Source organism: Vicugna pacos, chromosome 13 (assembly GCF_048564905.1).
Source record: "Vicugna pacos chromosome 13, VicPac4, whole genome shotgun sequence".
NCBI lineage: Eukaryota > Metazoa > Chordata > Mammalia > Artiodactyla > Camelidae > Vicugna > Vicugna pacos.
In genome coordinates this window covers 35,140,027-35,375,190 of record NC_132999.1, presented here as the reverse complement: position 1 = coordinate 35,375,190, position 235,164 = coordinate 35,140,027, and the positions used below count along the sequence as shown (strand labels likewise).

At 46.6% G+C, this 235,164-nt stretch overlaps 1 protein-coding gene and 1 long non-coding RNA gene across 5 annotated transcripts; one reads left to right on the top strand and one right to left on the bottom strand.

Annotated features, from left to right (window-relative positions):
- The first annotated feature begins 30,548 nt into the window (after positions 1 to 30,548).
- Positions 30,549 to 234,511, top strand: RNF220 (ring finger protein 220). 3 transcript variants are annotated; one of them, XM_072974576.1, is made up of 14 exons: positions 30,549 to 31,188; positions 199,280 to 199,412; positions 207,179 to 207,224; positions 210,813 to 210,914; positions 215,578 to 215,620; positions 218,769 to 218,812; positions 219,254 to 219,386; positions 227,565 to 227,661; positions 227,865 to 227,951; positions 228,083 to 228,138; positions 228,272 to 228,350; positions 232,465 to 232,573; positions 232,721 to 232,795; positions 233,522 to 234,511. In XM_072974576.1, exons 1-14 carry the CDS (start codon positions 30,564 to 30,566, stop codon positions 233,591 to 233,593), a joined length of 1,701 nt encoding a protein of 566 aa, XP_072830677.1. In that variant the 5' UTR covers positions 30,549 to 30,563; the 3' UTR covers positions 233,594 to 234,511. The 3 variants fall into 3 exon arrangements, with proteins under 3 accessions (XP_072830677.1, XP_072830676.1, XP_072830675.1); XM_072974575.1 differs by having other exon boundaries at positions 218,769 to 218,890; XM_072974574.1 differs by lacking the exons at positions 30,549 to 31,188; positions 199,280 to 199,412; positions 207,179 to 207,224; positions 210,813 to 210,914 and adding an exon at positions 215,196 to 215,445 and having other exon boundaries at positions 218,769 to 218,890.
- LOC140700669 (uncharacterized) lies at positions 207,296 to 214,908 on the bottom strand. Of its 2 annotated transcripts, none has more exons than XR_012079154.1 (4): positions 214,656 to 214,908; positions 209,884 to 210,062; positions 209,335 to 209,513; positions 207,296 to 207,469 (listed from the first exon to the last, which is right to left on the bottom strand). It is a non-coding gene; the product is annotated as an uncharacterized lncRNA (long non-coding RNA). The 2 variants fall into 2 exon arrangements; XR_012079155.1 differs by having other exon boundaries at positions 209,884 to 210,033.
- Positions 234,512 to 235,164: the final 653 nt, after the last annotated feature.

The following is a 235,164-nucleotide window of genomic DNA, read 5'->3' as shown; positions in this document are numbered from 1 at the left end:
CTTCACAGAGACCATAAAAACTAATGGGCATTCATTGATCTCCACTCTTATATTTCACCATTACAGTCATTTAGTACTTTGTCCTTGCTTCTACAGCACCTAACACTTCCAACAAACATGAATTTATATTTTCCAACAAAAAGGATCTTCTTGGTTTGGCCATCCAGTCAATAACCCTGGTGAACAGAGTGTTCCTGTTGGGCCACTTCATGGACTCCTGGCCACCCCATAGATTGGCTGCCTATGGGCCAGATGTCCATCCCCAATCCAGTTAGCTGTGGTCAGCATAGTTAAGATGGCTTGATACAAAGCACGGTCATCTTTGCATAAGGAAGCACCCAGATCGCCTTCTGGTAGGGAGCTGTAGCTGTGGCTGTTATTCACTCTCAGTACAGATTGCTCACCAGTATAGCTTAGCACAATGACTGGCAAATGGGAAAGATCAATAAATCAATCAATCTTGTATAAGTCTACCCCTCCCAAGGTCTAGCACATTGCCTGGCACAAAGTAGACAATAATTATTTTGAAATGGAAGGCAAATGTAGCCAAATGGCGTTGTAGAGAAGGAAGAAATATAAAACAGTGGGTTTGCCATATGTGAATTCTTGCCATAGACTGCTTCAGGTCAAATCCCAACTCTGCTGCCCAGCAACCTTATGACCATAAGCAAGCTACATAACCTCTGACTTAGCTCTTGCCATAGATGGCTTTGATATCATAAGAGTGTTGTGTACATTAAATGAGACCAATATACATAACGTGTTTCTACAGTCCCTGGCGTGTGGTGATGCCTCAGTAGAAAGCAGTGGTGGTGCTTTCCTTTGTGAGACTCATGCTAATAACACGGAGCTCTAGGCTAAATCCTGGTCTGGGAGGCAGTAGTCATGTTCCACCTTCACCTGAGTGAGGCAGGGTCCTACCATGCAGAGAGCTTCCCAAGCACATACTGATTCTGAGACTGGCGGGGCCAGGTCAACTGGCTGGACCCAGTGTCTTCCCTCTGCCCCTACCCGCCAGGTTACAAGTTCATGGTTCATCCATGCAACTGTTGCTGACTTTAGCAAAGAAAGCCACTATGAAGAGTGTGGCCCCCAAAACCTTTTTGGGTCAGTAGTAAATATATTATTTACTGGGTACCTCAGTCTCCTGACATGAGGGGTTTCCAGCAGAGAATGGGGGAAGGTAAAGAAAGAAGAGAAAAAAGAGAGAGAGAGAGTGAGCAAGAGCAACTCTGAGTGCAGTCAAGTATTCTGTAAGCTGTAACTCAGTATCTAGCCAAGCCAATCTTAACATATCCAGCATGGAGAAGCCTTCTGGTCACCACCCCTGGGCACAAGGGGATCGATAAGAAGATCAAGATGGCGACAGCTGTCTGTGCATTTATGTGCATGTAGACACATTTGAGATTGGAGGCTCATTCAGGGCAGGGCAAAGCCTAGCCTTATACCTTCTTGAGCCCTGCTCCAGGCTGCCAGACAGCCTGGGTCTGAGTGCTTCCCTGGGACCTACTTAACCAGGAAGGGCTGCTCATGGAAAAGATTGCAAGAAGGTTTGGGGAGAGGAATGAGAATAGTTGCCTTGGCTCAGGGTACACTGAGGAAGCAGAGGAGTGACGGGCAGGGAGAAGGAACAGAGACAGGGAGGGTGGAGTCACTGCTGGAAGCGGGGTCCTCAGCAGACCACATAAGGAACAAGGAGGGCCACTCTCTCCACAGAGCACTGTCGAGGTTTGCGCTGTGGGCCAGAGGCTAAACGGCCTTTCTTTAGGATTTTCTGGGGCAATATGGCTTCACCTTTTGGTTCCCTCCAGGTGCGCCAACTGCTACAAAGCCTTCTGATCGGCCAGCCCCCCAGGGAGCCTCATATAGTGACCCCAACTCCCCCTTACTGTGCACAGCATCGGGTGGCTTTGAGGCACCCTCATCAAGGGAGAAGTTTCTGTTAGGAGACCAATTTTCTCTTTGCCTTGCTAATTCAGCTATGAGTTTCCTTGGAGGACTTGGTCGTGCCTGAGGCACCACCAGGGGGCACTAGGGCCTCTAGGCACCAGGGGCCAAGGAACAAGAAATCCCGGAACCCTGCAGGCCCCAGGTCCAGGTGCTGAGCCCCCTGCAGCAGCCCCCTCCGGCGGGGAGACTCTGTGCTGGCTTATCTAACGAGAAATGAGAGGCCTGGGCCAAAGAGCCCTATTTCTGTCCAGCCCTACACTACCTGCCATAAAATTAAATGATCACAATGAGTACATTAATTACCTGACATGAATGCTTTAACATAACAAAATTATTAGCCATTCTAGATTTAGTGTTTGTACAGCACTTTATATTTGCAAGGGCGTTGCAATAACTTACCCTGCTGAGGGTGCATTTCGGGCCCTGAACGACGTCCTAAAGGGTTTCCTCTGGCCCGCCAGCTGTCTGGCCTCTGCCACAGCTGGTCCCCTGCCCTTCCTGCCTTCACTGACTGCTTTTCTTCTTCTCCAGCTGCCACCTGGCATCTCCTCCTGGCAGCCCCCTCATCTGTTCATCAAGTCCCTTTTGCTCCAGGGAGATGGTTTCTTCACTTGGCCCAGGTTACCTACTGGGTCCTGCATCCAAATGAAAGGGTTCAAGCATGGCTGCTGTGGGCAGGGCTGGCCTCAGGGTCCCGTAGTTCCCTCTCCAGTGCTGGCTGTGGCTGCAAATATGGACATATGATGAGTCCGGCACGTAGCAGGAACCTGATGTCGCTGAACTTCTGCAGGAACCAATGGCATGTCCTGTCACGTCCTTTGCAGAGTGTTCCCTGCACCCACACACACCACAGCCAGCCTGGGGCCTTCGGGGGGCATGGCCTGAGGGGACGTACCACTGTGCAGGTCTGATTCCGCACCGGATGGGATATCACGGGAAACTTCCCTAGTAAAACTTGTCACAGTTGGCTTGGGTGTGAAAACTGCTTCCCAGGCAGACAGATCAAAAAGCCTCCTTGATGGATGGCTGTGTACCCAGCTCTCCTTGCTTGCTTTCATCTTCCTTCCAGAAGGAGGAGTAAACATTCAGCTAGTGAGCACTGCAGGTGTTCCCTTGAAGAATGGAAAGAATATCATTGAGAGTGGACGGGCCCACCAATGGAGGTATCCACGGGGACCTCCAGGGTCTCCAGGAGGAGCAGAATGAAGGGCACTGCAGCAGCGGTTCCAGATTTTCTATGTAGGAAGGTCTCTGGGGCAGCACCAGTTTGGCTAGGAGGCAGCTGGGGGGACTTCCCTTGAAGGTGCGTCTGTATAGCTTGTGTAATACAGATCAATACTATTTCCTAACATGCTTTGAGTCATACTTTATACCAGTTCTGAAAATGTTGATTTTCTATACTAATTTCTCTTAGTACACAGCATAGAGGTTAAGAAGAGAATTCTGGAGCTAGATTGCTTGGGTTCAAATTCCAGCTTCACCATTAGGCAGCTAGGTGACCTCAGGCGAGGGCTTTAGTTGCTGCATGGTTGTTTCCTCATCTGTAAAACATGGGTAACTATAGTGGCTACCTCCCAGACTTGCTGTGAGGATTAAAGGACTTACTCCGTAAGTGCTCATTAAGGGTGAGCTACTCTTACTTATTGGGAAGAGACTTGGGAGGGCCTGGGGTGCCTGTAGCACCCAAACCGGCTGTTGGGAAGCAAACTTCTAAGTCATTCAAAGCAAAGGGGAGGTGAGGAGAGGAAGTCAAGATTTAGGCTAGGAGTGGTATAAGTGGTGGGGTGCAGAGGAGACTCCCAGTAAAGTCCAGAGAATTCCACCTTCAGTGGGGCCATAGAAGGGAAGGGCTGGGCTCTAGGGAATGGCAGAGCTTCAGCCCTGGTGTGATAGGGGCTGCCTGCCACCCCATTTGACTGGATTATTGTTACGCCAATGAGTAGTGGGGAGAACGGGTATTTTCTTGCGTTTCAGAGAACATCTGGAACACTTCTGGAAGCAGGTACAGAGTGGTCAAGTGGGAGGGAGGAAGCGCGGGCCAGCTGCTAGGGGCGGGGGCAGCCGGTGGGGAGGGGGTGGGGAGGCAAGACATCTGTGCGGTGGGCCGTTGGCTCTGCACCCCTGGCCTGCCTCTGCCCCACGCTGCCCATGAACTAACTCCCAGGTCCTAGTCCTGACCCAAAGCCATAATGTGATGGAGATAAGATAAACCCGGCAGGCACAGAGACTTGACCCTCCACTAGGTCACGGAAAGCCCTGGGCCTACAGGCTTAGGGGACCTTGGGCACCTTTCCCTACACCACCCTCTTCCATGAAACAAGGAGACCTGATAAGTTTCCGCTAAAGCTTCTTCCATCAATATGCCCATTTGAGATTTTGTGTCTTCTGGTGGCCTCCACCAGGAAAACAAGGGTGCAGAGCTCAGTTCTAGGGTTTTGCTATGACTCTTCTGGGCTCTGGAACCTTAAAGTTGAGATGACCAGGCTCAGTTCCCCTCCTCTGTCCACCATGCTCCAGGCAGAGTAGGTTCACATGCCACGAGGTGAACAAAGAGACCCAGATGTACATATTTCTTCCTTGGAACCTCATTCAGGAAGACTCTGGATTAAGAATTAGAAAGCCAAACAGAAAACTTCTGACCTTCTTACTTGAAGCAGTCCGCTGGTCGCCAGATCTTCAAAGGTCAGGAAGAAAATATTTGAACTACAATTTATATGTATTTTTAATGTAAAAAAAAAAGAAATCTGGGTTTTGCTGATATTTGGCATACACATTGAGACAGGCACCCTCACTTGGTAAGTCACTTGGCCACCTGTCATGTAGGGGATATGATGTATCCTGAGGGGAGATGGAGAATTCAACAATATAGGGTTGACTATGGTGCTTATGACATGTTGCTGTTAACATGTATCCAGCTAAAGGATCTCCTGATTATATTAACCAGCTTTAGTTAAACATCTTCATAGAATGGACAGATGGTCTTAACAGATTCCTGCAAAGAAAACATGACTTTTAAATAATACCAAAAAACGTGAACCCAAGCAATCACTTCTATCCTAGTAGGAGCTCTTACTCAAATGATTAGATTAAACACAATTACAAGTTTATCAGATCTGACAAGAAGTCAGTCAGAGCTTATAAAAAATTATATAGAATATGTGAAATATGAATTTAGTAATTATAACAAATTCTGCCATATTGTACCTTGAGATATTAGAAAATGATAGTGATTTAGAAATAAATAGGCATATATTGAGGGAGTGTGTGCTTTTTCCTGATAAGTATACATTGTTAAGAAATTTGGAGATCACTATTTTAGCTTGTCTGTGGCTCAGGTTTTGCCAAAAATAATTATTGTTTTTTTAGAACAGTGATAAGATAAAACTTCATTTCTCTTAATTTGTGATACATTATTTAGTATCTGGACCAGCATTTTCTATCTATGAAATGCTATACAAGTATCTTAAAGCTCTCTGAATCTTGCTTTGCTTATCTGTAAATCATTACAGGGTTGTTGTTTTAAGAATTATATTAAAATGTTTAAATGTCTGCTCATCGTGCGCCCTTGATAAATGATTGATATTATGACAAAGAAAGATATTGTCAAGCTAAATTAAGAGGCTTAACAAATTACCAGGATAAACAACATTTTGGCGCAACATGTTTTAAAGTACCTGAAAGTTCCAGCTCACCTTGGGCTCACAGCTGAGGATATAGAGATGAATTTGGCACAGATCCTGTGGCCTGTGAATCTGGTCCAGAATTTGGAGCTGACTTGTCTAGATTAGTACAACAGATTCCTAACTAGTCTCCCTACCTTCATTGTCCCCACTGTTCCCTGGCTCCAGCTTCTGCTTTCATGTGACCAACAAACCAGTCCTCCTCATCACTTTCGTTACTCATTTCCATGCCTAAGCACCTTCAATAGCTCGCTTGTACTAGACAATTCTCTACCTATTACATACTGTCTTGTATTGTTAAGTAGTTTTTCTTCGTTAGAAGTCTCTTCCCAGATAAAATGTTGTAGTTATTACTGAGAACTTACAAATAAGGAAAATCAACTTGCCCTTTGGAGAATTTAACTTAATCAGTAGGTGATGAAAGGAACCTGAGGTCTCCCAGGCCCTTGAGAACAGTTACTTGACTACTAATCAGTAGTGTTAACACATCTAAGGAAAGAAAGCTTCAGTGTGGTCTGCAATTCAAGAAAGAAAAGAAAGCCAGAGACATAAACTTCAGCTGAATGCATCTAGCAAAGTCCATGGGAGAAAAGTACTGGACGCAGGGGAGCCTGAGCACTTGCATCATTAGTCTTCAGGCTACTACTTCCTCCATCCAGGAGATGTCCTGTTCCATTGTACCTTCTACTTCCTTAGTTAAGATACCCAGCATTTTTCTCAGCTTTGACCTCTGGTATGAAATACTCCCCTTTTTTAATTACATTTGACCCTTGAACAACATGGAGGGGTCAGGGGTACTGACCCTCCATGCAGTTGAAAATCCATGTATAACTTTTAGCTGGCTCTCCAACGACCTGGTTCCTCCGTATTTGAAGTTCCGCACTCTCAGATTCAACCAACCATGGATCGTACAGTATTTATTATTGAAAAAAATCTGCACGTAAGTGGACCTGGGCAATTCAAACCTGTGTTGTTAAACGGTCGACTGTACTAATTCTAGGAATTCTATCAGGGCACCGGTTTACGAATTCTGCCTCCCAAGTACCTCAAGATAAAGATGGGGGTCTCTGTTAGGGTCCCAAGCACTATGGTCAATGGAAAATTATATCTGCATTGTTTATGTGAGTCTGATAATCAGTTTGGTAATCTTAGTTTATGTGAAGCTGATAATAAAATAAAGATCTCAACAGATAGGAGAAATAAAAATCTGAAAAAGATGAAGCTTACAGACCAGGAGAAAATAGAGCAGAATATTTTTTAAATCTTGATGTTGAAATGTTCCTTTTAAGTAAGACATAACATCTAGAAGCTGTAAAGGGAAAAATTTAACTAAAGAAAAAACTTAAACTTCTATACAAAGAAAAACACTATAAGCTGATTTGAAAGATGTGATAGACTAGGATTACATATTTGCAACATATACAATTTTTTAAAATGGTTAATATCCACAATACATGAAGTGAACCTAACAATGAATAACGAAAAGACAACCCAATAGAAAAATGGGCAAAGGATATGAATTAGGAAAGTCACAGAAAAATATGTCCAATATTAATGTCCCACAGACATTTGAAAGTGGTTCAAGTTCACTTTTAACTAAGGAAATGAAATTCAAAAAGCAGTGATACTGTCAAAGAAATGCAAATCAAAAGTACAATGAGGTATCACCTCACACCAGTCGGAATGGCCATCATTCAAAAATCCACAAATGACAAATGCTGGAGAGGCTGTGGAGAAAAGGGAACCCTCCTACGTTGCTAGTGGGAATGTAGTTTGGTTCAGCCATTATGAAAAATAATATAGAGATTCCTTAAAAAACTAAAAATAGACTTGCCATATGATCCAGCAATCCCACTCCTAGGCATATATCCAGAGGGAACCTTAATTCAAAAAGATACATGCACCTCAATGTTCACAGCAGCACTATTTACAATAGCCAAGACATGGAAACAACCTAAATATCCATCCACAGATGACTGGATAAAGAAGCTGTGGTATAGTTATACAATTGAATACTACCCAGCCATAAAAAAAGAATAAAATAATGCCATTTGCTGCAACATGGATAGACCTGGAGATTGTCATTCTAAGTGAAGTAAGGCAGAAAGAGAAAGAAAAATACCATATAATATCACTTATATGTGGAATCTAAAGAAAAAGGCAAATGAACTTATTTACGAAACAGAAATAGACTCACAGACATAGAAAACAACCTTATGGTTACCAGGGGCAGGGAAAGGATAGGGAAGGGATAAATTGGGAGTTCGAGGTTTGCAGATACTAATTACTATATATAAACTAGATAAACAACAAGTTTATACTGCATAGCACAGGGAACTATATTCAATATCTTGTAGTAACCTATAATGAGAAAGAATATGAAAACGAATATATGTATATGTATATATATGTATGACTGACACACTATTCTGTATACCAGAAATTGACACAACATTGTAAACTGACTGTTCTTCAATTTAAAAAAATTTTTAAAATAATAACCAAAAATCAATGATACACCCCTTCCATATGACTGATACAATTTTTAAAAGATAAAGTATATCACTGCTATTAAATTGGAAACTTGATAGTGTCTTTAATCCAATTGATGAAGGTGTGGGGAAAAAGATATTCTCAAATAATGAGATGTCTGTTGGTACAGCTTCTTTCGGAGGATCACTTGGAAGCATCTATTAAAATGTGGCTCTTGCTGTAATACTTGAAAGACAACTTGGCTGAAAATGGTGTGCATTTTTTTCCCCCTCAGAACCTTGAAGTCATGGCTCTATTGTTTTTCTGAGGTTAAGTGTTGCTTTAGGTCTTTTACGACAGCATTTTCATTCATCTCTTGGTCAGTTTGACTTCATCTTAAGTTTTTGTTTTCTTTTCAGGAAGGGATCATATATTCTTTATTTCCTAAGTTCTTTCTTGTTTGAGAATGGCTTCCTTACTTAAATGACAAGTTGACCAGATATAATATTCTTGAGCTCACGCTATTTCCCTAGAAACTTTGAAGCCACTGAATCTGGTGGAGTCTGAGACAAGCCTGATGCTTCCCTCCTTTCGGTGACCTGTTTTTTCTGCCTGGATGACTGAGAAATTTCCTTCTTCCTCCTTAAAGCTGAAGGACAAAATCAAGATATAGCTTGGTTTCAGTTGTTCACTACTGGTTTTTTCTTGGAACACAGTATGTCTTTTTAATGGGTAGATTTAGTTCTCCATAGTTCATATCTGGAAAAATTTCTTCTGTTATACATTAAAATAGCTTTTCTTTTTAATTTGTTGCATTCTCTGAGGACACCAATTTTCCTTAGGCTGTATCATTTTTATGTGTCTTTCATATTTTTTTTAAAAATCTTCCCTCAAATTGGATTTTTTTTCTCTGATTCACTAATATTAAACCAAGAATTATTTTGTCCCCTGTTGTTTTACTTAATTTATAAGTTATGCAGTAGGGTTCATTGAGTTCCTAATTCATTTTCTGTGCTCTACAGTAGCTCTTTTCATTTCATTCTATGGTTTTATCATGTTGTCTTTGAGTTCTTTTACTTAATACATGTTTTAAAAAATTTCTTCTATAGCATGAACCATTCATGGAAGGTTTTCTTTTCTTCTGGTTATATTTTCCTCAACAGTGCATTCTTTATTTTTTGTGTGCCATGTTCTTTTCTTTCCTTGTTTCTTCTTCTTTTTTATTTTCCATGTTATAATTACCCATTTATCATGCTGGTGTTGTGGAGGAATTTCTTCATGATGCACATCCAATCTTATTTAGTTCCAGGAGTAGCACATACACAAACAAGGCTAGTCAGAGTTCTAAGACAATTGACAAATGGATGCCTCTTGTTTCCTTTTTGCATTATTTTTGCTCTGGTTTAAAATTACCAGGAGAGTGTTTTATAAAACACTGACGTTAATAGCCAATAGTTTACAATAACTATAAATGGAATATAACCTTAAAAAATTGTGAATCACTATGTTATATATCTGAAACTTATATAATATTGTACTTCAACTATACCTCAATAAAAAATAATAAAAAAGAGAAAAAAGAAAATACTGAGATTAGCAGTCACAACAACTAAGCATTCTTCACTCTCACTGTTTGTTCTCAGGCTACAAATATGTAGATAGACTCCCCTAGCCCACCTTCAAACTGTGGCTCTTAGGGAAAAACAAACCATAGTTCTAGGGTCACCTTCTCCCAGAGGTTTCCTCTGACTACCCGTTGTAAGGGTATCCACTCTCTAGTTACTCTAGCAAAGCACCTGGTTTTTTGTCTTCAAAGTATCTGTCACTATCTGAGGTAGATTCCAATGACCAATCAGGGAGAGGGTATCAAGGATTTTTATAAAAGGGTGGAGAAGCAGTGGACTCCGAGTACTCCCAGGGAGTTGCTTCAGCTCCTGACACTACATGGATGTGAGAGTATGAGCAGACTTAACCAAAGAGAGCTGCAGGGGAAGTGGCGCAGAGAGAGCCAGGTTTAGATGAGGCAAGAAGCAGAAAGAACATTCAGAGAAGTGATTGAGGGCATAGAGAAGCTGGAATTCCAGAAGGCTAATGGAAATTTTTGGCAGGGAGAAGAGGATTTGAGTTGGCTTAAGGAAGTAGAGAGCATTTTAGAGATGACAGGTTCATAGAGGACAAATTTAGGAGGGGAGCAGATACTTATATTTGGGGCTTTGACCTATGAAAATAAGACTGAAGCTTGGCAGGTTCAGTCACAACTGACCCATGGGAAACAGTGGACACAAGGATTTAGTAAAAGTCAACCATGGTCTGGAAGGTTTTGCAAGTGTTTGTTTTCATACAGAAGAGTGATTAGCCACAGTAGATGCAACAGAAGACGGTAGTGGCAGCAAAGAAGGCTGAAGTTCAAGGTTCTTCAAGGGGAGGGATGAAAAGTCGTCCTAAGAAGGTTAATTCTCAGGCTCAGTATCCACTGCTGCCCTGTTTTATCAGGGGTTGGAGGTCTTGGTGCTTGTAGCTTGGGGTCGGGTATGTGGAAGGATGGACTGACTAGTGGCCTAGGAATCCAGCCTAGATCTCCAGTCGCAGGTGTAGTTTAGAACTTCCACTGGAGCAGAATTTTTATTTTCATTCTCCACCTATAGAAATGATGCCTAAACTATTATTTCAAAATATTTACATTTGCTCTTGAAGGCTCAGATTTTAAATGATTTGGACCATTTCCCCCAAATTTCATTCTTATTTTAGTGAATTATATATTGATTTAATTTTTTGTATATATATTTTTATTGAAGTATAGACAGTTTACAATGTTGTGTCAATTTTTGGTGTACAGCATAATGCGTCAGTCATACATATGCACACATATATTTGTTTTCATATTCTTTTTCACCATAAGTTACTATAAGATACTGAATATAGTTCCCTGTGCTATACAATATGAACTTGTTGATTATCTATTTTATATATATATATTAGTTAATATCTGCAAATCTCAAACTCCCAATTTATCCCTTCCCACTGTTTTCCCCCTGGTAGCCATAAGTTTGTTTTCTATGTCTGTGAGTCTATTTCTGTTTCGTAAATAAGTTCATTTGCCTTTTTCTTTAGATTCCACATATAAGTGATATTTTATGGTATTTTTCTTTCTCTTTCTGCCTTACTTCACTTAGAATGACAGTCTCCGGTCTATCCATGTTGCAGCAAATGGCATTATTTTATTCTTTTTTATGGCTGAGTAGTATTCAATTGTATAACTATACCACAGCTTCTTTATCCAGTCATCTGTGGATGGATATTTAGGTTGTTTCCATGTCTTGACTATTGTAAATAGTGCTGCTGTGAACATTGAGGTGCATGTATCTTTTTGAATTAAGGTTCTTTCTGGATATATGCCCACGAGTGGGATTGCTATATCGTAATTTTTAATTTACATACATTTTTTGTTAAGTTACATTATCCAGCATAAGAGAAATCATGATTTCGTTGATATAATGATGGGGTTCAAAAATCTTAAAACTTAAAGTTGTCACATTTAAGGAGGAAAGTATAAGGCTTAGTTTTTAATATGTTCTTTTCCTGCCAGTGCCTTATAGATTCAATAGGAAATACATCAGCGAACTAGGCCAGAATCATACACAGTGGGGCTCCATGTGACTTCCTGCTCCACTGAACCTCTGAGATTCTTTTATCTCTAACACTCAGAGCTTTTTATGGATATACTCCATTATTTTCTCACTGTGGAAGCTCTTTGTTTCTACCCCCATATGATCACTTCTAAGATGCATATTTTTCCAAATTTTAAAAGCTCTGAAATTGGATGCTTCTTATAATCCAAACTGTCTTTGATTAGATGAGATATAGTCCTTTGTAGCACTCCCCCACACAACTCAACATAATTCCTGACACACTGTAAGCACTGAACAAATATTTGTTTATTGTTTGACTAATACATAATTTAAGAAGAGACCACATAATTTGAATTACTTCTTGACAGTTTTAACTTAGTCTCTGGCATTTCTTCAAACTTTTAAGGACCCTAAGTCTTTATTCAATAAAATGTTAGATTGTTAACAAAAATAGAGGAAAGGAATGAGGAGAGTGTCATTAGTTACTGCTTTCATAATGAGTTTTAAATGGATTTAATACTTAAAAGGCATTCCATAATAATACCTACCTTACTTTTGTGTTGAATTTCTCACCCAAAACCCCCTCTAATACAGGTAGGAAAAAAAAGACTAAACAAATAATAAAGAAAGTATATGATTGGGGAGGAAGGTATAGCTCAGTGGTAGAATGCATGCTTAGCATGCGCAAGAGCCTAGGTCCAATCCCCAGTGCCTCCTCTAAAAATAAACAAACAAACAAACAAACAAACAAACAAACCTAATTACCCCCACCCCTAAACAATGACAAGAAGAACAAGAAAGTATATGATTTACGAAAGTTCCACAACTAGTCAATGTCTTGGTTTCTTGGCTTAGAGTACTTGTTCTTTTCACTGGGCTGTGTTTCACTGGGTAGATGAACCAAAAGCAATGCAACTCATTTTTGCCAAGGGCTTCATATAACTGGCTGCCATGAAGTGAAATTCTAACTACATGTGTGCTGTTGCCTTCATTTCTTTCTAGTCTTCAAAAGAAAGGGCGGGAAAAGATGTAGCAGAGCTAACACATAATTGCTTATTAGGCATCATTCAATGAGGGAGGCAGTAAAAAGTGAAACTACTAGTATTGCATAGCAAAGAGCATCTTATTTAGCTCTTGGGAAAGACTGAAGGCTGTTTATTGCTAAAATGCAATTTTCACGCACTTTGAAGGAATCATCACAATAGTCAACTCATTTTCCAACTTAGAACCTCTAAGTCATTCTCACGAAATGTTTATATTCTTTTGTCTTGTGTGGCCCTTCTGCATATTCCTCCACTGTGTCACTCCACGGCTTAGCTTCCATTCGACTTTTGGAGTAGTTTTCACCTCTGCACAAACATTTTCAGGCTCTCCTTTTCTCTCTCTCTGTCTCTCTCTCTCTCTCTCTTTTTTTTTTTTTTTTGCTATTCAGTAAATATGTGGCTGATGAACAAATGAGACAATCTGTAGAATACATTAAATGCCAATAATTATCCCTTTCCTGCTTTTGCATTCATTGCAGTATCTTATCTGACATCCATTTTAGCCAAGATTAACTTCCATTTGCCCCTGAATATTTGATTTTTCTCTACCTACAAGCTTGTTTTGAAGTCAGTTGTGTCCCAGTATAGAATTGTCTATTTTCCATTTCACTGAAGTTACTTCCTGAAATTACTTCTCTCTTGGGAAAAGGAGGGTGGCTTTCAGTGAAGATCATTACTCCAGAAAATAGTGGGCACTGATTTTACAAGTTACAACAAAGGATCTTGATAGTAGTGGTTACCCTCTTTATGTGGAAAGTGTCATACTGATGCCTTATTTCTCCCTTTCTACTCAAACTGCTTGCCAGTTATCAGAGAAGGGACGTCTAGTGACTTTCAGATATTACCCTTTTGACTTCTTTTTTTAATTATTTGTTTATTTGTAGTTGGTTTTACTTTATAGCTATGGTCACTTTTTAGCTATAGTTATCTAACTTTTTGAGCATGTTACTTAATCTGAGCCTCAATTATTTTATCTATAAATATAGATGAAAATGCCTACCTATCAGGGGTTCTGTTAAGTGACATCGCTTATTTAAAAATGGCTAGCTTTTCACTTCATGGTTGGCTGGTCATATAATGTCATTCATTCTGTACATTCCTTCACTATTTGCAAGTTGAAATCACTCAAATTCCTTGCCATGTTCTTGTCCTAAATATTCTTACCCTGAACTCATTCAACTTTTCCAGATTTGTGTGGTCTTCTAGTAGGCTGGCCGTATCATTTATTTGGACACTTTTGAGAGTGTCATGGGGCAGGAACCATCAATTATACTAGGACAACAGGTGTAAACTGGGGCAATTCTAGGCAAATTAGAAGGTATCCTATTCATTAAGCCTCTCCTGGCTATAGCAGACTGCTTCCTACCCTGGGTATTATCTTCATATTGACCTCTCAAAAGACTCATTTGCCTCACTGACCTTCTTACTCAGTGTAAATTCTTCCCTCCATCACCATTGCTATCAATACCTATGTTCAGAACTGCATATGTTTATTTTCTACCACTTTCCTTTACCAACGGCTCCATTTCTGTTGAAGTCTAGACCGCACTTCAGAGTTTATCTTTGACTTTCCATATTCCTTTAGTTCTCATATCTAGCCAGTTGGCAGAGCTTGTCTTTCAATTTGAGAAACATTGTTGAGCATTTACTTTGTTCCAGATACCAAATGAAGTGCTAAGGATAAAAAGATAAGATACAATCCTGATATACAAGAAGCTCACATTTTAGAAAGGGAGCTAAATGTGTAAATAAATAAGCATGTAAATAAATCATTGCAGTATAGTGTGTTGTGTTAAGTACAAAAACAGAAGTAGTATCTTGGTAAAGCAGGTGATGTTAAGGTGGAAGTTATCAACTCTGCTTGTGGTTCAAGGAAGACTTTGTAGAAATAAAGACGAAGTTGACCAGTAGCTTAATATATGAATTAATTAATATTTTATTACCTACAATTTACTACATAGTATACTATGCACTAGGAATACATTGGTGAGCATGACAGGTATGGCCCTGTCCTCCTGGAACTTATAGGCTACTAGAGAAGGCAGACGGTGAAAAAAAAAGGTGAGGCATCATGTGAATATGTAAAGGGAGAACTAACCACCTCTGCATCCAAGTCCAGAACAGTTAAGTTAACAGTTAATTTGAAAGGTGAGTAGGAGTAGGTAGGTGAAGAACAGAGATTGATAGGAGAGGGAAAGAGAGCATGTTCTTGAGGTGGAGAGAGCATGATGTATTGAAGAACTGAGAGGAGACCAGTATGGCTGGAAAGGAGAGAGACGTGGAGAAAGGGACATAGAATGAAGCCAGAAATGTAGGCAGGGGTCAGAACATATAAGACCTTGTAGACCATACTAAGGACAGGGGATTTGATCCCCAGGTCAATGGGAAGCCATAATTTAAGCACTGAAAGTGACATAAGCAGATTGCCCTTTTAGAGGTAGGCTGTTGCACTAGCCTAGACAAGAGATGATGGTGGTAAAGATGGGAAAGGATGATTTTTGGAGGTATCTAGGAGATATAATGACATAATCAGTAATTGATTTGTTAGAAATGGTGAGGAAGAAATGGTCAAGGATGGTTCCCAAAACAGCTGGTATTGTTATTTACTGAGTTAAGGAACATCAGAGAAGGACCAGGTTTGGGAATGAAGATAATGAGGTTTAGATGTGCTGAGTTTGAGGTACCAGTGAAATATTCTGGTGGAGAGCTTACGTAGGCAGCTGGATAGATGAGTTTGGACTATAGATTTGACAGTTTTAGATATATCAATGGTAATAAAGCCATGGGAGTGAAGGCATTTTCCTTTGGAAAAAGTCAAAGCAGGAAGAGATGTGTGCATTAGAACAGAATGTGAAAAACATTTAATGGTTGCCTAAAAGAAGATCTGTCAAAGATGGTCAAGAGGGAGCAGCTAGAGAAGAAAGAAGAAAATCAGAAGCATGTGAGGGTGGGTATAGCTTAGTGGGTGAGCACATGCTTAGCATGCATGAGGTCCTAGGTTCAATCCCCACTACCTCCACAAAAAAAAAAAAAAAAAAAGGAAAGAAAGAAAGAAACATGTGATGTTCCAGAAGTCAAAGGAAGAAAGCATTTCAAAGAGGGGATGATCATGTAAAATGAGAAATACAAATTGATGATCTTACTGAGAACAGCTTTTGAGGAATGGCCTGCACAAAATCCAATGGGTTTAGGAGTCAGCGGGAGGTGAGAAAATAGAGGTGGAGTATGTTAACACTTACTGTAAATTTGGGAAGGAGAGAGGGGAGAGAGCACGTGAGAGCTAAAGAAAGATGTGGATGAAGGACTTAAGGAGGACTTTCCCTCCCCTCTCCCCTTTCCATTCCTCTGAGAGCTACTTGAGTACATTTAAATACTGAATAGAAAAGAACCATTAAAGAGGAAGATTGGAAACAGGAAAGAGACACACCAATGCTAAGGCCCCCACAGAAGGCCGGAGCTCCAAGGCACAGGGGAGGGTCCAGCCTTTACTAGGAGGAGGGGCTCTTGTTCTTCCCTCTCTGCAACAGGAGCACAAGGAGAGAGAGGTGCAGGTGCAAGTAGGTGGTGGGAAGTGAAGTTGTTTCCACTTAATGGCTTTTCATCTTTCAAAACTAGGTGTTCAATAAATATTTATTAAATCAGTGAATGAATAAATGCAAGTAACGTGAATCTGAAATCTGCATAGGTCCCTGTTTTCCACCGGAAGTATTCTATTGTCTAGCAAAGCTTGGGATGATAGCGGAGGTGAGCGGGATTCAGAGTACTTTTCAGAAAGAATCCCTTTGTGAAGTGGACTTTTAAGAAGGGAAGTTTCAAAGTCCACAATAAGGATGCTAATATCTTGCTCCAAATGGAGACCAGCAGGGAAAATGCTGCTCTGTTGGACAGAGTGAAAGCAAAAGAGCTGGCTCTCTGCTCTATGCAGGTCTGTTTTGTTTTACTTGGTTGTCAATTAAAAAAAAAAAAAAAACCCTTTTTCGATCCTTAGAAGTTTCCAGCTACAAACTTTGACTTTGAGACAAGAGCATGGAACCGTCACCTATTGAGCACTTATTTGCCAAGAACTGTGGAGAGTAACTTTCCACATTGGAGAGTAACCAATAAGTGGTAGAAACAGGGATCAAGCTCAGATCTGCCTTCAGTCATTCTTAACTGTGGTGCTGTATTTCCATCTCATATTTTAATAACTCTTACCATTGCAGAAACTCTTCATGGCACAATCATGAGTAAATTGTTGCCCGGCATGCCATGGGCGTTATTTTAGTGGTATTTTCCATTCTTCAGTATTCAAATCCTATCTCTTTTAATGCCCTACTTAAATCCTGCCTTCTTCCAAAATACTTCGGGACACCTCAAATTCTGATGGTCTCTCTAGCCTTTAAAGTTCTATAACAGTCTACCTGTGTTACTTATTTGGTAAATTCTATCTGCATTACAGTAGAGTTGAATATTATTTAACTTTTCTTTTGCTCATGACTTAACATCACAAATCCATAAATTTCTTAGAGGATAGGAAGTACATCTTATGTCTTTCTGAGGGGAGGAGGGGATATCTTTTAAAACTTCATCCTAATGCCTTGTCCACAGTATATAGCCAGTAAATATTTGTTGACAGATTGCTGGATCAATCTCATCATCGATATTGGTTGGATGTCACTGAAAGCTTTCTGCAGCTACTTCAGAAAATCTCCCGCTGGTATCAATCTGAGAAATGGAGTTCTTATTTCTGCTGTGGATTTATTTTTTTCCTTTTTGGTTACAAAACTGGGAATCTCAAAAAGACTATTGGCTTGTATGTGTGTGCAGGGGGTTTCCTTTTGAAACGGAGTGTGGGGGGAAAAAAGGCACTTTTTATTTTGTAAAGGTTTTTTGAAGCTTACATGTTCTCATAAAAAAAAAGTCCAAATTGGTCGAACTTGAAGTTCCCCTCCTCCTTTCTCCTCCTGCAGTGCCTTTTTCTAAACCTACTTCCCTTAAAATGACTTTTATTGATTTTCACTCAATGAGAGTTATTCTTCAGAATGAGGATGGAGGGGTCAGAGAGAGAAATTTACCCTGTGTTACCTGTGGAATAGGTGTACCTCTGTATCCAGTCTTGCTTTATTTGTTCTGTTTCCTGGATCCAGAAACCTGCACACTGGGGATCATTAGGTCCTCTGTGTCTTGGTCGGAGCTTGAGTACAGTATACTAATAGATCAATTTATCTGTTCATTCATTCAGCAAACATTTATTGAGCAGGAATGTCCTAGGCATTGGAGATACTAAGATGAATAAGACGTAGTTGCTGCCCTCAGTGACCTCCAGATGTACACGAAGGCACCAGCTTGGTGGGGGCTGGGGTCAGAGTAGGCTTCCTGAACGAGGTTACTGAATATCCTCCGTTTGGGAATCCTAAGAGAGTAAAGAGATCAGCCTTGTAAAATAAATATAAACATCTAATCAAGCTAGCCACTTAGAAAGATATTTACCAAGACAATCTTTTACCAGTAAGTCCTGTGTTTCTCCTGCAGTTTCCCCCCTCATTTCTTTGTTTCCAGTCTACCTTTAAAATTGCTTCCGAAGTTATTTTTCTAAACATTGATCTGATCACGACAACCCTGTCTTGAGAATGTTTAATGGGTACTCATTCGTTCATTCTGCATATTCATCCACCACCTACTGTGGTGTTTCAGGTCAGTACTAAGTGTTCAGAGTGCAATGGTGAACAAACAGTCCCTTCCTTCAAGAAGCTTGTAGTCTAGACCGAGAGACAGACAAGTTAGCAGTTTCATACCAGCTTTGACAGGGCAAGCACACGATTCTGTGGGCATATATAGAGGAGCGCCTTGTCCTGTCTTGTGATGGTGGGTAGGGCTTTCTGAATCTTGTCCTCATATTTAAATCAATGCAGTCCAACAGATACCAGTATCTATTGTGCTAAGTACTATGCAAAACAACTGCTTTTAAGCAGATCAAAGTCTAGTGGAGGAGCCTAAGAACTTAATCTAGCACAATGGGGTAAGGGTATAGATCAATGCATAGGATGCTAGGATAATAGGGGTTGAAGGGAAGAGAGAACTGGTAGGCAGCAAAGCTTCCTGGGAGAGACCATGCTTAAGCTGAGTCTTGAAGTATGAATAGCTAGACATTGAAGCATCCAGTTCCTTAACGTGACAGACAAGACCCTTCACAACTCATTGCTCTACTTTCCCACTACATCTTTACGTCTTCTATACCTTTGTTTTTCAAATTAGGAGCAAGAACCCCTGGATTAGTGTTATCCATGAGAAAGTACTAGGTAAATGTAGTTCATCTTTCTGGAGTATCAGTTTTACCAAATGGTAAATAATTTAAAATATTGCTTTATGTTAAAGCATAATATATTTGTGGACTTGAAGGCAAAATTTCCATTAATTTTTTTCAAGATAAAACAGGATACAGAAGCAACCTAAGTGTCCAACGACAGATGATTGGATAAAGAAGATGTTGTATATATACACAATGGAATAATACTCAGCCATTAAAAAGAACGAGATAATGCCATTTGCAGCAACATAGATGGACCTAGAGATTATCATACTAAGTGAAGTAAGTTAAACAGAGAAAGACAAATATCATATATCACTTAGATGTGGAATCCAAAAAATGATGCAAATGAACTTATTTACAGAACAGAAATGGACTCACAAACTTACGGTTACCAAAGGGGAAAGGCAGGGGGAGGGGTAAATTGGGAGTTTGGGATTAGCAGATACAAACTACTACATACAGAATAGATAGACAACAAGGTCCTACTGTAGATAATACAGTAATAACCTATGATGAAAAAGAATATATATGTAAAACTGAATCACTATGCTATATACCACAAACTAACACAACATTGTAAATCAACTATACTTCAATTAAAAAAAATTAAAAATTAAAAAAAAATAGGTACATAAATTCTAAGCTAATGGCAAGTCATTTCAGGCTTACCCTTAGACACCGCCATTCACTACCATTTCTTCCTTGTGGAAAAGTTTGAAATGCACTATCAAAATGCGCCAAGAACTTTCGCTTCTCTGTGCCTTAGCATATGCTATTCCCTCATCCTGTAATTTGTGAGATTATAAAAAGTTCCTGGGGTGCTGTTCCCACTTCCCCCTAGGTAAACTCTACATATCCTTCAAAGCCCAACTTAAGTGTCATCCCATAAGAGTCATTCTTAACACAGTTTAAATGTCATCCATATAACAGTTATTTTTTGAACACCTACTTCCGTCTCTACCTCCTTTCCTAATAGCGCCAGGCAAAGCTAGGGCTGCCTTCTTTTGTGTTCCCACCACCCTTTACCCAGAGTTTCAATTACAGCACTTACATTGTACAGCACTGCTCACTTATCCATCTCTGCTGCTGGACTGTAAGCTTCTCTAGGGCAGAGACTATTTTTAAATTTATCTTTGTGTCCTTAGTGATTGGCACTCTCTAGACCCACAATCAAAGTTTGTTGAATGTTGAGTTTATGAACCATCCCTTACTCTGCATCACTTCTGATATTACAGAAAGTAATATCTCCTTTCCTTCTCGTTTTCAGGGAGGGATGTGTTCCCCAAAAGTCTATTTTCCAGACAACTGAAATTTACTTCCTAAAGTATCAAAATCTGCTTTTCGTGGGAATTTATTTTTTTAAGTTTTTACACACTTCCTCTCTTAAGTAAAATATACTAAGCATACATTCCTTGATGACTTATCCCTGAAAGCACCAGGTTTATGCCGGCTTGGAATTCATGACACTCTCTGGGGTCACTGATAGGCTAGGGCTTTTTGCCTCCACATCAAATAACTCCATTCTCTTCTGGTTTTTGAGTTCTTGTGCTTGCTTCTTATATTTTGGTCACCACTCCTTGGTGTCAGTGTCTTTGCTCTGACAACACTGCCCTTTGCTCCTGTTATATGCTTTCTAATGGATATTAAAATTACAGAACTAATAGGTGGTCACTGACACACCAACAGGAGCATCCCAAGTAAAAAGTCAAAGTCCTCCCTTCATTCTTGACTCCCCACCCCGACTCTCCCTATATCCACACTCCCTCTCTCTAAGCATAACCATTGTTAGCAGTTAAATATATGTCCCTACAGGCCATTTTCTGTCAGTGTGTGTATACTTGTATTTATACAAATATCAAATTGTATTATGCACCCTGTTCTATGACTGGCTTTTCTTCCCCCTTGACAATATACAATAAGTATCCCTGCATGTCAGGACATCCAAGTCTATCTCATTCTTTTTAATGGCTGCCCCCTTTTAATTTGACCATCTTAATCAGCTGTGAATGGGAAAGCCAAATAATCAAGCTTATTAGAATTGTACCTAAGAAAGAGTAAATCGGCTCTGAGTGAAGGCTTGAGAAATTCTCCTAGGAGTAAAATGTGTTAACTTTAGTGCATGGTCTTTGTAATGTTTATTTTGGCTATTCTGGGACCCTTTTTGCTTATTTCCTGGTTCATTGTGTTTTGGATAGCTGAGGTTGCTGGACATAGGACCTGTGAATTAGTGAGGTATTACATATTCGATTTTGCATGCTAGGATTTTGCTATGGTTTTGTGGGATGTTTTGCATTTAATTTTTAAATTTAGACTATCTTTGTACACAATGATTATTTCTTCAAATTCCTAAGTACTTGCAACATAGTGCAGACCTTGCTTACAGTAGCAATTTAAATGTTTGGCTTGATGATTGACATAGGGCTTCTTATCTATATCAGATGATATATAACCTGGAAGATTGTGCACCGGATTTATGGGAACTCTATAAGCTGATCTGAGGGAGCCTTTTACTACTAATGAACATTAAAGTACTGACAGCATCTTGTCCTATAAATAATAAAATCCTATTTAGGATTTATATAGGGTCCTTTGCCTTCACCTACTACAGTCAGTGGCTAAACCCTGTTAATTCCACCTTTCAGATTTCCCCCTCTTCTCCATTCCCATAGCTCCAGTACCTTGGTTCAGACCCTATTATATCCTAATTAAATCACCTGTAACAGACTTCTTAGTTGGTGTCCTTGCCTCCAGTCTAAACTCCACCCTGCTCACCCAGTAACTAATGCTCTTTTTAAAACAGAAATCCTACCAAGTCACACCACTGAAAAAACTCTCTTGGTGTTTGTCATCATCAACAAAATAAAGTCCACTTTCCTTAAATTAGTATACATAGCCTTTTGTGATTTGTCCTACTTCTCCTGATTTTCTTTTGCTAGTTAATGCTCATACTTCAATTTCTAGGGCAATCAAGTGGCTTGTAGTTCCTTCAACACACCACACAAGAGATTCCCAATAAATTCTTGTTAAATGAATGAACGAAACACCTTATGTAGTTAGAGTGACCATACAACCTGCTTGGTTCATGATGGTCCCTGTTTGCCCCTGCCATCCCCGCATAATTATTATTAATAGCGCTCCTTTTCACTATCAAACATCTCAGACCAATAAATTACATGGTCACCCTAATTATAGCATTCATCAAATTGTTTTCTAACTCTAGTCTCACCTACTAGATCACGGGCTCCTTGGAGGCAGAAATTGTGTTTAATATCCTCAATTTATCCATTCAGCTAAGAGATTGACACTGTTTGATGCTGAAGTAAAATGCTGAATAAAACAAATGTGGTTCCTGACTTCACGAAGCTTACAGTCCAGCAGGAAGGAATAATCTAGCAGGAAGAATAGTGCCTAATGCAATTAATGCTGCTGTGTGAATGAATGATAAAATATGGATAAAGACTTAGACGACTTGAATCCTGTGAATTAGAGACAGAAATAGTCATAAGCATAGAACTCCAGGTTGATCAAAATAGAGTTGCTAACTAAAAATTTTAAATACGAAGGACACATACACACATATTCCTAAGCATACATAATGTTTAGATGCTACCTTACTGTTAAATGTAAGAAAAAAGGGACCATGAAATAATAACCAATAAAGGGACCAATAAATAATAACATGAGACTGTGAGGGCTCTATTTTCAGACAGTTTGTAGTCCCATGTGGTTCTTTGCAGAGTGGATTATCAGTATGTACTCCCCACTCACCCACTCCTGCCTTTTTTTTTTTTAGATGAGAAATCTGTGGTTTTAGAAACTGAGCCACCAAAGAAAGGAGTAATTTCTTAAACCAGGATTAGATTTTGGTTGGGTTTCACTTTCGGAGCTTGGACTACCTGCTGTCCCAGACTTGTTAACCATGTTCCCATGGGCAAATTACAAAACCCTTTCAACCTCAGTTTCCTCTTCTATATATAAAATAGTGGTAATATTATCTCCAGAATTGATCTAAGGATTAAATGAGATTATGTAAAGGCATTTAGTCCCCCAACCCAGCTCCCAGAAGACACTCAGGGAATGTTAGTTCTCCATCCCTTTCCCCTACTTAACTTTCTGTACATGACAAATTAAAGGATGATATAAAATTATCTGAAAAGAAAGAACTGTAAATATAAACACCAATAAAATTTTTATTCTCAAATCTGGGTGCTAAACTAGGCCCTCTCCATCCCCTCTACAAGTTAATTTATTTTCGTGTATAATCTCATTATTATAGGCAAAGACCCAGAGAGGCATTCCAGGAGTAAAGCGATAGGTAAGATTTTTCTGGAAAAAGGCAGAGCTGATGAGGGTGACAGGGTTTGGGAATCATTTAGCTGCAGAGAATGTCAGTCTTAAAGATTTACCCATTTCCTCTTGGTCACTTTTGGTTCAAGAGAGGAGGAAGAACACCAAACTGTGCACTGAGATCTTTCAGGGGGTAAATGCGAACAAAAGCAGGAGCTCTCTTCAATCTCCACAGTGTCTCAAGACCCCAAGACTTTCCAGCTCTTTCGTGAAGGCCAGCAGGTCTGTTCTCCAGGAGTGTCCTGGGTCTGGACTCCATTTCCCAGAGTCCCTTAGTGCCCTAATGTATTCTGTGCTCAGAGTGCCTGTATGTGTGTGAGTGTGAGAGAATGTGTGCGTGTGTGTGTGTGCGTGCGCGCGTGTGTGTGTCTCCGAGTCCCTGGGAGAGTGGAGGCTCATTCACTGATTAGAGCCAGCGCTGAGAGGCAGCACTGCTCCTTCTCTCACACCAACCGAGTCTCTTGATCTGTACATGCAATCCCAGGCAGCTCGCGAACACAAACCCGGGGCCAGCCGCCTACTGCTGCTGCTGCCGCTGCCGCCGCCGCCGCCGCCGCTGCCTCCGCCGGCTCTGCGCACCCGGGACTTTTCATGCACCACACTCACCGCCTCCTTCCCTCCGTGTCCTGAAAAGTGCGACCGTTCTCCCAAGGAATTTCCACGGCAAGTATGGAGACCAGAAAGGGGTGTGGATGCGTATGCGTACACAAGAGGGGTGGGTGCCAGGGCAGCCGGGTTGCTCAGGAACCTGGCTAACTTTCTAGGTGGGTTTCCTAGGGATTCGGGCGGCTCCCCCTCTACAGGGGCAGGGGCCGGGACCTGGGCTGGCGCGCCTCAGAGCTTCGCGACGCTGCCTCCCGGCATCGGTGCCCTGCGCGCTCCGTGCACTGCCTCACTCAAACTTTCCGTCTTGAGTTTTCCTCAATGTGTTTTATTTGGGGGGGTGCAAGGGGGAGGGACCAGACGCGGGAATTGGACAAGTAGGGAGGGTGAGGGGGCAGGGGCAGCGAGGGAAGGGAGCGGGACTTCTTTTCTCCATCTTTTTTAATATGCCACATTCCCACTTTGTTTGGGTCGATTGCGAGAATGCTCTCTAGCCGGGCTCCCCTGTGGATCCCGCGGTGATTTCCGGCGGGGCCCCGGCCGGGTGGTACTCAGCGGGGAGCCCGAGGTGGCGGGCGGGACGGGGAAGGAGCTATCCGAATGAGAAAGGACCTCGCCGCCCCCACACAACACACGGCCGGCCGGGTGGGGTACCCGAGAAGAGGCTGGAAGCCTGGGGCCCCTGGGGGGCTCGGCTTACTTTCCTGGAGGAGGCGGGGGTGAAGGGCGTGGAGGAGGTGGGGGTGGGGTGGGGGGAGTCGCCGCGGGCAGGAAGGAGGCAGGTGCTGGCCCAGAGGTGGATCGCTCTAAATGCAGCCGGTAAACTCCCCGCTCCGCTCGGCCCGCTGGCCTGGCCTCAGAGCAGCCCGACTCGTGAGGGGTCTCCCGGGATTTTCGGGGCCAGGAGTCTCCTAGCTGTTCTACCGAGCGGGGTGGGAGGACCGCCGGACAGACAGCGGCGCGTGGCTCTTTTCGTAGTTTTATTTTTATCTTAGACCTGCCTTAAACTGAGTAACAATTTCTCTTCTTCCGACTTGAGAACAAAACTTTTCAGCGAGCACGCCGGACGCTGCAGTCCTGTGGGCACCACCGCCGCGCTCGTCAGCCCGGCGGAGCGACCTTCTCCGCCCGGAGCCCGGCCCCGCCACCGCGCTCCCGAGCCTCCGGCCGCCCCCCTCCCCAACCCCGGGCTTTTCAGGGCTCGGCCTGGGCGTTTCGCCTTTGTGCTTTGTAAGGGAAAGCCTTTTCTTCCAGGGCACAACAAACTTGGGCGGAGAGCTTCCGTGTGGCCCCCCGGGCGAGGCCGCCCACTGTGGTGAGGCCATCTGAGGGGATGCCGGGTCTGTCCTCTGCAGGAACCCCTCCAAGAGCTAGAGGCACGGGTGGACCCCGGCTGGCCAGGGCGCGCGGTAGCCCCGAAGTAGCTGGGGTTCGGGCTGCCCGGAGGCAGGAGAAGAGCTCTCGCTTCCCTTTCAGAATGCGCTCCTTCGGGCCCTGGCCGCGGCTTCAGCGGAGGGTCAGGGCCCGGGCCCCGAGCCCGGCGCGCGTCGCACTGGGCGGATGCATGGGCGGAGGCGCTCCGAGCGGGGCTCAGCCCCGCCTGGCCCGGCCGGGCCGGCAGTCCGGGTCTCAGCCCGCGCGTCGCCTCCTGTCCCGGAGCAGCTCAGAGGGAAGAGTCGGGCGCTCCCTGCCCATGATGCCCACCAGCCACGTCTCGCCTCTCGCCTCCTCGCCGGACTCGGCTTGAGGGGCAAAAGGGAAAGAAAGGAAAAATAGAGAAAAAAGGGCGGGCCGGGAGGAAACGGCGGGTCAGGCTGGAGGGAGCAGAGCGGGCAGGGGTGCCGGCCCCCTCTGCCGGACTGGGGTTCTTCCCGCAAGTGGAAAATGAGCCGAGTAGGGAAAGGCGGAAGGAGCGTCGAGGAAAAGCGATGCGGCCGTCTCCGGTTCCCTTTCCTCCCGGCCCGCGGAAACCGGGCAAAAGTGGCCTGAGTTCGCCCTCCGCACTCCGGGGCGAGTGGGGAAAGGCCGAGGGCAGGGCGGCGCCGCGCCGCCGGTGACAGACGGGGCCGGGGCCGGGCGCCGAGCGAGTGGGGACACACACCTGTTCTGCGAGTTGCGTCGTGTGCGGCGGCCGGGAGGCCGCGGCGTGAGAGGCAGAGCCCTCCCTCCCGCAGCCCAGACCCGCCGTCCCGGACCCCGGAGGGCCAAGCCACCCCGCTCCGGCCCGCGTTTGCAGGAGCCCCGAAATCCAGAAGCCCGGTGGCTATCCTCCGAAGCAGTGACGCGCGGCGACGGGACCTGGGTGACCCGTGGGGCGGGGCTGTTCAGGGGCACGAAGTCCTTGGACTTTGATCGAAGGCACCCTCCGCAGAGCCCCTGCCCCGCGGGTTTTGCCCGGCGGCGGACCAGGGCCCCTCTCATTTAGCGGTTCTTCCCTGGCCGGCTCCCTGGTTCCCCAAAGTTACAAACAGATGTTTCGTGAGGAGGTTGGGACCTAAAGTATTCTTTGTGCAAAGGCAACCAAAAGCCAAAGGGAGAGGTCAGGCCAAGGAGTGGTGGGCTTGGCTCTGCGTTGGCCCTAAGTTTATGTAGGTTTTGCCTTCACCTCTTCTTTCTCCGTTTCCCTAAAAGAGTTGGGTTTCCCGGTTAAGACTTAGCGGCTGAACTGTGCACCCGCGCGCTGAGCCGCAGCCCCGCGGCCCCTCACTCTCGGACAGGCCGGGCGGGCTCAGATTCGCACTCGCTGGCCAAGCCGGGCCTGAGTCGGGATCCAAACCGGGGACGGATCCTCGGCCATGCCTGAAACGCAGGCTTTGGCCCCAGCCCTGGAACCGCGTTGGCCTAATGCTTCCTGAGCTCGTGCATATGGTGGTAAAATTTCTGCTAGAGCGGTGTTTCCGAATACCCCCTGGGCATTTGGTGTGCGGGAATTTTCTTCAAGCGAAGAAGTCTGTGAACTTAAAAAATCTTTCCTGAGTTCTACACAGCCGCCCATTACCCTGGCCCCATTTCCCATTGTTCTTTGCTTTTTAAGTTGCCTGTTAATTTTTTAAAAGTTTATTTACGCAAAGGAAAAATACGGTTTAATTTGTTCTATGATTTTAATTCTTGGCTTTTGGAAACGGTTCAGAGACCACAAAAATGTCACCTGTTGTAATAAGCAGAGAAGTGTTGTGTGTGCGTTTTAATTGCCAGCAGAGTCGCAGTTTGGTGGGCGTTCAGAGCTCGGGCTCGGGGAAAGAGGCTTTTGCAGCTTTCTTTGTGGCAGTCATTTGCAAGTGGGTTTGGCTCCCAGAGGCAGCGGGAGCAGCAGCGGCGCCGCTTCCTTCTACGCTGATTGCCGGCGCGGGTCAGGAAGCCCAGACCCTGGACAGGGATGGTCCCAGGCTGGGGTGGGAGACTGCCGGCTCGCTGAGACTTTCTCCCTGGCTTTCGGTTTTTCAGTGCAAAGTGGCTAGTTCGCGCCGGAGAGCGCGGAGCGCTGCGCATCAGCCCAGCTTCAGACATCTTCACGTTCCAAACGCCAGCTTCTTCGTTTCATTTGTCTTGGTTCTGGCATGTTTAACCACGCAATTAGTAATCTCACTAATTATTCAGTTATCTGGAGTTTTCTAATCACTTTAAACCAGGGTCGGTTATGTGATTTAACAAACTCACACCCATACATCCCTGAACCAAACCCATCACGTCAAGGATTTGAAATTTTTAAAACTCAGTATTTGTTGGTCCCTCCGTCCAACCTCACTGCCTGCCAGACAATTTATTTAGCTTCGTGGATTGATCCCTCCTCCTTGTTTAGTTAATTCAACAAAGACTTTTTGCAATCTGTTTGGAGTTTGTCTGATGCCGTGGAAAAGTAGCTGATGATTTATTTGGTTGCTTTTCGATTTCTGTCTTCAGCCCTTCTTTCTCCTCCTTTCAGCGGGGATGTCAGCTGTTATTACTTCCTATTGATCCCTTTGCAAAGTGAGAAGTGAACTAAAATTAATGTCAATTCCACTGCTCGGATCAATAGCTGGAGTTATTTTAATCTGGATTTGCACGAAGTGCTAAATTAAAAAAAATCAGCATAGAGGCAGAAAAGTAACAGTTACTTACTTTCCTTTTGCCCGGTTCTTTACAGTCACCCAAATGCTCCATCAAACTGATTATCTTACAATCCATATTTTTTTAATTAAGAGGGTCAGTTAGTTTTCTTATTTTGGGTTCTGTGTTTAAACCCATGACATTTTGACATTGAGAGTGTATTAACTATAGATTTTCATAATGACTGTGGTCTGCTGAAGCCTCATCTATACAAGTTGTTAATGTGAGGAGGGGGTAAGAAAGAAAAGGGAAGAGAAAAACAGCACTCCCCCTTCCCCCACAGAGACCAACGCCCACACAGTGGAGTAAAAGAGATGTGGCCTGGGAAAATATTGTTGATTTATTTTCAGTATAATGAAGTTTCAAATGAATAACCAGGTTGGAGTGATTCACCGTGTTCTGTTGGAGTGTCCGGTGCTGTCGCCAGATTACTAATTTATGAAACTCATTTAACATAATGAGGTGATCCAGGAAGTAAAAATAAAAAGCGAATCCTCTGGGTGATGGTTATTTCGGGGTGAAAACATTTCACCCCTGCCTCTAGTGTATTATGTTTGCCCTTTTTCCAGCTTGCCTCATGTAGTACTGCTTGTTCAACGGACAAGTAGTTCCTTATTTCTGTTGTGAGGAGCTGCTTAGAACCCTTGGAACTGCCTTGGACCCACTTTCAAAGCATCCATGTTGTATGACCATTAATTTGACTTGAAAACAGCCAAGAACAGGATTCCCAGACTTGTCAGGCTAACTGGCTGTCCTTGGCAGATCATTCCCTGCACTGCTATAACTTGACAGGAAAGTTATTTAAAATTTGGAAGAGAGAAAAATCCGTTAATGTGAGATACATAATCTGGTAATTTAGCAATGATGTCTATAAGGAAAGGTGCCAAATGAGGAAGCAGTCTGATGGTGTGCACTCATCTTCCCAATTAATAACAGTCATTGACGTGTCTGCTACAGGATGGGAGAAGGAAATACTCTCTATGCACTGCATTAAGCCGGGAGGATCCATCCACTGCTTAACTGAGGCTTCTCTATTTGAGGGAATATGAAAGATACTCCTTTATCTTGGTGGGTTTTTTTTTAAGGGTTGGGGTAAGTCTTATTTGAGACATGACTCACAATTTAGAGGTTATAATTTGCAGCAGATGGTGCTTTTTGGTTACACTTTGAGTTTCATTAAGTTTTTCTTTAGTGGATTTTTTTGAAGCTAATAAGTCCTCATATTCATTTTCTGTTATCCTGACTTTTATATACAGCCCTCTCACATCTCCCACTCAAAATAAATTTTGAAACAGAATCAGTGGCTGTGGAAATGTACAGCCTAAATTTAAAAGGGAAATTGAAAGAAGTCTTTCTGAACTCCAGCATGTTCCAGGGGCCTTGAGCGGACATCAACTCTGACACGGCCAATAAGCAGAGGAAAATAAGTCAGAAATTTTGTTAACATTTTGCTCTAAATGTTAATGGCAAATTCAAGGCAGTTTACAAATCTACTTAAGAGTGAGTGCATTAGTAACTAAAATTACCAATCCGTTCTTTGCTGCCCCTGGAAGGCAGACGCTTCTAGAGAACATATGCCAAAGGCACTCATTATGTTTTTAAATATTGTCAGAGACGCCAGGCACTTTATTGATGAAGGTTTTGTTCCTCCTCAGAAAAGAGAAAGCCTATGTGATTAGAGGGGTGTGGATAAAAAATAATGCTGCTGTTGTTTCTTCACATAGTACTTCTTTCTGGAAACAGTCTCTGATGATACATGGGGATGTGTGTTTATATATGTGCCAATGAGTGTGATTTATTCACATGTACAATTTGTACCAACTAACACGCAGAGATGTTCGTCGTCTAGATGTGCTTGATTTAGGGGTTTTTCCATATCAGAGAATTGTTAGGGAAGATAAAGAGAGGATGTAGAAGGGGGGGTTGTATGGGCAGAACCTGGTCTCTGAACATCAGGCCTGCAATGAGTAGTATATGCAGGTGGAGGCCCTTTAAAATATAGACCCCCACCTAATCTACTGGGTGACTTGGCCTTCCAAAGCTCATTTGCTCAGGGAATATTGTATTTGGAGGTTTTATGATTTTTTTTCCTTTGCTGGGCTCAGGCGCATTTCACCCGGAACGTGTAGGGACCAAAGTCAGCTACGCGTACATCACAGTAAGTTGTCTATTGATTTTCCTGAATGAAAATGGTCTGATGCTGCTGCCCACTGGCTCCTAAAGCCTGTGGTGTCTCTTGCCCGAGCATCTGTAAGCCAGAAGGATGGTGTTTCGATCACTTGGGGTTTCCCTTTTTTTTTTCCTCCCCCTGACCTTCCTCCCCCTCGTTTTTTTCTCTTTGCTGTTTCCACAGGTCTTAGAAGGGGATGATTCCCCAGTAATATTCCCTGCCCTGATCCCAGGTGCCACTCCCTCCCAGGGAAGACTGCTTCTTGTGTGACGCCGGCCACAGAAAGAGACTCCGATGGACTTACACCGGGCAGCCTTCAAGATGGAGAACTCTTCCTACCTCCCCAACCCGCTGGCATCCCCAGCACTGATGGTCCTGGCGTCCACGGCTGAGGCCAGCCGTGATGCTTCCATCCCTTGTCAGCAGCCACGACCCTTTGGTGTGCCTGTCTCAGTAGACAAGGACGTGCATATTCCATTCACCAATGGTTCCTACACCTTTGCCTCTATGTACCACCGGCAAGGTGGGGTGCCGGGCACTTTTGCCAATCGTGATTTTCCCCCTTCTTTACTACATCTCCACCCGCAGTTTGCCCCCCCAAATCTAGATTGCACCCCAATCAGTATGCTGAACCATAGTGGAGTGGGGGCCTTCCGTCCCTTTGCCTCCACTGAGGACCGGGAGAGTTATCAGTCAGCCTTCACACCGGCCAAGCGACTTAAAAACTGCCATGACACAGAGTCTCCCCACTTGCGCTTCTCAGATGCAGATGGCAAGGAATATGACTTTGGGACACAGCTGCCATCTAGCTCCCCCGGTTCACTTAAGGTTGACGACACTGGGAAGAAGATTTTTGCTGTCTCTGGCCTCATTTCGGATCGAGAAGCCTCATCGAGCCCAGAGGATCGGAATGACAGATGTAAGTACTTTGGTGCCGCCCTCCCTGAACCCCAGTGAGCCCTGCCTTACCGTAGGATTCAACAGGTCGGTGGCACGGGAAGGGCCAACCCCTTCCCATTCGATAGCTATGGAGTGCTGACATTTACTTGTCTCTTATCAATGAGCATTGATAGTTCTTGTAGGAAATGTTTTTCTGAAGGTGGCCACAGGCATGTTGGCCTGTACTGTGCTTCTCTCCAGGCTGTGATGGGCTCACTCTCTGGGGACTCTGGAGTGGAGAGGGTGCTATATACGTACTGGAGTGAATGTCATCTCATTAGAAAACGTAGGTTCCTAGGGGATTTGGAGGACCTGAAGAAACTCGTCCAGCCGTCCTGTCCTTGCTGTCCTCACTGTTTCTCTGATCTCAGTATTATTTTTTAGCTTTTCCATTGTATCACAGCCAGCAGACCCCACGTGATTTTATTTTCACAACTCTCAGGCCTTGTCCAAATCAGGCTGTTTTTCAGAGACGGACAAAGGTGTCGTCAATCACCATAAAGCATTTCAAACAGCTGTGTTTTCCTGGCGATTGCAAGGCTAGACAGCCGACTTCTCTTGGGATTTAACAGGTTTGCTGGCTGCTTATCCTGGGGCTCACTTTTAGGACCAGACATGGTTGACCTGTGCAACTCTCCAGATTCGATGCCACAACTATTAGTAATTTCTGCTTCTGGAACAGCTTTCTCGTGTTATCCAAGTGCCTTGTTGGGCTTTAGTTACTCTCACTAATAGTTGGAGCTAAACCTTTATTTGAAACTTGTAGACTAGTAGCATTGAACTCCGCCATCTCGTTCTCTAATATAATCAGAAAATAATTGTGTTTTGAAGCTTTTGGACTATGGGTAGACCCCACAGAGCAGTTTTCTTCAAGCCTGGTGAGAATTTATGAACTGAGGGTGTTTTTCTACCCAAGCCTTTGTTCTAAGATTTGCTTCATTTTATTTTCTTAAGAAAACTACATCTGAGGTTTGCTTTCCCCTCTTCTTTATTTTTTGTGCTCCCGTCTTCTCTACAACCACCACCACGAATGCCATTTTTTTCTCTTCTCTTTATGATGCCGAGGAGAGTAATAGAGACGTTGCAGCTCTCTCCCCTGTCGGCACTGCTTCCTCAGGCTGTCTCCTTGAATTAGGCACTGTGTTAACTTTCCTGCGCTAAAAGGCATCTGCCTAAACCCAGCGTACCTTTTCAATAAAAGTCATCATAAAATCAACCTGCCTTGTAAATCCACCCCTCTTTGGTTTTGAAATATGTTGCCAGTGTGTCTTTTATGTCAGCGTCTGTAAGCCCAAGACCTCCCCATTTAAGGGAAAAGGCTGCTATCTGACAGCACAACTGCCCGTGTTCTCTCTCTATCATTTGCTTTAGCGCCTCTTCTACACTTTCCCTTTCTGTACAGCTGATGTGCATGTGTGTGTGCGTGTGCGCACATGTATGTGATGATCCTGCTTTGGGGATATACTTGCTGAACATGGATTGGCATTGCGTCAGTCTGTTTCATTTTAGTTGAGCTGAGTTGAGTTTTCGTTTGTCAATGTGCAAGTGATCAGGGCTAGCTTTAATCTGACCTTCGACCAAAACTGCCCTGGCTTTGGGGGTGACAGGTTCTGCTTTTTTTTTCCCCCTCCAAATACAAGTTGAAAATGAAATCCTCGCAAAACTAACATGCCACAAAGTAACACCTGGAGATCAAGATCCCTTTCTTCTCTCCTAACAAATCCAGCTTGTCTCCATTTTGCCATTTTTTTAGCCCAAAACTGTATCAGACCCCCAGAGCAGGAGGAAGCTTGTTCGTTAAGTCAGAACTCGTAGATGTGGCTATCCATTCCCCTCCGAGTGTCAAAGCCATAACTCTTCCCTTTGCCTGGTTTGCATTGTGTGAGGTGCCGGCCCCCATGGAGATGGATCCCTCACACAGGAGTACGCCTGGGTGGAGAAAAATTAAATGAGTCTGTCTCCCAAAGTGAAATGGAATTCTGACCTTGAAATTAATGAGATTCTGATCAGAAGCGTGGGGAAACTTCTTTATTTCAGATTGTAGTGTTGTATACATTGGAGCCCTTTCCCCTTTTATTTGTTTAAAATATCCCTCTCTAGTGAGTATTTTGTGTTCTCTTTTTTTCTCTTATACACACATTAGACCTAGAGGCGTGTCTCTCAGTGTAGGATGTTAGTCCGCTCACATGATTTTGTAGAGTTGCATTCGTGACTGATCTTTAATAACAAGTAAAGGTGCAAAGTGAATAGAAGACCGTTTCCCTGTGATAACTCTGGATTTGTGCTCCTTTCTCTTTTCCTTTTCCTGGGTGGTATAGCAGCCTTCACAGGGTTATACTGGGTAGCATTTGTGCTTTTGATTTTGAGTTTTGGGAAAGCCGGAGAAACATTTTTCTGTAGGGAAGGGTTGAAGAGGCACTGTGACAAAGTCTGCTGCAGCTTTCTTGGCTCCTGTCATATGTCGACGTGTGTCGGAATATTTATGGTCTGTTTTATGTAAATACATATTTAAGGGCTGTTAGAAGGCCTGATTATTCCCACTAGATGCCTTTCAGTTCCTCCCTACAGAACCGTTTTGAAATAAGTAATATTTCTCAGATAATCGAGTGACAGGATACAAGACTGCTTCCAAAGGGAGAGCTTGAGGGGTAGATAGGGCCGTGACGGGGGTGAGGAGGCGAGAAGAGAGAAGATAGAAAGTGTTCAAAAGAGCAAAGTAATAGGTTACAGTGGCTTTTGCCCAGATTGCCAAAATGAACCATGTATATTTTACGGGGTTTTTTGGGGGGAGGGATAAGTAATTAAGTTTATCTGTTTATTATTTTTGGTGGAGGTACCGAGGATTGAACCCAAGACCTTGTGCGTGCTAGGCCTGCACTCTACCACTGAGCTATACCCTTCCCCCTTTGTTTTAGGTTTTTTTCATTCTTAAAATTTAGAGTAAATTTTTGGAATGGTTGACTGACTTCCACTCTCTTCATATACATAAAATATTTTTTTCATAAAATATGAAAAAAATTTTAACTAAATACAACAGTTAAACTCCTAAATAAGCATGGAACTTTAGGGTTTTGTTGGGGGAGGGGGTTAGTATGGGTACTTAGAGTAGAAGTTTTACGACTGAATTTTAGGTCAATGAAAAATCAGTTTTACAGTGGAAACACTGACGGTTTTTACTGTCACAGCCACCCCTGCTCACACACTGCGTCCATATGCAGATATATCCACATCTGAGAGCATTTGAAAGAGGGGCCTGCAGACATGGTGTAATGCACACATGTTCTTTCCTTAAATCTGGGTGCTGATAGGCAGGATTTCTTTTGTGATTAAATATGCATTTTTTGTAGAAGGAAATGTAGCTACTTGGGTAAAGTATCGTCTCTCCCAGTAGATGATTCCAGTTTGCTTGCCTGTTCATCTACCTGCCATCACAGGTGATTCCTGAGGTAGGTGTTGGGCTCTATGGAAAAAAGAAGCCTTTATTCAACAGGACTAACTTATGTGCCCTGGAAGAGGGGAGAAGTGTTTTGTGAGAAGCCATTCGTGGAGGATGCATAATTCCCCAGGAAGGGGACTGAGGTAACTCCTGTTTATTGTCATTCCCTGAACCTGTCTCCAAGGCTCCTTGTCCAGGGAAATGATGTGAAAATTTATGGACCAATTACGAATAGTCCACGTGTGTCTTACATATGAAGTGTCTACAGATATGTTTCCCAGGGCTTTTAAAATAAACATTTCCTCATTAAGGAAACTTTACAACAAAAGGGAAGAAAAGTATTGTCTGCTGCCTTGTACTAGAATCTATACAATTATTACCCCCTTAGCACTCTGGCTCCTATCATGTGCATTTCCTGATTGTTCTCTGTAGACCATTCCTGTGTCCAGTTCCTGTCTGGGTGACACAGTCTTTGGCCAGCCTGGCAGTCTATCCACTCAGCCCAAATCAGAGTTGGCTAGAACGCGTGCCCACCCTGAGGGCTGAGAGGGACCAGGACTGCCCTTGGGGTTGATGGCAGGCCTTGCCCTATGGCTCATCTTGGTGATGGGCACTGGGCACTGGGCACTGACCCTAAGGGGCCCTCTTTCCTTGGCCTTTCCCTGTGGTCAAACAGATTCTCAGGTAGGCAGGAAATTAGGTGGCTCACAGCAGTTGTCTGATGTTCTGCTTTGCTCTCATCTTTGGTATATTGGAAAGTCATTCAAATCTGAAAAGCCCTGGGTAGGGGATGGTATTTTGTACTCTGAAATGTGTCTTTGCAAAGGCACGTATCATTGAAGACCCTTTGTCCTAAGAATCAAATCAACTGAGCCCACATAGGCCCAGGGCAACTTGGAATGAGGAGGGCCAGCTACATCATGCGGCTGGTGTGTTAAGGGGGCTACTTCCCAAGGGCTCTGGGACTGGGGTGGGTAGGGACCCTAATCTGGGCTTTTAGGAGAATTGCTCTTGCTGGGTAGAATGTTTGGAGCAGTTCTCAGGTCACCAGGCTCTACTTCTGGATTGTAGCTGATGCAGATGACCACTCTGAAGGGGTGAGCACATCACCAGAGGATATGGGTCAGATGGTACCCTCTGTACTAACTGCCCAGAGGTAGCCTGACTGTAGGCTTAGCTGCTCCCGGGGGTTCTCCTGGAGTCCCTTTTCCCTCCCTCTCCTGGGTGGGTGGGGGTGGAGGGGGCAAGAACTCCTGTGGTGTGTGTGGTGGTTTCTGGTTGTTCACTCCCAACACAGTCATGGAGACTCCTTTTCATGCTGCTGGGTTTAATTGTCTTGTTGGGATAAAGAAATGTTTGCACAGCTAAAGTGGGGCCGGGCTGGACGGGAGCAGTCCCTGATGGCTGCAGAGCCATCTGGCCTGGCTTGGCTTGGCTCGGCGCTCCGCTCGCCCGCCCGCCCGGCGGCTGGGCTCGCTCCCGCTCCCGCTCTCTTCCCCTGCCCTCGCTCCACGCCGCGCCGCTCTGGTCGGCGGCTGCCTCCTCGCACGGCCGGAATGCCTAATCACCATGGTGAGAAAACGGACACCGCAGCCGTCCTCCCTCCTCGCCTCGCGCCCTCCCTCCCATCAATTGTCATGCAGAAGTGATCCGGGCTGCCGTTTCCTCGCGGCCGCCAGCCAGCCCCTCGCCGCTCCAGGCAGAAGGGTGGCTAGTAATTGATCGTTTGGGGGAGGGGGCGAGGGGAGGTGCGAGGCCGGCCCTGGGGGAGGACGAACCACATAGTGGGCCCCGTTGGCTCATTTGAAAAGGACCCACTGGTCTCCGCCACGGAGATGGCGTTCAAGTGGTTTCAGAAATGTTGGTGACCTCGCCGTCGCTCGGCCGGACTTGCAGGCTGCGGGAGAACTCCGGGCGCTGCCGCCGGGCCGGGCGAGCCCCGGACCGCCGTCGCCGCCACTGCCCGTGGCCGGACTCGGGGGCCGATAGGGCCCCCACTCCCGCCCCGCCCTCCACGCCCAGCGCCCCCAGGTTGCACTGAGAACCGAGCCCTGGGCCAGTTTCCTGTACGCCGTCCGAGCCGCAGAGAGTGGGGTTCCGGGGAGGGGGTGGGAGGAGGTGTGACCGGGGAGGGGGCGCGCCCATGCGGAGGTCGGGGTGACGCGGGTCCCGGCAGGAGGTGCAGCTGGGCGGGTGGCAGAGTGAGGAAGAGAGGGGACACTGCGGGGGAGGGGAGTGGGGGCAACGCTGTGGGAGGCGGGAGCGCGGAGGGCGCCCGGGCGCGTAGAGCAGGGAGGATGGACGTGTGCACATCTGGATCTAGCGTTGCCCTCGGCACCCGAGGACTTTGCGATTTCTCCCGCAGGTTTGAAACGTTTTCCCCCTATTGTTTTTCAAGTCTGTAAAACGTTCTGGGGACTTGTTTCCCAAGTCCAGGGGTTCGTGAATCGTCAGGATGGCTGGTATTCGGGCGAGGCGAGTTGCGGTCGCCTCTGACCGTCTGAGGCTCGCAGCCAGCACAGCGGGGCTCGTTTTAATGTCCGGGCAATTTCTGGAACTCTTCCCACGGGAAGTTTTCCGGGGCTGCCTTCCGGTCAGCGGCCCCAGGTTGATTATTTGGTGGCCGTTTTTTGTTTGAAAACAAAACACACACATTGTATCCAAATAACAAAAGTTGTTCTCCCTCCCCACCCCCTTTCCTCATTAGGCAGGGAAGAGGAAACTGTAAAATAGAATTATATTTTTATGTTGGTTTTTCTTATTTTTAACCCATATTAACCACACCCATCTGGTTAATAAATATTGGCACACGTTGAAACGTAATCTTTATAAATACTCGCGGTTTGGGGTGACAATACATTTAATACTTACATTTTTATGATGGTTTTTCATATTTTTAACTCTTTAACCACATCCATCTGGTCAATAAATATCAGAGCACATGCTGGAATGTCCTCTTTATAAATACTTGAGATTTGGAGTGATGATACATTTTATTGCAAAACCCACACGATTTTCACACCAAAATAACAATAATTTTTGGATTTAAATATTCTCTTCAGACAGTTCCACAGCATTTCCCAGTGTCATTTTATCCCTCTTAATGAGAGGTGAGCTGCAAACCTAAGAATAACATTACTATATAGTAGCTTAAATGCCTTAAATTTTTTGAAAAATGCCATTTAAGTTGTGGCGTTTGTGGTTGAAAAGAGTGTTTTTATGCTTTGGAACTTCAGAGTGTGTGCTTCAGGGTGAAAGTTTCTAAATATCTGTTTATTTGGGGCAAGGAGGAGAATTTTCTGCAAAAGAACTTTAACCCACTTAGTTTCTCTGTTACGCTTTTTGCAGGAAAAGATCCTGAGTTGGAACTATGGGTTTAGGCCTGGAGAAATGGGAGGCAGTGGTATGAATCAGTAAACCTGGTAGATGCTAAGTAAACAGGAGCAATTCATTCTCTTCCAGCCCTACCCAACGGATCAGACTTTTCTATTATCTCAATCACATTTTAACGTTTAGTTAATTCTTTTTCGCATCAGTGCCAGTCAAAGGGTTCAGTAAGTGTTAGTTGCATATTGAATATATTGATGGTGGTGAGTATAGTCTAATTTTTACTTTAAGTTTTCATCAATTTGCCACTCTTAAGCATTGCATCGGGTAGTATCATAAGACTGTCCTATCTCAAAGGTGTAGATGTTTGAAGGAAGAATATTTATATGCCTTGAGGTTTGATAAGGACAAAGGGAGTTTTTCAAATTATGTGCAGTTACCTCTCTCAAATGTAGATTTATTTTGTTGATTATTTTGCTTAAAACATCTTTCATAACTTAAAATATAATTTAAAATTTGCTCATCTTTCCTAACTTTCTAGAAACCTAAGGTTGGAGTCTGTCCCCTTCCCAAATGTTTTCCCACGGCATTACATCCCTATCATGGCTCTCCACAAATACGGATCTGCTCTTGGTGTATGTTTTAGGAAAAAAAGTTCCTACCTAGATTCTGAATAGAGCTGGAAACAGACAATGATGTGAGGATTTGTAGACACATACAACCATCTGGCAATTCAGACGTCTGACCATCAGTTTTCTCTGTGGAGTGTGTTCTGATTGAAGATGACCTAGAGGAAATGAAAGTTGTGTGTTTGGGGGGAGATAATGGTGCTGCATCCAGTACATTCTGTTCAGCAGACATGGAGCTTTAGGGAAGTCTAGGGTATCTTTTGGTACAGTCTCATGAGATTTCTCTTTTTTGGGGGGGGTGGTAATTAAGTTTATTTACTAATTTGTTTTTAGAGGAGGTGCTGGGAATTGAACCCAGGACCTTGTGCGTGCTAAGCACGCCCTCTACCACTTCCCCTGGTACAGTCTCATGAGAAATCAAGCCCGGTAAGCCTGAGTGTGACTCACCAGGCAAGAGTTGTCTTTTTCCACTGAAATTCATTTGCAGGCTGAGACTTATGGCTTTGCATCCATCTTAGAGCAGCTGACAGTCAGAAGCTGTAGGGAGGGGGCAAGGGCCAGCGCTGAAGAGACCTTTGCTTTATTTTCAGGTATATGATTCCCATTTAGGTGCTAGCTAATCCTAATTGCTCTCACTTGACCCTGCTTTTCAGGGTTTGATTTAAACTGAGTCAGAGTGGCCTAGCATAATAAATACCTGTTACAGGAATAAATGCTATATTTGCCCCTTGGAACCTCAACTTGAAGGTGTTTCAGATCAAAGGTAGGGGAGGCAATATAACGTAGTAGTTACGAGTTCAGCCTCTGGAGTAAAATCGTGACCCTTTAGCTTACTTGCTCTGTGCCCTTGGGCAAATTACTTAGCCTCTGGGTCTCAGTATTCTCACCTGTTAAGTGGGAATTATACAACCTGAAAGGATTATTGCAAAGGACTGGATGAGGGTAAGTACACAGATAATGCTTAGAACAGTTCCTCACGCATACTAGGTGTTTAATACATGGTGATTATTATTATTTCAAGGACAATCTGGTGATATAATCTTCATTGTTAGAAGCACGGATGTAACCAAACACAGGGTCATTAATGACTAGTGTGTCTGTAGGATCCTTTCACACACTTATGCCTTACGGTGATGCGGAAAAAGGGAGGGAGAAAGGCTCAGAGCCCTTTTCTGTGATAGCAGCTGCTTCACCTCCCTTCATTATTATCCATCCACCAGGATTAGCCCTGGTGGCCCTCTGACCTCTTTCTCCCTTCATTTTATTGAGAACCAAGGTAATATTATAGTTAAAGAAACTGAGTCCCTGAGTCAAGAAGGGACTTGACTTGGGTTAGGTATCTAGGCCGTGGACCAGGTTAGAGAATCCAAATCCCATCATGTTTTCTTATTCTGGAATTTTGTATTACCAAATATTATTGGAAATAAATTGGCCATTAGAATTTGTGTATGATAGAAGTTTGGGCCATATATAATCAGATTTGCTGTGATGGTACTTGACTAGTATTAGAATTCGAAGTCCCAGAGTTTCTAGTATGTCCTCAGATTTTAAGTTATACAGACACTTTTCCCCTCTTGCCTATGGGAGAAAAATCTGTGAACCTTTCCCCATCTGTGTGTGTCACAGTCCCACAGCATGATGGATTGTCTCTGCTTGGGGGAGGCTTAGGACGGGGCTTGAAGGGGCCTTGTAGGTCAGGAGAGAAATACAGCAGCAGGACTGAGCTGGGCGGGGGGCTGCTGGGGAGGGATTAGCAGGGGAAGGGGAGGGCAGGGCTGGGCGGGGACAGGCCTCTTCCATAGTGTCTGTGTGCATTCTCCTAGGAGTGAAAGAGGGCTGTCCATTACCGTGAGCACACAAATAAACTCAGTGTTTTTCTCTTTGTAGAAAGAAAGCCCCAGGGGGCTTGGAAACACCAGAGAAAGACTGCAAGTCTGTGGGAGAGGTGGGGAGTTGAGTATGGGAGTGCAAAAGACTGACCCTCTGCCTGAGGACCTTGAATCTGAGTCTGTTATTTAAATATAGTAGCTCATATTTGAAAAGTCTTCTGTTCACCTATCTATATAGGTGGCAGAAATTGCCATTGGAGGTCAGTTGTCTGATACCTCCATCCCCATCAGTTCCTTCATGGCTCCATTTAAGAGAAGGGGTTCAGGTCACTTTAGGGGGCAAAATGTAGATCACAGAGCACTCACTCGCCTCTCTCTCTATCCCCAGTCCTTTCCACACACACAGACGCGAAGGTGTATGGAAGGTGGGAAGGGAAATGCTGAACATTCTTCATTTTCGGTTTTGGAAGAAGAGGGGAAAGTCTGGAATTTAGGCCCAAATGGCAAAGTTGTAGTTAGGAAGGAACTCTAGGAAAGGAAGGAGTTAGGTCTGAGAGGTAGATAGGGAGGTGAAGGTAGGAGCACACGCGAGGGTCAGTAATCAGCAGGACTGCAGTTAGGGCCTAGGCTTCGGCTTCCTTCCTGAGCAGTAAAATTAAAAAAAAAAAAAATCCTTAGAACAACAAAAGTCTGGACGCATGGGCTTCCTTCCTGACAGGCCAACCTGGTGGGGCTTCATTCAGCCTGAGCAGCAGTCAAGGCTGATTTACGGTATGAGATCCCAGACAGACGTGTGTGCTTAACCCTTTCCTGACCGCAGAGATGCCTCCTGGCAAATGCTGCCTTCCTCTTCCGACTTCCCATCATGTGTGGGTAGCTTTTTACTGTCATTGTTTCTTTATTTAAAGGGAGTACCTGCTGCTGAAGGACCTAATACCTTCTTCATGAAAAAGCTGGGTCTCTGAGACATTGAATGACTGGGAAGAAATTGTACCATCGAGTCTGTGATAGAGCTGCCATTGTGGCTTCTGGCCGATATAACTCTTAGGCTCTTGGCAACATTACATTGACTTTGGAGTGTGTGTCCATCTTTGATCGTGGGACAAGCCTCTTGGAGTCTGTGTTGGGGTGATCCTGTGAGCCTCTGTGCCACGTCTATAAAATACTGGTACTGCAGGAGGAAGGGTGCTACTTCTCAGGTGTTTTTAGTGGCACTGTGGGTAAAACTGGCAGAATACAGGAGGCATGGTTCCGTTTCCATCCTGATAGGGAGTATGATGTACTTGTCAATTCATTTAATCATTCAACTAGTATTTCCTGAGTGCCTGCATCCTTCCAGACACTGTGCTGGGTGCTGGGGGGTACCATGATGAGCAAGATAGATTAGAGCCCCTGCCTCAGTGGAGCTGAAAGCTTAACATGCAATTGCAGGATGTTGTGAAAATACTCTAATAGGGGAAACATAAAATGCATGGGCGCCTAATCTTGTCTATGAGTCGGGGATAGCTTTCTGGAGGGAGTGACCTTTAAGCTGATATCTGAAAAATCCAGGAGTTTCATATTCCAACAGGCTGGGTGTGGTGGTTTGCTTTTCTGGACAGAGTATAGCAACTGAGTGTGGAAGAAAGAACTCCAGAGTTGCCAAGGATTGCTCACGATAGTGAATAAGAATAGAAATTCTTTCCTCTTTCTGGAGGGTCCAAGACTTGACTTTGGGTCTCTGTTATACTTCATCCTATAGCCAGACATTCTTGAGAATGTCCTTTTGGTGCTTAATGTGGTTCTGAGGCCCAACATCACCTAGGGTCTTGCTTTTTAAAGTCACTCTCTGAAGATCTGTCACTATAAAATACTTTAGGGTGATGTATGCTATCTTAAGACCCATAAGCACCCAGAACCACGCTTGGGACCGAGCAGACACTCAGGAGATACTTGCTGAATAGAGGAGGACCATGACCCTGCTGATGGGCCCTGGGCTTTATACTAAATTCATGCTCAGCTCTATACTTTGCTCTGTATGGAGACCTGATGGCTCTGAGGACCTAGGGTACTCCTGGCCATTAAATGAAGCCACATAGCACCCGGGATCCTTGGCAGGATTTCTTGGCAAAGTTTCTTATGGGAGGTGCTTTGTTCAGACTTGACTTTCATGAGGGAGGTTAGGCATATAGTGCCAAGACTATTGAAGAAGGGAAAAAAGAAGGCAGAGCCAACCGTTGTCCCAGCCTGGCACACGCAGGCATACTAAAAACAGTTCCTTCCAGCCGGGGCCTCGGGGACTGCCATCCCTGTTGTGGTTTTCCTTCCCCCAACCCCTTATCGCCATCATCGCTGTACGTTCACAGCATTTCCTGAGCTCCTGGGGGTAGACTGCTGTGCTCAGAGATGTTTGCAGGGGAGTCAAAGAAGTAGGAGATGACACTTCCTCTTCTTGAGGGCCTTATAGTTAAGGTGAGTAGTTAGGATGACATACGAAAAAGAAATGCTTGTGTAAAATAACAGACAAGAAGGGCTCTGGGATTTCAGGAGAGGGAGTAATCCCCATGGCTGGGTTTCTCAAAATGCGATCTGAGAACCACTTGTGTCCTGATCACTTATGGGAGGGTGTGGGGTGAGGGTTGGGGAGAATGTTATTTATAATGCAGATTCCCAGGGCCCACACCAGACCTCCTAATCAGAAACACAAGGCATGTGGTCTAGAAATCTGTATATTTAGCAAGCAGGTGATTCTCATATGCTCCTTAAAGTTTATGAAGCCTTCACCTATAGTGAGAGTCTCAGAGGGAAGCTTTCTCAGGGGAGTATGGCTTTGGAGGAAGGGGAGTGAGGACTAGGTGAGTGGAGAGGAGGGACTCCACTGAGGAGCCGGGAATGATAAAGGTGAAGACCCAGGTCTGTCTTGGCGGCACCTCCTCCTCCAGTCTCCTGCCGTGGGTGGGATCTGTCCAGCTGCCTCTAGTTCCCCTCTTTGCCTTTGCTTCTCCGCAGGTTTCCCTTTTCCTCCCTTATTGCCCATCAGCTGACTGTGTGTGTGCATACTGCCCCTTTCTCGGTGCAGAGTTGTAATTATGAGGCAGCCCCAAGGAGGGTTCACGGTGCTTAGCCAGATGTGAGGGAGGCGGGTGCACGCTTTGGTGCTCCTTGGGCTCCAGCCAGCTCATCCTCTCACTGCTGTTGTACTGCCGAGAAGGGCCTGGACAGGATCTTTTGCCAGCCTCCTCTCTCCTCTTCCCAGCCCGGAAGCTTACTTCTTATGCTGAAATGCTTGTTAGTAAAGAAATAAGGCTTAGAGAAATCTCACCATGGCAGAACTGGTCACCAGCACCTGCAGGCTGACTCTCTGCTTCAAGCTTTAACCCTTCTAGGGGCAGCTGCCAGTGGGCAGGTGGTTAAATGAGCCGTTAATAGGGGCCTGGTTCAAGGTTCAGGTGGCTGCAGACACCTGTACACTCAAGGTTGCTCTCATCCACCCTGCTAATGGACTTGGGGGCAGTGTACTTCCCCTTTCTTAAATACTCATCACAGTGTATTGTAATTATTTGCTTAACTGTCCCACCTCTATGGGCCCATGTTTGTCTCCTCCCGGGTGACTCTATCCAGTATTCCTCCTCATGTAGCACCTGGCTCAATAAATATTTGTTGTGAGAGTAGGTGAACCCAGGATCCCTGTTGCCCAGGCCGAGTTCTACTGAGTGTTGCCTGCTGGCTCTGCCCATGTTGACATAGTCTGAAGGACCACACAGGATCCACCAAGGGCAGGGCACCTGATGGCACATTTACAAGTGGGAAGTGATAACAAGGAATAGAGAGGTTGAGAACAGTTCAATGACAGGGCAGGAGCATGGAGCCAGAAGCTCTGGCTCGTCATTTCCTAGCTGGGCCACTTCGGGTAAGCTGCTTTGTTTTTCTGGGCCCCAGCTCCTCATATATCAAACAGGAGGTGGCGAGTAATCCTTGTTCTACCTTAGAGGGTTCTTGAATCAGAAGAGATATTTTGGTAATTGAAAAGTAACCATGTAAATGACATACAGCACACCACAGATAGCATACACATGATAGATAGATATATATATAAAATACAGCTGTCCCAGGAATATCTGTCTAAGAGCAGAATGGTCTGAGGAGACTAAAGTAGCTTATGAAATACCTGAGTGTTCTACCTAGAGGGAGCCCTCTTACATGCTGTTTCATCCTTGAAGTTGGTTCCAGAGGAGAGACTGCATTCTTGGACGCTGACTGCAGCTATTTATTTTCCTAGGCAGTCTGGGACACAAGTTTTGTAGACTTTTGGTGAACGGAGATCTCAGGCCACTTGCTATACAGATCTGTGACATCTCAGTTGAAATTTTGTCTTCCCATTGAAAGGAATGTTCCCTCTGCCTTTCTTCTCAGCAAAGTTCAGAGCGCCTTTATTTTTCGGTTTCCAGGGCCAGTGACTCTGTTCCTACTTGGCGGAGGGAAACGTTTGGGCTCAGAGGCAGAATGCCTCGGCCTAAGGAATGATAGGCAGAATCAAGTTGAAGAGGGCTTTCTGCCCCGGAGACCTTTCCTCTGCTGGGAGAATAGCCACACTCTACAGGCCAGTCTGACAAGATGAAGAGGCCCGTGTCAGATTTGGAAGCAGTTAGAAGGGCTCACCCTTAGGCAAGATCTTTAGAAGTCAGAGTTGGGCTAGGAGGGTTGGAAAAAGCAAGCACTTGAAGAAGGCTTTCCTTGTGCAGCAAACTTCATTGTGTGATTATTTAATAGACCATTAACAAGCAGGTTCATTAACAAGATCTTAATTAACAAGTTCCAGGGTTATTCCTCCAACTTCCCAAGGGAACTGTTCTCCTCCTATTTAGTCCCTGAGACTTCCTATCCTCCTTAAACTAACTGTACCAGATGCGTTTAAATCCAGACTTTTTATTGCGAGTAGAGTGACTGTGGACAAAGACAGGCACAGAGCCTGCTCCTAATGAGAAGAGTCACACCTTTGGAGTGCTTTCTGTGTGTCAGGCCCTTTCCTGAGTGCTTTATGGGCAATCATTTATCCAATCCTCATAAAATCCCTAGGAGATAGGTATTGTTATTATTTCCATTTTACAGACGAGGAAACTGAGGCCCATTGTCACAATAGCAAGGAAGAGCAGAGATGAGACTCAGCTCGGGAGGCAGTCTGGCTCTGGGGCCAGTGGGAAGGAGGAAAACCCCAGGAGAGGGAGGCCTGTGGGTCAAATTCATGAGGGAATAAGAATAATCCTTGTATCTGCTCGCCAGCGTCAGACACAGTTCTTAGTGCTTCATGTATGTACGTCAGGCTGTGTCCTTACTCGAAGTCTTCTGTCGTGGGCAGCCCTTGGACACAGTCTGTTTTGGCCCCCTCACCAGGCTTTGTCACTCTGTCTGCACCATGAGTTCCATGAGGTGGGGACTGTGTCTTACTCAGGTCTGTTCTCAGCACCTAGTATGTTGCCTGGAACTTAACTAGTTATGATCTGAAAACAAAACAACAGAAAAACCCTGTTTGTCAGACACGTCCCTTGATGGCAGGGGAAGGGTGGTTTAGCATCTGCTCAGTCCTCATGCTTCTTGTGGCGCAGCGCCTGCCTTTGGGACACTCTGCACTTTACGGATATCACAGTTCCTGGAGAGCCAACTCTGAGGACAGGGCAGCTGCCCCTCTTCCTCTATGCCTCGGTTTCCTCAGGTTAAAGTGGAACTAGCACTAACGCCAGTCTCCTAGGGTTGTTAAAAGGATTAAATGAGTTCATGTAAAATATAAATAAAGCCCTAAGAACAGGGCCTGGCGCAAAGTAAGCCTTTAATACACCTTCGCTAGAATCACTATTACAGGGCCTCGGGCACAGATTTGAACCGGACTCTTTTCCCTACCCCAGGCCTCTCCTCTCGATTACGTAACAGAGACAGTGACTCTGGACAGCCCTGATCCCTTAAGGGTTTGTACAGTCTGTGACAGGTCTTTCTGTAGCCCAAAGAATTCCCAGTTGATACTAAGGAGCTGGTACCTGTAGCGTTGTCCTTCCTTCTTGGCTCCAGTTAAATGGGGCTGTGGGGCTGGGACAGAGATGACTGGACCTCATTGGTAATTCCCCTGTTTACCTCCCCTCAAAGGCATAGGGTGGAAATAACTAGAATTCCTACCCAGGAAAGGATAGTGAGCCACCAGGACTTTATTTGGGGATAAAGGGCTTGGTTAGTCTTGTTCTTGGCCTCTGCCTTGCCTGCCGCTCAGATGGCAAGCCTGTGGGCTCTCTGCCAGCCTCACTGGGGAGAGGATAAGGGAGCGGCAGAATGCCTAGAATCATTGGGAAATTTGAGCTAGGAAGGAACTATTACAAGTTGCTTTATTTTTCTTATTTCCTAATTACTTACATGAAGCTTAAAACTGTGCTTTCCCCTTTATCCTAAGGGAAAAAAAAATTCCCTTTTACTAGCCAGAGTCTCATCCCATTTGTACATTCTACAAATACCCTTCTCCTCAATCTCAACTTGAAGACTTAAAATAGCACCCATTCTCACGGCTGGCTACTTTTGCTCCCACTCCAGTATCCACCCCCTGCCCCATCGTCTGTCGTTAATGATCGATCGATGCTCATAAACCCCCAAACTGGCCTCCCTCTTCCCAACTTAGCATCCTTGTGTTCTTTCTAAGTAGCTTGGCCACAATATCACTTTCTTTAGCAGCATTCTAACTTCTAAGAAGCTTAATAGGCAAGGAGATTGTGGGGTCTTTGACTTTTTCTGAGCCTCAGCCCTAAGTGGTTTATTCTATTAAGCTGATTCTTGATGGTGCATAGAGCTTTGCCGGATAAGAAGTTGGGGGCTGTGTGGGGTGGGGGTTGCAGTTAGAGGAATAGGATACTTTCCCTCCTCCACTTATGCCCCACCCTCCAACCCATTCTTGTCCTATGATTCTGTTTTTAGAGCTTAGGAATGAGGGGAGTGGTGATGGAGCTAAAGTCAAGAACTTTCCTTAGAGGATTTAAGAAGTTGGCTTTTTTTTTTTCCTGAGCTGTGCTTTGCCCCCCTCCCCACTACCCTTCCTGCCTGTTTGTCCCTGCTCTTAATCAGCACGTTGGGATTTTTCTTTTCTTTCCCTCCACCTTAACTTTTGCCTGCACTCCAGTTCTAGCTACACACACCCAGAAGAGTAATGAATAAAAATTATGAACTATTGATTCAAAGGGAGAAAGATCCAGGTGTGGAATGTAGAAAAAATAACAGATTCGGTTCTAGCAAGGAAACAATGCCGAATTCTTCTCGATGTTTTTTCCTCAGAGTTACGCCAAGATGAATTTATTCATTTTGATATTTTGACCCAGATGAAAGATTTCCGGGTTTCCCTATTAACATTCTCTCTTGGTTCAGAAGGGCCAGCAGGTTGGGGGAGCAGAAGGATATCAGTTTTTTATTGAATCATGTTCAGCTGCAGAGAAACTATAAGGAATTTGTGAGCAGGAAAAATGGGGTTGTCGGAGAAGGGGCAGGGGGAATCAGGTGTGTGAGTGTAGGAAAAAAGTATAGGACAGTCTCCACAGAGAAGGCAGGAAGAAAACCAAGAGTGACCAGAAAGCTAAAAAGAAAGAAAGAAAACTTGAAGATGGAGGTGGGAAGACGATGGCAATTTGAAAGTGTTTCAAGGAATTACACATAACTTGTTTGATAACATAGCTATTGGTGATGAAAGCATGGGGAGACCGGATCCTGTGCACATAACTGGTGGGACTGTAAAGTGGTACGGTCTCTTTAGAGAGCAGTTTGGCGGTATTTGTCTACGAAAATTTTAAATGCAAATATCCTTTGATGAGATTCAACAATAAGATATTATCCTATGTCTATTTGGTCGAGTACATAAAAATATATGTACTTTGTAGTATTGTTTGTAACTTGAAAAAACAGAAGTGACCTAAGGGCACATTGATAGGGAATTAGGGAAATAAATTATGGTACCTCTGTATAACAGAATAGTGTGTAGTGGCTTTAAAAAATGAGTTAGGGTCATGTGTGCATATATGTAAAGCGAAGTACAGAGAAGTTTATGACCCCTTTGTACAGAAAAGAAGATACCTACATGTATATCTTTGTATATGCATACAGAACTTTTAAAAGGGCACAAAAGAGATTGTTAACAGTAGTTTCCTTTGGGGAGTATAACTGGGCTGGAAAGTAGGAGTAACACTTTTTATTTTATGGTCTTCTGTAGTATTTGAATAGTTAACATGTGCATGTACTATTTTTATAATTTAAAAATCTAGTTTATGATCTAAAACTTAATTTGAAAGTGCTAGAGCAAAAAAATGGAGGCTAGGTGAAAACTAAAGAAATCAGAATAACGTATGGACGTTAGTTAATAATAGTGTATCAGTATTGGCTCATTAATGACAAATTACCATACTGAAAGAAGATGTTAGGAACCGGGGACACTGAGTGTGAGGAATATGGGAACTTTCTGTACTATCTTTGCAATATTTCTGTAAATCTAAAAACTATTCTAAAAAGTTTATTTTTAAAAAAATTTGGAAGACTATATTATGGGAAAAGCCTGTAACCTAGTGTCTAAAGATTCAATCTTGGAGAGATGACGTGATAAAATTGAATGATTCCTCTGATTCTAGAACTAATTATTAATTGGGTTCCATTTCTTTCAAATGACCAGGTTTGATGAGATGTATAGTCACAATTGCTGGGCAAGTGTCTGATTTGTTGTCGTTTGTAAAATTAATTTTCTTTTCTGAATTAGTTTGTAAAAAGTTTAATTAATGGTTGTTTCAGTTTCAACATCCAAAAAATACAGACTGGTTCTGGAGCTATATAATGAAGAGGGTTCAGAAATGAAGAGACTTAAAAGTGGTCTAATGCTTGCTGCTTTCAAGGGAGCAGGGTGGGGTGGACAGAGAGCAGATGTGAGAGGTACATGGAATCCCACTTAGCTAGCTCTGTTTATGGCCATTTCTATGAGATTTGCCCCTCATGTCGGCAGTGTGGCCAAGTAGGAGCAGGCCAGAAGACCCCATCCCTAGCCATCCTCTAAGTGGGTCTCTTTCCTCCTCACACACCATGAGGGTTAGTGGTGGCCATTGGTAGTTCTTTGCAGGATTAGAGTCTAGAAAACACAGACCTGCCATTGGCTCAACATGATATGTGCACCTCTGTCTTTCTGCCACTGATGGTAAGAAATGGTGAAGACCAAGTATAAGACATTTTCCCTCTGAATTAGTTTACATGACAGCCAGAGGAAGGAGGACTTGGTTTTACCTTTCTGTGTAGTGGAGGGAGATTTCTAGGCCCTGGCACCCGGTTCAGAGGAGGGATCCTCTGTAGTGCTGGATACAACTGATGACGTCATCCTTCTAGGAATTGCCTTCCCTTGGTTTCTGGGACATGATACTCCCACGGTTCTCCTGCTTCTTGGACCCTGTTATTATTCCCGTAATGCCTGGTGTTTCCCCAGGCCACAGCGCTTTTTTTTTTTTTCTAATCATGATAGAGAGTGAAATGTACATTGGCGAGGGGAGCAGGGTACTATGTTAGTCTGCAGAAGAATTTTAGGACAACAATTAACTAAAAGTTTGCTTTTTAATACCATCACATGCTGCGGTTTTAAACAGTGTCGATTATAAAATATTTCTCCTTGAAAATATCTTCTGTTGGTCTGAAATCTGAAAAATTGCTGTAGTTCTTGAGTTTTAGTATGTAAGTTTGTATGTAAGTTTCAAATTTGCACATTTTTTATTATTTATTCTTTAATAAACATTGTATTCTATAAGGAAGAAATGGGAGAACTTCCAGTTACACTGTGGGCCCTGACATCTGTAGACTTGCTTCGAGAGTAAGTGCCTAACAGCTCAGAAGCATCTGAGCTCACTTAAGGCACAGTTTCCATCCCCAGGTCCTGTGATACTGCACATTCCTGCATGTGAACAGTAGATTCAAAATAAACAATAGGCCACATTAATTGTAAAGATGAAGAAAGACAAATTGAGTTATTCCACTTCTGCCGTCCTTTGTGACCACTTGGTATTCTTATGTTTAAATTTTGAAACAGTGAAACGAGCTGCAAACTGCGGGGTGTGACATTTTTCTTTGGTATGTGTAAATTTTAGTTCATCTAGTAAATAGTTTAGTAAGCTACATTATCTTTAGAAATAAAACATTCTGTTTAAATTATTCATCACTGATGTTAAAACTAAAGAATTAATCAAGAAAATTGTTGCTATGGCTGATTATGACATGATTTTCTTTGTCATCAAGAAAATGATCCACTGTATCAAATATGCCCAGTACACCCCTGAAGGTGATGTTTGAATTGAAATATGAATGATGAGCAGGTGATAATGACATAACAGTTTGGAAGAAGAGTGTGTTGGCACATTTAAAGAGCAGAGAGAAGGTCTGAGCACTGGGATGGAGTGAACTTGGAGGAATGCAGCAGTGGATAAAATGGGGAAAGATCAGAATTCCACTGATCTTTTAGATCACAGTGAGTTTGGATTTTATTCTAGAAGTGACAGATTGTTTAAACAGGGAGAAGTACCATATTGTGATTTATCATTCAAAAAGATTACTCAGGCTGCTATGTGAATAACAAACCGTAAGTGTCAGGAAAAGAGGACCATTGTAAAAAGGCCATTGCCGTAGTTCGACTCAGAGAGGGGGGAGGAATCATGTCTTACACTTCTTGAAGTATCCACAGTGCCTTTCCCATAGCAGTTACTTAATAAATACTAAATAAACTAATTTATAAAGCACTATGTGTCTTCTAAAAAACAAAACCAAAACTGCAGCAGAATAGATGCTGAGTGACATGGTGTTAAGCCAAGGACACTGGCTTTGATGCTCAACAGATTGGGTTTTAGTCACAGCTCTCGCACTTAGTAGCTGGGCTGCTTTGTGGCAGGTAATTTAAACTTTTTGAGTCTCAGTTTTCTCGTCTGCAAAATAGTAATGAACTGACTTACCTTTTTGTTTTATTGAACAAATTAAATGAGATACTCTATTTATAGCATGGTGCCTGATCTACAGTAGCCATCAATAAATGGTGACTGTTACGATTAGCACGACATGAGACAGTGGTCACTGAAACTTTGGTGTGGTTCTAGCCATGGGGACAAGGCATCTGAGGTTCCTTAGGGTATGACACTTTGGATCTTTTCACGATTGTCTCCTTAATCTAAACTAGTGCTGGCTGTTGAGTAACTGGATTTTCAAAGCTAAAAAGGGAAAAATAGAAGACGAGAGGTCTGGAAAGAGAATGTTAAGGTTAGATTATTCTCTCAGCTCAGTTCTTCGCCTTGATTTGAGGAGAAGTCAAATCTCCTGTCCCTTCATTTCTAAGTTGAACAGTAACATCCTAAGGTATGACTTCACACACAAAGTAGCTACTCCCGAAAGCAAGTTTCCAGTTGTCTCTGCAAAAGCTCCCTTGGGCACAGGGGACTCTAGTTTCGTATCTAGTTAAATGCCTCGATTAAAGATGCAATCATAGCTATTTGGCTCTGTAAATCATTTGACCCTCACCTACAGCGTTCCAGGCCTCTGGGGCCCCAGCAATGACTATTCAGAATCTTTAAGGACAGAGGAGCTGGGTACAGCTTTTATCCTCAGTGGAGAGAGAGCCACTTCTTTGGGAATGGTATATTTTTCGTTTTCTTGCCAAGATGTGTGTGTGCGTGCCTGTGCGTGCATGTGTGTGTGTCTGTAAGAGAATGAAAGGTGGGGGGAAGGCCCAACAGTGTACAGAAACTGTTAGCACAAAGGCCAGGGGAGGGACTTGCTGGGGAAGACAAGGAAGTAATTTTGCCCAGTTTAAATCCCACTTGAACTGTGTGGTTTCTGAGTCCTGAACCTTTTGAGGTTCAAGTTGAGTGCACCCTTGACAAAACGTGATTTTCTGGTTCACATCAAAAAGGCTTTAAAAGACTTCCAAGTCTTTTCCTTGGGACATCAAACAGCCCTCCACAAAGCAGGGTGCTGATGAGATGTGAGCAAATGAACAGATTAAATTCTCCTGTGAGGATTAGATTCTCCTGAAGAAGCATGTGAAGTTGGAAACACGGGAGATGGGCATCCGCCAAACATACTCCCACGCAGGGACCTGGCGCCCTCACGCGTGTTTACCCTCAGTCCCTGCGCGGGCTGAGAGGCTGACCTTATTTGTTATAAGGTTCACATCAGAGTACCCAGGGAATTAGGAGCTGAAAACAAACTCTTCTGTATTCTCTGTCTTGCCTAAGGCAACACTTATGTCCCCCAATAAAAGGTGTAAATTAACTTAGAAAAGATAGGTCATTCCTTTGAAAAATTGTCAGTTGTCTAGGTGGCTTAGAGCAGAATTTGGCTTATTGAACCAGCCTCAATCTTTAGAGGAATAAGGACTTCAATGTCTGCTGCTTTATGGTAAATGGACTAGCCGACTTTGGGATTGGTGTAGCAAACCAGCCAACACAGTGGACTCTGCTTCCAGGCCAGCAGCTGGTGCTCAGGTCGCCTGCATAGACACAGCTGTGGATGGGTCAGTGGCATGAACACAGAGTCTAAGCTGAGCAGCTGAAATATTAATGATTAGCTTTAAGGTGGAGCAACTCTGACTGAGGCCACTCTCCTGAAAAAAAACCGTAATTAGTAATTAAGTATATTTAAAAAACAATGCCAACCAGCAGCTTCTGAATAACTAATTGTCACTGCTGATGGAACTTGTTTTCTTTCCCTGTATTTTTTCTTATCAATTTTCCCCCCTGCATAACTTACAACCCTGTAAATGCTCAGTAGCTTTTAATATGATTCTGTCAATACGTTTACCATGGTGACTTGGGCTGTATTTGGCGAGCATTTGAAGAAATCAGTCACTGGTTGGAGGAAGGAAAGACAAGCTGTCGATACTCAGGAAGAAATGCTAATAACCCTGGTGACAGATCGTCCTCTGGATTCTCCAAGGGTTAAGAAAAAGCACCTCTTAGACATGGGAGCGCAGGGCTGAGTGGTGGTGGCTTGTTAGGAAGCACAGACATTAGCTGTCACGGACCTGCAATGTCCTTTTCATTGTCTTACTTTGCACCTCTCAAAGCCGTGGATGAGTTTTGGAGATAAATGGGCCTGGATTGGGGTCCTGATTCCCCTGCTTTTTAACTGTGTGACCTTGAGCAACCTCCAAACCTTCATTTTCTCATCTGTGAGTTATTCATTGTAATACTGAGCCTCAGAAAGGGGTAGGAAAGGCCTTGCACGAAGATGTTATTCACTGCATCTCAGAATCTTCTGGGAAAATATACAAATGATAGAAGAAAATTAATCTATGGCCCCAGCATTGTAATGGTGAATAGGAAGTATAACATATTTAGGAATCTTGTATTATCTTCAGTTTTTGTGAATTTTGCATTCTGGGTTTAATTTATCAAAATAATGTTTAAAAATGCTTTGTTAATATGTTAATAAAATTGGTGCTCTGAAATGCTGCATTAATTCAACACCTATTTGTTGAATGCCTACTGTGTGCCAGACAGTTCTAGACACAAGGGACACATTAGTGAATAAAAGGTATGATCTGGACTCCCAGTGAGTTTACCACTGCATCAATCAGGAAACCTAGTACTGGATATTTCTTAGGTCCTCTGTGACCCATTTGAGGGGACCAAATCCTATACAAGAGAATCCTAGGGAGGACTGGCTCTTTGCCAGGATTTTAAGCAAGAAAAGATATTAATATTTACACAGAGAGAACTATTAACAGTTTGGCATACAGCCTTCCAGATTCTTTTTATGAATAGAGAGAGAAGTTGACAAAAAAAATTTTTATACAAGTAAGACTATACTAACATGCTAACTTGTGACTTTTTCACTTTCTCATTTATTGTAGATAGTGCTCCGTGTCAGTAAATGTAGGTCTATATCACCACTTTTAACAGCCACTTAGTATTCCATTGCAGGGATGTATCGTATTTTATTTAACCAACCTCTGGTTGTCTAATTAGGTTGTTTCCAGCTTTTCAGTATCATAAACAATACTTACAGAGAACATCTTTATAAATTCACCTTTGTCAAGTGTTTGATTATTTTCTTAGGATATATTTCTGAAAGTAGAATTGCTGGATAAAAAGTACATGTATTTAAATTTTTATGCTTGTTGCCAAATTACCTATTTCTTTATGCTCTTATCAACACATTATGATAAAGCTTTTTGATCTTTGCCAATTTAATAGACAAAAATGGTATTATGTTTGTTTAATCTGCATTTATTTAGTTACTAGTGAAGTTAAACATTTTTTAGTGTCTTTGAGATTAATTTATCTTGTTTTTTGGAATTGCCTGTTCAGTTCTTTAATCCTTGTGGTGTCCATCTGTCTCTTATTGATTTTAAGCACTCTTTTTATAAGAAGGATATTAATCATTTTATCTATAATTTATGTTGTATATTTCCCCCCAGTTTATCATTTGTCTTGATATTCTAGGATGGTGGGGTTTGTTGTTGCTGTTGTTGATTTTGCAGGTAGAAGTTTTTAATTTTAATGAGGCATTTTATCATTCCTTTCCTTTTTAGTTACTGACTTGGCTTATCCTTAGAAAAGTAGAAGGCCACCTCGAATCAATCCCTAAAGCTATTCAAATGTGCAGTAGTTATCTGAAAGATAACAGTCTCCAACTTGAAAAAGTCTAAATCCTAAGGTCCTGGGGATGTCCACTCAAAGGGAAGGTAAGATGTATCCAGACCTGTAGGGCCCTAAGATCAGTGATAAAGTTGACACCCTAATGGAAAATACAGACAAACAGTAATTTTTAAAAATGTGATGATTGGTAATTGTCAGAGAAGTGGTAGAGGGTGCTATGGAAGATAACAAAGGGGAAACTTAACTGAGTCCAATTTCCCAGGATATGCATCCTAGAAGAACAGTTGTTCAAGTTGAGACTTTAAGACTGAATAAAAGTTAGGTAGGTGAAGAGTGGGAAATACATCCCATGCAGGGAAATAGCAAATGCAAAGGCTTAACAGTCTAGAACTGTACATAATGGTAGGCACTAGCCATGTGGGGCTATTTAAATTAAACTTAAGGACAATTAAAAATGTATCTCCGTGGTCCCACTAGCTACAACTCAAGTGCTGACTATCCTCATGTGACTAGTGGCTGTTAGAGTGGACAGCTATAGTGTGGAACTTTTTCATCACTGCAGAAAGTTCTTTGGGACAATTTCTGTGGAGAGAGAGCTTGATGTATTCAGGAAAATGAAAAGAGTTCAGTCTGGCAGGTACATATGGTACAAGGGAGAGGAGGGGGAAAAGATGAAGGGGACATAGCAAAGAATGGAGGGACATAGTCAAAGTGACCCTGGGATTGGGACTGAGGTGCCTAGCCTGTAATAGAGGAAGTGGAAGGGAAGCAGGGGAATAAATTTAAGATTTATTATACAACAGCCCTTCAGGTAGATATCACCTCCATCTTACAGACTCAGAGGGTTTAAGACATCTGACCAACACACAGCTAGTTTAGTGGCAGAGCTGAGATTCAAAGCCAGACCTGTCTGATGCTGAAAACATGTGCTTTTTCCCTGTACCACTGCAATAGATGACAGAAATCTTTCCCGAATGATCTCTTCAATTATAATAGAAGGAATTCTGACTTAGAACAGACTCCTTCTCAACTTGGTCCATCTGTTGAGGGAGTGGTAATCATGGGTGTGCTTGGGACCTAGCCTGGCAGCACAAGAGAGAGCTTGGGGGCCAAGCTTTTTTTGGAGCCTTTTTCCTTCTGTTCCCTGAATCTCAAAGGGAAACTCCTTCAGTTGCCTTAGAGACCTTGACATGAGCCAGACTCAAGGGGAAGCTCGCCCCAGGGGCTGACCCTTAGAATCAGGACTGCATTGTCAAGGAGAACTCTGTCTTGCTTGAAGCACCCTGTCTGAAACCTGTCAGGGGCACTCCTGTGCGTCGGAATGTGTGACTTGATGTATCCCCTGATCTAGAACCTATTGTGCTAGCCACTTGCCAGATACTCTTTGGAAAGAGTGCTGGCCCTCAGTTAAAGGGGAAGTCCTTGCCCTAGTACTATCCTGTCTCACCCAGCAGCTAAGAGCAGTGTTAGGCTGTGCCTGCCCCTGCCCTAAGCAGCCATAGGGACTGAGGCTTTTAATTTGCTGTCACAACTCCAGGCATTTTCTGAGCCTATGAAAGTCATGCATGGCAGGATATTAAAGAGAATTACCATCACGGATGTGAATTCCTGATTAGTCTGTTTCCCTAAATACAGTATCTAGTATTTTCTAGGGTGACTGTGCTACCTTCACATTCTCTGAGCTGGTATGAATGAAAAAGGGAAAGGTAAAGTACATGATAATCCAGAACAGGGATAATGAAGGATGCAAATCTGAGGAAGAAGTACAAGAGATACAGTCAAGGCGATAGATAAAAGGATTAGCCTTGGAGATGAGCAGTAATTCTAAGAGGAGTGAAGGAAGAGAAAAGTTTTAATTGATGGGGAGGAGGATGCTAGTGGCCTCTACCTTTCAAGTAGGAAGTAAGAGGCTTTGTGGAGAATTGTGGAGGAATGGATGGAGTAGCAGCCGGAAACTTAGTATGTGGAGGGGGTTTGTGATCTCTGTTGAATATAGTGCAGAGAATACTCAAGACATGATTATAAGAAGAACGAGCAGCATTTCTTCATTCATTCATTCATCCCACAAACTTATTGAGTTTCTACTATATGTGATGAATCATTAGGTTATTAGAACCAATGTAAACAAGACCCAGTTTCCTCCTTTAAGCAGCTTACAGCTGTGGAGAACACAAATATAGACACAGCCGAAAACATCACATTGAGCTAAGTATTTTAAGACAGATAAGTACATGGTATAGTTCACAGGACTAGCACCCAACCTAGGCTTAGGTCAAGGAATCCTTTTTTTTTTTTTTCCAGTTTTATAATTTATTTGACAATTAGCTGTAAGTTCTCATCCCTATTGACTGAAGATTTTTGAAAATGGTGACAGGTACATTGGTATCCAATGTACAGAGCTTGTTTGGTGAACCTTCATCCTCAGTACGTTTGGACAGCCACACCTGGACGGACTCAGTATGGGACATTCCTTGTTCCTTTGGCCAGATAGCTTTGTTGAGCCTGGTGTCAATGCACCCACCTGGAGTTCCCATTTTTCTCATGACAAATTTCCAAATCTCTGAGTGCCCGAGGGGCACACATCTTGATACCTACTCTGTGGATGTGCACGTAAATGTGGATGTTGTATTCTCCCATCTCTACCTTGTTGATGCCAGAACAGTCCTTCTTGCCACCTTTCTTTTCCAGCTTGGAAAGCAGGGAATCCTTTGTGTTTCAATTCATATATATCTCCTACGTGAAGCCTCTTCTGATTTCTTTTTCATTTTCAACCAAAATAGCTTTTCATTTATAAACACATCTAGCAGCACATAGCTGTTAATGTGCTTTCTGTTTTTTTCCTAAGTACTTTAACTTTTTTTGTCATGAAGTATAGCATACCTAAAGAAAGGTGCACAAACCATATGTGTACAGTTAAACAAATAATTATATGGTGAACACATGAAACCACACCCAGCTCAAGAAGCCAAACATTTCCAGCATCTTAGAAGTCTTTTGTACACTTCTCCTTGATCACAACCCATCCCTCCCTTGCTTGGATAATCACTCCCTTGACCTTGATGATGATGATTTTCCTGCTTTTCTGTACAACGTTCCTACCTATGTCTGTGTCCCTAAACAACATACTTTAATTTAGCATTTGTGGATATTTATATGGGTAAAATAATGTTTTGTACTCTTTGGGTCTTGTTTCTTCTATTCATCACTAAGTGCTTAGGATTCGTCCATATGGTTGTATGCAACTAGAGTTGACTCATTTTTATTGCTGTGTTATATTCCATGGTATGAATATATCCTAATGCGTATATCCATTCTGATCGTGATACACATTTAGGTTATTTCCAATTTTGGGTTCTTATGAAAAATACTATCATAAATATTTTTTATATGTATCCTGATGTACAGGACACAAGTTTCTTTAGGGCAGAGATCCAGTAGAATTGCTGGGTCCTGGGGTAAGTGCTTCTTCAACTTTAGTAACATCAAACTGTTTTCCAAAGAGGTTCTGCCAGTTTTTCTATTACCAGCAAGTGCATAGGAATTTTTGTTGTTCCATGTTCTCACAAAGGTGAGAAAGGTCTTGGTATCATAAGACCTTTCAATTTTTGCCAGCCTTGTGGATATATAATGATTTCTCAGTGTGGTTCTTACTGACATTTCCCTGGTTGCTGATAAGGTCGAGCACCTTTTCATATGTTTATTGGCCACTGAATTTTCTTTTTTGTGAACTACCTTTTCAAAGTTTTGCTCATTTTTCTATCAGGTTGTCTCTTCCCTGATTTCTTCACATAGACTTTGTGTCCTTCTAGTGAACCTGTTCTCCATATGAATATCTCCTGTATATTCTTACTGACCTCCTTATCTCCAAACTCCATCTTCTTCATGGCTACCAGAGTTCTAAGACAAACCCTGTTCTTACTAACTTTATTATTTTTTTTAATAAGAAAAAAGGTTTTTTTTCTTTTTTGTGGGGGGGTAATTAGATTTACTAATTTATTTATTTATTTTTAATGGAGGTACTAGGGATTGAACCGAGGACCTGGTACATGTTAAGCAAGCAGTCTACCACTGAGCTAGGAATACCCTCTCCCCTAAGACAAGCCTTATTCTTGTAATTCCTATGCCTGGAACCCTTTGGTGACTCCCTGTGGCCTCGCAGACAACGCAGCCTGGAAGGCCCTCCTCCATTACCTGCCCTCTGCCTAACAAGCCTCAGCTTTTACTGGATCTTCTCAACCTCTCCTCCCTCTTTTTCTTTCTTTCTTTCTTTTTTTCTCTTCTTTTTTTTTTTTTTTTTTTTACTGTAACCTTCATCTCCTCCAAACTGCTTGCAGTTCCTTGAACAGATATAGCTGTTTAACACAGGTCTTTGCCGGAGTTATCCTTTTTCATCCCTTTGCCCTTAATTTGGAGAATACTCATCTTTTAAAAACTCAATTCAAAGGTCACTTCCTCTGTGAAACCTCTCCAACTCTCCTCCTCATCCCTTATTAACCTCTCCATCTCTTGTCCTTTTACTAAACACACTATTGTTATTTCTCACAGGGCATCTGTTTAGTCTATTGTATGTATTGGACCATGTGCCTCCCCTCCCATCAGACTGTACCTAAGCCTTCTGAAGGCACAGGAAACCCTTTGAAGTTAGGAAATTTCTTCTTCCTCTTCATTTCCAGGGCTTTTGCAGTGTCTAGCACAGAGCAGATGGTGGTGAATAGTAAAATTGTTATTAATGTTATAACTATTATAATCAGTACATGTCTATCTGTTTTTGTTATTAGACTGTGAGTTTCTTGAGGGGCCTGGCACTGAAGTGGCATGCAATGACTTTTGTCTAACGAATGAGTAACTTATAAAAACTTCTTAAAATAACCATTGCTTTAAGGCAACATTTGGGGTAGGAATATAAAGTCATGAGTATTAAGTTTGCAGAGAAATGAAACTGATATACATCCATCTCATGAGGATGAAATTTTAGGCTGAAACTAATTCAAAGCAACATCTTATAAGAAGAAATGTAAAATGTTATGTTGGGTTAAAATTTTAAGCTGTGAAGAGTAGGAGAAGCCTAACTTGTTGATTCGTATGGAAAAGGAGTTCAAATCTGTTCTATGATACTGTCCTTCATCTGAAAAATTAAGTTGCTGCAGTGGGTTATAATTTGTATGAGTGTGACCAGAAAGATGCAAATATAAGGACCATGGTGTCAGGAGATTATCCTTTGGTCAGTACCTATGTTTGCTGTCTGAAGATCGTGTCGCTGTTACAGTGAAACCTTGTAGATGGCCCAGCTAAGACTTTCTTTGCTCAAAAATAGTGCCTTTTCCTTGGAGTAACCATTCTTTACTAATTTTTTTTAAATAGAGGTACTGAGAATTGAACCCAGGACCTCATGCATGCTAAGCATGTGCTCTGCCACTGAGCTATACCCTCCCCGCTGGAGTAACCATTCTTAAACTGTTTTTGAGTTGGGGCAGCGAGTGAAGTTCACATGCATGGCACTCTGTCATAGACAAACCTACAGTGATGGACAGTTCCTGGTCCTTTACCTCTGCTTCCACCTCTTTCCCTCCCCCTCAAGAAAGCATATCATAATGGAAATGAGCAGCAGTGACATTGTTTATGATAGTGATAACCTTGATCTGTTCCAAGTTATATTTTCTAAAAATTCAAATCATTTCTCCAATGTCAATACTTTAATTGTTAGCAGTAAGAAATTACTATATTCCTCATAATTGACATCTTGGTTGAGAACCAAGATATGTGCAGGGGTGTATTTTATATATAGAAAGAAGAGAGGTTTTTAAGTCGCACTGATTATCATTCATATTGCAGTTCAGTCACTGCCATGTGATCCTCACCTGGTTGCTTAATGTCTCTGGCTTTCATCTGAAAAATGGGCTCTTTATAAGTTGCTGTCAGGACTATGAGTAATTATATAAAGCACTCAGCATAGTGCCTACCTCCTAAATATCTTTCAAATCTCTGTAGATATCTCTCCTAGTTCCCCACCTCTCCGTGGCTGCATCCCTGTTTTAAGCCACTAGTATCTGTGCTCTGGGCTACTGCAGCATCCTCCTTACTGGTCTTTTGCCCCTGGTGTTGCTTGCCCTGTTTCGTTCAGAGCAAAGGATGTTCTGCAAGGTTGACTTAAACCCTTAACTCTGAATATATGTGGCTATCATTTACTGAGCACCTTTCACATGACAGGGGCTGGTCCAGCATTCATGCATTATCTCGTTTAACCCTCACCAGAAGCCGGTGAAGTAGGTGTCATCATTCACTCTTTAAGAACTGAAGCTTGGAGAAATTGAGTGACTTGCCCACGGCCCCTCTGTGAGCAAGTAAGGTGTGTGTCCAGGTTTATCTGTTTTCAAAGTCTGTGCTCTGCTCCTGTTTCATGCTGCCTTTGCATCAGGTTCAGAGCCTGGTGCTGTTAAACATCCTAATCCCATTACTAACTCATTTCTAACTGTGTGGGTTTATCCTGCAGTCTCCTAGTACTCTGGCTTTGCATGTCACCTAGCTACAGGGAGATGATGGTGGAGGTGAGTATCTGGTCATATATTAATAAACTGACACTCTAGTTTTATACTTCAGTTTTTTATGACTTATTGAACATGCATAAGCCTTCCTGGATTCTCTCAACTCTGACAGGATTGAGTTTCTGGACCAGCAAGGCTGAGGGCCTGATTCTAGACTTTGATAAATTTGCCAGAGGAAATACCACTTGGTATGGGACTTCTGGCAGCCAGCCTGCTGCTCCAAGTTACAACTTTCTGATGCCTACAATTAACCTTGATGACATTGATGAAAAATCTTGTATTTGGTTTGAAACTTGACTGCTTTTATAGACTTTTTGCTGATAACAGAGATGAAGACTGTCTACACTTGGCTTCCTGAGACTTAGGCTAGTCTTTGTGAATGACTGCTCATGTCTAAATGTTTTCTCAGGCGTTCAATCAACAGACATATCTTGAGGCCTAGAATAAGGGGGAATACAGAGAAACTGAGTATTTTAAGATACTTATAGTGTAATTGGAAGCATTAGACATGAAAATGGAAGTGACCAACAATTAAAAATACAAGATCCCACTACTTCCCCGTGATAAGCATTCTGTGAATCAAATGGGTTTGAAGTGAGTGTTTGATGTAATGTGTGCCTGGAGCTTGTGTGGGAGCTCTATAAATATTTGTTGAATGATTGTTCAATGTTGGCCTTCCAGATGCTCCTCTTTTATGGACAACTTCCAATCCATATCTCTAGCCCTGACCTCTCTAGGAAGTGGCAGACTTGTGATATCCAACTACCCACTGGACAAGCTCTACCTCAGTGAATATCCCATCAGCATCTCAATCACAGTATATCAAAATTGATTTTATTAACTTTCCTTCTTTGGAGAGGCAGTGTAACCTCAGGATTAAAAGCATGGAGTCTGAGATATTGGCTTGAATCGCAGCTTCCATACTTAATGGCTAAGTGACCTTGGGAAAGTCTCAACTCTCCTTTCCTTGTGTGAGGGAAATACAAGGATTTTCTTAGGATTCAGTGAGATAACGGATACAAAGCATTTAATCCAGGACCTGCCCACAGTAATCATTAAATGTTAGCTATTGTCATAATTTCCCCCAAATTTAAAATTTTCCTTTTTTGGTAATGCTACTATCCACTCCAGCCCTCTCCTTCACCCCATCTCATCTAGTTAGTTACCAAAACTGTATGTTCTATCTTTTTATTATCTTTATTATTTTTACTACCTTTATTATCTTTATGATTTATTCAACATATACTCACTTAGCATCTGCTGAATGCTAAACACATTACTAGGCACTGAAGACACAGAGATGAATACTTATAATCTCTGCCTTTGTGGAGGCAGATACATACATAGTTGCAGCCTTTACATGATCCACACAAAGGAAATACACAGTGTGTTAAAAAGAGCCTGGAAGAGATATCTCTTCCACTCTTCAAAATCAACGCTTTTGCTTATGCCTGCGTCACCTCTTACTGTAGATATTGCAGGAGATTTTTTTTCTTCTTCTGTTTATTGATTTTGAAAACTTACGGGTAAAACAAGTACATGCTCATTGTAAAAAAATAATAAGTTATAGAATTTACGAAGTAAGTCTCTTTTATTCCACTTCATTAATCTTATTCCCCTCCGCAAAGGTAAATACTGTCTGCAGTTTAGTATGTACCTTCCAGACTTTTTCCTATTTATACATGTGTACATATACATATTTATATATATTATGTATATATTTATGGTAAATAAAAATATAGTTTTTTATACAAGTGGGATCATACCATAAACATATACTTCTTGCTTTCTTTCATTTAGCAATATATCTTAAAAATTTTCCCATGTCAATACATAATAGAATTACTTTGCTCTTTTAATTCTATTCCATATTTTGTAACTACCATGATTTATTTAGCTATTTCCCTGTTGGAAGCCTTTTAGTTGCTTCCGGTTTTCCACTATTACAAGCACTGCTACAGCGAACTTTTTGTGCGTATGTTTATGGACCTATGCAGTTATTTCTGCAAGGAAGTTTCTAGCAGTAGAAGTGCTGGGTTAAAAGATGTGAGAATTTACATTTTTATGAGAGTGTGCTCAGTGACCCTCCAAAAACACTGCATCTGTTACACTCCCATCCAACAGTGAATGAGAATTCTCATTTCCCCACGTCTCACCAACACTGGATATTATCAGTCCCTCAATTTTTGCAAATCTAATGAGTGAAACAAAGCTATATTAATATTTTATAGATTTGTATTTCTGTGGTTACTAGCAAATTTGAGTATGCTTTAATGTATTTATTGATCATTTGTATTTCTTCTGTGAATTGCTTTTCTATATTATTTGCAATTTCTCCATTACTGTCTTTTTCTTATTGATTTGAAGGCTTGCATCATTAATTATGATATAAATTCTTCCTCTGTTATGTATGTGACATATATATTTAACTATTACTTGTCTTTATTTAAACTATCTAACATAATTCAAAAGATTTCCTTATGTAGTAAAAATCTGTCAGTCTTTTCTGTTATGCTTCTGGGATCTGTGTTTTGCTCCCTGACAATTTTATATATATAATGTTTTTGCTTTCAACACTTTTGTAGTTCTGTTGTCCAAATTAGATCCTTAATATAATTAAAATTAATTTTTATCAATACTGTGAATTAGAATTATAACTTTAGTTTTTTTCTTAAAAATTTCCAATTATTTTGACACAATCAATTAGTTAGTCTACCTTTTTCCAACTGATTTGAAATGTCAGGTCTGCTTCTGGATTTAATCCCACTTCCTGGATTTTTGGGGTCCATTTTTGTACCAACACCACACCGTTTCAATTGTTGTAGCATTATAGAATGTTTTCATATCTTATGGGACCCAGAATTGCATATTCTATCATTTTATTATCTTTCTTTTTCTTGTCACATTGTTTTTCTTTCTCATAATTTTCTTGACTGCTTTTGTACATTTCCTCTCCCAGGTGAACTTTACAATAAATTTGCCCCGTTCCATAAAATATCCTATGAGTATTTTGATTGGAATTTTATTAAATTTATAGTTTAATTTGAGCCTCATCCAAGAACATGATGTATTCATTTATTTTGTCTTCTCCTGATGTCTTTCAGTAAAGTTGATAATTTCTTCATATAAATCTTGAACATATTTGTGAGTTTAGTTACATACATTTTACAACTTGCTTGATATTATAAATAAGATATTTTCTGTTACATCATCCTATTTGGTTATAGTTGGTTTATAGAAAGAGGAGTGATTGCTGTTGTTGATCTTTCATCAAACTTTTACTAAAATTTAGTACTAGTTTTGAATTTTTACAGTTAATTCCTAGACTTTCTAAAAATTAAATCACATGTAAATTGTGACAGTTTTATGTCTGCCTTTGTAATACTCCCATTTCTTTTTCTTATCTTATTGCACCAGCTAGGCCCTCCAGTGCTGTTTAGTAGTTGCAGTGATAGCAATGAAACAGACATCTTTGTCTTGTTCTTGACTTTAATGGGAATAGTGAATGCCATTCATCAAATTAAAGTTTTCTTCTTTTACTGACTTGCTAAGAGTTTTTATGTTTTGTTTTTTATTTGTTTGCTTCCTCACTTCTTAAAATCAGGAATGGACATAGAATATTTCACTTTTTAAAGTATCATTTTGTGTGGTGATCATAAAGTTGTTTTCCTTTAACCTAGTAATGTAATGGATTGTATTAATCCCTTACATTTCTGGATACATCTTACCTAGTCATGAAAATTATTCTTTTAAGAATAATTAAGCTTAAGCTATTTGCATTGATGTTCTTAAGTAAGCTCACAGTTTTCTTCTTTGTATGTTTTTTATGTTGGAGTAATTAATATTAGTTTAGTACAGTGGCTCTCAAACTATTTTGTCGCAGGATCCATTTGTACTCTTAAAAATTATTGAGATCCTGAAAGAACTTTTGTTTATGTAAATTTCCTGTCAATATTGGAGTTTAAATTCAGAAAATTTTAAAACACAAGAATGTACACGCATACTTTAATTAATTGCCAGAGCAATGACATCATCACATGACAGTCCTATAATCTCTGGAAAACTCCACTGTTTACGTGTATGAAAGAAAGAGAGTGAAGAAACCAAAACATTTTAGTATGTTATCAAAATAGTTTTGACCTTACAGACTCTCAGAAAGGGCTACAAGGATCTTCAGGAATCCCTAGAGCACACTTTGAGAACTGCTGATCTAGCAGAATGAATTGTAAATTTTCCATATTTTTTCTGAATTATTTATGTCTTGAAGGTAGAACACATCTGTAAATTATTTTGAACTGATGGTGTTTGGGATGAGATTATCTTTGCCTACAATTTCAGTTTCCTCCATGGTTATTGGCCTACTCAGTTTTCATATCTCTTCTTGAGTCAATTTGTACATTTATATTTACCTAGAAAGTCATGCAATTTCAGGTAGATTTTTGTTTTTTAAGTATAGCATTATGCTCAAAATGCAATTTTTAGATTTTCTTTATGTCAAAAATTAAGTCCCCTCTTTTATATTCATCATTGCTTGCCTGTATGTTTTCTTTTTTATTCTTATTTGGGTTTGATAAAGGTTTATCTGTTTTATTGCTATGTGTTCGTGTATTTTAAAGAACCAGTTTTTTGTACTGTTAATCAAGTTTATTGTTTTTGTTTGTTTCTCACCTATCTTTATTAATTCTTTTATTTTGGTGAGTTTATTTTTTAATTTATTTATTTATTGAGGTACAGTTTACATACAGTAAAATCCACCCTTTATAGTGTATAGTTCAATGAGTTCTGACAAATGCATACAACCATGAAACCACCAGCACAGTCAGGATGCAGAAGAATTCTACCATCCTCAGAAACTCCCTCATTCCCCTTTGTAGTCAACCTTTCCTTTGATCCCCACTTTCTGGCATCTATTCCCTGTTTTAGTAGTTTATTCCTTTTTATTTCTGAGTAGTGTTCCATTATATGGATGCACTGCAGTTACCCATTCACGAGATAAAGAATGTTTGGGTTGTTTCCAGTTTGGAGGAATTGTAAATAAAGCCACTGTGAACATTTTCAAATAGGTTTTTGTGTGAATGTAAGTTGTCATTTCTCTTGAGTTAATACCTAGGAGTAGGATTTCTAGGTTGTATGGTAAGTATGTGTTTGACTTTATAAGAAATTGCCAAATCATTTTCCTATCATTCTCTGTTTACTGGATTTTTATTTGTTTTATTCTTTCCTTTACTTTTATCAAACCTCTTTTTAGAATGTGAGGTTGCTCTCCTTGCACTGATTCACCTTAGCAAGGGCATGCCTCATACATAAAATGCCAGGGAAGACACCTCAGGGACAAGACTTGGGAAGAGGTTGAGCAAGATGGCATCAAATTTTCTGAATTGAGACAACCACAGGGGTCATAGGAGGGAGGGAAGGAAAATGGGACAGACAGAAAAAGAGAGTAGAAGATGAGGAAGAAGAGAAATGAAAACAAAATGATGTGTAAAAGGAGAGTGAGGAATGCTGCCCTGTAAGATCTTAAAGTAACATCATGATGTCATGGCAGCCCACAGAGAGCGCTGGCCTTGAGGGCAGTAGGGTAGGGGAGCTAGGTCAGGAACCAACTTACATAGAGCCTAAAAGCCTGTGGTTCCAAGGTTCAACTTGAGTAGAGAGGTAAGCATCTGTGGGGTTTGGAAAAAGGGAATGATCTGATCCCAGTGATTGTTGTGATGGGCTCGGGTGTGGGGAAAAGGGAAGAGGCTGGAGATGGACCAGCAACGAGGCTGCTGTAAGCGTCTTGGGGGTTACTGTGCTATCAAAGGAGAGAGAAACTTGTGGGATGGAAAATGTGGTAGGCATTCAATAATACTTTAATTAATTAATTAATTAAAGAGCTTGATATTTTAAGTTGGTTACAAGAAATAGAGGCTTGTTAAAACTGCAAATGAATGAATGGGAGATGGTGAAAACATTGAAAACAATATGGAAAGATAAGTAAGTTGAAAGGGAAAAAGAATCCTGAAAACGAATTTAATAGTCTGGGGTAGTGAAGGAGTTGGCAACAGAGACAGAGAATAAGAAAGCTATGCATGTAACACAAACTTTTTGGAATAAACATGGAAACCTAGTGGAGATCAAGGATGGCTCTGAGTTCTTAGCTCCAGCACCTGCCGTCTGTCCCTGGTTGACCGGAGCTCATCTAGGGACACAGCCAGGTGATGAGACGGAGGGTTACTGAGGAGGTTTAAGTTTTGTGGAGGTGGAGAGATGTAGATTAAATGACTATGAAAAACCTTTCTAGCCTTGGGATCTTGTGATTCTAGTGGAAATATGGCTCAAGAATCATATTCCCAGAATACGAAAAAGCATTCTCTTAATTTGGAGAAAGGCCCTAAGATCTTCAGTGGGAAAGAACAAGTAAATGCTGCTGGGTAATCCAAGCAAAGACAATTCTCATTAATCTCTGGAGGTATTTAATTTAGCAGAGAATCAGGCTCTTTCCACTGCAGAATTTGTGGAATTTTGTGTCCAACTCTCCTATAATGAGGTATGGTTACTACATGTGTAGGAGAAGGGAAAAATCAGGTGGCAGGACTTGTGTCTTCTCCCTTCAGGTTATTTGATTCTTAGTCACAGCTGCAACGGTGCATTAAGGAGGACTTCAGTTCCCTCTTTACAAGAAAGGCCATTTACTTCTCAGAGTGCTCCAAATCCCATGGAATTGAGATCCTACATAAGAAAATAGTGTAATGTGGAAAATGACATAATAAAGTTGCATTATTTTGGTAACATTTGTAGGTACTTTATCAAATGCCAGATGCTATTTTAGGCAAACGAAATACACCAAGGCCCTACCCTCAAGAAGCTTCTAAATTTTGGTGGGAGCACATGGGAGAAAGCATTAATTCCACCTGAGACCGAAGAAAGCTTAGGAGGAGAGTGACACTTGCCACACTCCAAAATCTGCTCTCTACACGCAGCCGGGAAGATTTTTTTTAAATCGCAAACCTGAAAATGTTATTCCCTTGCTACATTTCACCAATGGCTTCTTTTTACTTTTCTGATAAAGATCCAGGTTGTATTAGCATGGCCAGTGGGGCCCTGAGGGATCTGCCTCATCCCCCTGCAGTCTCCCCGATGCTCTGCAGTCCTGCCACCCCAGCTTTCTTTCAGTTCCTCAAACGTGTCTCCTCTCTTTCTGCCTCTGGGTCTTGGCACCTGCTGTTCCCTTGATCTGGAACACATGTCCTCCCACCCCACCTTCTTGCCCCTACCCACCCCTGCCTTCAGCTCACTTTGCCCAGTTAGTCCCACTAGCCCTCAGATCTGCTCCAAAGCTAATTCCTCAGGGTTTTCCCGACCTTTTGCCTTTTCCTGCATTTCTCATAACAGCCTTTTCCCCTCCTCCTTTCCCTGCTCCCTCTTTTCCTTCCCTCCTTCCCTCAAACGTTAAATAGGTGAACACAAAAAGAAACAGAAATTGGTAAATTGCATTACATGCTTGGAAGGAAAAGAACAGCTTACAACATTTCAATAAAGACATATAATTATATGATATATATATTAGTTCATCATTCATGCAAATAGATGTCCAGAATTATTGTTGAATAAATGAATGAAGAGTAATTAGGAGTAAGATTTCTCTAATCGGAGGAGGTAGTAAAGAGAATGTCAGGCAAAGAGATGCAGAAGCATGGATGGGCATGGAGTAATTGGCAAGTCACTAGAAACATGAGTAAGTAGACGGGCTGAAAGTAAGATTGTAAAGGTAAGCGGGATCCTATTCGTAACCTTGGCTTTTTTCCCAGTTGGGAGTGGGGGAAGAGGGTGGAAATCAAAGGTGTTTAAGCAAGAGAGTGATATATCCAGACCTGTGTTTTAGGGAGATAACTGATTCTTCATCTGTTGCTCTTCCATCCCCGACATTTTAAATTGTAAAACAGAGAAATCCTACTCACTCAGCATGGCTACCAGGGTGATTCATCAAAATCAGTTAAAGTGGGAAATCATACAAAGTACTATGTGTATGTTTTCATCATTTCACTCTAATTTAGAACATATAAAGGCACAGCCACTTGCTGATCTTCAGGTAGAGGGCCAAGGCCTTTCCCTGCATGTGGCGTCCTGGTTCTTGAATGACTGCACTTGTGTTGAATTTCAGTGGATTTCAGCCTCAGCTTCTTTAAAGTAGAACAAAAAACTTAAATTTTTTTTAATGAAATAACCTCAGTGCAGACTCCATGATTATGATTTGTATTTTTTAGGTTTTTACATGATAGCGTAAATGGTTCGGGGCACAGTCTCCCAGGCCAGACGGCCTGGGTTCAAATCCTGGCTGCACCACTTCCTAATTGGGCAAGTTGCTTAGCTTCTTTGTGCCTCTGTTTCCTGAAGACTCGCTTCAGAGTTATTGTGAGGATCAAATCGATATTTTATATAAAGGCTTAATGTGGTTCCTGACACGTAGTAAACATTCAGTAGATGTGAACTGTTTTCCAGTTGTCCCACCCACACCCAATTCAAGAGCATTTTAAAGAGACTTCCAGGGGGGAAATCTACTTCAGGATGACACCTGCACCCCAATGTTCATAGCAGCACTATTTACAATAGCCAAAACATGGAAACAGCCTAAATGTCCATCAACAGGTGACTGGATAAAGAAGATGTGGTATATTTATACAATGGAATACTACTCAGCCATAAAAACCGACAACATAATGCCATTTGCAGCAACATGGATGCTCCTGGAGAATGTCATTCTAAGTGAAGTAAGCCAGAAAGAGAAAGAAAAATACCATACGAGATCGCTCATAATGTAGAATCTAAAAAACAAAAACAAAAACAAACAAACAAAACAAAGCATAAATACAGGACAGAAATAGACTCACAGACAGAGAATACAGACTTGTGGTTACCAGGGGGGTGGAGGGTGGGAAGGGGTAGACTGGGATTTCAAAATTGTAGAATAGATAAACAAGATTACACTGTATAACACAGGGAAATATACACAAAATGTTATGATAACTCACAGAAAAAAAATGTGACAATGAGTGTGTATATGTCCATGAATGACTGAAAAATTGTGCTGAACACTGGAATTTGACACAACATTGTAAAATGATTATAAATCAATAAAAAATGTTTAAAAAAAAAAAAAGAGACTTCCAGGGGAAAGGGTATAGCTCAGTGGTAGAGCTCATGCATAAAGTCCTGAGTTCAATCCCCAGTACCTTCATTTAAAAAAAATTAAATAAGTGAATAAATAAACCTAATTACCTCCCCCCCAATTTTTTTTTAAATTAAAAACAAAAAAGGAGACTTTCTTTTATTATGACTTTGCAAAGCATTTAGTTTAGTGTCCTTAGAAACAACAATTCTCTCTCTTTTTGCACCACCTGCTTACATAATATTTAAATTATGTAAATACAGTGACTACTCTAGCCTTGGCATAAACAAACTTTGGAATATTCATAGTGATCTCAACTCAACTCGTGGAAGCAAATGGGGATGTGCCAGAGGGTAGCCTCCCAGTCAGGAACATTCAGGGTGCTGTGGCCATTGCCCAGTGGGAATGGAAAGTCTGAGTGAACCAAGCAGGTCAATAAAGAAGAGAGCAGTTAAGACAGTATCTACTCTTGGGTGACAGCCTCCGTCCTTCTAGCATCTTCTCTCTTTGCTTCCATTATAGCTAGGTTTTAACCTCATCAACTCCCTAGGCCCAGGTTGGACCTGTAATCTTTCTAAGCATCAATAAAGAGACTGCATAAGGAAGTCCAATAAATTTCTGACCTCTCCCATGGTGATTATTTCAGTGCTTTTTAAAAAATTTAAAATTCTCCCTGCAATTGTTGCAGGGGTTCCCTTTGCTTTGCTGGGGCCCTGAGACTATGTTTATCTATTGGGGATTCAGCAGTGCCTTTGACTCTTGCATGTTTTCCCAACCTCTCAGCCTCTTCCTAGAATTATTTCCCTCCCTATCAAGCCTAGATCCGATGATCCATCACTTTTAACTGCTCGCTTGCCAAAGTCTTCTACCCCATTTCCTTCCATACTTACGCAGAAACCATCCAATAGCACCCCAAACATTGGCTATATTGAATTTGAGGTGACTTTTCAGCTTCCAGATAGAAATGTCCAATAGACAGCTGAACATAAAGGTCTGGAACCCAGGAGAGAGAGTAAAAGTAGATAGAGGTTTTTCAGTCTTCAACAAGTAAGTGGAATTTGACCTCATGCAAGTAGGTCATATCACCAAAAAAGGGCATGTTGAGTAGGAAGAGCAATGACTGGGCTGAGAGCTCTGAGGAATATTGTTGTATAAGGGGCACGTGGAGCCGGGGCTGCCAATGAAAGAGTGAATCTCCATAGGCAGGGAAGCCTGAATCCAAGGCAAGAAAGCTTCAATAAGGGACAGTTACCAGTATCAAACATAGCAGAGAGGTGCAGTAAGATTAGACAGTGCCTACTAGGTACTCAGTGCATACTTGTTAACTGACTAATTAATTAGGACTGAAAAAATTAGGATGTCATGGTGATCTTGGTGCTTGATTTAGGTTTCCCTAGAAGCAGACCCCAAGACAAGGATTAGTTTATTTGAAAGATGAGAGAACACTGGGAAGTGGGAGAGAGTGAAATGGGGCCCGGGAGCAGCCCATAAAGGATGAGTTATCAAACCAGCAACCACTGTGGGCAATTAGAGCTAATCCTACTGGGAAAGCTCTGGAAGTCAGTGCAGAACACTCAGCTCATAGTTACCCCTCTCAAGAGATGAGGGAGCTCAGGTATTTCTATACTGCCCCCTGCAGGTCATTGCTTGAGGGCTGCTCTTCCGGGGCGTTAACTCACTTGACATTTCCAGCCTGATGTTTGGGCAGCAAAGCAGACCCTGGTTGCATGAGAAAGCAAGTGAATGCAGGTACTGGCAGCTGGAAGTTGGGTGTGCCCCTAAGTAGTAAGGGCAGGGGGATGGACAGGGCAGCAACAGCACCTTGGAATCTGCAGTTTCAGTGGCAGAAGCTAGACTTCTGGGGATTGGTAGTACATCGGAGGTGAGACGTGGAGGTGGTGAATGTGGATAACTATTTCCAGATGCTTGGTTGAAAAGAGAAGATAAAGGCTATGTCAGCAGGCTGACTCTGCAGAGGGCAGGAAAGAAGAGCAGGATATTATGGGAGAGCAGGACCTCCTGCGATGGTCATTGAGGAAATTCACAACATTTCCCCATTTTCAGTTAGGGTGAGAAGTAGCGAGCTGCTCTAATTACTTCCTACTTCTTTAGTCTCCTTAGATCTGCATCCGGGGGTTTTTTCCCACTGGGTTTTGGGACCGGGGTTCCCCCACTGAAGGAGCCCTGCTGAGCTAGTCTTTTCCAGCATCAAGGTCCCAGTGGTTCTAAGATTAAGGAGCTAGAGAAACAGACTGACTTTAGGTGCCAAGCAGATTGGGTCAGGAGTGGAGCCCAGCGGCCAGACTGAGCTCACAGTGAACCACAGGGTCCCAGGAGAGCTGCTCCTGACGGCTTTTCTGCTAAGTAGCTCCTTGCTTGCCTGACCTTCTCTCATATCAGCAAGTCACAACAGTTGGTTTGGCTGGGGCATAACAGGCAAAACCATGAAAGAAACATTGCTGTGAACATTCATCTAACGTAAGGGCTTTATTTGATTGATGTCTCAGTCAGCTAAAGTATAAGCTCGTGAGGGCAGGGACTATATTCATTTTAGCACTGTCCTATCCCTTTGCCTGGCACAGAGTCAGTATTCAATAAATATTTGCTTCATGGAGCAGAAAAGAAAAACAAGTAATGCTGTCTATGGATGGTACCTACACCAAGAAAAAGCAGAGATTTTTATCCCTCTAGAAGTGGACTTTTTATGAAGCTAATGAGATTTAAATTTAAGGGCCCCTTATTTGGATGGGCTCCTAGGAGAAGCTTTAGCAAAATTTTTACGTGGTCAGATTTTTTTTTAACTTGCAAAAATAAAATACTTCAATCAAAGGTGAATACAACCACTGTTCCCACTCTGACTTGGTACTTCCCCTCCTGTGGAGTGGCTTTGAAGTTGCTGTGGGTATTTGGGGGACCTGGTTAAAGGGAAATTGAGTTGGAAATACAGTTTGTTTATTTGGGTTTAACGGGATCGATTTATGTGGTTCGCACTCCTCTGTGCAGAGTTAACTGACTACTGGCTGTCCTGGTGCAGTAATGGCTCTTAGGAGTCCGCTGCTGTCCACTGTGCTAACTCACTGGGTGTCAGGACACAACGGTGCATGGCCGGAGCTTGTAGGGGACATGAATGTGCCCTCTGGCGCCCTGCGATGGAGGAGAAACAAGGCTTAAAATGTATGGATCCAGAAACTAGTCATCACATAATGCAAAATTATAAGTGAAAATGTTTGTTCTTATTGATGCTGGTCAAAACAGAACCTCTCACCTATCAGGAATATGTTTCTCAATGCACTATATACAGTGGTAAATCTATTGTGTATTTTTTTTCTTTTTTGATGGGAATCAGATGAGATAGAGTTTATTAAAATTCCCGTTTTTAGGGCATAAAGCTATAGCAATGCTACTAATAATGATGCGTTCTTATGTGAAAGTATGTATTTTACACACCTTCAAAATATTGATACCGCCAAAGACAGTAGAAAACTCCTAATATGCCACTATAACTAAGGCATCAATAAATTGGTAATAGAGTGTCAATAAGGTCCAAAAGTATTCAGGAAAACTTGAAATGCCCTGAAATCTTACAACTCCTATATGAAAGAAACTTGATAGATGTTTTCCTCAGATTTCATAATAATGCTTTTAAAATTACGTAACAATAATGAATAGGGAGTTTTGAAACTGAAAGAAACTTCTCTAAATTATCGATAATAAAGTTTGATCAACAATGATAGATGAAAGACTGAATTATATTTCTCTTTTCTTTATAGAAAATTACACTTAAAAATTGTTCATATGAAGAATTAATCAAGAGTCTGCAGTCCAGAACGTGTAGGAAATAAGCACTTAGGGGTATACCAGACAATTATTTTTTAAATTATGTTATTAAAAAATCTTTGTGATGCTTATGATTTTCCTCAACTTGAAAAATTTTGTAATTTGTTGTGCTGTCATTTGTCATTCTGAGTAAGTCCTCACTTTGGAACCTAAATTTATATTTGTAAATTTTTAAAGAGGGTTCTCAACACTGTGCATGCTAAACTTCAGATGCCACAAAACATAGATCTGCTCCTGTATTCTCTCTCTCTCCCTGGCTTTAGGTGGTTTTAGATGTGAAGCAATAGCGTCTTCAGAGTCCCAGCTGTAGACAAGTGGTACATGACTAGTTCCCGTGTAGAAATCTTAGGCTGCACCTGATCTACCTCCTTTTTCAGTTTGTAGAATAAGTTAAGTTTCTAGAATTAACCAGGAGCTGAGGACCACTCCCTTCTGATTCACTCGTGGAGCCTGAGATTTAGTCTTATCCAGCCTCCTAATTCTAGAGTCTCTCTGAGTCCAGACCCCAGGGACAGACTCCTTCCTCTGCCGTGTGGCTGGCTCTAGACTGGAGGCAGAGTTGGAGGGAAGAAGGGGAAGAGGTCACATGCATGCAGAACTCTAATCTGATGACTTTTGGGGGAGTATATTAGTCCAGTTGGTATATCTTGCTAGGAAATTTGGCAGAAATGAGAAAGAAGGCACATGATGACCACTTGAAGGAAGTGGGGGTATTTAGCCTGGAGAAGCAATACCTCTGTTGAAGACCTGTATCAGCAGCTCTTGCCACAACACTGCATAACATGCCTACTCAAAACTCAGTGCCATAAGGTGGTGGCTGTTTATTTCCTGAATGCACAGGTATGTGGATCACTAAGGTTCAGCTCACCTAGGCTGGGCTCAGCCAGGCTCGGGTCCAAGCTTTGGGTTAGGTCCAGGTCTGCTCCTTGTGTCTTTTACCCTCCTTGAACCAGCAGCCACCAGAGGCATGTTCTTCTCATAGTGAGAGGCAGGAGCCCGAGAGACCAATGCCAACCTGGCAAGCACATTTCTAGCGTCTGCTTGCCTTATGTCTGCCAGCATTCCATTGGATGGAGCACATTAATGGTCAAGCCCAAATTCAAGGGTAGGAAAATCATTCCACCTGGCTTTGAGGACAAAGGAAGTCATATGGGCAAAGCAACATCAGTGGGGCAGGGAAGATGGAGGCGGAGGAATGAAGAGGGTGAATATTTGGTGAACAATCATATAATATGCCACAGAACAGTCATATCAAAGAGCAGTTTTCCTCACCTCTCAGTCCTCAACCCACCAGAGCCTATCCTCATTCCCTGCTTTTACCAAATCTCTAAGTCTTAGTGGGGAGGGTATAGCTCGGTGGTAGAGTGCATGCTTAGCAAGAATAAGGTCCTGGGTTCAATCCCCAGCACCTCCATTTAAAAAAAATTATAAGTAAATAAACAAGTAAACCTAATTACCCTCCCCCCAAAAAGAAATAAAAATTTTAAAAATCACTATCTTACTTATTTTGCCTCGTTATGTCTAGAATCTGATTCTCCTTCATTCTCACTGAATTGCTTCCCTGAACTGCTGCTACAACTCGCTAACTGCTCTCCTTGTCTCTGGTCTTCTCCTTTCCCAATTCATTATCCGCAGAGCTGCCAGCTATTATCAGTATCTCATCAGCATCAGCATCATCATTATTGTTATCTATTTTGCATTACACTTCCTGGTTTATATGCCCGGCTCCTTCACTATACTGAGAGCTTCTGGGTGGCAAGAACTGGGTTTTATTTATCTTTGAATCTCCAGCATTCTGCACTGGCCCTGATGTATAGTAAAACTTCAATAAGTGAATATGGAAAGAAGGAAGCAAAGAAGGAAGGTAGGATTCCAATTTAAGTCTGTATGCCCTTAAAGCCTAAAGTCTGTCTACTCTACCATAATTTAGCATTAGTCACAGATGCGTTGCTGATAAAACCAAGAATAAATCTCAAACCCTCTCTCTGCTACAGCAGTGGAAAAGCAGGCTACTAGATCTAGAGTAACTAAAGATTGTTTCTCCCCATAATCACAATAATCCCCTCCTGATCCTAATTCTTTAAAATGGAAAGGTCTAAAAGCCACAAAAAAAATGTTAGATGACCATAAGCACTTTAAGTATATGAAAAGATGCTTAACTTCACCCCGAAAGAAATGCATATGCCATCTTTTACCTATCAGGCTGGCAGAGATCAGAAAAGCTTATAACACTGGACTGGTGAAGGGTGTGGCAAGAGACATTCACATATGTTGCTAATGGGAGTATAAATTGGTTCAGCCTCTACAGAGGGCAGTTTGGCAATATCTCTCAGCTCTTTATGTACTGATAGGGAAGAGCCTCCAGCCTATCCTACATTGTAAGTGAAAAGGCAAGATGCAGAACACAGAGCACAGAGTTAGCATTTGTGTGCCTGGAGGGAAGAAAACCAGATATACGTATATGCTGTTATTGTTCAGGCAAGCTCTGGAAAGATATATAAGAAACAGTTAATAATACTCCCTTTTGGGGAGAGGAATTGAGCTAGAGAGCAAAGGTGAGCAGAAGATTTCTTTTCCATTGTGTATTTGTTTGTATCTTTTAAGTCTTGTTCTTTATAGAATGGAATTGTTTAAGTGACAGGAACACTATCAGAAGATCGACAAACTAGAAAACGTATTTGCAACACAATATGGAAAAGGGCTAATTTCCTTACTCTACAAAGAGTTTATAAATCAGTTAAATTAAGACAGAGGGAGAAGAAGGTAAGGGATATAAGAACTAGTTTTAGAAAGAGATACAAATGGCCAATAGTTATATGAAAAAGACGTTTAGCTCATACATTATTAAAGAAAAATTTTTTTAATTGAAAGGAATCCTTCAGAGGAGAACTGAGCTCTATTCTCAGATGTGTTTAAGGAGAGACTAAGTGACCAATTATTAAGGTTATTTGTTGAGGGGTTTCTGTCAAGCATGTGACAATGGAAAGATGTCTAGCATCCAAAGGAACTAATTCTTAGGGTCTTTAATTCCTTATGGTACCCAATGGGAGGATATTAACAAGGCCAGCAAGCAATCCTGGTGAAAGAAGGGAAATGAAAATAATGAGAGTTCACCCACAAAAATCTCAGAAATGGAAGGTATCTTGAAGCACATATTTCAAACCTCCCACCTAATACGTTGTCTCTTGGGACACAGTCCCAGTTTTGCCACTTAATAACATTGAGCAAGTTTATTACCATATCATTCATTCATTCAGTAAATATTTACTGAATTCCTTCAATGTGTCAGGCACAGCCCCTGTCCCCATGGAGACAAACCTTAATTAAATATTTATTCAAACAAATGTAAAATTGCAACTGTGACAAGCTGTGAAAGGCTAAGGATGCGATATGACCTACACAGGGATTTTAGGAAAGTTGAGCTGATTAGGATGAATAGGAGTTTACCTGGGCACCAAGAAGAAGGAGAACATACTGGGCAGAGCCGACAGCATGTGCAAAGGCCCCATCAGGAGGGCTCACGACAAGGCCTAGGATGGAAAAGACTGGAAATGGTGATAAGCATGTGGTATGAGGCAAGGCTGAGGAGTTAGGAGTCTGACCTTAAGGAATACGTCATGGAGAGCTTCTGAAGGTTTGAGGATAGTGAGAAAGGGAACCAGTGCCTTGATCAGATCCACATTTTGAAACTATTAATCCGGCTAGTGCAGAATGGATTGGAGGGAAGCAAGAGCAGATGGACACAAGTGAATCAACAGACCAGAGAGGATGGTTGCTTAGATTATAGAGTGCTGGAGGTGAAACAATGTGAACAAAGGTGAAGGAAGTTTAGGAAGAACAACTGACAAAACTTGGTGATGGATTAGATCTGAAGAGTGACAGAGAGGAAAGAGGATGTCAGTAATATTTCCTAATTGGATAGATGATGGTACCATTCACTCAAACAGAAAACAATGGAAGACAAGTAAATTTAGCAGGAAAGCTCATAGTTCAGTTTAGAACATGCCAAACATGAGATGCTTTTGAGAAGACATACTGGTCAGCAGCATTTATTTCTGGAGTGTCTACTGTGCAGCTGGCAGTGGAATATACAGGTTTATGACTAAAAAAAAAAAAAGGATGAACACAGTTCCCCTTTCCTTGAGGCCCTTGCTGTCCCACTCTTATATTGTCTATTCCTTCTTACTTCTGTCAGTTGTCTGACTCTCTCCACTCTTCCTCATGTGTTGGATGGAATGATCCAATACCTTACATTTATAGTGTCTTGGCCTATTAATTTCTAAAGACCTTTATCACCACTTGACTTCACTACCTAGTCCCATGGCCACACCATGAACCTGAACACTTAGACTCATTGACCTTAAATTTCTTTTCATTTCTGAACCTTTCTATCCTTTGAGCTTTCCCATTTTTCCTCCATTTCCATGTCCTCCTCCATTTACTATCCTATTTCTTTCCGTCCCATTATTTCTAAGTCTCCCAGAAGGACTTCCCTGTTACGGCCTGACACATAGCAGACATATAATAAGTATTTGTTGAGAGAATGAATGTCTCTACTCCCTTATCTCCCGTTCATCCTCCAACACATCATGGTCCAGTGTTGACCTCCATCACTCCACCTTTAGGCCAGTAAGGCTTCCTAATTACCAAACCCGATAAACACTGTTCAGTTTTGTTTACCAGAACTCTCTTCAGTGCCGCTGACAGTGCTGCCTTCCTTTTAAAACTCTGTTTCCTTGAATTCTGCATTTTCTGCCTTTCTGACTACTTTCTCTTCATCTCTTTTGCAGTCTTAACACTCAAGGACTGTCTTCCACCTTCTTTGTTTCTCCTCTCCACATTTTCCCCAATCTCATCCACTCTCTATGTTGTTAATCCTGAAATACCTATATCCAGTTTAGAACTCAAAGAATGTGTCTCCGGCTGCCTACTGGATATTCCCACCAGGTACCTTGTAGTATTTATTGAATGAATGAATGAAAATTCTATAAGCACCTCACAGTTATCATGGCCAAAAAAGATCTCTTTTCCTTCCAACCAATTCCTCCTCTTTTTACATTCCCTATTCTGATTAACGGTAGTGTCGCCATCTAGTCATCCACACTCCTCACATTAAACATCGAGATCTGATTATTTTTACCCCTAAGTATGTTTGAATTTGTCTCCTCCTCTCTATCCCTGCTCTTACCATCCTAGTTCAGGCTTTCATCAGATCCCTGCTGCTTTTTCCTTTCTCACTCTTATCATAGCTCACCTAGATTATTCCAATTGGTTTATAAGTTATTCTCTCTGGTCTTTGTCTTGCTCCTCTCCAGTATCTTTTTAAATTGAGGTTAAAAAAATCACATAACATAAAATTAACCATTTTAATCATTTTGAAGTGTACAACTCAGTGGTTTTTATTATATTCACAATGTTGCATAGCCATCACCACAGTCTAATTCCAGAACATTTCCATCACCCCAAAAGAAACCTTATATTTCCTAACTCTCCCTTTCCTCCATCTCTTGACAACCACAAATCTACTTTCTGTCTTTATGGATTTGTCTATTCTGGACATTGCACATAAATGGAATCATATAACATATGATGGCCTTTTGTGTCTGGCTTCTTTCACTTAGCATAATGTTTCTGAGCTTCATCTACATTGTGACATATATCAGTACCTCATTCCTTTTTATGGCTGAATAATATTCCATCATATAGATATGTCACATTTTGTTTATCCATTCATCACTTGATGGACATTTGGGTTGTTTTCACTTTTTAGCTACTATGAATAATGCTGCTATGAATATTTGTGAACAGGTTTTGTGTGTGTGTGTGTGGATATATGTTTTCAGTTCTCTCATGCATATAGTTAGGAGTAGAAATGCTGGATCATATGGGAACTGTGTGTTTAATATTTTGTGGAACTACCAAACAATTTTCCAGAGTGGCTGCAACATTTCAAGCCACCATTCCAAGCCATCATTCCTATCAGCAGTGTATGAGGATTCCTATTTCTCCACATCTTGGACAATACTTGTGCTATTTTTTCTTTTTTGTTTGTTTGTCTGTTTTAATAGCCATCCTAGTGGGTGTGGAGTGGTTTTGGTTTGCATCATTTTGATTCAATCTCATTGTGTTTTTGATTTGCTTTTCTCTAATGACAGTTGATGTTGGGCATCTTTTCATTTTTCGGCTGTTTGTGTATCTTCTTTGGGAGCAGAATCTTTTTTAAAAGCAATCTCATTATGGTCCTTCAAAAATTTTAATCACCCCTTACTGCCAAAATAATAAAATAAAAATGTCTTGCATAGTCCACAAGGCCCTTTCTGTTCAACATCTTCTGTCACTCTCCTTCTCACACTTTATGTTTTAGCCATTTCGAACCAAGAGGTAGGGGGGATTTAACTTTTGTCTCCTTTTTTATCCACCCAGTCTCCAACAGTAGAGGATGCATAACCAAAGTTAAGGAAAAGAGTCATCTGACCAGTGGAATGATGAGGTGGGATTAGGACACCTGAACATCCCTGCTGGTTTTTCCTTTCTCACTCTTCTCCTTCTTGCCTTGCTTCCTGGCAGCACTCATTCTGCCCCAGCCAGGCCGCACAAGTCCTAGATAGGACTATATTCATGTCTCTAGACCTTTTTGGAAGGTTCTAGCTTTTAGGTCTTCCTGGGCTGTGAGGTGTGTGTTTCCTCCTCCCCCTTCACTTTGCTGGTTCTGTACAACCCAGGAGGGAGGCAGGTGGGCAGAGGAGGAGCAGGCAGTTTGTTCTGCAGTCCCCTTCCCTCTCTTGCCTTGACTGCAAAGGGCTAGAAAGTCAGCTTCTATTGTGATTAAGTTATAATTTAAGGCAGTGAACATGTGCTCTGCTGGCGGCTATAAAGATTCAAATCATAAAGTTTTACAGTGGAACGGTTTCTGTAAAAGCATCGTTAGGAAGTGGGAACCATGCCTTTAATTCTTATGACATATGGGACTGCCTGGTTTGTTTTGGTTTCAGTGGAGTTTAGTAGGGTGATGGTCTGACTAATTAAAGTCAGACCCTCTTCCTTGCCACAATGCTGTGCCCTATCCAAGGACAGTATAGGAAGGTGGAAATTTTCTCCCCAACTTCTGTTCCTATCTCAGCTTATCAGGGACACTGAACTCTTAGAAATAAAGAGTAACCCTTCAATAACTGAATATTTTAAAATCTCCAACCTATCAGGCTTTGTTCCTTGGGGAGTCCGTGTCTTCCTCTGTCCTTTCCTGGTCGAGGGGCAAGTCTAGACAATGAAGCAAACCTAAGATGATGTCCTTCGGGAGGTCGGCTGAGGAGACAGGTGGGCCCAGTAACTTTGGTTAATGGTAGAAACAAAGGGAATAATAATATAGTAGCTCTTTTAATCAACTTCCACTTACCTCACTTGCCAGGTTAACCAACACTCTAAGCTCTATCAAGCATACTAACTAATGCCTGTAGTGTACTCTCGCCTGATGGTTACTCTCAATTTTGCTATTACACAGTATGATCACTCACTGCTACTCCCACCAGCTAACTTGTATGCTTCTCAGAACTCAGCTGTACTTCTTCCTAAACATATTTATGCCAGTGGTAGTAGTTACTATAGCTGCCTCAGTTCATTAAGTGTTTTGTAAACTCATCAATGTAAAATTGAAAAGAAAGGGTTTTTTTGTTGTTGTTTTATGAAAGCCAGGTTGAAAGTTAAGGTGAGCTTTTACAGTAATTGCTGTTGAAAGAGGCGTGGGTAAGACTGACTGAAGAAAAAACATCACCACCATCTAGGAATATGCACTCTAATTTCTTTAAGTTCTTGTTCCACTATAAACAACTAAAACCAAGAATTGTAGACAATGTATTAGGGGTGTGATTTATGCAGGAAAGATCTGGAAAGCCAGTCAGCAGCACATGTCTTGACCTTACAACAAAAAATTGGAGATTGAATCTACATTTATATATTTTAAGTTAAAATAAAATGTTCCAGGTAAGTATATATCTTTTTTTAAATGATATTCTGCTTACAGGACTTTCTGGATAATCAGCCGGTCATTGGACCAGAGGGTTTCTCTGTAAAAAGATTTATCATTTGTTGGTGCCATTACTGAGTGTGTTAAATGGTTACAGAGGAAGGCATTGCTGTCCCCATTTTACAAGTGAGGAGACTGAGGCATAGCGTGGTTAAACTTATCCTAGCTCACACAGAGACAGTGACCATCCCAGGTCTGTTAGCTATGGAACCAAGAGGAAGAAGATGCAAAGGCTAAGGTGGAGTACGTGAGCAACTGAGACAGCAGAAGAGGCATTTGTGTTTGAGCTAAAAAGGAGTAAGTAGAACCTGATGAATTGCTGGTAATATAAATTGATATCATCACTTTGGAAAAACAGCATTATCTGCATTTATTCAGTCAGTAACTATTGAGACACCCACTCTGTGCCAAACACTCTTCCAAATTCTGGGGATTTGACTGTGAAAAAACAGACAGAAATCCTAATCTCATGCATTGTAGTTGACATTCTTGTAGAGCTGAGCATGTTTATAGCCTATGACTTTGCAGTTCCATCCCTGGGCATATTCCCTTGAGAAACTCTTGCTCATATACTCCAAGAGCTGTGTATACGAGATTGTTCACAGCAGAATTGTTCATAAGAGCAACAAAACAAAGCCTGTAAATAACCCAAATGTCCATTAACAGGAGACTGGATGAACAGATTGTGGTATATTCATATAATTGAATACTATAAAGTGGTGAAAATGAAAGCACTATAACCACATGAATCAACACAGAGAACTCTTAGAAATTTAATGTGGAGTAAGAAAAGCCAGGTGCAGAAGAATACACATGGTGTGACACACCCATAAAGTTCCAAAGCAAGCCATATATTGCTTAAGGACATACATCTTTGGTAAACTATAGAGGAAAGTGAGGATCTGAAGAGGAAAAAAGTCTGGGATGGTGGTTACATGGGTGGGATGGGGGAGATAGGAAGGTGGAACCCAGAAAGAGTGTGTAACTGTTAGTGGTCATGTTCTATGTCCTAAGCTGGATAGTGGTTTACACATGTTCATTTCTAATTATGTTTTGTATCATATATAATATAATATATATGATATATGCATATCATATAACTCATATGTAATGTTTAATAAAATTTTAGTGCCTTGAAGAAGGAAAAGAAAGTAGAAAAGTATAGAGATTGAGGTCAAAGATCTTGACTTGGAGGAGCTTGGGATTAGAAAGCCAGAAAGTCAGACCTCCAGAAACAATTCACCTAAGTTGATAGCTTGTACCAGGATCCAGGCCCTGGTTCTTCTTCCCACTTCTCCCTTGAAAGAGGACTTCCATGCTTACCAGGGGCTCCAGTGTGGGGTCTATGGCTTCAGAAACATTGCAGAGACTGACATTGGGACCTTGCGGCAGGGGCAGCAAATGCTCTAGGGAGGGAGCTGGAGGTAGCTTGGGGAAGGTACATATTGGAGTCACTGGTGGGTGGGCTTGGAGCCATTGGGCCAACCATAACCTTGGGCTTCAGGTTTCTGCCATAGCTTTGAACCAAGCTCTGTGTGCCTGTGTGTATTTTTGTGGGTAAGTTTATGTTTTTGGAGCAGATATAATACACTAACCAAAATTTGTGAAAAAATTTGCTCTGACTTTGGCAGAAACAACAGATGGTTTCACCTGCATCTTTAACCCCAAGTCAATATTTGTCCAGAAGCAATCAGACATAGTGATGGGCAAGGAGGCCATCAGTTACATATTTTGGTGAGATTGGTTGGTTCGGTTACCAAGAAGGCAACCTAATTCCTTGGGAAGCACAGCTCTTTAGGAAGGGACCAAAACAGTTGTTATTGAAAATAAGAAGAATGGAAATAAACTGAATGGAAAGAATGGAAATACATTTTCTAAAGCTCCTTTCTGAGTGGTCCAAAGAATATACCAAGCGTCTCCCAACATATCTAGGTTCATTCCCTCACCTCAAGAATTCCTATATTTAACAGTTATTTGCTGATAACCTACTAGGCACCAGTCTTAATCCTAGACTTTGAGAATACATTAGTGAATAAATAAAGCCTTCCTTTATAAGGCTTACAGTCCAGTGAGGGAAAACAAATAAGAAAACATAAATATTTATTGTTATGAATGAGGATGAGCACTATGAAATAAAATGGCACAATAATATAGAATAATTGGATGGTCTACTAAGGGTAGTCTCTAAAGAAATGCGTTTAAATAAAGATCTGAAGTTAAGAGCTGCAGTGAGCAAGGGCATAGTAAGAAAGAAGGAACAGGTTATTTTAACAGTCCTTAGGCAGGGAAGTGCTTGTTGGATTTGAAGGATGAGAGAGAAACAGTGGCACCAGTGGTCTGAAGAATAAGAAGGAACCAGTTAGCTACTGCTGTATAACAGCCACAACAGTCGCAGTTACATATAGCAGTAGCACTTATTTCTCCTGTATCTGTAGGTCAGCTGATCTAGATTCAGTCCGGCCAGGCATGTCTGCTCCTTGCAGGAAACTGAGCTCTAGTTTGATCCATGAAAGTTCGTTCTGCAGCTTGGGCTGAAGAGATGGCAGCTACCTGGGGAGAATTCTTCTCAGGAGGGTCAACCACACAAGCACATTTCAAGCCCATGTTTGGGTCATTTCTGACTCCATATACCACCTGCCAAAATAATCACATACTTGAGCTAGAAATCAAGATGCAGGAAAGTAAACACCTCCATGGAGGTAGCAGGGGAGTAATAGTTTGGGACAGTAATTGAATCTATCACAGCCCACCTCTTATTCATGAATATTCACGTTCCTCTCACCTATAAAATATACTCACTCACAATCCTACAACTTCCCCAAATTTTGTCTAAATCATTGTTCCTGGCTTAAAGAATCATATAATTTCTGGGCAGGTCTAATTATGGTTTCTCCTGATTCAAAGACTTAAGAGCTAAACAACAACAACAAAAACAAAACAATCAACCATAACCACCACCACCCTCCTCCATTCCACAGGGGTGTAGGTACAAGATAATAGCAGTAGATTATTTCATTCAGAAAGGGGAGAACTAGAGGTACGTAAAAATCCTCAGTCCATAGCAGTTCTGAAATTCTGCTGGGCAAATTCTGACAGGTCCCTCCACCCTGGGAGTTAAGAATGTTCCCTGATTGGGCCCTGGCTCTGCTTCCTGGCAGTGGATCGCCAATCCTCTGTTCTCCATGGCTCTTTGTTTTGTCCTCTGAAAATTCTTCCTTTTCCATCATCCTTGAATACTTCCAAAGAGGGCATTGGATAATATGCCTTTTTTGTGGCTAAGCAGCTTTTTCAGTCTACTGCCTGCCTGTAGAAATTTGGGGACTCAGAAATCTTTTCACATCTTGAATAGTCTCTGTCTTTTAGTTGGAACTGGCAGTATATTTATCAATACAACTCTCTCACAAACTGTGTGGGTTTTCTATGTATTTGATATTAGTCAGTTCTAAGTGCCACAAGCCACACCCACAATTTTCATAAGACATGATCTATCCAGACATAATTACTGGTACTCCAGGCATGTTGGGCTGCTGGAGAACCATGCTCATAAGCTTTCTAGAAGTCTCTTTGCCAGCTAAAAGAGCCTACTAAATGCTGGCTTTATTTCCTTTAGAGCTTAACGAAGAACCTTGATTTTTACTTCACCTTGAAACTGTATCTTCTGACAGCACCATGGATTTGATCTTTAGCCCCAGGATGGATCTTAATTTGAAAATCTTTTAGAGAGGCTGGAGATAAGAAAGTTTTCTTTTTCAACCCTGTAAGTTCTAGGTTCTCTATATTCCTGCTGAACTCTGCTTGCAAACTAGCCAGTTCTTTTTCTGAGTTTCTCTCTTTCTTGTTAGTGCCACATCAAATATCGCTAAAAGCAACCAGCTCATGCTTTCAGGATTTTGCCATAAAATCTCCTCCTCCAACTCCACCTGTTCATTAGTTACATTTTCTGCCTTCCAGATTATTATGGTTTAGCCAAGTGCTCACCACTACAAGTAGCTGTTATTCCTGACTTCTATATCAGCTTCCTTGCCGTTCACTGTCTAGCTCCAAAGCCAGTGTCACATATTTCACTACTTAAAGTGATTGGAAATGATGGAATCACTAAGGAAGGCAAATAAGGTAAAAAGGAGAAAATAAAAAGGCACAGATCCAGCCCCTGGAGAACTCTAACATTTAAATATTTAGTAGAATTAAAAAGGAATTGTGTCTAAGAAGGAGTGGACAGAGAGATGGTAAAACCAAGGAGGAGAAGAGGGAGTATTTTTTAAAAAAAGCAAATGGTGCACTTTGTAAAATGCTACCAAGAGATCAGGGAAAGAGACACATCTTCAGGATTTGGCAGTGTGGAAGGTGACTGGTTACATTGAGGACCATCTTAGTGAGTGGACGTGAGCGTGCAAATTCAAACTGACATGAACTGAAGAGTTAATGGGAGGTAAGAAAAGGTATATAGCAGATGGAGCCAATATTTTGGACTTGTTTGGCTATATAGAAGAGCATGAAAATATGATGGCAGGTGGAGAGGATGTGGATTTAAGTGAGGGATTTTTTTTTTGATAGAAGATACCAGTGCATGTGTGTATGCTGATTGAAATGATCCAGATGAAGAAAAAGACTGATTGTGCAAGAAAGAGAGATGATGATTAATGAAGCAGTTTTTAAAAGGCAAGGAGGGATGGGGTCCAGAGGACACATGGAGGACTAGACTTTAATAGGAAGAGGCTCATCATTTCAGTCGTAACATGAGGGAACAGGGAGAAGATGGGTGTTAATTCAGGGACAGGAAACTGAACAACCATAGCTCATGTTTCCCAGGTGCCACTGTTTGTCAGGCATTGTACCAAGTGTTTGCATGCAATACTTCAGTCCTGTGAACTTTTATTCATCCCCCCTTTACAGATAAGAAAACAGAGACTTAAAGAGGCTTAGTAATTTTTCTGACCTATCAATTTGCAAGTAGCCAAGCTGGGATTTGAACCCAATCAGTCCAGCTCTGAACCCATGCTCTTAACTTCTGTTCCAAGCCAACTCAATTCATTTTTCCATAGAGGAATAGTTTTTTTAAAGTGAGATTAAGCCAAGAATGCCCTGCAAAGACCAGAACTCATCTAGTCTATATGTCTGTAGGTTCCCTTCTCAAGTGGGCAGGAGGACTGGGGAGGAGGTGCTGCAGTGACGACATTTGAAGGAAGAAGAGAGATCAGACATACTAAAACCAGTCTGTTCCCCTTTTATACTGCCTATTTTTCAAAGCCTGTTTGCGTTCCTTCTCTCAGTGAGTAATGAATAGCTTAAATGGGGCTAGAAGTCTGCCTAGAAAGAAAAAAGGAGCTATTTTCTGGTAGTCATGAGATAGTTAAGTTCCGGGGGACCCAAAATGGGATTCTTCCCATGTCACATTGCAGCCCATGGCACAAATTATGGCTCTTCCAAGCCTAGTGTTACCATGTATCCTTCCAAGGCATGGTTCCCATCTCCTTGCTGGCCAGTTAGCACTGCTCTACCTTGCTCAATGCCAGAAGCCCCACTTTCAAATCTCTGCTCTTGATCAGAAAGAAAGCTAAGGAATTCATCTACAAAACAGAAACAAACTTGCAGACATAGTAAACAATCTTGGTTACTTGGTTTACCAAAAATGGTTACTGGGTGTGGAAAGGGGATAGGAAGGGATAAATTTGGGAGTTTGAGATTTGCAAATACTAACTACTATATATAAAAACAGATTAAAAAAACAGATTTCTTCTGTATAGCACAGGGAACTATATTCAATATCTTGTAATAACCTTATGAAAAAGAATATGAAAACAAATATATGTGTGTATATGTATGACTAGGACGTTATGCTGTACGTCAGAAATTGACACGTTGTAACTGACTATTAAAAAAAAGAGAGAAAGAAAGAAAGTGAAAAGGAAGTATGTGGAGGAGCAACTCCAGTTTCACAGCACTACTTTAGAATAAGGATAGGGGTGTGCCGTGCTCATATCAGAAAATATACTCGTCATATTAACAGGTGCAATGCTTGGTGCTCATTCATTTAGCAGATCCTGAGCCAGGACTGAGTTCTGGGTCCTGAGCTGGCTAAAGGGGTACAGAGATGAATGAGGCTTTTCTCCCGACCTTGAAGAATTCCCAAGCTAGTGCAAGCAGATTACCATGAAAGGAGTTTGATGAAGATGTATCCAAGGAGCTGTGAGAACAAGCAGTGCCAGGGTAGACAAGGAACCAGATCAAAGAGGGCCAGGGTGTAAGCAGGGGTGCAGCTCAGTCAGATTTAAGATTATGATGTGTAGTTTGCTTTCACATTCATGTTTATTATTCTATTTGAGTTAGATTTTCATATACTCCCCCCACCCCCGTATTACCTTTTCTCCATTGAGCCTTCCAAAGCTTATCAGAACAACACTTGTCAGGTGTGTAGGGGAACCAAGGAACTGTCACAGCTGTGAGCAGCCTTTTCCAGGTCGAGAGTCTAGGCCCACAGCTGACCTCAGCTGTCCTAAGCCCCTTATCCGATCTAAGCTCTGAAATGTCTCCAAAATCTGCTTTTCCAGCCTTGGACTCCAAGCTCTCCTTCACTCCCTGCTCTTCACAAGCTGTAGAGCCTCAGGAAGGGTTTATTAATCAGAGTTTATTAATCAGGGTAAGGTAATTACTCCATCAAACCAACCCTGTTTAGAAGGCAGCTTCACAGTGGTGATTTTGGAATTTAGGTTTGTCAGCCCCTAGAGTTCAGAATCCTCTGCAGGATGTTCCAGCTGGCATATGAGAAAAGAAAGAGGGTGGAGGATCAAGTCGGAGGTTTTCATTGGCCCAGGGGAAGTGGTACACGTCACCCCCACCTACCGATGACCAGAGTTCAGTCATACGTAGTGGCAGGGGAAGCTGGGAAAGACAGTGCAGCTGTGTGCCCAGGAAGACAAGGAACTAGGCTTCTGTGGGCACCCAGTCCTGCACAGTGGGGAGAACTGACAAAGAAAGTAGACTACTTAGCTCTGGTGACAATGACAGGATGACAGCAACGGGATCCACCAATGTCCGGAGACTGAGCATATTCAAATTCATCTTTTGGGTTAGGATGGCTGGGAGAGGCACTATCCACTGGTTAATGAAAGTAGCCCATGTGCGGGGGTGAGTGGGAACTGCTCTCACTGGGATGGAAGCTGGGTCTGTGGACTAGGGCACCATTCTCTGCAGGGCTCCCTGAGAAATGCTGTCACTATGTCCATCTGATGGTCTCTCTTCAGCCTTTTCAACCAGGCTAAGCACGAATGTGCTGAGGCCCCCCCTTGAATGTAATGAATTAACCTCTCCCCTGTGCATCTTGAATGTACCATCTAGAGGTACTAGTGGTACCATCCTTGGGAGAACTAAGGAAACAGTTACTCAAGTCAGTGTTCCCGTCTCTCTGGTTTAGTTGAGGAACCTTGGTTGGGAAACACTGCCTGAGGAGATGAAAGTAGCATTTTTATATTTGAAGCAAATGCTCTGGACTCTACCCCCCTACTCCCGCCCCCAATCTCCTGCCCCCTGAAAGGAAGCAAACTGATGTCAGAAGAAATTCCTTGCTAATCACAAAAACAAATGGGAGGTCTCCGGGGATTGTTCACATGGAGAGACAGTGGTCGTTTAAGAATGAGAAAACGGTGACTCCTGCTCAGAGTTCTGGTTAAGTACCAGGTAGAATTTTTCCAACATCATTTGGAATCAAGAGAGACAGTGAAAACACTTTACTAAAATCTTTGAGTGGGAAAAATGTAAAGAAAACCAAATCCAGCAACGGCTGCTTTTCCCCAGGAAAGGCATTAGTCAGGCAGCCGCCAGAGCCGGCCGCCTCTCAAGAGCCTGTTTGTCAGTGTCACTGCGGTGACTTTCCATGCTCTGGGTTTTAATTCTAGCCTCTAATCTCAGTTGCTTCTGTGATAAATTAATTGTAATGATAGAGGCCCCAGTTACGAGGTCTGCACCGTTTGCTTGTAATGTGAGCGACAGGTTTAAGGCCTGCTTTATTTAAGATGCTGGGGTAATTACATGGGAGTTAGCATATGCAGGCAGAGATATGATTCATTCTTCCAGCCACAAGCATGACACAGCTGTTTGCGGGATAAAATAGGGGAACCGTGTTGTTACAAAATGTTCCCCTTATTATACCTCATTAAAAACAAGGCTGTGATAAGTCAGGACTGGCAATGAAGAAAATCTATTGCCCCTCTGTAAAACCTGATAGGAGAGGGGCTCAGAGCTGTGCTGTGTCGTTTATATTTTATTTATTTATATATTTTTTATTTTTTTGTCCTTTCTCTGACTCTTTTCTCCCTGTTATTCAGGAACTCACTGAATACTTGGGGAAGGAACAGTCTCTCAGACCCTCTTCCTTTCTCTTTATGAAATAGGGTCTGCCCTTTGCCTGTCTTAGATAAAGCGGAGAACTTTCAGAAAGAGAAAGCATTCACTCAGAACAAAAGAGGTGGGGGCGGGTCTTTTTGGCGACCTGTCCCAATTTTGTCCTCATCACCTTCAACAGGAGCATAGGGCTGGGAGAGCTCCCAGAGCCAAGAGAGCTCAGAGCCTCCAGCGGGGAGCAGAGCTTCAAAGCCAGAGAAAATCACGGGCAAGAGATAGAGGCTCATTCCTTTTAAGAGACAGACATGTGCTGTCTTCCCCCATCATCTTGCTTTTTAAAAATAACTTTTAAAATTGGGATGAATTTTGGCCTCGTTTTCCTCCTTTTCCCTCTGTCCAAGGGGACTAGTGAGAGTTTAAACCAACCTGCAGATTAACATTGAACTGCAGACCTAGAGCCAAATAAATTAGGCTGTTCTTTATTAAAATGGAGAGTTAGGAAAGATAGGAGCCACAGGGTAGAGGATATTCTTCAGGCTACTCAGGGCAGTTCCAGAAGAGCTGTTCTCTGAGACATACGTGTGTCTGTTTAACAGTAAAGCACTTGCGAGGCCAGATATCTTAGTGGTTAAGAGCATGGGCTGGGAAGCTAGATTGTGGGTTCAAATCTTCGTTCCACTACCTCCTAGCTGTGTAGCCCTAGGAAAGTGGAGTTAGTATCTCCATACGTGAATCTCTCCAATCTCAAAAATGAAATTGGCAATAATATTAGCTACCTCTTCAGTTGTTGTAAGGAATAAATAAGATAGTAGATGTAAAGAACTTAAAACAGTGCCTGGAAAACAGAAAGTGCTCAGTAAGTGCTAATTATTATCACAAGTAGCATAGTTAACAGCAGCAAACTGCTATGAGCCAGGCTGTGTATTAGATTTGAAAGGACAATTTTTTTTTTAAATGCAGTTGCTGCAACAGAAGTAAACACCTTAACCTGATTTGTGACCCTTCTTCAGAATTTGGCCTTGGGGACAAAGTCTCAAAATTTCAGTTAGAGATACAGGGAGGGAAGTCCATGGGCATTCTTAGCTGTTTGAGTTATAAATCAAAGACCTGCTCACCTTGATAATAAGGGTGTTTTAGAGTTGTGGCCTTTAAACTTTTTACACCATGATTTACAATAAGAAATACATTTTGCAGTGTGACTCAGTACACACCCACCAACCAAAGCAAAAGTTTCACAAAGATAATACTTATTCGTACTTTATGCAATGCACTCTGCCATTTTCTGTCTTACTCTATTCCACTGTATTTCATTAAAATGTGCTGATCATCATTCTTAAGTTGATATTATTCTCCACTAATGGTTCTCACTTTGCCAGGGACAGGTACTTGGTTGGTTCTCAATAAGTGAAGTATTCTGGAGGAGAGGGTAGAATATGGAAAGAACAGAGACAAGTGTAGGTGGCATGTTCAGGGTACAGCAAGTTTTAACTTACTGCTAGGATGATCAAAGTTGAAGCTGAAGCAGGAGGGCCAGATAATACAAAATCTTATATATAATACAAGTAAGTAGGATCAGAAGAGCATTAGGCCCTAAGAGAAGAGATAATGCAGATTTAGAGGTAACTATAAAACACCATAAGAACAATTTTGAGAAGTTGTTGTGGGGGTTCAGAGGATGATGAGATGGCTTTCAGCTGAGAGTAACTGGTATTCCTCAGGATTCTGTTCTACACATTGTTCACATATTCATTTATTCAGTGAATATTTATTGAGTTCCTACTGTGTGGTAGGCACTCTCCCTTGGCTCTCCTCCATCTCCCTGGTTTCAACCACATGAGGATGACTTGGATTTTCAGCTCCTTATTAGGTATTTTCCAGCATGAAAACGCAAAAGTCTCTTTTCTCAAAACCCCAGTTAAAGTCCCAATGTATCCTTTTGGCTTTGACTTGTGCTCGTTCCTGAACCAATGACTGTGGCCAGCACAACATAATGCCGTAATTGTCTTAGGTCTGGTTCACATCCATTACCCTGGAGTGAGAGGTAAAATCTGCTTTGTCAGATTCTCAGAGACTGAGGATGGGGGAAAGGGTGGTCTTAAATACTCTGCTTTATTTCACAACTCTGTAAGTCTGCACCCGTAGTATTTCCACTGCCTGGGAAGTGGTCTTTCCTCATTTTGCCTAATTAATGGGTTACTTTTTGTCCTTATAAACCCTGCTCAGTAATTATCACATTGTGAAATGTACTCTGCTAGACAGAGCTAATGACTTTATTTTCTATATTCTTTTGTACTTTAAATATAAGTCTGCCATTGGATTTATCAACTTATGTTATAATTGTCTGTTTCAGGGTCATCTCTCCCACTGTACTGTGAATTACTTCAGTGCAGGAACTGTCTTAAACACTTTTGTATTCCCAACCCTCAGCTTGAACATAGTAGGTACTCAACAAATGTTTATTAAACTAAACTGTTTTTCATAAGTCAGGTAGTAAAATGTACTATCAACTAGAAAGGGAAATACCATATATATATTTTAGGGACAGTTAAAGACAAATAATGAAGGATTAAAGAAGAAATCAAAAGGGAAATTGAAAGTTGAGATGAGTGAAAATGATAACACAATGTATTAAAACTTATGGAATGCAGCTAAAGCAGTGCTCAGAGGAAAATGTATAGCTATAACCACATTCTTTAAAAAAGAAGAAATATCTCAATTCAATAACCCCAACTTTCAACTTAAAAGATTAGAAAAAGAAGAGCAAACTAAACCTGAAGTAAGCAAGGAAATAATATAATAAAGACTAGAGAGTTAAATAAGTGAAATACAGACTAGGTAAACAAGAGAAAATCAACAAAACCAAAAGTTGGCTCTTTGGAAAGACCAACAAATGGATAAATGTTTAGCTAGACTGAGTTAAGAGAGCAAGGGAGAGATGAATCAAATTACCAAAATTAGGAATGAAAAAGCAGACATTACTACTGGCCTTTCAGAAATAAAAAGTATAATAAGGAATACTATTAACAACTGTATGCCAAAAAAGTTAGATAACTTAAATAAAATTGACAAATTTCTATTAAAAAATGCAAACTACCAACACTGACTCAAAAAGAAAGAAAATCTAAATAGACCTATAACAAGTAAATAAATTGAATTAGTCATTTTAAAACTTAACACAAAGAAAAGCCCAAGCCAAATGGCTTCACTGGTGAATTCAACCAAACTTTTAAAGAACAATTAATACTAATCCTTCACAAACTCTTCCAAAGCACAGAAGAGGAGAGAACTTTTCCAAATAACTCTCTGAGGCCTGGATTACTCTGATACTAAAACCAGGCAAATAAATAAAAATAAAATAAATCTCATATGAATATATATGCAAAAATCCTCAATAAAATTATAACAAACCAAATTCAGCAACATTTAAAAAGGATTATGCACCATGATGAAATGAGATAAATCACAGGAATGCAAAGCTGGTTTAACATATGAAATAAATCAATGCAGTACACCATACTCATAGACTAGAGGGCAAACATCACATGATCATCTCAATAGATAACAAAAAATGAAAAATTCAGCAGCCTTTCATGATAAAAGCATTCAATAAACTAGGAATAGAAGGGAACTTCCTCAATGGTGAAAGACTGGATGATTCCTCCCCAACATCAAGAACAAAACAAAATGTACAGTCTCATCACTTCTGTTAGTATTGTACTAGACAGTCTATCCAGAGCAATTAGGCAAGAAAATGAAATAAAAGGCATCCAGATTAGAAGGAAAGGTATATATTCAATAATAACAAGAATAACCCATTATTAAAATGGGCAGAGAATTTGAATAGATATTTCTCTAAATAAGATATTTGAAACTCAATGAACACATGAAAAGGTGCTCAATATCATTAGTTATCAGGGAAATGCAACACAAAACCGCAATGCAATTCTACTTCATACCCACTAGGATGGGTATAATCAAAAAGATAATAACGAGTGTTGGTGAGGAGATGGAGAAATTGGAACACTTAGAAACTCCTGTTGGGAATGTAAAGTGGTGCCACTTTGAAAAACAGTATGACAGTTCTCCCAAAAGTTACTGAGTTATCAGTTGACCCAGCAATTCCACTCCTTGATATTTAACCAAGAGAACTGAAAACATATATCCACTCAATAACTTGTATGCTGATGTTCATAGAAGTGTTATTCATAATAGCCAAAACATAGAAACAATCTAAATATCCATCAACTGAGAAATGTATAGGCAAAATGTGATTTATCCATATAGTGGAATGAAGTACCATTTAAAGAAGAATGAACACCAATCCTTCTCAAACTGTTTCCAAAAATTGAAGAGGAGGGAAGACTCCCAAACTCATTTTTACAAAGCCACTCCTATCCTGATACCAAAGTCAGATAAGTGAAGTACAGGAAAAGAAAGCTATAGGCCAGTATCCCTGATGAACATAGATGTAAAAATTCTCAACAAAATATTGAACTGAATTCAATAGCACTTTAAAAGGATCATACACCTTCATCAAGAGGGATTTATCCTTGGGGTGCAAGGATGGTTCAACACGTGCAAATCAATAAATATGATACACTATATTGGTAGAATAAAGATCATATAATCATCTCAATAGATGTAGAAAAAGCATTTGACAAAATACAACATCCTTTCATGACAAAAACTCTCAAAAACTTGCTTATAGAAGGAACATACATCAACCTAATAAAAGCCATATATGAAAAAAAAAAAAAAGCCATATATGACAAGCCCAGAATGAACATTATACTCAACAGTGAAAGGTTGAAAGCTTTTCCTCTAAGATCAGGAACAACATAAGGGTGCCCACTCTTAACGATTCCAATTCAACATAGTTTTGTAGTTAAAAAACAAACAAACAAACAAAAACATAGTACTGGAAGTCCTAGCCATAGCAATCAGGCAAGATAAAGAAAAAAGTCATCTAAATTAGAAATGAAGAAGTAAAATTGTCTTTGTTTGCAGATGATATGATCTTATATATAGAAAATCCTAAAGACTTGACAGAAAAAAACTGTTAGAACTAATTAACACATTCAGTAAAGTTGCAGGATACAAAATCAACATACAGAAATCAGTTGTATTTTTATACACTAACAATGAAATATCTGAAAAAGAAATAAAGAAAACAATCTCATTCACGGTAGCATCAATAACAGTAAAACACATCAGAATAACTTGAACCAAAGAGGTGAAAGATCTAAAAACTATAAGACTCTGATGAAAGAAACTGAATAAGACACAAATAAATGGAAAGATATCCCATGTTCATGGATCAGAAGAATTAATATTGTCAAAATGTTCATACTATCCAAAGCCATCTATAGATTCAGTACAATCACTACCAATATTCAAATGGCATTTTTCACAAAAATAGAACAAACAATCCTAAAATTTGCATGGAACTGCAAGAGACCCTGAATATTCAAAGCAATCTTGAGAAAAAAGAAAAAAGCTGGAGGCACCACACTTTCTGTTTTCAAGCTATTCTATAAAGCCATAGTAATCAAAACAGCATAGTATTAGCATAAAAATAAATGCATAAAGCCATGAAACAGAACTGAGAGCCCAGAAATAAACCCTTACGTACACAGCTAACTAATAATTGCAAGAGATCCCAGAAAACTCATTGGAAAGAGGATAGTCTCTTCAATAAGTTGTGCTGGAAAAACTGGATAATCACATGTAGAAGAATGAAACTGGACCTCTATCTTACACCACTCACAAAAATTAACTCTAAATTGATTTAAGATTTAAATGTAAGATCTGAAACCATAAATCTCCCAGAAGAAAGCAAGGAGGAAAAAGCTCCTTGACATTGGTCTCAAGAATGATTTTTTTGGATATGATACCAACAGCACAAGCAACAAAAGCAAAAATAAATAAGTGTACTACATCAAACTAAAAAGTTTCTATGCAGCAAAGGAAACAATCAACTAAATGAAGAGGCAACCTATGAAATGGGAGAAAATATTTGCAAATCATTTGCTGAATAAGGGATTAATATCCAAAATGTATAAGGAACTCACACAACTCAATAGAAAAAAATCTGATTAAAAATTGAACAGAGGATCTGAATAGACATTATTCCAAAAAAGACATCTAAATGGCCAATAAGTACATGAAAAAGTGCTTGTTACCACTAACCATCAAGCAAATGCAAATCAAAACCACAATGAGATACCACCTAACACCTTTTATAATGGCCATCATGAAAAACACAAGCAATAACAAGGATGTAGAGAAAAGGAAACCCTTGTGCACTATTGGTAGGAATGTAAATTGGTGCAGCTAGTATGGAAAACATTATGGAGATGCCTCAAAAAACTAAAAATAGAAACACCATATGATCCACTAATCCCACTTATGGGTATATATGCAAAGAAATGAAATCAGGATGTTGAAGAGATATCTGCCCTACCATGTTCATCGCAGCATTGTTCACAATAACCAAGACATGGAAACAACCTAGGTGTCTACCAACAGATGAATGGATAAAGAAAATGTGATGTAAACATGTACAAAGGAATATTATTCAGTCATTTTTTAAAAAGAACAAAGTCCTGCCATTTGTGACAACATGGATGGACCTTAAGAGCATTATGCTAACTGAATTAAGTCAGACAGAGAAAGACAAATGCTGTGTGATATCACTGTGTGATACGTGGAATCTAAACAAGCCACACTCATAGAAATAGAGTAGAATGGTGGTTGCCAGAAGCTGGTGGGTGGGGGAAATGAAGAGATGTTGGTCAAAAGGTACAAACATTCAGTTATAAGGTGAATAAGTTCTGGGGTCTAATGTACAGTATGTTCATTATAGTTAACAATACTGTATTACATATTTGAAAGCTGCTAAGGGAATAAATCTTAAATGTTGTCACCACAAAAAAGAAATGGTAATTATGTGAGGTGATGGAGATGCAAACTAACCCTACTGTGGTAATCATTTTGCAATATATGTGTATCAAAGCAACACGTTGTACATCTTAAATTTGCATAATGTTATGTGTCATTTATATCTCAATAAAGCTGGAAGAAAACAGGAATGATGTACTGATACACGCTCTAACATGGATGAACCTTAAATACATCATGCCAAGTAAAGAAAACCAGACACAAAAGGCCATCTATTTTTAATTCCATCTATGTGAAATGTCCGGAACAGGCAGATCTATAGAGACAGAAAGTATATTAGCAGTTACCTAGGGCTGGGGGTTAGGAGGATTGGGGGTAACAGCTTAAAGGTATAGAGTTGGAGGAGATGATGAAAATGTTCTAAAATTCACTGTGGTGATGACTGCACAACTCTCTGAATATACTCAAAGCACTGAATTTTATATTTTAAATGAGTCTATTGTATGGTATATAAATTATATCTCAATAAAGATGTCTTAAAAAGAAATCATGAAGACTTGAACTGGAACAGCAATAGGCTAGAAAAGGGGTTAAACTAAATAAAGAGAGATTGTAGAACTAGAGAATCTATTGGACTTATTCATGATAAATTCATGATAAAATGTCTAAGTTAGGTGACTGGGCGTAATGGGTAACACCATTAACAGAAACAGGAAGCAAAAAAAAAAAAAGAAAAAGAGTAAGTTTGGATGGCAAGATATTTTCAGGCTTCCACAGTGCTTGGCACAGAGCAGATGATAATTAAATATCTACTTAATTAATTCAGAATTGCTCGGCACAAAGGATACAACAAGATGATGTCAGAGATTGCCTTCAATGAATGTATAGTCCAATGGGAATAGAGACAACTTTAAAAGTAGTTACAAACATTGTAAAATGATTATAAATCAATAAAAAATGTTAAAAAAAATAAAAGTAGTTACAATATAATGTGATGAATATTTTGAAGTTGCTTTGGAAGCATGTAATTAGGGGACTCTAACCTATTCTGGAGGGCAAGAGAGACCTCAGTGATGAGATCACTAGGCAAGGGGGGACTCGAGTAGGGGGACATTTTGGTAGAAAGAAGACAATGAATGAGCTTTCTAAGAGAATAAACTTTGTACATATTGGCCCAGAGGTGAGAGGGGAAGAGGAAGTAAATCAGGATGGCTAGCGTTCCAGGATGATGAGGTCCATTTTGTTCACTGCTGTATCCCAGCATTTAAAGTAGCACCTGGCATGTAATAAGCACTCAGTACATGTTTACTGAATGACTGAATAAATGGGACAGTGGCAAGAGATGATGCTGGAGAGGTATGTGAGGACCGGTCATGTGGGGCTTTTATAAGCCTTGTTAAGGAGCTTGGATTGAATCCTAAAGACAGTGGGAAGCTCTTGAAGAGTTGTAGGTGGGGCAGAACTATGACAGATTTGTGTTTTTGAAGGAGCAGGATGGCTGTAGAGTGGAGAATTAAAAGTAGCTCTGGGATAGATTGGGTGACAGGGTGCACAAAGGGACCAACCACTGGGATGGAAAGACAGATTACTGTAAAGGGGGAGAGGGAATGAGGGTCACTTTTTGACGTGTTGAATATTACACGCCTGTGGGAAATCCTGGTGAAGGTGGGGATCCAGGCAGTGTTGACCAGCTGGAACTCAGAAGAGGGGTCTGGGCTGGTGATAGAGTCACTAACATTTATATAGTAACTAAAGCTGCGGAAGTCAATAAGCTGTCCCTAGAAGAGGGATGTATAGGCATGAGACTGAATGAGTGAGCGAATGAATGAATGAATTGCAAAACCTGTTCCGAATAGCTTTGGCTAAAAACCTGCAGGTTGAGGAATGCTGTGGGAAAAGGAGAAGGCTTAAATCATGAACCAGTGCTCCCTCCCAACCCCATGCTGCAGGGCTGGGTGAAAGGGAAGAAAGCTATGTGCCCTGGAGGAGGCAAAGGAGACCTGCCACCTCACCCTTGCCCTTTGCCACCTCTCTGGTAACATGGCTTTCCAGTTTCAGTGTGGGGCTGGCTGTGTAATCGATTTGTGTGATGTGGGCCAATGGTCCAGAATCCAGTTCCTATTCTAGCTCATCCCTTCCCCCCAACAATGAAACAGCCTCCCCTGTTCACCCAGCAAGTTGCTAAAATTAAAACTTAATCAAGCATGTTCTCTTGGGGATGCTGAATAATCTTGCAGCCTGCCCTAGAGAAGAGGGAAGTGCAGGGGCAGACAGTTGTAGCATGAGAGCTGCAAAAGGTGCCTCTGCTTCCTTGTGGTCCCTCCACTTCCTTGTGGTCCCTCTCCAAATCCCTGATGGACAGAAAGACTGCCTGCCTCCTCCCCACCTGCCTATTGCTTCAAAGGTGAAGAGTCCTGGCCAGCCAGGTCTCCTCCATGACACCGGCCTGAGGATGGGGACAGGACCTCAGGAACAATTGCTCTTCTGGCCAGTTCTGCCCTTTCCCTGAATGCAGAGAAGAGTTATGCTTGTGTCACCTTTCAAATAAATTTTGGGTCTTAGAGCCCAGAATCCCTGGAGCATCTCTGGAGGTTCCTTTAAAACAATGCTGTTATGACAGACATATTTCATTTATCTGTCTCATCCTTTCCAATTGTGCCCACCTTATCCACAATCCAAATACGTTCTTACTTGGTTCTGATCATGTATGTAGATGATAATTTCTCCCCACCACCATCAGTATTCCACCCTATGCTTCTTAGAGACCAAGCACTTTTTACATAAAAGCACCTGCCCTTTACACCCTTGGCCCCTCATCCACCCATGTGGGATAATCTGGAATCTTGAGTGAACACCAGGTCTCATCAGAGTCTGACGGCAGTTTCTCTCATTCACTTGTGTGTGATAGACCCTTACTGCCTCATCACCACCATGTGATAATTCTTCTCTTTGGTTTTAGTGTTGTTTTATTAAGTGAGATCATCTCCAGTCAGCTCTTCCTGCATAAAGGCTAAACCTTGTGAATTTATGATCATCCTTACTCCCTTTGCCCAGCACATGATAAGCTCCCCATTCCCCCAAGTCCAACTCATTCCTGGGTTCATTTACTATCTGCATTTATTGCTCCCAAGACTACCTTTTTCATGCCCTCCTTTTTTCTGCTAGAAGTTGCCTCCTAAATTCTTAGGATACACCTTTCTCCCAAGCTAATGATGTTCTTCCTCTCATCTGAACTGCCGAGGCATCTGAACTGGACCTGGAGGCCAAGATGCCTGACATGTGAAAAGCCACTTGTGCTTCTACAAAAACAGAAACCAGCTGGGGAAAAGCCTGGCCTGGCCAAGGAGAGCACTGGCTGGAAGCAGTGGACTAGCAGTGGCCAGCCCTAACTTGGCTCTGACAGTGGTTACTTCCCTAGATCCGGGCATGCCAAAGGAAGCCAGCATTTACTATGGAGTGTATTTGGTGGGCGATACACATCCCTATTTTTTTTGTTTGTTTCGTTTATAGATCTGTCTGTCCTCCCAAACCACATTTTTTCTGGATTCCCAGAAGAGAAAGACATTGGCAGGTGTGAAGTGGAAACCCCAGAGGTCTACATGCCCCTGATAATACCATCACATCTTTAGTGGCAGCAACCAGCCTCACCACCAAATTTTGACCCAGAGTCTACCAGGACCAACGTCATCATTGTTTATTTTCCTCACCACAGAAGCTTCTCGACTCCCAGGAAGCCTTCATCACCTGGACTGTCATTTCTTAGGGCTCTGTATAATCCCATAATCTAATGGCTCTCAACTTTGCCTGCATATTGGACTCACCTGACAGACTTTTAAAATACCAATATCCTTAAGGTCCTCCTCTTGCCAGATTATGATTTCATTGATTCTGGAGTTCAGCCTCAACACTGGGGTTTTTGAAGGACTCCTGCTGATTCTAAGTTTGGGCAGCCATGATGAGAACCACTGCCCAAATTTGACCCTATTCTCAGCCCTCCTCAACTCCACAATCCATCAAAATTGCCTACACCACTAATTTTCAAATGTTAAAATCATCATATCATCCAGGAGGGCTTGTTAAAACACAGCTTGCTGGGCCCGAGTTCTAATTTTGTAGGTCTGGAGTACAGCCCAAAGATTTGCATTTCTAACAAGTTCCCAGGTGTTCCCCGTGCCACTGCCCAAGGACCCTACTTTGGGAATCATTTCCAATATCCTGCTCTCTTGCTTCCTTGACCCTCTCTCCCACAGTGATCCTGTCCTCTGCCCTCCCTCAGTCATGGACTCCGATTTTCGTCCCCTAAACCTTGTCCTTACCAATAGCTGTACCCCTTCCTAACGTCCACTTTATGCCTCCTGTCCTCTGGCCACAAATTCCCTCCTTGCAGTGCCCCAGTTCCAACCCTCGTGGGACTGCACTCCACTGATCCTACCAGCTTCTCCCTGCCCCTCACCCCAGTGTGCCCTAACTTCTCCCCTAACCCAGCTTAGATTCCATGGCCCCCTTTTACGTTTGCTCCCTTGTGTACACCCTCAATTCCCTTACCTTCTTTCTCTCCTTACCCTCTGCTAGCAAAACTCCTACTCTCGTTAAGTCCACCTCTTGCCGTCTCTCAGCTCAATTCTTGCTTCTCTTAATTGAGAAAATGGAGCCATCAGAAGAAAACTTCTGCCTGCTCCCACCCTCTCACGTCCCAGCCCATTTCTGTACCTTTGCTCAGCTTTCTCTCCTGTTGCTGTGGGTGACTTGTCATGCTTCTCCTCTAGAAGGAAAACCACTTGTGCTCTGGATCCCAGTCCCTCTCACTTCCTTAAGGACACTGTCCAAGCGACTGTCTCCCCCCGCTAATGTCTCATCATCATATTTTCTGTCTCTACTGGATTGTTCCTATCAACATACAAATAGACGATAATATTTACCATCTTTTTTTTTAAAAAAAAAAAAAGCCTTCCGTTGGTCCTATTTCCCCCCACAGCTACTTCTCCACTTCTCTGTCCCGCCTTGGGTCTATACTTTTATTTCATTCTCACTTGAACCCTCTTTAATTGGATTTTTACCCCATCCTTCCTCTGAAACAGCTCTTATCAAAGTCACCAGTGACTTCCCCTATTGCCAGAGCCAACAGCCAATCCTCAGTCCACGTCTTGCTCGACCAGTTCTCTTCTTGTAGAGCTTCACTCTGCTTCCCAGACACTGCTGTCTCTTGGTTCTCCTGTGTCACTGCTTGCTCCTATTTTGCTGGTTCTGACCTCTAAACTTTGTTGGACCCTTGGATTTGCTCCACAAATTTCTTCTTTTCTATCTACACTCCTATCCTACAAAATCTCATCTAGTCTCATGACTTTAATACCAGCTGACTGCTGGTGAGCCCCAGCTTTATGTCTCTAGCCTGGCTTTTTCCCCTGAACTTCAGACTCATGTACCCAGTTGCTTATTGGACATCTGTGGTTGGATGTCTAATAGGCAGCTCAAATTTATAAGCCCAGCACTGAACTCCTGATTCTTCTAACTGCACAGGCCCTTTATTTCGGCCCCATCAGTTAATGGCGACTTCAGTCTTCCATTTGAACCAGGCCCCAAACCTTGAAGCCATCTTTGATTCCTTTCTCTCACACCTTCCATACAACCTATCAGCAAATCCTGTCGGCTCTACCATCAGGATAGATCTCCAATCTGACTACTTCTCTCCATCCCTACCACAGCACCCTGGTCCAAGCCACCATCATCTCTCATTCAGATAATTGCAACAGTCGCCCAAGGTCTCCTACTTCCACCCTTGCCCCAGGACCCTTTAAAACATGAATCAAATTCTCTGGCCCCTCTGATTTCCCACTCATTCAGAATAAAACCCAAACCCCTTATCAAGGCTTCAGAGACCCTACATTATCTGGCCTCCCTGCTCCTCTCTCCTGCTGTCGGGTCTGCCCTTTGATCTCTGTGCTTCAGCCTTTCTGTTCCTTCACCAACAATTTAGGGCCTTTGCTCCTGCTGTTCCCTCAGGCTGGATTCTCCTTTCCCAGGCCCCCCTTCCCTGCAGGCCTCTGTCTCAGTTCTAACGGTGTCCAGAGGCCTTCACAACATGCCCACCAACCCTCCCCCATAACCTAACCCCCACCTGGCACCCTCTGCCCCTTTTCTTGCTCTTTTTCTCTATATTTTATATCTGCTGTGTTCTGTATTGATTCATTTTGCTGATTGTCTCACCCACTGGAACGTCAGCTCTGTGAGGAGGGACTTTATTTTGTTCACAGCCATTTCCCCAATGAGCATATGGTAGATGCTCAATAAATACTTGTTGAATTAATTAATTAATTGAAAACTGTTTAGGTCTTTCCTCCCCAGTGGCTGCTGCCCTATTGGGGCAGTGTCCCCAGGCTGCCTTTCTCTATTCTGTAATAGCCTCCTGGCCACCACCTGGGCCCCCTTCCCTCCCCAGAGCCTGCCAGACCATTCTATTGGCTCCTGCTGCAGAGGGAGGGAGTCAGTCGCTAAAGAGGGGGGAGTGAGGAGCTCCATCTGGCGTCCAGGAAAATCAGGGAGTGAGCCTGGGTCTGCTGTTCTGGGTCCACCCAGGAGTCTGAGAGGTGAGGCTGGGGAGGCGTAGGGCCGGGCGCCTTCCGGCCTAAACCTACTCTTGGCTCTTTTCTTCTCCTGTCAGAGGGTGGGCCTCGAGCCCCCATAGAGGCCCCAACTACTCTTGGTTTGACCAACTAAACCGTGCCCAGCTTTAGGCCTCCAAGCTGCAGAAGGCAGTGGGGGTTGGGGTGGGGTTGGCGGGAGACAATGGAGAGCCCAGAGCCAGCCCTCCTTCTCCACCAGCCTGAAGTGATACAATGATACAAAGGGAGAGTCTTGTGCTTGGGGGAAGCAGGGTGGGAGGGCCCTTTGTCCCGCTATTTTATACATGGCTGGGGGGGTGAGGGGTTGGAAGGTTGGGGGGCTGGTAAGCGGCTGTCAATGTGGGGAGGAGCAGAGAGTGGTGCAGAGGCCCTGGAAAGTTTTTGAATTTCAATCAGATTGGCTTTGAAAGAGTTTGGCTTTTGTTGAAAGAGAGAGAAAGGTTAATGCTAAAGTTGAGGGGGAGGGGGTGGGTTTTGAAGATGGAGTCCCATTTGCAGGCCACTCAGCTGTGGGACACCCAGGCTGGCAGGGAGGCCAGGATGGGAGCACAGAGGAGGAACAGGGTCCTGTCTCCCTTCACTGGACCAGATCCAGGAGTGTGGGTCAGAGAAGCCTCAGGGTTACTGCTAAGGAGCATGAGCAGAAGAAGCACCATGGGGCAGAGCAGGGCAACTTCTTTCTTCCTCTGACGACTCTTACAGAGCCTTTGATTTTTTAAGCCAACAAAGAATGAAGTTCCCTCCCTCCCTCCCCTCCTCCCCAACCCACCCAATCACAGCAGCACCGCATTTGTCCAGAATGACTTTGTGGCAGAGGTTCTCGGGAGAGGGGAGGAGAGGGTAGCTTAGGACCTCCTAGTGACCAGGAATCAGCTATTTTCCCTGCTCTTGGCCTCTACTGGCCCTCCTCTGCCCCTCCTCTGCCCTTAACTCCTCCAAAAATAAAACATCAAAATGTGGAGCTGTTGCAGTCTTTGGAACAGGAGGAAAAGAAGGGATGAAGGAGCTGTAGCCATGAAACAGGCCGAAGATCTGTAATTCCAAGTCAGGGTGCGGGGACCTGGCATTGCCCAGCTCAGTACCACTGACGTCACAAATATGCAGAGTCCTCCTCCCTGAATTTCACACACACACACACACACACACACACACACACATTTTATAAGGCTCCTGGCTAAGGCTGAAGCATGATCCTGTGTTTTGGGAATCCTTCTGAAGGTCAGTTCTCCAAATGGAACCACTGTGTGTTCTTGGCTGTATGGATTACAGACCTGACAATGACACACCTAGACCAACCTCTGAACTCCAGCCTGGAAATACTTGAGAAGAAACGGTCTGAGGAAGAGAGAAAGAAAACTGGAGAATGGGATCATTCTTCCTTTTACATTTAATAAACATCTCCACATGGTGTTAGGCCTCGTCTTCATGGAGCAAGTATTCATTCATTAAATATTTGTTAAGCATTCCTTGAGTTAGACATCTCACTAGGCCCTCGGAGACATAGAGGGAAGAACTGTCCCTGCCCTCGAAGGGCTCACCGTCTAGAACAGAAAAAGAAACAGTACACAAATAGTTATAATCCAATAATTATAATCCAGTGATACCATAATAATATCCTTATGTCACATAATTGTAACATAAACATGTCTAACGTCATTTGATGAGAGAATTCTACAAAAAATGTGTGAACCATTTTTTAAAATTACATTCACATTTCCGTCTTGAATTTTGGTGCATTTGGACTGTTGACAAAGGAAAAGCATTGCAGATGTGAAAACTTGCCCTACCAAGCAAGAAAAGGCTTAGACTCCAAATCCAGGCTAAGGGAAAAGAGGAGTGTGTCTATTTGTGTGTGCACACAAATTAACGTGCTGAAACAAGTCCAGAGCCATGCTGCCCTTCATCCAATGCCGCACCGAATGTGTTTTTCTGATTTTGTTCTTCACCTGGTTTACAGCCAAAAAATAATCCTAGACCCTGCACCCCTAACCCCCGCCACCACCTCCTTCCACCAGGAGGAGGTATTCAGTTCACCTTTCATGGCCAGATCTGAGGTGAAGCAGGGGCACTGGGAAGTCAACCAGAGGAAGATTCCCAGGCCAGTGTCCTCCGAGCCTGAGCCCTGGACCAGTAGCATCGTCATCACCTGGGAATTTAGAAATGCAAATCCTCAAGCCCCACCCTAGACCCCCTGAACGAGAAACTCCGGATGTGAGGCCTGGTGATTTGTAGTTTAACAAGCTCTCCAGCTGTACCTCACGCTCCCTAAAGAGTTATGGATGCTGGCCTACACTGCTCCTCTTGATTGGATAGTCCCGATGCTCCTCAAAAATAACTTGCTCTGGGTGGACGTCTAGCCCTGCACCTGTCTTTTGGTTAGTTCTTGGGCTCCTCTGCCCAAGGGTATGGACTTGAATGGCTGACACACTGTAGCTTTAAAGACCAGTTTATCTTGGATACCTGATCCCCACTGGCCTCCTGTGCTCACATTCAGAGAATAGGGCCTGGCAGCAGTGCAAAGTGACAGGCCAGTATGACTGTCTCTCTGAGATTCCTCTCAGGAACCCAGGCTTCTAGTAACACTAACCCAGCTTGATTCTCTGAGGTCTCGGGATGGGCATGGATTATGAAGGGTTGGGTAATGTTGGGAAGGGAGAAGAGAGAGAAACAAAGCTTCCACCTCCATATTTGATTTTTCAGATAGAATCTCAGACCTCAGGGACAAGGCTCAGGAGAGCCCAGCATCTGTGTCTTCTTGGTATCGGTAACTTTCTTGGCAGAGATTGGCAGTTTCTTTCTGGAAAAGTCCCTTGGCATGTGACTGTTTCTGCCTTAGGAGGTTGGCATCTGTTCCTTTTCCCCAGTTTGTCTCTCCAGCCTCTCTAGTCCCCTCCCACTTGTCCCTTTCACCTTGAGCTAGAAACTTTGTTGTCCTCTAGACCATTTCAGATTGCTGTAATCAAATGACTAGTTTTGATCTGTAAACGTGAGGCTAAGAATTCCTTTCAGAGGGAAAGAAAAGTCAGCGCTCAATAGACATTAAGTGCCAAGCCCTGTGCTCTCAGCTTTACCTAATTCATCTTATTTATCCTCATAGCCACCCCCTAAACTGTATATTATTTCCCCTTTTATCAATAAGGAAACTGGAGGTTGGAGAGTTTGTCACCGGTATGGGGTTGTCTATCTTAGAAATAGCTGCAGGATTTAAACCCACATCTGTTCATTCTTCTTCACCACACCTTCTCAGGAGAGTTCCTCCAGGTCCTGGCTCCCTCCCAGGCAGCACCAAGGAAATGGGACTCTGGCCAAGTCCATGCGCCGTGTTGGTCCTGGCTGGATTCCCTCCTGGTTAGTCTCAGGGTCAGACCCCACCTAATTTCTGCCCTTGCCTTCTCCTGGCCAGCTGGACCCTTCGCCCTCTCGGCCCCGCATGGGCACCTGGGGGAGAGGGCGGGGTGAAGCCTGGACAGGGTGCTGTGAGCGTCCCTTCCATCCAGTGTTAACCCCTGCGGCTGGCCCACAGCGGGAAGCCCTCTCGCCTAGCTCTGCCCAGACTGCTCGCCTGCCTGAGTTTGCATTATTTATTTAATGTCTTGTACCGTAAATAATGGTAACTTTATGGTTATTAGGAACGGGTTAAGGTACATGCGGGTAGCACCAGGCTGCCTTCAAAAGGAACAGTCCTGGCATAAAATGTTGCGATAATTGCTTTACTGCTGAGTGTTGGTCTTTATTTTGTGTCTGATTTGTCCCTTAAGCCAGCGTAACATTCTCCCCACGGCAGGAGAATGCAGAGAGCAAATTGAAGGGCTGAGCATGAACAATGCGACATGGCGCACTGCTGGGTTTTTCTTTTTTCCTCTTTCTTCGTTTCTCCCTTGACCTCCCTCCAATCCTCTCCGCTCCCCTCCCCCCATGCCCTGCCCAGTCTCCGCCCCACTCTGGTTGGTAGAATCATTCTCCCCATCCTTGACACCTCAGGAGGGTATCTCATCTTACCCCCTTATTTTGAAAATTAGGTGAAAAGAGCACTCCTATTTCATACCTCTTCTCTGGGCAACAAACACAGCAAAACAAAAGAATCCACAGAAACAAGGAGCATTTCTTTGCCTGACCCAGTACCAAGCAATGCCTGGGCATCTCAGCTCAGAAGTGATGTCCTTCACTCACACAGAAGGCTGATCCTGGCACCAGTCAGGTCACTGATGTTCTAATGTTCTCCCCTTCGGGTCCACCTCACCAACTTGCCAGCCCCGCCCAGCCCTGCAGTGAGTGCTGTGGCGGTGAGGGGAGTGGGGGCGTTGACTGTGCAGGAGGCCTGGGTCAGCCTGCCACTTCCTGGTGGTGGGACGGGGAAATAGACTCCAGCGGCCATGAGACTCTGCCTCTTGGTGCCATCACACCCAGGCAGGAAGACCACTGGCCCCACCTGCCATGTGTCCTACCCATGGCCCCCTGCTGTGCGGAGGAAGGCTGGCATCAGCGGCCATGGAATGGAGCACAGGGCAGGGTGCCGTGGGATCGGTAGCCTCAGCCTTTGGCTTTCCCAGAGGGGGGCACTCCTGGCCGTCATCTGTTTGCCCCAAAGATCATCTCTCAGCCTCTGGCAATGCCCAGTAGGCCAGGATGGTCCAAGAAAAGTAAACCTCTGCTCCCTCTCCCAAAAAGCAGGCCTGGAATCACCAGAAAGAATACCCTTTCTTACTCGGGGCCTCAGGGAGTTTGACAGAGGGAAGAACACTGAAGTAGGAGTCAGGAGACCTGTGCTCTTAGTTTTCCCACCAATGTGCTGAGCATAGTAAATTCGTGGAAAGGGGAGTTCCTGGGAATCCTCCCATCTCAGTTTCATCTGTAAAGTGAAGGCAAAAATACCCACCTTATGGAATGATTATGAAGGTCAAAAGGTGATAATGGATTAATACAAACCCCAGAACCAAATGTGCTGTGTTTATCAGGAAGCCTCCGATGTCCCTTCATGCCCTCTAGCCAAGGGCAAGCATCTACTTCTAGATAAGGAAGAGAAGGGAGGAGCTGGGGTAGTACAAAGAAGGGGAGAGAAGGATGGCCCGCACCAGTCTCCTCAGAGAAGAAAATTGCTCCTTCTCCACCGGGATGGGCATCAGGGCTGTGCCCCGACTTGGAGGCACACTTTCGCCTAGCAGCCGCAGTCTCCTCTCCTCCAGCCCCAATCCCTTGTCCTTTGGCTCTCTTGCCTTCCTCCCCTTCTTCCCCTTCTAGGGTTTCCCCAGCGGAGGGGATGGGATGGTGGACTCCAAGCACGTTGACCGCCACTGGCTTTAAGCTGTAGGAGGCTGAGGGGATTTGTACTTCTCTCCACTTACCCCACCTCTCCAGAGTCTAGTAACTCATCAATAGCGGAAATTTGAACAAAGTGGAGAACCTGGGATGAAAGGAGCGAGGCTGCAGTGATTGGGGTGGGGGGAAAGGGGCAGGGGGATGGCTTTAATTAGGGCTTCTTGGCCTCTTTAGTCCTGGGGCTGGTTGGGGTAATCCAGTTAGAGTCCTAGCCTTTCATCTCAGCTGGCTGGCCTCTCTGGGGCCCTGTCAGAGCCTTTAGGGGGCAACAAGTAGCGGGCAGGCCCAGAGTGGGGTGGGGGTTGGTACCACGCTCACTTCCAGCTGGACGCAGAGGGGGGCGCGGAATGAAGCCCAGCCAGCACAGCAGTTGGTGGTGGGCAGTGAAGTGGCCGGTGTGGGCGGCTTGGGCACTGGGCGGCTGTCTCCTGACACCAGAAACTCTCTTTATGAAAGGATCAAGTCGGGAGCATTGTTCTCCGGGCCAGGGAACCGAGGGCTCAGAATGCTCTTTTGTGTGGAGGTGCCCCCCCACGCACACTCCCCCTTCTTTTTCCTCCCTTTGAGCCACTGGCTGTGCCTCGCCCCCGTGCTGGGGCAGTGAAGGGGGGGTGGCAATGGAGTGGTGGAGATGGGCTCGGGACAGACAGTCCTGGGGGAGCCATCTGTGCTGGGGTGGGATCCACTGGAGCTGAAAAATTAAACAGCATTTTCAATTAACTTTTCCTCTCTTGTTTGGGGGTGGGCGTGAGGGGGGTGGCAGAGCAGGCTGGTTGAATTTAACCTTTGAAAAGCTACGGTGGAGCCTGGAGCTCAAGGAGGAGGGAATGACCTTTCTTCCTGAGGCAGGGGTGGGTGGGGGTAGGGAGCCTTGAGCCAGGCAGGGGACCTGTCCCGTGGTGAATATTCCCGGAAGCTGCCAGTGTCCTCACCCGAGGTCCCACCCTTGTAGGGAGGGTTTGTGTTTGCACCCCCAGGGGGCACACACTAAGGAGAGATGGGGCAGCAGCACAGGGCCAGCAGGTGGAGAGAAGACTCACTGCTGACCAGTCAGTACATTTTTTACTCCTTAATTACCCCCTTAATGGTTATCCCTGTTTCTCTACACATCTTCCCTTCTTTTCCTCAAGGAGGACGCCCCACAGCGCGGAAGGACACTTGCAGAAGGGACTTGGCTTCAGGGGGTGTGTGACCTAGACGTGCTCAAAGCCTCTCCAGCCCTGTGCGGTTGGCAGTGTGGAGTGTAACCAGAACATAACATGGCCGGGAAGCAGAACCCAAGGGTCCAGGCTGTGTCCTTCTCGCATCTCCAGGGCTACATCCTACAGCCTTCTCCATTTTCCCTGGGATCTGGCGGCAGATCTTCCTGGGCTCCACAGGTCTGTTCCTCACTCCGAGGCTTCACCTCTGCCAGGGTCCTCCGTGGAGAAGACTTCTGTCACCATCATGAGTATGAATCCCTGAAGACCACTCTATAGTATTCAAACCATTCATGTGAGTCTTCTCTTAGTCTGTAGGGATGGATGGATAGAGTTAATCCGTTTTTTATGATGAGGAAACTGAGACTCAAGAGATGTAAATTTTGAAAAATGGGGTATCCCTTGAATGGCATGTTAGCATCACCTGGGGACCTCTTTTAAATTGTTTATCTCCACCCAAAGTTTCCAAAACTCTCCCCTCCTCCTACCCCTACCTTGACTCCAGAGCAGAATTGTTTAATGAAATTGTATCTTGTGCATTTTCTTTTATCCAAATACAGGGTCCCATTTACAGGTGGGAAAATGAGGAAGGCCACTGGTGTTAACTAAGGCAAAAGAGGGAATGAATCCAATGGTTTCACTTGCTTTGCACCAGCCCTGGTTTTCATCAATGCAACAGGGGAGGATGATGTTGGAAAATAAAATTGGAAATGAGTTGTCCCTCAGCTCTTCTAGGGTCCAGCAGAGCATCATCCTCCTTCCCAGGCCTGTTCCTTATCTTGTATTTCATGCTCAGTTAAGGACCGCAGCTCCAGACACTCTTCTTTCCTGCCTATGTTCACTCAAACTACTTTTCCTTTGGTTCATCAAATATATGAGCTTTCCCTTCCAGCATCTTCACGGATACTTCATCCAACTGTTACCCACCTTTCCTGCCTCTGTGAATTTTACTGCTCAAAGGAGACTTTCTTGTCCTCTGAAAGCAAATTTTGTCCTCTGAGTATACTTTCTCGTAGCACTCTGTACTTCCTTGATATGACAGACCATGGTTGGTAGTTATACATGGAGTAGGGGAATATTCAGTCTCTCTCCTCCACTGGGCCTTAGCACTGTGAAGGCAGGTATCCCACCACTTTGTCCACTACTTTATCCCCAGTCCTTGTGGTAGGCACTCAGGGACTTAATACACAGATGGATGGATGGATGCATGCATGCATGTGTGCATGGATGGATGAATGAAGAAAGGTAGCAGCTCAGAGAAAATGAGCAAAATGAAAACCAAGTTTTCCCAGAAGTACAGGAGAGGACTAATTATTTATTTGACATCTAGAAAATTCCTTTTGAACCCCATAATGGAAGTCAGTAGGCATGAGGTGTAGAGAACATTTATAGGGCAGCAGGTGGGAGAGAACCAGGATGACGGTTGAGGCCTTTTAGGTGAGGCAGGGAGAGCAGGCTGCCTGTAGTCTTTCCACTATATTTTAAGGATGCCAGTCCAGTTTTGGAGCCCTGAAGAGGAGAAGAACACTGAGAACTGCAGCCAGTTGTGACAATGAATAAGGGAAAGGGCTTTGCCTGCTAGAATAACTTTGGGTGAGGCCTCCCTAGTTTTCTGCAAAATAAAGACATTGTGTTCGGGAGGCAGCAAAGGATGGATCCTGGGACCTGTGGGCAAGAGGGTGAACCAGAGAAAATGGAGAGAAACTTGAACTAGTGAAGGGTTAAAGGGAATAAACATGTTTAGCAGCATATTGAGGATGAGGGGAAGGAAAAGGTGGGGGACAGACCAGCGAGCATAGAGACCGCTAATAAATGAAGAGAAGTGGGAGATCCATCTTACCTCCTACAGGGCAGAGATACTCAGCTCATTTTTTAGATCTGTCTTTAAGAAGAAAAATGACAAAAAGGAATTTGGATAATTAAGAAGTAAATGCAGACTGTGCAAAAATCGTTACTGATAGAAAGCAGGTAGGAGAATCCTCAGAAAATGTGAAGGTTTCACAAATCAGCAAGCCAGGATGACATCCATCACGGGGTATTAAGGCTAGTGTTCTGGGGACGTGCTGAGCGGGGAGCTGATGGAACCACTTATAATTATGTCTGCAAAATCATAGAAAGTAAAAGGGACCATCAGGAGCCTGGGGAAGTGAAACGGATGTGACTCCTGCCTTCTAAAACATGGTGCAACCGTCCTAAAAATGTTCACCCAGTCGGCTTGGAGACAGGTACAATGAAAGGGGGGTGGGAGGATAGCTGTCATCTTTGGGAGGAAACTAGAATCGAGCTCACTGTGTGTGTGTGTGTGTGTGTGTGTGTGTGTGTGTGCGCGCGCACGCCTAACCACACCAAACAGAATAACACTAAGTAATCAAACTGGAAACAGAAAAGCAGACGTGTGGTAATGGGGGCGCCACAAGTGGCTGTTGTTAAAACAGGTTCAGGTTCTCGTCAGCGGTGTAGGTGTGTCCGGGAAAACTGCGCAGAGAGCAAAAATCAATAGCAGGGAATCCATTCCGGGAGAGGGACACCCTCCCTGTGAACAGAGGATTCCGAGCCTCTGTATTTAACAAGGTCTCATTTTGGACTAGGAGAAAAACTGCATGTGACTGAAGGAAGCTCATAGGTAGGTGTGGCTGAGGAACAACATAGGAACCTGGAGAAGTCATCAGTGTGAGCACCTAATTCTGTGGTATGGTGGGGATGGGTCAAGACAAATGAATACGTCTGGGGAGGCTCCACCCTGACCTCGCTCTTGCACAAGGCCAGAGGAAGGCCCTGGACGCAGCCTTGCTTTGGGGCTGGATGCATCCATTTGGACATGGGGCTCTTGGGCCTAGAAGGGAGTGACTCCAACAGCCCTAAGTGGTTTCCAGAAGCTGCGAAGGCCCCCGAGGGGGCAAGCAGAGAGGGAGTGGCTTCTCATGGTAATGATCCTGACTGACTCCACAGCCCCAGCGCCTGCACGCTTTTACAAGGTTAAAGCAACAGCTTGAACCTGTATGGGGCGAGCATTTGTTTCCTTTCCAGATTGCCAGCTAATGAGGAAAGATTAAAGGAGCTAAATCTGTTTAGCTTGGCTGAGTGACGACCGAGGCGGCAGGAGTGGAGAGGCATGCTGGGCTGGCCCGGCCGAGCCCAGGGGTGTGATAACTGTCTGCAGATTGCAGAAAGGTGTAACCCCGGTGCAGGAAGAGCTCCGTCCCAGGTGGTGCAGAGGGCCTCGGCCTCCATCAGTTGGAGGAAACCAAGGGAGGGTTTCCCAGTGGTGAGCTCGGCTGCCCACCAGTGGTGTAGTAGGTTGGCCCGAGGAGCCGCGTGCAAGGGTCGGAACATCCTGACTGAGCTGAGGGAGGGACAGGGGTAACCTACCTGCCTCTCAGGCACTGCCCCAGTGACCAGCTTCCACTCTGCCCTCTGCTGAAACCGTCTTCAGCATCCCTGTGGGCCTCTTCCGGCCCTCTGTGGTCCCCACAACAGCCAGTGCCTTAGGGAGATTGAAGTCCAAAGAGGTTTCTCTACTTTTTGGCCTGTGGTGGATGTTCTTAGTAGCTGGCTTGGCCATGCATAAGCTCTTTGAGGATGTCTTCAGAGAGAGTCTTCCAAGGCTGTGAGATCAGGACCTGTAAGAAGAGCTCTTCTAGGAGCAGAAAGAACTTCTCTCCCAAGGAAGGTCAAGTGGCGAGGCCCAGGGTCGGCACCCCGAGGGTCCCCAAGCCTGGACCCCTGGGAGAGCTGGGCTGCCTCTTGCCCTGCTCGCTGTTGGCACTCTCACAGTTAAACACTTAAACAATCTTTCTTTCTCGTCTTTTCTCTCTCCCCCTCTCTTTCTATCTCTCTCTTCTTTTCAGAGTTGACAGGGGCCAAATAAAGGCCCTTTTAAAAAAACACACACAAAACAATTTTGTTCCTTCTGAAAGTGATGGAGCGAAAGTGAGTGCAGATTATAGGCCTGTGAGGCGAGGGCCTTCCTGACGGGGGGAGAAGTAGTGACATGATGGGAACCTAATGGCAGTAATTGGCTGTGGCTTTGACAGGGCCCATATCACAGCTCAGGAAAAGAGAGATGTTTAAAGTAAAAATTTACACAAAATTATATGTTTTCGGGGTGAAAAAGACTGTTTGGATTTCATTTTTTTCTTCCTCTTCTTCATCCCCCCAGAGCATGTTGCATGGGTCTTCCTCTGCTGGGTATGTGGATGTGTGCGTGTACACGTGTGTGGGCACAAATGGCCCTGCATTTGTCCCTCAGGTATACGTGCATTTATCCCTACATCGTCGATGCCTTCTGTTTCTCTCTCCTACTCAAATGGAGGCATTGCTTGGCTTTCAAAGTCTCTTTCAGAAGTACAGAGAGCCTAAGAACATAGAAAACAAACTGCGGTTACCAGAGGGAAAGGGGAGGGGGAGGGATAGATTAGAAGTTTGGGATTAACAGATACACATTACTATATACGCAATAGATAAACAACAAGGACCTACTGGTGTAGCATAGGGAACTATATTCAGTTTCTTGTAATGAGCTGTCATGGGAAATAATCTGAATATGTATGTATGTATGTGTGTATGTATGTATAACTGAATCATTTTGCTGTACAACTGAAACTAACATTGTAAATCGATACTTCAATAAAAAATAAGAATTTAAAAAAAGAGGTAGAAAGAGCCTAAGAGAAGGAAGAAAAAGGAGCCAGTCGAGTCATATGTGAGGCCACGCTTCATAATTTCACCTTGGCTGTGCTTGTTCAATCTTACTGTAGTCGGCTAGCATCTCGTGTTTATTGTTGTAGCACTTAGTCCTAAATAAGACCAAGTAATAAATTGGGTAATTATATTTGTTTAGTGTCTGATCCCCAGTCCAGAATGTGAGTGCAGGCTCTATTTAATCTCATTCAGGGCCATATTCCCAGCACGCAGCGCAGGGCCGCGCACAGAGCTGGCTTTCAGTGTGGGTGGCCCCGAGTAACCAAATCCTGTTGAGACAGTAGCTGTGTTGGAAGACCATACCTTCCTGAGTATAAAATGCTGATAAATCAGACCTTTGTCCTGAGAACTAGAATATTCAGGTAATTGATTCTTCATTGCTTATTAGAAATGTGGCCCGGTGGGAAGACAGAGGCAGCAGTGCAAATGAGAATATTACATGTTCACCCCTTGTCGAGAATGGGTAAAACTTTCTTCACTGTGAACAATACTAGAATCTCTACCGTCAAACTCCGATCGGCTCTTTAAAGCTAACGACCATTGCCAGTGTAGCCTGGTCCACTCAGGGCCTGCAGGTTGTACTGCAGCTCCCTGTTTTGCTTGGATTTGGGCATAGTGTGTGGACTAAGATGAGAACTAGTTAGCTACAGTCTACCTTTTAGCATTCTAAAAAGGGTAGCCCATTTGACTAATGTAATAATAAGACAAGAGAATGAAACTAAATTGAGTGTTTTATTCACATGAGCTCAAGGTGAAGTACTAGAATCACAGATTCTCAGGTTGGGGAGTGGCCTTAGAGGTTCTGAAGTACATCCTTTACTGGCTGCACGCACAACCTCTACAGTAACCTCTCAAGCTCCAGTTGCAAAGATTGGTGTGTTCAGCAAGGGTCTAGAGCTCAGAGTCAAGAAATGAAAGGGCTCAGAACTGGACTGGGCAAGAGCCAGCCCTTGAGAATCATTTGTGAGGAACAAACAGACTTAGAAAGGGGAAACCTAGCAGGGATGGTGCCAGGGAGTGGCTGTGGAGGTGGGACTCAATTCTGAAAGGAGAGTCCAGGAGGTTGGTACAGAATGCAGGTATACAGGTATCAGCAATGGGACCAGGCCACTTTCTATGACCTTCCCATTTTACCTCAATATTTGAAGAAAATTTCAACCCAGGCAACCCAGGAGATTCCAAGACTGTCAGGGGAATCCACCCAGAATACTGGGTGCTGGGGGTGGGAGAAGGGCAGCAGTGTCTAGAATCAGATGGAAATGATGCTTCTAGAGCTGTGGATGTGGATCACTGAGATGATGTCATGTCAGTACAATTCAGTGGACGGTTCTTGAATGATACACGCTGTGGTCCATGTGCTCAGTATTAAGTGAGTTAATAGCAGGTGACGTTTTAAATGATGTGCTGTAGGAGGAGAGAGGATGAAGTGATCATTGATGGTCAGAATATAGGTTCTTAAAGGAGAACGGAGGCATTCCAGGTTTTGGAACCAGTTATCTGTACTGACATTTATGGAATGCTTGCTCTATTCCAGGCATCGTATTTGGTGAAAGCCCTTCACGCCTACTATCTAATTTGAGTCAGTTCTCTTGTATTTTCCCTTTGTGTGCTGGATTGAGATTGTAAATAAAGAAAAAAAATGGCTGGCATTCCATCCAGGAAAATCATAAAATGTGAGAAGGTTCTCTTGCAACCTCAGAGTTCTTCAAGCTCTGTAGACACTCCAGAAGTCTAGGGGAACTTAGTCTGTGGCTTACAGAATTTTCCTCCTCTGACATTTGGCACAGAGATGGTAACATGGTCCTCCTATATTTCTGTGTCGGAATTGTAAAATTGTAAACTACATGCATTTTCCTAAAATACAGTCCTTACACTGGGATCTGCAATAACAGCTTGGATGCAGGTGCCTCTGGGTACCACTTGGCTTGCCAGTCAATGCAGTGTGTTGATCTGAAGATGAGATGCTAAAGCCTTCCAGTCTACCCTCCCCGGACATGATCTTAGCTGTTCCACCATACCCTCCTAAAAAGACAGTCAACAAGCTGTGGGCGGAGTTTGCTCTTTCACTCATCTAAACTTTTTGCTTGAAATTATGGAATCTCAGCGCCTTGGTGATCAGGCAACATTTTTTTTTTCAATAGACTGCCCAGTCTAAATTAAATGCCGGTGCTACAAAGGTTTAAAAATAGTTTCTGCTTTAAAGAATTCATAGTTCACTATGAGAAGACAGCCCAGCCAAAGAAATGATTTGAATATACTATGGTAAGTGCTAAGATAGATATCAGAGCAGGATGCAGCACCACCTAGAAGAAGCAAGCACCTCAATCAGCTGGAGACGTCAGGGAGGGCTTTGCAGAGGTGGCAAAGCTTGAAATGATTCTTTCAGAAGGAACAGAAGTTTGCTAAGCAGCAAAAGAGCAAGGGACAGGCTATTCCGAGCAAAAGGCATAGCATGATTGTTGAAGGCATGAATTTTAAGTCAACTAATCTTGGCCCTAGGTGTCTTAATATGCTGAGCAGTTTTCTAAATTCACTCTCCTCATTTTTGTGACAGTTGTGTGCAATGCGTAGGGAGAGTGAGAAAGGGAAAGAGCTAGAAGGGCCACTAAGAGAAAAGAAGGTGGGAATAAGATAGAGAGAAGGAAGAAGAAAAGGGAAAGGAGACCAGTATTTACTGAGTGGCTGTTCTGTGCCAGGTGGTTTTACGTGATCCCATTCCATGTCATGGGTGCCATTTTCTAACTTAAGAAAATGTGGTTCCAAGAGATGAATGGATTCCTTCACCCTCGCTTCACTTTTCAGTTCTCTCCTGCCCTCCCTTCCCATGGTAACTCTACCTCTCTTTGAAGCTCTCTACCGCACTTACCACCTCCTCCTGGATCTCTGACAGACACTCCGTCCAAAATGCTGTGCTGATTTCCCCCACAACCTGCTGCTTCTCCACTCACCCCCTGCCACCTCCCCATCCGCTTTCTCAAGCTGGAAGCCCCAAATCTCTCTTGGACCTTCCCGTCTTCCTCAACCCCACATGGGATGTTTCACTCAGCCCCGACCACTCTCCCTCTAAAATGTATCTCAGCTGCATTCACTTCTGCCCAGCTTCCCTGGCACCACCCTCAAGCAGGCCATCACCACTCTCAGATCATCTGTCACTCTTGAATAGTCTTCTTATTTGTTTTCTCTTTTCCATTCCTGCCACTTCCCAATCCAGCTCCTCTACCTGGCAACCCAGGAATCTTTTTAAGATGCATGGCACTTACAGTCAAGCCCATAATCCTTACCCCAGCCAGAGTTGCTCCCTGTCCATCTTGACTCTTCCCTCACCTCGGGGTCTTTGCATCTCATCCAGCCCACCTTACCCAACCCATTTACAAGGCTGGGTCCTTCTCATCCTTCAGATCTTCCCTTAAATGCTGTTTTCTCAAAGAACTCTTCCCAATCTAAAAAAGATTTTCCCCCTATTTTTCTATCTCTTATCTTCTGACAGATTGTATATATATTGTGATACATTTACTTGTGTTTGTTTAATGCCTGTCTCCTCCTCTAAGCATCAGCTCTAAGAGGATAGCTCTGTCGCTTTAAGGTGGTCCTAACATCTTACAGGGGACCAAGCATAGAGTGGGCATTCAATTTGTTATATGTTTAAAGATTATATATTTTTGTTAAAAGGGAGTATTAAAATGAAACTGGTTCAGGATAAAGAAGAGCTCGGATGTAAACCCATCTCTTCCTGACACCAAAGCCCACGCACTTTCTTGTCTACTGTATCGCCTTCCCAGCAGGTGAGATCCAGCCTGGGCAGTGGGGCAGAGTGCAGTCTTGCTGGAGTTTGTTTCAGAGATGAGATGGAGAGGAGCCTTCAGAAACTTCAGCCTGACTGGACAGCCAGCTCTGTGAAGCGAGGGTCCGTGTCCTTACTGTTTAGTAAATTGCCTGGCAGAGCGTAGGTGTTCAGGAAATGATGAGTGAACCAACAAATGAGCCATAAGAAGCTCTCAGGTTTATAATATGAGCAAGCAGACAGGAACAATAAGAACTTTATTTATTCAGCCATTTATTCTCTTAATCACTCAATCAACAAATGTCTATTAAAAGCTTAGTGTATATCAAGCACTGTGTTAGGTACTGAAGATATGACAATAAATCAGGCAAAGTCAAGGGAGGGAAATGGATGAGAAAACAGGTATTAAAACGCAGAGTGGTTAGTGCCATTGTAAAAGTAAGCACAGAGTGCTGTGGCAGAAAGACCTCCTGGAGAGAGTGACACCTCGATCGCATCCTGAGGATGGAGGAGCTAGCTTGACTAAAAGCCAGAGAGAGTTTTCCAAGCAGTGGAAGAAGCATGTGCAAAAGCCCGGTGGTAAAAAAAAGAAAAGAAAAGTGTTCAGAGAACTGCAAATGGCTCTGTAAGTGGGAATCATGGTATTGGAAGCAGGGTGCTCTGTGGAAAGTAAGACACCCACTGTGGACCTCCCCGACCTTCCTCCTTTTGCTTTCCTTTTAGAGAGAATGGTGAGAGCTGAAAGTAACACACAGATGTGAGTCAATGTGGCTCCCAGTCACGTGTGTGAAGGAAAAGTGAGGAGAGAGACAGTGGGGTTGGAATCATAACCTTGGACCAAATTAAGTAGAGTCTTATTTACCATAATAAAGAGGGTGATTTCTAGGGGCAATTGACAATCGTTGAAAGTTTTTAGTTGGAAAAGGTGATAGTGGTGGTGACATGATTGGAAACACATATTAGAAGATAACTCATGGCTAGTGTGAAATATTAATGGAGACATGACTTAGAACCTACCATATTTTCTATCAAGAAGACATTCTTAAGATTAAAAGAATAGAATGGTAAGAAAATACTTAATTCCAAGACTGTGTGTATGTGTGGGGGTGGGGTAGGGGGTGTGTAAGAAGCTATTTATGTGAATCTCAATTCTGACCATCGTGAATCGACCAAACAGTAAATATGCCATTTGCTTCATAGGGTCTGTGTTTGCGTCTGTGCCCAGACACATTTTGCATCCTCTTCTTGAAAGATCTTCCCTGACTCTTCTCCATCTTAAACTAAAACATAAATTCTCAGTTCAAATCTTCCTTGCCCCTCTTCCCCCAGACAAATTTAACAGTTCTGTTCTCATTTCTCTCCTAAACTAGACTGCACGCTCCTCAAAGGCTGACTGTGCTAATTTCTCTGTATCCTCAACGTTAGGTATGGTTCACAGTAAACAGTAGGTACTCAATAAATGTTAGATGGATTGGAGTGTATTGGGATACAGACAGTCGCCAACTTACAGTGATAAGACATGAGTTTTTTTTACTTTGTGATGGTGGAAAAGCAATACGCATTCAGCAGAAACTGTACTTTGAATTTTGAATTATGATCTTTTCCCAGGCTAGCAATATGTGGTACAGTACTCTTCCCAGTGCTGGCCAGTGGCTGCGAGGTACAGCTCCCAGTGGACACGTGATCACAGGGTAAACAACCGATAAACTTACGACAATTCTGTACCCAGACATCCATTCTGTTTTTCACTTTCAGTACAGTATTCAATAAATTACATGAGATATTCAATACTTCATTGTAAAACAGGCTTTGTGTGAGGTGATTTTGCCCAACTGTAGGCTAATGTGAGTGTTCTGAGCATGTTTAGGGTAGGCGAGGCTAAGCAATGATGTTCAGTAGGATAGGTGTATTAAATGCATTTTCAACTTAAAGACATTTTCAACCTAGGGTGGGTTTATCGAGATGTAACCACATGGTAAGTTGAGGAAGATTGGTCCTAATAAACTGGGATGATCTCATAATGTGAAATGTAGTCAATGTAAATTCCTGCACTTGGATCCAAAGCTTCTGTACTAGTCCAGGAAGGGAAAGCAGGATGATTCATTCAGCGAACATCTGTTGACTATCAAGGACATGCCAAGTGCTGTGCTTGACCCTGAACATACAGCAGGCAGCCAGGGAGACGTGTTTTGCCTGCATGAGGTTTACAGTCTACTGGGATGACAGATTTTAGACAAATAACTACATGTGAGTGAAATGCCCTAGAGAAAACCATAGAGTATGATGAAGACCCAACCTGGTCTGGAGGGTCAAGGAAGACTCTGTGAGGAAGTGAGATGTAAGCTGACCTGAAAGACTGCTGGAGCTTTCTAGGCAAAGGCAGGGGCTGGTGGGGCCCCAGGGAGGGGTTGGGTGGGAGACACAGTTCTCAGCAGGTCTCAGCTCTCTGATTACTTCCTTAGGTAAGCCTTCCCTGACTGTCCTGATAGGGTCACATCTCCTGCAGAACTTCTCTGTTGCAGGTTCACATTTATTCCTGTCATTTCTTGATTAGTGCCCATCACCCCACTAGACTCTGCACAGTGTCTTTTTTTTGCTCACCAGTGGATTCCCAGTACAGTAGGCTCTCAATTGATGTTTACGTGAATGAAGGAAATAATAAATGAATGAATGAGTGAGTGGATGAATGAGGAGGTGGCCATTCCAGGCAGAGGGAACAAGTACTAAAGACCAGTGTGTCTGGGAACACAGTGAGAAGGAGAATGAGTGTCTGAGAATGGCTAAGTGTCAGCCACACGTGTCACAATGGAGTAAGGTGGCTGCACATGTGGGCTACATTAAGAAAACTCTTCTGTCTACTCTGCCTACTCTTTACTCGAGACTATACCTAGGGTATAGCTTTATTTCCGAGGCCACACTTTAGGAAGGACTTTCCAGGTGAGAAGCTCCACCCTATGATGGAAAAGATCATGGGATCTCTGACTCAGACCTGAGTTTGAATTCCAGCCCCCGCCACTGGCAAGCCGAATTGGGCAAATCACTTAACTTCTCAGAACTGTTTTCCCATCTATAAAATAGAAATAATAATATCCACGCTCTGAAAGCTAAGTAGAATAACGTGGAAAATGTCTAACATGGTGCCTGGCACACAATAGGCCCCCAGTAAATGTGAGGCCCCCACGTCATTAGAAGAAAAAGAACTCTGGGCTACCGGAGTTAAGGAAGCTTTCTTGAAAGGGGCACAATCTGAACTGGTGATTTAAGGACTGGGGATTCTATTTTATTGAAAGAAAGAGAGAGGCTCTAGCTGTGGGGTTGGGGAGGGTAATAGAGCATAGACAGCACTGTGCCAGGCTCTGTGCATGGACAGAGAACCAAACAGAGCCTAGTCCCAGCTCTAGGCCAAGGGTTTCCCTCCTGGGCAGGGACCTTCCATCCCCGATCCCACCTTTCCTACAGGAAGACAATGCCCTGGAACCATCTCTGACTAGCATATCTGTTTTGGAAAGGAGGGAACCTACAGGAGGGAACCAGGCTTTGCTCACAAACTTAGGCAGCCTCTGAGAGCCTGCACTCTTTGAATCTGTATAGTACACACACTCCACTGATGGAGCAAGTAGCTGGTGAGTGTGTGTGGTTGTGCATGCCTGCCATGTGCACACGCTAAAGCATGCAGCAAAGCCAAAACAAAGCATGCTACCCGCACTGGCCTTGAAGCTTGGCAGTAACAAGCAGAGGGCAGTTTGGGGTATGGAAGGACTAGTAAGGGAGCAGGGAGGCGAGAGATGGGAAAGAACACATGTTCAAAAATAAACACTGCCTCCTGCTAAATGGTCTAGAAAGCATCTGTAAGAGGGGCTCTGGGCTGTGGGGTTTCCGAGGATGGTTAGTGCGGGAATGTTTTGTCTGTGGGTTGGGGAAGGGGGCTTCCACATCCTGCCCCACCGCCACATCTGGGGAAGTCATCTGTGCTGGGCTGATGGCTCCCTGAGCACTCCTGTTTTAATGGCTCGTGGTGCCGCAAGAAGTGGCCCTGTAATGGCCATTCCAGGCCGCCCTGGGAAGGGTCTGGGGCTGGCCCCAGGCAGCCTGCTGGCGCTTCTCCCATCCCAGGCCGTCCACCACCTTCCAGCCCCTCTTTGCCCAGGTGAGCTGGCCTGCATCCTGGTTGGGAGCCTCAGACTGCCTGTGGGGCAGCCATGGGACTACAGGACTTGGCATTCAGAGCAGGGAAAGGACTTGGTCCTACTCTTCCGACCGCCACCCTCTTGATAAGGCTCTGGCTCTTACGTCTATCTGGTTCTCTCTCTTCTTTTGACGCGGCTCTAGCTCATCTCTTTGCAGAAGAGGGAGGTTCAGGGTTATAGGGCCACGTCAGAGACCAAGCGAAAGGGCAGGCACGGCACATTTTGACAGAACTGCTTCTCCCCATGAAGCAGGGTATTAGGGAAAGAGACATGTGAAAAAGATGCACTCAAAGCAAAGAGATGTGCTGGGGGCTCCTGCCTCCGCTGTCCCCTCAAGTCTAAGGGAACCCACTAGGAATTTCTGCCCTCACGTTCCAGCGCTGCCCGTCCTAGAGACCGTCCCTCAGCCTGAAACAGGTGACAGGAGACAGGTGCAGATAAACCTGCTCACCAGTGAGTTCTGGAATGGCATATTTTAGTGGCATGGTCCCCTTGCCTTGTTGGAGGGGCCCAAGAGAAGGAGCATTGTGTGTAGATACCTGCAGGTTACGAGGACTGAGTAATGGACCGTGGCTTCGGCAAGGGTAAGACGCCCCCCCCCCATTTTGGTGCCCTCGCAGCAGCCTTAAGTGGGGGCCCACAAGTGCACGGGCAGAAGCTGGAGGGGCAGAGGAGAGGGGAGGGCTTGCTCCTCCCGGCAAGGGCTCGTAAAGCTGCAGGTGTGAGATGTTGTTATTTAGTCTAGAGCCTGGTATGTGACAGCCCGGGCCCTCTCTCCTGACTGCCGCCGCCACCGCCTCTGCTGGCCAGATAATTAGTCCATTACGACTCTCCCACCTCGGGTGGGTGGGGGCAGGGTGAGAGCCCACCCTCAGACTCCTTGTAATTCAACTTCCTGTGTTTTATGGAAGCAGGCTGTTGGGGGCAGAGAGCGAAAGGCCCTCCCTAGGCTTGGCCAACCCCTTGCTCAGTTCCCAGCCCCCACCTCCCTCCTTTCACCCCAGCCCCGCTGCTGCGGTGACCAAATGTAATTTCCCAGCTCCGTATTCAAACTAATTTGGAAAAGTTTTTTACATCTCTCACCTGCCTAAAAAAATGTATATGAGACGGGTCTATCTCTTCCCGAGCCTGGCTCTGCCCGTCTCTCTTCCCCGGCGTCTCTCCTCTGTCTCTCTCTATTTTTATTACACGCTTATCGCCTTTTTCCCTCCTGCTTTTGAAATTGATTTCCTTTCCTTTCTCCCCCTATTCAGGACCTAAACGCTGAATGTTCGATATTTCATTTGAGACCGCTAATCGCATTACTGCCCTTGACGTTTTACAGATATCATATTATGGGCGCAAATTTGGCAAATTATTAGCGCTGTAATGTATAGCTTGTCAGAGGTATTTAAGACGCTAAGAGCCCAAGGCTTATCGGGGTTAGCAGAGAGCTCTCGTTGAGCTTTTGAAATGCAGAGAGCCAGTTATAAAACACACTGTGACTCTCTCTTCAGCTGGTGAAAAAAAGGAAAAGAGAAAAAGAGAAAGAAAAAGGGGGAAAAAATGTCACCCGTCTATCAGAGGCTTCCAGGGCTGATAACAAGCAAAATTCTTCTCTGTGGGTTTCACTGGAAATGTGAGAAGCTTTTAAAACATTTCTCAAGCTGTCTGGAAAAGAAAAAAAAAAATCTTTATTGAAAGGATGTAGCAATCTTTTTTACTGTGGCCTATTTATCTCTGGGGAAAAAGCTGTAACAAGAAGATCCCCTACCGACCATCAGCCGTGTCGGGGCCTGCCAGGCTTTGGTGGCAGGACTTTGGTGTGGGGGGCTTGCTGAGAGAGAGTGGGGCCACCTTTGGCAAAAAGGGGAAAGGCTGCTGGCTGTGGCGCATTCCTGTGGAAGAGGCAGCCACAGCACAACACCCAGCGCAGGGCTCGGGGCTCATCTGACACAACTCATCAAATCCTTTTTGAATGAACGGATGACTGAACCAACCAACAAACCAAATCAACGGGGCCTTGAAGCTCTGCCCCGCTTTGGCTGCCCTCATAAGTGTGCCCTGGACCTGTGACCCCCCTAGGACTGTAAGCAGGGACACCTGTGTGTCCACACGAGCGTCCTTCCACCCTCCCATGATCATCCCTGCTCTCTGAGCCGACAAGATCCTCTCCACCTTCTTGTCACTGTCAACTGCTGATGACATCTCCCCCGTGCGTGTGAACTTCAGCACTGGGCACCATATCTTCCTGTTCATCCCTGTTCCTGCCTTCATCCTAGAAATTTCCACACCCATGTGGACCCTCCAAATTCTAGGATTCTCAGCTCGTCTCCTTCACTCCTAACAGAAGTCCAGAGGAACATGGCCCCACCCTCCATCTGACCATCTTCCCAAATGGCTTCACCTGAAAAATCACAAACTCAGAAATTCCACCTTCTGACCAGAACCCTCTCTCCTTACATCTGTTCCACTTCCTCACTCCCACAGAATCTGCTTTTTGACCTTATTTAGACCTTCAATCCCTGGACCATTCCTAATTTAACAAGCCCATCATTCCTCTCCTAGCTTCTCTTCCTTTCTTACCCAACCTTGACCCTTTGATCAATCTCTTTAAAGAATTTCTTCATTCAATTTCCTTACCCCTTTCACTTTCTGCCCCACCTCTCTGCCTATCTCAGATCCGAATCCATACCCACACTTGCTTTCACCTCTGCTTCTGGCCTGCGATGCTTGACTGGGAAAATCACATGACCATTCTGCCCGGTATTGGGTGGACCTTTAGCCAGGCCCTGAGTGTGACTCACCAGTCCTTTGGCCTGTCCCACAATCAGTTCTCTTTTCCATTTCCCACAACAGGTGTTTAAAGCCTTTCCATCTCTCAAAAAAAGGTCCTTCCTTGCTTCTATTTACCTCATTCTCCACAGATGTCTTTACTCCCTGCTTTAAAGAGAGAATAGAGGCCCACAGGCTCCACTCTCTCCCCTCCAGCCCTACCCTTGGCCTTGATGGGCACCTTCACTGCTTCACATCCTCACTCAGTGCCAGCCCTCCCACCACCAGTGCCCACCACTCCTGAGACTTGCGCCATCTCTTCCCTTGTATTGTAAATGTTCCTCTTTCTACCAGCACCTTTCCCTCCACCTCCAAGCACCCTAAAACTTCCCCTTTAAACCTTCCAAGCATCTTCCTACCCCACGTTCCTCTCTCTTTACTGATAGACCTGTTCAAAAGCAGTCTTACTCTGATCACCTCTACTTCCCCATTTCCAGTTCACCCAGCCCATTGGAGACTGCGATCTGTCTCTACTGATCTGATGAAAACCTCTTCCTCCTTCAGGTTATTTTTCCTTGGCTTCTCATTTCTTTGGCTCTTATCCACTCCTTCTCATTCTCATCCCCAAGCTTCTCCTCCTTTGATTTGTTACTGCCCAGAGTACCACGCTTCACTTCATCTCTTCTTACCTTACACATCTTCCCCGAGTGAGTTTCTCTAAGCCTGTGGTGTCACTTGCCATCTAAACACTGATGACTCCTGTGTCTACAGCATCAGCCTCAACCTCTCTCCTAAGCATCATGCCCATATTCCAACTGCCAACTCACTATCTCCCCTGGAACCCAGAGCACCTCGGACTCAATAGAGTCAAAACTGACATCATCATATTTTTTTCAAGCCTGCAACGTAAAGGATCCTTAAGCACCATCCAACTAAACACACAAACAGAAATCTGGTTCAATGTAGATTCTCACCTCTTTCCCTCCTTCTATCCTCTGTTACCTAAAAAGAAAAGAAATCCATATGAATTTAAAAGTTAAATGCAAAGGATAAAGCCATAACTAGATCTGTGTCAGATATGCATATGTATCTGGTTAGGGAGAGACCTTCTTAGCATAAACACAATGGAAAAAGTCACCAAAAACTTTAAACTGCTATACAACAACAGAAGCTTCATTATAACAAAAATAAAAGGCAAATGCTAAAATGCCACAAGAGAAACAGATTTACAGTAAACATAGCAGAACACTTGATATCCTTAATATGTAAAAAGCTCTTACAAATCAATAAAAAGCACTAAGAACTCAGTGTAAAATGAACTAAGGCATGAACAAGCAGTTCACAAATGAAATATGAAAATCTTCAAAATGATAAAATTAATATAAATTAAATAAGTAGACACCATTTTTCCTATATAAATTGGCAACTTTTAAAATTATAAAGTTTAGTGCTTCTTTAGTAAGGTTGACATTAGACAGGTATTGTTCTATACTATTAGTAAGAGTATGTGTTTGTATAATCTTTTTGGAAGCAATTTTGTAATGTGTAGCAAAAGCCTTAAAATATTCATGTCCTTTATTTTAGTAATTCCCTTTTTGGGATCTATTCTAAGAAAATGATTGGGAATGTGATCAAAGATTTATGCATAAGAATAATCATTTCGGTATTATTTATAGCAAGGAAAATCTGAAAACAACCTAAATGTTCCACAACAAGGAAATGGTTACATAATTATAGAATAATCATGTGACAGGATATTGTGCAGCCACTAAAAAATCATAGTTTTGAAGAACACTTCAGAGATTCCAAAACAATGTTAAGTAAAAACCATGCAGAGACAAATATGGAAGGAATTACACCAACATATTCTAGTGGATGGTGGATTATAGGTCACTTAGTTTCCTTCTTTAGAGTTCTCTTGGTCTTCAAAATATATACAATGAGTATATATTACCTTTACAATCAGAAAAATATTATTTTTTAAAAATTCTCATCATATGGTCACCAATCATCCCTCAATGCTCATGCTTCTCCTTTCTATGCCTCCTTCCATTTCAGTCCTTTGTTATGATCCCTTTGTTTTAAAAGCACAGGTATCACTCTTCTTCGATCCCACCCTGCCTCCTGGAACCATCAAGGGACATCTAAGTTCCTCAGTAAGTTGCACGAAGTGCGTCACTGTCTAACCCCACCCTATTTCCTCAGTCCCATTTCCCATACACCTTAAATGCTTGATTGCATGGCTTTACACATCTTGTCCCTTTTGTCTGCTGGACTCTTACTTCCTTTTTCCATCTACGAGGGATTTTTGTACAAAACCCAGCTCTGGACCATCTCTGTTCCGAGCACCTAGTTATCCTCTCTGATGTGTGCCCAAAGCATTTTGCCAGGGCTCTGTCATGGGAGTTAACCCCATTAGACTGTAAGAGTTCAAGAAGCCAAAGCCTTTTCCTTACTTCTGCTTATTTTCTCAGGACCTAATACAAGGCCTGACATGTAGTAGTTGCTCAATGAATATCAGATTCATTAAATTGAGATTAAATTGAGAATTCCTGGCTCTTCCTTGCCCCTCTAGCCATGAAATTTCAGGGTCAGAAGAGCTGTGGTCCCAACCTCCCTGTCTGAATTCCTTCTATTAGGACTGATTATCATCATCCAATCTCTGCTTGAATACCTGTTATGAGGGGGAGCTCACTACTTTTCAAAGCAGTCCTTATTTGAATATCTCTGATTGTTAGAAAATGTTTTTCTTAAAATAAGCCCACATCTCATAATCAGCCTAATTTAGCTTTAACTTTCACCCACTTTTCTTGGTTTTCTTCCAGGGGGGGCATCAGGAATTAGGTCCCCCTGCCTTTAAGAGCCTCCTTTTTACAGACTGATGACTCCCTTTTGCTTCCGTGGTGCTGAGTCTCCCGCCCTCCTTCACAGTCCTGTTGACTCCGCTCTGAAGTCAGTACAGATTCTCTCTCTCTGTGTTACTATTATGCTGCTCCTGACTCATAACAGGGCTTTACACGTGTGAAGGCGCTATGGCTCACAGTAGGCCTTCACATATATTGTTATTTGGGGCTCTCAAAAGATGGTGCCCAGACCTGCACTGCCCCAGGAGACTGAACCAGGGCAGAGCAGGAGGAGCCTGTTGCTGCTTTGTGAACTCAGTTGAATATCACATTAGCTGTTGACTCATACTGAGTTTGTTATCAACTAAAACCCCAAATTCTTTTCACTGCTGAGTCATGTCTCTCTCATCCTGTCAGGCTTTTAGATCCAAATTCAGATCAGTACATTTACTGTTATTATCATTATCTTCTATTTACTGCATCCTTCCCGTATACCAGGGGTACACACTTCAGATATACACATACACTGGTAGCTTTTACCAAATAGTGTATTAAATTATGGGTGGGCATTATCATTTCCATTTTATAGGTAGGAAAACTGGACTAACAAACATAAGCAATTTTCCCAAGGTTGAGTAGCTTGTAAGAGGCAGAATTTTGTTGACTTCAAAGCCCGTATTCTTCTTCTTCTTTTTTAAAATTATAACAGTGTGCTTTTCAGTGGGGACTAAGGAGTGGAATAGTGTGACTTGAGTGCTTGTGTGATTGACACAGTGTTAGAAGCCCTACATCAATTATCTCAGTTAATCCCGGCAACAATTCCATGAAGGGCATCCGTAGCCTACCTGATGTCTACCTAAGTCTCCTAGAAGTGGGAACAGCCCAAGGCAGAGGGAGTGACTGGGGCTTTCTGCTGAACAGCCTCTGAAGACCCACCACCCACGGCATGGGAGGAGGAGGGGAGCTCCAGTGTCCTGGGGGAATGGGAGGGGCCGCCCTGGGGAATAGGAGCTGTCCCTGCACCTGTAAGAACTAGATGCAAAGAAGGAGAAAGAGTACAACAGTAGAGCAGAGGGCTTTCAATATCACAGAAACGGGGGTTAGCCCCTTTTCTCTGGTTTTGGAGGGGACTGCCTGACTTTGAGTGCCTAATGGATACTGAATTCCAAGTTGGTCCTCTCAAACTGTACAATAAATAAAAACATGTATTAAGTGCTTGGTCTGGGCCAGGTTCTATATCAGGTGCTGGGACCACAAGAGTAAGACATCAGTATGACACCTGCCCTGAAGTGGTTCAAAAGCTACTGACTGACACTGAGCACAGGTAAAAGTACAGACACATAAAGAGTCACTTAGATCAGACTAGGGTGGAGTGTCAAGAAGGCTTCCGCAGGACATAATGCCAGACCCAAGTTATAAGAAGTTGGGGGTAGAAAAAAGTGGATGGACATCCCAGGCAGAGGGATCAGAATGAACAAAAACAGAGGAGGTACAAGAAAGCATCCTTCGTTAGAGACAGCTGGACCTAGCTCAACATTGCAGGGGCATTCAGGTGAGGGATGGAGCGCAGAAGATGAGGCTGCAGAGGGAGGTGGTTACCAGTTCACAGAAGATCTTGTAACCTCTGCTGAAGAGTTTGAACTTGATTCTTTGGTCACTTCACATAGCAGTTGCACCAAAATCCCAAACACTGTTTATTTGCTGTTGGACTCTGCCAGAGCATTGGTACTTAGTCTGGCTTAGCGACATGAATCACCCTTTGGCCCATCGTTCTTCCCTTAGATTTGGGGATTATCAAGTATCAGAATGAGGTAGTTATTCCTTTATCATCACCGCCATCATCATCATCATGATTTCATCAGAATAACCAAATAATAGCACTTGGAGCTGCTTGTGGGAGGGAGTTGTGATCCTCCATTTCACCAGCCTAGAGTCGGTGCTACATCAAAGCATGTTTCTGACATTAGACAATGGTCAAGTGGTCCTTCTCTGGCCATTTGTGATCTGATTCAGACAGACATTTACAGGGTCTAGAGAATTAAGAAAACAAAGACTCTATGTAGAACAGAATGTTATGATATATTCTTAAGCTCTTTAAGTGGAGATGTTATTCAAAGGGAGAACTGAGCTGCCCAGATCACATATGACAAGGGGAGAGTTATGGCGTCTCCTCTGTTAGGAGGTGTAAAGCTTTCTGGCTTCACGGGGGTGGGGGTGGTAGAATAGAAGGAACAGCTTCATACATTTCCCTCCTTCCATGTGGGGAGGGGCTTCTGATATACTCTCCCTTCAGGAGGCCTCTGCTTCTGAGGGATTTGTAGAATTCCTACTGGTATCGCCTTGCCTTGTCTACCATTAGGGTTCTTTGGAAAGAGCTCAGAATCCAGGACAGATGTGTTCAAAGTCTGAATTTAATTTGTGAATTAGCAGATCCACTGTGGGTCACTGAAGGAAGTATCGCTGTCTGGGGTACATCCCCAGCCTCTGAAGTTAATATCCATTTTCTGATATGCATGTGAGTCCTGGGATTCATCAAGACACAAGACTGCACAGAGCAAGGCGGAATCGACTCACTGTCCTTCTGCCACAGCTCACAGGGAACTACCTAAGTGATGTCCCCTTACAGGTCTGGGACAACGTATGGGGTCTAGCAAAGGCTTCTGGTCAGAGTTCCTTTTTAAAAATGGCTTCTTCGACCCCGTGGACCACTCCTGACAGTGAGGCTGTAGGGAGCTGGCCACGTGCTGTGGGGTAGGCAGTTCCAGAGACTTTGCTGGGAAAAAATGGTCAGAATTCTGCAAATCCCCCCTCAGCCTGGGGAGGCATGAGAAGGTCTGAAGAAGTGTGACAGGGCCCCGAAGCCTCTTCCTAAAATCTAATGTAGATAACCCGAGAAGAGAGCCTCCTCTGTTTCCCGATCCCAGCACTCTGAGGGGCCTTTCCTGTGTTTGGTGCTGGTGATGAGTGACCTGAAGAGGTGGGGCTGGGGCCCGAAAGATTGGCTGGAGAAGCTGGGCTTCCCTCAGTTACTCTAAGCTTCTCCCAGAGCACCGCGTGGGGGCTGGGCTGTGGGAGTACCTTGAGGGCACAGAGGCTGAAAGGAACTCTGCCAGAACCACTGATCTCCAGAGCATCTTCCCGGAACGAAGCTAGCTGCCTTCCCTGGAACTCACTGAGTAAGCATTTTGGGGCAAGGCAGGGGGGCCAAGGGTTGCTCTGAACTGGATCCCTTTGGAAGGTTGGAGAGCAAGTGGTACAGATTTACCAGATCTCGTTAAACAGCCGTGGGATTGATACAGGCTTCTGTATTTGGAGGTTCTGGGTTGTCCAAAGCGCTGTGGGCCCTGCGTCTCCGGACCAGGCACTGTAGGCCTGTAGCCTTCCTCAGCTCTCTCCTCCTCGCTTTCCTCCTGAGCTGCTGAGATGGGGAAGAATGAGGTCTCGTTGCTTCACTCTCATGAAATGGCGCATCAGTAAGTGCTACTTAAGAAAACACATGGTCTGCCCCTCGAAAAGGCCCCCCTCTGCTGCTGCCGCCACCAACACCTTTCTTTATTCCGCCCAAACCTCACCAAGGGGAATTCGAAACAACTGTGGTGATAAATCCGCCTGCAGATAATTGGCAAGAAAACAACACTTGTGCAGTATATAACGTTTTATGGTTGTTTCATGTACTTTATTATAATACTAATGAGCAGTTATATATCAGGAGCTAACTGCACGCAGGATTAGCTTGTTAGCATGATATGAAATGGCAGAGCAAACAGTCCAGGCCCCTCGCTCCCTGCATGCCTCCCCCACCCTCCCTCCCTACCCCTCGGTCCCATTTGCACTCAGTAATTAGTATGCAAATTAGGCCCCGGGACCACACAAGTTCTAGTATATTACAAGGGCTTTATTATGCTCTTGTGAGTACATGATGGAAACGGCCCATGACAGTGTTTATCTCACTCCCTCTGTCTAGCCTTCTCCTTTATCTCTCTCTTTCTACCCCTCTGCGTGCATGCGCGCGCGCGCACACACACACACATCTTCCTTTGCATGGTCTACAGCCAGCCTCTCCCTGAATCAGACCTCCAAACTTGATAGAGGTGTAACTAGGCCTGTCTACCTCTCTTTGAACATACCCAGGAATGGGAAGTCTGCTCCTTCTGGGAGCATGGTTCCATTCCAGTTACCATAATTGAAAGAAAATACTACCTTTTTCTGTGGTTAAGTGTGTGTATGTGTGTGTCATAGACCCCTTTAAGAGTTTGCTGAAAGTCCTGAACCCCATGCATATTCACATATACAGAGCATTTACATTCAGCTCTGGGAATCCTAAAACCCATGCAAAGAGAAGGATCTAGACCTTTTACTTCATACTGAGCCAAAATGTGCCTTTATTTTAATCTTACCTTGTGGTTAAAGTTCTGCCCTTTGAATCTCTTCAGAGGAAATCCTTTTTTACTCTATGATGAACTGGCAAATACTTAAGAATTCCTATCACATTTCTCAGTGATTCTCTCCCCAGCTTCCCCAACCAATGATCACAAGTCATGATTCCAAGATATCTTTCCATCCTGAGCAAATCTGCCCTAGTCACCAATGTCCCCCAAACAGTATGAAGCCCAAATCAGAGCAGAATGCTCCCCCTGCACTTGTGGTGTGGCCAGTCCTCCTTTGTTCGGTCCACTGTGTCTCTGCGAACATGGCCGAGGTCTTCAGAAGTCTTTTGGCAAAGGCACCTTCACCCCGAACTCCCAGGTCTTCTTCCTACGAATTCTTCTCAAGGTATAACTCCTCCCACCGACACCCTCAGAATTTATTTTTTGGCCTGCAAGTAGAACGCTTACCTTTTTCTGTTCAATTTCACTTGCCTTCCAACTTGTGGAAGTGATTTTTGAATCCTGATTCTGTGTTCTATCCTGATGGCGTGTCCCTTGCTTGTCTCACTGTAAATCTGTTAGCAGTATTGTTTATGGCTTCAAGTTGCTGATCAAAGTGCTGAGTGGGGTAGAGGACAAAAATCCTGTCATCTGTCACTGAAGACCTCAGAACAGTGCTCCAGCCAGTGGTGCATCTACCTAAGTTCCTCTTCTCTAAGTCTCGTCTGTCACCTTGAAACCCCAGTCCTTCCTGAAAACACCTCCCCTTGATCCTGTGTTTTCCTGAAGCTACCCCTAGTTTTTTCACGTTCCTCGTAGCTGCATTTCTTGAACGGCTAGTCTACGCTGTCTCACTTCCCATTCAGAAGTGAACTGGCTGGGCTGGCCTCTGCCCTCACCACTACAATTAAACCGTTCCCACAAATTCAGTAACAACCTCTGAATTGCCAAATCCCGTAGACACTTTTCTGTCTTTGTCTTATTTAGTTTCACTTTCACATTTGGCACCAAAAAATCATTGCCTTCTTCTTCAAAAGCTCTATTCCTCTGACTTGCCATCAATCCATGATGTGACCCTTGGAGAGCTTCCCTAACTCCGAGCTTTTCCTTCTCGGTCTCCTTCTGTGGCTCCTGTTCTTCCATCTGCCCCCAAACCCCACAGCTTTCTACCTCTAGTTCTGTTTCTCCTCTTCTTTCTAGGTGTGTGTTTGCTTGTAGGCTTATTCAAAATAAGCACCGCTAAGCAATTCTGTGCCATGCACCATATTTGTTGTAACATACAAGGATCCACGTGGCATGGATCCTCACTTCAGAGCGCTCAGACTGAGTCCTAATACAATGTGATGAGTGCTTGAAGGGAGGAGAGGGATGAGAAGGGTATTATAGGAGCCCAGAGGAATGAGTGAGCCAAACTGGAGAAGGTAGAAATGATTTCACAGAAAAGGTAACACTAAAATCAGTCTTAAAGGATGAGTAGGGCTTCACTAAGCTCTCCTAATAATCCCTCATTTCTGAACCTATTCTTTTATCATTTCTCATCTGTATCAAGATAACACTCTTCCAAAATTTTCCTATTCCCATCTTGCTTCTTGCTCCCTCTAACCTGCACCCCTCCCCAGCCTGCTCTCCACACTCATCCTGCAGAAGAGTCTAAAAGGCAAATCTGATTCTTTGTAAAATCCTTTATTGACTTCCTTTACTATAGGCTGAACTCCAAACTCTTCTGCATGGTGTACACCGTCTTTCTAATGAATATGGCCTCTGTTTAACTGGTCAGCTTTTTCTTTTCTTTTCTTTTCTTTTCTTTCTTTTTTTTTTTTTTTGGTGGGGGAGGTTTTTTTTGCTTGGCAGGTGGTCTTGCCCACGATGACAGGGTCCATCACAGGTGGCCATGAGGAATCCAGCCTATAAAAGACATCCTCCCACATTGGCTTCAGTTGAACCTTGCAGAATGTTTGCCCTTCTCACCCAAGTTCAAAGTCTACACCCACTGGCCTCCTAAGGATGCCTCCGAGCCGCCTTCCTCTCCCACTGCCCACATCTCCTTCCCAGGCTACAGCAGAGCCCTACAGTCTAGGCAGGCAGAAGAGAGAGCAGGGCAGTTGCTGCTCAAAGAAGAAAGATCAGAAAGGAAGAATCTGTAAAGCATGAGCACAGAATAATGGGCTTCATGAATACTTAGCATAAGGAAGAGAAGAAAAAAAATCTGTGTAGCAGGCAGTTTTTGTAAAGCGTTGAACTGTACCACACATCACCCCCTGACAGGCCCTGATGTTAGCTCCTGGAATGGACCACAAGAGACTCATTAGAAAAAACAAATATTATCGCACGCTGAAATGATTTATGGAGAAAAATGAAAAATTTGGTGTTGTTGCGTTCCCTCTCACTCACTCCCCCTCGCCTCTGCCTTCTTATGGGGAAGTTATTTATGGCTCCAGACCCTTAACAAGAGAACAGCAAAGCTCTGAGCTGATCACTCCTGCAAACTGCCTACATTTGATTTTTATTAGTGACTTAAAGCTTCCTTTTTTTTCTTTATTGTCCTGGGCGAACCAAAATGCATTTTAATGTCTGCTATTCGGGCCAGATAAGAAATGTGTGTATGCCTCCCACACACACCAGCCACCACAGCATCTCTGTCCAGAACTGAGGGTGATGCAGAAGTGAGGTGGGAGAAGGACCAGACTCTTTGAGTGGACGAGCCAGGTGCCTTGAATAGGGGCGCTAACACATCCCCCTTTTGTGGTGGCTTCTGGGTGCAACAAATCAGGTTTCCTTGTTGAAGCCAAGACTGAGCCAAGTAAGTTTCAGGCAAGGAAAGGAGACAGGCATTAATATTTATTGTGGTGTTTGCTATATGCCAGGCATAATTCTAGGTATTTTCCCTTAGATTATTTCACTTCATCCACCTAACAACTGGGAGCTAGGGGGCCTTATGAGCTTCCTTTTATGGAAGAGGAAACTGAACTTCAGAGCAGTCAAGTAGCTTACCTAAAGTCACACAGCTAGCAATTGACTGAGCTGGAATTCAAATCCAGGTCCATCTCACAGTCGTCTGGATTTTCTCCCCTGTACACATGGTCCCCTAGATTGAATCATGCCATCTCTAGAGTCATAACTTCTGAGCACTAATTGGAAGGCTGCTCAGAGACCCGTTTCATAGCCCCATCTCCTGCCCACCACAGAAGCTTCCCCTTTTCTGTGCTGGACAGGTCACCACCAAGCCCCTGCTGGAAGCTGCTGTTTTCCAGAGCAACCTAGGGCGCTGAGGGACAGCTCCAGAGGGTCCTACATGCCACTTCTCACACTGCACAGTGATCAGAGCATCTCCAGTCTGGTCAGGTGCCTTCCTACTCCAGTCACCTCGTTCTGGAACATTGCGACTATTAGCATCCCTCTTACCATGTGTCTCCTGGATGTGGGTAATTGTACGGAATGAAGTCTTGAGAAATTCTTCCTGAGGACAATTTTAGCTTTGACATCGTTGGGTGGAGCATGGTCCTTGCTTCCCTCACTGTGGCATTCAGGACTTGTGCTCCAGAAGAGTGTGGGCTTGACCTAACTAATCTAACTGACCTAATTAACCTGCCTAACCCTGTTTCTGCCTAGTCTCTGTGGTCTTTGATCGCTGTCTCTGCACTCTGGTCCCCTAGGCCCTAGAGTCTCTCTAGCTACTTTTTATGCAAATGATGGCAGCGCCAGGCCAAGAACAGGGTGGGAACCAGTGTAGACCCCCGTGGACTCTTGAGGCAACTTCGCAGTAACAGTCATTTTTCCTTTTCCTAGTTATTTCGATTCTGATTCAGCAAACAGTGAGCTCCTACTGCGGAGCAGACAGTTAACAAAGATGCACAAGAAATCTCAGTGAGCGGGAGCTGACCAGGTCTTTCATCTGTTTCTGGGTGTTCCTCATCCAAGGTCCCGGCCTCACCGAGGACCTAGGTAGTGGTGGGCTTCAACCTGAGCCTCAGTGACTACCTTTGGAGAATGCCCTGCTGGTGCCTCTGTACTTTAGGCTGTCCCGTGGGACGGGGAGGCTGCTGGGAGTGGAGGATGGTCACCAAGGAGTAGGGAACCACTGCAGGCACAACGTGGGTACAAATCCCAGCTAATCCTCATCTGTGCTCTCCCACCCATAGCGTGTCCCCAGGAGAAGCTAGGGTCCCAGGAAGACAGGATTGTGTTATAGACAACATGGGGCGGGGAGCCCCAGATGAAAGGCCACGGGGGCTGCACTTCAGTGCAATCCGTAACTCACTCTGACATCTGAACAGAAGGAAAGGCTGCTGACTAAAGAGTAGCCCACCCCCCCACCCCCTCACCCCACCACCTCTCATTAATCCCAGGAGAATGGGGAGCCCGGCTAGGGCCATTGCTAACAGTTCCACCTGAGCAAATCAGGCAAATCAGACTGGGCCAAAGGAGCCCGAGAGAGGAACAAGGGAGTGCTGGAGAAAGTAGGGGCACCGGAGTCTGGAGGGTCTGAGCCTCCAGGGCCTGCCCCAGCCCCTCCCGGGCCTGCTGGGGGCCCGTAGCCCTGGGCCTCATTCCTGCAGGGCCCTGTCTCTCAGCAGTGTTGCTAGGTGCGGTGAGTTCGGGTGCCTGCCACCCGCCGGCCCGGGCTCCGCCTGGAGACCACTGGGGAGGCTGGGAAGAAGGAGAGGCATTATTTGGTTGATCCCTCCCTCCCTCCCCCAGCCTCAGCACAGTGAGCTTTCCGGAGGGATGGTTATGAGCCAGCCCATCCCCAGGCCTTCCTCTTTGTGCAGAGACCTCCCCATCAGACCCCCCACCTTCGCTCGCTACCCCCCTCCCCCTTCCCCCTGGTTCAGCAGAGCCAGAGTTAAGCCCGGGGTTAATGCCCAGTGACACCTGCAGGTTGGCTAGTGTTGTTGACATGGGGGTGGGGGGAGGGGAGGGGTGAGGGGGGAGATCGTTGGTGGCTTTATTATGGAGAACTCAGCAGGCCTGGGGCCTTCTATTGTCCAAGTGGCAAATAAATAAATAGGAGAAAGTAAGTCTTCCCCATGGCTTACCGACGGGAGGTTAACAGCTGGACATGACATGACAAATTGGGCATTTTTCTTTGGGGACTGATCCTTACAGCAGCTAGCAGGGAGAATGAGAGAGAGAGGGAGGGGGAGTTGAGAGAGAGAGAGGAGAGAGAGAGAGAGAGAGCAAGCAGGAGCACAGACCATCTAGTCACCGAAGTCAATGTGGAAGCTGCGTGTGCGTGTATGTGGGTACATGACTGGGATGTGCAGGGGGCATGCCATCATGTGTTGGATATTTGGGGGGGAAATAAGCATTTTGTGTGACTGTCTCAGGAGTAAATCCCAGAGCCCTGGAAGCTGGGCATCTGGCTGTGGGGAGAAATCTTACTCCTGGGATCTGTGTCCTTGGACCCCCTCCCTGCTCAGGCCAAATGGAAAACCAAAAGGTCAACATTGGCTCTGCTTCTGAAGGGTCTCCTCTCTCCAGGTGGGTGGGATTACGGGGCAGTTGGAAGCGATGGAGCAAGCATCGAGTCTCGAGCCTGAGACCCCCAAGCAGGTTCTTGCAAGTACGGCCAGTGGGCTGGAACTGGTCCCAGCTGGGCAGCAGAGAGTCCCACTTGTATCTGTAGCAGGGGTCAGGGAGCAGCAGCTCTCCCCTGGCCCCATCCCACCTTCTTCCTCTTCCCCAGGGAGTGCCTAGAAGCAGGAGATCTGGGGGCCCAGAAGAGATAACTTCTCCCAAATGATCTCAGTTGCCCACTGTACACTGAAGGGGGTGGGGATGAAGGAGGGAGTGGGAGCAGATGAAGAATGCTTGGTCCCTGCCAGGCCCCCAGAACCATTCAAGCCTAGGTCTCCTCGCCATCCCCTTTTTCTGAAGCAGCAGAATGTTGTGGTTCATATCTCAGACCTGGGATCCCATCCTGTTCCTCTTCTTCTTGGCTCTGTGACCTTGGCATGTTATTTAACCTCTGTAAGCCTCAGCTTCCTTATGGATAAAATGGGGATAATCCTAGTACTTTCCACATAGGCTGATGTGAGGTTTAAATAAATTGATGCATGAAGTGCTGAGCGCAGAGTCTGGCGCGTGATAAATCCTTCAGTGCTACTTAGGATTGCTCTGGGGCTGGCCAGCTTTTTCTCCCTTTTGCCCTGTGTTTTAAGTCGATGGTGGTGGGGGTGGTAGGGAGGTGGTGGTGGTAGTTCTCTCTGGAGCTGTCCTCTGAAAAGGGAAGGAAGTGCATATCCAGTTCACATTCACAAAAGTCGTATTTCCACTATCTCCAAAAGCTGGGTGCAGACCATAAAAGCTTGCCTACAAGAATCACCCTCCCCAAACTTGTGTTTTTGGCAGTGGGTGGCGAGGAGAATCCTTGCTGGCAGTGATCCTGCTGCCCCCTACCCACTCCGTGGCGGGGATGACTGGTTATCATTCCAAGGACATTTAGAGGAAAGAAAGGATTCCTGACTTTCAGGAGGGTTTGTGGCTTGTTTTTCTGGAAGGCAGACTCTGTTCTCCCTCTGGGACCAGAGAAAAACCACAGGAAAATGGTGAGCAAAGCTGAAGTAATTAATTCATTCCAGAAGTACTTATCGAACACTTACCACATGTCAAGCACAGCTCTAGACACTGGGAATAGAGCCATAAACAAAACAGGTGAAAACCCCTGCCCACCTGAAGCTTACACTCCAGGGCTCTAAGAAAGGCACTGCCTTCTCACGCCACCCCAGGGTTGCCTTCACTGCTCACCTGTGCCTTTCAGTGTGGCTGTGGTCCATTGAGATCTTTGATGCTGTTTCTGTTGGAATCCATTTAAGCCTGCTCAGGGATCGCAAAGGGAGGCTGGGAGATGTGCAGGACACGAGCGAAGAGCCGATGGAACATCTGGTAACTTCAGTTGGAGGGAGGCAATTTCTGGTGATTAACGAAGCTTTATTGAAGGGAGGTTTGAGAGGAGGAGGAGACACGTGGAGAAGGAAGCTAGCATGTGTTGCATGCTTATTTCATACCGGAACACCAGGGGCTTGACGTTCATTGTCCGATGTCATCCTCACAGGCACTCTTCAAGGCAGTTAACAGTATTCCCCCTGACAGAGAAGGACACTGAGATTCAGAGGAGAAAGTGACTTATCCAAGATGCACAGCAATGACAAGAGCTGGATTTTAATCCTCCTCCCCATAATGCCCCACATTGGTTTACTGGAGAAAGCCTGCCAGAGAGTTCCAAGGCAGCAGCCGTAGAGGAGGCAGAGGCTGGGAGAGCAGGCCAGTGTGGAGGAGTTAGAAGGGCAAAGGAGAGGAGAGACCTAGGGAGGCCTAGAGAGTGGAGAATACCTTGGAGCCTCCCTCAAAGAGCACCCTGCAGACTCCTCACAAGAAAACTTCTCAAGGTTGTCGTCCCTGTCCTTGCCCCTGCCTCCTTCAGCACTAAGTGAAGGGCAATCTGAATCTGAGAGATAGAGACCGGCCAGTTCTCTGAAGATCACGGCCAGCCCAGAGGACCAAAGGGGTGGAAGGTTTATAGAAGGAAGGTTTGCAGCCATAGGGACTTCACACACACCTGGACAGCTCGTATGCATCTCAGCTGCGTGGCTCACGCGGGTGGTGGGAGGGATTGGGGCACTCACTCTCAGCCTTGGTGGTTGTGACCATTCAGCTTCATCACAGCCAGTACCAAAGAATGAGTCCCTTGTCCTCGTCCCCAAGCCCAGAGCCTTGGCTCAGTGGCCCCAGGCCCAGCCCGAGAGCTCCCATGGCCAAGACTTCTACCTGGAGAATCAGTCCGCTGTGAGCACACAGGAGCTTTCATCTTCCAGGAAGTCCCTTCCCCCAGCCCCCTGCTACTCACTCCCCTATATAATATTCCACGTTAGAGCTCATAAATGCTGCTGCGGGTCCCCAGCCTGATTGAATTTGGAAGCCATTGTTTACAGACGTCTGGCTGTACAGGGGGATTTATTGAATTTTCCATGAAATGTTGCTCCCCTAATGCTGTAAAAGGCAAGCAGCCCACATCAGAGGAGCCCTGCGTTACAGGATCGTGTTACCCCGAGATGGAGTGCTCGCTGCAGAATCATTGACGCACCCAGCTCTGGCTACGAGTGGGCAGGAGAGGCCTTAGGGATCACTCCTGACCGTTCCCTGGCACCCCAAAGCTGAATCTTCTCAGGCAGCCTCAGCCCCGTCTTTCCCTGCAGCCCTCTTCCAGTCAATCGCAAAACTCCAGAGCCTCCATCTCAAACTTCTCTCTCAAATCCACCCTCCTCTCCATCCCACCTGCTACCACCTCATTCACACTCCCTCATGGCGATGCTCACCTCCCCAGTCTCCCCCTGCAGTCCTTTCTTTCCTGTGCTAATCCCAGTATGGTACCACCTAACACAGATGACACATAATAGGTGTTCTATCCATGTTTGTTTGGAAAGGAAGAGAAGGAGTCAGGGCAGAAAGAAGGGAGGAAAGAATCAAGGTGTTCGTGAGTGTCACAGGCTGAAGGGGACCCTTCCTCCAGGGTCACTGGCATCCTGGCCCTGAGGATTTAAGTACATAAGAGGCCCCGGGGCAGGGAAGGGGCAGGGCAGGGGCAGGGCAGGGCCAACAGCCCGGTGAGATGGATAACGTGTTCTTGTGCGTAGCATGAAATGCACCTGGACCAAGTTTTCCTCATTTAAAAAAATCACAGAAACCCTCATCACTTCTTCCACTTCTGTCCCCTCCACTGCCTCATGGCTCAAAGGGTTATTTATCCTTAACCACCTCACTTCCCACAACTGGCTCATTGCTGCCATCATCCCTACCTTTTATTGAATCCATTCTCTTAAAGTCTGTTCATTTGAATCCCCAATTCTGTCTTAGTTCTCACCCTTCCCAGCATCTCTTCAGCTAACCTGCTGGCCACCTTTTGGGAACCCTCCTCTCTCTGGTACCACCCTCTGGTTCTCCTTGGAGACCGCTCCTTCTCTGGCTCTCTGCCCTCCTCCCACCCGAAATAAAAGTAGGTGTTTTCCAGTGTTCTGTCTTTGACCCTCTTCTCTCCCTGCACGCTTTAATCTGATGATCTCATCCGTCCCTGCGGCTGCAGCTTTCATCTTTATTTAGAGGACTTCTGAATATGAAGCTCCAAATCTGACCTCTTGCTGCTCTGATCCCATTTTTCCAACTGCCTGGTGAATATCTTCTGTGCTCCATCCCACAGACATTGCAAAATTGAATCCATCATCTAGCCCCACCCCATCATAATTCACCTTCAGTGGTCCTCATTTCTGTTGATGACATGATCATCCTTTCAATTACCCAGTCGTGCAATCTTGAAGTGATCTTTGCTGTAGATGCTCTTCATTCATAAACCCACTACACACTGGGTATCTCCACCTGGACCAAACCTGTCTTATAACAGCCATTATTACACCTTCACACACACACACACACACTCACACACGCAAACTTGTTCTCTCTCCTTTATTTCTCAGCATGAGCAGCACCTCTCTCCTTCCAGACACCTAAATCGGAAACCTAGGCATCCTTGTGCTCTTCTGTCTTGGCCTCACATCCCTCATGTCCCATCAGTCATTAAATCCTATAGATTCCTTACCATCCCTTTTATATGTCCCCTCATCCCCTACCCCTGCTACTGACTTAGCTCAGGTCCCAGTATGTCTCACTTACATTACCTAAAAATCCTCCCATTTGCTGTTCACCGTTCAATCTTTCTGTCCCCCATCCTCCCACCTTGCTGTTAGCATGGTCTTGCTAAAATGCCACTCTAATACCTGCCTAAAACCCTTCAGGGGCTCCTCATTGCTCCCAGGATAATATCCCAACTCTCTAATGCCTCACACTGTTCCCTTTACCTGGCCTGCTCTCCTCCACCCAAGCCCCTCACCCTGACGTCTTCATTCAGCCTCTATTCAGTATGCTCCCAATCATTCTTTAAAACCCAGCTCAGAGGTCATCTCCTCTGTGGAGTCTTCGTCAACCTCTCCAGACATGAATGATCCCTTCTTTCCACTAAGGACTTTGTTCACGTCCTCACGTTCTGTCAGAACAGATGTGGTGTAACTTGTAATGCTCAGTGTACATGCCCTCCTTCCCAACTAGGCGGCACCTGATTTGTCCCCCAGCCCCAGCACCTGCACATCTTACATCTAGGGGCTCTCTGTGGACAGCTGCTAAACACAAGTCTGATTTAAGTAAAGGAGGCACAGCATACCCAAGGAAGCTTCATCTGCGGTGGGATTTTTCTCTCTCCCCCTTTTCTGTGGTTCTCAAAAGGGGCAATTCCAAGAGATCATCCCTTTCTTGCCTCACATTGTTCCTAGACTGATGCCGCTGTGTCGGATGGTGGGAGGTGTTCACCAGCCACGAGTTTCTCAAGTCTTAGAACTCCCTCTCTCTCCCCGAGCCATGACCAGCCCGATCTGCCATCCTTTCCAATCCTGCCTCCCCAGCCTAGCAACCCCTTCCCTTCTTCTCTTGGCCTCATAGCTGGGGGACTCCTGGCCTTTCCTACTCTTCCCCTCCAGTGTGACTGAAGGGCCTTCGAGGGGAAACAGTGATCCTCCAGAGAAAGCATGTGTTCACCACGTTAGGAAAACATGCCAAGCTGCAGGGGCCAGCCTGACAGAGGGGGTCCCCAGGCAGGGACAGGGAGAGTCCCTGCACCAGACAGTCCCACCCTCACCCTGAGCTGGGGTAGGCAGTGGCTCTGGAGAGAAATAGCAGGATGGTGTTTTCTCAGATTTAATTGGTTTATTTATCTTGTGCCTGGGCTCCATCTGTCCAACCTCCACGAGGAGAGGCAGCAACAGCGCCAAGCTAGCACAGGAGCCCTGTCCGCAGCCTGCAGCTCTGCAGGGACCTGGAGTCAGCTGAGAAGTTTGGAGTTTGTCCCCTGCAGAGTGAAAGCCTGAGAGGGCCTCGGGCCCTAGGGCCCAATTGCCCAGAGAAATAGAAAGAGACCAGATCGTTCAAGAAGAGAGCGTAATGCAGGCCTGAGCCCTCCAGACTGCAGGCTGGTGTCCCTCCACAGTCTCTTGGTCAAGACCAGGAGTTTAGGAGAGGGGCCCCAGGCTGCTCCAGAGAAGAAGCCCAGAGGGCCCAGGTCTGGCCTCCTACCGCAGCCGAGTGAGGCAAGTTTGTTGAGGAGGCAGGTGGAGATATCTGGGGTGAGGGAGACGTCCCCCAGGGGAGCCCACCAGGTGCCAGTCTCTGTTGCATGAGCTGAGAAGGTCATCGAGTGCCAGCGGCCGCCACTGATTTCACAGCAACCTGGCAGCACTCAGTTCCCTGAACTCCAAGCACAGCTCCTCCTCTAGGTGCATAGGGAGGCTCTAAGGGCTTGTCACCCATGATGAGCTGATGGGAAGAATAAAAATTGGGGAAATCAGGAGAGCCAGAGAGTCTGAAAAGACGCAGAAAGGTTGCTTTCCTACCCTTGGGAATAGAAACATCTCCAGAAAGAGGCAAAAATCACACCCGCTCAGGACATGCCCCCGATTCGTGCTCCACCTATCCCAGCCCCGAGGAGAGGCCACAGAGATGGATCGATGTGTCACATCGCTGGGCTATGAATGACCCTTCTGTCCATCCCTTCTAGTCCTGAGTCTGTGGGTAGCTTCAGCAGCAACTCAGTGGAGAAGCTCAGAGAGTTCTTGGGCCTCCTTGCGATGCCTCCCATAGTCAGGCTGGGAATCACCTCATCCCCACTCTCCACCCCCGAAGATGTACGTTCTCCTAGTGTCACATGGCAGACAAGCTGTGGTTCCTAGAACCACGGGCACTCTAAGGCAGGCCCAGACCCATCACTCAGCCTGTTCACAGAACACCTGATAGCCCCTAGCACCTCCATCTCAGCAGAGCATAAGCTGAAGTGAAGTCTTGCCCCAGCCCCCACCAAAATCAGCCCCCTCTCCTATCCTCCGTGCTTCTGGAAGTAACACCAGAGTTTACTACCATCTTCAAGTCCTGACTTCATTTATCACCCACACCTAATCAGACAGCAAATCCTGTCCATTCTTTCCTCTATCCTTTCCCTACCCACGACAGCCACCCTCCTTGAGGCAGGAGGTAGGGGTATGGGGTGGAAACACTTGTTCTCACCTCCCAGAGGTAACCAGTCTTAACCACTTGATATTGCATTTCTTTATTCAATACAGAACTGCAAAAGCACAGATCTTAGAATCAGGAATATCTGAATTTGAATCATGGCTCTACCACTTGAAAGCTGTGTGACTTTGAGCCTCTGTTTCCGCATCTGTAAAATGGGCTGTCATAGCATCTACTTCATAAGACAGGATTAAATGAAATGTAAAGAAGGTGCTTGACACAGTGCCTGACATGTAGGAAGGCTCATGAAATGTTAGCCACAGATTTACAGAAAAATTATAAACATGGTATAGGGAGTTCCTGTATGCCCCTCACCCAGCTTCCCCTAATGTCACCATCTTCCATCACCATAGTACCTTTATCAAAACTAAGAAACTAACACTGGTACAATGTTATTATTTAACTAAGTTCTTAAATTACTATTAACTACAGGCTGTATTTGGATTTCCCCAGTTTTTCCACTGATGCCCCTTTTCTGTTCCAGGATTCAGTTCAGGATTCTATATTCCATTTGTCATGATTTTTCCACTTCTCATTATGTCATGAGCATATTCTAATTCCATTAAATATGCTTTCAAAACCCTTTTTCCAATGATGTCTCACTTCTTCCTAACTTCCTTCAATGGCTTCTTTTTGCCTAAGAACCAAGTCTCGATTCCTTAGTATAGCGTTCAGCCCTCAGCCCTTATGACTCCTCTGTGCATATCCTAAATTCCAGCTAAACTGAAGAACTTACTTTGCAAATATCCATTTGTTTTTACCTCTGTGACTGCACGTTCCCTTCCCCCTGCCGAGAATGCCCTCTGTCCCTTCATCTACCTGTTGAACTCCTATTCATCTTCCAAGACCCAGCTCGAGTGACACATCCCCTTCAAAGCCTTCCTAGATATTGCTGGTCGTTCCCTCCTTTGCGCCTCTACCCAGACCTTATTTCTATCACCACACCATTTTCTAATAATCTGTTCACATGCATTTCTCCCCTACCACACATGAGCTTCTTAAAAACAGGTACTGTATTTCCTTAGATCTAGCACAGTGCCTGGCACATAAAACATGATCCATCAAGAGCAAGTTAATGATGACCTGAATGAACAAATGACTTCTTTCTCTGTCTCAAGACTTGGCAGCTCCTCTGCTAAACCTGCCCTGTTTTTAATGGAACTCCCCCAGACTGGCTGGGTCTATTTATGATATCTCCTTACCTCGCCTGTCTCTTCCTGGTTCTTCCTAATGTTCATTTTTAACCAAAGTTCCCTTTTGTACAAATGTTGCTGGGCAGGGAAGGCGTACCCAGGGAGCTCACGGCATGACTGAGCTGTCCTTGCTCATGGAGAAGCCCCAGAGGCCGGAAATGGCAAGGACGACGATCCCAGTGCTAATGGGGAACCTTGGGGCCTCACTGCATCTTTCTAGGGGCTGAGCTGAAGGAGCTTCTAAACTCTAAAACCTACCAGGTATTTTGAGTCTTAAATTGGAGATCTACTAGAATCCCTGTCTGCCCCTTTCCATCTCAGGGCTGATTGGCATGGGATCTTGAGGATCTTTCCTTGGGAATTCCGACCCTGCTTTCACTCTGCAGCAGGTAACCCAGATTTGATGTTCATCCGACCCTGCTCTGTTCTCTTCCAATAACTCTTCTCTCTCTCCCTCCCCGCTCCCCTCTCTTCTCTATACTATTAGTATCTGAATCTAAACCTGTCCCTTATCATCCACCCTGAAATCTTGGGACTTGTCATTCCCTCTTTTCTGGGACACCTTCATTTCCTTTTCCACCTTGTCCTTCAAGGCCCATTTCAAATATCACCTTCTGCATAAAATCTTTTTTGATCCCCCTTCCAAACCCCACGGAATCTCTCCCTCCTTTGGTGCCATAGTCTCCCGCACTTTTCTTACCGCCCTCACCGTGTCCACCCCATCCATGTTGACAGTGTTCTCTCTAATCCTCTTATAAAAGTGTAAGCTTTCTGATTGAAACTGTTCAGGTTACATCCTGCACAATGCTTTGTCATAGTAGGTGCTCCATGAATATTTATTGCATCGAATTGAAATGCCTTTAGAACCACGGTCATCCATATTCATTCGTTCGTTCACTGAACAAACCCTGATTAAGGGACATATGCGACTCCATCTTTCAGAAGTTTGTCCAAATACTTTTTAATTCGTTGATGTCTTCTGCGACCCACCAGCTGGCATAAGGCATTTCTCAGGTTTCCGGGCCACTTTGCAGAACAGCAGTCACCTGAGTTCATCCCAGATACACTCAAGTTTCAGAGCAAACCACTTACTCTGCCCAGGGTTTCGGGATTTCATGAGTCACCTTCTCTCTGCCATTTGTGATTCCCTGCACGTCCCCCAGCAGCCCTCACATTTGCAGACTGGAGAGCGAGTCGCGTAGCTTTTCCTCCCAAGGAGATTTTGCAGCCCCTGGGTCTCCTCCAGGATAGAAGGACTCAGTGGAGCCCCGCAGACAGGCCTGCCCCTGCTGGGTTCCTCAAGGAGTATGTGCTCCTTCTTTAATATCTTATTCATGGTTCTCTTAGTCTTCTGGCCAACAGCGTTAGGGAACTGTCCAAATGAAGAAGGATTTCCAGGTCCTTTGCCAGAACTGTGGCTGGAGCGCTGGAGAAGGGTTTTGATGTGTTTATCACAAAAGGCATTGCCTTGCACTTGCCTGCATTTAATTGAGTCTGTACCCTTTTGCCCTGCAGTCTTCCTGCCAACTAGGTCCAGAAGGATTCTGGAAAACAGCATCCCATGGCCCGTCCCCCACCGTATATACATGCACACTCCAAGAGTCATACCTTTGGCTGGACGCCTGGGGCTCTTTTCTGGGAGAGTCCTTGCACCATGTAAAATAGCAGTCTCTGCCATTTCTCCCTGTCTGTCTAATCAGACACAGAACATACAAGACTTTCCAAGCCTTCAAGGACCTCAGAGTGGGCTTGGGGAAAAAAGTAGACACACATAATAGTACTGTTGAAGTAGCATCTACTGCTTATTGAGCAAGTCCTAGTTGCCAGGTACTTTACACACATTCTTTTTTTTTTTTTAACATACATTCTTTATATTGAGGATCAGGCTTAATCCTTACAATAGCCCCACAGGTAGGTATTTGACTCCATTTTACATACGAAGCCAGCAAGGCACAGAGAGGTTAAATAACTGCCCCAAGATCACACAGCTAGTAAGTTCACAGCTAGAATTTGTTCCCAGATGTGTCTTATTCCCAAGTCTGTGTCCTTCACCACTACATCACCCATGCTCAGTGCATAACAACATGTCATTGCCCTGGTGAAAGTGATCAGTGTTGGACCCTTCAGTCTCTCCAGGATACCTGCCACCTGTCTCAAGCTGATCTTTCTTTAAGCTGAGCTTAAACCTCATTTCCCGAGGGAAGCTTTCTCCAACCCCATTATTCATGCCTATATCATCTGTCCTTGTCCCTTGCAGCCATATTTAGTCAACTGTTTTTCATGTTTTCCTTCTTACTGGAAAGTAAGTCCAGAGGCCAGGGCCCAGGACAGTTTTGTTTACAGTTTTGTCCCTGGCACCGAGCACAGTGCTTCACACAGAGTAGGTGTTCATTAAACTTTCCTTTCTCAGCATGTCTCCCTCATGGGGCTTCCCTGGATCTCCAGCCTTCCCCCCTCCCCAGCTTGGAGCAGAACACCCCAAGCCAGCCATCCTTTGCCACCTCCATCTTCCTTCTAGAACTTCCCTTGGTGGTGATGCTCCGACACCCGCTTGCCTCGGTCCTCAGCGCTCCCACCTCTCGGCTGTCGGGAGTTTTCTCTGTACTTCTGTACTGTTCCGTGGAAGCAGGGCAACCTCTCATCCCCAGCAGGGCAGGGTGCTGACAGGAGCAGGCAATAGCCAGGATACCAGGTTTCCCTTTGCTAAGCTTTTTCCTAGGAATGATTTAAGGCCCTGAACAGATAAGTGAAGAGCAAACCCGCAATGAAGTCAGCACTCTGCTTATTAAGTGGGAAAAGCTGTGCTCGGCTTATTGAAATGTTCATTAGACAGATATATAGAGATGGGGAGGAGGAAGGGAGGGCGGGCGGCACCACGGGACCAGGCCGAGCTCAAGCAGGCCGGGCGGGGACATCTCCGGAGGGAGACCTCAGTCCGACCCAGAAGGAAGAGGAGTGGGGCCTGGAGCAGGTGGGTGGGGCCTGTGAGGGGGAGGGGCCACAGCTCTGACTCACGAAAGGTGGGGGGGCTTGCCCGGCGTCTTGGGGAAACTTTGCCCCCTGAAGCCGCCATCTCTATGGGGTGGTGGATGGAAGGGACTTGGCCCCAGGGGGTCGAGGCATCTCTGGCCCACGTTTGGGAGTGCCCACTTCTCTGCATCAAATGTCGCTCTCTTTGCCCCAGCACATTATTTCTGAAGAACTCCGACCCTGCTCATTCGTCTCCTGTGAAGGCAAGAGGGTGATTGTGCTTTGTCAGGAAGAGCAGGCCTGTCTGGAGAAGCGTGGTGAAGCTGCCCATAACTGCCTCCCTTGAGGGCACCTCCTCTCCCCGCCTACAGCTCCGTCAGCCCTGAGCTCCCTCCAGGAAGGGCTGCTCCCGGAGTGGGCACTGAAGCTTGCTGGGCCCCCTCAGACCAGGCAGTCATGGCCCCTTCACACCCTCCAGGCTCCCAGCTCCTGTCCCTTTCAGCGCCCATCCAGGGAGCCCCAGCAGAGCTCAGAGCTTGGAGTGGGCTGGCCTTTAAGAAGGTTGTAGCCACTTGTTGATTGTATCACCTCCTGAGCCAAAGGGAGAACTTGTGCTGAGCAAGAACCTGTCGGACAGTCCTGTGACCCCAGCACTAGCACAGAGCCTGGCCCAAAAGAGGGCCACTTCTATGTGAGGGTGAGCTGGTGGCTGATTGAGTGAGTGGAAATTCTGTCCCCCCGGCCCTCTCAGATAGTAGAAGGGGGAGGAATCACAATGTGACTCAAGGACTGGGCACTGCTTCCAAGCAGGAAAAACAGCCCCAAGATGTTCCACTATCTTCAGATTCCTTTCTTGCCTTCATCAGTTTGACTCCTGGAGAATAGAGGTGGTGGTGACCAAATTGGTAAGAAAAGGGACACTGGCAGAAGACAGAACAAGAAAAATACTATCTGTAGAGTTTCGGGGTGTCTTCCTGCACATTATCTCATTTAATCCTCAGTCACTTATTCAGCAGATACTTGTTGAACTCCTTTTCCCTGCCAGGTGCTGCCCAAGCACTGGGGCCACCGCCGTGAGTGAGACCCAGGCTGTCCCCACCCTTGGGTAGCATGTGGCCTCTTGGAGAGGAAGCTTCATAACAGTTCAGTCCTTTCGTTCAGCAAGCAATGAGGCCAAGCCAGACTCCTGGGGATGGAGAAACGAATCGGACATGACTCCTGCCCTACAGAAGTGTCTGGTCTATGGAGCACATGGACAAGGAGACAGAAAATTACCAAACAGTGCGATAAGTGCATTGAGAGGTTAGGGAAGCTTTCCTGAAGATGTTAGCGCTGAGCTCGTGAAAAAGAGTGTGTGTTTACCAAGCATTCAGGGAGAATAAATTTCTAGGTAGGCAGAACATGAATTTGGGGGGGAAATTCAAACCATTCAGCCATGGAGGGAAGAGGAAGGAAATGGTGTTAAAGAGCAAGACAGGGCCATAATCCCAAAGGAATTTCCATGGGAGGTCAAGGAGTTAGAGCCATTGTAAAGGCACTGGGGGTCACTGAAGAGGAAAGATCCTCTTGGCAGCAGTGGAAGAGTTTGTCTAGAGGGACCGAGCTAATGCAGGGGCCATTCGGGGCATCTTGATGGGCTGAGTGAGAGATGGCCTGCTGACCAGGGCAGTGGCACCAGGACAGGGGAGGGACGGATTGGATGGCTCAGAGACCCACTGGACTTAGGGACTGAAGGAGGCTGTCTCCATCTGATAAGAGAGGAGAGCGCAGGGGCAGTGCCATCCAGGTGGTGGGTCAAGAACGTTGCCTGGAGGTGTGGTTGTTTCAACCCACAAGGCAGTCCTCCCTCTGAAGCTGAAACAGCTGACACCTGCTCCCAGGCATTGATGACTCCATCTCCCAGCTCCCTCCCTCTGCCTCGCTGACTTTGGAGGTGATTAGTAATAAAACTTTAACAAGCATCCATAGGTGCGTCTCCCTGTCACTTTTATGAGGCCATTTCCTGAGCAAAGATATAGGAGCACCTTCAGCTGCCGCTGTTTCAGTCTCTGCCACGGCCTCCTAGGCAGGTCCCAGACATCCTCAGGGGCTAAGTGGGGGTGTCTAGAGGAGACTGGAACACACTTAGCTCGAAGAAGCCCAGAAAGGCAGGCACGAACTCCCTTTACTCCCCCAAGGGTTTTTCCTAAGGACTGGAAATTGTGGCTGGAAGGCATGGGGCCATTTTCATTGCTGTTGCCGTTACAAATCCAAAGGGGCCTCTTTTCTCCTACTGTCCCTTCCTCCACCCCTCGCAGCCCCTTCCAGCCTTGTCCTAGAGTTTGACTTTTTTGATTCATTCAATCAATATGTATTTATCCAGCACCACCACAGAAGGAAGTCAGGGATCCAGCCAAGAATCTCACTTGCTCCCTGCCCTTGGGCAGCTGGTGACCCGATTGGGGCTAGAAATGACAGACACCTCCCAGGTAATCAAAATACAGGTGATTGGAGTTCTCATGGGCATGAGTAAAGTGCTGTGGCGGGAACCCAGAAAATGGAGCGCTTGGCCAGGGGAGGGAGGAGAAGGTGGGGACTATTTCACCAGGATGGGGACATTGGAGGCCTGGGCCTTACCAGATAAGAAGGGTTTCGTGGGCTGGGGCAGAGGGTTGCAGCCCCTACTTCCCTGGCAAGGTCCTGGGTCCACAGGGGCATGGCCAGGCTGGGCTTGTTTGCTCTGAGCTGAGGTTGAGCAGGGCCGCCAGGCTGTGGGCCGCTGCTGCAGGAGGTGGCAGAAGTGGCATCGTGGTTGTGGAAAAGGGGGCTCTATCCAAAACAGATGAGGGACTGAGGGGTGCGTTGCTCTCCTCCCAGCCCTGATGGTGCCTGTTTCAAGGCCCTCCAGGGAAGTGGGGCCAGGTGAACAGGAAGAGAGGAAGCTGCTACACTTGACCCTTTGACCCCTCCCTTGTCCTAGAACTTCTCTGTCACTGGGTTCTGCGACCCTGCTGTTTCCTGTCATATGACCTAGCACCGAGACGCCTAAGATTGGACAGTCACAGTTTTAAATCTTAGCTCCTGAATTTGAATCCCCTGATAACACCCCAGGCAAGTTATGCTCTCTGAACCTCCATCTGTAAAAGAGAGATAGTGCGCCTACTTCAAAGGGTGGTGAAGTTCAAATGAGAGGATAACTGGTAGGCACCCAGGAGAGCGTAGCAGGGATGCTGACTGCTGGGTTTGCTTTCCCCTGCTTCGCCACCCTTCCTGCCCCTCTAATTGTCCCTTTAGTTTCATTCCTGCGCTCCTTTCCTTCCACAAGCCCCTCGGTATTCTCCAGGGCTGATGGCTCCCCAATCTGTATCTCCTCGTGTCTCTCTCCTGGGTTGGAGACCCGTACATCTAGGGGCCCGTTAGATTCAGTCCAGTTCACCATTTATTAGATGGCTATCCTATGAGAATCCTACTGGCCCCTGTGGATTCAGCACTGGTGCCTGCCCTCAAAGACTTAAAACCCCACAGAGTTTTACCCAATGGCCTCAGTTTCTTCTGTGAAGTTGTCATAGGTCATTTGCTAAGAGTGGTGGGAGAAAGGGAGAAATGGGGGACCAGAGAGTGTTGACAGTTGAAAATAGCAGTAAGAGAAACAGTTCACAAACTTCTCTCCCTTCCACCCTCGTTGTTGCTGCCCCCATTCAGGGCTGTTGCAGTAGTAGCCTTTGAACCCAGTGGTTTTCAACCTGGGCTGGATGTCAGAATCTGGTGATGGAGTGGGGCTTTCTCAAAGAAGTCTGATGCCTGGATCTCTCCCCCAGAGATTTGGATTTCCCTGATCTTGGTGTGGCCTGGGCATCAGCATTTTTAAAGCTCCCCCATCAATCCTATTGTGCTGACAAGGCTGAGAACCACTATCCTCTGTCTTCCCGCTTCTGTTCCCACCCCCTCTAATCTGCTCTCCACTCCATGTGGGTGATCTTTATAAAACACAAGTCTGGTCATGCTGTTCCCTTGCTTCCCTGCCCTCTGATTTTAGGTTCCTTCAGGACAGGAACTATACCTGAATCAGCTCTGCATCACAGTCGCTAGCATTGAGCCCTCAGAGGAGAGCGCCCAGTCAGCATTCAGTGAACAAGCAAATGAACTAATGAATTGGTAACCAACAGACTGACAGCTGTTGGTTCTGTCCTAGAAATACGTTGGTGAACCACAGCAATTTACCACTGAGCCAAGAGGATAAGGCCAGTGAGGTACAGATCTGGAAGCCTGGGGAGAAAGCAGGGCAGAGGGGAGGCTGGGAGGGAGGAGGCAGTGAGAGGTCAGAAAGGCAGAGTTTCCAGAGAGGTGAATTATCAGAGGGACCACCATGGGTCGGGCAAGCACCTCAGCCAGGGAGTAATGGAGTTAGGGAGGAAGGCCCAGGCAGAGCCAGAGAGAGCGATGGGAGCTGCTTAATCTGCCCCCAGGAAGTGCAGGCTGGGGACAAGCAGGCAGGAGGCAGCAGGCCATTCCTCAGCGGCTAATGCCCCCAGCCTAACACGATTACCCCTTCCTTCTCCCTCGGCCCAGGCAAGGGGGAGGTTGCAGGGAGGGCAAGCATGCCCCGCAGCTGGGGAGGGTGGGGGGCACAGCTGGAGAAATCCAATCAGGAGTTCCACTTCAGTATTAGCCTGGGTTACCCATTTTAGCTGGAGAGGCCGGCAGAGTCTGGGTTAGGACTGGGACGGAGATGCTGATGGGAGATACGAGAAGCCCTCCGTTCCCTGCCCCTTCCTGGGTGCCAATGGGACTCGATCGGGAAACTCCCGTCCCCACTGTGCAACCCAGTCCTCCTGGACAGCAGCCTTACCTCTCCTCTAAAGCCAATATGCTACCTCAGGGCTGGCCCCCGTTGCTGCTCCCCACTCCCAACCTCGCAGCCTCTCACCCTCCCTCTTTGCTCCACATTGATATAAATGGAGGCTCTGGCTGCCTTTAAATAGTCCGATCTATCAGAGGGGCACACGCTGCCCATAAATCAGCTGGGGCTGATGGCTCCCTAAGTGGACTGATAGGAGCTATTTCCGGCAAGGTGTTCGGTTACTGTGCCCCTCCCGGCCCTCCCCGCAGCTTGCCCTTCCCCAGGGGCAGGGACCCTTTTTGTCATCTGGTAATTGGCATTTTTTCACTTGCACTTGGTCCTACAGCGAGAGTGCAGCGCCCAGCCTGGCCCCTAACCGGATTAGCATTGGCTCTCAGCGGAGGCCCCTCTGGAGTCAGCCTTCCCGTTCAAGAGATCAAGATCGAGCTGTTGGCTCAACAAGGAAGGGGGCCAAGATGGGAGGAGGGTGCCCAGGGGAGCCAAGACTAAGTGTGTAGGGGGCGGCAGCGGGAGATGAAGTCCTGGTCCCTCTCTGGCTAAGCCGGGGCCTGTGGGGCATGGAAGGAACCAGAAGATAGGCTCTGGAGTTGGGGGTCTCCATCCCAACTGTCAGACCCATCTCCCCCTCCCCATCAAGGCTGCTTTGGGCTAGCCTTGAGCTTTTCTTGTCTGGAAATGACCTCATATTGAATAGGGGGTGGGGGGGGTCTTTCCAGACATGTGGTATGGAACTGAGACAGAAGCTGGGGAGGCCTCAGGGCTGGCTGTCACACAGCGGGGGTTCTGGGGACCACATACATTACCCTCATTTGGAGGGCAACTGCTAATGGATCGATTTTCCTGAGGGACAAAGAAGGACCTCTGCAGCTCTGCCCGGCCTCCTGGCCCCAGGGCCCTGCCTGGGGAGACGTAGAGATGCCCTTGGAGGTCACCCCAGTGGCCTCTGGTCAGGAGGTCACTGTGGCCACTCAGAGAGCATCACTAACGTAGCTCTTTCCCATCCCATCCTCCTATTGTTTTTGAAGACCAGAAAGCTGAGCCTGCTTAGTTATACAGACCCAAGCCCTTGCCCCGCCAAGGACTCCTAGATATTCTTAAGGTTCCTGTGTCTAAAGGGGAGACAAAGTCAGAGATGGTGAAAGGCAGAGAAGAGCTGGTGGAGAATTATCCTGGAATGTGTCCATAAGGCACTTGTCAGTCTTCTCCCCTGAAATCTGGGTGCTCTAGAATGGGACCGAGGTGAGGGGGTCAGGATTCCTCATCAGGGTGCAGGACGGGGGATGTTCCTGCTATGGACTCTGGTTAGGGAATCAGGAAGAATCCAAACAGAAGGCTTGGAAGAGTGTTATTTTGAACAAAACCGTACTTGCCTATTACAGTGGCCCCATTTCTGACCAGCCGTGTTGGATGAGGGCATAGCAAGAGGGTGAAGGGAAGGACCTGTGGTGAGACCCCCAGCTGGGTCGGATCCTGGGGCAGGGTCATAGCCCCGAGCCAGAGTCTTGGACCTGAAGGGGACCTTTTCTCCTGCTCCAAGGAAGGGCCAAGAATTCTCAGCAGTGACAGACTGAGCCCCAGGGGAGCCCTCCAGAGCATAAGCATTGCTCTACATCCCTCCCTCCCTTCATTCATTCGTTTATTCATTTGCTTATTCTGTGCACTTCGCTGTCTTTGTGTAACCTGCCTTGTGCTGGTGACTGAGGTGGGGAGATTAACCAGACCCAGTTCTTGCCCCAAGGAGCTCGAGTCTAGCAGGGAGAAGCAGACTTGCAAACAGAAGATGAAACCCAGCCCCTGAGCCCAGAGGTCCCTGGTAAAAGCAGCCTGGAGAGCCCAGCCTCGCCCTGCAGCTTTAGACTCCACCCGGACTCCTGGGCATTCCCATTTGTTTGACCCTCACACTTTTCAGATTCAACTTGTCCAAAACTGAACTTGCCGTCTGTCCCCAAGTCTGTTCCACTTTCAGTGTTCCTAAGTCAGTGAACAGCACTCAGTCACCACAGCCAAACTTGCAGCTCATCCTCAACGTCCACATCCACCTAGTGATCTGTCAGTGTCCCCTTCCCCAATTAGGTAACACTGTGCCACTCCTCTGCAAAGAATCCTCTAGTGACCATTCCTCTCACTCAGGGTAACATCTTACTGTGGCCAGAAGGTCCTGCAGGAGCTGCCTTTCTCGCCCTCACTCTGCTTCAGCCATGCTGGCTGCCTGGCAGGCAGTTCATCAAACATTCAATAGTAATAATAAACACTTACTATGAAATAAGTGTGTGTGTTTACATACATTATTTCACAGAAGTATTTGTGTCCCTGCTTTTGTCTTTTCCACCTGTGATCTTGAGAACACTGAATTTACTTTCTTTTGTTGTTGTTTTTGTTTTTTTGTTTTAAATTGATTATTTTTTACTATTTTTTAAAATTAAGTATAGTCAGTCACAATGTGTCAATTTCTGGCATACAGCATAATGTCCCAGTCACGTATATATATACATATATTTGTTTTCATATTCTTTTTCACTAAAGGTTGTTATAAGATATTGAATATAGTTCTCTGTGCTATATAGAAGAAATTTGTTTTTTATCTATTTTTATATATTGTGGTTATCATTTGCAAATCCCAAATTCCCAAGTTTATCCCTTCACACTCCCTTTCCCCCAGTAAGTATAAGATTCTTTACCATGTCTGTGAGTTTGTTTCTATTTTGTAGATAAGTTCATTAGTGTCCTCTTTTTTCTTTTTTTTCTTTTTTTGGACTCCACATATGAGTGATACTGTATGGTATTTTTCTTTCTCTTTCTGTCTTACTTCACTTAGAATGACGATCTCCAGGTCCATATATGTTGCTGCAAATGGCATTATTTTATTCTTTTTAATGGCTGAGTAGTATTCCATTGTATAAACATACCACAACTTCTTTCTCTAGTCATCTGTCAATGGACATTTAGTTTGTCTCCATGTCTTGGCTATTGTATATAGTGCTGCTGTGAACATTGGGATGCATGTATCTTTTCGAATTAGAGTTCCCTCCAGATATATACTGAAGAGTAGGATTGCTGGATCATATAGTAAGTCTGTTTTCAGTTTTTTGAGGAATCTCCATACTGTTTATCATAATGGCTGCACCAAACTACATTCCCACCAGCAGTGTAGGAGGGTTCCCTTTTCTCCACATCCTCTCCAGCATTTATTGGTTGTGAACTTTTAAATGATGGCCATTCTGACTGGTGTGAGATGATCCCTTCTTGTAGTTTTGATTTGCATTTCTCTGATAATTAGTAATACTGAGCATTTTTTCATGTGCCTATTGGCCATTTGTATGTCTTCATTGGAGAATTGCTTGTTTAGGTCTTCTGCCCATTTTTGATGCAATTTTAGAAGAGATTGTTTCTTTACTCTCTTTTTCTGATATTTCATTGTTAGTGTAAAGAAATATATCTGATTTCTGTATGTTAATCCTGCTAATTTCTGTATCCTGCTACCTTGCCGAATTCTTTTATCAGCCCTAGTAGTTTTTATTTGGAGCTTTACCTTAATTCTTGTCAGATAAATTCACCTCTTTACCCCCGGTACCTAGTACAGTGCCTAGCACATGATAAATGTTTGTGTATTGTCTGCTGAATAAATCAATGGGCAAAGGCCAAGTGGGATATCCTTGAATGGAGAAAGATCCTGGAAAAATGCACTATTCTAACCACTCTGCAGAATTTGGGAGGTGTTTCTCTGCAGCCTGTGACCTCCTGGAGCTTTGTCCAGACCTATGACAACTGGAGACAGAGAGAAGTCGGGGCCATGTGACTAAGACTGAGCAGTAACGTGCCCATGCTCTTGGGTGCCCCAGCATCTGAGTTAGGTCTTGATGGATGAGGAGGTTGCCAAGGCTGGATACCAGTGAGGATGGAGATGTAGAGGCAGGAGAGGAGAGGCTTGAGGGCTGTCCACCTGCAGAAGCATGTAGAAGGTCACCTGGGCTGAGTCCCAGCTCTTCCACAGACACACTGTGTGGCTTGGAATAACTCACCTCCCCTCCCTGCCCTTTTTTTCTTTCATTTACAGAATGGGACAGTGGGATTAGATGGAAAGATTTCTGAAGGCCATTCCTTCTTGAATATTCTAGGATGCTACAAAAACCGTTTGGGTCCAGACTGACTGACTGGGTCCGGAAGCTCAGCAGAGGAGCCTGGCTTTGGTCTTATTGGCAGAACAATTTCTAGGCAGAAAAGTTGGCTTCAGAACTTGGTCCGTTTCAGGACTAGAGGCAGAAAACTTTCTTTCTGCCCTCCACACAGACCTTGAGGTTTTTGGAAAATTGATGAAGACCAAAGACTTCACTTGCAGGTGTTCGGGGGGGTGTGGAGCTAACAGAGGTGACTGAGGCCAAGGCATCGTCCCCCGACAAGGGAGACTCTGGGAAGGGGCTTTTGTCTGTTTTTAGACTAGACTCTCTCCCCGCCCCACTCTCCCCAAAAATTATTATAAAGAATTATTGCCATTAGTACGTCTTTCCTCCTGAAAGGAGAAAATCGCCTCATTCATAATTTATACCCTCAATTACTATTAATAAAGAAATATTTCAGCAGAAAATCGCCTGGGAAAATTACACGTAACATTGCATTAACATTCTATTTGAACATTTTCATCACATTTGTTATAGAGTTAATAAGAGGGATACGGTCCCCTGACTTCTTCATGAAATTATGGGCTGACGATGATAGTTTAATCTTTTAGACTTTATATAATATATTCACTTTACTAATTGAGCTATCCAAGGAGCAGTTAGAGATGTTCTTAAACATGGAGACAGAGGAATCAGGGCCATGACTTTGCTGCCAGAGGCACCGCCTGTCAGGGTGGGGCCATGGATGATGCCCACTGACTGAGGTGCTGGGCAGCCAAGACCCCACCTGGCAGAGCCCAGCATCTCTGCACCACCTCCAGAGGCAGTGGCTGCCCAGGACCATCAGGAAGGTGTAGGGGCTGCTGAGAGGGAACAGAAAGAAAGGGAGGAGGAAGGCTGAGGGGAGCTGAGAGGAAAGGAGAACAGAAGATGGACGAGGCATTCCTTTCTAGACCATTCTTTCAGTGGTCATTCCTTAGAGGCCTTCTACCTTTATTGTCCTGGGCCCCCGGGGAAGCTCAGACCCACAGTGGTTTGTGTGATGGCGCTTGGCGGTGGTTCTAGATACCAAGAGCTCCTGGGCCATCTAATGTTTCCAGGAGAATCCTGGGAAGGCCCTGGAGACAGGTGCTGGAGAAGGTGGTGCCCCTAAGTACGCCCAGAAGGATGTGCCCATCCTAGCACAAAGGAAGGAAGTGTCAGGGTTTTGTCAGGTCTTGGTGGAAATGATGGGTGTATGTTTTGGGTAGTGGGGAGGAGAGCTGAGCTGAGTTAAGATGGTCGTCTGTAACTGCTTGAGTTGATGTGCTTTTCCATCCATTGTCTCAGTGACCCTCAGCGATGCTGGGAAGCAGACCCCTCGAGAGATGTAGTTCCGTGCTCCCAGCGCAGCTCAAATGTTGCCTTCAAGGGGGCTTCTCTTACTCATCCTTTTCCTTGTCACTCTCTAACAGCACCTGATTGATTTGGGGGGTGGGTGGTAACTTTTATTACTTCTTAAGATGGCTTGTTTTCTCCCCTGCTAGAGTTTCAGCTCTGTCAGTCCCATTCAGCATTGAATGCCCAGCTCCCAGAACAGGGCTGCATACAGCAGGCATTCCATACATGCTTGTGTGACTAACAGAAGTGACGTATAGAATGGTCAGGTGACGTAGCTAAGACCACAGAGTTCTATCCAAGCAGAGACCAAAACTGAAGCCTCCTCCTTTCTAATTCACCTACAATTCTTGGCACCTCTTTTAGTCTTACTTACCCAATATATCAGCCAATGGGAAGGTGTTCAGAATACCTCTCAGCACCTTCATTGCTTCCACGGTAATGCAGGCAACCACCAGCCCTCCCTGTGCCACTGCAGTGGCCTCCCTGCTTCCTTCCTTGCTTTCCTACAGTCTGTTCTCTGTACAGCAGCCAGAGTAATCCTTTAAAACATAAATCAGAGTAGATTAATCCCTTGCTCCAAACGTTTCCAAGCCTTCCTATCACACACAGAGTAGAATCCAGTGTCTTTATCTGGGCCCACAGGACCCCATGGTCTGGCCCCTGGCTTTCTCTCCATTCCCCTTTCCTGCCACTCTCCCACGTGCTCACCTCACTCCAGCCACATCAACCTTGCCGCTCCTTCATACACCAAGTACGTTCCCCATCAGGGCCTTTGAACTTGCCTCCTCTGCCTGAAACACTCATCCCACAGATTCCCACGATCCTCTTGCTCACTTCATTAAGACATTTGCTCAAATGTCACCTCTTCAGAGAGCATTTCCCTGACCACCTACCATCACACTGGGCATTTCCTTTCCCTGCTTGATTTTTCTTCATTGCACTTGTCCCCTTCTGACTTCCTCCTGTATTTTTCTTTGTTGGTTATCTACCTTCACCAGTAGAAGGTACGTAAGTTCCATGTTCACTGTTCTATTTCCAGCACCTGGAACAGCACCAGGAACATGGTAAGTGCTCAGTAAATTTGTTGAATGAATGAATGAATTTTCGCTCCACTTTTCCTCTGTACATCCTCTGCCTGGGTGATCTCAACCAGTCCTGTGTAAGTGCCAATGGCTTCCACATCTTAATGTCAATCCAAATCAATCTCCTGAGCTTCTAATTCACTTTCCAACCACCTACTGGACCTCTCCCCAGAAAGATATCTAAAGGAAAAAACAGCAGGTCCCACATCCATGGATTTAACCAACTGCAGAATCCATGGGTACTGAGGACCAACTGCACAGTACCATTTGACATAAAACACTTGAGCATCCATGGATTTTGGTATTTGTGGGGGTTCTGGAATCAGCCCCCCATGAATACCAAGGGACAACTGTCCACCTAGAATCAAACATATCATTTTTCTCCCTCCTTTAGTTCCCATTGCATTAAACGGCACCACAATCTTAGATGTCCAGTCCAGAAACCGGGGATCATTTTTGACTCTTCCTTTCTCATGTATACATCCAATCTCCAAATTCTGTTTATCCTACTCTTAAATAGCTCTCAGATTTATCCACCTCTCTCCATCCCCAAGGCTCCTAGCCTAATCTGGGCCATGGCCATCATCTCTCTGCAGAATTACTGCTCAGCCTCCAGCTGGTCTCCCTGCCTCCAGTCTTCTTTCCTTCTAATCCATCCTCTACAGGATGTTTTATGTTTTATCTAAAACATAAATCTTAGAGTCAGAGATAATGTCCAGGCTTCTTGCTTGAGGAATTAGATGATAATGACTCCTATCGCATTAAATGGATGAGGAGCAGTCCGGGGACATGTGACATTTGACTGCCTTTGTGGCATTTTTAACTTGGCTGTCTCCTCCCACTAGGTGGCAGAAATCGTCTCCGTCTTTGTATCCTCTGTGTCTTCAGCACCAAGCACAGTGCCTGGCACAGAACAGGTGCTCATGAATGTTTATTGCAGGTGATGGTCCCCCTGACATTCATTAAGGAAGGGACTTTTTTTGATATTCATGCCTCAGTGGCACCCATCACTGCTATTATAATATTTATCATGCTGTACTGTAGGTAATTCTCGTGTACTCATCTAATTCCTCGCTAAACGATGAGCCCCTCTCTCACAGCTAAATCATCAGCCCAGAGTGGGTGCTGAGTAATATTTGTTAACTAAGTAACAGGCTGACTCTCTCCCTGGGATATTGCAACATCCCATTTATGGGTCCTTTTACTCCTGCCCAGCTGGCCTCCACAGCAGCAAGGCCAGCCATCCCGCCCGGCTGATCGTCTCTGGCTCAGCCACTTCTTGGCTCTCGTGGTGTCTGTGACTCACAGCAACAAGGGTAGCTTTTGATCTCGACCATCAGCGGCCGCCACGGAGAATCCTTCTCACCCCTCTTCTCTACAAGATCAAGTCACCATGCTAAGAGAAATGTCTGTCCATAGAATTTTGCCCTGTTGCTCTGCTTGTAGAGAGATGCTCATGAGGAAGGAAGATGGGGAATTCACCAAGTAATCAGTAAAGGGAAGGGTCCTCCAGGCAGAAATCACACTGGATGAAATGGACAAGGACATGGAGGCTTGAAAGAGGAGTTCTCTAGGACCTCGTGGAAGAAAGCATGTGGGAGAACAGCCTGAAAGGAGACTGAAGAGAAGGACAGGCAGCAGAACACAGGCTGGGGACCAGGGGAGCTTATAATATAATTATAATATGCTACAAAAGAAATTGGATAATTATCAAATTATTATAATAGTAATATTAGCTATTATTAACTGAATGCCTAAAATATCTCAGGTGGTGTGACAAGTGCTTTACATGCATTATCTCATCTGCCCTTCACTAGAGCTCTGAGTTAGGTGCTAAGGGGTTTGACTTTCATCTTGTTCATCTTGAGGGCATGGGAATCCATTGAGGACTTGAAGAAAGAGAGCTACGTGGTCATATTGGTCCAGAGCCTGTACATGGAATGTTGTAGACAAAAACAGGGAGCTGTCAGGACATCCATGGGGTCGTTACTGAGCTATCAGTCCATGGGGACCCCAGGCCAGAGAGAGGAGAAGAAGCCAGACTCCATGGGAGGATGCTAAAGGTGGGCATCATGGAAAGCTGACCTGAACCAGGGCAGGGACCTGAACTATGATCTAGAGCAAGTTTGGAAGGAGATCAGGAGTTCTACTGGATAGTTTGAGTTTAAGGAATTTACGTCCACTGACAGTTGCATGTTAGAGTCTGATACTCCCAAGAAAGTTCAAGGATCAAGATAAAAATTTAGAATCAACAGAATATAGATGGCAGTTGCTTCCACGGGAATGTATCCCCATCAGGACAAAAAACTGGGCTTCCCAAACCCTTCAGCAGCTAACCCTTGCTTACCTCGGGGGAATCATCCCTCAGTAACCCCTCAGAGTTGCTCCCCCTCTGGCCCTGCTGTAAGTCCCGCATTTCCCCAGCTGGACCATGCTCTTCCACTCGCAGGCCATTTCCCGGGCTCCCCTTTTTGTTTGGAACTACCTTTTCCCTACTCCTACTTCAGACAAAAATCAAGCTGTAAATTGCTTGCCATTGAGAAGGTTGACATGCTGAGTCCAGGAGAAAGTATGTTTTTCTCTACCCTGTGCTTCCTGCAGCCCACAAGTGCACCATCTCCCTCCCCTCCATGCTCCAGTTTAAGGAGCTGGGGTAGCATAGGCAAAAGCTTCCCAGGGCTTCCCAGGGTTCCTCAATAAATTTACTTAGGGAAACCAGATCCAGCCATTCACTGGCCCCAGTGCCCAGAGCCTAAGGGCTCACCCTTCTACTTTGGGAGTTCAAGGGAATAAGAGAGATCACCCAGGTCAGCCTGCTCCTGCACAGCCTTTAGGGATTCTTCAAGTTCATTGTTCCTTCATTTAATAAGTGCATGTGTTTACTGTATCTTAGATGCTGTTGCCTCAGAGGAGCCTTCCCTGACCTCCAGGCCCAGGGAGGCGCCTCCTCTGTGCTTGCTCAGCCCCTGTGCTCATCTCTGTCATAGCATTGCTCTCACTGCGCTTTTATTACCTGTCTCTCCCACTAGTCTGAGAGCTTCTTGAGAAATATTTGTTTAGTGAATGGAATAATTGTGCCTCCACTGTGTGTCATGCTCCATGATGGGTCCTGGGGCCCCCAAATTGACCAGGACAAGGGCCCTGCCTTGAACAGCTGCCAATCCGGGGGCTTGATCCTCATCCCTGGAGATCAGCTGTTTCACTTCAATGAATGACCACAGATCACTTCATCATAGTCACAAATGCCTTTCAAGTCTTTGCATACACATAATTCCCTTTGATCCTCAAGCAGCTTTGAGGGCGGTGGTAGATAAAGCAGAGATTCGTTCCCAGACCTTAGCTACCAGGAAGGGGGGGGGGTGCCATCTTTGTTGTCACAAGTTCACCACTTGAAAGAACAGAGTTGGAGGCCATGGGATTCCAGCAGTTCTCCTTTCTCGGGGGCTCCTAAGGGCAGAAGCGTGGCTGTGGGTCCAGGTCTTAATCTATTTTCACTCCATCTTGAGGCAGTGCCATCCCCGGCCCTTGGGCGTGTAGGATCCCCCTAGTCCTACTGGTCCTCAGCCTGAGATAGAGAGTGAGGAGCTCTGGGCCATGAGAGGCCCCTGGCTGGGCTCTGACTCGAGTTCCCGGCCCAGCCAGAACAGGATGGGCCCCAGTGTAAACCGGATTCGCCTTGTAAACAGCCCAGCAGCTGGGCTCCATCTTGGCGGGGGAGCTCCAGCAACATCGCAGCAGGACAGCCCCAGCCCAGCAGGGCATTGTCCAAAGAAAAAGGGGGGAAAAAAGCTGAGCAAACAAAGAGGGCCGGCCAGTTTTCTTGTCTCTGACTTGTTATTTCAGCCGGACAGTTGCTGTGCTGACCGTGGGGCTGCGTTGGGCTGGGCCAGGCCAGCTTGGCTGAACCAGGTCAAGCTAAAGTCACAATCGTCTTCCTCACCACATCCCCTCTCTCCTCCCCTCACCTCAACTCACTCTGCCTTCTCTGCTCTAGGCTCACTTCTGGGAAAGGGGCCAAAGATGGGGACTGCAAACAAATGGGGACAGGCTCTCTGAGCTGATGAGAGGGTGAGGAGCTGGGTGTTTGCCAGGTTTCTGTGCATACGTGGAGGTGTATCCAAGATGCTGTGAGACCATAAAGCAGAGATGTGACTTGTCAAGACAACTTGAGTAACTTTGTTTCGGACACCCCTACTGTGGCCCTGCCAAGTGAGCTCACTCTAACCTTGCAGTGATCTTGCTCCCAAAGCTCCATTTGGAGTCCTAGGTTTGTTCTATCAGGTCTCACATCCCAGTCGTCCCTGGTCACTGCCCAGGCACAGGCCCCTGCAGCCTCCTCCCCAGTTTTGTCATCCTCAAACTACTGTGCACTCCCTCCCCTTACCCACTGCCACTACCACCCCAGCTTTTCCCCTCTGCCACCTGAAAATTTGAAAATTCCCCCACAACCTTGGCTTCTTAATGTTCCCTCTACTTCCCAACTTCACTGACGTTCAACTCTTTGCAGAGGCCTCTGCTTCTTCTACAGCTCTCTTCAATAGAGGCCACTCGTCATCCCAAGATCCCCGCTTCATTCTCCTCTCCTGCACCACATTGTCAGGAGTCTACCTTCATGTAACAGTAAAATCCCTTTTCCCTTCAAGCTCTTGCCATTTGGCTGGGCCAGTTCTCACTTGCTGTCTTTGTCATCTCCCAGCTTCTCTGTTGTTCCCCAACGTATATACCTGCACCGGTCTTCTCTACCCCATTTCCTTCCCTCGTCTTAGGGGATCTCAGGGCACGTAAAATGAAGAGCCACCCAGTACCTCAATTCTCAGGTCTTGAACACCTTAACTTCAGTGACTTTTACCACTGTTTTATTTGTCCACCTCTGACCTGATGTCATTCATTCATTTCACACTCTGTTCTTAGCACCAAAGTGGTGAACAAAACCCTGTGATCAAAGAGCCTTTGCTTTAGAGGCAGGAAACAATGAAAAAATATGAGATAATTGAAAGAATGATGAAGGAAATAAATACTACAAAGGAAGTAAACAGCATAAGACAGAGAGTGTGGTGGGAGGGATGTTCCAGGAAAAGATTTTCCACCTGAGCTGAGACCTGATGGATGAAATGGAGTCAGACATGTAAAGAAGGATCCAAAGAAAGGAAAGACCTGGGCGTCATAGGACCCAATAAGGAGGCCAGACTAGCTAGGATGTAGAAAGGGGAAAGTGGTACAAAATAAGTCAGAGAGGCAGCAAAGAGCCATAATACGGGGGCCTCATAGCCTATGGCAAGAAGTTTGGATATACTATGAGGACAATGGGAAGCTACTTAAAGGTTTTTAGATGAAAGTTTTAGATGAAACTGAATTATCTCTGAAAATATTCACTCCAGCAACCTTTGCTTTGCTGTCTCTCACATCAGTACTCCCACTGCAGTTCCTGCACCTCTCCCATCCTAGGGGCAAAGACAGCATCCATCAAGTTTCACCCCTGTATCCCTGGCACATGGTTGGTTCCCAACAAATATTGTTTGCATAAGGGAATAAGTCCTTGAATGTGGTGATTTACAGTTGAACACCTCCCCTTGGACCTCATCAAGACCTCCAGTACCCAGTTCCAGTTCTGACATTTTCTCCCAGCGTATCAGCACACCCTGCTCACTATTTATCCAGACACAACCCCTGAACTACTTTCTCACCAATAATCCTGAAGACCTCTGCACCTGTCTTACGATACTACTCAGTGAAGCCCTAACTCTGTATCATGGTTGTGCTCTTTCTCTTTGCCCAGAGCTGAGAGCTGCTGAACAAAATTATATGACTCTACAGACTTGTCTTCCAGATTATTCTGTGTCTCCGTGTTGACCCTCTTCTATCCCTCCATCACTCTTGCAGCCTACTTGATCTAGGAAACCAGGATTCGTACATGACATCCCTCAACCTGGAGCCTCTCCCTTAGACTCCACTTAAACTCTTACTTCCCTCCTTCTCTCTTTCCTAGAGCCTCCCTCCTCTTGTTCAGGACCAAGCTTCTCTGCCTACATCCAAGTTCCCCTGTGGTCTGATATCTGCCTTTCCCTTTCAGTCCCCTTCATTCTGTGGCTCATCCTTTAACACGAAACCATGCTGAACCTAACAGCTCTCATAGCTACCATTTATTGAGACCTTATCGTGCATCTGTCTCTGCTCTCAGCACTCTATATAAGTTAACTCATTTCATCATCACCATGACCTGTACTATACTATATTACTCTATAAAATATCATACATTCTAAGCTACAAATATCCTCATTTCACAGATGAAGAAACCAAGGTACAGAGAGGCTAAGTAACTTGCCAAGGTCACACAGCTAGTAAATGGAAAAGTTAGAATTCGCATCTTGGCAGTCTGACAACAAAGCACATGCTTTTTGCTCTACTGTTTCTCTACTGAGAGCACCTTTTGCCTCTACTTCTTGGCCTAATTTCTATTCACCCATAAAGACTGAGCTCAAGAATCATTAACTCCAGAAAACATTCCCTTACTGCCTTTCTCCAATCTCTCTCCCAGCCCCCCAGCCCTGCCACTACCAATGTCTAGCATGTAATAGATGCCTGATAAATTTTTAACAACATTATTGGGATATAATTCACATACCATACAAGTTAAAATGTACAGTTGAACGTGCAGTTGGGTTTTGGTTTGGGGTTTTTTTTTTTTTTTGGTATATTCACAGGGCTGTGCAACTATCACCACAATCTAATTTTAGAACATTTTTGTCCCTCCTAAAAGAAACCCCGTTAGTAGTCAATCCTCTCTTCCCCCTCCCCAATCCTAAGCAACCACTAAACTACCAACTCTGTAAATTTGCCTAATCATATCAGCAGAATACTGCAATGTGTGTTTTTTTGTGATTGGCCTCTTCTATATAGCAGATTTCCAAGGTTTATCCATGCCATAGCATGTGTCAATACCTCATTCCTTTTTATGATCAAATAATGTTTCGTTGTATGGATATATCACAGTTTATCCACTTATCAGTTGAAGGGCATTTGGGTTGTTTCCACTTTGGGCTATGATGAATAAGGCTGCTATGAACATTCATATCCATGTTTTTGTGTAGAAGTATGTTGTCCATTCTCTTGAACATATACCACATGAAAATTACATTCCCACCAACAAATAATGAGGGTTCCAGTTTCTCTACAGCCTTGCCAACCGTGTTACTATCTTTCTTTCTGATTAGAGCCTTCCGACTGGGTACAAAGTGTTCTGACAAATGTTTTTTGAACTAAATATGAATCCAGGGACTTTCAAGGAAGGTTGACATTAAAGTTAGATCTTGAAGGGCGAGAATGAACTTACCGGGTAAACAAAGAAGACCTGAGACACCAGGCTACCAGGCAGAGGGTCTGTTTTCTCTCTGCTGACTCTGAATCACGGAATTTCACGGATCTAAAACCATGTTGATGAGACCTGCAGAAGATACGATTCTCGGAGGAAAAGTGACTGAATCAGAGTATCAAATATCTTGGTTGGCTCAAATCAGGAGTAGAATCTTCCAGCCAGATGAAATGTAACCAGGACAAATATTTGAGTTTGAGTCCATGTAGAGGGAAGGGGGACAAAGCTAGAGAAGCTCTGGGGAATTTTTGATAATAAATTCAGAAGAACCCAGCAAGTGCTATGGCTACCCCCAAGCAGCTGGTATCATTTGGACCCCAGGACAATGAAGGGGACCGCGAGTTCTGCTCCAATCTGCACAGGTCAGACCAATTTGAAGGCCTGTGTCCAGTGTAGGAGAATAGGCACCAATCAACAACTTTAATCACCCCCATGGTACACAAATCCTGACACTTTGCCAAGAATGACACGTTCCTATTATTTGGCACCCATGACCTTCCTAACTGTCCTGGGAGTGGGACGATAATAATAGTTTATATTGCTAAGTGCTTACCATGTGCCTGACTTTTTTTTGTTCTAAGTGTTTTACACAGATCAACCACATAACCTTGTAACAACCTCAAAGTAAGTAAATTATTTGCATAGTTCCAATGAAGAAACAAGTGCAGTGGGTTAAGAAATATGACCAAGGTCATACAGTTAGCAAGTGGTTGGACCAAGATTGCAACCCAGACTACTGAAGAGTCTGAGCAAGCCAAAGATGTGGAGGCTTTATGGGAATCAAAGCACTGGTTGCTTCAGCAAGAAAGACGAGGCTGGATCTTAATCTCTCCCTAGACTTGGGGAGCCCCATTCTAAGCCCCGACACTTGACTAGTGCTGTGGGGCCTGTGAAGGGAGTGGCTCCTTCACTGAGACAGGCAGCCTCTTATATGTGGGCTTATTTGAGCATGAAGGACAAGAATGGGGACAAACTATAGGATCTGGAGCAGTTAGTTCTGGGCACTTGTCCGGGACAAGCAGCTGTCTGTGATAGTGTTTACTCTTTCTGCCCCTCTCCTCATCCTATGACCTCTGTTGACTTCCTCTGCTTGGATAGGTCTCCACTAAGATCCTGGTCTGTCCTTGGACCACATTCTGAGGAAGCTTTTCCTATAGGGAAGCTGTCCTTTTATCTGATTAGTTATAACAGAGAAATGAAATCTCAAAAAGGTGAAGTACCTACTCAAATTCATATCTCTATGAAAAAATGAGGCTGAGATTTTGAACCTTGGGCTCTGACTCTGGATGCTTGCTCTTCTCCCCTTTATCCTACAGACTTCCTTGTCCCCCCGAGGACAATAGAAAGTGAGCATAACATTCTCAGTGGAACTGAACTGGCATGCCTATAGGTTATGATACTTGAAGTTGGGTCATCCTGGGAATCATCAGATGCGCTAGAAATGTTCAACCTAGAGAAAAGAAGACTCCAGGGGACATTATTAGTGTTTTCAGATTCCCAAAAGGCTATTGTGTAGAACAGAGATCAAACCTTCTCTGTCTGACCCAAGGAGTTATATACAGAGCAGTAGGTGGAACCTCCAGAGAAATAGATTTTAGCTCAAGCTGTGTGTGAACTTTCTAAACAGCCAAAGCTCTCCAGAGCAGACATGGTGCCTGGGGATGCATGAGTCTCCTGGCCTTGGAGGTGTTTAGGCAAGCCACCTGTCAGGGATATTGTGAAGACAGGTTGGACCATGAGAACTTTGAGGCTTAAAACAAAATAGTCTTGGGTTCTTGGCTCCAAGTGCAGCCTCTCCTCACCTTCAGAGCTCTGGAAGCCTCTGAGGATCACACCTGCCACCCGGCCTGCTGTCTCTGGTTGTGTGTCCCTGCTGTCCAAAGCATCCTCCAGCCTCTCCAGGAGAGCCAGGGAAGAGACCAGCATGCCTAGGGCTTGTTGGCTGGGTAGCCATCTCCTCCAGGTCTTGCTTTTCCTCTGATGTTGGGTAGACCTTCCTAGGCCAGGAAGTGGAGCCGAGGCCTGATCCAGAGGCAGCAGGATCTGGACCAGGGGAACTTCATGGGAGATAAACTTCTCCGTTCGCAAGAGCTGAGGTCGGGGCCTACCCCTGGCTGAGGGATGGTGCGTCCTGAAGGACCGGCTGACTGGGGCTGAGGAGGAAAGGCTCATTTGATGACATCTTCATTAGGATTTTCCTCTCGTCATGCAGCCTGTGCGCCACACTCACACACATATATAACTATTGGAAAAACGATTTTAATACCCATGGCACATTGTCCTTGTGTGATATAAAATCCAATGACATGTGGCATTTGGAAAAGGTCACTTCTCCCATCAGGATTCATTAGCCTGTTTCAGCCTCTCTGCCTGCAGGACGGGTCCCAGCTGCCTGTCCCCTGCAGCAGGGCCAGCTGGACAGGTGGAGCCCACAGGGACCCTCCCTAGAGAGCAAAAAGACTCCCCAGGGTGCTAGCCAGGGCATTCTTACTTTGGCCAAGCTCCTTCTCACATATGCGTGGGGAGTAGGGAGAGGTGGTATCCAGAGAAAAGGAAGTCTCTGGCCAGGCAACCTTGGCTCTCAGGTCTGAAGCGCATGGAAAGGGGAAAGACAGACCCACAGCCTCAGTGTCTTCCTGAGAGTATCATCCTCTGGGCCACGGGAAGGAGATCTGAGGGACTCTGGACAGAGAGCTGAGAGAACAGAGTGGTTGCTGTGAGGAGGTGAAGGATGTGGGGAAAGAAAGAGGCCTGGCAGGCCACCGTTGGCAGGCTCCCGGGCCTTCCTTTAGAAACCCTTGATGGAACCTGGGATCTCCTAGCATTTTATTCATTTCTCTTTGGCAAAGTAGGGGCCCAGGCCTGGTCTTCTTACTCCCCTCTTGCATCCTTTATGCTCTTGGCTTTCATCTCGAGGTGTGAAGCAGCTGTGCCCAGGTCCATGGGAATGGGCAATAACTGTGCTGGCCTTGGTGTGGCCAGGGACCAGCCAGCACCAGTGTCCGTGCCTCCTCCACTTCCTGTGTGTGACCCATGCTGGTGCCGGGTCTGCGTAAAACGCTCAGCACGCACCTTGAGAGGGGACGTCCTCACCGACTGAATGGGAGCCACCTGCTCCTTGGGCTTTTAGTGTGTCTTTTGGGAGTTACTAAGAGATCACAGAGTAGATCTAGTTTCAGTGGCCAGTGAGGCCAGGAGAAAACAGAGTGTGTTGTAAAGGAAGCCAAGTAAAATAAGTGTCTGAGAAGGAGGGAGTGATCTATAGTGAAGTTGCTGTCAGCAGAATAGATGAGGATTGCTGAAGCTTGACCATCGGAACTGGCAGGCTGGATGTTGTTGGCCACCCTGGCAAGAGCACTTTCAAGAGAGGATTGAAGGGAATGAAGAAAAGATGGTGAATATTGACATCTCTTTTGGGGAGTTTTACTCCCAGGAGCAGATGTATACATTTATACGAAGACTCTTGTATTCATTTGAGAAACATCTACTGAGGTCCTAATCTTTGCGAGGTTCTGTATTCAGCGCTGTGTACCCAGAAGGAAGCAGCACCGCCCTTGACCTTGGCAGCCTCACAAAGGAATCAGTGAATGAATGAGATGAAGCCTCAGTTCTCCCACTGACGATTTTAGCTTCACTTTCCTAACTGTTCAGGTAGAGATGCTAGGCACTCCTGCCCTCTCTGCCGACAGGACTCTACATGTCCCAGATTTTCTAAATGGCCCCAATTCCAAATGTTTTGACCTGTTGTTGCCCAGGTGGTCACACTGGGCTCTAATTTTTAATTTACAAAATGTGATCATTATGGGATTGTTGTGAAAATCAAAAGAATTAATCGCATGAAAATATTCCATGCCCTCCAAGTGCTCTATCAGTACAAGGCATTATTCAAACTGGCTTAGATGAAGGAGGCAGTTTAGTCACTCCTTTCTTTGTGCTTTCGGAGTAACTTGCTCATTCCTCCTCACCAGCACTGGTCTCCCTTGAGTTTTAATGTGTTTTAAGGTGTATGCCTCTCACATCACATTGTGTCTGACACAGGGCTTGGCATACAGTGTAACTTCTCAGTGAAGAGTTATTGGATTTCTGAATGAATGGGTAAATGGTGAGAGACATGGACAAGCAAACAGCAAATTACTCCGTAAGACAGAGTGAAATGATAATTACCATAGCTAACACTTATTAAGGACTAATGCTGATTTCTTTACCTCCAGTACCTCGCATCCTTTCACAGCTACAATAGGAGGTAGAAGGTACCAGCTCTCTCCTGCAGAGGAGGCTCAGAGAGGTTTAAAGACTTGCCCAAGATGCAAAGGTCCCAAGAGCCTGGGGGCTCCAACTCAGTCCAGCCTGCCCAAGGCTTACAGGAGTCCTGTGGCCTGTGGATTGTGCCGCCTTTGGCCCACTCAATTCAGAGCCCAGACAACTGGCCGTGAACTCACCACTTAAAACTTCTCCCCTCCTTCGCCAGGGCGGGCCAGGCCAGGCTAGTCTAACCCTCAGCAGCCGCTAGGGAAGGAGCTACCCAGAGCTTCATTCCTCTTTTACGGCCCTTGTCAAATACCAAAGCAAGTCGTAAATTCATTAACCTCGAAGGGATTAAGCTGTACAGCTTACTTAGCACCATAAACAAGATCATTGGGATGTTGATTTTCCCCTTTTATTGCTTCACTTGAAGAAAGTGTAGCTGGCTCCAGCTCTGGAAGTAAGGAGTTGGCTCCCCAGGCAGGGTGTAGGATGCCAGGACGTCCTAGCTGGCTGTCCCTTAGCAGTTGCTGGTACCAGCAGGACTGGGGCTTGAGGCTCAGGTATAAGTCTCCTCGCTGGTTTGCCTTGGCACAGCCAAAAGTAGCCACTTCTAATCCAGCCACCTGAGCCCCTCTCTCTGGAGCTGGCACTAGGCATCCTGGGGAAAGCAGAGGAAAGAAGCTCTGACACCTGCTTGCCCTCTAGGCCACTTGGCTCCCAGCAAAGATGGTCATAAGGAGGCATCTCCCTTCTCCTGGCTCCCCAGCCCCTGGGGGTTTCCTCTAGCAAGGCTGCCAGTGTCTGTTTAAGCCATCTCTCCCTCCAACAGATCAATGTCCCCGATGGGCCGATATTATTCCCTCTCCTTGTGCTTGGGATCCCAATTCCTCCCATCCTCTCTGAGGCCTGGCTCCAGCAATGATGCTCTCTCTGGAGCCCCAACTCTCTTCCAAACACTGAAAAGAAACATACAATAGTCATTATCCAGACCCTGTGCCGCTCTCACTCCTTCCGCTGGGTTCTTTAATGGGTTGCCCACACTTGACACCCATCTGTTCTCTTTCCCTCCCTGTCACTCCTTAAGCCTCTGCAGCTTCCTGTATGTCTCTGCCACTCCCTGACCCTGCTTTGGCCAAGGTCAAGCAACTACGCAAACTATCAAGTCCAATAGGTGCATTTTAGTCATTTATTTGTGCTTTCACTCCACAGATAGTTAATGGGTTCCTTGATACTGGTGACACAACAGTAAGCAAAACAGAGCAAAACTAAGGCCCTGAGCTGGGGACTATAGTGGTAGAGTGCCTCCTTAGCATGCATGAGGTCCTGGGTTCAATTTCCGGTAGCTCCATTTAAAAATAAATAAATAAACCTAATTACTTCACCCACCAGAAACAACAACAACAAAACTAAGACCCTGAGAGGTTAAATTTAGCACAAGCACAGACTGCCAGCCCACTTGGTTTCCTCTCTTGGCTCAGCCATTTACTAAGCTGTGTGACCTTGGGCAAGTTCCTTAATCTCTCTGTGTCTGGCTTTCTGATCTCTAAAATGGAGTAAGCATAGTCTTGTTGTGAGGATGAAGTGAGTTATAGAGGCTCATAGCAAGGGCTCTTTATATATTCACTTTAAATAACTTGCCTAATAGCGTACAGCTGGCAAGTGGTCAGGCCAGGCTTTGGACCCAAATCCACCTGATTCCAGAGCCTTTGCTCTGAGTGGCATCATGCTGCCTTCCCGACGCTCCCGCTCCCTGGGGCTATTGGGGCTTTGCACATGGTAGTTACCTGGAAAACCTTTGCTCAATATATTAATTTAATTAGTTTGCTCTGTGTTTGGGGAGGCGAGGTGACCAGACCAATAGTTATTTAATGGATAGAAATGAGGTGGTGGAAAGGAAGCCATTTTGAAGAAAAGCTAATTATTTACAATTTCAGAGTATTTCACTTGCGGCAAGAATGGAGCATCGAAATGGATACACCCTTTGGGCAGCTGACAATTCAAATGGGAGTTCAGGACAGACGTCTAACTGGAGGCAGGTTTGGGAGTCATGCAGAGAGGGGAAGCTGGAGTCCTTGAGGGTAAGAAGGTAAATTCTCCACAAGCAGGGAGCACAGGAGTGAGCTTGGAGTCAGAGGAACTGGGAAGAGGCCACAGGTGTTGGAGTCAGGTCAGTGGAAGAGGAGGGAGGAAGGGACAGGGAGAGGATGGATGGAAAGCAGGAGCCTTGAGGGAGAGCCAGGGATACTGTGGGAAGGAGGCCACGAGGCCTCTTATCCCAGGAGGCAGAGGAGAAGACAGAAGAAAGTTATGAAGGGGGCGGAAAGGGAGTAGCAAGATCCAGGGCAGGGCCGGCCATTTAAGAGAGAAGCTACACATGAGTTTGAAAAGAGAAGAGAAAGGACTAATCTAGTGGCAACACGCAGGAGCCAGCAGAGTAGGCGCAAGGGTGATGTCCCTGCTGCGGACTGAGGGAACTGGCTCTGGAGGATGGTCGGGGCTGGTTTTGAAGGAAAGGCAGAGATTCTGAGGCCTGATAAAATGGACGGAATCAAGTAGAGGCAAATGGCATTTGAGCTGAAGAGAGGAGTCGGGGACTCCTTTACATGGTCCTCTCAGTAACAGAGTAATAATGACAATAATGATAATAAAAACAGTTCATTGAATAGCTCAACTTGAGAGGTACAAACTGAAATCTTCACCCCCTCCAATCTGTCCCAACTATACCTTGTCAAATACCCTTTCTTGGAGGGGTAGTTGATCCCTGAACAATATGGGCCAATTCCCCCTTGATTCCCAATTACTTCTGGTTTTGAAAAGTTAATGCAGTTTGAAATTCCAATCTCATATCTGGCTTAAGGCATTCCTCTCCTGGTTTTTATTCCTCCTTCTACTACCTTGCAGGGTGGAGGAGGGACAGGTCTGCCTCTGGAACATTCCCTCCCGTCTGAACCAACCTCCAGCTCCTCTGATGGGGGAAAGGGAGACAGGGTGGGATGGCCGGCTGCTCTTACGCCCCCAGCTGCTGCTGCCCAGCTCTCCAGTGGAATTACTATTTCCCTGGTCAACAGCTGGGCTGAGGGGTTCTCCTGAGAGCTGGTTCTCATGTGCTCAAATCACTTACTCTGCCTGAGCCTTAGTTTGCTTCCTCTTCTATAAAATGAGTTAATACTGGCTTCAACCCTACAGGATCAGCGTAAAGGATTAGACAAATGCTTGTAAAGCACCTCATACACAGCCCTTGCTCCACAAATGGAACTCCTCTTACTGGATGTGCGAGTCAGATAACTCCTGGGTGGGCCTGTGCATTTGTGTCTCTGTCAAGATGTGTGTTTGCACGTGTGTGTGTACCTGTGTGTGCAAGAGAGAGTTATGTGTGGGCTGGGAATGGGGCACCCTTGTGAGTCAGCTATTGTGTGTGTCATTGCCTACAGCTGACCCTGGGGCTGTAAATCCTGCCTCTCTGGCCACTGGAGTGAACACTTTATTGCCCAAGGGCAGGCCCATGAATCATAAGCGGGGCTGGCAGGAAGCAATCAGACTGGGCTGGGTGGGGCTAGGCCAGGGTGGGGAGCTGGGCTGGAGGAGTTCCCGGTATTAGGGCCACTTGGAGAGGAGCCCTGGGCATATCCTGCAATCCCAGGTCTCCAGGAGCCTTGCTGTTCCCAGCAGTTTTCCTGGAGCCTCCACTGGTGGGGGGGCCCTTCTCTCCTGATGGCACCGCTCACCCTGGGTCTGGGCACGTGGCCCTGCCCTCCTCGGACAGGCCTCCCCAGTATACTGGGCACCAGCACTGTGGGCGGGTGAGCGGCACTTCAGGCCTTGGACGATGTGGGTCCTGAGCCCAGGGCTCCCGCCTGGTGGCGTGGAGCATCCGGCCCTTCGAGCCAGGTGCTTTTATTTCTTCTTTTCCTTTCCAATCTGTCTTGAGGAAAGTGGCCCCAATAAGGCAGCCCTTTCACTCTGAAACCTTTTTATGACTCCAGCCATAATTAACTCGAGTAATAAAATTTTTCAAATCCAAATAGATATAATTAACATTTAATGCCCCTGGTTGGTGCTGGTGGCTGGGCCCATTAAGAGCGCGGTATTGATTGAGAAGGTGAGCCAGCTGGGCCTGCTGCTGGGCCAGAGGGCAGAGGTGGCTGGAGCCTAGGGCTGCCTATGAGCCGGGCCCCAGCCCAGGTGTGAGAAGAGTGGCAGGTGGCCAGTCCTCACCCCTGCCTGGGGACCCAGGGTGTGAAGAGTCCAGGGCTGGATGGAAGCACCTCTGCCGTCCATCTCTCATGGCTCTCCCACCTTCAGACCCCATGATCTCAGGACTCCATCACCATGCACTTCCATACCAGCCCCACACTGCCTTCCCTGTACCTGAGGCTGCCTCCTCTCCCAGAATGTATCAGGAGAGGACAAGGCCATGTCTTCTCCCTGAAGAGCCCCTTGACTTCAGGCACACCTCTTCCCATGATTTCTCCTTTCTGACTCACCCTGCCCTGCTGCCTGTTTCCGAGGGAACTCTAAACCCAGGTAAGGAGCGTTACCTGACTCCTCGACATGACTTACACATCCCTGCCTCCAACTGAAATTCACATCCCCCCGGAACCTGGAGAGTGGTACGGTAGGGGGAGCACTCATTTGAATCTCAGCCCCTCCACTTCCCTGTTGTGTGACCTTGGACAAGTCGTCAAGCTTCTCTGAGCCCCAGTGTGCTTATCTGTGAAATAGAGATAACAAGAATATCCACTTCCTAAAGGTGCAGTAATGCCAACCTTAATCTCACTTAAGAGTTTGCCAAGAGGCCCGGGTGACGGGATTACTGTCTCCTCTTTACGTGTTTCAGGAAGACAAATTTCTCATCCCTGTGTCTCACACTTCTGTGTCTCTCCCAGGAGTTAAATTGAATATATATTAAAAGCCATACCTACACTGCGAACTACAAAGAACAGGATGATTCTAAGACCAGACCCCTGCACTCAGGGAGCTCCTGGTCTGGTGGGGGTACAGCACAGGGGAAAGGGGTGCGCACAATCAGTTGGTTTAAGCCAAGGCTGCAAGGATATGTGTGCTGGCCATGGGCCCTGTTGCAAGTTAAGGGGTAAAGTGCTGTAGGAAAAACAGGTGAAGGTCATGGGCCCAAGGCGAAGGCAGATATGAGGACAGAGGTGTGGCCAGGATGGACAAGGCACAATGGGGCTGCTGTATGTGGCTCTGTGACCAAGGAGGTGTTGCCCCCCCACCGCCGCCGCCCAATGGGGCACTGTCCTGGGAGAATGCTTTTTCTGTGGGAGGCGCTGAGCTGGGGAGGAAGCACCTGGTGCCAGGACTCTCAGGGATGGTTTATGACATCCAGGCTCATCTATTCTTCATGTTAGAAGGGCCAGCCCCCTGGGAATCACCCACATGATGGGGTGGGCAGCCCAGGCCCTACTGAGCAGGGAGAGTCTAGGTAGAGGCTGAATCCCTGCCTCTGTCCGTCTTTGCTCCCACTGTCCCCCTGCTCCAGGCTCACAGTCCTCTGCTCTCCAGAAAGCTGTGTGTTCCCTATCCTTCCAGGCCCTCTTCCCAGTGGTCCCTTAGAAGCCCCATTTTTCCTTGGCACTCTCTTAACCCAGTGGGGCCTTCCACCATGGCCCTGAAGACTTCCTGTTTTAGGCCAGGTCTTGTGTTAAACTTGAACTCAAGTGAATCTCTGCTTTCTCCACTGGCCTCCTCCAGAGTGCTTTCTCCTGGTAGGCCCAGGGCCATACTCAAAACCATCTCTGTTCTTTAAGCCCAACCCCTCTCCCGGTACTGATGACTTAGGAGGCCCAGGGGAGTGGCTGCTGCTGACACCAGAGCTGGAGAACAGGAGGGCTGGGGTGAGTGTTGACCACCTCTCTGTTCATTCGTTCATTTGACATCACTCATTGTGTCAGGTCTGTTGAGAAAATAGACAAGCAAGGTGTAATCACAGCGTGACGGGTGAGGCCAGGAGGCCATGGGGACACAAACGCTCGGATGGTACCACTTCCTAGAAGCATTCACCTTGAAGCTGAGCTCTGAAGGAGGTTTTCCAGGCAGAGGGGACATGTGTAAAGCCCAAAAGTGAGAGAAAATGGCCCCCTTGAGAAACCAAAAGGACTCTGAGTGACCTGAGCATCCGTGTGATGGCGACAAGCGGTGAGGCTGGTGGCTGGCGGCTGGCCAGGCATGCAGTGGCCTCCACGTGAGCCCCAGACAAGCCTTGCTGAGGGACCAGTCCCTTTCAAGGCTCAGTTCCCTGACGTGCTGGCAGTGGGACTTCCAGCATCTCGCTTGACTCCTCTGAGTCTCGGTTCCCTCGTTCGTAAAACGCGGGTAACAATCCCAGCTCACCGTGCGCAAGCGTCAGACCTCTTCGTCCTGGGCCAGTGCCTGGCTTACCTGGGTGTGGTTACAGACGTGGCCAAGACGTGTCCTTTCACCAAGGGCTCTTCTAGTCCCAAGGCTCAGTTCCCTGTCTACATATCGAGGGGGTCAGTAACATTGAGAGGGTCTGTCAGTCCTCCTGACTCTGACTTGCCAAGGCTGTGTTAGTCCCTGCCTCCCCACGCACCCTGGGCCTCTACTGCCTACAGAACAGAGGCCCAGGGGAGCCCCACCAACCTTTAGCACGCACAGCCCATCCTGTCTCTACTGCAGCCTCACACACCGGCCCCGCGGGGCGGCCTCTCAGCCTCTGTCCTGGTCATGGCTCCACACTTCCTCCTCTCGCCATCCTACGCTTCAGACTGCCGGCGCTCCCCCCTCCAGGAAGCCCCCTCCTCCTCTGAGCCCCGACCTCACTCTCCTCTGTAGCCCTTCTCCCTTTAGCCTCCTAGTGGTATCTTCTGTCTCCAGCCTGAGAGATTCTGAGCCAGGCTGCATTTCTCTCCACAACCCCCAGAACACGGGATCCCCAACTTTGAGGGCGTTCCAGGACTAAGTTTGGAACTGCTCATGATAAAAATGAAAGGAAAGAGAGAAAGAAGGGACAGACCAATGGACAGAAAGAGAGAGGGCAGAGGGCAGGCTCTCCCTTGAGCATCCCAGCCTGAGCCATGGTTGATTTCACCCGGATTCCTCCCTCAGCCTGGCTCCGCAATTAGCACTGGGAACTGGGACACGGGAGCCTTGGGTGACTTTCAGCTCAGGCGTGCTGGTGGAGGCAGGGCTCAGGGGCCCATGGCGCAGCTGGTAACAGGCTGTGCCTGGCCAGGCCTCCCAGTTGCCCCGCTGTCTCAGGCCCTCTCTGCACACAGCTTCCATCCCAACCCCCACACAGCTGCCTTCCTCATGACACTGGCTTGTGTTGTCCTGATGCTTGCTGACTGTGATGCCTGGGGGGAGGGCCAGGCCTGAGCAAAAGGAGTTCTAGAGCCTGTGAGCAGAGCCACCCAAGGCTCCCAGGTGGTCTGCCTGGTCCCCCTGCACTCCCAGGCCCACAGATGCTCCTGTTTCCCCAGCAGGACAGGGAGACATGCCAAGACCTACTCTGTGCAAGTGTCTGGGCCTCAGGCTCTGCACACGCATCTCATTCAGTGGGTAAAGCAACCTGGAGTCAGTATAATCATCCGCAGTCTCTAGGGATGAGGAAGTGAAGACTCAGATAGTTCAAGGTACTTGCGCAAAGGGTATCTGGCTACTGACGCTAAATTGGGTCTCACGACCAAGTCTCTCTGACCCCAGAACGCACATTCCACCCTCCCAGGCTCCTTCCTAACTCCTGCTCCCTACCTTCAGCCCAGCCCTGGCCCCGGGAGTCTGCCTATGACTGAGCCACCAGGACAGAATGCAGAGAGCACAGGTGGAGGGGATGCCAGTGTGGAAAGGAACGAGGAGGCCACAAGCTGGAGGGGAGAGGAGATGTATCTGGTAGGGGCACTGGGTCCACAGCTGCCGGGGTAAGTGTCTCCTCCGGCTGCCTTTCCAGGTCTTGGAAGCCCAGTAGGCACCCACAGGACAGATCCAGGACAGAGCTTCCTTGATCTCCTCCCCCTACACAGACCCCCATCCATTCCTCCAATTCAACAAAGGTAGGTGAGGCCCCCTTGCCTGTTCTCGCCCATGCACTGGACCTAGCAGTGGGCAGCGGACCATTGGACCTACGGTTCTGCCCAGCCAGTCTTGGCCTCCTGATGCTAATTACTTTGGTCAGGTGTTTTTAGTGTAGTAGGCAGAACACAGCACTGGACTACAGGAGCCCGAAGTTGCATTTTTAAGCTTACTAGCAAAAGACAAGTACTTTTACCTTTCCTTGTCTAAAGAAACTGTCCCAGGATAACAATATTATGATGATGATGATGATGATGATGATTAGCAAATACTTGACACAGAGGGCTTATATATGCCAGGCACTATTCAGATAACTGAAGCATAGCTTTGTTAAATAGGTACTTTTACTCTTCCCATTTTATAAATGAGAAAATCAAGGTACAGTACAGCAAAGTACCTTTCCCAAGGTATTCAAAGGATCTTTTTTATTTAAATGATTGATGAGAAAGTGATTTGTAGAACTATAGAGATATTTTGTAAATGTAAAAATACTTTGTAAATTCATCATTTTCCTAAATAGAGATATTTGCAAGTTGGTGAGGATGCTTTTTAAAGGCAGAAGGGTTTGGTACATGCAGAAGCATCTTTTATTATACAACACCTCATTTTGAGAGATGGTTCTTCTCTGATTGGACCTATCTCCTCTAATCCAGACTTCAGGAGTGGGTCGCCGTGAGTAGCCAGCCCTCTAGGGCAAGGCCAAATTGCTCCTGTTTAAAATTGCATTCCTACTTTAAAAATCACATGTCAGACTTGGAAGGGGTTAATTCTTATAGTCCAGGTCATATAACCTATCACCCTGGCAAGAATCAGTTTCTGTAGTGCCCAGGAGGGCCAGAGAGTGGACAGGGCTAGAAAGAGGAGGGCTCCTTAGAGAAACCTTGACTTAGAAAGAAAAGCCCTGGAGGGAGCTTTGCCTGCCCCGCCCCACCACTCTCTTCATTTCTACCCCCACAATCACACACACATGCACTCATCCTCCCTGTTCACCTGCAGTCAGCGCTGAGCTGGTGCACAACCTTCCCCCTGCCTACCCCACATCCAGGAAAGGGAACCCCTAGGACAGAGGAGAACATGGGGTAAGGCATGTTTCCCTGACAGCAAGGGGCCTCCCAGGAAGAGTGGGATGCCTATTCTCAGCCAGACTGCCAAATTGCCTTCGCCCTCTGCTTGGGACAAATGCCTGAGCTCCATTGCTGAGGCCTGTATGAGCCTGATGGAGACATAAATCCCCAGATCCCCTGCCCCACTCTGCTGGCTCAGGCTGGTATCTAGAAGTGTAACAGAGGACCCTTGAGGTCACCAGAGAGGCTAAAGGGACAGTCCATCTTGGGACAGGACTGAAGCAAGGAATAGCACAAGTGTTGGACTTAAAGGGGCACAAGATCTGGGCTGAAGCTGGCATCGAGATAGAGCTCTGAAGGTGGGAGCTGGGGTTATTCGGGGGAATTAGGACTGATTCAAGTTTAGACTGAAGTTTAGGATTTGAGCTAGGAGGTAGGGCTGAGCTGACTCAGAGGACTGGGGTTAGATTTTGCTTCAGAATTTTCCTAGAAACTGCCTACTTCCTGAGGTCTAGCTGAGTCCACCTCCAAGAAGGGATCCCTAGTAGCTACCCTCAGCCTCTAGTCTGGGAACTTTATTGAGGCAGTAGCAGTGAGGGTGAGGACTGGCTTTGGAAGGGAGCCGAGTCAGTGTCTCCCAACTGGGGAGGCATCTAGATTAGGACCTTGCTACTCAAAGGGTGGTCCACAGACCAGCAGCCTTAGCTTCACCCAGGACCTCTGTAGAAATGCCAAATCCTAGGACAGATTCCAGAGCTGTGGAATAAGAATGTACATTTGAACATAATCTCCCAAGTTTGAGAAGCACTGGGGAAGCTTTCCTAGCAGGAAGACCTGAGGTGGGGGTGGGAGAGGACAAAGGACACCGGGCCCCTTGGCCTGCTCCAGGGCCCCCTGCCTGACACCCCCTCCCAGTGCTGGAGCCACAGCGACACCTACTGGCCATGGGCATCTAGGCCGCCCCTCCAGGACATCTGCACCCTCTGGTCCTGCTCCGCCTGGCCTCCATCCTGAAGCTGGCATGCCTGAGTTCTGGGAGTCTGGCTTCCCGGTGAGGCTGGAGCAGGTGTAGAATGGGCCAGGGCCTCAGGGTGGAGCGGGGCTGTGTGCAGGTGGGGCTCTGGGGCCTCCATGGGAAGAAGTCAGGACAAGTAAGCAGGTGTCCTCAGGCACACAGAGCTCAGGTCACGTTCCCAGCCCTGGCGTTCTCTCCACTCAGCAGCACAGAACACAGGTTGGTCTGCCCTCTTCTCTTAGGCCCTCAGCGAAAAGGGACAGGGCAGAGCTTCCAATCTCAGTCAGCATCCAGCAGATGCCCCAGTAGGATTTGAACCTATGTCTAAATGACTCTTCCTAGAAGCAGACTTGTAGGAACTACAACAAATGAAAAGCAACTCAGGGAAAGAGAGATGCTAGAATATTTCTGGTCCAAGATAGTGGTTGCTGGAGGAGATTCCCATGACAGAATTCTAAGTCAGGAGGGAAGACTGAGGCAGAGAAGTAAGAGGATGGGGAAGGAAGCCAGCCCACCCTCCGGGGCAGGGCTCAGCTGACTCACCCCTAAGGACCTGGCTGGTCCAGAGGGCCCCCTGGGAGCTAGGCTGCTGGTCCAGGGCCACCAGGGCAGAGAGAGGGACCTCCTTCCAGGCAGCAGTCATCCCCCTCCCACCATTCCCAAATCTCAGTTATTACTGGGCCCCCCTCCAGCCTGCTCTCCGCTGAGAAGGGTTTTGCCTGAGAACTAAATGACTGTAATTGCCCACAGTGTCTGCATTAGTGGTGATTAGTTAAAACATCAAAGTCTAAACAGTCAATTGGTTCTAATAATTAATACTGTGGCTCAACTGTGACTGAGAGGGGGCGGGGGACAGAGAAGGAAGGTGGAAAAAGGAGAGAAAGGGAGGCAGGACTGGCAGAAGAGCCCTAACTCTTTACTATTTTCCGACCCACCTGCCAGGTGCGGTGCCGGAGTGCATCCTGTTAGGAGACTGGCTCCTAATTCTGTGCACTCAAAGACTTTTTAATAAATTTCATCACTGAGTTATCATAACCACCAGATTAGTCTCCGATTTACAGGTAAGAAAAATGAGGCACAGAAAAGTAAAAGCTAGTAAGATGCTCAGTAGCAATTTGGTGAAGGAACAGGTAAATAAATGAATGAAGTACCCAAAACTGAAATTCACACCCAGGTTAGCCTGACTCCAAAAACTTTAGGGGAAAAGGAGGTACAGAGAGGAGCATTTGCAGAGACAAAGGGAAAGAAAGAAAACACACCCACTCTTCTCTGTCCCACCATCGCTGTCCTATACACACTCCCTCTCCTACACATATGCCTCCCTGTCTCATCAGACACGCCTCTCTCTCTCTCTCACACAGAAACCTCCATCATCACCCCTCCCCCCCAGCTCCCTCTCTCCACGTGCCCTTCTTTCCCATGCACTCTGGTCCCCACAGGAAGCACTCAGTGTTCAGGAAATGAAATAAACATATCTACCCCTTTCTCCTTCCTTCACACATGCACCCACTCGTCCCTTCCACACTCCACCCCACCACACACACATCTCACTCATACACACAGGTGTCCACTTTGGGCCTCATCCAAGAACCAGCCCCCCTCGGGTACTGCTTTCTTGCCCCCTCCGCGGTCAGGCCCCAAAGGCCTCTAGCTGGGCTCTCTCTGGCTAGGCTGGCTAATCTTTGAACTGTCCCCAGATCTGGAAGGACCGCAGGGATTTCCCTGCCTGGCAGTGAGGCGGGGACTCTAGCCGAGTCTCCTTAGTTATCCTAGAGCGGGCTCAGCCGCTCCCCACCCCCTCCCCAGGTCACGCGCAGCGGCAGGGCGGCCAGCGAGCAGGATGGCTGTGTGTGCATTGCTATTAATCACCCCTCCTGGTCCGCTAACGAGGCTAATGCGGTAAGTGACAATAGCCCATCTTGGTTCCTGATTTAGGGGCTCAGGACGGAAGCTGGGCTCCTGGGAGTGAAGACGTGAATTCTCCACGACACTAAACCTTCAAATAAATCTCCTCCAGTCAGAGAAGCCCAGGGCACTAAATCCCACGCGCCGGTAATTGAAACCCTTAGAGCTTTCTTGGGTAGGGAAATTGCTGAGAGAGAGAGAGCAGCCAGGGGTTCTGGGTCGGGTGGCGGGCCAGCATAGAAGCCTCAGAGGGACTGTGTGATGGGGAGGCCGCTGGGGATCCTCGATGAGGCCATGGGTGTCTGCCTATCCCCATGGGTATGTCTGTTTGTCGGTGTTTCTAGACATAGGATTTCATGTGGTCACTGCCCACTCTCTTCCCAACAGGTCTATGAAAACAGTATTTTTCTGAAGTAGCAGTTATAGAACCTCTGTCTTTTTTGAGATTCTCTGCTTTTTACCCTTGCGGCCTCTGCCTCTTACTGACCATGAAGCCAGGCTTCGTTTAAGCAAAAGCAATTTCAACATCACCTCGATTGCCTTCCTTCCCTAATTCCCACCTCTCTCACCCTCACACCATCACACCCACCCATCCCATCTTTTCCACTCTTTCTGGAAGTTCTCCTGCAGTCCCTCCCATTAACTTGGTCACTGAATCATTCAAGAGTTACTTCCATTCTGTGCCAGACCCTCTTTGGGGTCCTGAGTGTACCAGGATGAGTCAGATAACCTCCCTGCCCTCAAGATGCTCAGAGTCTACCAGGGGAGACAGATGGATAAACAAATCATTGCAATATTATTCGATGTGTGCAATAATAGAGATGTAGACATACAGGAAATACAGCATGAGAGGGGAGAGTACAGCTCAGTGGTAGCACTTAGCATGCACGAGGTCCTGGGTTCAGTCCCCAGTACTTCCATTTACAAATAAATGAGTAAACCTAATTAGCTTCCCCCCCCCAAAGTTTCTTTTTAATTAAAAACAATTTCTTTTTTTAAAAAATCATGAAAAAGAGGAATTCGCTATCAGGTGAATCTTCACCAAGGATGTATTGTCGGAAAGTGGTCTTAAAGAATAAGTAGGAGTTACAAGTTGCCCATGGGGAGAGGAATGTCATGGACGTTATTGGCAGTGAGAATAATATGTGAAAAGCTAGGTCTTGTCCAGCCATTGCACACAGCATGGCTGGTGGGGATGACACTGGAGAGAGACTGGATGATAAAGAGTTCAGGATTTATGCTGTGGGCTTTGGAAGCCAAGGAAGGGTCTTAAGTGGCTAAATAGTAGGATCTGATTTGTGTTTTAGGAATATCCTTCTAGCTGTAGAGATAGAAATGGATTAGAGGGGAGGGAGATGCATTAGGAAACTTAAGAGTAAAGACCAGAGATGATGATGCCTGAACTGGAGAAAAGAAGGTGGTTTGAGGGTATTTCAGAGGTAAAAACAGCTACGATGTTGATTTACTGCATGTAAGGGCCTGAGTCAAGAGTAAGAGTCCAGATGGCCAACATAGGGAACTTTGTGGATGGTGGTGCATCCACTGATATTGACAAAGCAGGAGGAAGGCAGGTCTAGAGGAACGTAAGTCCCGTTTCAGGCACCTTGAGCCTGAAGAGCCTGTGGGGCATACAAGTAGACAACCTGGTACACAGTGACATGTGGATCAGGACTGGAAGTATGAACTGAGGAAATGAAACCAGAGTAGAGATGGCGCATAGAGTGTGCAGAGAGGGGAGTGGATGATGGTGAGGATGACATCAGAAGAAGGGGAATGTGTGAAAGCATGGGCTCCACTGCAGCACTGCCTGGGTGGGAAGTCCAGCATCACCACTTACCCGGTGACCGCAGCAAGTTACAGAACCTCTTATGCCTCTGTTTCTCATTTATAAAATGAGGAGGAAATAGTGCTTTGTGCTTGGCACAGAGTAAGCATTTGATCAATGTCACCACTTCCCTTCCTCCTCATCTATTTATTTAACTCCTTATCCAGCACATCTCAGCTTGTGCCTCTTCCTCAGGGAAGTCTTTCTGGATTCCTCTGAGCAGAGCAAGTCTCCATTACTATAGGCTCCCATAATGCTGTTCACCTCTCTTTGGCACAACTGCAATTTTATAATTATTTATATGATTATTTTATCTCATGCTTCCTCACTGCTTTGTCAACTCCCTAAGGACACAGATTTCATGGTATCCTTAGACCTTGGTGTAGTGCCTAACACATAGAAGACACTAAATACCTATTTATCAAATTAATAAATGAATATAGCTGCAGAATCCGTTATATTTGGCAAATGATGACCATCGAGGATCTGATTGAGAGCAGTTTGATTGAGGGGAGGGTGGCAGGGTTGAAAATTAGACTGGCAATGAGTTCGGAAGTGCTTGGGAGATAAAGGAGTATGGACAGCAAGCAAGACTCTTTGGGGCATCTTAGGGGAAAGGCAAAGCAGAAAGAAAGGGTATTAGCTACATGGTGCCACGTGGAAGAGAGAGATGCGGTGTTGATATTGCTGTGTCCGGGAGACTCGAGTGTATAGGCTGATGGAGGGAAGCATGAGGAGGGGAAGGGGAGGACACAGGAGAGAGGGGAGAATACCACAGCCTTCCCGGGGAACTTAGGCAGGAACGGGATTCTAAGTCCAGGAGAAGGGATGGCAGCTGAAACAGGAAGGTGAATACCCCTTCCACTGAAACTGGAAGAGGGAAAAAGGAAGTGATTGGGGGTCTGGAAGTTGAGGCAATTCATGACCAAGGACTTTGAATTTTTGAGTGAAGGAGGAAGTGAGGCCACGTAGTAAGAGAGAGAGGGACAGAAGATGGAGAGGGGGACTCAAGATAGTAAAATATTGTCAGATTGTCTCTGTGGGAGAGGGGAGACAGCTGACCAAGGGCATGAAAAAGGATTGCTTAGTAGTGCTGAGATTGGAAACTGAATTTTTATTAGCACATCTCTGTGTGGTTTTGTGATTTTCCCCAGCTGCGTTTAGCCGCCTGTGTGTCTGAGACAAAAGGGGGACTAGGTGGGCTGTGGAGAAGGCAAAGAAAGTGAAGAAGTTGAGTGTGTTGGCGGGAGGGTGTTGAAGTGTTGCACCCTGGGGCCCAGGCTAGAATCCATGAGGAAGTGGTCTCGGGAGGTTGGAGGAGAGAGAGAAGCAAGTGTGATGGGTGCAAGACCACGAAAGGGCTGGGGGAAAGGGAGTTCTTTCACAGAGCAATTCAAGTTGTTGCCAAGGTCCTCCAGGAGGAAGTGGGATACAGGAGGAAATAACAGGAGCTGGGGCGATCAGGGCAGTGAGGAGGCTGGAGGTGGCAGATGAGTGTCAAAGTCTTCAACAGCTGTGGAGATGGGGGATGATGGTGATGAGGGATGCAGGGTGGTATTTGACCTCAAAGCCTGAAGGGTAGGGAAGCAGCGGTCTGGAAACAGCAGTGGGCACTAAGGAAGACACTGGCCCCACCTCCTGGCCTGGGGAACCTGGAGTTGGAAGAGAAACAGCCAGCACTGGAGAGGACTACAGGGAAGTGGTGTCTCCAGGGAATATACCAAGTTTCTGGGGAAGTAAGATGAAGTAAAGGGAGTATCTAGGGAGCAAGGATGGAGAGTTTATTGGCGTGGCGCTGGGAAGCTGGTCAAGAGCCACCTCCGCCCCTCCATCCCCAACATCTCTTTTAGGACTGTGGGTATCTCCAGCCCATCTCCCCTGACTTGACACCTCTCCTCCTGTGCCAGCCACTCCCCACCCACCTCCCACACGCATGTTCCTCATCCCATCCACATGTCCCTCCCTCCTCTTCCCACACTTCCTCCCCAGTTCTCTCCTCCCCAAATCCTCCTCCTGCCCTGCCCCACCCCAGCCGGCCTGAGTGAGCAGGAACCCCTGCACCTTCATTTCTCAGGTCACTGCTTGGCTAATGGGCTATTAATTTGCTCAATCGTCCCCTGTGAGGCAAACTCAATTTCTGCCAGCCAGTCGTCCCTCCCTGTCGACAGCGTGATTGATTGGAGGAACAGCTGTCACCGCCCGGCTGCCTGCTCCCTGCCTCCTTCCCCGCTAGTCCACACTACCCCTCCTCCTCGGGCCGCCGCCCCGCGCCCACAGAGGCAGTGCACCCCTGCCACCTGCCCAAGGATCTGTCGCCGGCAATGAAAAATGACAGAAATATTTAAGGACAAATAAGGTTTCCCAACGCAATTGAAAATGATTACAGGCAGCTACAGATGGGGCCAATCTGATGCGCAGCAGCAAATCAAATCGAATTTCCTTATCGGCGTATTATTTTAGGCGTTATCTGGCACGTTGATGCAGTTATCAATTCAATTTCAGCCGCCGGTCCGCTGTTTACTGTCTCGCCTTTGCTGGGAAAAGGTAAACATGCTCAGCCCAGCAAATTAATTTCTGGCTGAAGCCAGAGGCTGCAAAGGATGGCTCCGCAGGACCCCTGGTCCCCACCTTGGCCCCGGGCTACAGTGGGCCAGGCTGGCTGGGCCTAGGGCAGGCCAGAGCTCGACCAGAGAGCAGAAGCCCCCCCCAGCTGCCCGCCCCTGCCTGGCCCCAGCCCCAAGCAGGATTCAGGGCTCCTAGGAGGCTGAGGTGACCGCTGTTGGCTCCACGACTGCTGCCAGGGAGAGGTGAAGGTCTCCCATTAATTCCCAGCTAAAAATGACAAATTCATCTTGGACGACAATTAAATGAAGTCAGTAATTGATGCTAATTGATCTCCAGATGCAAGGGCTCCCCTCAGCCTTGGTAGCACGTGGCTGTCCTGCTCACTCTGCCCACCCCAGCCCTTCTCCTCCACTTCCCTCTGCTCCTCTCTTGGGTCCTTGCTCACCCCCTCAGGCTCTGAGTGTCTGGACCGCGCAGGTCTGTGGGAGGCAGCTTGGCTGCGCCAGCCTGGCAGGCAGTGCCTGAGGCCACGCAGCTGGCCCACTGCCCGCCCAGCCCCACAGGCACTCGTGATCAGTGCCCCAACTTCCCCCCGTGAGCTTAGAAAGCAGGTAACACTGCCCACCTCAGCAGTTCAGGATTTACTGCCCACAGCTGCAGAGGTTCCCACTTCATTTTTATAAGCCCAGAGTCAGAGCCAGCAGGGGGTAAAGCACACTTGGATTGACTTGAAACAGTACAGTCCTGGCATTTGGGCTCCACAGCAAGGAAGCCACTGGGGACAGTGAAGCGCGTGGGCACCCTGGGAAGTGTACAGGTATGTTCAGTCTCCACTCGCAGATGCGCACGTGCTCAGATGTGTTTATCTAGGTGGGAAAAATACCCACTTGTCTGAGCACCTGTGTGTGCCAGTGCCCACACGTGCATGTGTGTGTCCAGATATTTGAGAGGATCTGTGTACAGTTCCCTATGTGGATATTTTCCTGAATTGGGCCCTTTTCTGCAGTTTATAATAAAGCCTAAGCCCAGGGAACTCTGGGAGGCCCCCCTGCCCCACCCACCACTGGCCTGGCCCAGCCCAGGGTGCTGTCTGGAAGTTATTAGCTAAGGGAGGAGGGGAACTGAATTGTAGCTCCAGAAGAGGCGAGAGGCAGCAGTTGTGTTTAGGACAGCCAAGGTCAGTGGTGTGAAATAGCTGTGACCCCCGAAGCCTTACCAGCCTCTAAACAGGTTGGCTGGTGAACTTGGCTGGAGTGAGCTTGATTGTGCCTTGGCTCCAGCTAGAGCCCAAGGCTGAGCCTTAACCTACACACAGGCTGACCTCCACTGGGCTGTCTTGCAGATGTTTGCCATTGGCCACCCAAGAGCCATTGCTGGCTTAGTCTAGGCCCCCTCTATTGCTAGAGACAGTGAATAGCATCCATCATAATAGGGGTCAGGGCACCAGCCAGGCTCCTTTTTCACAGGAACCTGGAGCTGGCAGGAGGCCATGTGGAATGGGCAATGCCAGTCTGAGTTTCTGCCAGCAGAGTAGAGGGAGAAGGGAGGACGGCAAGGGCATGTGGCATGAACATGTCATCCCCATGTACTCTATGAGTGTATATGTCACGTGTAAGGAACCTGGTGCTGTGTGCAAGGGGGTCTTCCTTATGAAGGACGAGGAGCAAGTGAAGAAAAGCCTACACAGTAGGATAGATGACCAGACCAGACCAGACCAGACCAGGGGACAGGTAGGGGCAAGGAACCAGAGAAAACCCCCATGACATCTCCCAGTTAACATCTGCATCTTATGGGGGTTTAGCAAGGTCGTGATCATTCATGGAATAGTTACTGGTTTCTGCTTTTACCACTACTGTTCCCTTACTTTGGGCTACGCCCGCTTCTAGATACTGAGGCTATAGCAGTAAGCAAGTTATTTCTTGCCCCCAAGAAATTTACAGTCTAAAGAGAGTGACAGACACATAACAGGCAATTACAGCACTGTGTGACTGGAGGCAGCACAGGAGGCTGTGGGAGCACAGAGGAGGCATCAAGTGCGGTCTAGAGGATTCAGGAAAGGCTCCCTGGAAGAAGGAATCCTGAGTCCTAAAGGACGAGTAAGCGTTAGCCAGCCTGGGCAAATGGTCCCTGACATTTGGGTGCTTGACAAGTCCAAAGCAGAGACAAATAGGCCTATCTGGTTCCTAGTGACTCTAGGACTGTTAAAAAATGTCACCTCTGCCCCTTGACTGCCAGCCATTGCCCTGGGGTCTGGGCAGGAGGGTGCATAGCTGTTTTCAGGGCATCCCTGGGCACGGGCAGGGAAGCCTGGGCCATAGCTAAATACATGTTTCTCCTCTGCCCGCCCAACCCCCACCTCCTCGACCAAGGATGCCTATTAATCCTGACAAATGATGACTTACGAACATGTAATGCAAACTGATTCATCATACATTCAAATCCGCCGCCCCGCCCCAGCGGGAGGCCCCAGCCAGACAAGTGTATTACACGGATAATGTATTTGACGTATTAATAAAACCAGCCGCATTGCTCTGGCGCGGGGACTGGGGAATGCCAATATACGATGACAGATCACATATTGATGAAATCCAGATGTTTGGAATCATAGTCTTGGGGCCTTGTTCATATTGACTGAAGGTAAAAAATGCCGTCTGTCAGCATGTTAACTCTTCCTGTCCCACACTCAGCAAAGGTGCCAATCATGGTTTTCTGGAGAGAAGAGGAGGAGGAAGGGGATGAGTGAGAGGGGAGAGTGTGCTTTGGATGGAGGGTTGTACTGTGGACAGGCTGGGTAGACGGGACACTTCATACCTTATGTTCTTGACCTCTCAGCAGCATATGACCCTACCCATGACACTGCCCCCTCCTTCAAACTCTTCCCTTCTTGGCTTCGATGACATCACTCCATTTTCATCCCCCTCTTGGCTGCTCCTTCTTAGTCTTCGATAACTTAAATTTCCTCCACCTGTTGGAGTTATTCAGGGTTATTTTCCTGCCTCTTCTTACTGTATACTCTCCCCCAGGTGATCTCACCTCCTCTTAACTTATTTACTCATTCAGTAAATATTTGTTGAGTAGTTACCATATGCCAGACACTGTTCTAGGCACAGAGGATGCAGTGGTGAACTTTAGTTCTTACCTATACGTCAGCGTCTCCAGTTCTGTATTTCCAGCCCTGGCTCACATCTAGTGCCTACTCAGCATTTTCACATGGACTGTCTTAACACTTCCTCAAACTAAGTTTATCCAAGACTGAACGCATTTCCTTCCTTACCAAGCCTGCTGCTCCTCCTCCTGTTCCACAAGTCAGTAAATGGTCTACCACCCAGCAATTGCTCAAGCCAGAAAGCTTGGCGTCATCCTTGACTCCTCTCTCTCCTTTAACCTCCAGGTCCAAGCCACCCGCTTCTGTTCATCTCCATCGTCATCATCACCGTCGCACTAGAGCAGGTCACCGTCATGTCTCACCTGAGTTAGTGTGGGACCTCCTAGATGGCCTTCCTGAACTTGCTCGTGTCCCTTTAGACTATTTTCTGCTTTGCAGTTAGAATGATCTTAAGATGCAAGGCTGATATGTCACTTCCCTGCTTAAAACTCTGCAGTGGCTTCTCACTGGATGTTAAAAAAATAATCGTAATAATAGGCAAAATTATTAACATAGTTGAAAAGTCCTCCGGGATCTGGCCTCTCCACCATCATCTCTCATTATCCTGCCCCTCAGTCTCTCTGCTCCAGCTACACTGGACCCCATTCAGTTCTCCACTTAGACTTTCTCCCCTCTGTACCTTCAAACATGCCGTTTTCTATCTACAACACCACTTTTCCACAATCATTGCTTGGCTGGTTCCCACTCATTCTTCAAGCCTTTCTTAAATGTCACTTCTTTCACTTCCCAGACCAGGTGATATACTCCTGTCATTCCATGTACTTCCTGTGTTATAAGACCACACTGGGGATGTTTGTTTAGTGTCTCTAACCACAGTTAGTTCCTAAGCTCCCTGAGGGCAGAGTGTGCCTGTCTGTTCATTATTGGGCATCCATACTATAGCAGACCCATCCTGGTATCCAACTGACATTTGTCGGTGATGATTGAATCATGACCTTGGTGAGTGGATAGGTAGGTAGGTAGGTAGCTGGGTATTGTGCAGTGGTTACGAGCAGTGGCTTTGGAGTCAGACAGGTCTGCTCTGAACCTTCTAGCTCTGTCACTTCATTGTTGAGCTCCATTTCCTCATCAGTATGAGAGAGATAGATAACTGTACCTACCTCACAGGACTGTTGTAAGGATTAAATGAGATAAAATACATACAGCATCAAACCTACAGCCTAACATATAGTAACATTTGGTAAGCAGTGATTATTATTAATGGACAGATAATGGCTAAATGGATGGATGGATATACTGACAAACAAACCAATAAGTAGATATATGGGTAGGGATGAATAGGAAGAAGGAACTCCCTGGAAGCCAAAAGAGCCAGGGTACGTGCTGAGTGGCACACAATCATGATCATAGCAGGAAAGAATGCCAGATACAGGCCAGGCTGGGGTCAGGATGGGGTAGATACAGGCACAAACAATACACTGTGCTAGTGCCCTATGAGAGATAACAGTGACTCACCACTTGCACACAGCCCTGATTTAACTGGATCGTCATAAAAGTCCTGGGAGTTATTATTATCCCTGTTTCACACAAGAACTAAAGTTCAGAGGTGTTAAGTGATTTGCCCAAGGTCTTACAGCTGGTAAGAGGCAACTCTGTTAAACTTTGCTTGAAGGCTCTTCTGTGTCTTGGTCACTAGGAAATGAAAGCTCTTCTGTTGGGATCGCAGGAGGGGAAGGATGGGACATAAACTTGTGTACACACAAATATACATATACACATATACACACATATGTACTCTTAAAAGTGCCAGCCTCCGTTGCCATTCGTATTAGAGTTACCGTCCTCCTCATTTTAACCCTCCCCATTCTTAAGTCAGACACCGGGTAGTCAAGCTCTGCCTTTTGTGGTCTGTAGAGAAAAGAGGGAGATGGGACTTGCTGCTTGAACAAGCAGAGAGGCAAGACTGGAACCCACAGGCAGCAGAACCAGGACAAAACCAAACAGGCCCAGCTGGAGAGGCAATCACATGGCAGGGAGTCGCAGGGCTGGCCCGGGTTAGTGATCTAGGAAGGGAGGGCTTTTTCTTTGAATGAGACTCTCATCCTCCAGTGCCCAGTTCTGCACCAGGCCTCACTAGGGAAGATGACAGAGAAGGAGCCTCTGTGCCGGCCCTGGAGCTGCCAGTTCCCAATGGTCAGCAGTTCCCAACAGAGGGGGGCAGCAGAGGGCTGATCTGGGACCCCAGGTACCTGAGGCCTTGATCCAAGGGCAGGAGCCTCACCCAGGCAGGGAAAAAGCTACTTGGCTTGACTGCCTCTCTCTCAACTTTCCTGCCCTTCCCCACAACCGCAGTCACTTCCTGTTGGAGCCTGTCTATTTTCTGGGGAGAGGGGATATTCTAGCAGCTCAGAAGGGCAAAGGGACCCTCTGGACTTCCAACAACTAGAGAGCCTCCAGGCAGGACCTGACAGCCCTGACCCCTGCTAGTCACTCCTCTGCAACTCCAGCTTGCAGGGTCCTGTGTGAGGCTGAGGACAGGGTCAGGGCCTCTCTGCTCCCTGCTCTCCTCCTGCTTCGGGGGATACCTGCGGCAGGCAGCCAAGCGGAGGTGGCAGGGGAGGCGGCGGCTAGGGTGGCGGGAGGGAGGCGCGGTAATGAATGTGGACGGGAGGCGGAATGAGCGATCCATCTTTGCATGGGAGGGGAGGGGGCCGTGGGCCTCCCCCACACACACTCACACACTCAATCAGGCGCTGTCAGACCTCCGGCCGCCTGGCATTTTGGTGAAGAATCTCTCAACTAAAAATTGTTGTCAGTCCCATTTCCTCGTTATCAGTGCAAGGGCTGAGGCAGCGCCCGGGGATTAGCAGAAGCGGCGAGAGCCCGCACCCGCCATCTACCGCCCGATAACACTGGGCCTCCCGCCTCACCTCCCCCATTCATCATCTTTAGCACTGACAGCCCGTCCCAGTCCCTGTCCCCATCCCCTCTTGCTTCCCACGTCTCCCCACGAGGCTGCTCAGCCTGGCTCCTGACCTCCCTGGGGAGCTAGGCTGCTGGAGGAGAGACAGGATTCAACCTAGGCCCGCCTGACCTGGACCCACCTGTGGCAAAGGGCTTGGCCAGCTGTGGGGCGGGGGAGGGGCCGGAGTGAGGAATGCTCAAGGAGGAGATGCCTTCTAACAGCCTGCCCCTGGTGGGCTCTGTCTGCCCACCAGTGATGCTGCCCGTGGTGCTGGAGAAGTGAGTCCTGCATCAGACAGGCAGCTGGACTAAGGATTTCCAGAGGCCTCTCCAGCCTGAGATGGACGACCAGATTCTGGGAACTGTGAAAGGCAAGAGCAGGAAGATGCCTCCTCTTGGGCCCAGGAAGAGTAGGGGGTTGAAGACTTGGCTGCCACCCCCGCCAGACCACAGCCCCCTCCTCTTGGCCATCCCCAGCAGTTTTATGGCCCGTTTTATGGCCACTGTAATGGCCCAGGTCAAAAGCTTCAGGGAGCTGTATTCTGGGAATTATGCAAACGAGGAGCAGGCCCAGGGCCAGAGTATGGATTTTGTCATTAAACCTGGGCAGGCCATGTCGTTAGTGCAGTAAAACCCACGTCATGACCACAGGTCTCAATATAAAATTATAGGGAACACAGCGGGGGTGGGGAGGCAGGGGGCCTATGGCCATGCTGACACCTGCCTCTCCAACCCCTGAGAAAATAGGAGTGGGATGGAGGGCATAGGATGCGAGGTCCCTCCGCTGACTCCTATGAATGCTATTCCTGAAGCTGGAAGCCAGGAAGAAGGCCCATTGTCCCGATAGGGAAACTGAGGCCAAGCTTAGAAAAGTAGAAGATCCCTATGGCAGCAAAGCAGATGGACTGAGGACAGGTGTATGGGGATGCTGATGCCTGGTCCCAGGTGTAGAGGGAGGACTCTGGGCCCTAGGAAGCCCTAAGAGCCATACTTGGTATCCCAGGCTGAAAGGAGCTGAAATTCTGATATTTCCACCCCATGCCCTAGGTCCTACTCTTTCCCCAGTTTCCTCTCTTACCATTTCCCCACTTATGCCCCAGGTCCCGCCTCAATGACAGGTTCCAACAGCCTTGTCAGCTCTCCCTTATTCATCCTTCATGCCTCTCCCTGGATCCTACCACCCTCCTCTGGTCCCTTCCTCCCCCTCTCTCCCACCTCAAACACCTGTTCATACCTTCCTCAGCCCTGACCAGGGCTGTACTGACTACAATCACTGACTTTCTTTTTTGGCTTTCCCACTAGTCTGTGCTCCCTTTGAGGCTAAGAATGTGTTTTCTTTATCTCTGAGCCCCAGTTTCTCCTAAAATAATTGTTTGGTAAATGTTTGCTGAATAAACAAATGAAGCAATGAGATCAAGAGCCAAGTACAGGGGTCTCTGTCCAGTTCTGAGACTCAGTTTCCCCATCTGTAAAATAGAGATAATGGCCAGCAGATTTCCCAGGGCCTCACTTACCTCTGAGATTCGCTGGCTGAATGAAGTTAGAATGAGCCTAGAATCCTCACCTCCCCACTCCCAGACCAGGGCCACATCTACTTCTTTTACTCAGAGCTGCCTTCCAGCTGTCCCCTGAGCATGGGAGGCACAGCCACCAGGGCACTTGATCAGAAGGGCCCCTTCCCCTCCTCAGAAACCTGGCCACACCTACTAGAGCCATTCCTACCCAACCCCAGCACACACAAAGCCTCCACGGCTGACATCCCAGCTCTGAAAGATCATCTGGCTTCTGGGACAATCAACTCTTCATTCCTGCTTCTCCTCCTTCCCTTCCTCTTCTCTGCTCTCTTGCTTCATTTGAGCATCTAATCTATGCCAGATCTGTTTTCAATTGTCCAGAGATAAAAAGGTGGCTAAGAAATGGTCCCTGCCCACAAGAAACTCACAACTCATTCATTCATTCATTCACTTCCATTCTCTGCCTGGAACACTTCTCGGGTACATCTTAAATTTCATTTCTTTGGTTAAGCTCTTCTCTTTTTCCACTCCTCAGAACACACACCCCGAATGAATTACTACCTCCTCTGAGCTCTCAGATGACCCGTCTGGGCTTCCAGGAGAGCCGTGATCATCCTCAGTCTTGTTACAAAGGGAGGTGTGTTCTTGTGCTCAGTCTGAACTGGGAACTCCCTCAGGCATAGCGTTACTAAACTTAGCAAATAAAAACACAGGACATCGAGGTAAATTTGAATTTTAGAAAAACAATGAACAACTTTTAATGTAAGTATATCCTGTGCAAGAGTTGAGACATACCTATACTAAAAAATTATTCATTATTTATGTGAAATTCAACAGAGCATCTTGTCTTTAATCTGGCAACCCTACTCAAGTAACCATCTTGGTCATCACTGGCATGGACTTCATCTCTCTGAAAGCTGATTTTGAGCCTCTCCAAGCACAAGTAGGAAGAAGAAGCAGGGAGAAAGATCTGGCCTTAAGCTAAAGAAGTCCTTTCTACAGTCAGAGTTTACATGGATAGGCAGGGATGCTTCTAGATGAATAGGGCTCCTCAACCCCACGCCTGTAAGCAGAGGCCAGGGGAGCACTGGGTGGGGAGGGTGGCAAAGGAGGCGGTTTAGATATCCCAAGGGGTGCACTAGGCAACCTTCAGGCCCCTTCCTAGCACGGTGTACTCTGGTTTACCATCAGCGAGCGGGGACAGAGTTCAGGCTCCCAGCAGGCCCCCAAGTCAGTATAGCCAGCTGTGTGCTTGTGTATTGGAGGTACATAATTTGAAGGGCTTTTTGCAGGGGGAAAAACTCAAAATCTGTGAGACTCACAGAGGCCAATGAGATTATCCAAGTGAGAGGCAGTGAGACCTGAACTGGGAGAATGTAGATTCCAGAAATATAGGAGCAGAGCAGACAGGACTTGGTGGTTAGATGAAGGTGGGAGCAGGGGTAAGGTGAGGGAAGGGGCAGAGGGTGAGGCGAAGGTTACTGGCTTGGGTGACCCGGTGAGTGCAGGTGTCATTAAGTGAGAAGAACACCACTGAAGGGGGGCAGTGAAGAAGCTGAAGTAGTCAATTGTAAATTGTTGGGTTTCAGATTCTTGTGGGATACCCAAGCATTGGTGTCCATTAGGAGTTTGGATATAGGGGCCTGGAGAACATAGGAGGATCTCGGGTAGAGAAAAAGATTCTAGAGTCAGCAGGGCATAGGTGGAGCGAGGGTCTTAAGAATGAATGAGATCATCCCACCTGCAGGAGGAGAGGAGAGGCCAAGGAAGGAAGTGTGGGGAAAAGCAAGGAGTTGCGGTGGAACGCTACCCTGACAGACACCCGGGGCCTTTCCAATCTCTTCCCCTCAACCATGAGCACTCCACTCAAGGGCGGGGATTAGATCTGATTATATTCTGTATCCCCACTGCTCTGCACTAGGCCTGGTTCAGCGTAGACATCAGACGATGTTTGTTGAATGACTGCAGGAATGAATCCCTTTCCTCCCTCTTTCCTTCTTTCTCCAACTTTGGGGAGTGTGAACGCAGTAAGGAAAAGAGAGACAGCAGGGGCCCTGGATATTCTGGGTGATGTTGTGACTAAACCAAGACCTGCTTCACTAACGTGTGAAATGAAGTGATCAAGGTTTGATTGCACAGAGCATTGATTGTGTCCTGATAGATTTCCAAGAGAGGCAGCTGGCTGAGGAGGTGCCGGTCATGGCCACAGCCTCTGGAGCTGCAAAGTGGAGTGATGTTCACGGGCTCTGAGACCCTCAGGCTTACCCCTCCTCTGGGCCCAGAAGCCCTAGGAGGCAATAGCAGTCTTGGGTCGGAGGATTGGGACTCGGGGTTTCTGTCTGCAGACTAGCCCAGCTCATAAGTCTGTCTCTTCTTCTTCTTCCCTCGCCAGGTAAGAAAAAGGCAGCAGCATTGTTTGACAGCCAGGCCCCTATTTGCCCCATCTGCCAGGTCTTGCTGAGGCCCAGCGAGCTGCAGGAGCATATGGAGCAAGAACTGGAACAGCTGGCCCAGCTGCCCGCCAGGTAAGCCGCCTACTGGGGAGCCAGCCTGCTGGAGGCCTCCTCTCAGGGTCTGGCCACCAGGACCCCGCCTCTCAGCAGAAGGCAGGGTCCTGCTGCCGTTCTCCACTCTGCTTTCAGTCCTCAGCTCCTCCAGCTGCATGGTGCTACCTTTCTCTTCTTGCTCCATTTTTTGGAGATGTGAAGAAAGTGAGCCTCAGCCTCAAAAGGGCACAAAGTTGAGGAGGAAAGGGGAGGAGCCACTGCCTCTGGCCCTGCAGGGCCATGCAGAGCCTCAGGGCAGGGTAACAGAAGCAGCCTGACAGACCCCACCCGAAGTGCAGCCTTGGGCTGCTGTCCAGGGGAGAAGGCACCACCTTCTCCATGAGTCTCAAGGTCTGAAAGGTGGCAACTTTGAGAATGTGCTCAGGCGTGTCTCCCCTGCTCCCAGGCCCCCACCTGAAGGGCTGGGCAGAGCCTCCTCCAGGGCCTCGTGGAGGAGCCAAGGTTGTCAAAGGGAGCAGAGGAGGGGTGTAGCAAACTGCCCCAAAACTTAGTGGTTTAAAGCAACCATTTCATGATGCCCACCGTGGAATCTGTGGGATCAGGATTTCAGGTGGAGCACAGAGGGAGTGACTTGTGTCTGTTTTACCATGTATGGGCCCCAGCTGGGAAGACTTGGTGGCTGGAGGCTGGGATCGTCTGGCTTCTTCACTGACACATCTGATGCTTGATGTAGGCCCTCAGCTGGGGCTGTAACCAAAGCACCTACACATGGCTTCTCCCTGTGGCCTGGGCTTCCTCATAGCATGGCAGCTTAGGGCTTGAAAGCAAATGTTCCAGGCAATGAGACGGAAGCTGGACCACCTTTATAACTTAGCCTCAGAAATCACTTAATGTCACTTCTGCTGTACTCTCTTGGTCGAGGCAGTATTAGCTCACCCAGATTTTAGGGGTGGGGACATACACCCTATCTTTTGAGGGAGAGTGGCAAGCTCCTCTTACAGAGGAGCCTGTGAGATGGGAGATGTGGCTGCAGCCATCTCTAGGAAGTAAAGTCAGTCACTCAGAAACAGCCTGCCCCACGACTCCCAGTCTCACCCCTTGTTCAGATCGAGTCACCAGACTTGACTGATCCTCCTTCTTCTACCCTCTCACCTGGTCCCCCATGCAGGGTTCAGAGGATCCAAAGGTGAATCAGCAGTGGTCCCACTGTCAGAAGCTTGTAATGTGAGTGTAAGGAGAGCCAGGCACTAGAAACCCTAAGGGATAGAGACTGCACTGTGGCGAGACTGGGAGCTGTGGGAGCGATGAGAAGGCACCAAACCCAGCACAGTGCAGAGAAGGCCTCCTGAGGGAGCCAAGGCCTGAGCTGAACTTCAAAGGCAAAGTATTAGTTATCTATTGCTGTGTTACAAATCCCCTCCAAACCTTGTGGCTTAAAACAGCAGACACTTAATAATTCACAGTTTCTGCGGGTAATCAATTCAGAAACAGCTTAGTTGGGTAGTTGTGACTTCTGGCTCAGAATCTCCCCTGAGGCTGCAGCCAAGATGTCAGCCAAGGCTGCAGTCACCCGAAGGTTTGACTGGGGCTGCAGGATCCATTCCCAGGATGGCTCACTCGCCTGGCTGTTGGCAGGAGGCCTTGGTTCCTCAACATGCGGGTTTCTGCAGAGGGCTGTGTGAGTTTCCCTGTGACGTGGCAGCTGACGTCCTACAGAGGAAGTGATCCAAAAGAGAGACTGGGGAGGAAGCCACAATATTTTTTATGATCTAGCCTCCTACACTGTGGCTTCTATTATATTCTGTTTTACTCACTAGAAGCAGATCACCAAGTCCAGCGCACACTCAAAAGAGAATTCATAAGCTCTACCTCTTGAAGGGAAGAATATCAAAGAATTTGTAGGAATACTTAAAACTACCACAGAAGACTATACTAATGATGATAATAATCCTGTTGAACACTGTGTGCCAAGAACTTTACATTGTATTAATTTATTTAATCTTCACAACAGTCCTCTGGGGTAGGTAATAATTATTAATTCCATTTTACAGAAGAGGAAACTGAGGTACAGAGAGGTTAATTGACTTCTCTAAGGTTGCACAGCCTGTAGAGTGGTAAAGATAAGATTCAAACCCAAGCAGTCTGACCCTAGTGCCCATGCTCTTAACCACTAACCACTCCCTCCCACACACATACCAGGCCTAGCCTAGAAGGGGCAGAGAGTGAAAGAAACACCCTTCTGCAGTTGAGTTCCTTACCTTGGCTGTCTGCGAGTGTTTCTGGGTAATTTACTCCCAACAGAGGAATTCTTAACAGGAACTGAATATAGAGGGAGAGATGGAGGGACCTGCAGAGCCTTGTAGTTGCAGTGCACCCCTAAGGGTCTGAGGAATGGGGGTCTAAGCTCTCTTTTTGCGTCTTCAGTGGGGACCACACTACAGCCTAGTCCCTGTGGCCCCATCCCTGCACTGCCCAGGGCATCCACTTCTGCACGCAGAAGTTCTCCACCCCACCCATGACCCTGCACCAATCCCTCCTCCCGTACATCCTCTCAGAGCATCCCGTACTTCCACATCCTCCTGCCCAGGTCCATTTCCCCACCCGGAGCCTTCACATCTGCCCCGCCCCTCACAGTTGTGTCTTGCATCCCCCACTTCTGTGCCCCTAGCGTCCAGGCCCAGCCCAGCACCCCATAACCCCTGGCACGTCCCCCCACCCCCCAACCCGGTGTCTGACAGCCGGACAGCGGGATCTGCACAGCAAGTGAAATTCCCGTCGGATCGATAAAGCCGAAGCGCTGGCGGCGACGGGTCGATGGTTTTATCTGTCTCGGCCCCGCCGCGCCCGGCGCGCTGACAGTCCGACCGGCCGGCAAAGGCGTTCAAGGGCAGCCGCGCCCGCCGCCCCCTCCCCTCCCGACTCCCGCCTCCCCTCCCTGCGGCCGCTGCGCCCACCGGACTGCGGGCTGGACCGGCCCGCCGCCGCCCTCGTGATTTATCTGGATTTTTAATTGGAAAAAATTTGCGAATTAATTGATTTCAGGAACTTGCCAATTAACATTGTAATTGGGTGCGTGATAAATTCCCAAGGAGCGTGTCAGCTCCCTCCGGGCTGAGGGCCGTGGCATCCGGTAGCGCGGGGAGGGCGCCGGCCGCGGTTGCCCTTGCCCCGCCCCTGGCCGCTCTCTGGGAGGAGAGAGGGGGGCCGGGGAGGCTGGGAGAAAACGCGGCACCCGGGTTCTGGAGACCACTCCCTTCTCCTCTTCCCGCCATCAGCTCTGAGCTTTTGACCAACCATTTCACAGATGGGGAAACCGAGTCCTGCAGGAGGCAGAGCTTGTGTGTGCATCGCTCAGAGAGGTCTGGGCAGAGCCCAGATGAGGGCATCCCCCATCCATGGCATGTGGCCGGCAGCTTCCTCCCCAGGTCTCCAATTCTCCCCTTCTGATCCATGCTCCCTTCTCTCTACTTCCCTCCCTTCTTTCCTCTCCTCTTCTCTCCAACTGTCCCCCTTCCTTCCTTACCCTGTCTTTGCCTCCTTTGCCCTTCCCTTTCATCCCTCAGCCTAGCCAGCTCCTGCTACTGCCAGGGTGCCTCTCCATCACCTGGGACACATCCTTTCCTCCCTCCTGATGTTGCGCCTTCTGCCCACCGATGCCCAACAGCACAGAGCCGACTGCTATTTCAGACACACCCAAGACTCACACAGGAGCAGGGACCTTCCAGCTCTCAAACTAGGGCTAGCTGGTTTTCAAAGACACAGGCACAAATGTATGTACCTAACATACAAGCACATGCACACACCATTCCAACACACATAGATGTACTCATACCTACTGCCTTAAAGAACCACTTCCCACAGATGCTCATTCCCACAGGCACATGGGCACACAGACACAGGCCGAAGAGTCAGAACTCCCCTTGGCAAAACACACTTTTCAAAGCACTTTTACATTCACCATCAGAGGCTATGCCCACACACCTTCCCTCACCCCATCCTCTATGCTTCCCCTTCTCAGTCCTGCACAGGCACTCCAAGAGACCCCAGGACTCAGCTAGCTAGAACAAGGAAAGCAAAGTTAGACTGAGGACAGATAGTGGAGGACCCTCAATGGTGGAGGGTTGTCCTAGAGGTGGTGGCAGAATCAGAGTACTGGTGAGCTGGAGAGGCTTGATCAGAGAGCTGAGCTGTAGGGAGAATCACTCTGGAGGCCAGTATGGAGCAGGACCTGGGGGTAGAAGCAGGGAGGCAAGTGAGGAGGTTAGGCAGGGTCCAGAGAACAGATGATGAGGCTGACCTAGGACAGTGGCAGTGGGAACGGAGAAGAGTGAATGATGAGAGACTGGTGGGGGAAGACACAAAGAGAACTTAGCTTATTGCTTGCGGGGTACTTCCTAGAAGAGCTTTCTGAACAGAGTGGCGAGAAAGGTGATGATGGCAGAGAAGCAGGTATCTGAGGGAAGGAGGAGACAATGCACAGAGCTCTAGGCATGCTAAGCTCTCTCTAGGATGGTGATGGGGTGGAGATTGGATGCATACAGACAGACAGGCAGGAACATCGGTGGAGGCTGAAGATTGAAGGGCAGGTGTGGGGGTGGCCCCCAGAATTCGCTGTGGCCCTCAAACAGGAGTTTCCACCCAGAAAGAGGAAAGAGCATTGAACATTGAAAGATTGCACAGAGCTGAAAGTGTGGCTTGGCTTGCAAGGGCCTAAACTCAGAGACCTTTTCCTGGAGGCTTCTGGAGCCACTTTGAGATCTGGTCTCTAGCCTGGAAAACAGGCTCTCTGGTCAGTGCTTCAAAAGGAGCCAGAGGGAGGCTGGGTGACTCTAACAGGAGAGGCGGGGTGTGGAGATGGCAGTGCCCCCACCCCCACTTAAGCCTTATTTAAGGCCGGCCTCGGTGTTTGGTTGGGTAATGAACTAGATAAACAATTCCCCAAATAGATTAAAACGAAGTGTAACTTACAAAGGCGGCTGGTGATGATGGTTTATTCCCGGGCAGCACACCATTTCTTTATTTCCAAGGATAATTCAGTGTAAATCACCTTAATTAAAAGTGTCAGCCCAGCCCATGAATATTGTACTTAGGAACGCGTTTCCTGGGTCCCAGTTATAATTTAAAACCCATGGATCACTAGGCAGCGAGTGACTGAGAAGGGAGGAAATCGTTGGGGGCAGGCTGTGGAAACAGGGAGGCAGAGCAGAGTGGATGGGCTGGGCGGGAGCCTGGCTGCCTGTGGCTTGGTGCTCAGACCTCTCCTCTCCAAGGTGGGCCTTTCACCAGACTCCTGTCTCTGGGGGTCCAAGCACACTTGGAGGTGATCAGGTTGTTGGAGGAAAAGTAGGGCAGGGGGCACTTGCTCAGACAGAGGGAAGAAGTCTGGAGTAGTACTAGCCCAACTTGAGGGAAGAGGATTGCCAGGAAAAGATCCAGAGGATTGGCAAAAGGAAAGGCTGGATGTTCTGGCCCTAAAATGTCTCCATTTCTAGTCACCAGCAGAATAAACTAAAGCCCAGAGTCAGCAGGACCCTCTCCAAAGTGGAGAGAGAAACAACTCAGAGCTCCGCCCTCCATTCTCACCCCTGTGTGTCTTTAGGAGGCAGTGTGACCAACTGAAATGCAGTACTCTGGACTTGGTCAGACATGAACTCAAGTCCCAAATCCTCCACGAACTGTGGGAGCAGACAAGTGTCACTTAGCCTCTGTTAGTTAACTTTGTAAAGTTTTTGTGAAGATTAAAGAGAAGACACATATAAAGTTCCTAGCCCATGCCTGTCACGTGTGGCGAGCACATAGTAATTGTTCATTCTTTCCTCCTCTGTTCCACCCTGATCCGGCTTGGATAATACTCAGGCCTCAGTCCAGGGGTCCAGCAAGAACAGCATCATAAGTAGATGCCTCGTTTCTATACCTGAAGGTCCAGGAACGGGGACAGCACAACAGTCATGTCAGCACTTGTTGACTGAATGAGGCAGATATAAAAGTAATGAACTCATACCTAGTGGCTCCTCCAGAGCAGCTCAGTCCCTTTCTGTATCCCTGGTGCCTGGATCAGGGCCTGGCAGGGAGCAGGAACACGGGGACCATTTGTGAACAAAATGCCATGGAATAGAACCCGGTCTGGTGGTCCTTCCTGGTCTATTATGCCCCTACCACGTGATCATACAGGCAGACAGTTGTTTTTACACTCAGACCTTGGCCTCACCCTGCTGCCGAGCCTAGTGGCCCCTGCATGGTGAGGTACGAGTTGGCCTGCTTGGGTGCACGAGTGTCAGGTATGTGTCAGCATGCGTAGGTGCGTGCTTGTGTGGACATAGGCACATGAGCAGCTCTTCATTCAGGTCTGTGACAGCTGTGAATGTGTCTTTAAGAACATGTCTCTGGGAACAGGACTCTGCCTGCACCTCTGCGTGCATGTGTGAGCCTCCGGGTGTGACCACATGTGGACAGAATTATAGAGACAATGGATATGTATCTGTCTTTACACCAGGGTTTCTCAACCTCAGGACTACTGACATTTGGGGCCAGATAATTCTTTGTTGTGACAGGCTGTCCAGTACCTTGTAGGACGGTAAATCTCCTCTACCCACCAGACACCAGTAGAAAACTCCCCACCCCCAATTGTGACAATCAAAAATGTCTCCAGACATTGCCAACTGTCCCCTGGGGGGCAAAACGGCCCTGGGTGAGAACTCTTACTTTATCCAAATCTGCCTATGCCTTTGCTCACATATTAGGTGTGTCTATGCCTGACCCTGGAGGTGTTCCCTGTGTATACACCACCTATGTGTGCCCCATGTATCTGCCTTGGGTGTGTGTCTTTTGTGCTTTATGGATGTCTCTTAGACGTGCTATACCTGTACAGCTTATATGTGTGTCTGTGTGGGGACCCTGTGTGAATGGCTCTATCTCCTCCTGCATGTATCAGCCAGCGCGTCTGTGTGCATGTGTTTATGTGTGACAGCACGTGTGTGAATGTGTGAGCACAGATGTGGTGAGCATAGTGGGGGCAGCAGGGTGGGAGGGACAGGAACAGGGATATTAATGTTTCTGAAGTGGATCTGATTTGATACGTCTTGTTCCATTGTCAGCATCTGTTTAGCGGGGATTTGTAATACTTTGTGGCTCTGGATCACTCATGCTTAGCGCGGGATGTGGCCTTGCATACCAATTTTGTTATTAAACACAGTCCTCGCCTCCCCCACAGCCCATCCATCACCCCCCCGCCCCCACCCCCCCTGCTTCAAGCCGCCCACCATATTTCAGGGCCCAGCTCCCGCCCGCCTGCCGCGCCCGATGCCGGAGGGCCTGGGGCTGACAAATTGAATCAGGGGGAGATCATTCCTGGCCTAACGCAGTTTGCAGCATGTTGGAGGGAGAATTGACAAGAGCCATGTCAGCTCCATCACCCCAATCCCATAGGAGCTAACAGCAGGCTGGGGACAGGGGGTAGAGGGAGGGGGCATCCAGGACAGGCAGAATCCTCAGAGCTGATGCGAGGAGTCAGGTAAAGCCCCTTTCCTCAGATCCACAAGGGAGCCTACCATGCCTAGTGCCTGTACTTTCGCCCAGAGCCAGCTCTGGCCCTTGGCCCCTGCTGGGAGGCTGAGCTAGGCAGGGCCCGCTGGGGTTGAATGGCCGGCTGGGTGGAGCTTGGCTGAGCTGGGCTGGGCTAGGCTGTCTATGTCTTCTCTCTTTGGGGTCTTCTTGCTATTCTACTCTACTTCTGCTGCCCTGGGCAGCAGGTGGAATGGTCACCCTGTTCTCTTCTTCCTTGGCAGCAAGAATTCCCTTCTGAAGGATGCCATGGCACCAGGCACCCCCAAGGTAGGTGGACCATTGTGTGTTTTCCTCCTACACCTCCTGACCTGGGCCCACCCAGAACTGGTTCCTCTTGAGAAAAGGAGCTCTTCCTGGATTCCAACTGTCTCCAGGGTTTGATCATCAGCCTGAGGCCCGGGGCTGCCCTGTATGCTGGAGTACGTGTGTGAGTGTAGTCTGAGCGTGAGCTGGAGGATGTTCATCTGACTTCCTCCTCTTCCAGTCAGGACGGGGTCAAAGCCGAGAATGACCTGGGAAAGTGGGAGACGCAGACACTAAGGCTGGGGAGTCTCAAGGGAGGAAGGCAAGCTGCAGCAGGTAAAGAAAAATACAGAAATGCAGGTCAAGACAGATGGTGCAGGGCCTCAGAAGCTAGACCCTGGTCGGGGGAGGGGGGGACGCGCACACGCACGTGAGCGCACACGCACACATGTCCTTTGTCCTGAGGACAGCAGGGAGCCAGGGAGGATGCTAGGCTCATTTGGGGAGACAGTTTGAACCTCTGTACAGACACTATGGAAGAGAGGCTTAAAAGCATCAGATGGAGAAAGGAAAAATGAAGGGCAAGTGGCTCAAAGGAGGGGCCAGAGGCCTCAGCACAATGGCATGACTTGCATCAAGAACTCCCATAGGTAGCTGCAGAGGCACACAGTACTGTCCCCTTTGGGGATGCATTTTGAGGGAGTGGGGACCTAGGGAGGAAGACTAAACCCTCACTCACTGAGTGTCCTCTCTCCTACCCCTCGGTAAGGTAGAATCCTTTTTTTTTTTTTAATGGAGGTACTGGGCATTGAACCCAGGACCTCATGCACACTAGGCATGTGTTCTACCATTGAGCTATACCTACCCCTCAGCTGGCATCATTTTTTTTTAATAAGTTCTCACAATGACTCATAAAGGCAGGAATCCCCAGCCCTTTCTATAGGGAGTGAGGAATGAGGATTGAAGCTTCAAGAATGGATGAAATCAGTCAGGGAGTGTATATGGAGAGATGAAAGCAGAAGCCAAGAACACAATCTGGAGACTGCTACACTGGGGGTCAAGAGAAGGTACCGGAGCCAGGGACAGGGCAGAGGAGGACAGTCACAGGTGAGGAGAGGTGCAGGAGAGCATGGTCTCCCAGGTTCTTAAGGGAAAAATGTTCCAAAATGTCTGGGGTGGTCAGCCATCAAATAGAAAAAAGCTGGAGTAGGAGGCTATTGTATTTAGAAGTCTCAAAGGCACTGGTGACCTCTGAGAGGGCAGCTTGGGGAAAAAGGAGCCAGAGTGACAATATTACCTACAGGGGTTGGCCCATCTCCCCTGTAGGCCTTTAAAATGGGTAGGAGTGGACATCACTTCCATTCAGGAAATTGCTCAACATAGCAAGCTGGACAGAGGGGCAAGGAACCTAGCCCAGCCCTAGACTGATGCAGGCCCTGGCCAAGGAAGCAATGCTCTCCCAGCCCTAAAGAGAAAGGGTTGGGAGGAGAAGGGGAGCCACACTTGATGAACCCAGTCCAGCCTGCAGCATTCAATGGCTGCACTTACGGCAGGCAGGTCATGGATGAGCTGCCAGGTCAGCCTCAACCACTGACGCCTGACACCTGAGCATGGCTGGCAGGGCTGGGGACTGGACCCCAGTGAGGTTTGTGTTCAAAGGACAAACCCAGACACAATCTATGTCCATGCCTGGTTCCCCACATACACAGATGCACACACACCCCCCAGTCAGAATATGCACACAGGAAATCTTAAACATGTGCAGATTCCTACAACCACTAACATGGGCTTATTAATGGTAAGACTCAGAGGCAACCTGTTCACCTGCTTCTAGATGCATGCTCATGCGCCCAATGCTGACCGTTTCAGGGTCTGGCCTTTGCCTTGACCGGGGCTTTAGGGAAGCAGGTCATGGGGGGAAGAGGCACGAGGTAGAAGAGGTTCGAGCAGGAGCCTGAGAGGACAGGGAGAAGGAGGGAGGGAGGAGGAGGAGAGGGCGAGGGGGCCTTAGACAAGATTGATGGCCTCGTTGCCATTAAGAAAAAAATTAGCCGGTGGCGGCTATCATATTAAAGGGTGAAGAAGCCGTGAATTATTTTCTTAAAGATCTTATCGCTTACAATGATAATTTTACCTTCCAAAAGGCCACTTTTAATGAGGCGAAGAGCCAGGCAAAAAGTCATGATTTAATGCCGGGATTTTTTTTTCAAAACACATTTTACTGCTTTTTGGTCCATGTTTAAAAAGCGCCAGTGACCTTTTTTTATTCCACTTGCCCCAGGTGTAATGCTGAGGCCTCTAAGGGCTTCGAACCTAGAGAGAAAGAGAGAGAGAGAGAGAGTGAGAGCAAGAGAGAGTGAGAGCGAGAGCGAGCGAGCGAGCACACAAGAGTGAGCGTTCTCATGGTGGGGGTGGGGGGCCCACGTTGTTTCCCACCCCCCAGCATCCTCCTTGGGACCAGAGAAGGACATTGCCTGAAAGCCCACCTCTTTTCTGAGCCAGGGGCCAAGGCACCCACTTGGCCTCCCACTGGGCCTGGGTGGGTGAAGAAGGGGCTCCAAGTTGCAGGGAACCCCACCCAAGGCCCTTCTGGGCCTCTTCCCTCCTCCAGCTCTTGGGATAAGGCCGAGTCAGGGAGCCCTGCCAGACCAGCAGCTGCCCTCTCCCTTCCCAGGGCCCTTGCCTGAGGATGTGCAGCATGGCCACCGCATGCGGGTCACATCCTATGGCTCAGTCGGAGATGAAGGATAAATGGCTGCTCCATCTTTCCCAAATTGCTTTCTTTGGGCTGTCACTGGCGATTTGGCATGGTTTTCTAGGCTGGGGAAGCCTCCTAGGGAATTGTACGTTTCCGGCTCAGAGCTGTGCAGGCAGAAGGTGGCGGGGGAGGAAGTATGGATTGCTTTCAGGCCTCCAGGCCCCCAGTATGCAGCTGAACAGGCCTTGGCAAGAGCCAGCAAAAGCAGGCTAAACGTGCCATGTAGTATTTAGAACTGTGGTGCTTACGCACAATTTAAAGCAGACAGTTTATTAATCTAAACTGCGGGCGTATGTAGAAGAGGCCGTGCAGGATTGACATGGGGGGATTAGTTTTGCTGGGGTTTTTGCTGGGGTCATCGCCACAGCGCAGGGATAAATGGAGCCAGCGTACATCCCTCGCTGCACGAAGCAAACTCATACATACTATTTAATTTACTGTCTCCATAGCGGGGCTGCCACCATCCTGTATAAGGAGCAGGTAGGGCAGCAGGGACGTGACTTTACCTCCAACCCCTCAGGGGGGTCCCAGAGTAACTTACTACAGGAAAACAGAGCATGTACACTCTCAGCCCACTGGGAGGCCTGCCCCACCAGGACAGAGACTAGCTGGGGTAAAGGAGGTTTGGCCCCTCTCAGTGGTCTCCACTCATCCCTAGAATCAAGCCATCCTCTCCCACAGCCAGACTCCCAGGGCCTGACCACATGCCTTCAGAATCTCAAGCGTGGTCTCTCTACCCCTCTGCCCTCCTTCTCTCTACCTCTCCCCCAAAAGTTTCCTAGGACTGGACACCCTAGGGGACTCATTGTAGGTCTCATTCAGCCTGAGGCCACGTGTCCTTTTTCTTCTTCCAGTCCCTCTTGTTGTCTGCTTCCATCAAGAGGGAAGGAGAGTCTCCGACAGCGTCACCACATTCGTCTGCCACCGATGACCTGCACCACTCAGACAGATACCAGGTGAGGAGGGGTGGGCTGGGCATAAGAAGTAAGCTCACTTGGATGAGAGTTTAGAGGGCAGGCCCCGTGCAAACTCCTCCCCTCCTTGGGGAGCATGGAGAGAGGACTTAATTGGCTTTGGTTCCCACTTTGTCTAGTGTCCCTAACTGAACCCAGAAGGCACAGGTGTCAACAGATGTGCCTTAAATAGATGATTTTAGGGGGAGATGCCAGGGTCACCTGGGCTCAGGTGGGCTCTTCTGAAGCATCCTAGCCATCAGGAGGTCTCCTAAAGGGTTTGGTTTCATCAGGGAACCAGGGACATAGCCCAGAATTACCTGAAGACTTCACACTTCAAAACTAGGATCCCCTGTGCAAATAACCGTCAGTCCTGCCAAACCCTGGTGTCAGGCCCAGTGAGAGAGGCAGACATTTCCTTTGAGTGCCTTAGGCAAACACAATCCTAAAACATCAGAGCAGAAGGGGGAGCTTAGGGTAACATCCTAGCTCATATAGAATTTCTCTGTGGTAGGAAGGAGAAAGAATGTCCCCAGAAGTTCCTCTGTCTGAGGAGAGACAGAGCCCTGCCTTCAGGAGCCCCAGTCAGAGGGCAGAAAACAGGGCCTGTTCCAAGGAACGTTTGTCTAAAAGACAGTGGGACTTCTCAGGGAGCCCCAGTGTGAAAAGGGAAACACAGCCCTAAGAAGCCCTGATCTGATGCAAAGAGAGAAGACAGCAGGGACCTATAATCTGGGGTAGAGAACCAGGGTCACTGCTGGCACACGGGAAGCCTTTCTTGGAACTCGAGGTGTTCTCTTTGGGTACACCTTCCTCCCAGCTGACACAGCCTGGAGTCAGGGTGCAGAGCTTGGCGAGCGGAATACTGAATGTGGGCTGCACACCAGTCTCCACCAGCACCTTCTCTGCTGGATGCCTCTGTATAGGACTCAAACTGCAGAGGCCAAGGTGCCAGCCCCAGGGAGGGATTCCTGCTCCCATGAGCCCTGTTTTGAGAGAGGCAGTCAGTCCTCTCCCAGGCAATCCTGATTCGAGATGGAGAAATGACCCAACTCTAGGGAATTCTGGTCTGATAGGGAGACAGGGCTCTGTCCCAGAGAATTCTACTCCAAAGGGATGGACAGAGCCCTGACTTCGGAGGCCCATCCTCTTTACTTCAGCCATAGCATTCAGCCCCATATCTGTTGAACTAGGAAGAATAACCATAAGGCACAGGCATGGCATGCTAAGGCACGGCACCAAGGCCTTCTGTGATTTAGATTCAACCCGTATCTCCATCCTCCATTCCTAATACCACCCTCCATAAATCCTGTGGTCTGTACTCACCAAATCTATGCTAACCACTCCCTGGCTGTGCCATTCCTTTCTTGCCTGAGTTTTTGCACATGTTGTTTCTTCTAATGGGACTATTTTACCCCACCCCATCAAAGTTCTATTTATCCTTCAGCAACCTGCCCAAATCCCTTCTCTCCTCCAGGAAGCCTTTCTGGGTTAGCTTTCTCTTCTCATGACCCCTGCATGTCCCTGTACTTGCTCTGATCATCTGATATTGTGATCACCCATTTAAATATGTTTCCATTCTCTACTGATATATAACAAACCATCCCCAACCTTAGCAGCTTAGTACAACTTGTTATGTCTCATGATTCTGTCTATTGACAAGGCCTTTCCTAATTCAAACATCTCATTCAGTTGGAGGACTAGCTGGGCTGGGAAGTCCAAAATGGCCTCACTACATGTCCAGATTAGGGACCTTGGTTCTCTTCCACGTGGCCTCCCATCCTCCAGTAGGTTATGTTAGCTTCCTTACTTGGCAGTGTCAGGGCAGTGTCACGCCAAGAGGGTGAAGGCCAAAGCTGCATAGCCTTTTGAGTCCTAGACTCTGGAGCTCACATGTCACTTGGCAAAGCAAGTCATAAAGCTAACCCATAATCAAGGGATGAGGAAATACAGCTCTTAATAGGAGGAGCTGCAAAGAATTATGGCTATGTTTAATTTATCATGATGAGCCTGACTCTTGCACTAGACTTGGGGGCTCTCCAAGGCAAGAACACTGTCTTATCCTTCTTTACGCCCTTCCTTTATTCAGACATTTAGCTAGTGCTCACTCATGCTCAGCCCAGTGTCCTTGCCTTCAAGGGTTTAGATCTGCAAATAGATAAATTATAGCCCAGTGTATTAAGTGCTATGATAGGGGTATAAGTAAGTTTCTAAGACAGCACAGTGGAAAAGCAGAGCAAGCTTCACAGAGGTAATGACTGAACAGGGTTTCAGAGGATGAGCAGGAGTTCACCTTGGTCAACAAGGAGGAAAAAATATTCCAGACGAAGGCAACACTGTATGCAAAGGGCACAGAGGTGTAACAAAGAATGATGTCTTTGGGGACCTGCTAGCAGTTCAATTCTGTTAGAATGCAAAACACAAGGGGAAATTGGTAGAAGGTGAAGCTGGAATCCCCTGATCATTACACGATGCTTGGCACGTAGTAGTTGCTCAAGTTATGTTGGTTTTTTTTTTAATCATCAAACTAGGCCTGGAAATCAGGGAGTATTGGTTTCTGGTTTGGATTCCCATTTACTTAGCCCCTGCTGGGTTACCTAACCCTCTTAACCATTACCTCACTTTATCCTCATAGCAACTGTGCAAGCTAGGATTCATTGTCCCCAATTTGTTGCTAAGGAAACAGGCCTAGAGAGAGGAAGTAACTTTTCTAAAAACACATATATCATGAGTAACCCAGTCAGGATTTGAACTTGAGTCTGTCTGGCCCTGAATCAGACTGTTTCACAGCCTTACACTTGGCTCAGGGGCTTCCCTCACAAGTATCCTCCTCCCCTTCCCACTGATTTCTCCAGCATGTGAGATCTTGTGCTGGGTAACTTCCAAGATACTCAACAATCAAGATATCCAAGATCAAAGGGAAGCCAAGGGACTGTGAAAACTCAGAGGGAGCAACTAACCCAACATTGGGGGAAAAGGGAAGCCTTCCCAGAGTCCTGAAGGATGAAAAACAGTTAACCAAGCAGAGGATATGGGGGCATGGAGGATAGCCTAACCCAGCGTCCAGAGCATGGAGTGCTCAGAGAGCTACAGATAGCTTGCAAGGCAAGACAACGTCCTTGCCTTGGACACTGCGAGTGTCAGGAGGGCAAAAGAGACAGGAGGGGTAGAAGAAGAGTCTGGAGAAGTAGGCAGAGCAGGTCAGAGAAGGTGTGTATGCCATGTTGCAGATCTTCTGGGTGGAGAACCCGAGAAGGGTTTAAAGGGGGAGGGGGAGCAAGGGTCAGTTTTGCACAATACAAAGATCACACTGCATGTAGTGAGCAGGATGGGTTACAGGGAGAGAAGCCCGAGATCAGAAGGCCAGATAGAAGACAGCTGCAGATTCAGAGAGCTTGAACTAGAGCAGTGACATCCAAGATAGGTAGAGCCAGTGAAAAAACACACGGGGATTTCTTGGCTATGCCAAGGGCAGTGCAGGGCTCTGGGTTCACCCATATGACTCACACATGGCCCCGTCCCTGGAGTGGTCAGCCCAGCGATAAAAATTTGTATGAGCCATACTGTGAGTAGAGATGGAAGTACTTCAACGGGAGAAAAAGGTATTTTTCGGTTAGGCCTGGAAGGATGAGTAGGAGACACACAGAGGTGCAGATGAGATTTAAGAGTCTTTTAAAGTTAGACTCTGAAATGAGAGGATTGAGTGTCAGTAACTGAAGGCGGGTGGGGTCAAGGAAGACTCACTCTCAAGTTCCTGGAGTGAGCACACCTGAGAGGATGGTGGTTTCCCGTTAGGAACTGAGAATCCTGGAAGAAGGCGTCTGTTTGAGGGATCCTGAGTTCCACTTTGGCCGCGTGGGTGTGCGATGCCTGTGGCAGCTCCAGGGGATGTCCAGGAGACAGCTGAAATGTTGGGAATCCTCTAATAGCGAGACTGCTAAAAGGCTAGGGACTGGGGGCGGGGCAGTCAGGACTGGCAGTGGGATGGCCCGTGGCGATCGGGAATTCCTACGCCTCCTCCCCAGACTAGGGTAGCGGCGCGGGAGGCGGGAGCCGGGCGGGGCTCCGGGCGGAAGGAGCCCTGCGTTGGGAGGGGGCGTGGAGTGGGATGGGAGGACCTCCCAGCCACTAAAACTGGGGCGGGTTGGCTTTGAGGGAGGTGGGAGGGACCCCAGGGCGGCCCCAGCCGGTTGCTGCCGGAGTGCGAGCTGCTGTTTCCTGGCCCCAGGCCGGCAGCGCCCCCACTTCTTGAACTTTCACCCTCGGCGCGCGACGGCAGCGGATCACGTGATCAGGGCCAACATGGCCGCCGCCGCCGCTGGGAGCTGAGGTGCCGCCGCCGCCGGGCAGCCGGGGGGAATCCGCCCGCATCGCCGCCCTTGCCGGCCGGGCGGCCGCGGGGCCCGGAGTGCCGGAGGCTGGGGCTGGGGCGGCACCGCGCGGCGGCCACGGTGTCCCGCTAGAGCAGTCGAAGGCGGCTATGCCGAGGGCCCGGAGCGGCCGGCGGAGCAGGGGGGCCGGCGGGAGGGAGGAAGTAGGTTTGTTTACGGGCTGTTTGGGGCGGGGCAGGCCTGGAGCGGGGTCTGGGGCTGGGGCGGGGGCCAGGACTCCAGGATACGCTGACGCTCTCTTCTCTTTTTTGCATCTGCCCGGGATCTTCTCCCAGACCTTCCTGCGAGTACGAGCCAACCGGCAGACCCGACTGAATGGTGAGTCTTGCGCGGCCCCTCCCTCCGCCCCACCCCCGGCCTCCTCCCTCCCTCACTGCCTGCTGCTCCTGGCTTGCCTGGGTCTCTTCGACATTATGGCCCATTGGCTTCTTCGCAGTGACAGCGCCAGAGTATGTGCTTTCCAAGGCATCTGTCCTCAGTTTCCCCGTCTGTCTCATGGAGGTTATGGTTCCTAGCTCTTACCCGAGCCTCTCTAAAGGCCCTGAAGAACCTGGGGGGCAGTATGTGCCAGAGAACGAGGAACAAGCTACACAATTCCACTCGGGAGCTCAGCTTTGAATTTGCAAACCGCTGGGACCTCACTGTACAAGCCGGCAGGGCGCTGAGAATGTTTTTCTTCCAGTTTTTAATCAGTGCCCAGTAGTGTGAATACAGCCTCTCTGCTGAGACTTGACAATGCAGTGAGATCTGGAGTTCCCACGGCAACAGGAACTAACTCATCCCAGGGCTCTTTGAGTTATCAGTCAGCCCACATTTCACAAAGGTGATCAGCGTGGGCTCGACAGCTCTTAGAGGCCTTCTCTGAAAGCACACCATGTATGCACTACCTGGCAGCACCCCCCCCCCCTTTGGATTCAAACCTCTGGAGCGTTAGTATTTGCTGAACACAATTGAATGATCTAGTTTTTTGTGCTGACTAGGGTGTGGTGTATCTGAGGGTTGGCTGTAAGGGGCTTGGGGTCTCTAGGCCAGTTGGTAAGTGAGTGAGATCGTGAATGTTCAAGATCCCCAGTTCCTGCTACTTGGTTTCTGTACCAGGCTGAGACCCAGTCTGGGAAAGGGAGAGCATTATGGGCCAGCACCACGTTCAGCATCCTTATCATAACTGAGAGGAAAGTGTTAACACACAATTTGTAGATAAGGAAACTGAGGCTTGGAGTGTTGAAGGTGAATTGTTTAAAATCACACAACTGGCATGTACCTGAGCCATGATTTGAACGGAAGTTTGTTTACCTCCAAAGCTTGTGCTTCTCTGACCATGCTGTTCTACCTCCGTGGCCAGACTGACTTTTCCTGCTCAGTGTTAGCCTCTAGGTAGGGAGCAAAACTTTCCCTACCATGCTTCAGTAAGCTTAGTTCAGGACCTAGAAGATGAATGATGAGAAAGGTGAAAAAATAACCAAACCTGCCATGCTTATCTGAGGATTTCCATTTCAGAGTGCTTTCCTGGGACTACAAGGGACCTTCTGGCATGGGTGGCCTGGGCAAGGAGAGCATCCAGTATCGTGCCTTCCTTGGCAATTCTATGAGATTAATTTCTTAATTCAATTATCAAACTGTCTATCTTAGTCCCCTTACAGAGAGGAACTCCCTCAGGCTCTAGGCAGGGTAGGGGAGAAATCTTTGTATTGGCACCCTGCTCCATACAGGCTTCTAGAATTCTCAGAGTCCATTGCTCAATGCCTTTCTGATGTCTAGCATCCCTTCTCCATCCCAGCCCTGGCTCTAGAGTGTCAAAGTGGCTGGAGCCTAAGATTCCAAGGGTCAGGACAGTCAGGGTGAAGGAATCTAAATCTTTGTCTGCAAAATCAAGTGGGACACCAGAACATAGTCACATATCCTATAGTGAGAGCACAGAAAATTGAAGAGATGGGCCTCACTGCAGACCAAGGTTTCTCAAACTCCTTGCTCAGCCCTGGTGGGATGGTTCCTTTACTATTGATTTGGGTCTTTCTAGGGCTACTCTGTTTTGGAGTTGGGGTAGCTCCCTGCCTCAGACCCTCAACATGCGGGAGCTGGGGCCTCAAGTGTATTTCTTGCTGCCCTAGCGTACTCACAGGATCAGTTTTTGTTGTTGCTGATCAGTTGGGGGCACTCTTAGGACAGGGGAGCCTCCTAAGCTATGGAGTCAGGCCTGGTTTTCTATCCTGCTTTTGCCACTTTTTAGCCACCTAGATAACTGCCTTGATCTCCCTGAGCCTTGAGTATCTTCTTACGTTAAAATGGATAATATAACCTAGCTTCAGGATATAGAATAAAATGAGCTACATTGTATCAGATATCTGACTCTGAACCTAATACACAGTTGAAGCTCTCAATTGTAAGTTATCAACTCTCACTTGCATCAACTTTCACCTGTATCTTGCTCCCAAAACTGCACTGATGAGCTTTCCCAGGTGAAAGTTCTTCCTGGCACTGCAGTGAGGAACCCTTCTCCCCGTGGCTGGCTTCTCATCCCCCCTCCCTCCACCCCCCAATCAGTCTGGTCTCAGAGTGGCTAGCTTTACTCCTACTGTTGCATAGGGAGGGGCTAGAGGGGCTAGAGTGCCTTGTTTTGACCCCTTCCTGCTTCAGTGACAGGAGGGCTGCAGAGAGGGATTAGTGAGCTAATTAGAAATGATTGCATCTCTCAGCATTAATTAGTAGTGCTGTGGGCTTGCAGTGTGCACTTTGGAATTGAGCCCCCTGCGGGACAGCATGGCAGACAGCCCTCTGCCTTGAGGGCCTGCCAGCCCCTCTGCACTGATTAGAAATGATGGAACAGGTTTGGGTAGGCACAGTAAGGGCTACCCTCTCAAGGTACCCTGAGCTGTCTGAGTCACACCCTCTAAACCTTTATGATTTGGCCTTAGTCTCCTCTTCTGTAAAATGGGACTGGTGGACACGAGAAAAATTCTGCCTGAGGTGAGTCTACATAGGACACTAAGGGCTGTACCTCAGGGCTCTTGGCCTGGGAACAAAAGGCATTTTTAACTGATGAGTGAACAGCTGGCCAAGTCAGGCCCCTGGAGGAACCTTGGGTTCTAGCCAAGAGATGTTCTCTAAAGTTGTGTTTCTTAACTCCAAAAGAACCCCTGATCTTGTCCTTCTGGGGAGATACCTAGAAACGCACAGTATATTTGCTCGTTGGACTCATTGAGCGCTGCAGGTAAGGAGAATGGGTTGAACTTGAGCCATCTGTGGCCAGAGTAGACACTTTGCGGGCCTAGCACCAATCTCCCTAGGTGCTCTTGACAAGGCCCAGTCCCCAAAGGAGCAGAAGGCTGCATAAGGAGGGCCAGATCAGGCACTGAACCAAAGGGCTAATGGCTGACAGGAGGTCAGGATGTGTCAGCTTCACTGGGACCTTAGGAGCTACAGTGATCTTCTGCCTGTTCTGTGCTTTGTTTTCGGTTTCTCCATGCAGCTCGGATTGGGAAAATGAAACGGAGGAAGCAAGATGAAGGGCAGGTATGTCCCCTGTGCAGCCGCCCCCTGGCAGGATCGGAGCAGGAGATGAGTAGGCATGTGGAGCATTGCCTTTCTAAGGTAGAGGGGCCATCACCACCTACCTCCCCTCCCCTGCCCTCCTTCCCCTGACACTAGCCACTGACTGCCTCCAGGTCTGTGGGCTGTTGGAGGTCTCTGTGTAGTCTCAGCAGCTTCTTCCTCTATTCTTCACCCTCTTCCTTTGCTTTCACTCTCCCACTCCTCCCCTGGGGCTCCAGTGGAAAATTTTTGGGAAGAGGCCCAGGTCTTTGACCTCTAGATTGGTTTACTTCAAAGGAGCCCTAGAGCTGGGGGCCCGTTGGGCATGCCAAAGCTGGGGGCTAGGGCTGTGCCTTCCCTGCAGGCCTGGGGAGCAGGTAGGGGTGGCCAGGGACCTGCATGATCCTGCTCTGCTCTTCACAGAGGGAAGGCTCCTGCATGGCTGAGGACGATGCCGTGGACATCGAGCATGAGAACAGCAACCGCTTTGAGGAGTATGAGTGGTGCGGGCAGAAGCGGATACGGGCCACCACTCTCCTGGAAGGTGGTTTCCGAGGTACAAGCAGCTGACACATAGGTGGCCAGGCCTCTGCTAGGTATCCATCTGTTCGGAGCCGAGAGGCCAGGGCTGGTGGCTGGTCATCCATTCCACCACGTGGGAACTGCTGCTGGCGGGGCTCCTTTGTGACCGTGCTGCCTGCCTGTGATGTGCATATTAAAATGGATGTATTTGGGTGGGGAAATGGAATTGTGAGGCTGCAAGCTAGAAGTGACGAGGGGGGCTCTGAGCCTCGGGTGATGCATTGAAGGTGACAGCCAAGCCGCGTTAGCACCTGCATAAAATATTAAAGGGACGGTTATGCATTTATCACTCCATCCCTCTTAAGGCTGATAAATGAGAATCCAGCAACCTGCTGTACACCTCCAGCACTGGGGGCCCTGAGGGCTTCCAGGCAAACACATTGGATTTTCCTCCTCCTCCTCAGCCCCACGTCAGGGAAATCAGTTACAGAGGAGAGAGTGAGTTATGGCAAAATTTGACCTCCCATGAGCTTCATTGGTGAATCTAATTTTAGCTCTGATCCCATCCCTTCTCCCTGGGCTCCCTCTGCCCTGAAGCAAGAGGGGCCAGGGCCCAGCTGCTCCCTGCTTCCCTTGGGCTCTCCCCCACTGCGGCAGAGGGCTCTGCAGGCCCCTGCCCAGCTTCACTGCCCACCTGGCTCCTTGGAGGGGTATGACTTGGCCTGGTGGAAGTCCCCCACCCCCGCCAGGTCAAACAGACTGGTCGGTGCCCAGGGCCACTGTCCTCTTGTCAAACCCCCCTGCCGTGGGCAGGGCAAAGAGGGAGCTGTCTGCCTCCTAACCCCCAGCTCTTCTCTCTTTCTGTGCACAAGCACAGCTGGCACTGCAGCTTGTGGTCATTAAGTGAGCCAGTCTGCTTCCCATCTGCCTCCAGTTCTCTGGGCAGCACCCTTGGGAGGATTGCTGTGTCTGGTCCCTGGGGAGCTTCACAGCAGCTGGGAGGAGGGTCTCTGCCTCACTGGGCCTGTGCTGCTTGGGCCAGTGCTGAGGAACAGTCCCTGCAGTGCCATCCAGGGCAGACCGGCTACGTGAAGGGGCCACAAGCCCAGGTGGGGCATTGTGCCTCTGGGCTTCTCTCACATTGCCCAGGCTTTTGGGGACAAGCCAGAGTGTAAATCAGGAAAGTTAATCACACCAAACTGTTTTCTGAGCCTGAGCACTGAGCTGGAGAATGGCCATTTGCCATTTCAGTCTGGTCCTGTCCTGGAGTTTGAGTGTCTGAGGCTCTGGGAGGATGAGCAGCAAAGCCCAGGATCCCATGACTTGGACACACAGGTGTCTCTGGCAGCCCTGCAGGGACAGTTCCAGCCTGCTGCTCGGGGTTCACTCTGTCGGCAGCTGCAGATACTCACATCTTCCATTGCCGTGGCAATTTCTTAGTCAGGTTTCTTGGCACAGAACTGGACCTGATGGCTTCTGGGCACCAGACAGGGCTTAAGGCAATGAAGCTGCATGGGGCCTGCTGATTTGACCAAGTATTTCCCAGGCGCCAGGACACACTTACAGAGCGGGTGTGAGGGGTTCTTCAGCCCTGGGCGGGTGTCAGTTTTCCCCGAGTGTTTATGCTGTGAGGTTGTTCCTTTCAAGAATTCCTGAGGGGAGTTCAAAGAGGGCTTTTCTTTGAGCGATTTGGAGAGCGAGAATGAGAGTGAGACTTGAAGAGGGAACAGGGGCCGGAGGTGCCTTTATCTGCAGAGAATTGCTCCGGCTTTCCTGATAGAAGCTGCTGCCGCCTCTTAAACAGCTTAGTGCAGTCAAAAGACAGGCAGACTTGAAAGGCTGTTTTACAGTGAGATCAGCAGGGGCCACGAGGCAGAGAGCAGGGCGCAGTGGAGCGGAGGAGGCTGAGGCTCCTCGATGTGGGGGGGGGGTGCTATCAAAGGAGGCCCTGGCTGATCCTGACTGCCTCTGCTCCCGAAATCCTGTCTGCAGGAGCAGCCATCTGTCAGTCTACCCTCCTCTGCCAGGACAGATAGGCCCAACTCTTGGGGGGTTGGGTGTGGCCCCGCCAGGCGGGCTGGTGTCAGTGCAGCGCATTGATCGCCCGCCGGGCGGGCTGGGCCGCAAGCCGGGCAGTGCGTGCTTAATGTGATTGAAAGGCAGTTAAAATGGCGGTGACCTTTTCAGGAGGAATTAGATTGCCTGCCAAGACCGGTTAGAGGGAGTGATAACGCCGGCTGAAGAAGCTGCCCAGCCGACTTCAGAGAGAGGGAGCAGAGGCAGGATGAGCAGGCGAGCGGTGAGGCCCATTTAAGCTGCGCTGTGCGTGCTGACAGAACAGAGATTGCTGTCCTTGTTAGATATGAAAGGATTGAAGAATTGCAGATAAGTTCCTGTATCCGGTCATCCCCTACCCCCCACCCAGACCAGGGCCCGTTCGTCATCCTCGGCAAAGCTTCCCACCAGGCCCGCTGGGAGCTGGTCTGATGGAGCAAATTGGTTGCCTTGAATATAATCTGCTGTGGGGCCAATAAACTAGTGAGAGTTTTGGGTGGGATACTTGGCCGAGGGGAACAGGCCTTGGAGATGGGACCTGTGGTTACTCAGGGTGAGGCCCAGATAGCTCAGGCCTGGAAGTACTTGGAATTGGTACTTTTAGGACAAAATGAAGGACCAGACAGAACAGGTAAGCACCGAGTTAGATCCAGCTTTAAATAGATCGTTAAGAGCCCAAAGGAAATAGGTAAAGATTTCAAGAGAGTAGTTTGGAACAAACTTTTGATGTCTAGGAAACACTCTGGCCTTCCCAGTTCTAGAAGAAACCCTGGGCTGTGAGCCTAGCTGTTGGTACTCTCTGAACCTTAGGTTTGCTAGCCTGCTGCTGCTCTTCCTCCCCACCCAGAGTTATAACTGCATACAGGACAGCATTGGAGCCTAGTGCTTCACCAACATTGCCCTAAAAGAGCTCAGCAGTTAGGGAAAAAAGATGCTCTTCTGGGGCCCCATGCCATCCCTGGGCAGAGCAAGGGGCCTCTAGGCTAAAGCAGCAGGCCACAAGGAAAACCTGATTACACAGCCCTTGTGGACAAACAGGCTCCTGCCTATAGCCAAAGGAGGTATGTGACAAATGAGCCACAGCTTTCTTCATTGCCTGTCTCCAGCTCTTGGGCCCAAAGAAGAGACTTGTGGGAGCTTTGATCCCTCCCCTGCATTGGTTGCCAGTGAAAGTTCACCCAACTGGTTTGGGAGAGCTTGGAGCTCATCATATTTGGAATGGACAGGCTGGAAAGAGGACGTGGAATGGTTGGTTTCAGATTCTGTGACGGTGATGTAGTGGGCACATGAGTGGTGAGATGGATGAATTTCCCAGGAGGCAGCACAGGAAATGGAAGGTGTTGCAACTCCATCTTTGAGCCCTGAAAGGAAATGCATTCCTAGAATCCAGCATTGAGCCCCTTTGAATCAAACAGGTTGAGGGAAGGGACAGGGACAATACTAAGAGAACCAACTGTCCAAGGTCTGTGCTCTGCCCAGATCCTGGCCTAGGGACTGCATCTTTCTTGAGTTCCTGCCTTAGATTGAGGCTGGTTCCAAGTAGCCTGATGTGCGATACCATGGACAGGACAGGCAGGGCAGCTTTGGCACAGATCTTTTAACTGGCTATTACTTGATAAAACTTTAGTGCCAGATTATGGGTCATGGGGCTAAGAGGTGTGAGTCCAAGGGCATGGAGAAGTAGGCCTAGCCCTAGATGCTGCCTCCTTCGGCATGTTTGCTTCCAAAAGATGGAGCTGCTGATGCTAAATATGTCCCCGAGCGCAGCCCTGCTGCCTGGTCCAGTCTGTGACAGGTGTTGGAACAGCCAGCTGCTGGAGGCAGTTTTGGAATGGAGACTATTAGGGCTGCTGCCCTCTAACTCCTTACCACCTTCAGTTGTAACTGTTGCCTGGTGGGAGGGGCAAGGAAAGGTGGCAAGGAGCAGGGCACCTTCTGTCCCCTGTGGCGACTGACAGGGATTTAATCGCCTTTTGCAACACAATTGTTAAGCCAGGACAGAGTGCCGGCAGAAGGAGCAAGTATCAATGGTTTTAAACGGCGTCTGTCTCTCTGCGTCTCTCCTGACGTGAGGCAGTGAAACGCGTTATCGAGGAGGCCCGGAAAGTGGCTAAGTGCGTTTGACACACGCCAACTCCCTGCCTCCACACTGGATAATTGCATTGTCAACTGTTCAGCGAGGTGGCAGGTGACACTGCAGGCCGATTGATTGTCCCGCATCGCAGCTCCCCAGACTGTCAGCTCCCCAATCGATGGCGTTTACACAAGACACCGTAACTGCATCTGTAACTAATTCCAGTGTAAAACTCTCCGGAAGCTGCTACTGCGCCCCCCCTCCCACCCCCACCTCTCCTTGGAGTGGGCAGGCCTCTGGAGACCTCAGGACTCCTTTCTCCCTGGGCTCTGGTTTTGTTGGGAGCAGCAGGTGAGGAAATTGATGACTCTTTTTTGTGGTTTCAGGTTCCAGGACGTTACTGCCCTCAGTAAACGGGCATCTCCAGTTTCTCAATCAATCATCTGATCAATTGATTAAATTAATACTGATTACCCCCCCTCCCCAACCCCAGCTTCGTGATGACCCAAGAAGAAATGAGTTTATGGGAGAGGAATCATTTTTATAAAATTTAGATTTGCTTATCATTTCTGCATTTAACCTTCTTGCTCTCTATTGCTAAGTATCCACTTGGAGGGAGGGGGTTTTTCACACTGCCTGCCCTCCCAGGACCAGGCCTCCCCTCTGCTGAGCATCACTGACCATCAGGCTTAGTCTTCCTGTGGGCAGCAGCCCAGCCCTTTGTGCCACATTAAGGTGGGGCTGAGCTGCAGCAAGGGGGCCTCCCTGGTGACTAAAGGGTACTCTGGGTCATCCTGCAGAGCCCAAGGGCAGAGTCGCCTCCCTGGACAGTAGCAGCAGGAGTGGCAGCTTGCCTGTTATCCCCGGAGCTACACGGAACAGGAGCCAGAGGCTTGGAAAGGAGTTCTCTGTGCCATCTTGCCTCTGAGTACTGGCCTGGGATATTCCAGCAGCTGAGAACATAAAATGACTGTGGAGCCTTCTTCTCAAAGCAAGGGAAGGGGGGGCAAGCTGGCAGGGGTGCTGTCTGCATAAAATGGCTTTATGGCCGTTTCTTTTTATTATGATTCTGCCAGAAGTCAGCAAGTGACATTTCATTAAGAAAATAAAGTTTAATGTGCTGGGAAGGAGGTTGGAGCAGGCTAGGGTAGCACAGGAGTGAAATCGGCGGCGGCAGCCTGTTACAAACACCTGTGGGGGTAGGGAAAGGTTCCCAGCATCTGTCTCCACTGGCAAGATGGGGTCAGGGTCAGAGTAAACTACTCAGACCAGAGACAGAGAGGCCTTTTCTGTGACAAACAAGAAGTGTCATGCTCTCCATCCTGCGAGGCTGGTCAGAGGAGCAGAAGGTCGCTGCCCACCTGAGAGCTGGGATCTGAAAGGAAAGATTGTGGCCTGAGAGGTTTCTCCGGGCCACCAGCCAGTCAGCCCTCCACCCTCCTGGCAAAGGCTCCCAGAACCTAACAGAACAGCGTTGTCGGTGTTTAGCCATTACTGCTGGAGTGTGTTGTGTGGCACCTGCTGTGGGCCTGGCCAGCTCTGCTGAGCTCACAGCAATGAGTCAGACTTGGGCTTTTCAATCTGGTATGGGACAGTGATAATACATGGTGTAATAAATATGATTTTAGAGTTGCACAGGAGCCTGGGTGGATGCCAAGGAAGGGACCCCTATGTAGAAAGATCTAGGGAAGTCTTACCCACACTCAGCACCTTGAGGGTAGGGATCAGATGTGAGAACTCTGTCCTCAGTGCCAAACCAGGCAGAGAATGAGTTCAGTAAAGGTTGAGAGCATGTTGCAGTGAGTTCCTTCAGAAAGTATTTATAGAGCAACTACTCTGTATAGGTACTAGGAGTTAACAGAAGGCATGGTTGAGCAGAGTCATACTTGTAAAATGAGCAGGAATTTGTCTTGTAGACCAGGAAGGAGACATTTCTAGGCAGAGATAACAGGAGGTACAAAGGCATAGGAGCTTGAAAAAACATGGAGGGTTTGTGCAACTGCAGAAGCTGTATTCCACTGGAATATGAGTCCTGGTCCAGGCCTGGCAGGCAGTGAGACTGCAGAGGAAAGGACTTCTTCGGCCACCAGGCTGCTTCATGCATTGAGAAGCTGGGAGTTTTCCTGGCAGTTTTGGTTGCCCTGTTTCCTCAGCTTTGCCATGGAGCCATTCTGGGCTGAGGAGTGGTGCCAGGATTCTCCACTGCTCCTTGCCCACCCATGAGGCAGGGCTGGGCAGGGCCAAGCTAAGCGGAGGACGTGAGGCCGACTACTGAGCTGCGTGTACTTGGGGGAGGGGGGTTGGCAGGGCTTGAGGGGCACAGGCTGTAAGTGAACCTGATAGCTACATTCTGATTGATTGCGGAGTTTGTCTCCCAAACTGTCAGAGGGTTTATAGAGGTGCCACTCACCCACAAGGCGGGAATTGCTTGTCAGGACACCTGGCCATGAATAGGAGACAGGGCTGTAACTTGGTGTTTGCTCAGCTTAATGGCTCCGCTGCTGACCTGCCTGTTGCCTCTAGTTTGTTGGTGCCTCGGTGTGGAGGGCAGATGAGGACTGGCGGGGAGGGGTGGGGCCCAGGTAGTGCCTGGCCTCTCTCTGGTGCTGCTTTCCTCTGGGATATGTGGAACCTTTGTGAGACCAGAGACTGGAGGAGGAGGATCAGGAAGTGCTTTTGAAATAGGCTTGAAAGATGGAGAACATTCTAGATGGAGTGGAAAGCCTGAGCAGGACAGGCCGGGTGATGTCTGAGGTGTAGTAAGCAGTCTGTCCGTATACATGGGGCTTATGGAGTGAAGTGAGGAAAAGGGTGAAAGTGGAAAAGTGCGGCATCCTGGTCCTCGTGGGTCTGGCTGAGGAGCCGAGACTTGACCATGCGTGCAGCAGGGCGCTGCAGATGGTGGTGGAGCAGGGAAGAGAAGGGTCAGGACTGTGGCAACAGGGTGAAGGAACAGGTGAGAGAATTGATGACTTGTTACAAGTCTGTTACCCTGATGAGAGTGTAAGGCCCTGAGGGTGGGAATAATGGACAAGGAGAGATTTCTGAGATCATCAGGCAGAACCCTGAGCTGCTTCATATCTCTGATTTCACTCACCCCAAATCCCATTGCTTTCAACCTTTTTTGTCCCCAGCAGGGCTGCTCTTCTGGCTAGTGAGATGTGGTCTGAGACTGGGACCACTGGGAGAAGACAGGGGTGGGGAGGGAGAGGCAATTTTGTGGCCCCTGACCCTCGGCTATCAGGAAGGGTGGCCCTGGGAGTCAGACCACATGGCAGGTGAGTGGGCCTGGAGTAGCTTCAGCACCTCACCCCCTAACATCACCACCGCCCTACTGGCCGAGAGTCTGCCTGTGGCTGCCAGATACACCTCAGTGGGGTCATCTCCTGCCCAGCCTTTCACCCTGCCTCCGCCCAGCCTGGCTGCCTTCATGGTCTACTTTGAGAAGCAGGTGTGCATGCCTACTCTCCCTCATCTGTCCCTTCTAATCCCTTTATAACTGCACTTGTCCAGGAATCCAGGCTGAGTGAGTTGGGGATGAATAATTAATGTCAGTCGCTTCAGACACCAAATATTTGAACAGCTGCCTGGTGTTTTTGCTGGCAAGGACCTGGCGGCCAAAATCAGGACGTTGGCTGGGGGTCCCGCTGTATGGCTGGTTGTGACTGGCCTTAGCCAGACTGCTGTCTCTAGTGGACTTGTTAGGCTGGACCGTGGGACACAGGGTGTCCAGGTTCTAGATGGGGGTGATTTATAGACCTGAATGTCTCTGTCCTCTTCCTGCTTTTTCTAGAACTGGAAGACAGGTAGACAACAGGCTTAGACTGGTTGTCTCCTAAGGACCTGACCTAGTGTACGAATGGGCTAGTTTAGGAGCAGAGACCACTTGGAGCAGCAGGCAGTGCAGGGAAGGATGAGGTACACAGAGTGAAAAGGACTGAAATGTCAGAATCAAAAGCATCCAAATATCTGGCTCTCTAAATCCCAAGCCTAAAACCTGACCCCTACCTAGGGGAACAGAAGGGGACACTCTTGGCCTTATCTTGCTGGCCCCTGGCCCTCCTCATATCCTGCTTCCCACAGGCTCTGGCTTCGTCATGTGCAGCGGCAAAGAGAATCCGGACAGTGATGCTGACTTGGATGTGGATGGGGATGACACTCTGGAGTATGGGAAGCCACAGTATCCTTGGGGCACTGCAGGACAAGGTGGGGCTGGGAGGACAGGCCAAGGGCAGAAGAAAAGTAGCAAGCACCCCTGGGACTCACCCACACACCCCCTACCCAAGGGTCAGTGTCAGCGTGGGCCAGGGGGAGCCCTCCTGAGGATTCAACCCTCCTGGCCCACTGCAAACCAGGATCCATTGTCCTTGACCACCATGCCAGATACACGGAGGCTGATGTCATCCCCTGCACAGGCGAGGAGCCTGGCGAAGCCAAGGAGAGAGAGGCACTCCGGGGCGCAGTCCTAAAGCAAGTGTGGGCACAGGCTTGGGTGGGTTGGATGGGAAGCCCTGAGGCAGGTGTCACCCAGTACCCGCCCTTCAGGGCCATCCTGCCTGCCTTCGGGGCTCACTTTGTTCTTCCTCCTTCCTTTCCTCTAGTGGCGGCCCTCCCAGCACACGCATCACGCCTGAGTTCTCGAAATGGGCCAGTGATGGTAAGTCCTGACCCAGGTTAGGAGTAATGGGGGAGAAGGGATGTCTCTCCATTGGTGGTGATGGACTCAAGCCCAACCCCTCACCTGGGCTGCCCAGTCTGGCCAGAGTGTGAGTTGCTCTCTGTTCCAGCAGAGATGCCATCTACCAGCAACGGTGAGAGCAGCAAGCAGGAGGCCATGCAGAAGACCTGCAAGAACAGCGACATCGAGAAGTGAGTGTCTGGCCAGGAGGGAGACCCCTGGGACCGCAGCTCAGTAGGAGGGAGAGAGACCATCTCTTTGCGAGTAGGAAAGCCTGCTGCCCTGGGCACACAGCCGGCAGTGGGGTCCAGCTGGTGCTAAGTGTGACTCTGGATTGATCACTCGGCCATGGCCCTGGGAGCTGTGGTAGAGGGAGGAGAGGCCTGCCTGCCTGCCTGCCTGTTCGGCCTGCCTGCCTGCCGGTTGTGGCGGCCTCCGCCCGGGAATGTGATGTATGGCCGCCCAGCCCAGCCGGCACACTTGATTCATCTCCAGTTTCTGTTTCTTAATCGGGAGCTAAATTGGTTTCATTTTTCTTGTCCCGGATGGCGCTTGCAGTGGGTTTTAGGCAGGAGTATTGGGTCTCATCATGTCTGGTAGGAATTTTTGGCCCATGTTCTCTGGCAGGGGAAAGGGGGAACCGTTAGCACTTCACCCAGAGTTGGGCAACCCCTAGCCTGGATCCCCAGGAGCCACAAGGATTTGAAATCAGCTGGACACCTTACTGCCTTTCCAGAAGCCCAAGCAAGGCCATTTCGGCCCCAGGAGGTGGCATTGTCCAGTTCTGGCTGCCTGGAGCTGCTGCTGTTGGCCATTCCTTAATTCCTCACACTCATCCCTCCCTCCTCTGGAGGCTAGGTTGCCTGGGGTTAAAAGGCAGCCTCTTCATTCCAGGGCCAGTGTTCCATCTTGCCTTCTGCCAGGAGAGTGGATTGCAGGCCGGTACAGGGCTGGGTCGGTGGCCCAGGGTCACCTCCCATTTGTTTCCCTCCATTTTGTGTTGTCATAAATTCATTCCAGCCCGTTGTGGTTGATCAGTTTATCTCGGCCGGGGCCGCGAGTGCTGCTGGCATGATGTATGGGCCGCGGCGCAGGGCCCGGCTGCCCATGAATCACCGCAGCTGCTCCGTGTCAGCGCCGGAGCGGGCCGCACGGGTTCGGCGCAACCAGCTTGGGGGGGGAGGAATGACGTATGGATGTTTATTTAATAATTCTCTCCTACTCCAGCTGAGCGGGGCAGGCGGGGCTGTAAGGGGCGCCCACCCTCGTCTGGAGGGGCTGCTCATAAATCAGAAAGACAAGATCATTAATCAGGGATGGCGCTTAGGGGGGAGGTGGGGGCCAGAGCCAGTGGCCATCCATGAAGGTCCTACCCACCAAGGGCTGGGGGAGTCGAGGCTTCTGTCCCACCTGTGTGAGCACAGGCACCAGTGGGCGGGGCTCTCTGGGACTGGCTCAGTCCTGTGTAGAGAGAGATCTCCATTAGGTCTGGATCTGTCAAGATTGGGGCCCCTCAGTCCCCATGGCATCTCGCAGCCGGACACATGGTTTCCCATCTTTTTCACAACCTAGAGAAGGAGAAAGGCAGGATGACATGGCTTCTTCCAAGAAATTCTCTACCCCATGCCCTAGAGGGGCTCAGAACTAGCTTACAGCCTACCTAGGTCGGGGCCTGGAGGATTGGGTATTTCACCAGAGCAAACAATAGGCCACGTATGTGCTGAGCAAATCCAAGATAGGATGGGCTCTGGAGTTGGATGTGGCCTTGGAGCTTTTGGAGATGGGGAAATGGTTCGTTCTCCCCTGGCCCCATCCTTTTTGCCTTCCCAGCTCTAGCTCATGCTCTGGTTTGGGGTTTTGAGAGTTAGTTCTCTTCACTAGGGTGAGCTGTCCCCAACCCCAGGCCTTGATTTCCCAGTTTTTGAAATAACCACATAGGATCAGGCAAATGCTCAGCCTGGTCCTTGGAGAGGAAGGGAGCACAGCTACCCATTGCATGTCTCCTTGTCAGGAATTTACTAGCAGTCCAGGTGGGGATGACACACACAGCACTGGGCAGAATGCCAAGGGGAGGAGCCAGCTATGCAGGTGTTTCTGAGGGAGGGGATGGTAAAGGCTTTCCAGAGCTGGAAAGTTGAACGGACGCTCCCAAGGAATCTACTGGTGCTGGAAGGAGTTGTAGTCAGAGCCTGCCTCAGCTTCCCTCGAGAGCGGCAGGACAGAGAATCATGGACCCATGGAGTCATGGATCTAGAGCATCGTGATACAGGGACACAGCCATCAGGAAGTCACATTCTGAGTCACTGCTAGTGCCCTCAGAGAGAGAGAGGTCAGAGAGTAGGCAGGTTTCCCACCATCCTACCCATGCCCCCTACCACTTAGCCCAGCAGGGACGGACTGCCTGTAAGGCTTTCTGGGCCAACTGTCTCCCTGAAGCTGGCAGAACAGGCCACCCTAGGAGATGGTCCTTGCCCACACACACGGCCCTTGTGATTCCACCTCAGCTGATTGAATATACCTTTTAAACCTCGGCTCTTACCCTTTACAGCTGTCTACCAACATCCTCAACAACTTCCTATAAATTGTCTGTAAGATAAACTTCCCTTTCTGATTGTGGCATCTGGGGTCTTCCTGGATATAGTCTCCTTTCCCGCTGTAGCACTTTCTGCTTACCTACAGGTGCGCCTTCCAGCCAGCTGGGGCTCTTGGGCCTCTTGGCCTTGGTTCCTCCTGTTCCCTCAGCCTGGAGCTTGTCTCCTGGTTATAGCCAGTGTGGAGTAATGGTTACACAGTTACTGATCACAGAATCGGGCTGCTGGGGTTTGAATCTCATCTCCCCCACTCTATGTAACCTTTGGGCAGACTACTTAATGTTTCTGTGCTTTAGTTTCTTTATATATAAAATGGGAGTATTAGAATCTCCTCATGGGGTTTTTGTGAGGTGTAAATAAGACAATAATTTTTAGTCCCTCGGTATAATCCCTGGCATTTAGTAAGTGCTTAATAAATTTTAGCTTTTATTTGTATTATTGTCATTATTACTCCCTAGGCCCATCTCTAGTACCATCCCTTCTCCTTCAGGAAGTGTTCTTCCTCCTCTGTGAGTTTCTCTGGGTTCTGTTCACTTGTTTTAGGAGGGGTGGGAGGGATCACTCCTTGAGATAGCCTGAGCTATTCCCTGTTCAGTATCGTGCCTAGAGAGTTTTCAGGAAGTTGTAGGGACCTTGTGCAGGGTTTGCACAACGCGTGAGGACCACCAGGGCATCTGACATGCCTAGGAAGAAACAACCAGGAGCCCTGGAGGTGGGTTAGGCCTGTAGCCAGGGACCTAGATTATGTGGGCCTCATCTAGTCCCTGCATCTCTCACTCTCCCTGGGTATCGGACCAGCTCTCTTTGGCAAATATTTACTTATACTCATGTGCCAAGTGTGGGGTTAACGTCCGGAGTCCGTACTGGTGGAGTGAGCAGTTTGCTCAGGGAAGTGAGGCTAGCAGAGGAGACAGAGACATTTGCAGTTATACTGCTGTGGTGAAGTCCAGTACAGGTGCTGGAGGAGCACAGAAGAGGCAGCCACCAGTGGGGATACTGGCTGGGACTGGAAAAGGCTTCTGGGAGGCAGTGGGAACTAGACCTGAATGATGAGATGGAACTTAGTGGGGTTGGGGGATGATCCAGAGGAAGTGGAAATTTCTGAGAGGCCAGCAGAATGAAAAGTGTGTGTGTAGAAATCCAGTAGTTTGGTGTGGATGGAGTGTAAAGTACGTGGCAGGGTGCTGAAGGGGTGCGGCTGGCTGGGACTGGACCGCGGAGGCCCATGTAAGCTTGTGAGGAGTTTGGCAAAGCTTTACTCTGAGATAGACACTGAAGTGTGGAAAGGAGAAATGATCAAATGTGCAGGGTTCTAGGTGCTTAGGGGAACCGAATGGAATGAGGAGACTGGAGGCAGGCCATTCAGATTGGTGAAGTAATCCACAGAAGTCACAAGCACCTGGACTAGTGGTGGTAAGCAGTGGGAAGAAGTGGAGATGCCAGAGGTAATTTGGAGCTCTGTGACAGATTTTGGATGTTGGGGGTGACTGGAAAGGAGTGGTTTGAGAATGGTTCCCGGATATCTGGTTTAGAAATATATTAGGATGGAGGTGGAGGAGCAAGTTCTGGAATGTGGAGTTGGCAGATCTGGGGAGGGGGCATATCTAGGGGACATTCACATATGTGCTTCTGGAAGTCAAGGGAGGTGTGGACTGGGGGTTCAAGTTAGGGATGCCAGCCTGCTGCCTGCCCAGCTATGCCATCCTCTTTACAGAATCACTGAAGATTCAGCTGTGACCACGTTTGAGGCCCTGAAGGCTCGGGTCAGGGAACTCGAACGGCAGCTCTCCCGTGGGGACCGTTACAAATGCCTCATCTGCATGGTGAGAGGAAGGGAACCTTGGGTGCCCCTGCTCCGGCTTCAGTGCTCCCTGGGGGTTGGAGAGGGTCTTTGCCCTGTGATCTGAGCCCTTCGGAGGGTGGGACAGCCTCAGAGTGATCCCTCCCTTCTCTGCCCATCTTCTCCCTAGGACGCATACTCGATGCCCCTAACGTCCATCCAGTGTTGGCACGTGCACTGTGAGGAGTGCTGGCTGCGGACCCTGGTGAAGTGGCTTGGGGGTTGGGAGGGGGTGGCCATTTGGGGTACCGCCCCGATGTCCATACTTATGCTTGAGCCTATTTGAGGGGAGGGGGAACAGAAGCATCGAAAACAGCAGGAAGCCAGGATATTCAGCCCCAAGCTCACTACCCTCTCCCCCACCCCAGGTTTATTCTGTTCTCCCCACCCATGGGTTCAATACCTGCTCCCTTCCTCTGGCCCCTCACCCCCAGAAGGCCCCTGTAAAACATACGGCGGTGAGACCCAGGTCAGGAGGAGGCTGGGTGTGGGTAAGCAGGACCAGGGTCTCGGCCCCTCCCCCTCCCATTACTAAGCTCCTTCTGCTCCTGCCCCTGTTCTTCGCTCAGGAGCAGCCATTAAAATGTCGCCCGGAGACAGCAATAAAAGGCCCGGACGTGGGCTCTGTGTCCTGATCAAAGGCCGCGTGTAATCTCGTTAGGGCCGCGGCAGCCACAGCTGGACCCAGCCTTGTTCTCATTACCGGGGCTCCCGCTGCGGGGCTGGCCAGGCGGTTTGATCCTGGCGTCCCCCCAACACAGGAGCGTGCCTGCCTGCTCACAGAGGCCGCCCAGGCCTCCCCAGCCCGGACTGACAGGACCAAGGTTCCTGCACACAACTGGTACAGGGAGACATGGCTGCAGACCCAAGTGCTCACACAGCAGACGTGCGGCACAGGGTCTCACCGGAGCCCTCCCCGTTCTCCCTGCAGGGTGCCAAGAAGCTCTGCCCCCAGTGCAACACCATCACAGCACCTGGAGACCTACGGAGAATCTACTTGTGAGCTAGCCACCCCAGGCAGGCCTGCCTTGAGCCCCACCTGCTCCACCTGTGACATGACCCCCCCTTGTACATACTTGCACACAGGTTCCCCATGTACATACATGCACACACACACACGCACACACATGCACACACACAGGACTCTTAAGCCAGAGTAGGGGCTGAGGCCCAGGCCCTGCCTGCTGGCTCCCGCCAAGATTGGGGACCATACCTGTTTCAGGTTCTGTTTCCAGGGTGGGGCATGGAGGCGGGGTGGGGGAGTAGCCCAGCAAGGCTCCTGAGATCCAGCCCCCAGACTGACAGATGGACAGACAGACATGCAAACACCAGACTGAAGCACATGTAATATAGACCGTGTATGTTTACAATGTTGTGTATAAATGGGACAGCTGGCCCTCTCCCCTCCCCCGGTTGTATGATTTTCTTCTTTTGTTATGAACACCTGGAAGCAGTGCCTCCTTCAGGGCTGGCTGGGGGCTCGGCCCACCCACCTCTTGGGGTACCTGCCTCTCCCACTCCCTCTCCTGTGGTGTCCCTTCCCTCTCCCATGTGCTCGGTGTTCAGTGGTGTATATTTCTTCTCCCAGACGTGGGGCACACGCCCCAAGGGACATGATCCTCTCCTTAGTCTTAGCTCCTGGGGCTCTTCATAAGGAGTTGGGGGAGGGGGGAGGCACAGGAGATGGGAGCCGAGCTGAAGCAGGGGCTGAGACGGGCTGGATGAGGGTGCTTCTGGCTGCCCAGCCTTCTGCCGAGAACCTTTCCTGGGATTAGAGCTGCTGTTCCCAAGGAAAAATGTTGTCTCCCTTGCCCCTCTCGTGGGTCCCATGGTGTGATGCTGTGTCTGTATATTCTATACAAAGGTACTTGTCCTTTCCCTTTGTAAACTACATTTGACATGGATTAAACCAGTACAGACAGCTGCTGCCTGTGTGTATGTGTGTAGGGAGGGGTGGGTGATGGGGTGGTATGGACAGAGGCAGTTAAGGGGTTAATTCCTGGCAGCAGTGTGAAAGGACTTGGCTATGGGTTTGTAAAGCAGTATGGGGTTGGTCTGCTTAGGGGCCAGAGCACTGTCCCGGGTGGGGGTGGGGCTGGGGCTGGGACCTGGACTCCTGACTATTGATGGGTAGGGGCTCCAGGTTAATTCCTTATCGATGCAGAATCGTCAGCTCATTAATCACAGAAGAGGTCAGAGCTTGGGGGTACAGAGGGGATGCATGCTCTATCCCCTAGTCTAGGGCAGGAACAGCTGTAAGCTTGGGTGAAAACACGAACCCCAAACCTCTATCCTTTTCTGGTCCCTTGAAATGAGCCAAGGACCACAAATGGAACCACCATCTCCGTCCCCTGTGGTTTTTTCTGTTCTCCATCTTAGTGACCAACAGCCTTGTATAGCTACTGCCTAGACCAGACGGAAACAGTAAAAACTCCTTTATCCAGAGTAGACCTTCAAGTCAGGGGACTGAGGCTGGGCAGCTAGCCCTGGAGATGGAGCTTTGTCAAATGGTCATCCTCACTGGACACTGCTGGAAGTAGTGTCTGCTCAGTGCTGGTAAGTAAGCAGCATTCC

Bases quoted from the DNA above. Each gene is read 5' to 3' on its own strand.
- RNF220 (XM_072974575.1), top strand. From the start codon at position 30,564: ATGGACTTACACCGGGCAGCCTTCAAGATGGAGAACTCTTCCTACCTC. The intron at 218,891-219,253 runs GTAGAGGGGCCA...TGCTCTTCACAG, and splicing joins TGGAGCATTGCCTTTCTAAG to AGGGAAGGCTCCTGCATGGC. The intron at 228,139-228,271 runs GTAAGTCCTGAC...CTGTTCCAGCAG, and splicing joins CTCGAAATGGGCCAGTGATG to AGATGCCATCTACCAGCAAC.